General features: G+C 49.8%; 1 non-coding gene across 1 annotated transcript; it reads left to right on the top strand.

The window, feature by feature from the left end:
* Positions 1-277,513: 277,513 nt before the first annotated feature.
* LOC134434611 (small nucleolar RNA SNORA74) lies at positions 277,514-277,717 on the top strand. Its single transcript, XR_010031890.1, has one exon. It is a non-coding gene; the product is annotated as a small nucleolar RNA SNORA74 (small nucleolar RNA).
* Positions 277,718-288,358: the final 10,641 nt, after the last annotated feature.

The following is a 288,358-nucleotide window of genomic DNA, read 5'->3' on the forward strand; positions in this document are numbered from 1 at the left end:
GGGGATCTCGAGGACAGGGTGAGGAACGATGAAGGTTTCCCACATCTCTGCAGGCCCGGCGCTCTGCTCCTCACATCCAGACATCACTCCAGTCTCTCAACTCTTATTTGGCTCGTTGTTTTTGGGGTCTTCTCAGTACAGTAGAGGACCATGCTGCATTGGTCTTGGAGTCTTTTTGCATAACCCCCCCCACCTTCTCAGGTGTCTTCTCTATTTTGAGAAAGGTAAAACTTAGCCTCGGGCAAGGCTCTGCTGATACAAAAGGAGCGATTAGCCTCAACAACCCGTGATTACAATAACAAAACACACAGAACTTGGGCAGGGCCAGTGGTCTGGCTGCCTTTTTGAAACTGTTTCTCATAAAAAAAATATTAACCGAGTTTTTGTTCATAACAAAACCCAGCTGCACCAACCCCCAAATTTCACTCTAAAAACCACAATTTTCATTTTCCTCTATTCAAGCCTTGAAAAAAACAAACTTTACTTGAGTGAGCTGGAGGCACAGTGTCCTCCAAGATCATTCTTCAGTAGGACAATATTGCAGGGGAAGACTGGCAAACCCAGAGTTTACTGGTGCTTAGGAAGCTTTGCAAAACCTTCCCACGTGCAGTGCTCTTGCACCCTCCTGAGCTCCTGGAGCCCTCACTCAGCTCAGGCACAGTTTGGACAGAAGGGGATGGTTCCGTCTGTCACACGTGGAGACTGGAGGAGGGAAGACTTTGCAAACACTGCCACGAGGGCAGGGCTGTTTTCATTGATGGTGCCAAGGTAGTACATCATCTTTTATTAAATGTGAGGTGCTGAAGGGCAAAAATTCTCATTGATAAGGAGAGAGTGTCTCCACTCACACAGCAAGGTAAGTGAAGGGGAAAGAGCAATCTGTATTTTATGGGAGGAGTTCAGTTTTTAACAAAACATTTTTGCAGAAGACATGCCTAGGCAGGGGTGATTCAGAGCACTTTATCAGCCTCACAGAGTATCCCCACATCTGCTTTGCCACATTTTCTCTCTTTTTTTCATTGTGAATGATTTCTCCTGCCAGGGTTGCTCCTGCTTGGAGTTCTACTCTCAGTGGAGCCCTGGAGTTTGCTCAGCAGCCTCTGCAGCGAGTTCTGAGCCAACGTGGGGCTCTGCTGCCAGCCCAAATCTGCCCTTCCCCTGCCCAGCCTGAGTGCAGGTGGGGCAGGTGCTGGGCATGGCCGGAGATTGGCATGGCCAAAATCCTCCAGCATTTACATCTGCCCATGGCTTTGGGTAGCACAAATGTCAGAACACCCATCATAGCTGACAAATGGCATTTCTTGCAGATTGCTACACTAGCACTGCTGATCCACAAATACACGAGAATCAATTTCAGTTGCAAAATGTCATTTATTACAAAGTGATACACCCACACCGACAATGCAGAACTATACAAATCTCAACTTAGGTTAAAAACAGGAATTTATTATATTATTACAACCTGTCTATGTAATAATATATAAATACCAACTTCAGTTAATTTATTGCCAACCTCCACAACAACTCACTATACACAAATATCAATAAGGTGTTTAACAACTTAATTTATTACCTATTACTACAAGGATTAGGCCCATCTAGGAATACAAAAATATCTCCATAGATATGTAAAGAGAATTATATCTAGAAACAGATAAATATACATATAAAAATAGACATATACCTATACAAATACCAATATTCCTATTTTAAAAGCCATATAACAAAAATTATATCAAAAGAGATACCTACACAAGTTTACCCACAGGAAATAGAAATTAATACAGATATAACAATATCCATGTATACACAGACAAATTTATAAACATGTATGTAATTTCAAAACAAATATATATACATAGCATACATTCATAACAAAATAAATATACATAAATATAAGAATATACACAAGGAAATAAACACATACAAATAGCAAGCCACATATGGAAATACACATGTAATAATCCCTGTCTACATTCAAGTCCGTGTATCTGTAAACAGAACATCAGGCAGAGGGATCCCAGCTGCCCCATCTTCAAAGCCTCTCGCTCGGCTCCTCCTCCCATGCAGAGCAGCTCTCCTGGACAGGGACAGGGACAGCAAGATGGGACATCTGGGAAGCAAAGGGAACACTGAGTGAGTATGGGGACGTTTCCCTTGGCAGCAGCTGCACTTCCCTCAGGGCAGAGGAAATGTCAGAGCCTCCCCAGGGGGTCAGAAGGAGAAAGCAGCCGGGCGGGCCGGGCTGTGGTGAGCGCAGCCGCGGCGGGACTGTCCCGCAGCCCGGCAGAGCCGGCACAGCTCCCGGGCCCTGCGGCACAGCTGCCTTGCCCAAGGACAGCCCCTGTGCCAGCCGGGGCAGCCGCGCTGGGCAGCCCCAGCACGGGCAGGGCCCGCTCCTGCCCCGCCGGGCAGTGCCCACGGCCACAGCCCATGGCAGCCTCAGCCCCACCTGCCTCCCTGGGCCTGTGGCCTCAGCCGGGCTCTCTCCAGGCTGGCAGCAGCAGGTCCCCGTTCACTTCTCTCGCTGCTGGCCTTCAGCTCCTCCCTGCTGGCTCCTCTCAGTCTCCGGCTGTCCTCAAGGTCTTCATGGCAGCTGTGGCAAAAGTGGAGGCTCTGGAATTGCTTCCAAGGCATGGCAGAGCTGCAGTCCTGGAGCCCTCTGTGCTCCCTGCTGGCCCCCTCCACCCCCTCAGCCCCGCCATGCTCTCGGTGAAGCCCCAGCCCCCTTCAGTTTTTCAGCCCCTCACAGTCCTCTCACACCCCTCAGTCCCTTCTGAGCCATCCTGTCCCCTGAGACCTGCCACCCTGTGCCACTTCCCTGTCACCTCAGTGCCACCATGGCGCTCGGCTGCCCCACAGCCCTCAGCCCCAGCAGCAGCTCAGGGTCACCGTCCCTTCAGCGCCACGGCCCCCTCAGCCCCCTCAGTCTCACCGTCCTTCAGCAGCTCCTCAGGGACAGTGCCTGGGGCCAGCGGCAGCTCCCACCGCTCCAGGGACAGCCGGGGCTGGAAGTGCTGCTCCGCCCGGCCTGGCCGCCAGCTCGGACCCAGCACAGGGACAGGGGACACAGGGGGCAGGGGGGAAAAGCAAGAGGTTAAAAAGGCAGCTGAGGAGGGAAAGAGCTACAAATGCAGCCTAGGCCTACACAAACAGCAATCCTTCCATTAATCTCTCCATCTAAACATTCCTATTCCTCTTACTATATAACTATACACACTTATAAATCCAACTTCATACATATATATATTTTTTACTCTACACCTATAAAAATCTAACTCTGAAAATCTATAAATGTAAATATATAATAAAATATAATTATATCCCATCTATAACTATATACACATCAATATATGCCCATATAAATAGAACACTATCATCTATAAATGGAATTATAACCACTAATAAATAGAACCACAGAAATTTATAAACATATCTACAAACAGAGGAGCTCTACCTGCCTGATGGTCACAGGCTCTCCCCTGTCTCTTCCTGCCATGCAGGGCAGCCCTTCTGGAGATGTTAGTCAGATGGCATCTGGGAAGCAAAGGGAACGCTCAGTCAATATTGGCCCTGTCCTTCTACCAGGGGCTGTCAAAGATGGCCTGACAGGCAGACTCTCACTTGGCAATTCAAAGCAATCTGTCCTTAAAAGAACAGGGACCATTCCAAGTGTTCAAAAGTGTGTTTCAAAACACTGAAGTATCTTGATAAAGTCTCAGCCCCCGCAGTGCAAAGGGCACCCAGAAGAGCTTGAAACACAGACAGTCCCAGCTGCCACAAGGAAGCCCAGCCTTGTTCTTTCTCTGAGCTGACAGAGACACCTCAGTCCTCACTGAAATGGCTGAAGCTGAAGGTGCTGGGAGCTGAGTCATGAACCAGCTCCATTACCTGCCATCTACAAACTGCCCTCTGCAGGGAGCAGCAGCTGCTCCAACTTGATCATCAGCTCTGGCAGGAAGGGCTGGGAGGGACAGAGCTCCCTACGAGGCCTGCAGGCTGCACCAGCTTGGCTAAGGGATGGATGCAAAGTGCTCCTTCTCACCTCTTAGGCCTCCCTAATCAGGGGTCATTCAAGCTTTTCCTTCTGATACTGGAGTTACCGTGATTTTTCAATTGGTTGGCCTCTGATGTTGTGCTCCTTGTTTTTCTTGTGGGTCAGGACCAATACCAGCAGACTGGTACTACATTTAGTCAGTGATTTGGACTTCTACCCTGACTTTTTGCTCTTTTTTTCCCCTGTTCCTTCAAGAGTCGCTCAGCCTGGCCTCCCCTGGCACCCTGCAGTAAATTTAACCACCAACTTCAGCACAAAACTGGGACACCCGGCTTGGTGACACAACTCCCACAAGGTCAGGTTTATTCCCTGCTCTCTGCCCCAGCAGAGGACTCCGTGTCAGAGCCTCTGGAGAAGTGTGGAGGGCAGGGCTCAGGGAGGTTGTGCCAGTGCAGGATTTGAACTAAAGGCAGCAGGAAGCACCAACCCTGCTCAGGGCAGCCATCTCACAGCTCTCTAAACCAGTGTGGGCTCTGTCCTTACCAGGCTCCTCGGGCTCCTGGGAACTGTTCCTGCAGCTCTCGGTGCCAGATGAAGCTTCCTCTGCTGCAGCTCTGTTCACAGGCTCCCCTCCTGAAGAATCAGGGGCAACACCAATATTGCCCTGAGCAGAAAAACAGAAAGAAAGGAACCCAAAGATCACTCACTATTTTGCTGGAATCATATGAGGGATACAATAACTGTCCTTCTTCACTCCCAAAAGAGGAGGGAACACTGCCCACATGGTTCACATGACAAGCCTTTTAAACTCAGGATTCAGGGGGCCAAGGTGAAACTGAAGCTCTTACAAAATGACCTTTGAGACAAAACATGAACACAGAAAACCAGAAGACACCAAGTGAGGGGACATGCCCCCACGCTCTGACCCTGCCTTATCCCAGAGCTGTGAGAAATCAGCCAGCACAAAGCCAGGGGCTCTCCTTGCTGCCAGCACGGCTGCCAGCCCTGCCCAGGGCTGTGTGCTGCAAACCCACAGGCAAAGCACACATTTCTGCGTGGCAGTCTCAGCACCCCCAGCCAAGCGCTCACACAACCCATCACAAGGTGCTGCTTCTCCGAGCCCTCTGCTGCTGCCCCGCGTGTGTCGTCCAGGCAAACATTGATGCACCCAGGCTATTTCCAGGATCACATTTGTGATCAGTGGCAAAAATCGGTAAATCATTAGGGTAGGAAAAAAAACCAACCCAAAAGACAGGAAAAGCCAGACAACCAAGTAGTGTTTCTATTCCACTGAGAAAGCAAATGTCCACAATTAAGCAAATTACCTCTGGACACAAAGATATTCTCCCCATGACCAGTTTCAGAATATTCATCTCTTCTGCCATAGCCCATCCATCAGAACCCTAAAGATTCTAAAGATGGTTCCAAGCCTGCAATGTTTCCTTTTATTATGGAATAAAATGCTTCTCTAAGCTGCTATGTGTGACTTTACAGAAGACAAAAGTCATGCCACTTGAAAATAAGGTATTGGTAAATCAAAAAAATCCCACTCCCCCCTTGAGTCATAATCACAAATATACTGCAGGCAATTGGTCAGCACATCAACAAAAAGAGAGACATTCTTTGGCCAACATGTGTAAGAATCTGCAAAGGACAGAGAGGTGCAGCTGCAGCCCAGCCCTTGCTTTGCCTTGGCCTTCCCACCCAAAAGAGGCACAGCCCACATCTGCTGCAGCTGGGGCAGAGGCACCTCTGGCATGCCCCTCCCTGCACGGGACACTTGGCCTTCAGTGCCACTTCTCCAAACACTCTTCTTCTCTTTCCCAGCAAGTAAAACCTCTTCTTCATTTCTTCTTCATCTCCTCTTTTAGAAATCTTTATTTACCAAGAATAATTCAATAACTAAATAATAATGAAATAAGTTCAATTCAAGAAGCCTTTGCTTCTCAACCGTGTAACAAGGTTCAAAAGCTCTCAGTCCAGCCCCTTTTATCCCCATCCAATGGAATTACCTGTGCAGAGGGAGATCTTTCAGACAGGGACCTCCTGATCTCCCGAATCATTTTCTCTACGGCAAGGCCTAGATCTGCTGGTGGCCATTCCTCCTCCCCAGGTGCGTTCTGTGCTGAGCTGGAGGCCGTCCATGCTGCACAAGCTGCACTGCCGGGTGGAGTGCTGGGCCCTGAAGTGCCCGGGGTGGCTGCAAGAATCCAAACACATTGCTCAGGCTCCACAACATGGCTGTGGGACACAGAGCTCTAGTGCTGCTGTGGATCAAACATCACGGGAAGCACACAGCAAAACCAGGCAGAGAATCTTTTGGCCTCCTAGGTGCCCCTTCCTAGTAGGCTTGACAACTTCTGGCCGAGAATGACAGAGCCTTGTGGGAAAATACTTCAAACGGTCACTTTTCAGGACCTTTTGGAAAAACAAGGCTACAACTCTTTTCCTACCTCGTGCGTCGTCAGCTGGGGGCTGCTGCTCCCTGTGGAGCTGCTGGAAGCTGCAGGGCTGGATGGCGAGCACCTCCCGCTCAGCCGGAGGCAGCTGCTCCCCGTAGAGCTCCTGCGAGCGGCTGCGGGGCCCCTCCCGCCCGAGCGGCTGTGGCTCCCCGTGGAGCCCGAGCAAGTGGCAGGGCGGGATGCCGAGCACCGCCCGCTCGGCCGGCGGCGGCCGCTCCCCGTAGAGCTCCTGGAAGCGGCTCGGCCCCTCCCGCCGGGCCGGCAGCGGCCGCTCCCTGTGCAGCAGGTGGAAGCCGCAGGGCGGGCGCCGGGCGAGCAGCGGCCGCTCCCCGGGGTGCTGCTGGAGGCGGCCGGGCCGGGGGCTGCGCAGCTCCCGCCCGTCCGGCAGCGCCCGCTCCCTGTGCAGCAGGAGGAAGCCGCTGGGCGGGCGCCCGGCCGGCAGCGGCGGCCGCTCCCTGGGCAGGGGCGTGAAGCGACCGCGCCCGTGCCGCCCGTCCGGCAGCGGCCGCGCCCCGGGGAGCTGCTGGGAGCAGCGGGGCGGGCGCCTGCGGCCATCCCGGCCCGCCGCCGGCCGCTGCCTGTTGGCTGCGCTTCGGCGCTTGATGCGGAGCAGGAGGTCGGGGCGGTCGCGGCGAAAGCAGGGGTTGCTGTAGTGGAGCCAGGCCCCGGCATCGCCCGGCGCAGCCGAGCCAAGCCAGCCCGGCACCTTGTGGAAGCCGTAGCGGTAGAGCTGCCGCACGAAGCTGCGGAACTGCGTGGCCCTGAAGGTGTGCGGGACCGGGGCCGGCCCATGACCACGGCCCCTGTGGGCGCGGCCCGAGCTGAGCAGCTCTCGCTCCAAGAGGGAGCGGTCGATGAGCAGCCCCTGGGCGCGGCTGTCCCAGCGCACGGAGCGGACGCGGGGGCTGTTCACCAGGCGCCAGAGCTTGGCGGGGAAGGTGCGGGCGCGGAGCCCGGCGGGCAGCGGCAGCTCCGCCATGGCGTCCATCGCCGACTGTGGCCACAACGCCCGCAGCGCAACGGCCGCGGCTGCGCCGGCGGCGCGCGGCCTGAGGGGGGCGCTGCGCTCGGGCCCGCGGGGCCGCGCGCGGCAGAGCCGGGGCTGCGGCACAGCGCGGGCGGGGCGGCTCCGGGGCTGGCCGGGCTCGGCTCGGCTCGGCTCAGCACGGCACAGCACAGCACGGCACAGCACAGCAGGTTGTCCCCACTCTGCATCCCGTGCCTGGGTCACCATCGGTGACAGAGAGGAAGGACATTGCTCTGTTTTGGCTGGGAAAAGGATGAAAAGGGGTGATTAGAAAACATTCATTTGGTCTCCTTTTCCACAGACTAGCTGGTTTTATTTCACTATGTCTGCCTGTCTTTGGCAGAGTTGGCCCATTTCTCGTGATTTGGAGTCAGCTACAGCAGCAGGAATGGGAAGCAATTTTGTTAGCATTGATATCAAAGCCAAAGTGCTGCCCCATGGATGGATGTTGCTTTCTTCAAGGGATTTTTGGCCTAGAGCTGTAGCAAACTCACACTGGTGTCTTCCCAAGCAGTGTTGCCTTTGTATTTCCACAGGAATCACCTCTTCCTTTTTTTCCCCCCATTTGGGGAGAGCTCCAATGCAAATGCCTCCTGCAGCCAACTCTTGTCACTGTGGACTGACAAAGGAGATCTGGCAGTGGGGAGAGACTCCCTAGAGCTGCTGTGGAGAGCTGAAGGGGGAAGCTTTGTCCCTTAGTCTTGAAGTCTTGTTGGGGAGCTGTTCATGCTCTGGGGGACGGACACCAGTGGTGTTTATCCAAGCCTTGCAAGTTCATTCCTGTAAAGAAAGAAAGTATACGGACGCCAGATAGAGAAACAAGGTGTATGGGAGAGAGACGGGGGAAAAGGAGAGGGGTAATAGAGAAAGGAGCCCTCCGCAGGCAGAGATCAATCTTCATGGAGGTAACGATCGATGCTCAGTTTATTGCAAATCTCAGGGTACATTTATATGCTAATGCAGGGCTCAGCAACGGGAGAATACTTAAAAGTGGTTACAAAGTGTTATGTGTAGGACAAAGAGCTAACATATCTTTAGTCACGTACACAGATTGGCAAAAGTGTCAGCAGAACATTCTGCCCCGTATCTTCTCTTCACATCCCTAGAACATCTTGCTTCACATCTCTTTTCCTGAGGTACATCTTGGCAAACTTCTTTATATTGTTTGCCCAAGGGCAGCATGCTTCTGGTCTAAGGCAACCTATGCAGGGTTGTGCACCTTGCTTCTATCCAGTGTCTGCTCAAAATGCTCTCTACATTCCTGAGCTTCCTGACACACCACAGAGACTTTGGGGTTGGTGTATTGGCAAACAAATTTCAGTCTGGGAACTTTTTGAAGTTCCCCATTCTTTTTTTTTTTTTTTTCCCTTTCCTCCAGAAATACTGTCATAATCTAATGCTTCCAGAGAATCTTTTCCTACTTTTTGGGGAATTCCTTTTGCTGCCCTCCCAGACCAGGCCAATTCCCAGGGTTCCTTCCCAAAGTGAGGTGCAGCCCATGGCCTCCACTCTCCAGCTGGAACAGAAGGAAGCACAGAGTTTGCTGTTGTGGGAGAGGAGCTTCTCTTTCCTGCCTGCTTTCCCTTTGGGACAGGTTGGTGTGTGCTCATTTGATAAAGGCAGGTTTAAACTCTGAAGCAGTTGTGTTTCAAACTGCTCCTTTCTCCAGCTCTTATGTGGGTATCCTCGGACAAAAGGCCTCTTGGTGGGAGCTCTCTGTGGCAGGTTAAGGAAGGAGGTTGATACTTCAGGGTTATGAATGCTGAAAGCAGCTAGTTTCTGGAGGTGTCCAGAACTGGGTGTGGCTCCTTTTCCCACCTGCCTGCAGAAAGGGAAGTTGCAAAGTGGGAATTTCATTTGTGGAGATGGCCATCAGGGGTGTGTGCCAAGAGATGGGCTGGCAGAGAGGCAGGTCTCATGCTAAACTGGCTGTGTGTTTGTTTTGATGGTGGAGAGGGTCAGAGATGCAGACACAGACACCAGCTGAAGGAATAATGTGATTTACTGTAATGCAGAAGTGCAAAAAAGAGTCAGGAAAGGATAAGCTAAGCAATTCAGCTCAGCATTATTACAAAAGCGTGCCTCTGGTGATTATGGAAGATCCATCACCAGGTACCCCAATGGTTTCCCCTTCATGCAGAGCTGCACATCAGCTGGGGGAAGCTGTCCCAGCCAAGCCCTGCAGAGCCATGGCCGGGAACCGGGAAATCCTGCAGTGCCTCCACCTTTGGGGGCCACGAGGCTCCTGAGTGCGCTGTGAGAGTAGCCCGGCTCTGACAGTGCTGGGCGAGCAATGTGCCAGAGCTTCTGCTGGGGGCACAGCTGGTGTCATTCTCCTCTTGGTTTTCTCCCCAAGCCTGCTCAGGGCTCAAGGAGGAACCAAGGCCAGGTGTGGCCTTGTCCATTTTCCTCATGCAGAAAGGTGAAGACGTGTTTCACCAGTGAATGGATGCAACAATCCTTTTGATAATAACACTTGGTTAAGGAGCAGATACATGGAACATTGTTTTGGGAAGGTCACCTAGAGGGCAGCTTTGGCTCAGGTCCTGTTGTTGAGGCTTCAGTCAGGATCTGTTGTTCAGGCCTTAGCCCTTCAGTATTTTGTGGTGCAAATTACACCTGTGCAGAGCTGGAAACAAACAAGTCTGTCTTTAGCACATTTGAGACAGGCAACAGCATTAGCCCTGCAAGGCCAGGCTGGGGCCAAGAGCAGAAGGCCAGCATCCTGCTTTGCCCACAGGCAGCCCTGCAGAGCAAGCAGCCACTCCTGCCCAGGGGCTGAGGTGCCCAAAGCTGCCTCCCCGCTGTGCAGCTCTGCAGAGCCCGCGGGGCGCAGGGTCCTGGGCAGCCAGGGCAGCCCGGCCGCCTTGGAGCACAAGGAGTGGCCCAGAGAGAAGCTGCTGCCCTTTGCTTTGGAACTGTTCCTCAGAGTCTTGTCATTAATCCACAGTGTCTGATGTGTTTTCCTTTCCTCTCCCAAGTTTAACACAGCTTTTTGAGAAAACTGACTGATGCAGCTTCTGGTGGTGGTGGTGGTGCTTTTGTCTGCAGGTGAGGGCAGGTGATTTGGACCAAGGACAGAGTCCATTGTTAACACCCCAGCTTTGCCAAGTCAAGAAAACCATTCACAATTGGGCTACCAGTGCTGAGCAGTTTTCCTAGGTTTTGGAAAGCTACCACCTGAAGAAACCCAACAGATTTTCCTCCAGGAGGACACCAGCAGTAGCATGATGCCAATGTTTTCCACCCCTTTTCTGTGTCTTTTAAGAGTTCCACAGTGCCCAGCAGGAATGAAATGACCTGTGATAATGTGATTTGAGAGCTCTGTGTTGTTCGTTGCCACATGAGTGTTCATGACAAGCTGGACACCCCACTCGTGGCTCTGTTGAGTAAATTGATCCCAATTGTGTGCAAACAGCAGCCCCGAGATGCTGAGAAGAGCAAGCACAGTGGGTGGGTGTGCATGCACGCACCCGGGGGCTGACTGCTGTGTGTGCAGATGGTTTTGCACTGTTGTAAATCTTCACTCTCCCAAGCTTAAAGACTATTTCAAATATATATGTTAAATGAAAATATATATTAAAAAAAAATTGTCCAAAAATACATGTGCATTAAATTTCATGCATATTATATAGTATATATTTTGACTAATATAACATAACATAACATAACATAACATAACATAACATAACATAACATAACATAACATAACATAATTAATAATATATAATAATATAATAACATAATTTAAATATTATAATATATTGAATATATGAGATCATTTTTGAAGCCATTGCTTGTGGGTGTATTAGATGATCTCCTAGTGTTTGTACATTTTTGCTTTCTGCTACTGCTGATCCTAGCAGCAACTCCCTGTCAGTTCTTCCAGGTCACTTCACACAAAGGGATTCCATCATTTCAGTGCCTGTGAGAGCTTGGCACTGAAATGCCAAGTTGATTCCCAGCTCTCCAGCCTCCCTCTGGATTTTGGGGCATCTCAGCACTTGTGTCCATGGCCCTTCCTTCATCCCCAGCCTGCAGCAGTCGCTGCTGCCTCCCCCTTGCTGCAGCTCATTTACCAAAGTGCTGCCAAAGGCAGCAGGGCTGGCTCAGGATCCCTGTTGGCTTCTGGTCTCTGGGATGAGCTTCAGGGGGACACTTGGAGCCCTTTCCTAAAGAGCTGCCCGTGGGATGAGGGATTTGTCCTCCCCGGGTGGCTCCTGCTTGGATTCTGTGCTCAGTGGAGCCCCGGAGTTTTCTCAGCAGCCTCTGCAATGAGTTCTGAGCCAACGTGGGGCTCTGCTGCCAGCCCAAATCTGCGCTTCCCCTGCCCAGCCTGAGTGCAGGTGGGGCGTGTGCTGGGCATGGCCGGAGATTGGCATGGCCAAAATCCTCCAGCATTTACATCTGCCCATGGCTTCGGGTAGCACAAATCTACACTTACTTCAGTTGAAACATTGCATTTATTGCAGATAGTTACACCCGCACTACTAATGTACAAATACACAAACATTAACTTATGTTAAAAAATAAAATTTCTTTTAAATTACAACACCTGTGTTACCAATATAGAAACACAGAAATATCAATTTATGATTAAAATCTAATTTATTCTGAGAATTGTGCTATGTAAATATATACAAATATCAACTTCAGTGAAAAAAAAATTACTTCATTGCAACCCTCTGCAAAAACTCACTGTACACAAATATTGAAGTTACTGAATTGAAGTTTAACAATTAAATTTATTACATATTACTACAACCATACAGCCCATATACAAATACAGAAACATCAATATCCCTCTCTAAAGAATCTCAGATCCAGAACTAAATAAATAGAATTTTAGAACTATACAAGTCCATACATAATAAATAGAAGTAAATACATATATAGGCATAACAATATAGAGATGTAAACATGCATTACATATTTCATGACATATAACATGACAATATAATACAAATATAACAAACCTGTCTATAAATACACAAATATCAATGGACCAATAAAAAAATCCATACAACTCCAGCAATAGAAATGCACAGCTACAGAGCTGTACAAGTATGTAAACTGATGAATATACACGCATCAGTATAACAATACACACACATAATATCCCTATACAAATATCAGTCAGTGTATGTAAATATCCCTATACTTGTAACTATCCAAATCTAACTACACATCCATAAACAGCGCCAGATCAGGAGGGATTGCAGCCGCCGATGTTCCCAGGCTCTCGCTCGGCTCCTCCTCCCGAGCAGAGCAGCTCTCCTGGGCAGGGACAGCAGATGGGATATGTGGCAAGCAAAGGGGGAACACGGAGTGAGGGTGGGGACATTTCCCTTGGCAGCAGCTGCACTTCCATCAGGGAAGAGGAAATGTCAGAGCCTCCCCAGGAGGGTCAGAAGGAAAAGCAGCTGAGCGGGCCAGGCTGTGGTGAGCTGTTCACTTCTTTCTGGCATCCCCGTTGCTCTGAGGGAACTCCCTCATGTCACGTTATTGAACCACCTCTGCACTTACCAAGACTGTGGCCCCCAAATCAATCAGCATTTATGTCTCCAGCTGCTTGCACCAATGACAGGGAATGTCCTCTAACAGTGCTGGGGCACAAAGTTACCATGCACAGGTCATCTGACAGGGCCTTGTTCTTTCTGTGCTTCCTGTGTTTCTCTTTACCTTCAACTTGGAATTGTTACAGCATTTCTTTTTCTTTCCCCTTGATCAGTGCTGAAATTTGTGTTTCTCTTCCAAGTTTCAGTTTGTTCAGTGATCCTGTCAAGCCTTTTCTCAGAAGCTTTTACCATGGAATTGAGTGTTAATTTCCACAATTTTGATGATTTTCTGTGAGATTTATGCAAGTATCCTGTTCATTTGGCACCATTTAAGAAGGTACAAAAGAGAAAAAGGATGTTCTGTATGTCAGTTCCCTAGTGGAATATTCATGAATAGAGAGAGTAATTGGCTGAATTTTACATCTACTCCTAACCTGAAAGTGCAACAGGTAATTTGGGGAGAAATTAAAGCGATTTCTGCTTCTACCAGCCTGTATTCAAATGTAAAGTAAATAGAGCAGGGTGAGAAGGTCAGTGTTCAGTTCCTGAAGTGCCTTATTAAGGTGTTCTTAAAGTAAGGGAGATAAAATCTGGGTGGGCATTCCTAATTTCCAGCCACTCATTGTCAATTTCATTGACTCTGAAAACAGCAGAGATGTGCACATCATACCTGATCAATCCATTTGGGGATGTTTTAGGTTCAGATTGTCTGAGGCTTTAGATTTTTAGATCTCTAGACAATGCTTCCAAGAATCTAAACAGCTTTCAGAAATTAAACTTTTCTCCTTTTTTCCTCAGTCTTTGCACTCATATGCACCAGAGACTTCAGTGAATGGATTCCGCTCTAATCCATCTCCAAGCTGAATCTCCCAGCTGTGTTCACACTGGTGGTTCGTGTGGCTCTTCTGCACAGTGCAATTTTAAAATCTTCGTTCCTTATTATCTCTGCCCTTCCTTTTCTGTTTTAGCTTGCAAATGCATACAGATGTATCAAAAATGATACACCTAATTTCTGACGCATCAGTTCCTGTCTAGCAATTTCATTTTATCCTGTACTGATGTTCTGCTAGCCTTCTATGTTTTATTCTAAGTGGACCCCTATTTTCTTGCATATGGAAGTTTTACAATGCAATGCTCTCATTCACCTGCTTTCATGAAACCCTTCATTAACATTAGCACAAGTAACTGTGTGGTTCCCTTCTGCTTTGTAGAAGATTTGGGAAACTTAAGTCCTGCTCAGCTACAGAAAAACATACATGGTGCTTGGTCATTCCCCTAAGGGCTTAAGCTAATGGTAAACAACTGCAGCTTATTCATTTCACAGAAATTGGGAGAAAAACATTGCAAATATTGAGGAATGTAGTGCAATATTGATGGGCATCCCTCAGTTATCCAGACAGACTGATGTCACTGGCAAAATTCTCTCTTTTCCAAAGGTTTTCATTTGCTTTGGCTGTATTTTGTATGGCTGCAGGTCACATTTCCCTTGGTTTAAGGAAGTATCTTGGCAGTTACTCTTGGTGATATATCTTGCTAATTCTACACTTGGAGGAATTACTCAGTTCTGCAGACCTTATTAAATGCCCTGTTCTAAAAGACTTTTTCCTCTCTCTGTGTTTTCACACTTGTTCAACAAGGTTTTCTTTCTAAGAATATTAATCACAATATCCCAAAGGATTAAAAAAATGCTTAGGTATTTTTCCCTAAGTATTTACTAAAGAAAAATAATAGTTAAAAAAAAAAACCTGTATGCATGCTGGATGTAAAATCCAAACAGAAATAAACTTGAGAGTTCTCCCAAAAACCTTAAGAAAAAACCCCATGTATTCTATAAAATCCAGAGTATTCATCTACAGCATACAAAAATTGGCATGTTCTAGAAGAGAAAATTTGTGCAACGGTTCTTCACAGAATTATAAGCTTTCAAGCTTTTTTCCCTTCAGGCAGTGCCATTCTCTGAACTGTAATGCTCCGAGCATGTTCTGCTCACCATGGCAGCTTTCTGCTCTGCCCTGGTACAGATCATCCTCCCAGCAAAGGGTCAGTGCAGCCACCACAACTCGCAGCACCTTCCCACACAGCAAGAACCTGAAGGACAGAGATGGCTTTCACCAGCTGCTGTGGGTTCTAATAGTGCCACCTCTCAGCTGCTGAAAGCCTGAATTTCTGTGTTGCAGTGAGTTAGTTTATTGAGCCAAATGTTCTGTTATATAGCGGTATGTTCAAGTGTTCCCCGAGATATTACAGTTAGTCTCTCCCCTATGTTATGCCCTCCTACCCAAGTGTCCCTCAAGGAATCTCCTCCCTCCTCACCGGATTTTTCCTTGTCTGTTAAGACAACCTGGCCCCTTTGCCCCATCCATCAGCCCAAACCCTACCCTTTGTTCCAGAAAGTTCCCTGTCCCTCACCCTAAGATCCAATTCCTCTCCCAACGCTCTCTCCTCCCCTTGTTCTGATTTGTTGTAGCCCTCAAAACCACACCCCAAGAGTCGCTTATTGGTTACTATATGGTGTCCACCCCCTGTTTTGAAAGATTTTAAAAACCCATGCACAAGGGCGTTGGGGGTTTTTTCAACATCTGTTCCCTTTGGGAATTCTCACCTGCAGAGCCTTCCCCAGCCTCTCCTGATGAATTTGCTGCCCTTTACACCGCAGAAGAGCCTCCTCTGCTTCCTTCACTCGGCCCTCCAGGGGTCTCTACTGCTGGGCATTTGGCCTAGAGGTTCTGGCTCAGGCAAAACCCCAACCTAGCCAGATCCCCGCTCTTGCCATTGTCCCTGGAGCATCACAGAGCAAGCCAGGGCTGCGGAGGGCAGTGACAGTGACCCATGCCCTGGCATGTCACAGCCCCCAGAGCCACACCTGCCAGGCCACAAGCCCCAGCCCTGGTCCCCACTGCCGGCCTCAGGGGCTCCTGGGCATCCTCACCCTGAGTGCAAAGGCAGCCTCAGGAGCCCCCCAGGGCGCTCTGGATCCAGGCTGCAGACACCCTAAAGCCAGCACTGAAAGGGACATGGATGGGGACTGCAGCTGGATCTTCCAGTGCTCACCACTCCTGACTACTCTCTAAGTGAACCCAAACCTCATTGGCAGGACCTTGAGCACATTGACCCTGCTCGCCCCTCCTGGAATGTGTTCTCACATCCTACAGCAGCCCTTTGCAGGGAGTGACCAGCTCCCAGCTGCTCTGCTACCCTGGCCTTACTTTCTGTTTGCCAGCAATGAACTTAACAGATACACTCCTGAGAAACCTAGCACAACGTTTGCTTCTCAGGAGCTCTTTGGCAAAAAAACTCCACTAATGCATAGTTTATGCACAGAGGAGGAGGTCCTGACAAAGCATAAGGTACAGGCAGGGCTCTGGCATGAATTCCTGAGCCACAGGATTCCACCCATTGTTGTTCCTAGCTGCTTTGCTGATATTTTCGAGCCAGTTCTGGACAAGGGCTACTGCTGACAGGATAGGAAAATATGGAGAAAAATGGTGCAGGAGACAACAAAAAAAATCCAAGGGGGAAAACCCTTAGAAATACAGAGCACAACAGAAGTCCTTGGAGATGGTTCAATAGAAAATGCCAGCAGCAGTGAGCAGAGCCCAAGGTTGCTCACTGCCACCCCAGGGGCTCCTCAGTCCCCTGCTGGTTTGTGTCTGATGCAGCCCTGCCTGGAAAGGGCTCCAGGCTCTGGTCTTCCCAGCTTGCTCCAGGCTACATTCTTAGCAGCACTGAAAGAAGAGGTGAAACAAAGAGACATTTTCTGTGCTGCCTGCAAACTCTTCTCCTTCAGTGCCACTGCCAGAGATCATCCCTCTGTCAGCTTGGCACTGTGTTTGCTGCCTCCTTGTCCCTGTCCCTTGCATCAGCTCCTGCACATCATCAGCACTCGCTGCCCCACATCATGAACAGAGAGAGCTGTGTCAGAAGAGCAAGGAGTGCATTTTCTTGGCCTTTTTAACAGACACAAGAAGCATGAGTCCAAATAATTTTCTTGTTTGTTCCTGCCCTCCTTTTTGCTAAGTCTTTTCTGCTTTAATGTAAAAGCCTCTTTTCGTACATGGATGGAATGATATGGAATTGGCAGTTTCTTCAGGCTGTCAGGCACCATGGCAGTTTTCTCTTGTCTCTGATGAGGATTTGGTGAATTTTCCATTGGTCACTTGGTGGTGTCACCATGGGCTGAGATCAGCGTCCGACTCTGCTGCCCCCAGGGGATGCCTTGGGGTGCCAAGCCCCTCAGGGGTGGGATTCGGGGTTGGGCGGGCTCGGAGCGCCCGGAGCCTGGGCCCGTGAGGAGCTGCTGCTGGCGCTGGCTGTGCTCAGCCCGCTGTGCCGAGCAGCCGCGGCCATGGAGACACAGGCGGGAGCTGTGGCCGAGGCCGGCAGGCGGCCCGGGCCAGCTCGCACTGCAAGGACGCCGGCAGCCTGTGCCCTGAGGCCGAGGCTGTGGCGGGCGGTTTGCGGGCAGGGCTTTTCCGAGCCGGCCGCAATGTGCTGCCTCCCGTGTGGGCCCGGCTGCGGCAGAGGCAGGCGGGAGCGCGGCGGGGCCGGCAGCGGCGGGCAGAGGCCGCAGAGAGCAGCAGCCCGGCCGGGCCCGCTGCGGAGCGGCACGGAGCTGCCGGGCAGCCCTCAGCCGTGACTGTGCGCACAGGGCAGGAGCAGAGGCCGCAGCAGAGGCAGGAGCCACGGCTGGAGCCGGCCATAGCGGCAGCTCGCCGTGCCCAGGGCCGCAGCCGCAGCTCTCCCCTGCCGGCCACAGCAGCAGCCGCTCGCCTCCGAGGCTCCGGCGCTTCCCGAAGACGAGGGGCCTGGCCCCCAGCACTCCCTGGAGCCCCACAGCGAGAGGAGCCGCCAGCGCCGCAAAGGGCAGCGCAGAGGGCGCAGGGTGAGGAGGAGGACATGAGGCTCGCTCTGGGCCGCGCTGGGGCAGTTCTGCCCTATCAGCCTTTGCCTTGAGCCCTTTGCTGCTTTTCCATGAGCCCTGATCCCCGTCCTTGGCCAAGGGCCCCGCAGCCCTCTGCAGAGCTGCAGGAAAAACTGCGTCAGTCACAGCATCACAGAATCACTGGCTTGGAAGACACTTTAAAGATGGTCGAGTCCAATCTATGGCCTAATACCTCAACTAAAGCACGGCACCGAGTGCCACATCCAGTCTTCTTTTAAAAGCTTGCAGGGATGGTGAGTCCACCAGCTCCCTGCAGGGGTCTGTCCCAGGAAGAACCAAGATAACACTGGGACCTTCTACCCCCTGGCACTTGGAGCTCTGGAAGTTTGTCTTTCTGCTTAGGTAAAGGCCATGGAAAAGGACTGGGAAAAGTAGTCACAAATCGAGTAGCCTACAGATCTCTAAATTGATGTGCAAGGAATACAGAAAAGACAGAAAAGAAAAAAGGCCAAACCCAAATGGCATCAGCAAAGTCTTGGGCATGAACACATAGCTGCAAAGGGTCTTCTCCGCCCTATTTCTTTGTATTTTTGGGAACCAGAGAAATCCTGCTTGAGCCTCTGGGGAGATGGGTTTGGGAGGTAAAAGTTCATGTCTTTTTTCTCCTTGGGGCAGCTCCTGTTGCTAGCATAAGGTGAGCCTCTCTCCAGCCTGATGCCTGTTCTGATTGTTGCAGCAAAACAACTGATGGCAGACAGAAGGCACTGACATTTGCAGAGACGTGACTTTTTCCAGTGCCAGCTGTGAGTGGGAGTCAGAAGAAAAACTCGTGAAAGCACAACTCCATTGGAAGATTGCCTTCCTTTTCATTCCATAAAGAAGCTCTAGATCCGCTTGTGAATTGTCAGTTGTTTGTTAAAGATGGGAAGTTCTCTTTCATGATTTTTTTTTCATGTGGTTTGGAAGTGGATGAGGCTCTCGTTCATTCACAATCTCCAGACCAAAGTGCCTTTGGAAGATGGCCCAAGTGGCAGTTTTTGCCCAGCCATGGTACTTGTGGATGTAAGAAAGCAAGGGCAATGGTATTTGCAGCCAAAACCTAGCAAAGCTTGGCTCAGCCAAAGCATCTGGGGGGAGAGAGGCCTCCAGCTGTTCCTAGAAATCAGCAGAGTTCCAGCAAATGGTTGTGTAGCACTAAGTGCAATCTCTTTGCCTGGGTCAGAGCCTTGCTATGCTGAAGAAGCAGAAAGATCAGCAAGGAGCTCCCAAAGGTCCCTCACATCATTTTGATTTTGCTCATCCTGTGTAAGTTTGCAACTAAATGTGTGTTTGCAGTTGAGCTAATGAGAGAAAAAAAAAAAGTAAATAGAGGCTTTACGGTGGGGCCATGATATTCCACAAGAGGAATCACTGGTGTGCCTTTCATTGGACCTCTCTCAATCCTATAAAAGTATTGTAGCCCTGATTAAAAATGGGCCGATACGAACGAACTTGGAGAGACAGAGACTAAAATGGCGTATGGGGTTTTTTTTTAAGAGTGACAAAACTACCCAAAAGGCGTTGTTTTGTGACATTTTAAAATATACTACCTGAAAATTACCAACTGCAATAAATCAAGAGTTTAAAATGGAGTGTTTAAATATATGAATAATTAAAACCACAAAAAAGTGAAGATATGAATGCATGTTTTCATAAAAATCATGAAATTCTAGACAAAAAAATACATGCCCTGAACTACAATGCAAAAGCAGGTAGAACTGTACTTGAATGACCTCTTTTTACATTGCTGGAGTTTTTTTCTTGTGAAGAGGAGCTAGGGTATTGCTGAAGAAAAGTGGCACCAGCAGGATGGGGCAGCGTGCCGTGCTCCGTGCAGAGGCTGCCAGGGGCTGCCCAAAGAGCGCCCTGCTGCAGCCAGAGCCCTCCTGGCCTGGGGCCCGGGAGCAAAGGGCCAGGGCAGCCAATTCCTCCTCCTCGTCCTGACCCTGCCACCGCTCCCTGCTGCTGCTGCTGAGGGAAAGAGAAGACTCTCCTAAGGCCCCATGAACGAATGCACTTACACAGCCCTGGGGATGCCAGTGAAGGAAACCATGTGTCACATATTGCATATGTGACCAGAGTCACCAAACACCACCTAAACATGGAATTGTTGCACCTCTCTCGGACAGGCAGAAATTTTTAGAATTAACTGGGGACTTGAGGGCAGAAGAGGCCGGAGGAGGAAAACAACTCTGAGGGGAAAAAAGCCCACCAGATCTGGAGGGGAAAACATCTCTGCCTGCTCAGAATCGGTTGAGGGAGCATGTCTCTAATCCTCTCCTGAAAGGGATGCTTTAGGTGACCTTTGCACCTCCAACTGCCTTGGACCAGAGCCAGGAAGATTCAATTATGTAAATGTTACATAGATAGATAAATAGATAGATAGATAGATAGATAGATAGATAGATAGATAGATAGATAGATAGATAGATAGATAGATACATAGATACATAGATACATAGATACATAGATACATAGATACATAGATACATAGATAGATACATAGATAGATACATAGATAGACAGACAGATCTCATTACTGAAATCTCTCTTTACTGTCCTCTCTGTTGCTACACACATCAGAACTTGGTAGGCAGTGCCCCACTCAGCTACAATCCTGAACTTGCTCCCCTGTTGCTTCAGTAACCCACACTCTTGGGGAATCTGGAGCATGTAGGTCCTTATGGAATGCAACCAGACACCCAGAGCATTGCTGGGAACGGCTCTCTTTGTGCATCTGTGCTCGGGCAAGTTCTTCGCTTGGACTCGACCACACTGGTGGTGCTGAAGTGGCTGGAATCAGAAATGCAGCCCAGCCCCTCCAGCTCCTCCAATCTCTGAGCACCAGCTGGAATGCAAGGGCATTGATTTCCTGCTCAATTCCTGAACACAACACACACTGATTGCCTGGGCTGCAGAAACTCACTGGCATTGTTAAGCTCCAGATGATCTGTAAGGCCATAGGGGCTGGCCTAGAACCACAAAAGCTCCTTCTGCATCAATATCCCTGCACCAAATGATGAGTTCTCATGCAAAAATACTGCATTCCCCAGAAGTGACACCTTGGAATAGAAACTTGGAGCAGAACCAGTCCCAGTGCTGTATAAGGGCAGGAAATAATTGCAAAAAGAATCTTAGCTGGGAGAAAAAGAAAATTAATAAGCCTCCTCCTCCAAGTAAAGCAAAAATAACAATAAAAAAAAGAGAGGGAAAGTCAAGTCCAAAAGTGGCTAAATATTTGAATGTACTGAGGAGATTCTCATGAGCCCCCATTGTCCAGGCTAAAGCTCCCTCAGCACCTCCTCCCTGGCCTTGTGCTGCACCCCTTGCCCAGCTCCCCTGTCCCTCTGTGCCCACGCTGCAGCCCCTCCATGACTTTCTGCTTCCCAGGGCCCACAGCTGCACACAGCACTCCAGCTGTGGCCGCAGCGCTGCCCAGCACAGGCCACGCTCCCTGCCCTGCTCCTGGTGCCCCACTGCTGCTGGCACAGCCACCGTGCCCTTGGCCTTCTGGGCCCCCTGGCCCCATGCTGCCTCATCTTCAGCTGCTCACGGCCGCCAGCCCTGCGTCCTTTGGGCCCACGCAGCTCCCCAGCCACAAAGGTGCCCATTGCACTTCAGATACAGCAGGCACCATTGCAAGATGGCCTTCCTGTTCTACAACGATATCTTCTAAGTAGATATCATAAAGTTTGATAGGAATAGAATTCTAAGGGACTCTGACTAAATTAAAATGGTCTAATTCAACTGTACAGGAAATTGCTCCTAAGTAAATATTCCACCCTATCTGTCGTCAGCAAGCAAGGTTCTCTCTGCAACACTAGGTTTGTAGTTCTTCAAAGCTCTGATATAGAAATTTAAAATATCCATTTCGCACTTTGTTATTTTTCTTCAGGCATGAAAATGGATTTTCTTTCAGCCTTCCTAGCTGGCTCTCTACACTCTACTGCTACTGGCCAAGCTCTCAGCTTGCTCCACAATTCTTAAACACCAGGAGCATGAAATGTTCCTTTCTCACTCACCTCAGGATCTTCAGCACTGCTGAATACACACTTCAGGTGACCTGTAGTGGGAAGGGAAAATGAACCAGATGCTGTCAGAAAACTGCTTGGGCTGCTGAATCCCACAGAACAAGTCAACCCAAACAGAGATGATTTCCCGTTTCACAACATCCCTCCAGCAGACACATTTCATTCACATATCCAGCAAGGGATCAGGACAATATTCTTGCTTGTGCCTACACTTCAGCCTGTTTTGCCAGTAAATGAATACAAATATGACCAAGAAAATGCAAATTGTTCTTTAACACTCAGTGCTCCTGTTCTACCAAAGACATAAAACAGCTTCTGAAATCCTTTTCTTGAGGTTCTTTTTATTTTTAATCAGTTGCATGCACCGGTTCTCATTAACTTGCTTGAAACAGTTGCTCGGAAAAGCTTCCCTAAAATCCCCCTGAGCTGTGGCAGACACTCACCTGCTTTGGAGTTTGCATTTCCTTGCAAAGGGAATCACTATTTTAGCACTTTGAAAAAGATCAAGTTAGACAGTCAAATCCTTTCATGACAAAATTTAAAAAGAAAGAACCTTTCTCTGAATTCTGGAAACAACTGCAGAGTTTTTAGAAGGCCTTCCAAGAAGCTCTGCCAGTCTACATTTTCAAAGGTGTCTTGCTTGTCCCAGCAAACTGAGGAAATGACAGACTCTGCTGCCACAGACTCTCCTGTGGAGGGAATGGAGCCCTGCAGGTTCCCCTGCAAATTCTGCCCCTGTGGCTACAAACACCCCCTTTTTAGCTGAATGTCATGACAGGAGCTTTACCACACCAGTGGCATCCTAATGCTCTTTCTCTTTCAAAATCAGAAACTCAGCCACCAGCAGGAAGACATACAAAAGCCAGGTTAGGATACACCCTAACCTAAGTAGAATGGAAAACTCTACTTACGTGCAAAGTGTATAACGTAATACGCGGAAAAACAAACACCATAAGCAGCAAAAGCTGCTGTGGCCAGATGGTGGATCATATTCCCAGAGCTGTGCCAGTCTTCTCCAACACTAGAAAAACAAATGGCTTCTCAGAGTGCAAATACCCACTGACCAATGCTCCAACCAGGAGGGTTCTCCTGATGTGAGCAAGGCTGCTCTGACACTCAGGCCTTCTGTGCACCAAGGCAACCTTCTGATGTCACCACAACGATGTGGCAACCATGCCCTGACATCACAAAGCAAATTATGACAAAGAAAAGCATCACACAGCATGTTGGTCTGTGAATTTATGCAAAGCAATAACCAACCTTCCATACAGCAAACACAAAAGAGCCAGGGAAGTTCTTCTCTGTCACAAAGCAGCGCAAAACCCCCTCATGGGCCAAACCCTGTTGTTCGGGGGATCCAAGAGGAACTCCAAGAGTGCCTCAAGCACCTACAGCCTGTACCCCAGCTGAGCACTCAGATGGGACCCAAGCAAAGGAAACCAGACCAAGACAATGGCCCACAGCATTGTACATGTGAGAAATGACTCTCACTTTTTAAATTTTAAAGGTTTGGTAAACCTTAACAAAGGATTGAATAAGGAAAAATTGCAGCATTGGCAGTCTCTGTGACTAGCAGCCATGTGCTCATCTACAAAAACGATGCTCTGCCTTTTATACCCTTAGCCCCTCTAAAAGTTTTGTCACTCAACTCTTTCTCTGCTGTCCATTGGTGGAGATTACTTTCCTGCATCCCGACTGGAGGTCAGGCGTTGTTACACCCTGCCTGCTGGTCACAAGCCAGCCCTCCCCAAATGCCCTGACTACCCAGGCTGTTACAAGGGGGACGGGAAAGAGGACTATGGGAGGATATATTACAATATAATCACTACACATTTGAACATCCACATAACATCTGCTTCTTAATTGCCAGAGCCAACCATTGCATTACTCTAGAACACACAGAACCAGGAGAGAAGCCACTGTTGGCATCACAGCTGAAATGTTTCCTAACATATCTCCCCACATATTTGCACCTTTATTGGACATGCCCAGGGCTCTGGTGCGTGTACATCTCTGCCTTTCTTCCCCTTTGGCAGCAGTTGAACTGGCAGCATCTGCCCGCCAGCAGCAGCTGCTCCCAGCTGGGAACGCCACTGGCGCTGCTGATTTCCAGAGGCTTCTGTGTGCCAGGGGGAGCCAAGGCAGGAGCGGGTTGAACGGTGCTGGCGCTGCTGCTGCTCTGTGCCAGAGAGCCCCGGCTGGGCAGGGCACGGTGCCCACTGCGCTGCGGGCTCCTTCTCCTGCCACAGCTGGGCACACCTGGCAACAAGGCATGACAACCTGTGGGCAAGCCAAGGGGTTTCTGGGGCTGCACTGCTCTGCACACACCCAGCACACCTGCAGCACACAATTTTAACCCTCAAACAGGTAAACCAAAGGGAAACAGCTGGAAAAGATTTCATTTCAACCATTCTTTATGCTTCAATAGAAATGACCAAAATGAACGTTACCGAGCAGGGCCGATGCACACTGCCCGCTCAGTGTGAGAAAAGAGGCATTACTTTATTTCAGTGCTGGGTGTGTGAGGAATCACTTCCCTGAAACATGCACACCCACGTGTTAGTATCCATGGAACTAAGACATTACTTTCATTACTTTTATTCATTCCTTTGCTCAAACTCACAGGCTAAACATTCTCAGAAAGTGTTTGACATGTTTAAATCACTTCCCCAAAATTACTGACATTTAGAGTAGGGGTCTCTTGAGGGTCTCTGGTGGTCATGGGGTGAACATCCCGTTCCTCAAATTCTCCTTCCATGGTTAAGAGCCTTCTTCTCCTTGAATGCATTGCAGCTACCTTCTCAGCAGGCCCACTGTCTTTATTCTCAAGGCTAAGACATCCACTTGCACACATTAACCACTGCTGTGAGGGAAGGTACGACTAAGCACTGCCTGTTAAAGCTTAACAAATTCACAATTTGTTGCAGGTCAACACTTCCCCAGCGTCTCTCGTTCCTTCTCTGGGAATCAAACACGAGCATTTTGTGATCAGTGAGCCCAAGGCCGCCTCCAACCCTCCTGTCACCCAGCAGCCCTTCTCTCCTCACAAACAGCAGGCCCAGCAGGGCCTTCCCTCACTGGCTCCGTCACCAGCTGTGTCAGGAGTTCTCTGTCACACACTGCAGGACCATCCTGGACTGTTGGCTCTCCGCTGCACTCTGTTGCCAGCAGACATCCCCACCCTGTTCCATGCCCCGTGCAGAACCCTGCACCTGCTGTCCATGGGCACCTGGCAAGGGGAGGCACTCACGGCAGAGATGCACCAGCTGCCCTGGGCAGGAACCAAAACCCTCTGGGGCACAGCTGCTGGCCTGGGTCTGGCACAGCCCTGCACGCTCCACTCCTCATGGGCTTTGGGCTGGAAATGCAATTGCACTTTCTGCCCCATGGAGAAACACCAGGGCTGCACAAACAACGGCCAGCAGGCCACATCCCAAAGGCACTGCAGCATGGAGCTGAGAAGGAAGAAGACCCTTCCCCAGTTCCTAACCATACCAAAACCACCATCATTGGGACTGTTAATCTTCTGAATGTAGAGTTGATTCACAGGTGACAAGGGAATCTTCCAATGGAGTTGAAGTTTGGTAGAGTTTTTATTCTGAGTCCTACTAAGACTGTTGATCTGAAAATTTATTTGAAAATATTTTTAAAAGGCTGCACAGTCATATGGTTTTGTTCTAATACCAAGATGGCTAAATGAAATGTACTGGCATTTTAATTGCATCCAAACTGATTAGTCTGTAAAAGCCTTCCTGCAGAATAGCCACTAAACAAGAAATGAAAATCTGTGGACTGTTGACTTTGCAAATTTCTACTAAATTTATCAGACAATGAGGCATTTTTAGGTAGATCAAAGAGCAAATTAATTCCTATGGATAACTTGATTTGGATAAACCTGTTGATTACAAATTAAAACTGCCAGCACGTACTAAGTGGAAATCTGAATACTCACTCCTATGAGCTCTGATGTATTAGATAGTCATTGTCTGTCATATTAACAAAAATTAACATTCTGGCTGGTTTTTTTTTACTTACAACCAGCTCTTCAACACTCTTTGTAACATCAGAAAGAGAATTTGTAGCAATGTGAACCATGGGTTGGTGGGGCATTGCAGAAGGTTCCTATGCCAGCACTAAACGTTCACATTTACCATGGCATCACTTCTTGCCTTTAATTCCAAGCTACAGCTCAGTTCCTGCAGTATAGATGCACACTTGTAGTCTGTATTTGTGGCTGGTTCTTACCTTCCTGTCCATAAAAAAATCATGCTTGGATCTCAAATCAAAATAAAATGAGGAGAGAGTCAGGTTCTGGATAGGTATAGCAAAAACTAAGAGGTTTTTTGCAAATATGTTGGAAAGTTGTTTGTACATGCTGCAAAAACGGCAGATTAAAGACTTGCACTCTAACTAGCAAGCTGAGGTTTGCCTCTTCTTTCTGGACTGATTTCTTGAGGGCAGACACTGAATCTAATCAGTAAAAAAATCCAAACCACAGGAGCAGTTTGAAGAATATTGTAAATTATTCTGTTATGATGCTTTTTGCCTAAAAGTTTTGGCCATCATCTGATTGGAGTAATTAGAGGAGATGGAAGCCATCATACTGTGGCTGTGCACACAATTCCTTCCCAGGAGTAATCCATGAAGCAACGCTGACAAACCCACACCAGCAGCTGCTGCCACACAGTCATGAAGCAGAGAATTTGTATTTCTGCTACACTTGGACAGCTGAAGATGCCTCTGCTGAGCTAATTTTAGTGACTGCTCACCACAGATGAGACCTTGTGGTCAGTCTCCAACAAGTCAGGGCAGTTAATATTCTGCCTAAATGAAGTAAGTCTAGCAATACATAGACCATGGAGCCTGAGGAAAGCCAGCAGCTGTGGGAGATTTGTTTCCATATCTTTCTTTTTACTAATTTATTGCAGTCTATTATTTAAAGAATGGAAAATTTTGGCATAGCATTGGCTGGAAGGTTGGTCAATCTTCCATTCATGACTCCTCTGAAAGCATCACCCCAGTGTTTTTATCAGTAGTTCTTCCATCATCATGGCTCACACAGCATTTCCTGCAGCCCTTCCTGGAGTCAGGGAAAGGCACCAGGAGAACGGGGAGAAAGCTGTGTGCAGAGACTGTGTCAGCTACAGAGACATTTGTTTCCTCTGATTTGACTGAATGGCTGCAGGAACCTTGCTGGCACTGCTGGCGGGGTGGCCTTTTGCAGGGCTGGGCAGAGTTTGGAGCCCAGGATCCCTCCTCTCAGTGGGACACCAGGGTGAGCAGCCCCTGTCCCAGCCAGGAGCAGAGGTTCTGTGGCTCTGCCCTGGGCACAGGGACCTGCCACTGCCCTGAGCTCCTGCCGCGGCTCCTCTGGGGCAGCTCCTGCTCTGCAGTGATGATGGGCGCAGCTGAGGGGGCTGCAATGGAGGGGGGCTTCCAGTGGGCTCTGCTGGTCTGCCACACTGGAGCCAGCAGAGCTTCTGGAAGGAGTCTCCCCTTGTGAGCTGCTGGAGCTGGCACTGGCCACAGAGCCGCTGTGTTCATCCCTGACAGGCCCAGAGCACAGCAGCCTCTGGGCCTCCTTGCTGCACGATGGCAGTGAAGAGGCCATGGAGCAGAGGTTCAGTGTGTATGACTCAGTTTCCTGATAAACTGTGCTGAGAAAACCCTGCATCCCTCCTGCCAGATCTAAGACACTCCAAGAAAGCTGTTGGCACATTGGAAACTCAGAATTGTTTGCATTTTGAACAGTTGTCTTATGAGTGCTTTTGATTGTTTTTGTCATTTTGTGTTGATTCAGTTGATCCGTCAGAGAAGCTTTCCTTATAATATAAAACACGGGGAATTGTGGAGACCCTGGGGGGGGGCATTCCCTGGTCTAGGGAGACACAAGAAGCTTCCCTCAAAAAGCTGTTAGACCCCATTGGCTCTTTCCCCTGTTCCTATGTCTGCTCCTCAGGGTGCTTTCTCCTTTGCAGGCAACTGTGGTGCTGTGGAACACTGTCCACGCGCCCGAGTGGCACGAGGCAGTAGTTCTTCATTCCGCCCGCTGTTTGTGGCTCTGCTCTTCCAAGTTTTTGGCACCACAGAGCAGATGCCAGAAGATGTTGCAATGCTGAAGTTTTTCCTAGAGAGCTTCCTGAAAGCACAGCAATGCTCCATCCTTACACAGGGACAGGAAGAGGGCAAAAGCAGAGACTGTCGTGGCCTAACAGTGAGCTTTGCGTGTGCCTAAAAGCAGCAGCAGCAGCAGGGAGTTGCTGAGCCTCAGAGGTGCGACCGTCCCAGTGGCCGCAGCGCTGTCAGGCAGTGCCTGCAGGCTCAGTGTGGTTCTGGCAGCTCTGGTCTCCCCACAGGTGAGGAATGGCAGCCCCTGCCTCAGGCCCAGTCAGAAATTACACCAGTCAGGGGTTATTTACAAATGCCAACAGGACAGGGCTGCTGGGAAAATGCCTTGAGCTATTATTTTTTTCAGTATCAGTCTCATTACATGATTATGATAATGGGAAGATGCTAACAGCTCACAATCCAGGCAGCAGGCCTGAAAACTTAATGTTACAACATACTTTATAAGCTTCTTGACCAATCACACAAGGCAAAAGTATATTGACAGTAGTTCTATCCAATCACCAGAAGCACACGTAGCTTTGGTTAAAACAATGCTTGCTTATTTCGAATACAATACCTGTTTGTAAGACACAACACAAAGAGCTCAATTTTTAAGCTTTAACCTTCCTAATATCTTGCTAGATAAACTTTCTGCAGCTTAGAGAGCTATTCAGACAAGCATTAATACAGAGGCTTATGGTTCGATTTGCCCTTGCCTTTTCTACAGTTTAAATAATTTTTCTGCTGTCCTATCTCATGACTGTTGCTTTAGCACTGTTCACAAATCTGATGTATCTGAGGGCTGCCTTTTGCAGCTTTTCTAAAACCCTATAATTTTAAGGATTCCCACAATTCCTCCTTTCTGTTCACTTAAAAAAAATTTCACAATTCTGTCGTTTATTACTTGCGTTTTGTAGCCTTACTATAATATTTTTCCTTATTATCTGCTTAAAGCATGTTCTTGCTGGCACTAAGCATTGCTATATTCCAACACAGCAATTTAATGCTGTGAAGGTCCAGTCAGTGGAAAGGGCATAAATTATGCCTGACAATAGTTACAAGTTACTGTTCAAAAATTTTCTGTCGATTCCAGGGTCTTAACTCAAAACCTTCTTCTATTTCTATACCTTCATCCACCATCTCTGTGAGATTTTGAGCACTTTCTGTGAATCTACTTCCTACTTTTCTCTCTTGTATGATAAAAACTTCTTGGATAGTTTTGTTCATCTTTCGTCGCACACACTGAAGTATGCAAGGTATTACTATTATTATCACTACCAATACACCCAATACATAGAGACCTATCTTGCAAAGTTCCCTTAGCCAAGGTGCAAAGCTCTATTCTTGGAACAAATCATCTAACCAGGACCCACTATCTTCTTTAATTCGGGCTGTCAAATCTTTCAGTTTTTGGATGCTTTTGTGTGTGGATTCAGAATGATCAGACAGGTTCATACAACAGAATCCTTCAAATTCCTCACAACCATGTCCTCATGCCAGTAAAAGAAAATCAATTGCTGCTCTATTTTGAAGGGTAGCATGTCTAACACTATTAACATCGGTCAACATGTCACAGATTGCAGTGGATGTGGCATTAGTTTGTTTACTCAGCCAACATCCAACCTGATATAATTGTTTCAATGCCATTGCTGAAGCCAGTTGGGGTAAAAACAAACCTGTTGAAACCCTTTTCACAGCCTTCCAATGCGTGAAATCACTTCTACAGTTCTCACCATAATGACGAGCAGATCTTGTTCCCCTTTGTTTCTTTTTAATGACCGCTTTGGCAGTAGGCACAATTACAGTGAGCATCCCAATGCTACATGGGGCACCTTCAAGTTGTGATGGAATGCCCTGCCAAGCCCTATCTACACAGGTGAACCAATATCCCTTGGGAAACTGTCGTGGATATTGGTCAGCCTCAGAAAGCACATCCCAACTGTTTGAATAATTACACCAAAACCTTAAGTTTCTGTATGCAAAATAATGGGGAGTAATATTGTACTTTGGAGGATCACCTTCTCGCCAATCATTAACTGTAAAGGTAAGGCAAAAATCCATTGTTAAAGAACCAAGGATTTCCAGTTCTTGGGGTTCAGATACTGCTTTGGGAAGTTCTTTGGCTCAAACGTTCCAATTCAATGGAGGATTGTTCCCATTGTCAATTTCACCTGGCTTACCATTGGACTGCTTTTTGACCAAAGGCAAATCTTTTACTGCCACACCAACCAGACAGGTTGAGAAAGGCTTTTCTGGTTCCGAATTAGACAAACTTATGGTATCTGAGCCTGCTGCCTTGGGTAAGGCCACCCAAACATTTCTTTTTGGTTGTTCCACAGGCAAATCTGCACGACAAGAAGCAATTAAAACCCACCAACACCAGCATATAATTTGATTTTGCTCCATCCTGTTAATGAGCTAAGTTTTGGCAAAATCCTCACACATATATCAATTTAAAAACTTTGCTTTTGACCTTAAGATAAGATTTCACCTTGAAGATCCAAGAGAGGGGATCTATAACATAACAAAAACAAAACCCACACTTTTGCCAAAAATCAGCTCTACAAAACAAGCAATTGACACACTTATAAATAATATTTACACAAAATCAGAGTTTGCAGGTTCCACTGATGCACAAGGAATGTCAGGCATGCCCTGGGATCGCTCTGTTTGGCTCACGTCTGTGTACTTGCTTCCTCGGTTTTGGACTCATCAATATGTTCTGGGGTGTGATATGGTTTGATGTTTTTGGCTGGAACCTGCTTAATTCCTGCACCTGTAGAGACAGAAGCATACCCTTTACCCCAGGGGATTAATCGGAAAGGATCTTCAATTGGTCCAGTCTCAGGGTTTCTAATTAAAACAGGAGGATTTTCTTTCAGTTTTGCTTGTGCGTTATTTGAAAAATGCCTAAGAATCAGTAAATCGGGTTCTGCAACCAAACTGTTTAAGAAATTAAAAATATAAAAAGCTTTGTTCAACCTCATCTGTGGTGTTACCTCTACTCCCCCTCTCTGTTGATCTAGAATGTGCTTTAATGTCCGATGAGCCTTCTCAATAATTGCTTGGCTTGTGGCATAGTGAGGAATACTAAAGATGTGACAAACACCCCATTCTTTTAGAAATGTGGCAAATTTTTGAGGTATATATGCAGGACTATTGTCGGTTTTTACTTCTTGGGGCACACTTAATGAAGCAAAAGCTTGCAAAGAATGCTAACAGGCATGATTACCTTTTTCACCTGTGTGAAGAGATGCAAAAATTGCATCAGAGAATGTGTCCACTGAAACGTGAGTATTTTTAAATTTACCAAAGGAAGTCTATTTAATTATATCTGTTTGTCATAACTGCAGGTTTTGCAAACCTCGTGGGTTGACTGCTCCTTGTAGAAACAGGAGGCTGCACAAGCTGACAGTCAGGGCAAGTACTGATGATAGCCTTAGATTGAGTTTCGCAAATTTGAAACATTCGCACAAGTGCTTGCACGTTTTGGTGAAAAAAGGCGTGACTCAGTTTTGCTTGTTCCAAAATGTTTGGCAAAGTGTTTGAAATAACCATTGTCAGTTGTCTGCTCTGGTGTTTCCTTCCACTAAAAATCCAGGAAGTGAAGAATGAGCGCTGATATGAGAAACAAACTATGGATTAGTTCTATATTGCAAAGTTGTATAAAGACATGAAAGCCAACAGTATAAAGTGTCATTATTAACATCCCTTAAAATTGACCCTTCAAATCTCTTAACCACATTAGCAACATAAGCAGAATCTGTGATTACATTAAAAGGTTGTGGAAAGAGCTGGAAAGCTCAAACTACAGCAGCAAAGCTCAACAATCTGAGGAGACTCTTCTACTATTTGAATGTCTGACTCTCAAGCATTAGTTTTTTGGTTCAACCAAGTTACGACTGATTTGTGACTTTTGCCAAAGCCACCAGTGAAGAGAGCTATTGCATTGAAAGGTCCTTCACTTAATTTAGGTTTCTCTTTAAAACTCAATTTTGCTTGCAATAATTTGTGAGCTGCGTAATGAACAGAACACCTGGGAAGTCTAACAATGCCTACTGCTAATCGTCAGAATTTTGCGTTGCCCAATTAAGATAATCTTTTTTCAATGGTAAATAGATAACTGCAAATTCTTGACCTGCTAAAGTTAGCAATCTGGTTTTGGCTTTAATTACAATTTCTGCTATCATCTCTAACACTGTGAAAATAGTTTTTGGAAACCTGTAGGGAACAAAATCTATTCTATTATCAACAAAGGATCTGTCTCAGAACGGTTTCACTGAAAAATGAGACTACAAAGTTGCATTTTTTCTCTTAAAATTGCAAAAAAGAAAGGCTTTTCTGGAATACAGCGATGAGCTTGTTGTCTTTGGAGAGCTTCTATGACCTTGTTAAGGGCTCCATGAGTTTCAGGTGTTAAAGTTCTTGGAGAACAGATGTCACAGTTTCTTCTCAGTAAATCGAAAACTGGACCTAGTTCATCGTTGGTGATTCTCAAAACAGGTCTGACTTAACTGACTTCTCCTAAAAGCTGTTGTAAGTCTTGCAGATTGCTGACACTGGTCTGGAACTGTATCTTCTGCAGTGTTATTGTTTTCTCAGTCATCTTCCATCCAAGATACTTCCAGGGTGGAACTTCTTGGATTTTTGTAGCAGAAATTGCAAGTCCAGCATTTTGAACTTCAGTAACAACACTAGCACGGGTTTGGTCCATCTCTGCCTGCGTTGGAGCTGTGATGAGCAAATCATCCTTGTAGTGCAGAATCATGGATCTGGGAAACTTCCGTCGAACTGGAGACAAAGCTTGGGCAACAAAATACTGACAAATTATAGGTGAATTCTTCATTCTTAGGGGCAATGATTTCCAGTGATATCCCTGCATGGGTTCTCTTTGATTGATGATGGGAACTGAAAAGGCAAATCTTGGAGCATCATCAGGATGAAGTGGGATGTGGAAAAAACAGTCCTTTAAATCAATGACAATGAGAGGCCAGTGTTTTGGGATCATTGATAAAGAAGGGAATCCAGGTTGAAGAGGTCTCATGTCTTCAATCACTTAATTGATCTTCTTCACGTCATGAAGCAACTTCTAGGAGTCTGATGTCTTCTTGTGGATGACAAATACTGGTGAATTCCAGGGAGTATTGGTGGGGATGATGTGACTTTGTATATGTTCTTTTACGAATTTTTAAAGGATGTTTAATTTTTTCTCTGTTAAATGGCATTGATCAATCCATATAGGAGGATCAGTTTTCCAGTTCAGCTTTCAAGTGGCAGGTTTTGATGTGGTTTCCATCACAGGCCCACCTCCAGTTCTGCTCCCCATTGGGACAGGATGTCTCTCCCCCAGACGGTGAGAGGCTTCTGAACAACAAAAGGATGCACCATTGCTGTCTTTCCTTCAGGACCTGTAATGTTAATCATGGATGCACTTTGCAAACACACAGTAGCATCTCCAATCCCTGTGAGGGAACCTGCAGGAGCCACCAAACCTCAATCATTGGGCCAGAACATGTGAGAAATTACAGTGACATCTGCACCAGTATCTGGCATGTCTGTAACATAAATTGTTTTACCACAGTGAGTCAGGCTACAAGTCAGTTGCAGTCGGTCACGGTCCAAACGTTGCACTCAAAAGACTTGTGGACGTGAGGTACTAGATGGCACAGACAGCATTGAATTCTCCGGAAAGTTGTTTTGCTTGGGTGTATTCATGGGTAACAGAAATGCAATAGCAATAGGTGTTTTTGGTGGAATTACTATAGGAACATCTAGTGCAAGAGCTAAAATCACTAGCTCTTCATTATAATTTACTGAAACAACAGAAGGAAGGATTGAGAGGCCAAGAACTTTGTTGTTGGCTTTGTCTAGAATCAAAAAATCTTTTTTTTTGTTGAAAAAGATTGACAATTTCAGTAGGAATGCTCACACAACGCAAATTATTTAATAGATGAATCAGTTTTGAGGAGGCTAATTCGAACCTTGCACTTGAGGGTATTGAGCTGGAACCATTTGAGGATTGGTTTATTGAGAGATAAATGACTGAGGTACCAATACCACTTGACTGGGTAACTGGTTGCCAGGGAGTACCACTACTTGTGTCTGGGCACGGTGGTAATCTGCGCTCTTTTTTAAGTTTAACGACAAAGGTCTGCTATCAATGTCAAACTGAGAGTTACAGAACTTAGCAAGATACTTCCCTTTTCGACATCGAGGACAAAATGAAAGTTGTTTTGGTTGGAAGCTTTCATATGACAATCCTTTTAAATGTGACTTGGTTTACTACAAGCAAAGAAACATGTCTTTTTATCAGAGTCTAACTGTACAGTGCTAACAGAGTTTCCCCAAATTTTTTCTTGTTTTTTTAGGAGCTTTTCAAATTTATCTATTCGTTATGTCAGATTATCTCCCAATGTTTTTCCTAATGCATTGACTTGTATGTTAGCAAGATGTTGTGGAGCAGTAAGCTTACTGCAAGCTGTTAGCATCTGTGTAACAGCTGGAAGCTTATCAGGCAAAGTTAAAATAATTTTTCTACATTCCTCATTAGCATTTACAAAAGCAAGGTTTTGAACAATACAGGAGCGAGCTTGTTCATCTGGACATTGCTTTTCGACTGCTTGGGTTAATCTATCTAAAAAAAAAATAGCATTCTGTTTCACTTTGTCTGATAGTAGTATAAGCATTTACATGGGTACCAGCTGGCTCAACTGAAAACAAAGCTTTTCTAGCAGCATCTTTAATATCTGTTAATACAGGCCGAGGCAATTCTACTGCTTGATTTTCTGGTCTATGGTAAGGTGGATTACTTGCTAATTAGGTAACGTCTATATCTTCATAAGCAGTATTTACATATCTTTCAACCAATTTATTAAGAAGTTTTTCTATTGTCATTCTAATAAAGGATATTGTGAATTGGTTGAAATCAGGGAAGCTACATTTTGACAATCAGCAGGGACTAAGTCATAAGAATTAAAAATACTTTTCAACATATTACTAAAATAAGGAGGACTCACTTTCTTTTAAAGCCTGACACAGTTCTTTTATATCATGGTGAGAAAGACTTTCAAATCATGGATTTACATTATTGCGACCATATCTTACAGGCAATGTAAGGAGTTGTTTTTTTGAATTTAAGTCTTTTTTTTAAATTCTGATTAATATTAGACTAATTAGGTAATCACAATGGAGGGTCAAGCTCTAATTTAGATTGTTTTTTATCTTTCTCTCTCTCTGCTCTTCTGTCTGATTCAGAGGAGCAGGTAGCATGGTGGCTGACATTAGCTGTTCTGGGAACTCTGCTAAGCTCTAAGTTCTTGGCAGGGGTGCTGCCACAGCAACAAATTTTTCTGGGAGCCTTGCCAGTATGGGCGGGGGAAGAGACCTCTGAAATCTTGGCAACAGTGCCACCTGAACAACATGCTTCTTTGGGATCTCTGCTAGGAAGGGCAGAGGAGGAGACTTTCATGTTCTCAGCAAACTTCATAATGGAGTTATCGGCTAAGGACTGTGTTGTATTAGTGCCAGGAAAAAAGCTAGAGCTTGGTTTTTGCTCTGGAACTGCAGATGCTGAATTTGTATTTTGTGACACTATTTGATTTATGCAACACTTTCTAATGCACTGTTACAGGTTCTGTACCGCAGCTCTGCCTGCGGGGAATCAGCTGAAAAATTGCCAGCATCAAGCTGCGACCTTAACACACTATTTTTCCCCTCAGCAGCGAATGAAGCAGATTTCAAGGCTTCTAAGTGATCTGTGTTTCTACAGAAACTTTTCTGAGTTCTTTTGCTTCTACCCCAGGCATCTCTCTGGGCAGAGCTATCTTGTTCTCGCTCGGCCTCTGGCTGCTGCCTGCTGCTTCTGTCTTCTTTCCTGCCCAGTCTTCTGAAGACAAAGCTAAATCTAAAGCTCCCTTACTGCCTGTATCTGGAGGCTGGAGAACTAAAGAAAATGCTTGGAGAGACTTGGGGGAGGAATTTACACAAAAAAGAATTCTCAGAATTGCAAAGCAATCTGCCTGCTGGAACCAGATCTGAGGGGGTGTCTTCTCGAGAAGGGGAAGCAGTGGCAGGAGTGACTCTCACAGCCGTTCGGCTAGGCAGAGCAGACTCAGAGCCCGACTCAGCAGTCTCTGCTGGAACAATTTCAGAACAAGCAGCTACTGTATTGCAAAGCCTCTTCAAATTCTCTTCTCTTGGGTCCGCACGACTTCTACCTTCTCTTGAACACAACCTCTGAACTCCTATATTCCTGGAACTCAATGAAAATCCTGAATGCTTTTCTGGGCACAGCAGGAGTGACTGCTTTTGAGGAGGGATGGGAGGATGGCTCGTCACAGCAGCAGGGACGCAGGGAATCTTGGAAGGAACAGAGGGCATGACTGAAGCTGAAAGCTGATTCGATTCCTATTTTCTGCGGATCGGGGTGCTGCCCACACTGCCTGGAGAAATCCTGGACACGCTAGAAGGGAAGGAACTCTGAACAGAACTTGAAATCTTCACAGAAGAGGACAAAGGCTCAGCATCACTTGGAATTAAAGTCTCAGAATGAGATGTTCTGTTTTGGCGTTCAAGAAAGTCTCTGTTATGATCATTTTGTTTAAAGCTCTCCATTAAAGCTCAGGAGACAGGCATTAGTCTGCTTACAGTCTCTTCATTTTTGAGAGAGAATAGATTATAAATTTTCTAGTTTATCTGATCTCAAAAATCAAAGGTAAAGGCAGACTGCAGTCTATATTTTAAGTATTCGCTTTTACCCAGATTAATAAATCTATCAGTTCATTTTTTGAGATATCTGAATGTCTTTTATCTTGTAAGATTTTCTCAAGCTGGTAAAAAATGTCCCATTCTGTTTCAGATAAATGATTTCCCATGGTGTAGCTCAAGAGCCCCTTAATAACGTTACTTACAAGGACATCAAGTGCAGTCGGTGAAGGGGATGGTCTGTTACTCCTTTTTAACAACTTGGGCCTCTGGCAACGAAATTTTCTATGATTTCCTTTATCCTAGTCTAACGTAACTCCTCACAGAGGAAGCACCATTTGACGGGGGCCGAGGGCTATTTACAAACACGAACAAGACAGGGCTGCTGCTGAAAGCGCTGAGACAGAGTAGAGATCCATTCTGAATTAGGTAGTGTCTAGGACAGGTGAAAAGTCTGTGAGGCCAAAGCTGAAGGAAAAACTCACATAGCGGAGACAGCAAGGAAATAGAGAAAGAAAAACAGAGAAGACTTCGAGGTCAATTTGCCCCCGACCTAGGAATTCCTTTGATAAAGAAGAACTGGCGATAAATGTCACGCGGAATGAATATGTATGAACCTATTGTGAAACTGTATGCATATGCATTTGGAAGGGGGATAAAAGGAGGCCTGAGGTCTTCAGGGGTATGCTTGCCTTTTGAGGAGGATTTCCTCTGCGTGCGTCTGACACGCGTCGTAATAAAAGCATACTGGGCTTTACAACTTTTATAAAATGTGAGGGTTCTTCTTTTCTCCACAAAACATCTTGACGAGCCAGCCAGAGAGTTCTCTGTCCCCGCAGGGGCAGGGGGGATAGACGGACCTCCAAGGCGCGCCCTAGGATTTTTTCCTGGTGGGGCTCCGCTCGTCTCAACTTGCCACCTGCGAGGACAGACAAGGACCTGCTGGCCTGCGGAGGAAGATACGGTATGTACTGAGGGGCCCCCGGGGGAGGGAAAGGACAGCAAGGGAGTAAACCACCCAGAGATGTCTGGGTTCAGCTGATAGAGCAGCTGTATTAGAGACGGGGTTCATCATTCTGATAGAGCGGAACCGCTAGTGGCTCTGGGGGTGAGCCAGGTGAACCCGTGTATGTGTGTTGGGGGTTCATAGTTCTGATAGAGCAGAACCGCTAGAGGCTCTGGGGGTGAGCCGGGTGAACCCGTGTATGTGTGTTGGGGGTTCATAGTTCTGATAGAGCAGAACTGCTGAGCCCGCGTGTGCTTTGTTTGTGTGTGTGTGATGTCCGGACACTGTGTCGCTGTATGGTTAATGTGTGCATTGTGTGGTCAGTGCACTGTGTTTGTAATCGTGCAAGTGTCTAAGTGTATGGTGTTTAAAAGAGAGTAGATCTACAGTGCAGGGGGGTCAGTACTACCCGTGTTTGAAGCAGCCGAGTGAGGCCTGAGGCGCTGGCTGCAGCAGGCTGCGGGGGCAGGGAGAGAAGTGCCCTGCGGAGAAGAGAGTGGAGGAATGTCAGTGATGGTATTTATCGTGTTTAAATGTAGTGATTTGTGTAGATTTGGTGCATTTTAACCATGAGTATGAGCTCAGGGAGTTCCTTTGCCCTGGATGTTTGTACTTGATCTCTAGACTGTGTGCTGTTATTTTGATTGTGTCCAGGAAAAACTAATGTGAGCAAATGCCAAATTATGGTATACTGTGTTGTGTTGAGAAAAGTGAGCACTTTGAGAGATATGCCCTTTCCCAGTGAAATTGTGATTTTGTGTGGTGATTTTCTTCCACTTCATTGTGGTAATTTGATTCTCAGATTGTATAGTAGTGTTTGTGGAGATTTTAAGTTTTTGTTTGCAACAAGAGTAGCATTTTACATAGGAGAAATAAAGTACGGTGATTTATGCTTAACTACGATAAAGCAAGTTAAAGGAATTCCAAGATTCTCCCCCTCACAGCATTTCAAGCCTTGGCTCTACTGAATTTGAGATAAAGGGGGGGTGCGGGTGCGAGTGTTTGTATCTGAGGGCATATCAGAGTTTCGGCTGTGACTAGTACAGCCTTTTTGCAAAGCAGTAAAACAAGTGTAAGTAGACACAGGGCTTAATTAGATTGTGCAAGAAGAGAACTAGAAAAGACTGATATTTTGTAAAACAGAGTTTATATAGAAGAGATGAAGGAGATGAATTAGTTAATGAGACTTACGAGATTTATGAGACTTCAGCTGGTACTGCAGTAAGTCTGGACTAGAAACAGTCTGCTGTAGGGATTTAAAGTTCTCTGTAACAAACAGAATAGCCTGCCTTTGCGGGCAATTTCGGGGAGCCTTTGGTGCATCAAGAGGCTAGCATGCTGTGTGAGGGGACAGTGGCTGTCCTGCTGTCCCCTGGGCACAGGGACAGCTCTGGCTGCCCTGTCTCCCCAGGGAACACGGGAATGGCCTGTGGGCAAAGGTGGATGTGCAAGTATTATTGCAGTGCGGTGTTTATGAGAAACACTGGTATTGCTGTTTTGCTGTTCTAATAAGTGTCAGGGCACATGCCCCGAGTGTAAATTAGAGGTTTCTGATCAAGTTGATTCAGAACCTAAGGTCTTAGAGCTTGTGTGTGGGAATCACATCTGATACCTGCCACCTGGAGCTGTGTGTGTATAGGAGGAAAACTGAGAAAGTACTGTGAAGGTCTGTAAAAAAGGTTTGAGTGGAAGCGAGATAGGGCAAGGAGAAATAAATAATGAGAACTGACCAGAGCAAAGAGGTTCCTAAATTAGCCCCTTTTGGGAGGGGCTCACTGGGAGGACGTTGCCAGTTAGAGCAGCTCAGAAAATAAAAAGATTTATAATACTTCATTGCAGTTAGTATTGTTTTAAAATAGGAAGATAAATGGGATAGAGTTTTTGTATGCTGAAATGTCTTTTTGTTTTAAGAAATCACCCAGAATGGCAAGAGACTGTGAGATCAGACCGCCCTCTGGTCTTGGCCCTTGAAAAAGGAAAACAGGGCAAAGAGAAAGCAAATCAAACGTGTTGTTCAGCATGCAGCATAAGATAGCAATGTATGAAGTCAAACAAAGATTATCATGCTGAAATGCAAAACAATCACAGTTCACAAAATGAGTACATATGATTTGTTAAAGGCTCCTCCCAAGGTAAGAGAGGAAGGGTAAAGATGACCTCCACAAAAGGGAAGAAATTTTGTCGACACAAGGGCCATATATTCAGTTTTGAATAAAGCTTTAGTACCTGTGGAGGATGTTTATGTTGTAGTGTGGGGAACAACAGAACAACTGGCCAGTCTGAGAAGGCATACTTTTGCAAACCTTTAAAGTTTGTACAATTCGCTCAATTTGCTAAACATTCTCAAATGAGAAAGGTTACTCTGAAGGCAAATGATATAAAAAGGTTAGACTTAACATTAACAGACACTGAAATTAAGAAAGACATGAGTAAGGAGACATTAGAATAAGTAAATAAGTGTTTTCAAGGGTATGGGCCTCTGCTGTACCAGGGAGAATGAAAGATGCCCCCCCATGGTAATCAAGCTTAAGGAAAGAACACAACCAGTGAGAACTGAGTAGTACCCTCAAAAGGAAGATAAGGAAGGAATCAGCCCAATAATTGATAGTACTGGATTAAGGGCTGTTAATAACACAGAATTTATACCCTGTGGTAGCAAATCCATAGACTTTACTAACTTGTTTAACACCTGAGCTAACCTGGTTCACTGTTTTAGGCCTAAGAGATGCCTTCTTTTGCCTCCCTATCCACGAAGCCAGCCAGAAAATTTTTGCATTCAAACTCAAGCTCACATAGTCCATGTGCCTGAAGGCTTCAAAATTCTCCACCCCGATTGGAGAACAGCTTGCAAAGACCCAGAGTCCCAGGAAGCTCCACAAGAGGAAAGGAGGCTGTTGCAGTACGTGGACGATCTTCTAGTAGCCACTCGGATGAGGGAAGCGAGAGAAGCCTGGACGGTAAGCCTTTTGAATTTCCTAGGACTCCAAGGATGCAGAGTCTCAAAGAAAAAGGCACAGGTAGTGAAACAGAAGGTAATCTACCTGGGGTAAGGAGTGAGTGCGGAGCAGCAGACTTTAAGGCAGGGAAGCCCTATGCCAAACCCCAAAACCCCAGACAACGAAAGAACTCCGAACCTTCTTAAGCATGGCAGGGTAGTGCCAGCTGTGGGTTTATAATTATGAACTGCTCGCCAGACCCCTCTATGCTCTTATTGCCAATGGAAACAGAGATCTCCAGTGGACAAAAGACGCCAAACGGGCCTTTCACCAGCTAGAGAGTGCCCTCATGTTGGCTGCAGCTTTGAGATTTCCAGATGTAAGTACTGAAAGGGAAGGGAGACGACCCATCTTTGTTGATCAGCATCGACTCCGATTTATTGATCCAATCAGTCACTTCTTATAACAGTGTTAATTAAGTTCATGCATATTGCAAAATCCGAGCTCATGATAGCCTACAGAGAAAACTCTAACCCCTCCTTTTGTTTACAATACCTGTGGTTTGTTTATTGAAACCAAGATTTGTGTTCTCACCGTGACATGAAAAGTTCTCAAAACCTCATATCTGTTCCCAGAGCAGCCAAGGACAGAATGTTTACCTGTTATCAGAAGATTGTCTGAGAATCCTGCTCTTTATAAAAAATGTGCCTGAGAACCTAATTATTTACAGAAAAAGACTTGGGAACTGCTGCTTTATGGCTGCTTTTTACTTTCCATCAGCTGTATATTTTCATGGCCTCTTTCTTTAAGCCATGTTTGAGCAAAATTCTCCAAAATGTAAGTAAACCATTCTTTCTATTTTTCCACGCAAGGAATTGCCCTGAGAATATTGGCTCAGGACTTGGGCCCATACTGAAGGGCATTGCTTACTTCTCTAAGCAACTGGATGCAACAGCCAAAGGATGGCCAGGTTGCCTCAGAGCTGTAGCAGCCGTTGCGCTGAATATTCAAGAGGCACGCAAGTTTACCCTGGGACAAAAATGACTGTGCTAGTGTCCCACACAGTGTCCGCAGCACTGGAAGTAAAGGGTGGCCACTGGCTCTCACCGCAGAGGTTTCTGAAATACCAGGCCATCATAGTAGAGCAAGATGATGTAGAGATAGTGGTGACTAATATTGTCAACCCAGCTTCCTTTCTCAGAGGAAATCAAGGAGAAGCAGCACACCATGATTGCCTGAAGACCATTGAAGCTACCTACTCCAGCCGCCCAGACTTAAAGGACACTCCTCTGGATGATGCAGAGACCTGGTTCACTGACAGGAGCAGGTACATTGCCAGTGGAAAGCGACATGCTGGGTACGCAGTGACCACCTACAGAGAGGTAATCGAGTCTGGACCCTTACCAACAGGGACCTCTGTGCAGAAGGCTGAGATAATTGCCCTGACCCGTGCCTGGAAAGGGCAAAAGGGAGGAGAATAACCATCTACACAGACCCAAGGAATGCATTTGGAGTCATAACATGCACATCGAGCCATCTGGAAGGAGAGGGGACTGCTGACCTCACAAGGAAAGAAGAGACAATCCACCTGCTGGAAGCAGTTCAGCTACCTGAAAAAGCATATTAATGCACACCAAAGAGTGAGCTTAAAATTGGAGGAAAGGAATGAGCTGGTGGATGGAGAGGCAAAGAAAGCAGCAAAGGGTGAGGTACAGATTTTCCTCGAAGGTAAGACATAATACAATAATACTAATAAAAAGAAACATACAATTACAAGGGGTGGGCTACCATTAAAAGAGAGCTAGTAATCCCTTCCCATTTTCGTGGTTACTAGTGAAGGAAGGGCACTAGAAAACACACTAGGGCCTAACTACTTAAAAGCCTTTTATAGAAGTGTGGCTCCTTTCTCAAAATGACCAAGGCTGCCAGTGATACAGAGGGCACTGAAATGAAGTGTTGACTGTGAAGTAGTAATTTACACAGGCTTTCTAGAACACACATCTGATTGAAACAATCGTTGTATCGTTGTCAGGAATTTATATGCCACTATCACTCAGGTAAGCCGACAATGTGATCCTTGCCTCCAGACAAACCCCAAAATACCCTCCCAGCCAAAACTCGGTCAGACTGGGAGAGGCCATGGGCCTGTACAGCAGTGGCAAATTGACTTTTCAGAACTCCCAAGGAAAGGGGGGTATCAGTATTTACTGGTATTAATAGATACATTTTCAGGGTGGCCAGAAACATTCCCCACCAGAACTGTCAAACTCAAGAGGTGACCAGAGTATTATTACAAGAAATAATACCACGCTTCAGAGTTCCAGCCACAATGTCCTCAGATAAAGAATCATATTTCATTTCCAAAATAGTGCAACAGATTAGAGGCCACCTGGGCATAGATTAAGAACTTCACACATCCTACTGCCCCAATCAAGTAGCCAGGCAGAGAAAATGAATCATTTGATTAAGCAGCAGATTGTAAGACTGGGTCAAGAAGTTAATCTACCCTAGCCCAAGCTCTTCCACTAGCACTATTGCAGATTCGAACTAAACCTTGAGCTAAAGGAATCCTGAATCCTTTTGGAATGCCTTATAGAAGACCATATAGAATACAAAGGGAATGTCCAGAATGTCCACCTACATGGTGGCTTTAAGCAAACAGCTCAGAGTAATTGAGAAACATGTGGCTGGAACTCGCAGCAGGGAGTTAGATAGCCTGGGGATGATGTATATGTTAAGTCTCTTACAGAGAAGACTTTGGAACCACAGTGGGAGAGACCATTGCAAGTACTTCGCACCACCTTCACTGCAATCAAAATCAAGGAGCAGAATGCCTGGATCCATCACTCTCGGGTGAAGAAGGCCCAGAAGCCCCTTCAGGAGTGACACCAGGAGACAATGAACTGAGACTAAAACTTACTCGGGCAGAATGAGTATATTGCGGTCGGGAGTAGTTCATACTTTAGTTTGTAGAATTGTTTTGTATGTAATTGTAACTGAAGTTTTAGAACTAGAGAGTACCTCTATCGAAAGCAATGCTTAATGGCCTTGGTCCCAGGTGTTTAATCAGTATACTGGATCCATGGGAAAACCTCTTGAGATAAAAGATTTAAACATATCTACTGTAGTAATCAATGAGAATCAGGTATATGAGGAGCAAGAATGGCAGGAACAGGAACTGTGGACACTTCAAGGAATCAGAGGGGAGGAAATCAAAGTAGGGTGCCACGTCATCAATAGGACGGCTTATGAGAGACCACATTTAATTAGCATCTGAACCTCCCCTGGTATATATAAACACCAGGAAGTCTGTGATAACCTAAGTGAATCAGACTGATGGTGTAATTTCACCTTGATACAGCCTGTAGATCTGACCTGCGTTTGAGCTAGAGTTGCTATCAGACTTTCATTTGAATTCAAAGTGAACACTGCACCTTTTACCACAGCAGGGCCTTATACAACCCATACTAGTTCAGACTCTACCCAAACTTGAACCTAAAGTGTATGAAATAGGCCTCTATGTAGTAAAGAATGTGAGTGAACAACAGCTATTATTCAATCCAGAATGGCCTCTCAAACATGTGGAGTTGATAATGCGAATTAACATCTCAAAAATCCAACCAGCCTGCTCCTCCTTCCTAAAAACTTCCTTGGAGGGCTGGACAACATTGTTACAAAAACAGGCATATCTCAGGAGCAGAAAAAAGAAAGGAAGGAGCCCGCTCTCCTGGTGTCTAAAACCAGGAACACCAAGAAATCAGTTTCCTTAGGTCATTTTCCAAGCTGGTTGGCTGAACACCCAGGCAATGGCTGGTAAAGGGTGCTGAACTGGAGGTGGTGGACAAATACTCTTATCTTCTGCCCTGAACACAGTCCACAGCTTGATCTCAGCTAGGGGCAATGTGGGTGAAATTTTGTAGACCAGGAGAGACATTCCTGCTTGCCACACATCTGGGAAATCAGGTGCTCTGGAGGGGGAAGGAGATTCCTTGAGGTCTCTGCATTTCAGAACAAACATCTGCCTCAAATATGACCTAAACCTCTGTCAGATACACTTGTGAAGTGTGTCTGAATTTGCAGTGTGAGCCCAGCACATCCCTCTGGCAGGGAGGGATGGTCATGGACTGAAAGCAGTTCCTGTTCCCCATAACAAACATCTAACTGGCATATTAGGGACAAGATTAGGAGTTTTAAATGGAATTGATTCAGAAATACTGATGAATAAACTGGCCACTGCAGCAGGTAGCCTAACAAAATTGAAACAGCCTTTACAGTCATCTCTATTGGCATTAGGAACTAGCCAGTGGCAGATTTCAAAAGTACTGCCAAAGTGGGAAAGGGCCGGGGACCAAGACCACAAGTTGACAGTAGAAGCACTTAGTACAGTTCAAGATAATGTGTCTTTAGTTTTCAGTTGTATACAAGCACAGTTATGGGTGCAGGCAACAGCAGCTCTGATCATATGGGAAGGGAGTGAAGGTAATTTTCCAGCTGAAATTCAGAAGATTGTGTGGGATAATGCAATTGATTTTGAAAGGAAGTTTCAATCCTGGGGGACTATGGTGAATTTCACCTATGATCCTTTTTCTAATGTGGCAACTGCCTTTGTGCTTACCATATGTAATGCCACTGTTTATGTTATCCGTTCCATCATTGCCCAAGGATTAAACCATGAAAAACAATACTCTATCCTTCAGAACATAGAGTGTGGGCACGAAAGATGAATGAAAAGTGGCAAACAGTAGACTTGGAATCCTGCATTACTAGAGAACAGATGGGATTCATTTGTGAAAGCAATACTATTACTGCTCAGGATGTGTGTTTGGACACTGAACAGAGTATTTGTCACTTTGAAATTCATCCAGTCACTGACCAGAAAACTGTGCTCGTATATACTGGAAAAGGGTGTGTGTGTGTCTCAGAACTGCCTGTGCTGCTGTACAAATTGATAGCAATGATGTTATTCTGCCTAGTAGAAACCATTCTAATCTCTGTATTTGTAATTTTGTTAAGATTACCGGGTATGATATTTCGTACTTGGCCCCAGTGACATCACACCAGCTGATTAAAGCCAATTAGACGATGTATCACGGACTACCACCTACCCCTATCGGGATGAACTTTACATTAGTAAAACAATTAATTAAACACCAAGACCTATTGGAGATCTTGAAGGAAATCCAAGACAGTGGAAAGAAAACCTTGATTACTGTCCAACATGATACAAAGGAGATAACCAGATTTCTACAAAGAATAAAAAAAAATATGGACCATAACTGGTGGGATGTGATCTTTGGGTGGTCACAAACTGCAAATGGAATCTTTAATAAGTTGTGCCACCCCATTGTAGTTTTACTAATATGAATTGGGATAAGCTTAGGATTATCTATTATTTTGTTAATTTGGAACTGGAGAATGCTACAACGAATAGCTGTACTAACCTCTTTGACAAACGTACATGGTGAAGCATTAAGAGACACTTATTGTCCTGAGGGTTTTCATTAAGTAAAAGAATTTACTTATTTCCTAGGAAAGGGGGGAATGAGACAGAGTAGAGATCCATTCTGAATTAGGTAAAGTGTCTAGGAGAGGTGAAAAGTCTGTGAGGCCAAAGCTGAAGGAAAAACTCGCATGCTGGAGACAGCAAGGAAACAGAGAAAGAAAAACAGAGAAGACCTTGAGGTCAATTTGCCCCCGACCTAGGAATTCCTTTGATAAAGAAGAACTGGCGATAAATGTCATGCAGAATGAATACGTATGAACCTATTGTGAAATTGTATGCATATGCATTTGGAAGGGGAATAAAAGGAGGCCTGAGGTCTTCATGGGTACGCATGCCTTTTGAGGAGGATTTCTTCTGCGTGCGTCTGACGCGCGTCGTAATAAAGGCATACTGGGCTTTACAACTTTTATAAAGTTGTGAGGTTTCTTCTTTTCTCCACAAAACAGCACCTCAAGCTGTTTTATTTTTCAGCATCAGTTGCTCATTACATGATTATGGCAATGGGAAGATGCTAGCAGCTCACATTCCAGGCACCCGGCCAAAAAACTTAATGTTACAACTTACTTTATAAGCTTCTTGACCAATCACACAAATCAAAAGCATATTTACAGTAGTTCTATCCAATCACCAGAAGCACACGTACCTTTGGTCAAAACAATGCTTTCTTATTTTGAATACAATACCTACTTGTAAGCCTTAAAACACAACACACAGAGCTCCATTCTTAAGATTTAACCTTCCTAATATCTTGCTAGTTAAACTTTCTGCAGCTTAGAGAGCTATTCAGACAGGCGTTAATACACAAGCCATTGTTCTATTTGCCCTTGCCTTTTCTACAGTTTAAATAATTTTTCTGCTGGCCTAACTCATGACTGCTGCATAGCTCTATTCACAGTTCTGCTGTGTCTGAAGCCTGCATTTGCAGCTTTCCCAAAACCCTCTAATTTTGTAAATCCTCACAGGAGGAGGGCAACATGCAGCCAGAAGTTTAGGATAAAAGGAAGCTACATCCTCCAAAACCTCAAGAGAGACCCCATGGGACAATGTCTAGTGAACTCTCTCCCTTTACTTGAAAAAAGTTGCAGGACTGCTCTCCCTTTCATGGACACTGGCTTTTCAGAGTGTGGTCTTCCACACACTTTCAACACGGAAAGAGCTTCCGACTGCTCCTCATTGTAGAGGGGCGGGACTTAACTGCTATTTTCTTTGAATGAAGTGGTCTGGTTGTTCCCTTGATGATACAGGGTGTGTGGCGGCAGTACAAGTTTTTTTAAGTCCTGCAAAAAAGCAGAATTTTGACCCTTGTGATAAGCAGATGTTGCATCCCAGGACACAGAGGGAGATGTGAAGGCAGGGATGCCTTGGAAGGAGACACCCCTTTAGGTCAGAGTGAGACCAAAAGATGCTCTCTCACAGTTCACTGCCATTATATGTTGATGACCCAAGTCACATAATCTCTGTTCTCCTCCCCAGTTCTAGAATGCTCCATGCTCCTGCTTTTCCTATTGATCCCCATTCTTTACAGCTCCTCCCCTGAATTCCAGTTTGTTGTCCCTTTGCAACCCCACCTTTGTACCGCCTCTCTACCTTTACCCATTGGCCCAGAGATCTGACAGTCTGCCTCCCTTGTCCCATATAAAACCCTAAACCCTCCTTTGTTCTCGATTCTTTTGTCCCTAAACCTCTTCAGTGTGTTGGCCAATAAACCACCACTGGAATTCCCAAGAACAAACACCTCCCACCTGTTTTTTAGCCATTGACCTTCAAGATAAAACATGTAGTGCGAGTGTCTGGTGTCTATCCCTTTCCTAGAGGAGATGCTCTTGGCAAGGTGGTGGTCTTCGCAGCTTCTGCTGCACCGCCACAAGCAGATCTTTAAAAAGCCAGAGAACGCCAGCTGTGTGGGGTTGAAAAAGTCCTTCAGAGCTTTGTTTGCAGAGTAAATTGCTTGAAAGAAGCTGCATATGGTAATAATAAGGCTCACATGACCTTCTCCGTAGTTGGCAGTCCCTGGTTTTAGACCCAGAGCATGGCTTAATATCAATAGTCACAGAATATTCAATACAACTTGTAAGAACAGCTTTGCTGAGAGTGCTTCATTTCCAGAAGTACATTTGCCGACGTGGCTCAGCCCACATCAAAGCTTCAGGTCTGCCTGTCTTAGATGCTCCACAAAGGTAGAGGTGGAGCATTTGGCTTGCAATTTTTGCATATCAGACATTCCTTCTTTCTGTGGATCTTCTTTGTGATGCCCACTGGCAAATAAAGGGTAGCCCCTGCTTCATTCTTTTTTAGAGGTGTCCATACTTGAGCTTTGGCTATTGGCATCAGTAGGCTTAGAGTTCTTGTCCCATTGTTGAAAAAAATACCATTATGTAGAACACAATTGTGTAAAAAGAAATGGTTGGTTTGATTTTGAAAGCATGGAGATCTCCCTGATCAAGGAATGCCCCAAGGAGGGCAATATTCACCCAGTAGGGGTAATAGAGGGATGCTGAGTGATGAGGGCACATAAGCACCAACTTGCAACACAGTACAGATTTTGGGAGGATCTGAATTACCCTCTCTCTTTTCTCAGAAACCAGTGGCTCTCTACCTAAGACAAAAAATGCTTGAATCAATTTGGTGTCCAACCTGTTCTGGGCAGATCTGTTGTTATCTCAACCCCTAGTGCTGCATACTGGGTGTCAATTAAGACTGTGTAGTTTACAAATGGTGCTCTCCAATTTAGTACTCCCACTAAAACACTGCCACATCACCTCCACATCCCCTCCCCCCTCCAGCTGCATGCACAAAAGGTAAAGAACACAGGTCAAGATAAGGACAGTTTACAGGAAACAGCAATGAGGTAAGAAAATTACCAGTAATAGCACTGATATTATAATAAAAAGTATAAGAAAAGAAATTAATTACACAGGCATGCCCTGACAATAAACACATGCCAGACTGCTCTGTGTTTTGCGGAGAAAAGAAGAAACCTCACAACTTTGTAAAAGTTGTAAAGCCCGGTATGCCTTTATTACGACGCGCGCCGGACGCAAGTCCCCCAACAAGGCATGCAAGTCCCCCAACAAGGCATGCGTACCTCTGAAGACCTCAGGTCTTCTTTTATCCCCCTTCCAAATGCATATGCATACAGTTTCACAATAAGTTCATACATATTCATTCCGCGTGACATTTAGCACCAGTTCTTCTTTATCAAAGGAATTTCTAAGTCGGGGGCAAATCAACCTTGTGGTCTTTTCTGTTTTCCTTTCTCTGTCTCCTTGCTGTCTCGGCATGCGAGTTTTTCCTTCAGCTTTGGCCTCACAGACTTTTCACCTTTCTTAGACACTTCACCTAATTCAGAATGGATCTCTACTCTGTCTCATTCCCCCCTTTTCTAGGAAATAAGTAAATTCTTTTACTTAATGAAAACCTTCACAACAGTAAAAGTCTTTTAGTGCTTCACCATGTACTTTTGAAAAAGAGGTTTGTACAGCTATTCGTTGTAGCATTCTCCAGTTCCAAATTAACAATATAATAGATAATCCTAAGCTTATCCCAACTAATATTAGTAAAACTACAATGGGGTGGCACAACTTATTAAAGATTCCATTTGCAGTTGGTGACCAGCCAAAGATCACATCCCACCAGTGATGATCCATATTTTGTTTTATTCTTTGTAGAAATCTGGTTATCTCCTTTGTATCATGTTGGACAGTAATCAAGGTTTTCTTTCCACTTCCTTGGATTCCTTTCAAGCCTTCCAATAGGTCTTGGTGTTTAATTAATTGTTTTACTAATGTAAGGTTCATTCCACTAGGGGTAGGTGGTAGTCCGTGATACATCATCTAATTGGCTTTAATCAGCTGGTGTGATGTCACTGGGGCCAAGTACGAAATATCACACCCAATAATCTTAACAAAATTACAAATACAGAAATTAGAATGGTTTCTACTAGACAGAATAACATCATTGCTATCAATTTGTACAGCAGCACAGGCAGTTCTGAGACACACACACACCCTTTTCCAGTATATACGAGCACAGTTTTCTGGTCAGTGACTGGATGAATTTCAAAGTGACAAATACTCTGTTCAGTGTCCAAACACACATCCTGAGCAGTAATAGTATTGCTTTCACAAATGAATCCCATCTGTTCTCTAGTAATGCAGGATTCCAAGTTTACTGTTTGCCACTTTTCATTCATCTTTCGTGCCCACACTCTACGTTCTGAAGGGTAGAGTATTGTTTTTTCATGGTTTAATCCTAGAGCAACGATGGGATGGATAACATAAACAGTGGCATTATATATGGTAAGCACAAAGGTAGTGGCCATATTAGAAACAGGATCATAGGTGAAATTCACCCTCGTACGCCAGGATTGAAACTTCCTTTCAATATCAATTGCATTATCCCACACAATCTTCTGAATTTCAGCTGGAAAATTTCCTTCACCCCTTTCCCATATGATCAGAGCTGCTGTTGCTTGTATCTAAAACTCTGCTTGTATACAACTGAAAGCTAAAGACACATTATCTTGAACTGTACTAAGTGCTTCTACTATCAACTTGTGGTCTTGGTCCCTGGCCTTTTCATACTTCCTTACTTTGGCAGTACTTTTGAAATCTGCCACTGGCTAGTTCCTAATGCCAATAGAGATGACTGTAAAGGCTGTTTCAATTTTGTTAGGCTACCTGCTGCAGTGGCCAGTTTATTCATCAGTATTTCTGAATCAATTCCATTTAAAACTCCTAATCTTGTCCCTAATATGCCAGTTAGATGTTTGTTATGGGGAACAGGAACTGCTTTCTGTCCATGACCATCCCTCCCTGCCAGAGGGGCTCACACTGCAAATTCAGACACACTTCACAAGTGTATCTGACAGAGGTTTAGGTCATATTTGAGGCAGATGTTTGTTCTGAAATGTAGACACCTCAGGGAATCTCCTTCCCCCTCCAAAGTACTTGATTTCCCAGATGTGTGGCAAGTAGGAATGTCTCTCCTGGTCTACAAAACCTCACCCACCTTGCCCCTAGCTTCAGGTCCAAGCCTCAAGTAAATAATGAAGGGGAAGTCTGAGAGAAGAGCCTAAACTTATTGCAGTGCCTCAGAAGAAACTGGGATCAGGTTTCTGCTACTTGAAATACTCAGCACAAAAGTGATGCTCAAAATCCTACAGCCTGCTGCTGAGCTCTGAGGGGGGTCTCTCTCTCTACCTCTTTTAAGCAGAATCCAACCGCCTCAGACTGGGACAATCACTGATCCAGATCTCAGTATGAAAAGGGATAGCTATAAATAAAGAAAATCCCCTTCCTTGATTGGGTAAATTCACCACCCTCAGTTCAGCACCCTTTACCAGCCATTGCCTGAATGTTCAGCCAACCAGCTTGGAAAATGACCTAAGGAAACTGATTTCTTGGTGTTCCTGGTTTTAGGCACCAGGAGAGCTGGCTCCTTCCTTTCTTGTTCTGCTCCTGAAATATGCCTGTTTTTGTAACTACATTGTCCAGCCCTCAAAGGAAGTTTTTAGGAAGGAGGAGCAGGCTGGTTGGATTTTTGAGATGTTAATTTGAATTATCAACTCCACACATTTGAAAGAACATTCTGGATTGAATAATAGCTGTTGTTCAGTCACATTCTTTACTACAGAACCCAAACTCCAAACTTGAACTTAGGTTCAAGTTTGGAGTTTGGGTAGAGTCTGAACTAGTATGGGTTGTATAAGGCCCTGCTGTGGTAAAAAGTGCAGTGTTCACTTTGAATTCAAATGAAAGTCTGATAGTAATTCGAGCTCAGAGGCAGGTCACTTCTACAGGCTGTATCAAGGTGAAATTACACCAACAGTCTGATTCACTTAGGTTACCACAGACTTCCTGCTGTTCATATACACCAGGGGAGGTTCAGACACTAATTACATCTGGTCTCTCATAAGCTACCCTATCGATGACCTGGCATCCTACTTTGATTTCTTCTCCTCTGATTCCTTGAAGAGTCCACAGTTCCTGTTCCTGCCATTCTTGCTCCTCATATACCTCATTCTTGTGGATTACTACAGTAGATAAGTTTAAATCTTTTATCTCAGAAGGTTTTCCTATGGATCCAGTATACTGATTAAATGCCAGGGACCAAGGCCATTTAGCATTACTTTGAATAGATGTACTCTCAAGTTCTGAAACTTCAGTTATGATTACACACAAAACAATTCTACAAACTAAAAAATGAGCTACTCCTGACCGCAATATACTCATTTTGCCCGAGTAAGTTTTAATCTCAGTTCATTGTCTCCTGGTGTCACTCCTGAAGGGGCTTCTGGGCCTTCTTCACCCGTGAGTGATGGATCCAGGCATTCTGCTCCTTGATTTTGATTGCAGTGAAGGTGGTGCAAAGTACTCACAGTGATCTCTCCCACTGTGGTTCCAAAGTCTTCTCTGTAAGAGACTTAACATATACATCATCCCCAGGCTATCTAACTCCCTGCTCCGAGTTCCAGCCACATGTTTCTCAATTGCTCTGAGCTGTTTGCTTAATGCCACCATGTAGGTGGACATTCTGGACATACCTTTGTATTCTATATAGTCTTCTATAAGGCATTCCAAAAGGATTCAGGATTCCTTTAGCTCCAGGTTTAGTTTGAATTTCCAATAGTGCTAGTGGAAGAGCTTGGGCTAGGGTAGATTAACTTCTTGCCCCAGTCTTCTTCATTCTCTCCACCTGGCTGCTTGATTGGGGGTGGTATGGTGTGAGAAGTTCCTAATCTATGCCCATGTGGCCTCTAATCTGTTGCACTATTTTGGAAATGAAATGTGGTTCTTTATCTGAGGATATCGTGGCCGGAACTCTGAAGCGTGGTATTATTTCTTGTAAAAATAATCTGGTCACCTCTTGAGCTTTGACAGTTCTGGTGGGGAATGTTTCTGGCCACCCTGAAAATGTATCTATCAATACCAGTAAATAATGATACCTCCCCCTTTCCTTGGGAGTTCTGAAAAGTTAATTTGCCACTGCTGTACGGGCCCATGGCCTCTCTCAGTCTGACTGAGTTTTGGCCGGGGGTGTATTTTGGGGTTAGTCTGGAGGCAAGGATCACACTGTCGGCTCACCTGAGTGATAGTGGCATATAAATTCCTGACAACGATACAACGATTGTTTCAATCAGATTTGTGTAATGCACTCTGTATCACTCGCAGCCTTGGTCATTTCAAAAAAGGAGCCACACTCTATAAAAGGCTTCTAAGTAGTTAGGCCCTAGTGTGTTTTCTAGTGCCCTTCCTTCACTAGTAACCACGAAAATGGGAAGGGATTGCTAGCTCTCTTTCAATGGTAGCCCACCCCTTGCAGTTGTACGTCTCTTTTGGTTAGTATTATTGTATTATGGCTTACCTTCGAGGAAAATCTGTACCTCACCCTTTGCTGCTTTCTTTGCCTCTCCATCCACCAGCTCATTTCTTTCCTCCAATTTTAAGCTCACTCTCTAGTGTGCCTTAATATGCCTTTTCAGGTAGCTGAACTGCTTTCAGCAGCAGGATTGTCTCTTCTTTCCCTGTGAGGTCAGCAGTCCCCTCTATTTCCAGATGGCTCCATGTGCATGTATGACTCCAAATGCATTCCTTGGGTCTGTGTAGATGGTTATTCTCCTCCCTTTTGCCCTTTCCAGGGCACGGGTCAGGGCAATTATCTCAGCCTTCTGCGCAGAGGTCCCTGTTGGTAAGGGTCCAGACTCGATTACCTCTCTGCAGGTAGTCACCGTGAACTTTGCAATGTCGCTTTCCTGTCAGTGAACCAGGTCTTTGCATCGTCCGGAGGAGTGTCCCTTAAGTCTGGGCGGCGGGAGTAGGTAGCTTCGGTGGTCTCTAGGCAACTATGGTGTCCACTGAGAAAAGAAGCTGGATTGACAATATTAGTCACCACTATCTCTACATCGTCTTGCTCTACCATGATGGCCTGGTATTTCAGAAACTTCTGTGGTGAGAGCCAGTGGCCACCCTTTACTTCCAGTGCTGCAGACACTGTGTGGGACACTAGCACAGTCATTTTTGTCCCAGGGTAAACTTGCGTGCCTCTTGAATATTCAGCGCAACGGCTGCTACAGCTCTGAGGCAACCTGGCCATCCTTTGGCTGTTGCATCCAGTTGCTTAGAGAAGTAAGCAACTGCCCTTCAGTAAGGGTCCAAGTCCTGAGCCAGTATTCCCTGGGCAATTCCTTGCATGGGAAAAATAGAAAGAATGGTTTACTTACATCTGGAAGTTTCAAAGCTGGAGCTGACATGAGGGCACTCTCTCTAGCTGGCAAAAGGCCCATGTGGTGTCTTGTGTCCACTGGAGATCTCTGTTTCCATTGGCAATAAGAGCACAGAGGGGTCTGGCGAGCAGTCCATAATTATAAACCCACAGCTGGCACTACCCTGCCATGCCTAAGAGGGTTCGTAGTTCTTTTGTTATCTGGGGTTTCAGGGTTTGGCATATGGCTTCTTTGCTTTAAAGTCTGCTGCTCAGCACTCACTTCTTACCCCAGGTAGATTACCTTCTGTTTCACTACCTGTGCCTTTTTCTTTGAGACTCTGCGTCCTTGGAGTCCTAGGAAATTCAAAAGGCTTACTGTCCAGGCTTCTCTTGCTTCCCTCGTCCGAGTGGCTACTAGAAGATCGTCCACGTACTGCAACAGCCTCCTTTCCTCTTGTGGAGCTTCCTGGGACTCTGGGTCTTTGCAAGCTGTTCTCCAATCGGAGTGGGGAATCTTGAAGCCTTCAGGCACATGGACTATGTGAGCTTGAGTTTGAATGCAAAAATTTTCTGGCTGGCTTCGTGGATAGGGAGGCAAAAGAAGGCATCTCTTAGGCCTAAAACAGTGAACCAGGTTAGCTCAGGTGTTAAACAAATTAGTAAGGTATATGGATTTGCTACCACAGGGTATAAATTCTGTGTTATCTTATTGACAGCCCTTAGTCCAGTACTATCAATTATTGGGCTGATTCCTTCCTTATCTTCCTTTTGAGGGTACTACTCAGTTCTCACTAGTTGTGTTCTTTCCTTAAGCTTGATTACCATGGGGGGCATCTTTCATTCTCCCTGGTACAGCAGAGGCCCATACCCTTGAAAACACTTGTTTACTTATTCCAATATCTCCTTACTAATGTCTTTCTTAATTTCAGTGTCTGTTACTGTTAAGGCTAACATCCTTATATCATTTGCCTCCAGAGTAACCTTTCTCATTTGAGAATGTTTAGCAAATTGAGCGAATTGTACAAAAGCTTTTAGGTACACATAGTACACATATTACTTTAAAGGTTTGCACAAGGATGCCTTCTCAGACTGGCCAGTTGTTCTGTTGTTCCCCACACTGCAACATAAACATTCTCCACAGGTACTAAAGCTTTATTTAAAACTGAATATATGGCCCTTGTGTCAACAAAAATTCTTCCCTTTTGGGGAGGTCATCTTTACCCTTCCTCTCTTACCTTGGGAGGAGCCTTTAGCAAATCATATGTACTCATTTTGTGAACTGTGATTGCTTTGCATTTCAGCACAATAATCATTGCCTGATTTCATACGTTGCTATCTTATGCTGCATGCTGAACAGCATGTTTGATTTGCTTTCTCTTTGCCTTGTTTTTCCTCTTCAAGAAATCTGGGTGATTTCTTAAAAGACAAAGACATTTCAGCATACAAAACTCTATCCCATTTATCCTCCTATTTTAAAACAGTACTAACAGCAATGAAGTATTATAAATCTTTTTATTTTCTGAGCTGCTCCTACTGGCAGCCTTCTCCCAGTGAGCCCCTCCCAAAAGGGACTAATTTAGGAACCTTTTTGCTCTGGTCAGTTCTCATTATTTATTTCTCCTTGCCCTATCTCGCTTCCACTCAAACCTTTTTACAGACCTTCACAGTAGTTTCTCAGTTTTCCTCCTACACACACAGCTCCAGGTGGCAGGTATCAGATGTGGTTCCCACACACAAGTTCTAAGACCTTAGGTTCTGAATCTGCTTGACCAGAAACTTCTAATTTACATGTGCCCTGACACTTATTAGAACAGCAAAACCAGTGTTTCTCATAAACACCGCACTGCAATAATAACTGCACATCCAGGTTTTGCTCACAGGCCATTCCTGTATTCCCTGGGGAGACGGGGCAGCCAGAGCTCTCCCTGTGCCCAGGGGACAGCCACTGTCACCTCACACAGCATGCTAATCAAAAACGTGACATAGACACTATATTCTGATCAAACAAAATATCAGTCTTTTCTAATTCTCTTCTTGCACAATCTAATTAAGCCCTGTGTCTACTTACACTTGTTTTACTGCCTTGCAAAAAGGCTGTGCTAGTCACAGCCGAAACTCTGATATGCCCTCAGATACAAACACCCGCACCCGCACCCCCCCCTTTATCTCAAATTCCCTACAGCCAAGGCTTGAATTGCTGTGAGGGGGGGAATTCTTGGAATTCCTTTAACTCTATCGTAATTAAGCATAAATCACCGTACTATAGTTCTCCTATGTAAAATGCCACTCTTGTTGCAACAAAATCTTAAAATCTCCACAAACACTACTATACAATCTGAGAATCAAATGACCACAATGCAGCGGAAGAAAATCACCACACAAAACCACTGGGAAAGGGCATATCTCTCAAAGTGCTTGCTTTTCTCAACACAACACAGCATACCATAATTCAGCATTTACTCACATCAATTTTCTTGGACACAATCAAAATCAAACATGCAAGGCAAAGGAACTCTCTGAGCTCATACTCATACTCACGGTTAAAATGTACCAGATCTACACAAATCACTACATTTAAACACGATAAATACCATCACTGACATTCTTCCACTCGCTTCTCTGCAGGGCACTTCTGTCTCTGCCCCCGCAGCCTGCTGCAGCCTCAGGCCACACTTGGCTGCTTCAAACACGGGTAGTACTGACCCCCCCGCACTGTAGATTTATTCTCTTTTATACATCATACACTATACACCTGCACGATTAGAAACACAGTGCACCGACCACACAATGCACACATTAACCATACAGCAACACAGTGTCCGGACATCACACACACACAAACAAAGCACACACAGGCTCAACAGTTCTGCTCTATCAGAACTATGAACCCCCAACACACATACACGGGTTCACCCGGCTCACCCCCAGAGCCACTAGCGGTCTGCTCTATCAGAACGATGAACCTCGTCTCTAATACAGCTGCTCCATCAGCTGAACCCAGACGTCTCTGGGTGGTTTACTCCCTTGCTCTCCTTTCCCTCCCCCGGGGGCCCCTCAGTACATACCGTATCTTCCTCCACAGGCCAGCAGGTCCTTGTCTGTCCTCGCAGGTGGCAAGTTGAGACGAGCGGAGCCCCACCAGGAAAAAATCCTAGGGCGCGCCTTGGAGGTCCGTCTATCCCCCCTACCCCTGCGGGGACAGAGAACTCCTGGCTTGGCTCGCCATAATGTTTTGCGGAGAAAAGAAGAAACCTCACAACTTTATAAAAGTTGTAAAGCCCGGTATGTTTATTTACGACGCGCGCTGGACGCAAGTCCCCCCAACAAGGCATGCGTACTTCTGAAGACCTCGGGTCTTCTTTTATCCCCCTTCCAAATGCATATGCATACAGTTTCACAATAAGTTCATACATATTCATTCCGCGTGACATTTAGCACCAGTTCTTCTTTATCAAAGGGATTTCAAAGTCGGGGGGCAAGTCGACCTTGTGGTCTTTTCTGTTTTTCTTTCTCTGTCTCCTTGCTGTCTCGGCATGCGAGTTCTTCCTTCAGCTTTGGCCTCACAGACTTTTCACCTTTCTTAGACACTTCACCTAATTCAGAATGGATCTTTACTCTTTCTCAAAAGTTCTCTTGTTTAAAGCAAAGGTTCTCTTTATCTATTTCTGAAATCATCTTCATCTCTAGGAACAGAGGTCTTGTCTCCCTGATGAAATAAACAGGGCAGGAGACTTTTTCTCCTTTTAATGCCTTTAATTAAAGTGATCAGCTCAGGATTGGGCAGCTCGACGGGTCTGCATTGTCCGTCGGCTCTCCCAGCGTGATGAGAAGGAGGAGGATATGCACAGCTTTGTCCACTAGGAGCAGAGCTGGGGGTCCAGTCCTCGTAGGAGCCAGATGTTAATTTTTCCAGCCTCGCCCCCTCCAGCTCCTGGTTTCAGGATGACTTTCGTGCTCAGGGGGAGGGGCTACAAAGGTCTCCAGTATCTCTGCAGGCTCAGCACTCTGCTCTTCACATTCACATATCACTCTAATTTCCTAACTTTATGTTGGCTCATTGTTTTGGGGGTCTTTTCAGTAAGTTTGGAGTAGTAGCTTCTCATGGCATGCTGGTCCTGAAGTTAGTTTGCATGCACCCCATCCCAAGTCTCAGTCCCTTCTCTTCACTGTCTGGGGAAGTCCCCACCCTTCTCAGGTGAAGAGCCATTAACTTAGCTCCAGCAGGGGCCTTTAGTGATACAAAAAAGAACCATTAATGATAACAACTTGTAATTATCATAACAAACAAGGAACACTTTAGCAGCACAGCAACAGTGGTCTGACTAGTTATTGTAAGTTTTTTACAGAAAAATTGTCAGAATTTTGTTTATAACAGTCCCCCCTCTTCTTCGAGCTTAAATTTAAGCTTGCATCAACTTGCAATTTCTGACCGATGAGCTTCATATATCTTTAATTTTTGGTATTGATTATAAATTGCTTGCTCACTCTGGTAATCATGGTTACTTAACTTTGTTACCTTTCTTGGTTTCTTTAGGTTGGTCTGCATGGCCAATGCTACTATTTTAATGAAACAGGAAAACAAGGATAGTAAAAAGAGCAATCCTCCATGTATACACAGAGTGAGAAAAACTACTTTTTCCCATACATCCTTATTGAAAATCCATAGGTTATCTCACCAACTGGAATCAAGTGTAAGAGTTTTTTCTTGGTTATTTACACATGCTAATTTTTTTTTTATTTCATTTGAAATGTTTCTAATAATTGCATCCTTCATCTTTAATACTCCCTGGAGCCTGATGATTCTAACATAGATATTGGGGTCTGAACTTGGCTTTACAATTTTGGACTTTCTCTATTTCTATTGCACTTTGCTTCTTCTGTTTGGTTTCTCCTAAATCATTGCATTTAGGCACTCCTAAACTTGATCCAGTTTATTTGGGTAATAAGAAGAAAGCTGGTTTTATTATTCTAGCTGTGCAGCTGCCAGACCAGTCTCCTGACAATTTAGTGTATGCTGTAGTACTAGAGATCAAAACAAGGTGTTTAGAGCTCTCCCGAAATGTGTCATCAGTTTCTGTTGGGCATTCCCAATATTCACACAGTTCTTTCATTTTCCATAATGAGTTTATCTCTTTTTCAGTACACTCATAACATTCATATACTTCATAGTGGGTACACTTGTTCTTTCTTTTTTTCAACTGACTCTAATTTGTTTGGATCTCTTGGGATCCCCTGGGTAGCTGAATATTTTACTGCTAAATACTCATTACAAACCATCTTTCTTACTGTTTTTACAATTTCTTTTCTTTTAACTAGATCTACTGAGCTTGTTTCAGCAGCATCCCATTCAAAGCACAACCAGGCTTCTCCTATAGGGCACTTTCCCAGGAGTGGCTGCCTAAAAGTGGCAGTATTCTGGGCCATCTAATGCATTGTCCTATTTTTCTGATAAAGGACCAATTGGGAGAGGTTAACGCAAGTAGGGTTAGAATTGATGTGGACTCTAGACCAGGAGCTCACTCCTTCCTCCTCATAGAGGGGTTGGTAGCACTCACTGCTTGGCTCTCCTGGGCTCCCCAGAGCACCACCAGCAATCAGAGCCATCATTACTACCCTTCCCAAGAGTCTGGTATGGGTCATCTTGCACAGCCTGCCCACCCGGCCTTGCCTCTTGGGGAATTTTACTGAGAAGAAGCTTCCAAGCTCTTTAGAGTCTCTTCTACCCGCTTCTCTGGTTAAACCTCTCTTGGTCTTTTCTCTACCAATTTTGGTTTCTCTTAGTGGAGTGCTCTGTAGGGGATTAACCTGGAGTCTTTAGAACCAAATTGGGGAACTTAACTAGAATTACTTATTTACAGTCTTAAACTTTTTACAAACTTATTTTACACACAGAACTGTCTAGAAACATTTTAAGCTATGTTAGGACTCTAATACCAATTATTTTCCTATACAGTTCAGTCTTTTTGACTCCTCCTTCTGAGAGTCAACTTTAAATCTTTTGGTCTTTTTATCACAGTATACTCGGATGAATTAACTTGTGATGTGGTTGAATCCTGTCCAGTGCCCAGAGACGAGAGTGATGCAGAATCTGGTCCAAGCCAGAGGGAGAAGCTGATGTCAGATCTGGTCCTATACCTGGGGATGAGACTGGCCCTTTTATTCTTGTAATGTGAGTCCAACCTTTTTGTCTGGTCCGCACAGCCGAATTAGTGATGAGGAGTACCTGAAAGGGGCTTTCAAATTTAGGCATTAATGGTCCTGTATTCCATGATTTTATCAAAACCCAGTCTCCTGGGCTAAGTTATGTCTTCAACTTTCGTGTCAAGAGGGGAAGTTTGGGGGAGGTATCCTCTTTTTCTAAGTCCTTCCAGAGTTCTTCCAATTATCTCTAAATACTTTCTGGTAGCCTCTTCCCCTTCCAGATAGTCTCCTGTGCTATAGGGTGTTAACAAGAATGGCAGCCCAAACATCATTTCATAAGGTGAAATTCTTATGTCAGACCGAGGTCTTGTTCTGATGCGCAAAAGCGCTAGGGACAAACACTTTCACCAATTCATTTTTATTTCTTCAATCAATTTAGTTAATACATTTTTGAGAGTTTTGTTCATCCGCTCCACCCTCCCAGAACTCTGGGGGTGCCACGGAGTATGTAATCTCCATTTTATTCCTAAAGCTCCAATTATATTTTGCAATGTTTGGGACACAAAATGTGGACCTTGGTCTGAGTCTATTGTGTTCACCATTCCATATCTGGGGATAATGTTGTCTAGGATTACTTTTGCTACAACTTGAGCTGTTTCCCTTCTGGTTGGGAAAGCTTCTACCCAATGGGTGAGATGATCAACTATAACCAGTAAATATTTGTATCCTTGCACTGGGGACATCTCTGTGAAATCTATCTGTATGCTTTGGAAAGGTCTTAAAGCTAATTCTCTCCCTCCGGGTGCTACTTTTCTCATGACTTTCTGGTTCCCTTTTTGACAAATGACACACCCTCTTGTAATTGCTTTGGCTAGGCCATATACACCTATGCATAGGTTATTTCTTAAGAAATGATCACATAGTCCTTGAACTCCCCAATTAGTTAATTTATCTAATTCTGTTAGCACTGTCCGAGCCAGTGCTTTATTCAAAAACACCCATCCATCTGACGTTAACCATTCCCCTTGTTGCCCTTGGAGTAACATTAAATATTTTATAGCCTCCAATTCTTTTTCACTAAATACAGGTTCTTCTCTTCTTTCTCCTTCTTCAGGTGTTGTTCCTGCTTTAAAATTTTTTACTGGATCCCCTGGTTCTAAAGCTGCTTCTTTTGCTATCTGATCAGCCAGTCGGTTTCCTCTAACTTCAAGACTGTCTCCTCTTTGATGCCCCTTTATATGGACCACTGCTATTTCTGTAGGTTTCTGTAGAGCTTCTAACGCTGCTCTAAGTTCTCATGGGCTAAGCTTTCCTTTTAAACTTAAATATCCACATTCCTCCCATATTTTCCCAAATGTGTGAACTATCCCATATGCATATTGGGAGTGTGTATAAATGGTTCCCTGGTTCCCCTCCAGTAAGTCCAGTCCCCTCTTCAGGGCATATATTTCACAGCTTTGAGCTGACCAATTTGGGGGTAGTTTCCCTTTTTCATCAATTTGTAATGTTTCTCCATCTGTAATAGCATAACTTGAAGTCCTTTTCCCATCTATTACCCTCAAAGAGCCATCTATGAATAAGATTCTTCCAGTTGCTAGAGGCTGATCTTCTAAATCTTCTCTTACTTTTGTTTGGAGGTTAACCAATTCAAGGCAATCATGTTCTAAATTCTCTATAGGCTCTCCCATTAAGAATTGTGCTGGATTGAGGGCATTGGAAGTCATAAATTCTAAGTCCTCTGTGTTCATTATATTATCTCATACTTTAATATTCTAGCATCGGTTAGCCACTGCTGAGCCTTCAGTCTCAGTACCGCCTTAAGGTCATGAGGAGTATGTACTTCAACTTTTCCTTGTAAGGTCCATTTTTGAGTCTCCTCTATCAGGATTGTGGTTGCTGCTACTGCTTGTGTACACACTGGCCAGCCTCTAGCCACTGGATCTAACAATTTGGAGATGTAAGCCATGGGTTTTCTGCAACCTCCCCACTCTTGAGTTAGTACACCATAGGCTATACCTCCTTCTGCACTCACAAACAGGTCAAAGCCCTTCCTGAGGTCTGGTAAGCTTAGGACCGGGGCAGAAGGCAAATTGCCTTTTAGGTTCTCCAACTGTCAGCCATCTTCAGCTGTCCAAATCAGGGGATCTGGAGCTACTAATATATTGTATAAAAATTTTACACTCTGTGTGTATTGATCTAACCATAACTTGCAATATCCAAAAAGGCCCAATAGTTTTCTCACATCTCTTTTTGTTTTTGGGGCCGGGAGAGCTAAAATATCTGAAATTCTGTCATGGCTTAACTTCTTATACTCCCCTCCTATTATGCGTCCCAGGTATGTTACTTTCGATTGCACAAATTGTAGTTTTTCTTGGGAAACTTTTAATCCTTTCTCCCCTAGAAAATTCAAAAGCTTAATACTAGATTGTCTGACCTGATTATAGATTTATAGTGTTATAGATTTGAAGGACGCTTTCTGGGCGTATCCTCTAGCAAGCGAATGTAGAGATTGTTTTGCCTTTGAATGGGAGGACCTGAGTACAAAAAGGAGACAACAGCTAAGGTGGACCTGATTGCCACAAGGGTTCACAGATTCCCCCAACCTCTTTGAACAAGCTTTAGAGAATTTGTTGGAACAATTTGTCCCTGAAGAAGAAGTGCAGATCCTGCAGTATGTTGATGACCTGATGGTGTCAGGAAAGGGAAAAGATCCAGGTCAGACAATCAGAGAGATAAATTTTTTACTTGGTTGCTAAAAATGTATAGATTTAAAAATATATTAAAAAGTGCAGGATATTATATTAATTAGAAAAATATATTTATTATTTTTTATTAATAATTTATATTTATAAGGAAAACTGCTTAAATTTTTATATGTTTTGGAATGTTAGTCCCAGGGGGGCGATGTCAGACATGGTGAGGCTGGGGGTGAAGAGCAGTTTGTCCAAATAGTCTCAGCCTGCAATGGGCTCATTCTTCACCCTGCCCAGACCTCCTAAGGAGTCATTCAGCATAAGGATCTCTTGGGGGAATGCTTCAAACCCCTCTTCTCATAACTGGAAAACAAAAAAATACTCATGTGAATAAAAACCAAAAATCATGATGTGCACTCTGGAATCTCCCTCCTGAAGACAACTCCAAACTGACTCCAGTCACTGCACAAGCCCTGGAGACTCAATAACAATGCAAGGGAGACAAAGAGCTCCTGAGGGCTTTCTGTATTTTAATCAGCCCCACGCTGGATTTGGGGCTGGGTCCAGAAGCCTCAGGCACTCAGAGAAGGATGAAGAAGCTGCTCAAGGAGTCAGTAGCAAAACTCCAAGTCCCTTGGAGCAGCACTGGGCCCCACTGAGGGCAGGGAGTTCCAAAGGCTGCCCAGGGCCTGGTGAGAGCAGATCCTTGAGGCCAGGATTGCAGGGAGCCAAAGGCTCTGAGCAGGGAACTGCAATGCTGAGCAAGGCCTGGGCTGGTTGGGGGAAGCAGAAAGGCCAAGCCCTGAGCCCAGCCTGGGCCAGCAGGGCCTGTCCCTCGCTGCTGCTTCGGGGCTGTTTGTGGGGCAGTGGGATGTGAGGGGCAGCAAGGACAAATGGCATCAACCTGCAGCCCCTGCCAGCCTCCCCAGGGAGGCCGAGGGAGATGCAAAGTGCAGCCCCTGCCAGGAAAATTCCTCTTGTGGGGCCTCCAGAGGCGCTGCTCGAGCCCAGGGCACAAAGGCCTGGCTGCCTGTGGCCCTGCCAGCCCTGCCCAGCCCTTGGCCATCTGTCCTGCAGGCTGTGCCCCCTGTGCGTGCTGCTCCTCTGCCCTGGCCGGCTGCACTCGCCCATCTCGCTGTGCCCAGCATTTCTCACCCAGCGTTTCTGTGCCCTCCCTGGGCTCCCTGCACTCAGCGCTGCCGGCTCCTGGCACACAGAGCCCGGCCATGGCCCAGCCTCACACTGCCACACCTCCAGCACCAACATTCTGCCCTGCAAGGGACTTTGCTTTCTCCTCAGCTCCAGCCTGAACTCTCCAAGCTTCACTTTGGGGAGGTTTCCTGCAATTCCCACTGCCAAGGAAAGCTCTGTCTCCTGCTGGTCACAAACAGAGAAGGGCTGGTGGGAGATGTGGTGGTCAGAGCCTGTTTGGGGCACAGCGACCATTGTAGACCTGATATTTTCTGAAAAATCCCTTTGCTAGGATTTTTCTCCTGAGAAGCTGAGGCCTCAGGAACAAAATATATACCAAAATAATACAAAATATAACAAAATAATTATCTGCTTCTGTGGAATTCTGTGGCTGCCCCATCTGGCTGGCCCCTTCCTTTGCTGACAGCTCTGCCTCCTGCCTCCCTCTGCCTGCCCACATAACGCCTTGGGCTGATATCAAAAGGGTTCATTCAATTTTTACTGTGCCTGTAAACTTTCAGCACAGGAACAAGGCATGCAGGGGCTGCTTTCCCTGCAAGGATGGGTGGAAGAGAAGAAGACATCTGGCTCAAGGGTGCAGGGATAGAGAAAACAAGGACTGAATCTGGGAACCTGGGGTGTGTTTTTATGGAAATGGGTGAATTGTAATTCATATTTAGTGACTGTATATAAGCAACACAGTGGTAGAATTACATGTCCATGTAAGGTTAGGACTTATTATCCCTCACCACATCTCAGGCCTGAATAAATGATACCCTCTGAAATACAAATTAGTGTTAAGGAGTCTTAATCTGATATTTTGGACATTTGGTGACAACAGAGGCTGACAGAACCAAGGGCTTAGCTGTGACACTGTAGAACCCCATAGAACAAAGGGTCCATTGTGGTGCAGTGGAACTCCATGAAACCAAAAGTCCATTGTATCTGAGAAAGGCCTCATGGTACCAACGAGACTATTGCTGACATTGTGGAAGCTCGTGGAGCCATGGGGTCATTGTGACAGTGTGGGGCTGCATGGAACCAATGGTCCATTGCTACACTGCAGAACCTTCTGGAATCAAGGGGATCATGTTATGCTCTGGAACCTCATGGAACAAAAGATCCATGGTGACACTGCAGTGCTCAGAGAGTTGCTGACAGAGCGAAAGCTCCTGGAACCAGAAGTCCATTGTGGCACAGCAAGGCCTCCTGGAACCAAGGGTCCATTGTGGCTCTGTGGGGCTTCCCAGAGCCAAGGAGATCATTTGGACACTTTGGGACCTCATGGGACCACCTGACACTGTGACACAGCAGGGCCACCTGGAGCCAAGGGGCCACTGAGACACTGAGGAACCTCATGGAACCAAAGGTCCATTGTTACACTGAGGGGCCCTGTGGAACCAATGGGACCATGGTGACACCGTGGTGCTCCATGGAACCAAGGGCCCATTCTGATTCTGCTTTGCCTCATGGAGCCAAGGGACCACCATGACACTGCAGGGCCTCGTGGAAGTAAGGCAGCCTTGTGACACTGAGGGTCCACTGGGAGATTGCAAAGCCTCATGGAACCATGGAGAAAATTATGGCCCTTTGTAACCCTTTGTAACCAAGGGGCCATTGTGACACTGCAGGGTCTCATGGAATCAAGGGGACCACATTGACACTGTTGGGCTCCATGGGACAAAGGGGCCATTCTGACACCATGGAACTAAGGAGACCATTGCTCTGCTGCAGGACACCATGGAACCATGGAGGCCATTGTGACACAGCAAAGCCTCATGGACCCGTGGAGACCATTGCTCTCCAATGGGACCACATGGAACCAAGGGGCCATTGTGACACAGCAAGGCCTCATTGAACCAAGGGCACAGTAGTGACACTGTGGAGCTCCAAGGGACCAAGGGGGGATTCTTAAAGTGCAGAACCAAGGAGAGCACTATGACACTCGGGGGCATCATGGAACCAAAGGTCCATTTTGACACAGAAGGGTCTCATGGAACCATGGAGGCCATTTCTACACTTTGAGGCCTTGTGAAACCAAAGGGCCATTGTGGCACTTTGTGTCTCCATGGAATTAAGGAGTCCGTTGTAACACTATGAGGCCCTGTTGCGCCAAAGGGCAATTGTGGCACTGTGTGGCACCACGGAACCAAGGGACCTTTGCAACACTACAGGGCCCCATGGAACTAAGGATTCTTGGAACAATGTGGGACTTATGGAACCAAAGGTCCATTGTGACATTGCAGGGCCTCCTGGAACTAAGGGGGGGGCAATTGTGACGCTGTGGGGTGCAATGGAAGCAAGGGGCCAGTGTGACCCAGCTGGGCCTCATGCAGCCAAGGGGCCACGGGGATCCTGAGGAACCCAAAAGAACCAAGGGGCCGTTTTGACATTCTGCAGCTGTGGAGACCCTGAGAGGCAGTACCTGGGTTAGGGAGACACAAGAAGCGTCCCTCAAAAGCTGTTCGACCCCATCAGCTCCTTCCCTATGTTCTGTGTCACTCAGCCACTCCTTCCCTATTTCCCCATGGCTGCCATCTTTGTACTGCCCCCTTGGCACTGATCAGACCCTTCCTCTGGAGATACAGAAACCTGGACTCCCCCCAGGAGTCCTGCCTTGTGACCCAGAACATCTCACTGCACGGCTGAATTAAACATCTGTGGATTCCATGCAAAGGCTCTTTTTGCTTCCCTACCCTGGGCTTTATTAGCAGCTATTTTGGCTGCAGCAAAGGTCCATTATGGCACTGTGGATCCAAGAACACCATAGTGACACTGTAGGACCTCATGGATCCAGGGAGCCATTGTGACACTGAAGAATTTCATGGAACCCAGGGTCCATTGTGACACAGCAGGGCCTCATTGGAACCAAGGAACCATTGCTGACAGTACCAAAACTCATGGAACCAAGGTGCTGTGGGGACACAGCAAGGCCATATGGAACCCAGGGGGACCAGTGACATTTAGGGACCTCATGGAACCAGGGTCCATTATGACACTGCAGAAACAAGGAGACCATTGTTGATGCTGTGGCAGCTCATGGAACCAAGTAGCCATTGTGACACTCCAGGGCCTTGTTGAACCAGGCTGACCATTGTGACACCACCGAACCTCATGGCACTGAGGGTTTATTGTGACACAGCAGGGGCCATGGAGCCAATTGTCCATTGTGACAATGTGGATCTGAGGAGACCATAGTTACAGCATGGAAGCTTATGGAACCATGGGTCCATTGTGACAAAACAAGGCCTCGCGGAACCAAGGAATATTACAGCGACCTGATAAAGGTCTTCAGAGTGAGAGAGAGACGGAATCTTGTTTCATGATCAGAAGGCTAGATTTATTGATATACGATATATAATACATTATTACTATACTAAAAAGAATAAAGAGAGAAGTTGCAGAGGCTGCTAAGCTAAGAATAGAATAGAAAAGAATGAATAACAAAGTTCTGTGTCCAGCAGAAAGCAAGGACAAACTCTCCTGTGAGTGGTCAGCAAATCCAAATACTCACAGAAGCCCAATCACTGCTGCACCTGTTACATTCCACACCAGCCGATAACAATTGTTTACATTCTTCTTCTGGGGCCTCAGCTTCCCAGAAGATGAACAAATCCCAAAGAAAGGATTTCTATGGAAAAATATCTGCAACAAAGGAGACCATTTTGACATCATGGAACCTTGTGGAACCAAGGAGACCATTGTGACATCATGGAACCTCGTAGAACCAAGGGGCCATTGTTACAGTCCAGAAGCAAGAGACAATTGTGACATCATGGAACCTCATGGAACCAAGGGTCCATTGCTAGAGTCCAGAACCACGGAGACCATTGTGACAGTACAGAACCTCAAAGGACCAAGATTCCATTGTTATGTGGTGGGGCTTCATGGAACCAAGGAAGCACTGTGACACAGCAGGACCACTTAGAACAAATGGTCCATGGAGATACTGTGGATCCAAGGAGACCATGGTGATGCTGTGGAACCTCATGGAGCCAAGGGGTCATTGTAACACTGGGAAACATCTTGGAATCAAGGCAACCATGATACACTATGGAACTTCATGGAACAAAGGGGCTTATTGTGACATTGTGTGGCCTCATTGGAACAAAGGACATGGTTGATTGCACGTAAGTTCCTGGAAAATATGGGACATAGTGACACTGCAGAGCCTCATGGAACCAAGGAAACCATGGAGACAACTGAGAAACCTTATGGAATCATGCAGCCATTTTGACACTACGGAACCAAGGAGACCATTGTGACATCATGGAACCTTGTAGAACTAAGGGTCCACTGTTACAGTCTAGAACCAAGGAGACCATTGTGACAGTACAGAACCTCACGGGACCAAGATTCCATTGTATGTGGTGGGGCTTCATGGAACCAAGGAAGCACTGTGACACAGCAGGACCACTTAGAACAAATGGTCCATGGAGATACTGTGGATCCAAGGAGACCATGGTGATGCTGTGGAACCTCATGGAGCCAAGGGGTCATTGTAACACTGGGAAACATCTTGGAATCAAGGCAACCATGATACACTATGGAACTTCATGGAACAAAGGGGCTTATTGTGACATTGTGTGGCCTCATTGGAACAAAGGACATGGTTGATTGCACGTAAGTTCCTGGAAAATATGGGACATAGTGACACTGCAGAGCCTCATGGAACCAAGGAAACCATGGAGACAACTGAGAAACCTTATGGAATCATGCAGCCATTTTGACACTACGGAACCAAGGAGACCATTGTGACATCATGGAACCTTGTAGAACTAAGGGTCCACTGTTACAGTCTAGAACCAAGGAGACCATTGTGACAGTACAGAACCTCACGGGAACAAGATTACATTGTTATGCAGTGGGGCTTCATGGAACCAAGGAACCACTATGACACAGCAGGGCCACATGGAACCAATGGTCCATGGAGATACTGTGGATCCAAGGAGACCATGGTGATGCTGTGGAACCTCGTGGAGCCAAGGGGCCGTTGTGACACTGTGGGGGGCCCACGGAGCCAAATATTCATTGTGACACAGCAGGGCTGCTTGTGACCAATTGTCCATTGTGACACTGCAGATCCAAGAGACCAGGGTAACACTCTGGCAGTTGATGGAAACAAGGGGCTGTCGTGACACACCAAGGCCTCGTGGAACCAAGGAGAGCATTGTGGCAGTGCAGAACCAAGGAGGCCATTTTGACAGTACAGAACCCAATAGAACCAAGAGGCCATTGTTCTACAGCAGGGCCTCATGGAACCAAGGAGCCATTGTGAAACTGTGGGGCACAATGGAGTCAAGGACACCACTGATACTGAAATCCACTGGATAGAAACTTCTGAACAGAGTTTTGAGTATTTGAAAGCAGGTGTTCTTTATTACAGCATGATGGTCACTTGGGCCATCCTTCCTCCATCGGAGTGAACTGAGCATTAAATGAACAGAGTTTTTATCACACACACTGATTATGTGTTCATGAGCTATCTCCACTTCCTTTGAGTTTATTTCACATAGTTGCACCCCTTATCACAAATCCTTTCATGGTTCTTTGGGTTTTGTCTTCAACATCCAGTGCCCTTTTTAGGTGGCTGTTCCTTGACCCCTCCTTTTGAGTAAGGGCAATATTATTGTTTTGCATAACTTCTGTTTTGTCAGCCTTGCAGAGGTGGGCTGGCATCTTACTTGCATTTTGTGTGACTTCTGTTTGCCATAGGTACATCCTCCATCAGTTTCTCCAAGGCTGTGCTGTTCTGTTCTACTGTTCTTGATAGGAGTAAATGTTGTTCTGTTCTCCTGTCCTTGTCTCAGTGCTCACCCCACATGAAGCGTCTGCAACCCCCCCACAACCTATGGGCCTGGGGTGGGCAAATGTTCCTGGGGAACAGGGATGGGACAGCTGGGCTGGACTGACCCAAGGAATGTTCCATTCCATGTCACACCATGATCAGCAATCATCTGTGTCCTGGTTTAGGACAAATTAGGGGAAATCTCCAAAAGGGAGCCCCCCAAAACAAAACAAACCTCCAACCACCCCTCCCCCAACACCGGGTTCGGGAAGGAATTTCTCGGAGGAGCAAAGTGGAAAACAAAACCTATTTATTTACAAGTAACAAAAGAACACTCCCCAACACAAGAAAAGGAAAGAAACAGACTGTGTATGGTGAGGGCATCAAGCTTCTCTTGCAAGCTCCAGGTGTCCTGGACGTCTCAGGTCAGGTCCGGAACCGGTCCAGTATCTTCAGGGGAGGGTAAGAAAGAGGGAACAAAAGAAAAGAAAAAAAAAACAGCGCAAAAAGCAGAAAGCAAGCAAGCAAAGTGGCTAGCCAAGCCAAGCAGCAAAAAGCCAAGAGCCAAAAAGGCCTGGTCAAACACTCCCCCCCTCTCTTCCCCGCCCCGCCACAGCAAGACGGCCGGGGGGGGGGAAGAGAGAAAAGGCACAGCTGCCAGACACAACACACGATATTGGGATAAAGGCTGTCAACCCACGACACTCCACCCCTTATCCCATATCGTGAATATACAATAAAACTTTCATTTCACGTACTCACACCTTTGACACTTACGCATTCCTCTCATCTTACTTGCTCAGACCTTTGACACTTACAGTTTCCTTCTGTCTCACATTCAACAAACAATGATATTCATATATGAGTCTCATCCCACAATCAGGTCTCCCTGAGGTACACACCGTGTTGTTCCATCTTTCTGCATTATCCACCATGTATAACCTGGTCCTTGAGCAAAGACAATCCCACGGATGGGTTTGTCTGTACTCGAGGCAGGGTTGATCCATACTGTCTTTCCCAACAAACCTCTGACATGGGCCACTGGGGCTTTATCCCCATCTACTATATTAAGGAGCTCAGACTGAGCAGGACCTGCTCGGTTGGTGGAACCTCGAGTGTTAACTAACCAGGTAGCCTTTGCTAAATGCTGCTCCCAGTTTTTAAAAGACCCCCCACCCAATGCTTTTAAGGTGGTTTTTAACAATCCATTATACCTTTCCACCTTCCCTGCAGCTGGTGCATGATAGGGGATATGGTATATCCACTCGATGCCATGTTCCCTAGCCCAAGTATTAATAAGATTGTTTTTAAAATGAGTCCTATTATCCGACTCAATTCTCTCGGGAGTACCGTGCCTCCAAAGGACCTGCTTTTCAAGGCCCAAGATAGTGTTACGGGCTGTGGCATGAGACACAGGGTAGGTTTCCAACCATCCCGTGGTGGCTTCTACCATGGTCAGTACATAGCGCTTGCCCTGGCGGGTTTGAGGCAGTGTGATGTAATCAATCTGCCAGGCCTCCCCGTATTTGTACTTAGACCACCGCCCCCCATACCAGAGGGGCTTCACCCGCTTGGCCTGCTTAATGGCAGCACACGTCTCACAGTCACGAATAACCTGAGAGATACTGTCCATGGTTAGATCCACCCCTCGGTCTCGTGCCCACTTATAGGTGGCATCTCTACCCTGGTGGCCTGAGGCATCATGGGCCCATCGTGCTAAGAATAACTCTTCCTTATGCTCCCAGTCGAGATCTATCTTCAACTCCCCTATCTTTGCAGCCTGATGTACTTGCTGGTTGTTTTGCTGCTCTTCATTAGCTCTACTTCTGGGGACATGGGCATCTACATGGCGAACCTTCACAGGTAACTTCTCTAACCGAGTAGCGATATCTTTCCACTCTTCCGCAGCCCAAATTGGTTTTCCTCTGCGCTGCCAGTTCGCCTCTTTCCATCTCTTCAGCCATCCCCATAGAGCGTTGGCTACCATCCAAGAATCGGTATACAAATAGAGCCTTGGCCACTTCTCTCTCTCTGCAATACCTAGGGCCAGTTGAATAGCTTTGATTTCAGCAAATTGACTGGATTCACCTTCTCCTTCAGTAGCCTCTGCAACCCGTCGAGTGGGACTCCATACAGCTGCTTTCCACCTCCGTTTCATCCCTATGACACGACAAGAACCATCGGTGAATAGAGCGTAACGCGTTTCTTCTGCTGGTAACTGATTGTATGGCGGAGCTTCCTCAACCCGGGTCACTGGCTCTTGTTCCTCATCCGCGACACTAAAGCTTTCACCTTCGGGCCAATTTGTAATTATTTCCAGGATCCCAGGGCGATTTAACTTCCCAATTCGAGCGCGCTGCGTAATGAGGGCAATCCACTTACTCCAAGTAGCATTGGTGGCATGGTGGGTAGAGGGAACCTTTCCTCTGAACATCCATCCCAGCACCGGTAGTCGGGGTGCCAGAAGGAGTTGTGCCTCTGTACCAATCACCTCTGAGGCGGCTTGGACTCCTTCATAGGCGGCCAAGATTTCCTTTTCTGTTGGAGTATAGTTATCTTCAGACCCCCTGTAGCTCCGACTCCAAAATCCCAATGGTCGGCCTCGGGTCTCGCCAGGCACCTTCTGCCAAAGGCTCCAGGACAGACCATGGCTTCCGGCTGCAGAGTAGAGCACGTTCTTCACATCTGGTCCCGTCCTGACTGGACCAAGGGCTACAGCATGAGCGATCTCCTGCTTGATCTGGATGAAAGCTTGCTGCTGCTCAGGGCCCCAATGGAAGTTGTTCTTCTTGCGGGTAACCAGATAAAGGGGTCTCACAATCTGACTATACTCAGGGATGTGCATCCTCCAGAAACCTATAGCACCTAAGAAAGCTTGTGTTTCCTTCTTATCAGTTGGTGGGGACATAGCAGTGATTTTGTTAATAACATCTGCAGGAATCTGACGCCGTCCATCTTGCCACTTCACTCCCAAAAACTGAATTTCTCGGGCAGGTCCCTTGACTTTGCTCTTCTTAATGGCAAATCCGGCTTCCAAGAGAATATGAATAATCTTCTCTCCTTTCTCGAACACTTCTATTGCCGTGTTCCCCCAAACAATGATATCATCAATATATTGTAAATGTTCTGGAGCCTCACCCTCTTCTAGTGCAGCCTGGATCAGTCCATGACAGATGGTAGGACTGTGTTTCCACCCCTGGGGCAGTCGGTTCCAGGTATACTGCACTCCCCTCCATGTAAAAGCAAACTGGGGCCTGCATTCTGCTGCCAGAGGGATGGAGAAAAACGTGTTAGCAATATCGATGGTCGCATACCACTTTGCTGCCTTGGACTCCAGCTCGTACTGCAGTTCCAGTATGTCCGGTACAGCCGCACTCAGTGGTGGAGTCACTTCATTCAAGGCACGATAGTCCACAGTCAATCTCCATTCTCCATCAGATTTTCGCACAGGCCAGATAGGGCTGTTAAAGGGTGAGTGGGTTTTACTGACCACCCCTTGGCTCTCCAGCTCTCGGATCATTTTGTGGATGGGGATCACGGCATCTTGATTCGTCCGGTACTGCCTGCGGTGCACTGTTGAGGTGGCAATTGGCACTCGTTGTTCCTCTACCTTCAAGAGTCCTACTGCAGATGGGTTCTCTGATAGTCCAGACAAGGTATTCAATTGTTTAATACCCTCTATCTCCACTGCAGCTATTCCAAAAGCCCACCTGAATCCCTTAGGATCTTTGTAATAGCCATTCCGGAGGAAGTCTATGCCCAAAATACACGGAGCCTCTGGACCAGTCACAATCGGATGTTCCTGCCACTCCTTCCCAGTCAAGCTCACCTCAGCTTCCAACAAAGTCAACTGTTGTGATCCCCCTGTCACTCCAGCAATGGAAACAGGTTCTGTCCCCACGTGTTCCGATGGCATTAAGGTACACTGTGATCTGGTGTCAACCAATGCTTCATAGTCTTGTGGCTCTGATGTGCCAGGCCATCTGATCCACACCTTCCAGAAAACCCGGTTCTCCCGTGCCTCTTCCTGGCTGGAGGCAGGGCCCCTCTAAGCCAGATTGTCCTTCTTTCCTTGGGCATATGCCTTAGAAGTTCCTTCAAGGGGATCAGACATGTCATCGTCATCAGCATACTTAACATCTCGGCTACGAGCGACCGGAGCTGCTATCCTTTTGGTGATACTTTCTCTTTTCTTCAAATCATGCACCCGTTGTGCCAAAGCAGCGGTGGGTTTTCTGTCCCATCTCCTCATGTCTTCTCCAGACTCACGCAGAAAAGCCCATAACTCAGCCCGTGGGATGTACCTTCTCTCCCCATCAAAGGAGCGCCAGCGTTGGACACCAGGGCCTCTAATTTGTACAGCTGAGATTTGAATAAGGTCCTCCTTAATCTCTTCCCGGAGTTTCTTATGATTCTCCTCTATTTTGTCCTCTAGTTTCTGCAGTCGGGTTTCCACTGCTGCAATTCTGGCATGAGTTGGGCCATGCACAGCATCTGCATACGCTCGAAGCTTCTTTGCCATATCGAGCACAGTCTCATATGTATCATCCCGCTTCATTATTGCTAGGGCAGAAGCGTATTCAGGTGGCCCAAGTCGCACAAGTTTCCTCCACATTATAGGTGTGCATGGTACCAGGTCCGGATTCCTAGTTGTTGTATCATCTGAGAAAATGAGCTCTGCCACCGCCATCTCTCTCAGGCGTTGGATCCCCTGTTCTATGGTCTTCCACCGTGTCTGCTGCATATAGAGATCATCCGTACACAGGTATCGTTCTGCTACGCTTCTTAGGACCCGTTCCCAGAGGCTGTGAGGGTTAGCCACCCTCATCATACCTTGATCAATGACAGGATCATGTGACAGGGATCCCAAATGCCTCGCTTCAGTACCATCCAAAATTGTAACCTCCCCTGCAGCATCCCAAAGGCGGACTAACCAACTAATTATAGATTCGTCAGGTTGTCGTCTGTAATCCTTTCTTAGGCCTCTGAGGTCCTTCAGAGAAAAGGAGTCAATATTAGCTCGAGATTCTGTGCCCCTTGATGTGGCCTCTGATTTTGGTGAGGGTCGTTCTCCTGCATCATCATCATCATCCTCCACCTTTCGATCAGTCTTGCCTTTACACTTTCCACCTCTTGTATTAGCTGCAACAGCCATGGGTTGGGGCCTATTGTCTGATTCAGCTGCTAGCCTGGAGCCTGGGATGTTAGCTGCAGCCTGGGTCACTGGGATAGTAACTAACTTATCTCCCTGTTCCCTTTCTGCTATCTGCTGCTCCACAGTATCTAGCAGAGTACGGTAAACAAACGCCAAGGCCCAGCTCACTGCAGTAACCCTTTCCTCCTTAGTATTACCATGGCACTTCTCCCTCAAATACTTTGCCACCTCGACTGGATCCTGAATTTGATCAGATGGAAAGTCCCAATCTATAGGATCGGAAAATTCCTTTAAAGTCTGGCCCATGTCCTCCCATTTCCCACTCCAGTCAAGATTTTTCCTGCTTTGTTTTACTCCTAAGTCAGGAGTGTCTCTAACCCCTCTAGAAATCTCAGTCTTCATTTTATACACACTCCAGACAGTATAGAAAAGGCTTAATAAATTAAATGCCAGAAAGATGGTTTCTTTCAAACTCAGGGGAAATTCAGTATTTTCTAATAGAGATGTCAACAATTTGGACGACAAGAAGGAGGACAAAGGCTGAAAAGCCCCTTCCCCTTCTTCTCCCCAAACAAACTGAGTAAACAACCATAACAGCAACCCATACATTCCTGAAATAAAGTCCAGCATTTTTATCCGACACATCATCACACATAAGACCAGCACAATGACTATTCCGGTTAGTGCCCCCCACTTACAAAAGCTACTTATTAGGGATAACATCAGAGCTATTTTTGGGTAAGGAAATAACCCCAGGGACCACAAAAGTATTAAAACTTCAAAAACCCCTAGGGACCAGAAATACCGGCAAGCTTCCACTCCAAATGACATTATGAATCACCAATATGCCCACCAAAATAGCCAAAACCAAAATATTATTGTTATAGGTTTTTTTTTCCACTGTTTTTTTTTTTTTGGCCTCCGTTTCCCGGCCAATGCACCAAAAAGTATATTGTCCTGGTTTAGGACAAATTAGGGGAAATCTCCAAAAGGGAGCCCCCCAAAACAAAACAAACCTCCAACCACCCCTCCCCCAACACCGGGTTCGGGAAGGAATTTCTCGGAGGAGCAAAGTGGAAAACAAAACCTATTTATTTACAAGTAACAAAAGAACACTCCCCAACACAAGAAAAGGAAAGAAACAGACTGTGTATGGTGAGGGCATCAAGCTTCTCTTGCAAGCTCCAGGTGTCCTGGACGTCTCAGGTCAGGTCCGGAACCGGTCCAGTATCTTCAGGGGAGGGTAAGAAAGAGGGAACAAAAGAAAAGAAAAAAAAAACAGCGCAAAAAGCAGAAAGCAAGCAAGCAAAGCGGCTAGCCAAGCCAAGCAGCAAAAAGCCAAGAGCCAAAAAGGCCTGGTCAAACACTCCCCCCTCTCTTCCCCGCCCCGCCACAGCAAGACGGCCGGGGGGGGGGAAGAGAGAAAAGGCACAGCTGCCAGACACAACACACGATATTGGGATAAAGGCTGTCAACCCACGACAATCTGAGAGAAGCGGGGGGACAAGGAGGGTAGGAGATTGATTTCTTTTTAAGACATTTTTCTTTCAAAACAGCACCTACACATACAGAATCCTCTCCTGCCACAAGGTGGTCAAACATTTTCTGCTGATAGGAGATTTCCTGAGGATTTGCTTTTCTTCTGTGGCTTATTCTTTTTGTGGTTGGTTTGTTTGTGGGGGTTTTTCTGTTGTTGTGCATGGGTCTTGCTTTGGTTTTTTTGATTTGGTTTGGGATGTTTTTGGTTGGATTTGGGTTTTTCCCTATTGAACTGCCTTTCTTCTTATGCATGAGTTTTTTCTGCCCTTTCTTGTGTCTTGCTTGGCGCCTGAAGGCAAGACAAATTTACACAACTCAGTCATCTTGCCCAATTTCATTTTGCAGTCACCATTAACTAGATGAGTTCAGTCACAGACTCCCTGCAATTTGGCAGCATCCACAAAGGAATTGAAAGTACATTTAATGCCATTTTAGAGACCATAGAAATATTCCACAGTGGTGGCCAAGGGCTGGTCACTGAGGGGTGTCACCAGGGCATGGCTGCCAAGACAACTCTGAACCATGGATGACATTTCACCCTCATTGTTCAGCCAAATTCCCACCCAGCCCATGTTCCACTCCTTCAGCCCAGCTCTCTCCAGTCTGGCTCTGAGAAGACCACATCAGACCCTGTCCCAGGTCTGGCTGAAGTCTGGTCACACAATATTCCCTTCTTTTCCCTCCCATATGCGTTCTGCAGTAGCTGCCCTGTCCTGCCAGTGCCTGGAATGGCTGCAGGAGGATTTGCCACATCCCCTTCCCTGCTGAGCCTGAGCAGGCTGTGACTCTCCCAGTGCCCCTCCCTGCCCTGTGTGCAGGCTGGTTCCATGTCTGCCCTTCCCAAGTGCCCAGGACCCTCTGGGATGGCTCTGGCCTTTCCAAGGGGTTCGAGAGAGGTCCCACAGTGACACTGCCCAGCCTTCTCAACAGCCCTGACACCAAAGGCCTTTTCCACATCCCTCAGTTCCAGGTCAGTGCCCAGAACACAGCACAGCCCTGTCCAGGTCCTCGGGCTGGTTCAGAAGGGAGGCAGCTCTGATTTCTCCCCACAGACCCTCACTCTATCCAATGTCTCTCTGTTCAGCCCATGGCTGCCCTGAGATTTTTTCCCTGAAGCCTCCCTGCCTGGGATATTTCTCTCCATGCAGTCCTAACCACAACCCAGCAAACAATCCAGGTGTTTTCCCAGAGGACGTTACTCTCAGAGTGAAGTGGCCTCAAGGCACTGTTTGTGCCACTGGAATTGTGCCACCCCTGGGTGCTGCTGATGGTGTTTGTACTCACTGGGGTTCATCTCCCCACAAACACACGATGCACTGCTGAGATCTCCTCAGTATAGAGCAAACATGGCCTGCTGGCATGGTCACTTGGTGTCCCTCTGTGCAGGGACGAACAACCTCCTGCAGGTCGGGAGAGGCCAGTGCTGGAAATGGTGGTTGCAGGGGCTGATGTGGGAAAATGCCCTGGGGCACCTTCCCAGGCTGTCCCTGGAACAAAGACACAGCCCAGGCCCTGCTCTGCTGGTGCCTCAGGTCCATGCCAGGAGATCTGGCTGTGCCAGGACACTGCTGTTAGCCCCCCCTGCACACTCCCTCCATGCCCCAGACCCTGGGCTTTGCTGTGCCAGGGCATTCCTGGAGCACATTGCTGACAGCAGCTCTGGAGGGGAGCAAAGCCTCCCTGCCCTGCCCTCAGGAGATGCCCTTTGCTGCTGGAGCTGCTGTGCTGGAGCCCAGCTGTGTCCCAGCAGTGCCCATGGCCTGGCCCTGCCTGTGGCCACAGCAGGGACACGCAGCAGGACAGTGACCAAGCTGCCAGAGCACTCCGGCCTTACAGCCACAGCAGGGCTGGAAAGGACAGGGTGCAGTTGGGCAGAGCAGCTCTGAAAGGACCAATCCCTGCTGCTCCCTGGCTGTGCTGCACTGCTGGGACTCTTTTCCCCTTCTCCTCTCTAACTTCATGATGGTCTCACAGAGCTGGGATCCCAGATAAAACATGCACTGTAAGGTAGTTTATTTTCTTCAAATGTAGCAATAGCACAAACCCTGGTTTACAGAGCTTGTGGGTCAAATTCAAGAGGTGGACACTGAATTTGATGGGGGTGATTAAAAATTTTTATTGAGGATAATTTTGTGAGAGAAACCCCCATCAAATACTACCAAAGACCTGGGCAGGCCTGTTGGACCTGTCACGAGTTCCATTCCAAAAACTATGCAGAAGGAAACCGGCAATTGGTTACTGCAGAAATCATCCAGTCATCATTTTCCTCAGGGCATCCTTGAGCTCCTGGTTCCTCAGGCTGTAGATGAGGGGGTTCAGGGCTGGGGGAACTGCAGAGTACAGAACTGAAACTGCCAGATCAAGGGATGGGGAGGAGATGGAGGGGGGCTTCAGGTAGGCGAAGGCTGCAGTGCTGACAAAGAGGGAGACCACGGCCAGGTGAGGGAGACAGGTGGAAAAGGCTTTGTGCTGTCCCTTCTCAGAGGGGATCCTCAGCACAGCCCTGAAGATCTGCACATAGGAGAAAATAATGAACACAAAACAGCCAATAGTTATACAGGCACCAACCACAATGAGCCCAAGTTCCCTGAGTTTGGAGTGTGAGCAGGAGAGCTTGAGGATCTGTGGGATTTCACAGAAGAACTGGCCCAGGGCATTGCCATGGCACAGGGGCAAGGAAAATGTATTGGCTGTGAGCAGCAGGGCATTCAGAAAGGCACTGGCCCAGGCAGCTCCTGCCATGTGGGCACAAGCTCTGCTGCCCAGGAGGGTCCCGTAGTGCAGGGGTTTGCAGATGGACACGTAGCGGTCGTAGCACATGACAGTCAGGAGCGAAAGCTCTGTTCCAATGAAGAAGAGAAACAGAAACACCTGAGCAGCACATCCTGTGTAGGAGATGTCCCTGGTGTCCCAGAGGGAATTGTGCATGGCTTTGGGGACAGTGGTGCAGATGGAGCCCAGGTCGCTGAGGGCCAGGTTGAGCAGGAAGAAGAACATGGGCGTGTGCAGGTGGTGGCCGCAGGCTACGGCGCTGATGATGAGGCCGTTGCCCAGGAGGGCAGCCAGGGAGATGCCCAGCAAGAGGCAGAAGTGCAGGAGCTGCAGCTGCCGCGTGTCTGCCAGTGCCAGCAGGAGGAAGTGCCTGATGGAACTGCTGTTGGACATTTGATTTCTCTGGCCATTGGGAGCTGTTCATGGAGAAAAGTCAGTGACTGGTTAGGAGAAACTTCTTCCAGCAAAATCAAAGCCTTTTCCCACAGACCCTTCTCCTGTAAGACTCTGACACTCTTTTCAATTTCCAGCAGATTTTCCTTCAGCTCCAAGTGTGGAGCTCTGGCTGGTGCTTCCTGACTGGGACTTCAGGTTCAGGGCAGCTACACACAGAGGTTTTTTTTAGTTCAGCCTTGCTGTGCAGACATAGGAGGGGCACAGGGTCCTGTCCTCGTGTTCCACTTTGAATCACTGTTAACACAGAAAGCCCTGTCAGCATTTGCCCTCCCACTGCCAGGGAACAGGAATGGTAAAGTCTTTTTCAATGTACTAGTGTTATTTAAAGCTTTTCTTCATCTCCCCTGCTGATTATTTTTGGATGTCAGAAACTCTCTGCTTTTCTGCTGCCTCAGGGAGAACAGTGAGTTCTCTGAGGCAAGGTGGTGAGTGGAGAGGGAGGGAAGGAGGTCTGTCACCCTGTCCTGTTCCAGGATTCTCTGGGCATTCACCTTTCCCAGACAGAGGATGATCACCCTCCCATGTTTCCTTTAAAACCATCCTGACATTGCTGACAGTAGATGGATCCCCACATTCCAGCAAATGTCCATCCCCTTCTCAAGGTCTCAGCCCCACGTTTGTACCCAGGGACAGACAGAGCTCATTTCACCAACCCAACAGCATTTTCTCATCATAGACCTTCTGTGTCTCACCGTGGGGCTTTTAGATAACGCAGAGATGCTACAGGACAGGTTTGTATCCTAGAAGGAAGCTCAAAGCTTGGACTGAAATCTCAGGGAGATTCCAGGTGTCCTATGATGGCATTGGATTGAGGGAGGTGCAGCTCCTTCCCTGGCTGCCCTGACAGCATTGCCCAGAGACGGGCACTGGGGACAGCATCACCCTGAGCCAGCTGTGCCCCCTCCAGAGCCCCCAGGGCCGGGCAGCTGCTCCCAGCCCTGTGCTGTGCAGAGGGAACTGGGCTCGGGGCTGCAGAGCTGCCCCACGGCTCTGCTGCAGCTCTGCCTGCACAGGAGGGGCTGCACGCCTTGGAGCCCCGACCCTGAGGGCAGAGGCTTGGCTGGGGCACAGGAGGGAGGGGGCTTGTTCAGAGGGAGGGGCTGCACTGGAGGGGATCCTTTGGACATCTCTAAACTCTCCCTGCCACAGCATTGCTGGGTTTTGTTTTCTCTCATTGTCTGATCTTCTTTCTGCTTCCTGCAGATTTCCCTCCTGCAGGTGTTTCCCTGTGCCTGATCTCTCCCTGCCAGCACTCACAGACCCCAAATCTCTGTGCCCTCTCCTTGGCCTGACAGAACCCTGGCTGCTTGCAGGGCACTGGCTGGGGCAGGTTCTGTTTGCCCGTGGGACAAAGGACAGCTCAGACTGAGCCTGAGAGCTCCAGCAAAGGGGATGCTGGTGCTGTCCATGGGCAGAGTGGCTGAAAGTACATTAGGGATCTCCTGTGAATCTACAGAACACAAAAATAACAGTTCCAATGTCTCAGGAACTTTTAAAATTTCATAATTAATAATTCATAATCAATCTTTATTATTAATCCCCCTGGTTCCTGCCATTCTCCAATATTAGGAAATAGAATACAAAGTCTTTGGAAATGTCCTAATTTTTAATGAAATCCTTGTATTGGAAGTATTTTATGACTGACCAGCATTCCTCAGCATGTCAAAGCTTCATGGGCATTTCACCTCCCCTGCACCAGGAATATTCAGAGTTGTACTCACAGAGTCTGTAGGCATTGGGATGTTCCAGCTTTAGGAGATGGCTCCAGGAGCTGCAGCTGCATTGTCCTGCAGCCAGAGGTTCCTGTGCCAAGGGCTGACAGTGATTTGCCCCAGGCACTTCTCAGCCCCTTCCCAGCCCTGACTGATTGAAGCTCTCTGTGCCTCTGTGCTGTGCCTGGGGTGGCTGCAGGCAGAGACCCAGCCCTGCTGGGCTGGGAGAGGAGCTGCTCCTCAGCAGGAATGTCTTTTTGAAGCTCTTCTTGGTTTGCAAGGAGCTTCCTCTGGGCCAGGAGCCTAGCCCAGCTCAGCACAGACACAGCACAAGGATTTTAATGACCCTCTCAGGGCTTTGGTGTTGTTTACATCAGACTCAGTCCCTGAGAGAGTGTTCAGAAAACTTCTCAATAAATCAAAGTTTAATTTAAACTCCAAAGTTTCTTGAAGTTGTTATGGGTCCCACTGAGGAACACAACTCACAAAGTGGCCCCAGGTTCCAGTTAGAGCAGAACACTGGAGGCAGTGATGACAGCTGGGGACAAAGAAGGCAAAGGTGTTTCTGGTGCTGAGCAAACCTGCATGTGTTTGAGGAATGCCAAGGGCCAAGGCCTGAGCCCCAGCCCCTGGCCCTCCCTCTTTGCTCAGGGCTCTTCCCGGGATGGGCACTGTCATGTGGGCATGTGCAATGGCAAGGGCAGGAGCATGGGGCAGCCCCTGCCAGGCTGCTGAGCAGGGACGAGGAGGCAATGAGGCCCCAGCCCTGCAAGGGTCACTTGTCTCCTGCTGCTGCCTCAGGCCCAGGCCCAGCAGCCATGGCCAAAGTGCTGCCCAAGTTGGCTCTGGCAGGGCTGTCTTGCAGCTGCTGCCCATCCCTGTGCCCTGTGCAGCCCAGGCTGTCCCACGGTGTCCCTGCCCTGTGCCTCTGTCCCTGCAGGCTGTCGGCATCCCCCGGCTGCCCCACCTGGCGGGGCCCTTCCTTTGCTGACAGCTCTGCCTCCAGCCTGCCCCTGCCTGCCCACACAGAGCCTTGCGCTGACCCAGACTCCTTCTGGGGGATGTGTTGCACCACAGCCCTGCCCTGGGAGGGAAATTTCTTTCTCTTTGGGTTCTGTCTGGCCCTCCCTGTCTGCCCTTTGCATTAATTCTTTCATTCTCTGTCTGTTCTCTACTATGTCAAAAGAAGCCACCATCTCTGAAACCACCGTCCAGTCCCTTCCAGGGCTCACCTCTGCTGTCCTCAGTCTCCACCCCACTGAGCAGAGAGCTGCTTTGTCCCTATATTGTGCTCATGTGCTTGAGGCCTCCAAACTCCACCTTGGGAGAACTCTGGGCCCTGTCCAAGGTATTGGCAAATTAAAACATTCTGCTCATAGTCTAAGAAAATCACCTCAGGACAAGACCTGTCAGACCTGTGTGTCCTGGCTACTTTTGCCTTGGAGCAATCCTTGGATAGATGGAATATTTTAGGCTGAGTTTAAGTTTTGCCCATGGGCACTTTGATGTGAACAACGATTCTCTTCCATTGGAAGGAAAGCTGAGGCCCAGTGTTTCAGGGGCAGATGGGCAGCAGCCACCAAGGGCCAAGGCGAGCCAGACCTTTCTGGAATTGCAGCTTGTGCCTGAGAGAAATCCTTGGATACACAAAATTTGGGAGGTAGAATACAAGTTTTGGCCACTGGTCCCTTGATGCCATTTCTTTTCCATCTGAAGGAAAGCAGAGAGCCCCAGGGTTTGATGGTAGATGAGAAAAGCAGCCCCTAGGAGGCCAAGTCAGCCAAACTTGTCTCTCCTGGCAGCTTTTGATTGGGAGTTATCCTTGGATATATGAAATTTAGGGGCCAAATCTCAAATTTGGCCCTGGCCCCTGGATGAGGAGACTGTTCTATTTCCATCACATGGAAGGCAGAGAGCCCCAGTGTTTCAGGGGTAGATGACAGGTGGCCATCAGAGCCCACTACACCAGGGAGAGCTGGCAGGTTTTGTCTGGGAGAAACCCTTCATATAGTGAATATTTTAGGAGGAGTAGCAATTTTGGCCATGGAGGAGTAAGAAGATTCTTTTCCATAGGAAGGAAAGCACAGAACCCCAGTGCTTCAGGGGCTGACGAACTGCAGGCACCAGAGACCAAGGCCAGCCAGACCTGTCTGTAATGGCAGCTTTTGTGTAGGAGCAATCATTGGATATAGGACTATTGGAGGTGGAATCCCAATTTCGACCATGGGCACCTGGAGAAGAAGGATGGTTCTTTTCCCTTAGGATGGAAAGGGCAGAGCCCCGGTGTTTCAGGGCAGAATTCAGGCAACCAGTAGAAGCCAAGGCCAGCCAGACCTGTCTGTTCTGGGAGATCTTGTCTGGGAGAAAAAAACCCTTGAATGTAGGAATTTTGGAGGACAAGTACCAGTTTTAGCCATGGGTGCCTGTGCAGGAGGGACAGTTCTTTTCCTTAGGAAGGAAAGCACAGAGCCCCAGTGTTTGAAGGCAGGTCAGAGCCCCAGGGTTTCAGGGGTACATGAGAAGAGACACTCGACATGCCAAGGGCAGTTGGACCAGTCAGGCCAAGCCAACCAGACCTGTTCCCTGTTCCCTTGTATCCATGGAGCCCTGCAGTGTCACAGTGCTGGTGTCATATTGGATCCTTGGTTCCATGAGGCCCAGATGTGTCACTCTGGCCTCTGGTTTCCATGGGTCTTCACACTGTCACAATGGTCCTTTGCTTCCATGAGGCCTGGCAGTGTCACAGGGGTCTCCTTGGTGCTGCAGTGTCACAATGAACCCTTGGTTTCAAGGGGACTCACAGTGTCAGAAGGGTCTCTTTGGTTCCATGAGGCCCTGCAGAGCCCCTTAATTCAACGAGGCCTCCAAGTGTCATCATGGCCTCCAGGATTCCATGAGGCCCCGCAGTGTCACAATGGACTTCTGGTTCCATGGGGTCCTGCACTGTTCCATGGATCCTTAGTTCCATGGGGCCCAGCAGTGTCACAATGGCCTCCATGGTTCCATGGTGCCTCACAGTGTGACAACTGCCCCTTGGCCTGCCAAGACTCCACAGTGTCACAATGATTCCTTGCTTCCTTGAGGCCTTGCAGTATCACAATGGTCTCCATGATCCCATAAGGCCTTGCAGTGTCACAACAGACCATTGGTTACATGGAGCCCCACAATGTCACTGTGATCCCCTTGGTTCCACAAGGCTCTGAAGTGCCACAATGGCCATTTGGTTCCACAAGGTCTCCAAGTGTAAAAATGGCCTCCATGGTTCCATGAGGCCCTGCTGTGTCACAATGGCTCATGGTTCCATGAGGCCACAAAGTTTAACAAGGGACCCTTGTTTCCATCAGGCCTTGCTGTGTCACAATGGACTTCTGGTTCCATGAGCTCTTACACTGCCAGCAGCAGTCTCCTTGGTTCTACAGTGTCACCATTGACCCTTTGTTCCATGAGGTTCCGCAGTAGAACACGGTCACCTTGGTTCCGTGAGGTTGTGCAGTGTCGGAATGGACCCATGGTTCCACCAGGCCTTGCTGTGTCACAATGGCCCCTTGGTTCCAAGAGGTTTCTCAGGGTAACAATGGTCTTCTCTGATTCACAGTATCACAATGGACCATTGGCTCAATGTGGCACCAATGTGCCAAAATGGATTTTGGTTCCATGGGGTTCTGCTGTATCACCATGGACCCTTTGTTCCATGAGTTTGCACAGTGTCACAGCTGACTCCTTGGTTCTGGGAGGCCCTGCTGTCACCAAATCTCTGAAATATCAGAATAAGGCTCCTTAACACTCATTTGCTATTTCAGAGGGCGTCATTTATTCAGGCCTGAGGTCTAGAGAGGAACTCCCAACCTCACATGAACGTGTAATTCTCCCAGCATGTTGCTTCTATACAGTCCGTAAATGTGAATTACAATTTACCCACTTCCATAAAACCCACCCCAAGTTCCCAGATTCACTCCTTGTTTTCTCTATCCCTGTAACCTTGAGGCAGATGTCTTCTTCTTCTCTTCCAGCCATCCTTGATGGGAAAGCAGCCTCTGCATGCCTTGTTCCTGTGCTGAAAGTTCACAGGCAGGGTACAAATGGAATGAATCCTTTTGGTATCAGCCCAAGGCTTTGTGTGGGCAGGCAGAGGCAGGCTGGAGGCAGAGCTGTCAGCAAAGGAAGGGCCCAGCCAGGTGGGGCAGCCGGGGGATGCCGACAGCCTGCAGGGACAGAGGCGCAGGGCAGGGACACCGTGGGGACAGCCTGGGCTGCACAGGGCGCAGGGATGGGCAGCAGCTGCAAGACAGCCCTGCCAGAACCAACTTGGGCAGCACTTTGGCCATGGCTGCTGGGCCCGGGCCTGAGGCAGGAGCAGGAGATAAGTGACTCTTGCAGGGCTGGGGCCTCATTGCCTCCTTGTCCCTGCTCAGCAGCCTGGCAGGGGCCGCCCCATGCTCCTGCCCTTGTCATTGCACATGCCCACATGCCAGTGCCCATCCTGGCAAGAGCCCTGAGCAAGGAGGGAGGGACAGGATCTGCCTGGCCAGGGGCTGGGGCTCAGGCCTTGGCCCTTTGCATTCCTCAAACACATCTAGTTTTGCTCAGCACCAGAGACACCTTTGCCTTCTTTGTCCCCAGCTGTCATCACTGCCTACAATGTTCTGCTCTAACTGGAACCTGGAGACACTTTCCCAATCATCTCCCTCAGTGGGACCCATTAAAACTTCAAGAAAGTTCAGAGTTTCAATTTAATTTTGAGTTCTTGAGATGTTTTTTGAACACTATCTCAGGGACTGGGTCTGAGGTAAACAACATCAAAGCCCTGAGAAGGTCATTACATTTTTTCTAGTCCATTTATGGAGAAAAATTTCAAACACCTTGTAAAAAAAATACAGATTCCTATTTTAAAGGAGATATTTTATTTTATTCCTCTTTACAACAGAGGTGATTGCAGCATTCTGTGATTGATATTGACCCAGGGTCTCTCCTCAGCAGCTCTGGCCTGCTCACAGAAGGAGCAGGAGCTCTGACCCAGTGTGGACAACCTCACTCCACATTGCCCAGCCCCATCCTGTCTGTCCTCACTGCCCTGGCCCTGCTGTGCTTGCAGAGCTGGCTGCACCCAGCCTCAGAGGGGTTTTCCCTTTTTGTACTTTTTGTAGCCATCTCAAACTGCTGAGTTTCCCCAGTGCAAACAGACACACTGCTCAGGTGTGTGCCAGCCCCAGGTGCCACCAAAGCCACTGCAGAGCTGCCCTGGGCCAGCTGTGAGGGTGGATCATCAGCCCAAGCTGCACTGGGCCCCTGCAAGGGGCTGTGGCCATGGGCACTGCACTGACCCCACTGCTGGGTTTGGCTGCCACGGCCACCGTGAGAAATTAAACTGTCCTTGGAAACACTGGGGAGGACTGGGACATACTGGGAGTGACACTGGGAATGCTGGGAGACACTGGGACATACTGGGAGTGAAAATGGGGAAGACTGGGATAAACTGACGACCCTGGGAACATTGCGGGGAAGACTGGGGACACTGGGGAAGAACTGGAAGGGACTGGGAATGAATGCCAGGGTATTGGGAAGGACTGTGTTATACTGAGAGGGCCTGGAGGGGCACTGGGATTGAACTGCGAATAAACTCGTCTTACTGGGAGGGACTACAGAGGTTGAATAGGCTGTTCCCGCCTGCCATTTGCGAAAGGTCCGGCCCATCGCTTTCAGCAGGCAATCAGCAAACGGACCGGAGCCATGAGGGCGGTGCCTGATGTCGGTGTCATCTTTTATTTTTGCCTACAACTCCCATCATGCCCGGCAGCCCGAAATCGCCCCATTGGAGCCGGGACTACAACACCCGTCATGCCCCGCCCTCCACAGAAACCCCGGGATCCGCCCCCATCTGTCCCATAAGCGTCTCCCAGACCCTCCAGGATCCCTCAGTGCCCCCTCAGTGCCCATTCAGGATCTCCAGAAGCGTCCCCGGATCCCTCGAGTGCTCCCTACCCCACAGATGCCCGGTACAGCCACTTCTGGGAATTCATCTCCTCTCATCCCTCGCGGCCCCAGAGCCCCTCAGAACACAGTCCTGCAGCTAAAACTGCTGCTGTGCCCCGCGCCCTAAAGAGCCCAGTTAGAATTCCGCGAGCTCCCCTCGAGTGCTCAGGAGCCTTTTACGTTCCCCCCCGAGGATCTCAAGTCGCGGCTTGGACGCAAAAGTGTCCCAAGTGCCTTCCCGAACCTCCAAACATCGTGTTCGAACCACTTCTGGGACTACAGCTCCCAGCATGCTGCGTGGCGCATGGCTAGCGCTATTCCAGCCTGGACTTCATCTCCCGTCATGCCCCGCGCCCCACCGAGACCCATTGCAGCTGCGCCCAGAACTCCCGTGATGCTCCGCGGCCCCACTAAACCGTATGGTACCCGCGCCTTCAACTCCCATCACCCCCCGCGGCCCAGGGAGACACTTTTGAGTCCCCCAAGAGCCCGCCCGGACCCCGAAGGCCCCCAAATTCCCCTCCCTGACCTCCAAGGGCTCCCCTGGACCCCCAAGTGCTGCTCCGGACCCCAAACTGTCCCTCAGAATCCCTGAGTGCCCCTCCTAGTGCCCACCCAGCTCCCCCAAGTGTCCTCCAGACCCTCAAGTTCTGTCTCAATTCCCTCCCAGACCCAGAACTGCCCCAAATGTGCCCCAGAAAGTTCTCCATGGACCCCAAAGTGGCCTTTTTTACCCTGTCTGGGAAAATGAAAAAAGATAACAAAAGGATTTTAAATGGGACTAATTAGCATAAAGGAGAAATCAAGAGCCACACTGGACAGTGAATTAATGAAGGGAATTGTGTTACTTAGAACCAATGACCAATAAATTTTTTGCTTGCTAAAAAGGTATGGGTTTTTTAATTTAAACCTTCAAATTCGGTAATACAAATATAGAATAATAATATTATAAATAAGAAAAATAATAATTATTTTTTTAAGTCAGTAATTTTTTTTAAGGGGAAATGCATAATTATTTTTATGTTTTGGGATGTCAGTCTGTAAGAGACAGTCCAAAGATCCCTCATCTGCCTCACAGCCGCCGTCAAGGATGGAGATTGAAGCCCTCCCCAAGGACTGAGACTGAGACCCTTCAAATTCAAACCCAGGGGTGCTGGCCTGACTGGAGCGGGATGTCTGCCATGGGAAGCAGGAGGTTTCCCATAGGAACCAGTCCTGAAACAACGGGCCCCGCTCACTGCTAGCACCGGTTTGTGCTGTTCAGAACTGGACTGTCTGTACCTGTTCCCAATGGATTTATTCTCCACCGTTCCCTCCATGTGCCGTCCTGCTCCCCTCCCGGCGGTAGATTATAAAAGAGTCCTGAGTTAACCAAAGTCTTTTAGACTCTCCCAGATGTGACCAGACAGATCTATTGGGCGGACCACGAGGATCTCATCTCTCTGTTGGCAGCTATTGCTCCCTCCATTTCTCTGTCTCTCTATCCTTTATCCCCATTCTAATCCTTGTGTTGCATCTGCTGTGGGCATTCAATAAAAGGTGCATGTGTTTTGGTTAATACTGAAAGTCCCCTGCTGTGTGTCTTTGCACCCTGAGATCAGTGAAACGAACCATCGTGACCCCCCTTGTACCAGGGGATGGTGACACGGCCTGATGGGGTTGCTGCCCACAGCGTGTGAACTTGATCTTCTTGGTGGCGACTGCACTGGTTCATCTGCTCTTGCTTTCTGGTCTCCCTATCCCAGAATTACCTTTGCCACCTGCTTTTCTTATATTGTGGTTCTCTGCAGTTCCTTCAATAGTCAGCCCTTCTTAAGTTCACTCTTGGAATAGGGGATTATCACCTCCTCATCATATCGAGTGCATTTGAGTGCACTTGAATGCATTTTGCCTGCATTCAAAATATGGTCCCTGGTTTTGATTTACTGGGGAATCTCTGTTTGTATTTTCTACCTCTGTAGAGGCTGGGATTGAAGGTACTTGAAATGATATTTGGCATTCAGATTCAGGTGGTTTTTGTTTCTTATCAGTGGCACAGCCTTACCACCATGAGTTCTGCAGCCTTTCATCTAAGGCAGAAAAAGGCTCCCTATGTCTTGTTACAAGGCCTGGATGGGACCAAGGAGACCATGGTGATACTGGGGATCCAAGGAGACCGTGGTGACACCATGGAAACTCATGGAACCATGGGCATTGTGACACAGCAGGGCTTCATGGAACCAAGGAGTCAATTGTGAACCTGAAGACCTTCAGGGAACCAAGATTCTTTTGTGACACAGGGAGTACTCATGAAGCCATGGAGACCATTTTGGAACTTCAAGGCCTGATGGAACCAAAGGGTCGTTCTGGCACTTCTGAGCCTTGGAACCAAAGGGACCACAGTGACACAGTGGGGCTCTATGGAACCAAGGGACCGTGGTGACATTGTGGAGTGTCATTGAACCAACTGTCCATGGTGACACTGCAGGGCCTGATGGAATCATGGGCACCATTGTGACACTGCAGGGCGTCATGGAAGCAAGGGGCCATTGTCACACTCTGGGGCCTCTTGGGATCCAAGGGCAGTAGTGATACCATGGAAATTATGGCAACTGTGGCACCATGAAACCAAGGAGACCATTGTGACCCTACATGGAACTAAGGATTCACGGAACAGTGCAGGACACGGGGAACCGAGGGGCCATTGTGAAGCTGTAGAACCAAAAGAGCCCATTCTGACACTGTGGGCCCCCAGGGATCCAAAGGTCCATTTTGACATTGCAGGGCCTCATGGAATCCTGGAGACCACTGTGAAACTTTGGGGTCTTTTTGAATGAAGTGGCCCTGCAGGGCCTGATGGAACCAATGAGACCCCATAGAACCAAGGGTCCATTGTGACCCTGTGGTACCAAGGTGTCGTGGGTTGATCCAGGCCAAATGCCAGGCATCCATGTGGGCTGCTCACTCACTCCCCTCTGCAGCTGGACAAAGAAAATTTAATAAAGGGTTCATGGGTTGAGATAAGGGCTGGGAGAGATCACTCATCAAATACTGTCCTGGAAAAACAGGCTTAGCTTAGAGATGTGAAATTCATTTATTACTAACAAAGTAAGAGCAGGAAAAGGGGAAATAAAATAAGCCCCTCAGCTCCCTCCTTCCAGCTCTACCTCCTACCCCAGCAGCGCAGGGAGACAGGGAATGGGGTTATGGTCAGTTCATCACCCATGGCTTCTGCCCCTGCTCAGGGAGAGGAGTGGATCCCCTGCTGCACTGTGGGTCCCTCCCCAGGGAGACAGTTCTGCAGGAGCTTCTCCCATGTGAGTCCATTTCAGGGGCAGCAGCCCTCTGCCAGCTGCTGCAGTGTGAGTCCATGCCAGGGACAACAGTCCTTCCCAAACTGCTGCAGCATGGGTCACTCTTCCAGGGGGTGCATTCCTCCAGGGACAGGCTGCTGCAGCCTGGGAGCAGGGTCCCTCTCTCCATGGCTCTCCTGCAGGATGCCTGGGTCTCCAGTGGCTGGAGCACCTCCTGCCCCTCCTTCTGCACTGACCTTGATGTCTGCAGATTGTTCTTCTCACATGTTCTCCCTCTGCTCTCCTATGACTGCAGTTAAAACTGCGCCACAATCTCTATTTTGATTTCTTTTTCAATCTGTTATCACAGAGGCGTTACCACCATTTGTAACTGGCCCAGCCTTTGCCAGCAGCAGGTCCATCTTTGAAGCCACCAGGGATTGGCTGTGCCAGACATGGTGAAAGCTTCCAGCAGCTTCTCACAGGAGCCATCCCTGTGCCTCCCCTGCTACCAAAAACCAGGCCATGGTACCAAGGGGCTGTGATGACTCTGTGGGACCTGATGGAACCAATCGATAAGAGTGACACTGTGGGGCCTCATGGAACCAAAGAGCCACGGTGACACTGCAGGGATTCATGGAACCAAGGACACCATGGTGACACTGCAGGGCTTGGTGGAACCCAGGGGTTTGATGTGACACTGCGTGGCCTCATTGAGCCGAGGAGAGCACTGTGACACTATGGAACCTAATGGAATTATCAGAAATGATGCAACTTCCGGTTTCTTTTAATGTAAATTTAGGCAGGGGTTTGTTCGCCCAGGTGGAGGGGAATTGAAGTTTCTCTTCAAAAGACTCTGTCCACCAAGGTTGGGTGAGGCCTGATGAGCTTAACATCTACAGATTGGGAGTGGCCAGAAGATGCACAGGAGGTAAATGAACATTAATGAACATCACCCCCAGTGTGGTGAGACACCTGGTCTGGGAAAAAGATTGAGAAGGGAATCAAAGAATGAGGACTTAATTGACATCAGAGGTGAACGGAGCAATCATCAATAGGAGATCAAATACTAAAAATTGTGTAATTTAAGAGAAAAGAACATTAATTTCTTTAAGTTTTGTCTGTATAAATATGTGAGAAACATAGTAAAAAGCAATGTGGGATTGAATGATTTTCACTGTGCAACCCGGACATGTGTGGATGGAATGATTTCTCTTGCACCTGCTGGCCACAATAACATCCTGGCAAGAATAAAGTAATGCCTAAATTCTGTAACACTGAGAAGATGTTGTTGGAATTTCTGTTTTTCATGCAGTTTCAGTGTCAGTCCCAGTGAGGTCCATCACCAACACAGGCTCCTCCTGAACTCTTTAGAGAACTGGAGGCCACGATTGCACAAACCTCTCAGAGAGTCCAAGGCAAAACCCAAACCCAAAGTCCTTTGAAAAACCTGCAGTCCCTGGGAGCATTACAGAGGCCCCAGGGCCATTTCATACCAAGGCTCCCCAGGGACTCGTCCCAGCAGATCCCTGAGGCCAGGAGTGCAGGGAGGCAGGGGCTCTGTGCAGGCAGCTCAGATGCTGAGCAGAGCCTGGGCTGGCTGGAGGCAGCAGAAAGGCTGAGGCCGAAGCCCAGCCCTGGGGAAGGCAGATCCTGTCCCTCCTGTGTGCTCAGGACTCAGCTGGGAACACGGGGATGTGGGAGGATGCTGAGGGCAGGACAAGGGGGTGACAGTGCCCAGCCTGGCTGGGGCTGTGCCAGGAGGCCCCAGGGCCTCAGCACAAGGTGTCTCCTCACAGCCCTTGGTGGCACAGACCCTGCTGTGCCCCAGGACACCAAGACTTGGCTTCTCCTGGGCACTGCCAGCCCTGCCAGGGCCCTTGGCCATGTCCAGCACAGCTTGTCCTGCACTGTCCCACAGCTGCTGCAGTGTCCCTGCAGGCTGCACACTCCCATCTTGCTGTCCCCTGGCTCTGCCCTGCCACTGCCAGCCCTGCCCTGACCTCCGCCCACGCTCACCCTCTGTGCCTGGGGACACACACAAGTGCACTGAGCTCATCCCCCTCCTTCTGGGTGCTTCTCCTGCCACAGCACTGCCCTGGGAGGATTCATTCCTCACAGGAGCTGCTGTGTTTTTACTGGTGCATTTTATAGCTCTGCTTCTGCCTCTCTGGCAATTCTCTCTTCAAAGAGCTCTCCAAGGAAAAGATTCATTGAATTGTGGAATAGCAGAGGTGAGAAGGGCCCCCTGAGCCCCCTTGGCCTGGGCGTGGCTGTCATGGAGTTCCCTTTGCCAAGACACCCCTGTCCTGCTGTGCTTGGCTCTCGTGGCTGCAGCAGGGTCGGTCCCAGCCCAAGGCTTTGCCTGTCCCTGAGCAGGGCTGGCCCCACATGAGGCATCTCTGCAACCCTCCACCAATAGCCTGGGGTGGGCAGGTGTTCCTGGGGGCACAGGGATGCGACAGCTGGGCTGGACTGACCCCAGGGCTCTTCCATTCCATGTGATGTCCTGATCAGCAGGGAAATGAGTGGGTCAAGAAGGTCTCTGGATTTTCTGTATTAATATATTTGTCTTCCAAAGCAACCACTATGTGTGCTGAACTCTTGTTTTCCCATGGTTTTCCTTGCTTCTGAATTTGGCCTTTGCTTTTTAGTCCCTCCAGTATTAATCTCCCTTTATGATGACCCCAATGTTTTCACCTTATTTTCTCCTGTTTTCTGATGAAGGAGGGACAGTGACAGAGACACTTGGCTGTCACTTGATGGCCAGGGGGGTTTAACCACAGACACCTCGACCAACTCTTCTCTTATGGGCACAGCCAGCAATGTCAGGGCTCTGTCAGGTGCCCACCCCTGAGCTGGGCTCATGCCCTGCTCACAGCCCCAGGGCTGTCCAGGCACACGAGTCGTTCCCTTGCACACACACACACAGAGTTCATTGCAGCATGGGCAGGAGCTCCCTGGGCTCCACTGCCACTGCCAGAGCCTGGCAGGGACCTCAGCCCTGCGGGTGTCACCCTGCCCTGCCCTGCCCTGCCCTGCCCTGCACTGCCCTGCCCTGCCCTTCCTGAGGTGCCCCATGGCCAAAGGGATGAAAATGGGGAGCTCTGTGCTCAGGAGCTCATCCAGGGGTTCCCAGGGGATGTTACTCTCTGAAAGCTCCAGGAGCAGCTGAGGGTGTTTGTGCTCACTGGGTTTATGTCCCATCAAACACACATGATGTTCAAGGCTGTGGAATGGCCATGCACTGCAAACACAGACTCCTGACCCCGTCACTTGATGTCCCTCCATGGAGGGAAGAACTACCTCTGTGACCTGAGGTGAGAGACCACTGCTGTAGCAGTGCTGGCTTTGCAAGGGCACTGCTGGGACAGCCCCAACCTGATCACTGCCAAACTTCTGCTGGTCACTGCTGGTTTCCTCTCCAGGACACTGTGTCGGGCACATCCCTGAGAGCAAACTGGGAAGAGGATTGAAGCTTTCAGGCCCTGCACTGGGGAGATGCCCTTGCACAATGGAAATGCTGCTGCAGAGCCCAGCTCTGTCCCAGCAGTGCCCATGGCCTGTCCCTGCCTGCAGTCCCTGGACAGTCACACAGCAGGACAGGGACTGAGCTGACAGAGCCCTGAGGCCTAAAACCAGCACAGGGGCTCTGAAGGGGAGTGTGGGAGTGAAGGAAGGGGAGGTTATGGAGGAGAAGCCCAGGGCCTCCCTGGCAGGGAGGAGAACTGGGGTTCCCTTTTCTGCTCCAGCTCTACCCAGAGGCAGTGGCCCTGCAGCTCCAGAGAAGGCAGGGAGGAAAGAGGTCAGGCACACATGGCAATACAGAGATCTCCATTTTGTGTAAGCACATAGCTAGTACAGCTCCTGATTTATACAGTCACTGATTCACACTAGAAAGGCAAATATTTAATTAAAAATGGTACATACAAAGATTTTCCTGTGAACAAATCCTCCAAAATAAAATACCTGTGCCAACAGCAAAAAACACAGGACACAGAGTGAGCATTACTGAGTAACATTGCATGAGCTATGCAGGAGAATGCGTTTATTGCTTCTGAAAAGCATTCATGATCATTTTCCTCAGGCCATCCTTGAGCTCCTGGTTCCTCAGACTGTAGATGAGAGGGTTCAGGGATGGAGGCACCACCGAGTACAGAACTGATACTCCCAGATCCAGGGATGGGGAGGACATGGAGAGGGGCTTCAGGTAGGCAAAAAAGCCAGTGCTGATAAACAGGGAGACAACAGCCAGGTGAGGGAGGCAGGTGGAAAAGGCTTTGTGCCGTCCCTGCTCAGAGGGGATCCTCAGCACAGCCCTGAAGATCTGCACATAGGAGAAAACCATGAACACAAAACAACCAAATAACAGAAAATCACTAACCACAATAAGCCAAAGGCTCCTGAAGTAGGTGTGTGAGCAGGAGAGTTTGAGGATCTGTGGGATTTCACAGAAGAACTGGCCCAGGGCATTGCCATGGCACAGAGGCAGGGAAAATGTATTGGCTGTGTGCATGAGAGCATTGAGAAAGGCACTGGCCCAGGCAGCTGTTGCCATGTGGGCACAAGCTCTGCTGCCCAGGAGGGTCCCGTAGTGCAGGGGTTTGCAGATGGACACGTAGCGGTCATAGCACATGACGGTCAGGAGAGAAAATTCTGCTGAAATGAAAAAGGCAAAGAAAAACACCTGTGCGGCACATCCTGTGTAGGAGATGTCCCTGGTGTCCCAGAGGGAATTGTGCATGGCTTTGGGGACAGTGGTGCAGATGGAGCCCAGGTCACTGAGGGCCAGATTGAGCAGGAAGAAGAACATGGGTGTGTGCAGGTGGTGGCTGCAGGCTACGGCGCTGATGATGAGGCCGTTGCCCAGGAGGGCAGCCAGGGAGATGCCCAGCAAGAGGCAGAAGTGCAGGAGCTGCAGCTGCCGCGTGTCTGCCAATGGCAGCAGGAGGAAGTGGCTGATGGAGCTGCTGTTGGACATTTCTTCACTCTGGCCATGGTGGACTCTTGAAAGAAGACATGGACAAGACGGGACATATTTCCTTGAGTCAATCTTACTGTATTTTGTTGCACATTCATTGAAAATTACTTGTCTTTCTTTGGGGAAATTTCACTTAGTTTGGGGTTTTTTTTCTAAGTTTGGGGTTGTGCTGGTGAGTTACTGCCTGATCCTCAGCATTACTCTCATCCTGAACACGTTGGAGCCCAGAGGGGAAACAGGGCTCCCTGTGCCCCAGTGCAGTCAGACTGCTGGTGTCACACAGGTGCCCTTTGATCAGTATACCTCCTCTAGTTCAGCATGAGTGCACTTCAAACATCCTTAAAAATAAAGTGGACTTTTTGAAGGTTCCAGTTTCATTGTCAACATCTCTAAATTTTTCACTTTCCATCTGCAGCTGGACAGGATGCGATACCAAGGGTTGGTCTGGCTCTCTGCTGCCTGGAGTGCCTACTGGGAACTGTTGCTCCATATCCAAGCCTTGTCCCTGCCAGTGCTGCCAGAGCCCAGCCCAGCCCTGGGGGCTCAGCTCTGCCTTGCAGACCCCTCCCAGCACAGGGCACTGCCCAGGTGCATCTCCCTGGCAGCAGGGCCTTAAGGGCAGGTCAGACAAACAGAGATGCTGCAAGCCAAGGTGCTGCTGCTGCTGTCTGTAGGGAGAGGAGGCTGAGGAGGCACTTTCTGAGGGAGATCTGAGGCCCATCTGCTGATGCCCAGGGTGGCAGTGCAGAAGTCTCAGTGACACAGCCAAAGCTGACAGCCCCTTTCCCTTCCCTTGAGGAGAAAGCTGAGAGCAGCCCTGGCCATGCAGCACCATCTCCACAGCAGGAGGAATCTGCCCTGATGGGGGTGGCTCCTTCCACCTCCAACTTCTCCCCAGCAGCGTCCATGGGGAGCTGCCAGGCAGGCTGAGAGCTGCCCCTGGCAGGTGGCACATGCCCTGGGCTGGCCAAGAGCCCTGAGGGCTGCAGGAGCTGCTCTGCAGGACAGCCCTGGGCAGCCCTGGCTGCAGCCCCAGCTTCAACCCCTGGCAATAGGAGCCATCCTGCCCTGTCCCTCTGACAGTGCCCAGGACAGCCCCACTCTGCAGCACATCCTCCTCCTCCTCCTCCTCCTGTGCCACAGAGAAACTGGGAGAGTCCTCCTGACACATCCCCCAGGCTATAGGGTGCGCTGGCTTCAGGAGATCCCTCCAGGAGCACAGGGGACATTGCCCTGCACCCACACACTCACCATGCACAGGGCTGTGAAGATGTTTCCCCAAGTGAAGTCTCAGCTCAATGTCTTCCCAATCCTGATTGCCTTCAGCCTGTCTCAGCCTGGCTCCTGTCCCCTCAGTGCCTGCAGGCAGAGCCCTCAGCCCTGCTGGGCTGGGAGAGGAGCTGGTCCTGGCAAGAGCTGTTCCTTTAAAGCTCAGCAGCACAGACACAGCACAAGGACTTTAATGAACCTCTTGGGGATTTGGTGTTGTTTACATCAGACTCAGTCCCTAAAAGAGTCTTCTAAAAACTTCTCAAGAACTCAAAATTAAATTGAAACTCTGAAGTTTCTTGAAGTTTTAATGGGTCCCACTGAGGGACACGACTGAGAAAGTGTCCCCAGGTTCCAGTTAGAGCAGAACACTGGAGGCAGTGATGGCAGCTGGGGACAAACAAGGCCAAGGTGTCTCTGGTGCTGAGCAAAGTTTGATGTGTTTCAGGAATGCAAAGGGCCAAGGCCTGAGCCCTAGCCCCTGGCCAGGCAGATCCTGTCCCTCCCTCCTTACTCAGGGCTCTTCCTGGGATGGGCACTGGCATGTGGGGATGTGCAACGGCAAGGGCAGGAGCATGGGGTGGCCCCTGCCAGGCTGCTGAGCAGGGACAAGGAGGCAATGAGGCCCCAGGCCTGCAAGGCTCACTTGTCTCCTGCTGCTGCCTCGGGCCCAGGCCCAGCCGCCATGGCCAAAGTGCTGCCCAAGTTGGCTCTGGCAGGGCTGTCTTGCAGCTGCTGCCCATCCCTGTGCCCTGTGCAGCTCAGACTGTCCCACGGTGTCCCTGCCCTGCGCCTCTGTCCCTGCAGGCTGTCGGCATCCCCCGGCTGCCCCACCTGGCTGGGCCCTTCCTTTGCTGACAGCTCTGCCTCCTGCCTGCCTCTGCCTGCCCACACAAAGCCTTGGGCTGACCCAGGCTCCTTCTGGGATATGTGTTGCACCACAGCTCTGCCCGGGGAGAGAACGTCTGTTCTCTTTGTTCCTAAACTGAGTCTTCCCCATGTGCCTTTAGCTTTGATTTTTTTCTTTCTGTGGTTGTTCTCTATTATGTCAGAAGGATCCACCATCTCTGAAACCACTCTTCAGTCCCTCTCAGGGCTCTCCTCTGCTCCCCTCAATCTCCACCCCACTGAGCACAGAGCTCCTCTGTCCCTGTACAGTGCTCATGTGCTTGAGTCCACAGGTGCCTGGACAAGAAGGACGGTTCTTTTCTTCAGGAAGGAAACCACAGAGCCCCAGGGTTTTGAAGGCAGATCAGAGGCCATCACCAGAGGCCAAGGCAAGCCAGACCGGTCTCTCCTTGCAGCTTTTGTCTGAAAGCAACCCTTGGATATTTGTGGAGTTTTGGAGGTGGAATTCCATTTCAGCCATGAGTGCCTGGACCAGAATGACAGTTCTTCTCCACAGGAAGGAAAGGGCAGAGCCCCAGTGTTTCACAGGCTGATTAGAGGCAGCCCCAAGGAGGCCAAGGCCAGCCAGACCTGTGTGTGTTGGTAGCTTTTTTCTGTAGCAATCCTTGGATAGATGGAGTTTGGGAGGCCAAATTCCAGTTTTGTCCATGGGCACCTGGACAAGAAGGACAGTTCTTTTCCATAGGAAGGAAAGTACAGAGCCCCAGTGTTTCATAGGCAGATGAGAGCTGGCCCTCAGGAAGCCAGGGGAACCTAGACAGTCCTGGCAGCTTTTGTCTGGGAGCTGTCCTTGGATATAAGGAATTTTGGAGGCGAATTTCCAATTTTTGCTATGGACACCTGCACTTGAAAGATGATTTTTCCATGGAACAAAAAGCTTAGCCCCCCAGTGTTTTGAAGGCAGATGAGAGGTGGCCCCCAAGATGCCAAAGCCATCCAGAGCTGTCTGTTCTGGCAGGCTTCATACAGGAATCATCCTTCGATATAATTGAATTTGGATGTAGAATCCCAATTTCAGCCATGAACCTCTTGAGGAAGAGGAGAGTTCTTTCCCACAGAAAGGAAAACACAGAAGTCCAGGGTTTTAGGGGCAGATGAGAAGCAACCCTCAACATACCAAGGTCAATTGCACCAGTCAAGCCAAGCCAACCACAACTTTCCCATGTTCTTGGATCCTTGGGGCCCTGCAGCATCACTATTGCCCCTTGGTTCCATGAGGCCCCGTAGTATCACAACAGATCTTTGTTTCTGCAAGTCCAGTGATATCACAGTGGTCTCTCTGGGTCCCCTTTGGCACAACAGCCCCTTGCTTCCATGAGGCTTGCAGTGTCAAAATGGTTTTCTTGGTTCCATGGTGTTGGGGAAGATGAAACAGGAATGACTTATAAATATGATTGTCTGGCAAAAGATTTTGTGAATATAGAAACTATAAGAGAGATCGACATGAAAGCCAGCTTTGAGATACCTTAGTTACTAAAAACCTGGAAGCAATAGTCTGGCCAGACTGAAGGTAATCCCCTTTGGATGAAACAACACCCTCTGCTTGCAGTCAGGTCCAAGGGTCAGAGGACACTCTACTAGCTTGGCAGAAGGAGCCCAAAGAGGAGATTTTAAGGTTTAAAATGTAACACAGCATGGTAATGTAATGATTCTTATAGGCTGTATGTAAGTGGTATAGGATTTGGATATTGTACTAGATTGGTTAGTGAGACATAGAATATTCAACACAGAAGAAGATTTATTGTATTGTAATGGGAACCTCACTCTCCTATGCTTTTGCTTTCTCACCCTTTTACTCTCTTACTCTTTTACTCTCTTACCCTGTCATTCTCTCTACCCCTCTCTTCTCTCGGGCCTGCTCTGAGCTGTGGCTGGCAGCTGCAAGTGTGGCCCCTCTGCAATAAACCGCAAGTTCCACGACCTGGCTCCAGAAATCTTTTGTCTCCGTCCGTCCCGACCGTCCTACTCCCCAATGCTCCGAGATCATGGGACTGTGCAGAGTACCACAATGGCCCCATGGTGCGGCTGAGTCCTCTAGGAGCTGCAGCTACTGCTGTGCCCTTGCCAGGGGCTGAGGCCGTGGGGCAGTGCCCAGAGCAGCCTGGCCTGAGCAGGGCTCGGGGGAACGTGGGGCTGCCCCCGGGCCCGCCGCAGGACGGGGAGTTTCCCGGCTGCAGGAGGCTCGTTCCTCCATAGTTCTCCTCCATGACCACCACCAGCTGAGGGCGGATGCTCAGCACTCCTTCTGCAGGGAGGTGGCCCCTGCCCGGCTCCCAAGGCCAGAGCCGGGACCCCCTGAGCAGCCCTGACCGGAGGTGACAGGGGAAGGGAGGGGACAGAATATCCCCAGGAAGGGCAGGTCCCCATCCCACCCCATTGGCACCGCGGGACCTGCGGGGCTTGGGGACACCGTGGTGAGGGATGACCACAGGGGTGGGCACAGGACTGGGCACAGAGGGACTCTGCTGATCGTCTGCATCCAGGTGAGACTCCCACAGCACCCCCGAAGGTTTGGGGGGCTAGGACGGCACAGAGCTCCATCCCCGGGAGGGAAGTGCAGCCCCGGCAACCGGGGGACAGTGACACAGACACGGGCACGGGCACAGCCCTGGGGCTGCCCTGGGCACCCGGGGGACGGTGACACAGGCACGGACACAGGCACAGCCCTGGGGCTGCTGCTGGCATCCAGGGCACAGTGACATGGGCACGGTCACAGCCCTGGGGCTGCCGCGGGTACGCAGGGGATGGTGACACGGGCACTGGCACAGCCCTGGGGCTGCCGCGGGCACCCGGGGGATGGTGACACGGGCAAGGGCATGGGCACAGCCCTGGGGCTGCCGCAGGCACCCGCGGGTCAGGAGGGTCTGAGGGCTCCCAGGGGTCCCCGCCCCACTGAGCCTGGCGGCCGCTCCACAGCCGCACTCTGGCCTCGATTCCAAACAGCGCCAGCTCCAGGACGGACACTTGTGGCTGTTGAGGGTGGCACAGAAGTTCTGCACTCTGTTGGAGATGCTGGCCACCTCCAGCCGTGGGGGCTGAAGGCACGGGGCCCAAATGTGTCTGGAGGCCACCTGTCCCCCTGCCCCAACGGTGATACCAGGGGATGTCCCAGAGAGGGGACGGTGACCTCAGGGAATGGCTGTGGTGTCGCAGAGGGGCTGTGTCATCGAGGCACCGCTGTGGCTGTGATGAGAAAGGCACAGAGCAGCTGTGATGCCAGCAAGGGGCTGTGTGACATCACAGAATGGGTTGAGTGAGGTCACAGACTGGGCAGTGACATCACAGAGTGGGTTATGACATCACAGAATAGGTTCTGTGGGGTCATTGATCAGGTAAGATAATAGATGGGACTGTGTGACATCACAGAACCAGCTGTGACATCAGAGCTCAGATTTTGACATCACAGGACAGCTGTGTGACATCACAGGATGGGCTGTGACATCACAGGGTAAGTTGGGACATTACAAAGCAGGCTGAGACATCACAGGGGAGATTCTGACATCATAGAGTGTGGCAGAGTGACATCACAGAGTGGGCCATGACATCGGGGAGTGGGATGTGACATCACAGTGCTGCTGTGTGACATCACAAAGCAGGCTGACATCAGCTGTGACTCCCAGAATAGGCTGTGACATTACTGAGCAGGCTATGACATCAGAGGAGGGCTGTGTGAGGTCACTGGGTTGGTCACTCTGCCCCAGCTCCCCCTCACAGTTTCCCCCCAGAAGTCCAAAGCTACTCATGCCCAGCAGGGTCCCTGTCCCCCGGGATCCCCCTGGCCCACCTGGAGCTGCAGCCTCCCCCAAGGATGTTCCACAAGATCAACTCCAAAACCTGACACAGGGACAAGGTGCTGGACTGTGTGACCAGGACATCAAGGACGAAGATTATCCAGCTCACTGAGGCCTGGTTTGGGTCCCCAGGGCAGGAAAGATGTCTGGCAGCTGGAGCAGGGTCTGGGAAGGGCCTCCAAGGTAGGGCTGGAGCCCTTGGGCTGTGAGCAGAGGCTGAGGGAGCTGGGCTTGTGCAGCCCAGAGCAGGGAAGGCTGAGGGGCTCCTCATCCCAGCCTGGCAGTGCCAGCCAGGAGGGGATGGAGAACACAGAGCCAGGCTCTTCATAGGGGGCTGGTGGGAGAGAAAAGCCAATGAGTGGAAGGGGAAAAAGGGGAGATCAGCCAGGACAGGAGGAGATGAAATGAGTCAGGCTGGTTTCAGCATTTCCTCAACACCAGGAGCAGCCTGACCTCCCTTCTCCATCCACCACTGACAGCTTTGCAAATCAGGAATTGTTCGGGCTGTTTGGCCCCCAGTCCAGGATGGGCATCCTGAGACAAGAACTTCACTGTGTTTATATCTATCACAGAACCATATTTTTCTAAAATTAATTTTATTATGGAAATCATTGTGGATGGTGGACATGTCAGACACTGCTGGGACATTGCAAATAGCTCAGGGGAGAGCGTGATTGTTATTGAATTGTGTCCTGTTCAACCATGGACCGTTGGCCATGAAGAGAAACTTCCTGTGCCTCTGAGTCTCACCAGTTCCTGACCCCCAAGGGACACAAACCTGGTGAGTTCTGGTTCCCACTCCAGTGGTGGCACCTGCACCTCCCTCCATCCCCAGAGCAGAGATCCCTTGTCTCACAAAGTCCCTGACAATGCAGGGATGAAGGAACCAGGACAGGCTGTGGGGAGCAGGGGCAGGGCACAGCCAGGGATTTGCGGGGGTTGTGAGCCCAGGGCAGGACGTGGCCCTTGGCCTTGGTGAACCTCATCCCATTGTCCTGGGCCCATGGCTCCAGCCTGGCCAGATCCCTCTGCAGAGCTGAAGCTTTTCATCTCCTAAATGTATCTCATGGCTGTCCTTTTTAGTGTCAGCTGTCTTCATGGGCTCCTCTCTCAGCTTCCTACCAATGTGAGCTTCCCTTTGCCCCTCATCCTCACATCACAGGCGGCACAGTGTCCCTAACACTTGTGCCTAATTCCAAGTCCCTGGCAGAAGTGCCAGGGCTGAAGCTCCAGGTGCTGCTCCTGCCCGGCGTGTGGGGCAGTGCCAGGCAGGTGGGGCTCACCAAGCACACCCTCCATGCCCTGGTCCTGGTCTGGGTAAGAGGGACAGTGGTGTTTCCCTCCAGCTGTTGGTGAGAGGACAGGACTGGGGCTCAGGAGATGCTGGGACAGTGAGCAGACAGGGGTTCCCAGCCCCCTGCTCCAGCAGGAGGATGTGTTTGAAGGATGCCAGCTCTGGGCAGGGAGACAGCACGAGTGTGTCCTGTCCTGCAGCTTGGTTTCAGCATTTCTGTACAGAATTGGGACCCCCAATTCCATGAATTGGGAGCCAGCTTTTGCCCCTCAAATGCAGGTAAAACTTCTCTTCTGTCATTTGCAGAAGTGGCAGTGTCCTGGCAGCACTGGTGTGGTGAGAAAGAGCCCTACAATGCTCGCTCAGGTTTAGGAGCAGAGTGGGCTTGGGGTGGGTTTTTGGTGTGTCAGGTCAGTCCTGTCCCTTGCTGGCCATGATGTTCTGGTTTCAAACTGGCTACAAAAGACTTTTGCAGTGATGCTCCTTCTGCCAAAAACTAACTGTGCTTCTGAGCAGCCAGAATAAAATCTGAGCTTCTCTAACACGCAGCCATGGGCTAGGCTGTGGGCACTGCCAAAACAAGGGTGCAGTGCTGTGTTGTCATGAGCCAAGCCATGACTCCTGCTAGTGGTTTGTGGAGTTCTGAGCCCTGCAGGGCATTCCAGGTGGTCATAAACCAGGGGATGAGGTGCTGAGAGTCAAGCAGTGGTTTTAGTGCAACAGGAGGAGGTTAAGCTGCAGCTTTCAGAATAATTTCAAACTTCACTTTAATGATGCTCAGGCTGCTGCTGGTGTAATAGCAGCAGACATCAGCAGTGGAACCATTCCCGTGGTTTAATGTACATTGTTTGGTGGGGGAAAAGTGCTTTGAAAGAAGAGAGACTGTTTCCCAGGGAAGACATCTCTCATTCCTTGCTTTTATCTCCTCCCTGCCAAGCTGGGGATGCTGTGAGCCTGTGAGCTGCTGAGAGGTGCTTAAATGTGTGCTGGGTGATGAGGAATATCTTGCTCTGGTTTTTATGTGCAAGTAGGCTGGATTTTCTGCAATAGCTCCAATAACCTTCACGTGGCTGTTTAGAAGGATGAACCTCATTAATAAAGAAGAGGTATTTAATAACAGGCCTATTTTTATCTCTGTCTTTATCTAACAGTCTGCACATTTATTTCAAGCTTGTAACAGTGCTTTGGAAGAAAAATGTTTTCCCTCCTCTGAAATGTGTTGGCAGTGCCTCCAGCCTTGGTTATATTGAATTTCCAGTCTGGCTAGCATCCCTCCTCCCTTCAAAGCCAGCAAGCCACAGCAGGCCCACAGCTCCAACATTTTCCTTGGGAAATGGGAAATTTCTGGGGGAATATGCTTTCAAAACATGGGACTTGGGTCCCAGGGTCACTGAAACAGTTCTGAAGATTTGATCAAACATAATCACAACAACTGCCTCAGGCTTCAAATGTGTGATCTTGTGTGGGACAGGCACTGCAGGCACTGCAGTGTTTGGTTTTTGCTGCAGGATGTGACTGACCACACACTCTGGGAGAGGCTGGCAGCTCTGGGGTCAGGCATTCCTGCAGAGATATTTTTTTTCCTAAATTTGTCAATTTTTTTCTATAACTTCATAAATTAAACCCTGACCTATAGATATCTTGCAGACATTGTGTTTTCAGCCCATTCTCCTGTGTTTGCTGCCATTTGCTGGTGGTGAAGGAGGCAGCCCCAGCCCTGAGGGGATGCACCATCTTTCCACCTCCTTCCACATCTGTCCCTTTGCCATTGCTGGCTCGGTACCCAGACCCTGCCCTGACTGAAGGTTTGCTGGAGCACAGGTGTCTGAGCCTGTGGCCAGGATGACCATTTCTGAGCCCTTTTCCCAGTGTTATGTTTTCCCGATTATCCCATCATAAAAAAAAAAAAAAAAGCCAAACAATATTAAAAGTAGTAACAATTTTAATTGAATAGTTAAAATGAAAAATATAAAATTGGATACAATATAATTTGATTAAAATGAGGGATAATTTGGTTCCAATAATAGCGCATAAGCAAGAGATACCGTGGGGTACGAAGTGTGGGGTTGAATGACCCTTGCCACTTCACGTACAAGCTTGCCAAGTGAAAGTCACCCCTTATATGCTGTGTGTCAATGCCATCTCCTCCTATTTTCGGTTCGTCACTTTTCTGTCTCCACCTTTATTTCTACCTTTACCGAGCATGCGCCATCACTCGGTTTGGTGGTCGCACAAGTCTTTGGGGGTCGTCACTGATGAAGGCTCTGTAGTCTTCTTCGCTGTCCTTCAATTCACCTTTGGGTTACACATGTGCACCAAGCCAGTACAATATAAGCCAAGACTAACGTATCACTGCATCTACATATCAAGGCAATAAATGCCTTATAATTAGCATTTTCTGGGACGGAACTAGGTTTTTTGGTCATTTTTAGCAACTGTATCTTCAGCTTCTTTCCTGTGGTCCTTGAAAACATATGCTGAGAAGGGGGGGTGGGTGGAGCCCCTCCTTTCCCTCTCTTCTTTGGCATTACAACTTTTAACTATTAACTATTTTATTATTCTCAATTAATTACTGTATCAATATTGATTACTGTTTCAATTTTTATCAGCACGAATCATACCTATTTATCACACCAGGATACTTGTGGCCATGTGCTCCAGGAGATGCTGGATTTTGGCCCTGGGATGTGTGTGGCAGTTATTACAAAAGAACTTGGCTCTAGGGGCTAATCCCTGGTTTGTCCTTGTCGTTCAGTCTGGATCATGTATATCTCCTAACTATAGTTTTGCAGCATTATCTTTTTCCATAATTAGGGAGTGTTTTCCATGGTCCTGCTCAGGCCCTTCCTCCCTGCAGTTTCCCCCGTGGGTTAAGGCCTGACTTACTGAAACTTCCACAGAGCTGATTCTGGGTGGGTAGGGACAAGGCCAGAGGGTTTTCAGCAGTCAGCACAGTCAGATGGCTCCTGTGAGGAATATTTCACTTGCTCCTTCACAGCTCTTGCCTGCAAATTGTCCTCTTGCTCAGATGGGGCTCCAGTTTCTTTTTTTTTTCTCCTTTTTCTTTCCCAAGTTATTCAGTTTTCCATACATTTATTTATAGGGTCACACAAGCAACAGGTCTGCTTTTTCCAGATCGTTCCAGAGCCACGTGCTGTGCCTGGTCCATTCTGGTGCAAATCACCTTCTCCTCTGAGGAAAACTCAGAATATCCATCCAGGTGTCTTGACTGAGCGAGGCATTTTCTCTGAACCCTGCCCTCTGCTCATTTCAGAATCTGCAGGGAATTTGGGACATAAATTAAAAAGCTATTTGATGCTCCTTGAGGTCTAGAAGCTGGTTTTGCATTTGTTCTTACTTGAAAGCACACTGAGACAAATGGCTCTGCTTTAATGAAGCTGCTTCCTTTGGCATCCTGTGGAATCTTCCCAGTTAAAAAATAAATATGGCTCTGTTTTTCCAGCCCTGCTTTACCAGCAAAAGCTGGGGAAGGAAATGTAATCTCCTTGGGTCTGTTCTGATGTTTTGTAGAACTAATTCCCATTTATTGGAAGAACTCTTCCACGCCAGAATAATGTTTAATTTTTTATTATGTGTTTACATTTTGGAAGGAGTGGTAGTGTTGGAAATTCTAATGAGGGACAACATTTCTGATTCAAAAGACTCAGGCTCCTCTCTTCTGATTTTTCTGCCTGATCCTTCAGACTGCAGAAAGTTTTGCTTGGGTCATTCACTTGCGACAGGATGTTATGTGAATACAGAATTAATGTATGCAGCCTGTCACTTGGAATTGCTGCTGTTCTTCTGCTGGGGAGCTCCCGGGGTTGCAGAGTCCTTGCAAGCAGCAATAACAGGAATATGCCTGTGATCCTGCAAAGCCAGAGGAGGAGCAGGGAGCTGCAAGTCTCCCCCATCACTGCGGGGTGTGAATAAATAGATCTAATCAACAATTTACATGTTAGCCCCGAAACAGGGTTTATTTTTAGGATGTGTCATTCAGCCCAAGCAAAACCTCTGCATCTCAGGCTGGTGGTGTTTCTAAAAGCACCTCTAAGTGATCACTGAGGCTGGATTTTGAGCTACATTTACATTTTGATAGAATCTGCTGCTTTCCTTATCTGAAACAAAGCCCATCTGATCTTCATTAATTACACTATCATTTCACCTAACCAGGGTGCTACTAATTACAGTTATCTGTCTGTTCTTCACCAGATAATACACAAAAAATTGTTATCCCTGGCTGTATCTGGATTAGCTGGAGCTGTAAGGGGGGTGCACATGGTGATGGGTTTTACAGGTGGAGTGCAGGTATTTATAGGCTGTCTGAGGAAATGCTGGAGGAGTGGCTGCTGCCCCACTGGCTGTGCTGCCATCCCAGCAGCAAAACATACAGAAAACACTGCTTAAACACAGAAAAATGGTTACTGCAGGGTGGCTGGAGCAGGCCATCTCCACAAGAGAGGTGATGGAGTCCTGGGACATCCCAGACCCTCCTGAGCACAGCCCTGGGGCTGGAGGGGACACTGCTGGAGCAGGGGTTGATCCCAGATGTGTTTCCAGGCTCAGCTATCAGGGACTGTCTGGCAGTGCCTTTTTTGAGACAGAAAATCTCACGGGGGCTTCACAGAGGGCTGCAAGCCCTGGTGGTGGTGCTGACTGCTGCCCCACTAACATAGCTGCAGTCTGAGCAGGGCAAGCACAGAAAGGGCTCCTCTGAAAAGAGGCAGCAGGAAATGTCTGAGCTGCTGGGGAGCTGTGGGTCCAGAGGGCTGGAGCCAGGAGCCACAGGCTGCAGGGAAGGGGGTCCATGAGGGCAAAGCCTTTGCTGGAAGAGAAGCCAAGGGGCTTTCACTTGACTCCTGTTTCATCATCCTTCCACACACTGATCTCTTCAGATGCTCTCTAAACCTTTGGTTTGCTTTCTGAAGGGGAAAAGACTTGTCCTGGAGGAGGAGCAGAGCCAGGCTGCTGAGGAGAGCTGGTGGCTGTCAGCTGGCAAGAGGGGAGGGACACGGAGGCCAGAGGGGGGACACTGGGTGAGGAGATGTTCACACTCATCTCCATCCGCTGCGAGTGCCAAACACACCTGCACTCCTGTTTGTACGGCTTGCTGTACTTGATAAACTGATAGATGTGAGTTTGGGCATTTTTGTTACCTTTTTGTATTCTGAAGAGAACTAAAGATGGTTCACATGATTTTTTTGTGCCTTCTGCAGTGCAGGTGATCCAGGCAGGGATGGAACAGCAGCATCTTTATACTTTTCAAGTCTCCATCCACACCTACGGTACTGCCTGAAGCTCAAAGTGATTTTCTTGCAGGCTTAGAACTCTACACCAGCAGGGAGAGCAAGAAACTCAGTGGAGATTATGCTCCAGAAAAACTGTATGCGTGGCCCAAAAGCTAAATATGGAACCATGGAAGTGCACACTGCAGTGGTAGGGGAGGTGGGAATGCTGAATGGGGAGGTTTCCTGCCCTTCTGGCACCAGGAACCAGGGGTCCTCTGGTTCTCCATGGTTCTCCTTGAGGATCTCTGGCTCTCCATGGTCTTCCATGAGGATCTCTGGTTCTCCATAAGGATCCCTGGTTCCCCATGGTTCCCCCCAGGGCTGTGCTGGTGCCTTGCCCAGAGCTTGCTCTGACAGCAGGCAGCAGTTTCAGGTGGGGCTGCTCTGCTGGCAGGGCCTTGGTGTTCCCAGCAGGGCAGGGCAGGGATGCTCCTGTCCCAGCAGGACACTGGGCATGCAGGTACCACCCCACAGCTGCTGCTCCTCCTCTGCATCACTTCCAGGGACAGAACTCCTGTCCTGCTGCGTGGCAGGGAGCCCTGCAGAGCCAGCACGGAGGGGACAGGCTGGGCAGCAGCTGAGCAGCACTGGTTTAATCCTTTTTGCATGTTCCTGCCATGGAAGCTGTGTACTGGGTGAGATGTGTGTGTTTGGGGAGGGCTGGCCCGACCATTAGCCTGTTAGGGTTTGCAGCACTGGCAGCTGGGGAGAAAACTGTTATTAAGTGTAACGTGGCACCTTGGAGACAGAAGCGTGGGGAGACAATAAATACAGCCTTCCAAAATGCCATTTTATGGTGTCACTCTTCAGAATTTATTAAGACTTAGTTGCAGCCATGCCTGCAGCCTCCTGTGCTGGAATCCATAAATTGTGTTCATTATCTCCAGCACTTGCTCTGACCTGCTGTGTTTTGCAAGGGGGGAGACACTGGAGGCATGGGGACACCCCAGCTGCTTTCTGCAGCCGTTCCCCTGGTGCCAATCCAGCTTTTCTGGGGTTGCTGGGACACCCCAGGCAGTGCTTGGCTGCGTGGATGGACCCCAGGTGTGATGTGATGGTTGAAGAGAACACTGAGGGACTGAGGAGCTGCCAAAATCACCACAGCTCCACAGGGAGCAGGGAAGCAGCTGGGCGAGGGGGGAGCCATGGGCATGTTGGAGCACACTGGCACATTTGTCACTCCACTGTGGGACCACTCCAGCAGTCTTGGATGTGCTGAGGATGCTGGAGGTGGAAAAGGGTTCACAGGAGCTCCCTGAACTGCACACAGGGAGATGCTATACCCCTGCTTGCTGTCCTCTTGCACCAGTGTTCTCAAATGAAAACACAAATGAAATTGTGCTCCTTTTGCCCACTTTTTGTCATGACATATCCCTGCAGCAGCATGTTTGTGTACCTTCATCCTTATCCTCAGCATTTAAGTCCAGGATGGAGGAAAACAAGTTCAAGCCCAACCTCCTGATAATTTATTATGTTCCTTATGCTTAAAGGCAAAATTTAGGTTGCCAAATGCAGATGTTTGCACGCTCTTTTTTTAGCTCTCAAAGTACTTTCTGTGTGCTTGATTGATGGACGTCCCTGTTACATTAATAGCTGGGCTTTGCAGAAAGCTGTTATTACCAGGAGAATCTGGTGTGGGTTTCAGTTTTTCTTCTTGCATTGAAAATCCATTATTAATGTCTTTCTGAGGGAAAAAAAAAAAGGTTTCAATTCAGACATTTTACTTTGGCTTCTCTGGCTTCTCCTCAACTGTCTTTACAGAGGTGCTTTTAAAATCAATATTACAATTGTTCTTCATATTTTACTGAGTGGTTGAGGGTTTCTGCATCTTGTTATTGATTTCTGATTGTACTGCAGGACATGTAGGTGCACACAGGTTGTTCTGTGATGGATAACTTCATATGTGTCTTCCTAATCATCACTGAGTTGCCTTCTGCATGTTCCCTGTTGCTGGATGTGGCTGCTGAGCGTGGAAGGCACCAGGAGAGCTCTGAGTGCAATCCTGAGACACCAAACTTGTGACTGCTCATTTAATTCAGTTTGGTTTTCAATCAGACACAGGGGTCACATGAGGCTTGTAGGGTCTCCTCTTTTGCATTGTCTTTGCAGAGTTCTTCTGCCCTTGCTTTTCAGGCAGCTTCGTGTTGTGTGTTGTAGGAGCAAAACAAGTCATTGTCCTGGCTTTGTGTGGGGTGGTCATAATGCACCTTTAGCTTCCAGCACTGACCTTGGCCCTTGGGGCAGCTCTGCAGGCAGATCTCAGATTTTCAGAGGTGCAGAGTCATTGGGTCCCAGAATGGTTTGGGTTGGAAAGGAGCCTTGAACTCATTCAATTCCAATCCCCTGCCATGGCAGGGACACCTCCCACTGTCCCAGGCTACTCCCAGCCCCAATGTCCAGCCTGGCCCTGGGCACTGCCAGGGATCCAGGGGCAGCCCCAGTTGCTCTGGGCACCCTGTGCCAGGGCCTGCCAACCCTCCCAGGGAACAATTCCTGATTCCCAATATCCCATCCATCCCTGCCCTCTGGCAGTGGAAGCCATTCCCTGTGTCCTGGCACTCCAGGCCCCTGTAAAAGTCCAAGTCTCAATGAAGCAATGCAGAAGCCCAGTGTGCATTGGTAACTGCTGTAAAGCTGGATTTGCAGACTGAGGCTCTTGGAGCACATCAGCACTGATGGCACAATCTGTGTGAGAGCTTGTTGGCACCAGAGGAACCTGTGAGGAGTGACAGGACTGTGGCCAGCACGGGTGCTCCAAAATGCTTCCGTGGCTCCAGGTAGGTGTAGAAGGGAAGAGCTCTGTGTGTGAGCACAGTCCTTCCCAGCTCTGCATGCCCTGGCACAGGCTCCACCTCTGCCAGGGGCTGTGGCTGTGCCAACAGGCACTCTGCAGAGGGCTGGGTGTGCAAAAACCTCTGCTGGCTGGATTGGGCTGTTTGCTCCTCAGGCTTATCCTGGACAGGCTCCTGCACCTTCAGACATGGAGGCTACACCTGGCTTCTGAGGAATTGGTTGTTGCAGTTTGTCTGTCCGTGCTGGGGACCAGGACAAACACTGGCACAGGAGCTGGTCCTGTGTCCCTGGGGTGGCAGGGCTCAGTGGTGGCAGCGCTGGCAGGGACATGGCAGAGCTTGGGAGGGGACGGGGCTGGCACCCATAACAATGGGCAGGCTCTGACACTGCCACTGGAACTCACTTAGCAATTCTGTTGATGTTCTGGAAATGAAAATATAATTCAGGCCACCTTCTCCGCCAAGCTGACCCTGAGAATCTGGGAGAAGAGCTACTAAATAATTAGGGGCTTTTTTTCTCCCCCCTTTTTGCTAGAGTTACTGCTCAGTGTTGAACTGTCCTCTACAGTGTCATCAGTTCCCTTGAACTTACTGCTCCAAGTGTACTTAGCATTAATATAATTATGTAAATTGCAGTCTCATTAATCATCGGGGGCTGCGGCACATCCTTGTTGTGCTGTTTTGTGGGTGGCTTGGCTGGTGGGAACCCCTGGCCAGGGATGGGGGCTGTGGCTGGAGCACTCCCCCTCTGCTCCTGAGCCTGGTTTAGCTGAGCTTTGTGTGTCTCACCCTGCAGGATCTGGAGTGTTTGCCAGCACTGCCATGACTGCAGCCTTGCTGCTGCAGAGGAGAAAAGGGAAAGGTGAGTTTGTCCCAAGGGAGTTTGGCTGGACCACATCCCTGCTGCTGTCCCTGTGATTTGGGTCTGTGGGGTCCCAAAATGCAGAGCCCAGCCTTGTGGCTTGGCAGTGAACACCCAGAGCCCGTGCTCTGTGCAGAGTCTGCTGCAGGGCTGTTTGATGATGCTGTGCTTCTGTCTCTGTGGCAGAGCTCTCAGCCTTCCTGGCAATGTAAATTCTCCTGGCTGCATGCTAAAATTACACTGAGTTATTGATTTATCTTTGAGAGGATTTCCTTCCCGAGGGACATTTCTGGCTGCTGTAGTGATTTAGTTCTGCTGCAAGTGCAGAATCTGTGGCAGAGAAGAGCCACCCTCCTGCCCTCGAGCCTGCAGCTCAGGGTCGCGCTCCCTCAGGCTTCCTCTGCAAGCTGATTTCTGTTCCAAGGCTGTTGTTTCCGTGTAACAACTGCAAATAAAAGGACATTTTCAACTTTCCACTGCAGAAGCTGCAAGTCTAGGACAAGCCTTTGTGCCATGGCACCAGCATTCTCTTGGGCATGTCTCAAACCCAGCTCCAAGGCTGGCACATGGGACATGTGGAGCCATGCCAGCCTTAATATACTTGGACTCCTGGGAATATTTTAGTTCCCCAAAGTGGGGTATGATGGGAGCAGGAGCATGCTCTCCTAAAGCTGCAGGGTACAGCCTCTCTTTTCTTTGCTTTCTACTGACTCACCATGGACCGTTTCTAAAAACCAGGCAGGTGAGTTCCTGCTGGTGGTCCTGAGGAAGCCAAGACAGTTTTCTTCTGTCCCCAGTTTTCTCCCCTTGGCCCTGAAAGCCCCCCCACCAACTATGGCTCAGCTGGTGAGCACCATCAGTAGAAGGACCTGGCCCAATGTTTCAGACACTCTGTGGCTGGAAAATGCCCAGCTCTGTGTCCTTGGGTGCCCATTTGAAGCACGTCCCTGTGGGTTCCAGTATCTAATCCCACTATCTAGTGGATTTGGCACCAATCTCAGCTGCACACTGATAAAATGGCAGTCTGCTCGGGAATGTGGTGTTATAAAACAGCATCCACCAATTAGGCCCAGGGAGAATGTCAATTTATTTTCCTGTGAACCAAGTGTGACACAGCTCCTTCCTTTCCCAGTGATCTATCTGTGAGATAAAACACATCTTTAGTGTCTATCTTAAATACTGCAGTGTTGACAAGTTCTCTTGACAGAAATTAGGCTAATGTCCCTTATGACTGCGTTAGCTATAGACACAAGGCTTTAAATTGAAGCTTCGCAAAGCGCTATTCCAGCGCCCTCTCCAAGGCATCTCCTTATTCCAGCTTTTATTATCCAAATTTGTTCTCACTCTGCCTTGGCAGCAGGGCTGGCAGGCAGCTCTGCCCATCCATCCTGCAGGTCTGGCAGCCAGGGGTGGGAGCAGCACCTCCCGAGCTGGACTGGGCAGTGCTGGCCAAGCCCCACGGAGCCCTCGGCCCCGGGGAGGCTCTGGGCTCGGGGGTGTCGAGGTCCGCCCGAGTGAACGGGTGACGGATGATGTTTTGGTGCAAAAATAACCAACAAGGCACAGGAGCTTTGCAGTAACAAATCAACAAAATGCAATTTTATTGAAATAACCACAGCTGAGTATGCGTTGGTTAGGGAATCTGGGGAAGAAAAGGGTAAGACAAGGGAAGAGGGAGGAAAGAAGGGTCAGGTAGGGTATAACTACCGAAATGTGTCATTGTCATTCAGGGGTCCAGCCGTTGAAGCTCACTGGTGCACGTCTCAGGGAGATCTCAAAGGATGGTCAGATTGCACCCCAAAAATATACCGTTTTTCGTTGGGGGGAGAGTGGCTGAAATTAGGTTTCCATGGAGGGGAAAAGAATAGGAACAGGAGGAGAGGTGTTTATTTCTATTGTTTTCATGGCCGAATGCTCGCAGGTACTTTTATTCTGGACAGTATTCCCCCCTTCGAGCACACCTCCCCCGAGCTGGGGGGGTTGTTAAGTCCCAGTCTCTGGAAGGGGGTGCCAGGAGGGTGCCAGGGGGGTGCCAGGGGGGTGTCAGGGGGGTTTCTTGTCTTGTCTTGGTTCCTTGATGAGGGGATTCACATCTCTGTTTGTCTGTCACGATGGTTGAAGGCAGGCAAGAGGGATCTTCTCTTGGAGGGGGGAACCACCCCAGAGCTCAGACCAGCCAGGTCAGGAGGTGGGGAGAATGTCCAGATCCATTGTTTAGAAAGGGCAGCATGCCCACTTCGAGTTCAGCATGGCATGTTCTGCAAACACCACCTGTGAACACACTGAATAGGTGTAAGACTTTCTTTCCCAAATGGCTCAACAGTTTTTAACCTTTCGCTGGTCTTTTCTCTTCATGACAATTGTGAGGCAAAAATGAAGGATTTTCAGATAGACTCTCACAGGGGGCACCAGTGCTGGGACGGGGCTGGGGCCTGGGTGAGGGGAGGCAGCTGACACCCATCGAGCAGAGAGGGGATCCAAGGCAGTCAGCCGCACGCCCTGACAGTGGCACAGCATGTCCTGAAACGCTCCCACTGCGAGCTGGAGCTGAGAGAAGGGAGTTTGTGTTGTGCGTGTCTCATCCTTGCAATTTCAGCGCTGAGTTACAGACTCAGAAGCTGAGGACAGGAACAGAGAGTGCTGAGGCCTGGTCATGAACCCCCTTCTTGAGCTTCCCAGCCCTCCCCTGGAAAATAGTTTCCTTTTTAGCTCCTTTACCCTCCTCAAGTTGAGCCCTTTTAGCCTTTAACTCCACGTTTCCAACAACAGATTAACCAGGGCTGTTTTAAACCTCCTGATTCTCACACTGGTGTTGGTCCTGATGGATTATCCCTCCCTATTGTGTCCTTTCTGTGCCTCCACATTGCCAGGTTCTTTGGTGGCCCTCTCCTGAGTCGCTGAGAGAGGAGGAGAGGCTGAGAGTGACACATGTGGGAGACACGATGGTTGATGATGTTCTGGAGGTGCTAACCTCTATCATAGTAAAGAAGCCTCTCTCAAAAGGTATTAAATGCCTAAAATCCCACAAAATTAATATCATCCTCAGTTCCTTTTGTCAGGTTCTCAATTCTCCTGGTCAAGCTGCCTTGTTCTTCTCTGCCTACATCCTGTATAGATCTTCTCTGAACGTAGCCAAGCCTTCAGCATCCCAGATGGGCTTTCTGGAGTAACAAATAGACCTGAGGAATGACAATTATTGAATGGATTGTAGCATTGGCTTGGGGATAAATATTGTAGGGAGTTGGAAAGGGATTAAAACTGGCATTTGTAAGTAAGCTTCTCATGGATGTTGACTTGGGGACATGGTGAGACAAAGGTCGCTGCAGTGTCTCTGCAGCCTGGTGTGCCATTTGAGAGATGAAATATCAGTGTGGCTGGATACGTTTGGTCTCTCTGTTTCTTCTGCTCGGACCTTTGTGGGATTAAACTCTCTAAACTGCTGCAGTTCACAGACTTCAAGCCCAGTATCAGAAGAAAAAATAAATCAAGTGCCTTGTATTAAATCCTGAGCACATGGCTCCTGCTGCACCCCGGGCTGTGGTAACTCACTGCACTGCCTGCCTTGAAGCTGGGGAGAAGGCTTTGCTGGCAAAGTGAAAACAGGTTGTGCCCACTCTACAAAAGGACACCCCTTCTTCTTCCTGCCCTGTGGTTATTTTTTCCTGGTGTGTTTGCTGCTGTTGCACTGAAGGCAGAGCAGCCCTCCCAGCAGGGAGGTGGAGAATGCAGCACTTGTTGGAGGAGCTCTTTGCCACAGGAAGCATTTCCCTCCTGCAGCAGCAGCAGCAGCAGCAGGTGCATCAGCAGATGCTGCAGCAGTGCCCCCATCAGAGGCCCTGTATTTCCCCCTGGAGCCCTCCTGTTGCCCCTCCTTCCCTGAGATCCCTCCTCCCCAGGCTCCTCGCTGGCCTCCACCTTCAATTCCATCACTTCCAGACTTCCCAGGGGGCCCAGGCACCTCATGGGAGGGCCACGCTGTCCCTGTGTGTGACAGACACCCCTCCTGTCCTTGTGGCTCCCCTGCACGGGAGGGATGAGGTTTGGTGTGTGTTCAGCAGGCTCAGCTCTGGGCATGAGGCTGGGCCCCCTGGTGTGCCACCACCATCATCATCGTCACCTTGGCTGCCATGGAGGGTGGGTGGCAGTCACAGGGACCTGCTCTGGCACTGCCAGGCCCTGCCTGTCCCCACGGCCCTGCCTGTCCCAGGGGCTCACCTGCCCCTCCTTCCCCCTTGCTGCAGGAGCTGCAGGAGAAGCCAAGTGGATTTGGCAGGCGGTGTGAGGAGAGAGCCCAGCCCAGCCTCCCCCACAGGGTGCCTCTGTTTGAACAGCAGTGTTCAGAGCACTCAGCACCCACTGATCAGCTGGGAGAACATAAATCCCATCATTTTAAAAACGTTTTCATTCTATTTGCTGAGGGGAACAAATTACAGAGAAGACCTCTCAGCAGTGTGACAAAAGAGTGGCTCTAAAACCCTTTTCAGCCAAACAAGTGTTTGAGCTGAAGGCCTGATGGATGGTGCTTAAAGATGTGGTTACTGCAGCAAGGTTGGCATTAAAAATCCCTGGGTGCAAGAAAGTTCTCCCAAGATTACTGTGGGGGTTGTCTCCCTGTAATCCTGGTGTGAGCAGCCCTTAACACCCTGAGTCCACCAGTGAGCTCTGTGGCATCAGCCATGGGAGAGCAGCAGCACAGCAAGCACCAGTGGGGCACTTGTCTCTTGCTAAATGAGAAACTGCAACGGAATCAGCCCTTTTGGGGTGGCATCACTGTGGCAGGAGGGCTGGAACTGGATGATCTTTAAGGTCCCTTCCAACCAAACCACTCCATAATTCTTTCCCTGCCCCTGTTCAAGTGGGGTTCAAGCAGAAAGCAGTGCTGCTGCTTTGGGACCTCTGAGGAGCCTGGGCAGGAACACACCTGCTGTTGGGATGTACCAGAACAGGGTGGCTTTGGGGCTTTCCCAGGAATGCCTTTGCTGCCAGCGGATGTGCTGGATGTTGGACAGGGGACAGATTCACCCTTGGCAAGCTTGAAAGCATTTCAGATGGCTTCTGTCCCTGCTCCAGTGCAGCACAGAACAAAATCAGATGCTGGAGAAGATGTCATACTTAGACATCACCATTCTGACAGGTTGATTTCCAGGATGTTTATTAACATAGCTTGGAATGTCACAGAAAGGTTTGTCAGATAAACTAGCCAACTGAAGTTCTTACATGAGACTTCCTTGGTTTTGTTGAGGTGCTTTGAGCTCTTCATTCAATCTCTCAACAATTCATTTCCTTCAGGCCTTTCTGGAAGAGCCTCTGCAAGGTCTGTGGCTGGGGGATCAGGCCCTGCCTGCTCCCTGTGTGTCTGGGTGTGGAATCCTCTGAATCCCTCAGGGCAATCCCCAGGGCTGTGCCCTGGAAGAATATGCTATAGAGTCTCCACCTAGGCTGAAAGGGAAAATTTCCCCATGGAGCCTTGCACAACACTATGAACCACCCCATTTCCTTTCCCATATGTCCCAAACTCTGGTAGTTTCTCCTTTCCCTGTTCCCTCATTGGTTGTGGTATCCTTGGTGCTGGCTCTGTTTCTTCCCTGTAGGGCAGTGCCCTTTGCCCTGCCCTTTGTGCCACCCCAGTGCCTTTGGACCATTGGCCACTGACCCCTAATTAACCCTGTGCACACCACATGGCCAGCTCTTTTGTCTCTGATTCCCCTTTGGCGTGCTGGAATAAGCCTTTGCTGGAATTTGTCATACAAAAGGCCCTTCTGCCTCTCGTGGCTGAACTGGCCATGGTGAGTGTGGTGTGTGGACTTGGCTGCTCTCCCTGAATGTTCACCCAAGCAGCTTTTCCAAGGAGATGCTTGTTGGGAAATAGGCAGCAGCATCCACCTGTGTTGCTCCATCAGGGTGCCCTGGGAGGCAGAAGGAAACAGCAGTGCCAATTGTTTGCTCATGCTATAAGGACAGAACTCCTCTCTGAGGGTTTCCTCTGCAATCCCAGGAAGAGAAGGACATCTCTGTCCTTGTCAGCCCTCTGGGCAATGATCAGACAGAACAGCGATGAAACCAGGCTGGCAGCACCAGGGCTGGTCACTCACAGGCAGAGGCAGCCCAGCTCCTCCAGCCCGAGCTGGGCAGCGCCTGGGAGAGGTGGCACCGTGGCACTGGGCATGGTGCATCACCCCAGGGGTTCCTCCTGCATCCCATCCCCTGCAGAGCCCCTGCTGTCCCTGGTTACCTGAGCAGTGGAGAGGCAGTGCCCAGGCTGGTGCTGCTCTGAGGAGATGCTGCACTCAGCAGGCAGCTCTGGCTCCCCGGCAGTACCGTGGGAGGAGGAGCTGCCCAGGGAGTGCATTTGTAAAGCATTTCTTCCCCAGGAAGAGGAGTTTGTCACAGGAGTTTGTACTTGGGATGTGCACACAGGTGTCTGAGCTTCCTCCCTGCCTGAGGTGGGGAATGCTGGGGGTGCTGGGGCAGCTGCTGGGGGAGCTTCCAGGCCTGGTGCTGTGAAACCTCCCCACCAGCTATCAGGAGGAGGTGACATAGAGCATATTAATGACATTTTCCAGTGGCACTTAATTGGGAGGAGCAGTGAGTGTCAGACAGTGAACTAATGCAAAAGGCTGAGTGAAGAAGGGACAGAAAGAAATAAAATGAGATTCAGGCTCTGAGCCTCTTCTTCCCATCAGTAATCCATCTCATTCTTACCTGTGTCTGTTACATGTCTTCCTTTTGCATGTGCAAAAATGTTCTGTTTTGAAGTAACAAACAATCTGGAGAGTGGTAGACTTGCCTTTGTAGGAAAGAAAGGAAAGAAAAATGGAGGCAGGCTTTGCTGCTTCGTTACTCAGCAGCTCTAACCAGAGTCTGGGGTCAGGGTGTGAGCTGAGCCCCCAGACTGGGTCTGGCTCCTCTGTTTTCCTCTGAGCACACTGGTGTGGGACATTCCATCCACCCAGGCACAGCTGGAGTCAGGCACAGTGTCCCCATGTGCCACCAGCACGGGATGCCCCAGCCTCAGCCGGGTCCCCAGCCCTGGCACTGGTGGCTCCTGGAGCTGGGGACGCAGCTGTGGGGAGCTCTGCTGCTCACTGGGATTTGTCTCCTGGTGGTTTTTAATCATTATTTTATTAAGGGAGAAGGTGTGGCGCCGTCAGATAACTTATTATGGATGCTCTGGCAGTGTGATTATTTCAGTACTCCAGCACTGCTGGTGTGGTTTGCTGGAACATTCACATATTGATTCCAATTTGTTGCCTGTACTAGAAAGAAAGTCGCTTTTCCCTCACTCCCTGTGTGGTGAGAAACAAAGAGTAAAGGAAGGCAGATGTTATCTGAGGCTTGCTCACACACCGAGGTAATTTTTGAGAGCTGCAGAGCCACTTATTGACTCGTAACTGGGGCTTGTTTTCAAACCCTTGATAGATTTTTGAATTCTCTTACAATGGCAAACACGGATGCTCACTTGGGGACAAGCCAGGAATCTGCCTCAGTGAGCTGGATCACCTTTGTTCTGCTTGCTCCAGCCTTCCCAGGGGACATTCCTGTGCCAAGGGGGCAGGGTGGTGCTGCAGGGGGAGAGTCTCCTGTCCCTCTTGGGCTCCTCTTGATGGGTAGTCAGTGGCTGTCAGCTTTGTCCAAGGGGAGGGGATGGGATGGGGTGGGATGGGATGGGATGGGATGGGATGGGATGGGATGGGATGGGATGGGATGGGATGGGATGGGATGGGGAAACCACTGCCAGGAGTGCAGTGAGTTACTGCACAACCTTGGTGGGAGGTTTGCAGGTCAGTGTGTGATGTACAACTTGCCAGCCTGTAGCTGTGCAGTGAGTTGGGGCTCAGCCCTGTCCCCATGCTGGAACACAAACCCACCTGTGGAATGTGGAATGATGTGCTGGAAAGGAGCCCAGGATGAGACCTTTCTCCTTTAGTGAGGAAACACAACTGATCATTTGGTTGCTCTAGAAGAAGAGAGATGGGGTTCTTTGGTTATCACTGCGTGCTGCATATTCCACCAGCAGCCCTCTGCTTTTACTAATGTGGTGCACAACGTGCCTGATCCTCCCTCAGTTTTGAGCCTGGTGGAAGCATGTCCTGTTTTCCATTTGTTTATTAATTTATAATCTTATTTTTAGCCTCCGCAAAGCTTGATATTGGTATAGAGCCTGGGAAACGTGCACAGAGCAGAGTAACAGATAGTTGTGATTTGGTTACAAGGCAGTAATTTAAGTGGACAGGTTTAGGTGATAACATAAAGCACACGAGAGAAATCGCTTTGGTTTATAAATGTCAGCAGAGCCCCTGTGAGGGAGCTGCTGCCTGGTGCTGCTGCTCCAGCCAATATATTATAAGAAGATATAAACAGATGTCTGAAAAAATCTGGCTGACCAAGATTAAAAGAATGGGGCTATAAATTAAAGTCTTCCTCGGCGTCTCTTTAGGCATCTTTATGGACAGAGTGCATCCAAATGGAGGAGTGCCAGTGCTCAGAGGGACCTCCAGGTTCTTTGGGCTGCAGAGGCAGCACCCAGGGGTGGGGACAGCTTATGGGGACAGCAGTGTCAGTCAGAGCTGGCATGGGAGACTAAAGCCTGTCCTGGTGCTTCTGCAGCTGATAAAGGGATTAAATCAGGAGCAGGAATAACACCATCCCTGCAGTGTCACCACAGGATCAGTGTCTCCTGCTTGGAAAATAAACGCTGTTGCTCTGCTTTGACATTTATTCCCAATAAAGACCTTGTCATTTGTGCAGTGACAAGGGTTTCATCCTCTGGGAGTACTTTTCCTGTTGGACACTGTCTTTTTGGCTGTGAGGCAGCTGAGCGACTGAGGGGCAGGTGGGAGGCACATCCCCAGCAGCGGCACTGGGAGCTCTGCTCACACCCTGGGGCTTTCTCCTGATCCATCATCCCAAGGCAATGCAATAACACCTATTCCAACTGAGAGCAGGTTCAGATTGGATATTAGGGAGGAATTCTTCCCTGTGAGGGTGGGCAGGCCCTGGCACAGGGTGCCCAGAGCAGCTGTGGCTGCCCCTGGATCCCTGGCAGTGCCCAAGGCCAGGCTGGACATTGGAACAGTAGGAGGTGTCCCTGCCATGGCAGGGGGTGGCACTGGATGAGCTTTAAGGTTCTTTTCCACCCAAGTAATTCTGTGAGTCTGTGATCTTATTTTTAATTGATTTTAATTTATTTTTGTTGTGGTTAAAAAAATCCCAAGAGTGGGATATTTTTTAATTGGTAAGGGTTCCAAACCAATTGTGGAAGCAGGAATTTGCTGCTTCCCCCTCCACAGCTGGAACCCTTCTGGCAGGTTTGTGGAGGGGATTTCACAGCTATTTCTACTCACTGGGTAGTTGATTTAAAGCTGGAAAATTAACTAGAATGGAAACTCTTCTTTCTTTCCCTTTATGAGGAGCAAGGGATGAGGTCTGGCAGCTCTCAGGGAAGAGGGACAATTCAGTAACACATCTATGCAGTGCCTACCTGTGGATACACATATTTTATTTGTCTGAGGTGTCAAGGAGAAAAAATGTTACGAAATGGCTTAAATGAAAACGTGGTTTTGTATTTTTTCAATTGAGTTTCATTTCTCAAATGCAACTTAATGCAAACAATAAGTAAGAAATTAATTTCTCTTGGGAAAAAGCTATTAACCGAATGGTTCTGTTTTAGCAGCATGTGAAGCTGTGTAATTGCTTACACATGTATTGCTCCAGTGTGTGCTCCCAGTTGTTGAATAGTATCAAATTATAGGAATCAAAGAGAATCAACTATTTTTAAGGGAAATGTCTAGAAGCTACATACTGAAACATGATTAAAATTCAAGATTTCCAACTTACTCATCTAAATCAGCAATTTTAATCACATTATTCAAGCCAACCTACCCTCAAACACACTTTTGACTTCAAAATACCCCAAACTAAATAAGACAGAAGACCTTCCTTGAACAGCTGTAACATTTTTAATGTCAATGTCAATCTTTTTGTTGAAAACAGAGATGTTTTTCGTGGTTTATTTATTAAAGCAGCACATTTGTCCTGTTGTGCCATGAGCCTGGGTCGCTGTGCTGGGTGGGGAGGGGAAATCTCTGGAGCACCAAGAGCTGTGAGTTTTGCTCTGGGGTTCAGATGCTCCTGGTTAAATCCCATTTAGTGTGCAAAGGAGGAGCAGGAAGGGTTTGTGCCTGGGCTGATGCAGCCTCGGGGCTTTGGCTGTGCTGGGGGTGCAGCTCATGAGCACCAGGCCTGGGTTTGGTTTTGTTTTCTGCTTGCTGATTAGACAGATGAGTAATGCCATGGTTGACTCTCACATTTAAAAGGGAAATGTTAACAGAAGTTTAATAGTTGTGTTTTACCCCCTTGTGTTGCTATCAGGGATGCCCTGGGTGTGGGACATTCGGGAGGGTCACTCATTCCTGTGGCAGCACCTGAGCCCCACTCAAGGTGTCAGGAAGGGATTTCCACCCCTGGGCAGGGAAGGAGGAGTCGATGGACAGAACTTTGGGGGGGCTAAAGGGTTAAAAGGTGAAACCTCCCTGGTGTGGGTGAGCACATGGTGGGGAAAATCCTCTGCTCCCAGCACTGTCATATTGTCTCTATTCAGTCTTCTGTTTTATTTTTGATAGGGTTTTAATAAATCTTTTAAATTTTTTGGAAGTGAGTAGCATTTCTCACACTGAGAATAGAGGGCTTGGCCCCCCAGTCCCCCACCCTTCTGGAGCCTGCTCCTGTGCTTTCCCTTTGGGTGATTCCCTCAATGGGATTCCATCCACATTCCAATACTCCCTGGCAGGCTGCTGTGGCTGGATGCAGCTGGAGCTGTGCTGTGCTCCCTGTCAGGGGCCATTCCCGGCTGTGTGACAGCCCAGAACTGCCACAGCCACTGCTGGGGCTGTGACCTGGCCTGCCCAGCGCTGGTGGCACGGTCAGGAACGCTCTGGGCTTTGGGGGGAGGCAGCCAGCCGGGCCCTGGCTGTGTCTGCGGAGGAGGGGATCGTCCTCCCGCCTCCCGTTCAGCCCGCGATGGCATTTCATCCTTCAGACCTGGCCTGGAAGGGACCTCACAGCTCACCTTGTTCCACCTCCCTGCTGTGGGCAGGGACATCTCCCACTAGAGCAGGTTAGCATTGGCTGTGTTTTCCTTGCTGGCAGAGCCCTGTCCTGGTGTTGCCCGAGCCCGGGACAGGAGATGTGATGTTGGCCTTTTCATGGAGATCCTACAAACTCCTTTCTGACCAGCACTCCACCGCCAGCAAGGGGCACACATTGGTGAGGGCACCAAATTCCTGCAGAGCCCGATTTCTCAGCGTGGGAGGATGCTCCCATAGATAGACAGAGATTAAAGGTCCTGTGTATCACAAATTTAAGGAGCAGGAGAAGGTTGGTATCTGTCCATGGAAAGCATTCCAAGTGTGGAGGAGGAACATGTAGCCTATCCTCCCTTAAAACGGGGAGATAATCACACCTGTCCTCTCACATATGCAACCAATGCAGCTTCCAGTGGACAGGACTGATGGAGAGAAAGAGAGTCTACCAGAAGTACAAACCATGTTTTAATAGGAAATCCTCCAAGATGGATTTTCCTGCATTTTCTAAAAGCATTTATACCTATTGGATGACTACAGACTTTGAAATGTTTCTGTCTGAATTGTGACAAACATCCCAGTCTTACACAGGAGGGACCAGGTCCTTTGATCAGGGAAATGTCTCTTTGGTCTTGAACAGGGAGGGATCAATGCAGTTGTTCCCAAGACCAGAGCTTTTTGTCTGTGAGTACATGCATTTATTCTACAAAATAATTACCCTTGCCTTCACTTCCCTTTGGTAGGAGATGCTCCCTGTCTCCTGCAAGCTGTTACTCTATCCCAGGTATCTTTTTAGGTAAAAGGAAGAGAGAAAGGAAAGGCTGAATAAGAAATCCTCCTCAGAAGGGGGAAGATGAGCAGCTTTGGTCTGTCTGTCCATCTGTGAGCAGCTCTGTGGCTGTTCACCTGCGTCCTTGCTGTCCTGGGCAGGCAGAATTCCTGCATTAGGAGAAGAAGAAATGCCATCAAGAGGTAGCAACAAAATATTGCCTCCCTTTGACCCCAGTGCTGGGCTGGCCATTGAGATGTGTTTGTGGTGAAAACCACTCTGAATTTCATATCTTTTCTGCATTTAAAACTGAAGCTTAATGTATTCTGTGTATTTTTGTTGGCAGATAGTAGTGATCATAAATTCCTTTTAATACAGTATTTCTACACCAGCACAGCCTTGATGTGCAGCTAACATGGCTGTACTCTGCGGGATGCTTTGATATCCCTTTGGCAGCTGCATTTTATTCTGTCTGCCCCAATCAGACACAATTCCCCTTTCTCCATGTAGCCTCCAAATCCACTCCTGGTGTGGAGTTTTAGTGCTCTGCTAGGACCTGGGCTAGAAGGGAAGGAATCAGTGTCTGCTGGGCTCAGGGTTCCACCTCCACTGTGGATCAGAGCCAGCCTGGCAGCGGAGGGACACCTTGGGTGGCTCAGGGTGGCAATTCTGGGAGGGAAAAGCAGCACTTCAGGGGTGCTGCTGCATGGGAGGAGGTCAGTGGTAGATATCCCCCTCCTCGCTGTATGGGATGGGGAGGAGCTGCTCCCAAGGAGGAGCACATGTCTCCAGTTCCCAGTTCCTCCCCAAGCTGGAGCAGTGCAGTGCTCTGAAATAACGTGACCTTTGCTTGTAGGTCAGGCTGTTCCTGCAGAGTCACACGTGCGGCTGAACCTGCAGACAGGAGACAGAGAAGCCAAACTCCCGGAGAGAGAATATGGGGAAGGTGACACGAGAGAAGAGAGAAGAAGAAAAAGGTAAGATATACAAGGCTTTGGGTTGGGAGGGCTGTGGGATTCATGCCTTTTATTAGAGGCCAGGTTCCCTGGTACACTCAATTCCTGCATCTTCCAGAGACTTCATTGCTGGGAGAGGAGCTCAGCAGTGCTGAAAGCAGAGGCCTGTCCTTTGTGTTCCATTTGGGATGGCAGTGGAAGTGCCCTGAGTACAGTTTCAGAGCACTTCATGGCTTCTCATGCCATGACATCAAAACAGCTTCCACACAGCCTGTGGAGTTCTGGCAAAGTCTTGGGGTTGTCCTTGATTTGCTGTGTTTGGAGTGTGATGGTTCTCTCTGCGCTTTTTAGGACGAGCTACATCCAGGAGTCTGTCTTTTGGAATTTATCTGCTGCAATCTAAAAACCTTTCTCCCGTACTGCTGTGATGACATCTTGTACTGCAACATGCAAAATTATTTGAGCTTCTGCTCAAACTAATGTTGCCTTAGCTAGGCTGGCATCATGGTGTAAGGATATCCTAATGGGTGATGCTTCGGCCATTTGTGCAATGGTAGGTTTTAGGGACAGTGACATGAGGGATGAGAGAAAGAGGAAAAAGAGACATGCAGGTCATTGGGTTAGATAGCCTGTGGAATTTATGCCATTTCTTGGAGTCCAGAATCTCTGGAGCACATAATTCCTGCCTCTTTCTGAGATTTCATTGCTGGGTGAGGAGCTCAGCAGTGCTGAAAGGAGAGGCCTGTCCTTTGTGTTCCCTTTGGGATGGCAGTGGAGGTGCCCTGAGTGTACATTCAGAGGCATCTTCATGGCTTCTCATGCCACGACACCAAAACTAAATTTGCAAGGTGACTTCCTTGAATGACATGTAGTCCTTTGAAATATCTACAGGAAGTGGTCTGGAAATGCTTTCTGAGCCTGTTCCTTGGGATCAGCTGTAAGGGGCTGAGGGCTGGCCTGAGCCCGGTGCTGTGTCCCCCTGGGAGCAGCCGCACAGGCTCACGTGCAGAGCAGGCACTGCCAGAGGCCCTGGAGATCTCACCTGCCCTGCAGCCATCATTGTCAAGGTGCTGTAAACATCAGCTGGTGCTGACTTTCCCCTTGGACCCCTTTGGTTTAGTCACTATGGGGAATTTCTTTCCTGAAGCCTGTGGGATTTCCCCTGGCAGGTGTGATGGGGATGCTCGGGGAGTGTGGGGCTTTGGGGGCAGCTGCCTGGGCAGGGGCTGAGCTCAGGGCCCTGTTGGGCCCATGGCCCCCAGCAGCAGCAGCAGCAGCAGCAGCAGCAGCCCCAGGGCCCAAAGCCCCGTGCCCCCGGCCCAGCAAAGGCTGCCCTGTCCCTGGAGCTGTCACCTGATTGGGGCCCAGGGGCCAGTGGCCGCTGGCAGCAGCAGGAATGCGGGCAGAGTGAGGATGCCCTGGCTTGGCTTTTGTCTCTGGAACAATGCGGGCTCAGGGCAGTGCAGAGCAGGCTGGGAAGCAGAGCCCAGGGCCTTTGTAGGCTGCAAGGCTTAAAGATCAGCCCCTGCAGCAGCCCAGATGCAGCTGGCCCAGTTGCCAAGGCTGTGGTGGCCTTGAGAGCATGCAGGTGGATTTTGCATGGCTGTGGCCTGCTGGCGGCTCTGGGCCCAGGAGTGCCTGTGGCTGCAGCAGGAAGGGTGGCTGAAGGTTTGCTGCCTGCTTTGGTGGCATGGCTGCAGGGGCCAGTGCTGTGAGAGCCCCCTGTGTGAGAGCTGGTGAGAGCTGAGCTCTTGGGGACAGCGCTGTGCCCCAGGCCAGGAAGAGCAGCAGTGCCCAGTTCCAGGAGTGGTGTCAGTGGGAGCCCCTGTGCACAGGGACCCCCAGCCCCTGGGATGGCCGTGCCAGCACCCCCAGGGACCTCCAGCCCTGGGAACGTGGAACAAGTGGAACCCACAAGTGTGCAAAGGCTGCCTTTGCCCAAAGGAATGGCCAAGAGAAGTCAGGTTTGAAAAAGAAACAGGATTTATTTGCCGAAGATCAGCAAATCTAGGATTTACAGAACATTTTTTGCTATGACAATCGTTATAACTCTAATAATAACAATGTAGAGAACATATTTACATGAGAACCGAGGGGCTAACAATCTTCAAAACATATTTACAGAAAACTTGCAACATAGAAAACATATTTACAGAAATCTTCAAAACTTGCAAACGTATTTACAAACGCGTAGCATCTATGCCATGATATGCATGAGCCCTGAAAGAAAGGAAGCAGCAGAGCTGGACTCAGCTGGCAGCACTGGGCCCAGCAGGGCTGGCAGCTGGGCCCCAGGGGCTGGGCCGGGGCTGGCAGGGCTGGCGTGGCCCCAGGCAAGCGCAGGGCAGGCGGGGGCTGGTGCTTCTGGCAGCCCAATCCAGGCCCCCTGTGGGCACCGTGTCCCTGAGCGGGGCCATCCAGCCCTTCCCCAGCCTGGCGTCAGGGGACCCAGTGTGTGTGTGGGCAGGGCGTGGGAAGCATCTGCCTGTCTTACCTGTGGGGCTCCATCTTCATCCAAGGACCATGGGCTCCTCCTCATCCTTCTCATCAACTTCCATTTCCTCGGTGTCATCCTCCTCATCTACGTCCATCTGCTCGGTGGTCTCCTCCTCGTCTACTTCCATGTCCTCCACAGTGGAGGACATGGAAGTAGAGGAGGAGTCCACCTCTATCATTTCTTCATCATCCAGCCCCTGGTCCACATCCATAGCCTCCACAGTGTCTCTGTCAATCTGCAAGGGGCAGCACAATCTCCCAGTGGGCTTCCTGTCCCACACCATTCATTCCCACATGGCTGCAGCCTGCCCAAGCCGGGTGCCCCCTGCTGGCATGGCACTGTACCTCCACGGGCACAGCAGTGCACATTGTGCTGGGATTGGCGCTCCAGATCAGGCGGCAGGAAAGCCCAGGCAGCAGACACAGCTCAGCGCTGAGGGTCAGAGTGCAGGGTGAGCAGCAACTGACCCTTGGCAGCTGGTGAAGTGTCTGCTGTGCTCGTTTCTGGGTCCTGGACGTTCCACCTGGAACCCTCTTGGAACTGTGATGTCACTGAAGTTTCATGGGCGCTGTGCAGTGGGAGGTGGGGATGGCAGAATGATCAAATCCTTGAATGATTTGGCTTGGAAGGGACACTAAAGATGATCTGGTTCCAAGATGAGCAATTTCTCAGGTTGCTGTGGCCCCTGTCCCACCTGGCCTTGGATGTTGCTGGGGATGGGGCATCCACAGCCTCTCTGCACTGGTCCCTGTGTCAGGGACAAGCACCCCGAGAGTAAAGAACTTCTTCCCATCATCAAATCTGATCCACTTCCTTCAGTTTGATCCCATTCCTCCATGTCCTCTCACTGCATATCCTGACAAAGAGTCCTCTCCCACTTCCCTGTGGGTCAGGCTGTTCCTGCGGGGTTATGCATGTAGCTTAACTTGCAGACAGGAGAGAGAGACACCATGTACCCAGTCAGAGAAAATGGGGAAAGTGGCTTGAGAACTGAGCGATGACAGAAAAAGTAGAGACATGCAAGCATTGGTTTGGGTTGCGTGGGCTGTGGGACTCATGCCTTTCATTAGAGGCCACATTCCCTCGTGCACTCAGTTCTTGTGCTGCAGCCTTTCCACAGCCAGCCTGTGTGAGGGACCTGCACTAACAGAGCTGGGAGCACGCTTGCTTAAACTGCTTGTTAATGAGGTGAGTTTGGGATTTTTTGTGGAACTCTAACCACTGTGGATTGCCATTAAGAGGGTCCAGGGAGGGAGACCAAAATGGGGCTGCGCACACAATATGGGGGTGAACAGTGAAGGATCATTACAGTAAGCCAGGTCCAAATGGATACAAGAGAGTTGGAACATTCCAAGGGAGTACATATAAGGAATATGCAGCAGTTGAACTGGGTGATACGGACAAAACGTGCTGCATCAACATGAGCCTGCAAATGCCCATGGGTGACACCATTGCATTCAGAGCGGTGTCTCTCTTTTACCTTGGTCACTTTGCCCTGAGGTATTACAGTTCCAATGATAGGCCCCTGGGCCCTCACATCCCCCCCGTTTTGTTATCTAGAAAGAAGGCTTCTGCCATAGAGTTTTGCAAGCATTTAGCAAAAAAGGATAATATAACCAACACGATGAATACAAAAAAAAAAGCCCACACAAGAGTCTTAACTAAAGATGAAAGCAAGCCTCGAAATCCCTGTGTTTAGAAAGTTCAGTGAACCAGTCGTTGTTGCCTTCTATCTGGATCTTGTTTCCTTGATCTTTTAGGAGCTGGATGCCCTGGTACTCTGACTCCCTATGTGACAGCAGGTTGAAAAAACACATGCCTTCAAATGCCTGACAGGCATGGCCATGGACAAGAAATTGTGGCTTGTCTGTGGAAGCGCCCAGCTGAAGGCATGCGGCTCAGTGAGGAGCAACCTGATTCCTGCTGCAGCAGCAACCAACGGCAGCATCCTCTGACTTTAGCTAAATTAGTATCTGGAGGCTTGGGTGTCCTAAAAGTAAACCGATAAAGTGAGTAGAAGATGAAATTTAAGTTGTGGTCCCACTAAACTTTCTCTTCTGTAAGGCAAGGGTGTGAACACAGCTTATTAGAAGAATCATATATCAATGCTAAAATATAATTTTTACAAATGTTAAGACATAGATCCTGGTTAGTGGTGTCTGTGCTATCTTGGTCTTGGTGTGTGTGGCCAGCGCTGCTTAGGAGATCTTCTTCTGTCCTTCTCCTTCTTCTTTTCCAGGCTGCTGCTGTCCCTCTTAGGCTTCCATTCTGTTCTTCTGATGGTGGCTCTGGTGTTTGCCTCACGGTTCCCAGAAAGAGATTTTATGTATTTTGCTGGGATCGATCCTAGGAGTATTGCTCTAAAGACAAGGGCATCTTTGCTTCCCCAAGTAATTAATTGAAAAGGGCACATATTTTGTTTAGATTCGGGGTCTTTGCTCAACACAGGTTGCTGGTGTTTTAATTGGGCTGCCGTTGAATTAGTAAAATTCCTGATGACTGGGGGAGTTGTCTCTATAAATGAGTTGTTCAAAAAGTTGAATACATAAAAGGCCTTGGCCAGTCTCTCAATGGAAGATAATATCTGGACTCCCCAGCTTAGTTGATCAAGGATCCTTTTGATGGCTCAGTGGGCTCTTTCGGCTAAGGACTGTTGTGTGCTGGAGTGTGGAATGCCTGTGACATGTTTTATACCCCAGTGGTCAGAAGCTTGTTGGAATCAGTGCAAGGTATAAGCAAGTGCATTATCAGTGTAAATTTCCTGTGGAAGTGCAAAGGTGGAAAAAACGAAAAAGTAATGTTTTATAGCATCTTCTGATTTTTCAACAGCATGGCCAGAGGCAAAAACTGCACTGTAAAAGGTGTTGATTGAGACGTGGATGTATTTTAGTCTGGCGAAAGGGGCTTAGTGTGTGATGTCTGATTGCCAGATGTGGAGACTCTCTAGTCCTCTTGGACTGACTCCTGCTCTGAGAGAAGCAAGGCCATGTTCCTGACAATTTGGGCAGGTGGCTACAATGGATCTTGCTGGGTCTCCGGTAATTTTGAACATCCTGAGCAGCGCAGGAATGTTTTGATGGTAGAATTGGTGGCTGATCATAATATGTGTAAAAATGATCTAAGGCGTATTGCAGTGGTTCAGAGGTTTGAGGTAGGCAATTGACGTGCTCTGGAGTGAGAAGTAAGTAAATATTCACAAGGTCTATTCCTGCAAGGGAGCACAGACGCTCTCTACGTTTCCTGCAATAGTTCTGCAATAACTCTCTGTTGGGTTGTTATCGTTTTAGTAGGTTGGTGTGCTCTGAAAACGCATTCAATTTCTATGTGGGGATCTGTGAAAGTTGAATCCCACTGAAACAATAATGCATGGAAGTTTGGACTTACACCAAGGATTGCCAGGGAGAAAGGAAAATTAGGGTGGTATCTGTGTGCCTGTTTAGTTTGAATCATCCAGGATACCTTTTGTACAGCTGCTTCTTCCTCTGGTGTCAGTGATCACGGGAATCGAGTCCTTCACTGTCTTTAAGAATCAGCAGGAACAGTAGCGTGAGATCTTTTGGGGTGGATCCCAGCAGTGAACGTACCCAACTGATGCTTCCACAGAGCATTTGGAGTTCTGGCAGAGTCTTTGGGTTGTCCTTGATGTGCAGTGTTTGTGGTGTGATGGTTCTCTCTGCAGGTTTTAGGCCGAGACACTTCTAAGGGACTGTCCTTTGAACTAAATCTGCTGCAATCTCAAAACCTTTCTCCTGTATCGCAGTGATGACATCTTGTACTGCAACATCCAGAATTATTTGAGCTTCTGCACAAACTAATGTATCGTCCATGTAATGAAAAATTATAGCATTAGGCTGTCTTTTCCAGGTGGGCAATAAATTTCGGTTTCCCAGGCATTGACAAGTAGTTGGGTTCTTCTTCATTCTTTGAGGCAATATGGTTCACTGGTACCTCTGTAAAAGGTGCTTGTCAATTTACGGATGGAAAAGACGAACAAGAGACTTTCATTGGGGTGCAAGGGGATGTCAAAAAAGCAGTCATTTAGATGTATAAAAACCTTCTGCCAAACTCGCGGTAACATGGAGGCTGAGGGCAGGCCGGTCAGAAGGGCACCCATGTCCTCAATGACCTCGTTGATTTTCCTGAGGTCCTGCAGTAGCTGCCTCTTGTCTTTGCCAGGCTTTTGTATGTCAGGGACAGGCGGATTGCAGGGGCTAGTAGATGGTAGATGTGGCCCACCGACAGCTGCTCCTGAATGAGGGACTTCAGGGCCTTTAACTTTCTGCCTGGAAGGGGCCACTGATCCACCCATATGGGGTCGTTGGTCTTCCAGGTTGACTGAAGGGTGGTGCGCTGCTCGGTGGCCCCGTCTAGAAATCCTGAGGAGTTGATAGGATCTCTAGCCTTGTCCCTCATTGGGACAAGAGGTCTCTTCCCCAAAGTGTTATTGGTGCCTGGGTGATGAATGATCTTACTGTAGCAACTGTGCCCTCAGGACCTTCCATGCAGAGTGTACCTTGACTCCAGAAGCTGGTAGTGGCTCCCCTGCTAGCTACTATTTACCCCAGCAGCTAGGACCAGGGGCCATTCTTTTAGGGAATCAGAGCAGGAAATTATGGTGATGTCAACTCCTGTAACTAATAATCCTGAAAGACATCTCTTTCTCGCTTTAAATGACCAAGCACACTTTAAAACTGGTCTATTTCTGCATGTTTTATGTGCCCACATCACCATTGGATCAACTGGTGTGCTGATCATGTCCCGTAGGAGGTTGGCTCTGGCTATAACTGTTCCTTTTGGAATAAAAGGGGAAAGTCTAAGCATAGAGCCTGGAGAGTTATCTCCTGCAAAGACGTCAAGGCGAGTACCTCAGGTAGTATAGTGAGTGTCTCCATCCCTTCCCTGGTGTTGCTTTAAATCAAAATGTCTCTGGCCTGTTCTTCAGGCCTGTATTTTCCTGTTGGAATATGGTGAACATAAATATCGTGGATTGGAATTGAAAAGGCTCTTACCAGCTGCCTTTGGGTTCCAGGGCAGAGCTGTCTCCTGTCAAGTTTTCTGCAGCAATCGAGCTGTCCCGCTGGATCTGAGAAGGTCGCTGTGCTGGTTCTCCACGGTGTTGGGGAGAGTAGGGCGGAACGGCCTCGCGTTTGGTGTTGTTGGAAAAGAAATGAAATTTAGCAAAATATTTAATTATAGTGAGTTGTGTGTGAACTGGTTTGTTAAAAAGCAGTTTTGTAGCCATTGAAAAGTGTGTTGAGTTTTGTGTGTAACCTAGCAGGTAGTCTTAGGGATTTAATAAATAATTAAACTAGTGCAAGAAATTAAGAATGCTAACCTGTCTGGAGGCAGCATACAATGCTCTTAGAATAAGATAAGCAGAGGATTAATGATCTTGTTTGTGAACCAAGGAATGTATCACAAGGGGTCTGTGACCAGGCAAGGGGAACGGGGAAACTGTTTCTTGCAGGCTAGGCAAGGGGAACGGGGAAACTGTTCCTTGGAGACTTTGTTGTGAATCGCATGTATAAGAGGGAAGCACCCATACGTGAATTTGGGGGCTCGGACTTTAGGGACGTGAGTCCCCCAGTGCCCCGGGCCCTTAATAAAGCACCCACAAAACTTATCCGAGTTTTGTGTCATTTATCAATCGGGCAACAGTTTTCTGGCGACCGCGGCAGGACTCCGAGGGCTGCTGGGGCGGTTCGCGTCCCAATCCACTCCAAGCCGGCACCGAGCACTTCTCGGGGAGTCATCGGTCGTGCCCGACCCCCCGCGCCTGTCGGACAAACTGCATTAAGGTAAGCCCGAAGGTGCTTTATATTGGAAAAAAGGTGATAATTGGATTTGGATTTGGTGGTTGGTAAAAAAGCCTAGGCTCCAGCCATAAGACGTCTAAGGACGCAGGACCGGAACTCGCCTCCTGTTTGTTTTAGGGAAGGACGGCGAGAAGGTATATTGGTTTAAGGTATATTGGTTTATTGGGATTAATAGTGGAATTAAAGGTTGTAATATGATGTCTTTTAAAACTTTTAAAACCTTAGTGCAAGCCAATGGTAAAATACCTGGAAATACACCATTAGGTTGTATATTGAAACGGTGGAAAAGTGAGGGGTATTATCAAGAATTGGATAAAAGTAAAATGATAGATTATTGTAATCATTGGTGGCCTGAATATGAGATTGGGGAAGCGGGATGGCCGGTGAATGGTACACTGGAATTGGGGATAATGGAATCTTTGATGCAATTTTTAATGAGAAATGAGAAATGGGATGAAATACCATATTTGGATTTGTTTTTCGTTTTATATCGGAAAGAGGAATGGCAAAAGGAATGTGGTATTTTGGTTTTAGAAGTGAATGATGAAAGGGAGTGTGTGGGATGTAAAGAAAGAAAGGAGCGTAATTTGTATCCTTCATTCGAGGAAGATTTGTCTTATTGTATAGCACCTCCGAGGGTTCCGGTTGCTCCTAATGTGCCCCCTGCTCCCTCTGCGGATATAGCTATAAAAACGGGATCTAGTGAGAGTGATAGTGATGGTGGTGATGGTGAAAAGAATGAGAGTGTTAAAAGAACTCCGTTAGTAGGGCGGACTCGCAAGGGAAGGAAGGGGCAGAATGGGCCACATTTAATTGCGCCATTGAGGGAAGCTGTGGGACCACAGGGAGAAAGAATACTTATAAAGGTGCCTTTCTCCCCTGGGGATTTAGTAATATGGAAGCAATCAGCGGGGAGTTATCGGGAGGATCCTGAAAGGGTGGCAAGGGTGGTTAAAATGGTGATAAAGACTCAGAATCCGGACTGGAATGATTTACAGGTATTATTAGATACTATAATGGATTCCACGGAAAAGGAAATGGTTATTAGAGCCACTAGAGAAAAGGCTCGTGAGGAAATTCGGTTGAGACAACTAAATGGGATAGTTGATGAATTGGTACCAAGTGAGGAACCTAAGTGGGACCCAAACTCTACGGGAGGAATAAGGGCTGTAAAACGATATCAGGAATTGTTGGTGGAAGGAATTAGGACAGGAATACCTAAGACTATGAACTGGTCTAAGTTGTATTCAGTCAAGCAGGACAAGAATGAGTCTCCGTCTGCCTTTTTAGAACGATTAAAAGACATGGCTCGGAAGTTTACTAATTTAGATGTAGAGGATCAATCAGGAAAACTTCAGTTGGCATTGTTGTTTATGGGGCAATCACAAGAGGATATTAGGAAAAAGTTACAAAAGCTGGAAGGAGAGGATACTAGAAGTTTGGATAAAATGCTGGAGGTAGCGTGGAAGGTATACAACAACAGGGAAAAAGAAACTGCAAAAAGACAACAAGCTAGTATTCTGGCTGTAATGCAACAGGCAGGGGCAGGAGGAAGACCCATTAGGGGTCGAGGTCGGAGAGGAGCTAATCACGGACAGAGGGGGTTGCCAAGAGGTCGGGGAGGATTTGGGTTTGCACCTAACATGGGGAGGTTGGATCCAAACCAGTGTGCGTTTTGCCGACAATTGGGACACTGGAAAAATGAATGCCCGGTCGGGGAGGATTTGGGTTTGCACCTAACATGGGGAGGTTGGATCCAAACCAGTGTGCGTTTTGCCGACAATTGGGACACTGGAAAAATGAATGCCCGGTTAGAGGAGGTATGGGCATGGGAAACATGGGATTAAGGACAGCCCCAGTGGGAAATGCCCCTGTGGGAGGATTCACAGGAGGACCAGCAGAAGTCGCTCAAGCACTAGTTTTGGGAAACTATCAGAATCAAAGCTGACTAGAAAAGGATTTAAGGGTAGTTTTAGAAATAGATGGAAAGGATCAAGAATTTATGGTAGACACTGGAGCTACTTATTCTGTACTCAATAGACGATTGGGACCTTTGAGTGACACAACGGTACAGGTGGTGGGGGCAACAGGGAAACTAGAGGAACAACCATTTTTACAACCTTTAAATCTTAGGTTTGGGGGGAAGGAATTAGATCACCAATTTTTGTATATGCCAAACTGCCCCACACCCCTTCTTGGCAGAGATCTGTTGTCCCGACTTAATGTGAAAATAATATTTGAAGGGGGAAGGGTGAAATTGGAAATACCTGAGGAACAAATAGCAGGCATTTTTGTGATCAAGGAAGTGGATGCCTCTCCTATTCCAGAAGAAATTGAGCAGGCTGTAGTACCCTGGGTATGGGAGTCAGGGGTCCCCGGAAAATCTAAAGCTGCGCAGCCAGTAAAAGTGGAACTAAAGGAAGGGGCCCGACCAGTGAGGATAAAGCAATACCCCTTGAAGCTTGAGGCAAGGAGGGGAGTAGCCCCGTTAATTAAACAATTTTTGGCTCAAGGAATATTACAGGAATGTGAATCGGAGTATAATACTCCAATTTTTCCAGTAAAGAAACCTAATGGTAAGTACCGTTTGGTACAGGACTTAAGGGCTATTAATGAAATAGTGAAAGACATACATCCAGTTGTTGCTAATCCTTATACCTTGTTAACATCTGTATCGGAGGAGTTTAAATGGTTCTCAGTGATTGACCTTAAAGATGCCTTCTTCTGCATCCCACTGGCAGTAGAGAGTAGGAAATATTGTGCCTTTGAGTGGGAGAGTCCTGATTTTGGGAGAAAGAAGCAGCTTATGTGGACAAGACTCCCACAGGGATTTAAATGCTCCCCTACTATTTTTGGAAACCAACTGGCCAAGGAGCTGGAGGAATGGAAGATAACCCAGGTAACAATATCCCTATCCTTGTATGTAGTCCTGCAGTACGTGGACGACATTTTTCTGGCTACTAAGGAAAGGGAAATGTGCGTGGAATTAACAATTAAATTACTCAACATGCTTGGCCAAGCAGGGTATCGGGTTTCTAAGGAAAAAGCTCAATTGGTCAAAAATAGCGTTATTTACCTCGGTTGTGAGATCACACAAGGGCAGAGACGTTTGGGAGTAAACCGAATAGAGGCAATATGTGCTATTCCTTTGCCTCGTAACCATCAGGAATTGAGATCTTTTCTAGGAATGGTGGGATGGTGTCGACTGTGGATCATGAATTTCGGTCTCCTAGCCAAGCCACTGTATGAGGCCTTGAAGCAGCATCGGTTGGAGTGGACGACACAGCAAAAGAAGGCCTTCCAGGAATTGAAGCAGGCACTAAAGGAAGCCCCAGCCCTAGGACTCCCTGACGTGACCAAGGAATTCCAGTTGTACGTGAATGAGAGGCAAAAACTGGCATTGGGGGTCCTCACCCAGAAGGTGGGATCCTGGAAGAGGCCAGTGGGATACTTCTCTAAACAACTGGATTCGGTAAGTTCCGGGTGGCCCTCGTGTTTACGAGCCGTGGCGGCAACAATAATTCTTATTCAAGAGGCCCGGAAATTGACTTTGGGGGCAAAAATGAAAGTGTTTGTTCCCCATATGGTCATGGCTGTTTTGGAGCAAAAGGGGGGTCACTGGCTATCATCCAGTCGAATGTTGCAATACCAGGCCATCCTGAGAGAACAGGATGATATTGAAATAAGGACTATTAATCATGTTAATCCAGCAGAGTTTTTACGCAGTGGCCAGGAGGCTGGGGGACTGGTGCACGATTGCGTAGAGGTAATTGAACAAGTATATGCCAGCAGACCCGACCTAAAGGATGAACCATTGGAAGAACCTGAATGGGAACTATACACTGATGGATCCAGTTTTGTCGAGAATGGGACTCGCTATGCCGGGTATGCAGTGGTAACATTGGATCAGGTAATAGAGGCAAAGGCTTTGTTACCTGGAACTTCGGCCCAGAAGGCAGAGGTGATTGGACTCACCAGAGCCCTGTATTTGAGCAAGGACAAAAGGGTTAATATCTGGACAGATTCTAAATATGCCTTTGGTGTTGTTCATGTACATGGGGCGTTATGGAAGGAAAGGGGGCTTTTGAATTCACAGGGAACCAACATCAAGCACCGGGAAGAAGTGCTACAGCTACTGGATGCGGTACACAGTCCCAAAGCAGTTGCAGTAATGCATGTTAGAGGACATCATACTGCAGAAGGAGACGTTTACAGAGGAAATCGATTTGCTGATGTTACAGCATGGCAAGTGGCACGGGAAGTATGGACTCAAATGGCATTGGTACAGGTAAGAACAAATCCGGCTACCCCATACCTGAATCAGGAGCCCAAATATTCAATAGAAGATGGAAAACTAATAAACTTGCTAGGGGCACAGAAGAATCAACTTGGGTGGTATGTTACACCAATAGGACAAATAGTGGTACCTACCCGCATAATGAAATTTATTTTGGAATCAGAACATAATAAATGTCATTGGGGGGCAGAAGTATTGGTAAAATTTTTGAAGAATGAGATAATCTCTAATCAGATGTTAACAACGGCAAAAAGAGTTAATGCAATGTGCCCAGTATGTTTGAAAAATAATCCAGTAGTTAGGAGACAAATACAAATGGGAAAGTTGCAAGTCGGGCCACAACCAGGAGATTACTGGCAAGTTGATTTTTCTGAATTGCCTAGGGCACAGGGATACAGATACTTGTTAGTGTACTTATGTACGTTCTCAGGGTGGCCAGAAGCTTTTCCATGTAGAACTAATCAGGCTAAGGAGGTGGTAAAAACCGTGTTAAAAGAAATAATACCAAGATTTGGAGTACCTTTAGGATTGTCATCAGATAGGGGTCCACATTTTATAGCTGGGGTAGTGCAGGAATTAACACGAATGTTAGATATAACTTGGAATTTGCATACCCCCTGGAGACCTCAGTCTAGTGGGCAGGTGGAAAGGATGAATCAAACCCTGAAAGGACAAATCAAAAAGATTTGCCAGGAAGCTAAACTGCACTGGCCTCAAGCTTTGCCTTTGGCCCTACTCAGGATTCGAATTAAACCAAGGGAAAAGGTAGGCGTAAGTCCATATGAGATATTATATGGCAAACCATATCATGCAACTGTATTAAAGGGGAGGTACATGTGAGTGGGGACCAGGCGATTGCAGAGTATGTTATGTCACTTAATAAGATCTTGAATTCTTTAAGAAATACGTTACAGTGGAATAGACCGCTCACGCTGGAGAATTCTGTCCACGCCATCCAGCCTGGGGACCAGGTGTACGTCAAGAAGTGGATCACGGATCCGCTACGGGAATCGTGGAGCGGACCCCACCAGGTGATGATGACGACCTACATGGCGGTGAAGGTCCAGGGGATGGATGCTTGGATCCATTACACCAGGGTAAAGAAGGCATCGTTCCAATGGGAAACCCAGATAGTGTCTCCAACCCGGATATCTTCCGCGCAAAGCTGCCTTCTTAATTATATTACTGCTAGTGATCATGAGACTAGTACCCGTTCAAGGGTCTACTCTAGTACAGGTTGAAGAAACAAAGGTTACAGTCATGGAAGGGATGGATGTTCAATTAACTTGTGTTATCTTTGACAGCCAGAGAGTTGAGGCCAGTGAAGTTATTGCAATATGGCAACGGGGGGCTGAAAGAAGCCGAGGCAAGATAGGAGTCGGTTGGGATCAGGATAAACAACAAGGAAACACAGTACTGAATCTTACCAAGGTAACCACAAACGATACGGGAGAATATACATATTTGGTCAAAATACGGGATAGTTTTGATTACAAAAGAGTGAGTATGAGGGTTTTGCCATGGACAGGGGATCGTGCTGAAAACATAAAGGTTAATCCAGTATCAATGGCAGTGGACATGTGGGATGGGCCACCTCTCAGAATAAATTGTTCCTTCCTAGTAAGATCAAGACATCAAAGGAACCTTTGGGTCAAATGGTGGAAGCAAAATAGGGAACTGACCTGGGACAGAATAGAGGACGGGACAGTTGGTGGGGGAAGGAAGGCAAAGGTTGTGGGTGGTCAAATGTCACTAATCCTAGAATAGGAAATGCATGGTGGACAAAAATGATGTTATCCTTACAGAGACACGGTAGAAGGAGTGGACGGGAGGTTAATGATACAATAGAACGAAATACTGACCAGGAAAATTTAGTAGTAAGATTAATCAGAGATTTTGGGATCATGCAGAATGTGACTAAAATAACAGCTTGCCTGCCATTGCCACAGGCTGCAGGTGAACCAATTCCCTGGGGAATAATACCGGTAACCAAAATGCCTGAAACATTCAAGAATGTTTCATGGTCCTGCCAGTCAGTTCCCAAACCAGTAGATGTATGGAGGGATTCGTGTATGACCATTCGGGCTATGACTAGAGAGGAATGTGAAAAGAAATCCAATCATTATGGTTGGATTCAAAATACCAGGAGGTGTTTAATTGCAACCCCAATAGATGAGCCATGCAATACAGTACGAATAAGAACGAAATCCCAACAAAATGAGATGAATTGCCAGAATGTCACACAGAATTTTGACACCTGGAATAGTTGGAAGACATTATGGGGACCTAGTGTTTTGGAACACTATAATTACCTTGGGGAAGTACAATGGTGCATCCAATGGTCAGGAGTAAAGAATCAGTCACATTATAGGGCCCTTATCACATCTACATCTTCCCGAGAGTTCAGACCGCAAAAAGAGGATTGGAATTGTACTTGGAGGTTTTTACATGTGATACACCGGAAGACCGAATTGGATTGGTACCGGTGAAAATGGCATTAAAGTGGGGATGCAAGTGTAGGGGGTATGCTCACACGGTTAGCAGAGAGTCCATGGATGGACCTATAGATTGCAGATATACTACTGTGCACAGTCCTGGAAATCTAGTCTGGGTGTTGGGACATGGACAGTGGACCACACATTTACCTCTAGATGGATCAGTAACACAAATCACCCTAGGGGTTCCCACATTGTGTCCATACTGGAAACCCAATAGATTGGTCCAACGGAAAGGACTCAGAAAGAGGGAAGAATCCCTAGAGGAGCAGTGGCATGAACCTGGCTCAGGAGTACAATTTGGATGGATATTGGAGTCATTATTCCCTCCGGTAGCGACATATCGAAACAGGGAAATGCTCAACAATTTGTTAGGACAGACAGAAAGGTGGGCAGCAGCTACTAAGAAGGGATTTAAAGATCTAAATTTGCAATTGCAAGCTACATCAAGAATGACCCTACAAAACAGAATGGCATTGGATTTGCTACTGTTAAAGGAACATGGAGTTTGTGGTTACCTGAGTAGGAGAATAGATCATTGCTGTGTACACATTCCAAATGTTACACTTGAAGTTGAGAAAGATATTTCTCAACTGGCAGAAGTGGAAACAAAAACCAAGGAAATTGAAAGGGAAGCACAGCATAACTGGATAGGAGCAGTATTTGATTCTTTGGGGCTTCACCTGTCTGGCTGGATTACATCTGCTATACAATATGTACTAATGTTTTTAGTATTTTTAGTGACTATATGGATTGTATATAGATGCCTCTTAGGTGTGATCAAAAAGGAAAAGAGGCGATCTCTCCGGTTGCTGAAGGCGATGACCCATGGGCGGCAGAATGAAGAACACTCCCCACCTCGTTATGAAGATGTTACTGTTGATTGAGCATCCTTGCAGCAGGACTGAAGGATGCTCAAAAGCGGGGGAAATGTTGGAAAAGAAATGAAATTTAGCAAAATATTTAATTATAGTGAGTTGTGTGTGAACTGGTTTGTTAAAAAGTAGTTTTGTAGCCGTTGAAAAGTGTGTTGAGTTTCGTGTGTTACCTAGCAGGTAGTCTTAGGGATTTAATAAATAATTAAACTAGTGCAGGAAAGTAAGAATGCTAACCTGTCTGGAGGCAGCATACAATGCTCTTAGAATAAGATAAGCAGAGGATTAATGATCTTGTTTGTGAACCAAGGAATGTATCACAAGGGGTCTGTGACCAGGCAAGGGGAACGGGGAAACTGTTTCTTGGAGACTTTGTTGTGAATTGCATGTATAAGAGGGAAGCACCCATACGTGTATTTGGGGGGCTCGGATTTTGGGACGTGAGTCCCCCAGTTCCCCGGGCCCTTAATAAAGCACCCACAAAACTTATCCGAGTTTTGTGTCATTTACCAATCGGGCAACAACAGGAAGACTACGAAATCTTCATCAGACGACCTCCAAAAGACTTGTGCAACCACCAAACTGAGTGGTGGCGCATGCGCGGTAAAGGTGGTAATGAGGGTGGAGATAGAAATATGACAAACCAAAAATGGGAGGAGATGGTATTAACACATGGCATGTAAGGGGGTAATTTTCACTTGGCAAGCTCATATGTGAGGTGGCACGGGTCCAAGAGCCCTTCACTCTGTACCCCACATTTTTTTTTGCTTATGCGCTATTATTTGAACCAAATTATCCCTTATTTATATATTTTCTCAGCTATTCAATTAAAATTGCTGCTATATCAAATATTGTTTGGGATTTTTTTATGATGGGAATATTGGGCAAACATAACACAGACAGCCAAAAAAGCTCCTTGTGGGCAGAGCTGGCAGCATCGGACCCCCAAATTGTGTCCAGTGCTGCCTTGTGTAGCCCAAAATCGCCAGTAGAGGCACTGGATGTTTGTGCACTGGGATGCTTTAGAACCATGGCTGAAATTTAGGAACCCCGGCCCTAATTACAATGTCTCCTTAATGGTCTGCAGCACCCAGAGCAGAACTGGGGCATTGGCCCAATCAGCTCCAATTTTGCCCCATTTTGCCCTCCCAAGGCACTGCTTCCAGCCTGGGCTGCCCCTGTGCTCCAGCTACAGCTGTAGAGCCCTCAGAGCTGCGGCTCTGCTCTCCTTCTCCTCCTCCCCCTGTGGCTTCTGTGTAGGGACCAGCAGTGGCCCAGGAAGAGCAGGAACTCCAAACATGCTCTGGAGCCCCCTGAGGAGCCCTGGCAGAGTCAGCACCGAGTACCAGCTTTCCTCAACGTGCCAGGGTAATTCAACATTTCCAGAGTGGCTGTACCAGGGCTGAAGGAAGAAAACGGAGTGAAAGGCTGAGGGTTTGCAGGAATTGCGGTGTAAAGCCACTAGAGGGGCTGCTGTGGACCCAAGACCTGCCTGGGGTCAGGTGCTGCCTTCCTTCCATTCAGGATCAGGGAGAGCAGTTGCAGGTGTTGCACAGGGCGTGTGCCAGGCCCTGGGACACTGCTACGCTGCCAGTGGGCGCTGTGATCCAACCTGCTGCCTTGGCAGCTTCTGCTCGCTGCCGGTGGTGGTGCCGGGAGCGATTGGTGCCCGTGAGTTTGCAAAAGGAGTGATTTCCCCTCCTCCCTCCCGTCTGAGGCCACCATGGCCCCTGAGGGGATGGAGCTGGACCGGGGCGCCCCCTGCTGGCTGGGAGTGCTCCCTGCAGCACCCCCTGATTGCCGCAGTTAGAACTGCCGCAAAAACCAACAGCCCTGAGCGGGAGGGAAAGTTCTGGGTTTTTGTTGTTTGTTCTGTTCTGGTTTATAAATTTCCCAATAAAGACCTGTTATTCCTTTTCCTACACTTTGGCCTGGAAGCCCCACCATTTTTGAAATTAGAAAACATTTTTGACATGGGTCTTCATTCTATTCCAGGAACATTCCCACTTTCTTGGCACATATTGCTTATAAACGAGATGTCAGCTCCTGAGCTGCAGTGTGGATGGGACAGACACCTATAGGGAAGACAGGATCAGGGACTTGGCCACGTCATGCTCTGCCCTTTAAGCCACTTGGGCCACCAAGGGCCCTCTCCCCAGATGGCACTTCTGCTCGCACAGCCACTCAGGAGCTGGCTTTGGCAGAGTGTCACACTGTCCCCAGTGTGCCATGGCTGACAGACTGATGGACAGATGGGGCCCTGTCTCTCACCACAAGCAAGGCCTAACCCACCCCTGCCACACACAGGTGTTCCAAAATGTCTCCAGACATCACACTTTTCCTGTCTCTGACACCCCACCATGTGCCATGGTCTGATCCCAACTGCTCTGGCAAAGGGGCAGGCTCCAGAACCCTCACAGGGCCTTCATGGCATCATTGTGGGATGATCATGGGAGAGAAGGGGTTTGGGAGGGGAGAAGAGGAGGGGAGAAGAGAATCCCAAGCCTTCTGAAGGCTGCTTTGGCCATCAGAGCGAGGAAGATCCAAGGCCAGGTTACTCTGGGGTGTGAAACATGCTGGGAGGAGTGTTCAGGGTTTCTTACTTGTTGGGGGCTCTCCTGGGAAATTGTTCTTTTTGTGACTCTTTGGACTCTGAAACTTGTTGCTGTTGCTGGTGGTTTCATTCTCTCTTGTTGCTGTTTCAGGAAATTGTTCTTCTCTCAATCCTTTGGGATCTTTCTCCCTTCACAACGAGGTTGAGGAGCAATTTTTTAGTGGCAGCACACACAAGAGTGGGTGCCCATGGGTGGGCACCCCCAGTGCCCCCCAGTGTCACAGCACATTCCCGTAGATGTCACCGGGTTCCTGTGGTCGCCCCTGGGGTCCCCGCAGCTCCGTGTAGGTCACCTGGGGATCCTGGAGGGTGGTGGCACGGGGGGACACTGCGAGACACACGGGCTGTGGGATCTGGATGGGGTGACACTCGTGGGTGAGGTGTCCCTCTGTGTGTGTCCCCACCGTACTCACCCCCTGCTCTCTTGGTGACCATGATGTAGGTGTACAGCACCTCCCCCTCCTCTGGGGGAGCCGGGGCATCCGGGGGGACCCTGAAGGAGCAAAGGGGATGTGGGGGAAGAAATGGGAGGTCGTGGCAGTTGGGGTAAAAGGGGAGAGGATGGGTTGAGCCCCCATTCACCTTTCCTGCTGCTTCCTGGCAGTTGCAGAGGAAAGAGGGGAGGGGTGACTGTGGGATCTGAGGACTATGACCCCTCTCAGGAATCCTGAACAGCTAAGGGGCCCTCAATTTCCCACAGGACCCCCAAGCATCCCTGAGGTTCCCCAGAATTCATGAACATCCCCAGTGCCCCTGACCAACTCAGCCTCAAGAACCCAAAGCCCGGCAGAGACAGAGACACCCAAACACCCTCAAGGGAACCCCCAACATCCCTGCAGGACCCTCCAGCACCTCCCCAAACTCTAAAGGACCCCCAGACAAGGTCACAATTCTGGGGCTGTGGGTGCTAATTGCTCCCCAACTCTACAGCTCCCTGGGACCCCTGTCTCCCCATTGTCATCCACACATATGGTGGCACTGGTGCCAGGTCACAATGACACCCACAAGCAGGTGCAGGAACAAAAGGGCCCAACCGACCCCTACAGCCACTGCAAGAAACAGAGGGGGACACGGTGTCAGGGTTACCCATCATTCCAGGGGTCCTGCACTCCCTAGTGACCCTGTGTGTCGCCACCTGTGTCCCTGTGTCCCCATGTTTTCACTGTCAGTGCCAGCTCAGGGCTGAGTGCCCAGAACACGCGGTGCCGTCCTGTCCCAGCTGGTTGGTGGCCACGCACTGGTAGGTGCCCAAATGTCCCACATTGATGGCTCTGAGCTCCAGGAGGGGACCCCAGCCAACCTCCTGCCCATTGTGCAGTCAGGTGAAGGTGACGGGCTGAACCCACCTGCACCTAGCAGCGCAGGGTCATGGGGTCACCTGCACGCACCTGGTGTGACAGGGGACTGGGGGTGATGGTGGCAATGACCATGGGCACTGTAGGGACACAGACAGGGCTGAGGGCACAAGGAGGGGCTGGCAGCCGGTGTGGGTGGGTACGGACAGGGGGGGATGGGTGTGATGGGGGATGTCGGGGATGAGGTCACACCATGGAGGGGTGAGAGGACACAGGGCAGAGGTGGGGGGACACAAGCAAGGTGTCCGGGGGCCATGGAGGTGCCCAGGCAGGAGACCCAAGGGGTCTCTTGGTGCTCCCTGTACCCATCCTAGCACTCATTGCACACCGTGATGCAGAGCCGGGCACTGCTCTTCCACATGGCCTCCCCTTGGAGAGCGCCTGGCAGCTGTAATTCCCCCAGTGGGAGACCCCCACAGCGGGCGAAGACCTGTGCAGGCCCCCCACCACTTGCCCGTCCTGGTAGAACACGTGCAGGAGGGGGGCTCAGGGTTGCAGGGGCCCGGGGGTGCTGAGGCAGCTGAGAGTGAGGGGGGAACCTATGGTGAGATCACGGGGACCTTCCAGCACTTGCACCATGAAGAGCTCAGGGAAGGAGAGGGGAGGGAGATTTGTGACCCCAAGTTCCCTGGAAGGGGCTGGAGGTGTCAGGGTGGCAGCTCTGGGATGCTCACCATGCACTGTCACTGTCACCAGCGCAGACTCCTTCCACACCCAGTATTCCACCTGGCCTTTGCAGCTGTAGTGGCCACTGTGGTTCAGCTGCAGAGGGGACAGGGACAGCTCGGTGCTATTGGAGAACACCTCCAGATCTGTCTCCTTTTGGTAGAAGGACACCGAGGTGACCGTGTTGTTCCACCAGCCCTGGCAGCACAGTATCACTGCGTCCCCCTCCAGTAGCGCCTGCCCCAGTGCCTGCAGTACCAGCCAGTCTCGGAGACAGAGAGGATTCATCACATCACATCACATCACATCACATCACATCACATCACATCACATCACATCACATCACATCACATCACATCACATCACATGACAGGGATCTGGAGGGTCCTGGTGAAATTGAGACCCCCACTGGGTTGCACTCAGTGCACCAGAGGTCATCAATTCCATCAACAGGATCCTCTCACTCTGGGATGCTCTGGGATGTCCCAGAGCAGGGGACAGGCTCTGGTAACACAGGAGGTGACCTATGGAGCAAAGACCACCAGGGGCCCTCAGGGATCTCGTGGATCCCAGGCTGGGGACACCTAAACATCCCTCACCATTTCAGACTCTCAGGGGGGGACTGCGCCTGGTGCCAGGTCTGACACACTGGTATGTGTCTTTCTTGGCGACAGTGATGTTTTCCTGTCTGTCCTGCACCCAGCGCTCCCTGTCCTTGTACCAGGTGGTAGCACTGGCAATCACCGAGCCCTGGCAGGTCAGTGTCACCCTGTCCCACAGCACCGCCGGCCTCCACGGGGACTCCACCAGGAGCTGGGTGGTCTGGGCACCTGTGGGTGACAGGGGGACACCAGACTACCAGGGCCAGTGCAGGGCTGAGGACAGCAGAGTCGGGTCATGGCATCCCCTGAGGACTCACCAGCGAGGCTGAGGGTCTGGGCTGAAAGGGAGAAGGGACAGGGCTGGATGGGGGATGGCACTGCAGGGACAGCAGCACAGGGAATATGGGGTGTTGGGGCTGTCCCCAAAAGGTCTCCATGGGGGCATTGGTGTGGCACAGATGTCTCAAGGGCAGGGACACAGTGGCCAACCCATGCGCAGGAATGGGGACCCTGTGCTGACACTGGTCAACATCAGCAGCCCCAAAGCCACATCCCCATGGCCCTGCACCCATGGTCCCATTCCATTGGCACCTGTCCCCATGGCCCATCAGCGTGGTGCTTGTCCTCTTGTCCCTGTCCCTGCATCACTGTGTCCCTGTCCCCACAGGTGCCCCCGCCCCAAGGTTCCTTCTTCAACATCCTTGTCCCAACATCTCTATCCCCTGTCCCCACATCCCAGTTCCCCTATTCCTGAGCCCTGTTCCTGTCCCCAAAAGCCACCCCAGGACTCTGGTCACACTGGGCTCAATGCCCTGCTGACCCTGGGGACCTCAGGGGACCCCACAGCTCCCCTGTGCCCTGTCCTCTCCCCATGCCCGGGGTGTCAGGCCCGTGCCCAGGGGACTCACCCCACAGGAGCAGCGCCACCTTCCCAGCCATCCCGGTGTCCTCAGCCATGTGCTCTGGCTGTCACTCATTGCTGTGGCCACCGCTCCCCTGGCTGGTGACTCTTTGGATGAAGGGGAAGGAAGCGAGGTCACGTCCATCCCCACATGTAGGTAGCCCTTGGTGGGGGCAGGATGGCCACAAGCTGGGCACAGGCCAGGGACATTCTGGGATAGTCTGGGGACATGGTTGGCGATGGTGTTGCCAGGAGTGGGGGGCTCAGGGGATGTGGGGAACCAAGGGTGGGTGTCCAGGGGAATTGGGGTCTCCATGCCTAGGGGGATTCAGGGATGGGAGTGCTGTGGAAACAGGGTCCCCAAGGATTTGGTGTCATGGCATGTGGGTGCCGGAGTTGGGGGTGCAGGGGGAAAAAGGGGACCCTTGGGAACAGGGGTTCTGGGGGAAGAAGCAGCCCGTGGGATGGGCTCAAGGCAATGGTGGTGCTGGCCAATGGCAGTTCTGGGATAGAAGTCCCCAGGGAGGAGAGACCAAGGCAATGGGGGTCCCATGGTTGGGTTTCCAGGGGAATGGGGGTGCCAGGGATGCGCAGTGGCTGGGTGGGCACAGGGGTCACAGCTCCTTCCCAGGGTACTTCAGAAATCGGGGTGACCCAGGGCCCAGCGCTGCCTTCCTGGGGTGCTCATTTCCTGGGGAAGTATCACATGGGGGTCCTGGGTTGCTGTGCCTCTGTGTCCACCCCTGCCCTTGACTTTTTCCTCTCTTTATTTCTCTTATTTCCCTATTTTCCTCACTTTTGTGCCATGTACCCCCATCCCCAGTTCCTGACGCAGCAATCCTGGGAAACCTGAGCAAAGAACAGGTTGGGGGCACCCAGGAGAGAGGGAAGATGGGGAGTGGGGGATGCAGGAAAGGGTGGGCAGGCTGTGGGGGATGGGGGTGTTGGGCTGTGTCCCCTCAACACTTTCACTTTCTTTTTCCTAGACAAGAAGGAAGAGGCCATTTGTGCTCAGTTTCAGATGGGAAAGGGGCGGGGTTCTGTCCTGGGGGACACATCAAGGGGGGTCCTGTCCTGAGAGAATCCTGTCCCAGGGGGTGACGCATCCTGGCATGGGGGGTCCTGTCCCAGAGGGTGGCAGTTCCAGAAATGTCCCTACATGTTCCTGGCCAGGTGCCTGTCCCAGGGGTGGCACATCCTGGAACCCCCTGTCAATGCAAGGGTGGGGCCCAGCCATGGCCCAGCCCCACTGCACAGGGATGGCCATTGCCCAGCCCTGCTCTGGCCAGCCCCAGGTGACAGTCAGCACCTGAGGGTCCCCCCTGTCCCCTTGGCTTTTATTCTGGCAGATTTAGAGCTGCTGCAGAGGTGAGAATTCTGTGGGTGGAAAAAGGCCTGCCTGTGGTTTCCTCAGCCCTGCAAGAAGCACAAGACCCAAAGACAGGCCAAGCAGTGGCTCTGAGAGGGCCTTTGATGGTTTTCAGAGCAGGGCTGGCTGGAAACTCTCCCTGCAGGGGCAGCTGAGAGGGAACCAGTCCAGAAATGCAACAATTGATCACTTTGTCCCTTTGCCCAAGGGACTGAGAAAAACCACAAAACTACTGCAAGGACAACACAATCTGCTCAACAACCTGACCTGGACCCTCCTTCTTGAACAAAACCTGCAGCCCTTTGGAACCTCATGGAAAGAATGTATGTGTTCTGGATGTGTACACCAGAAGAGAGGAGAAAGTGTGAAAATATTGAGCAGGGGCAGCACACGAGGGGCTGGGGAACAGGGGTGTCACAGCAGGAGCAGGGAGTGTCCATGCAGGGGAATTCAGGGCAGGCTGGAGTGGATTTACCAGGGAATCAGACCCTGGGGCACACACAGGCATTTCCACAGATTCCTGTGCACTGTCCCAAGGATAGACAGAGCTTCTCCCCTTCTTCAATGGGAAGTCAATCAGGTTTCAAGGTGGAAATGAGAAACACAGGGAGAGTTCCTAAATATGGGTCAAGAAAAGGTTTCCTTATGGGCTGGGTTGCTGCCCAGCAGGCAGGGAATAATCCCATGGAGCTGTTGGACACTCAGGGAGATAAAGCTGCTGTGGGATGCAGCAAGAGAACCAAAACTTCTCATTTCATTGTGATTTGTTTGTGTTTTTATTGTGAGGGATTTGTTGGGAAAGCAATGGATTCTATAAACCAGACCATTCTATACCTTGTCAGATTGATTTTTGATGAGTTTGTTCTTTCTTGGGAAAATAATGCTTTTGCTTTTATTCTATAGATGTATAATTTTGTCTCAAGCAATTTGGCATCAGGTGTTGCCCGGGATGGAAGAGCAAATGGGGGGACCTGACCCAGGGGTGTGTGGAGCAGGGACACAGAAACTCCCAGGACAGCCCTGGGGTGCCCCAGGGTGGGGGCTGTGCTGGGCCTTGAGTCACCCCAAAATCTGAGGCACTCCAGGAAGGAGCTTTGACCCCTGTGCCCACCCAGCCACTGCCTATCCCTGGCACCCCCATTCCCCTGGGAACCCAACATTGTCCACCAAGAGGGCAGGGGGTGAGTACGGGGAGGACACACGCAGGGGGACACGTCACCCATGAGTTTTACCCCACCCAGATCCCACAGCCCGTGTGTCTCGCAGTGTCCCCCCGTGCCACCACCCTTCAGGATCCCCAGGTGACCTACACGGAGCTGCGGGGACCCCAGGGGCAACTGCAGGAACTCGGTGACATCTACGGGAATGTGCTGTGACACTGGGGGGAACTGGGGGGTACTGGGGGTGCCCACCCATCGGCACCCACTTGTGTGTGTGCTGCCACTAAAAACTGCCCCTCTCCATCCCCATGGGGGCACAAAGATCCCAAAGGGCTGAGAGAAGAACAATCTCCTGAAACAGCAATGAGAGAGAATAAAACCAACAGAAACAGGAACAAGGTTCAGAGTCCAAATGGTCAAAAAAGGAACAATTTCCAGGGAAAGCCACAAAAGGAATAAACCCCAAACGCTGTCCCCAGCATGTTTCCTCCACCAGAGGAACCTGGCAGGGCCCTGGACTTTCTCTGCTCTGATGGCCACAGTGGCCTTCAGGTGGCTCTGGACTCTCTTGTCCCCTGTTCCAAACCCCTCCTCTGCCCTGTACCCAAGACGATGATCTCACAAAGGCCCTGTGAGGGTTCCAGAGCATCGCTCTTTACCAAGGCAGTTGGGATTAGGGCATGGCACATGGTGGGGTGTCAGAGACAGGAAATGCTTGATGTCTGGAGACATTTTGGAACACCTGTGTGTGGCAGGGGTGGGTTAGGCCTTGCTTGTGGTGAGAGACAGGGCCCCATCTGTCCATCAGTCTGTCAGCCATGGCACACTGGGGACAGTGTGACATTCTACCAAAGCCAGCTCCTGTGTGACCACAGGAGCAGAAGTGCCATCTGAGGAGAGGGCCCTTGGTGTCCCAACTGGCTTAAAAGGAAGAGCATGAGATGGTCAAGTCCTTGACCATGTCTCCTCTTGAGGTCTCTGTCCCATCAACTCTGGAACCCAGAAGTTGGCAACTCTTTAATTGACATTTAAATTAGAAATGTCAGCCAAGGAAAGTGGTAACATTCCTGGAATGGAAAGTAGACCCATCTCTTATATTTTTAAATTTGGAAAACTATGTGGCTTCCAGGCAAAAGTGTAGGAAAAGGAATATCAGCTCTTTAATAAGAAATTTATAAACCAGAACAGAACAAACAACAGAAACCCAGAACTTTCCCTTCCACTCAGCGCTGTTGGTTTTTGTGGCAGTTATAACCGTGGCCAGCAGGGGGCGCTGCAGGGAGCACTCCCGGCCAGCAGGGGGCGCCCTGGTCCAGCTTCATCCCCTCAAGGTCCATGGCAGCCTCGGACGGGAAGGAGGAGGGGAAATTGCTCCTTTTGCAAACTCACGGGCACCAATTGCTCCTGGCACCACCACCGGCAGCGGGCAGAAGCCGCCAAGGCAGCAGGTTGGATCCCAGTGCCCACCGGCAGCGTAGCAGTGTCCTGGACTCAGGCACACGCCCTGTGCAACGCCCGTGAGGGCTGTCCATGAATCCAAACGGAAGGAAGGCAGCACCTGACCCCAGGCAGGTCTTGGGTCCACAGCAGCCCCTCTGGTGGCTTTACACCACAATTCCTGGAAACCCTCAGCCTTTCACTCCAGTGAGGAGGGCAGGGATGGAGCAGCTTTGGGGATACCTGGAATCCACACAGGGTCACTCCCCAGAGCTCCACAATGGCCTCAGGCAGAACCTCTGATGGATATTTACTCACATTTCTTTCTAATTTTGTGGCCAAAGTCAGAATCCAAGAATTCATTCCATGAGGTTCCAGAAGGCTGCAGGTTTTGATCCTGGAGAGTCCAGGTGACAGTGAGCAGATTGCTGTGGGATTTGCAGTAGTTTTGTGGTTCTCTCTGTCCCTTACAAAGAGGAGCAAATGATCAATTGCTACATTTCCGAACTGGTTCCCTCTCAGCTGCCCCTGAAGGTGGGGTTTCCAGCCAGCCCTGTTCTGAAAAGCACCAAAGGCTCTCGCAGAGCAACTGCTTGGGCTCCCTTTGGGGTTTGTGCTTCTTGCAGGGCTGAGCAAACTACAGGCCGGCCTTTTTCCCCCACAGAATTCTCACCTCTGCAGCAGCTCTACAGAGCCAGAGCCCCTCGGAATTTGTCTAGGGTGACCCTCAGGCCTCCAGCACCTTGTGGGGGCTGTGCTGGGCCTGTAGTCACCCAAAAATCTGAGGCATCCAGGGAAGGAGCTGAGATCCGCAGGCCCATCCCTGGAACCTCCATTTCCCTGGAAATCAAATCATGGGACTCCCATTCCTTATGTCCCATTTTGCCTGGGACCTCGATCCTAATACTGACCTTCCCCAGGATCTCCATGGCCCAGCACCCCTCATTCCCAAGGAACCCTCTCCTGTTCCATACCCTGAAACCCTCATTCCTGCAGGACCATGATTCTCCCAGGACCCTCATTCCCGTGGGACCCCCCCATTCCCCCAGCATCCCCATCCCATGACCCAAAACCTCTGGAGCCCACGTTCCCCTGGGATTCCCATCCCTGAGACCCCCCAGCCCTGGGCACTCCCATTCACATAGGCCCCCCATCCCCAATGATTCCCCCTCTTCGGGACCCCCGTTCCCACAGACCCCATCCCTGGGTCCCCAAACCCACCAATCCCTCTGCTCCTGGGAACCCCATGTCCCACCTTGTCCCTACCCACCCTTGTCCCCAGGTTGTTCCCACCCATCCCACAGCCTGTCCCCATGGCCCCATCCCCATGATCCTGTGCTTGAGGCCACCCTGCCCCCACCAAGGGCCACCAACAAGTGAGGACAAGATCTGACCTCGCTTCCTTCCCCTTTGGCCAAAGAGCCACCACCCAGGGGACAGCCACGCCCAGCAGCGAGTGACAGCCAGTCCACACGGCTGGGGACACTGGGATGGCCAGGAAGGTGGCGCTGCTCCTGTGGAGTGAGTGCCCTGGGCACGGGCCTGACCCCCTGGGGATGGGGAGGGGGCACAGGGGGGGTTGTGGAGTCCCCTGAGGTCCCACGTGCCAGCAGAGAGAGAGCATGAGGTGACTGGAGCCATGGGGTGGCTGTGGAGACAGGAGAAGGGGGACTGGAATGTGGAGACAAAAATGTCGGGGCAAGGACTTGGGGAGGCATCAGGGGGCTAGTAGGGTGACCTTTGCCAGCATGGGGTGGCCATGGCGTCCCCAGTTCAGGGGTGTCCATAGTGTGACCCAGTGTTCAGCCTGAGCAAGGGATGGCTGCAGTGTCTCTTACCCTAAGGGGTCCATGTCACACAAGGGCACTTTGGGAACATCCCTGACACCCCATGCCCCTGTGCCTCTGCCCCTGTCTGCACTGAGCCCTGTCCCTTCTCTCTTCCAGCCCAGACCCTCGGCCTTGCTGGTGAGTCCTCGGGGGATGCCATGACCCCACCCCGCTGTCCTCAGCCCTGCACTGGCCCTGGTAGTCTGGTGTCCCCTGTCACCCACAGGTGCCCAGACCACCCAGCTCGTTGTGGAGTCCCCCTGGAGGCCGGCAGTGCTGTGGGACCTGGTGACACTGACCTGCCAGGGCTCGGTGATTGCCAGTGCTACCACCTGGTACAAGGATGGGCGGCGCCGACGGCAGCAGGGACAGGATCACCTCATTGTCACCGAGAGAGGAACCTACACGTGTGAAAGACCTGGCACCAAGTTCAGCCCCTCTGTGAGTGTCTTAAAGGGTAAGGTTGTTTGGCCGTCCCCCACCTGGCACCCACAGGGACCTCGAGGGCTCCTGGTGGTGGGCTCCACTCCATGGGTCACCTCCTGGTGTGACCACAGCCCATCCCCTGCTCTGGGGACATCCTAGAGCATCCCAGTGTGGGGGAACCCCGTGTTGGAATTGGGCACCCCTGGTGCTCTGGGTGTGACCAGGGGTCCCGGTGCCATCAGGTGTGACAGGACCTCTCTGTCCCCCAGACTGGCTGGTGCTGCAGGTGCCGGTGGGGGCACTGCTGGAGGGGGACACAGTGACACTGCGATGCCGGGGGCTGGCAGGAGAGCACAGTTGCCTCAGTGTCCTTCTACCATGATGGGAAGATACTGGAGGGGGTCCGTGATGAGCCTGAGCTGTCCCTGTCCCCTCTGCAGCTGAGCCACAACAGCCGCTACTGATGTGAGGGCTGGGTGGGGTCCTGGCAGTCATGGTCAGCAGCAGTGACAGTGACAGTGCACGGTGAGCATCCCCACTGCTGGAACTCTAATCTCCTGACACCCCCAAAACCACTTCCCCGCAGACTCAGAGCCACAGTCCTCACCTCACCTCACCTTCCCTGAGCTCTTCCCTGTGCCGATGCTGGAGGGTCCCCCCGAGCCCACCAATGGGTCCCCCCTGACTCTCAGCTGCCTCAGCACCCCCAGGCCCCCGCAGCCCTGAGCCCCCCTCCTGCACGTGTTTCACAGGGACAGGCAGGTGGTGGGGGGTCCACAGGGTCCCTGCAGCTGCTGGTGCCCACTGTGGGGGTCTCCCACTCAGGGAATTACAGCTGCCGGGTGCGCTCCGAGGGGGGATGTGCAGAAAAGCAGTGCCTGGCTCCGCGTCACAGTGCGCAGTGAGTGCAGGGATGGGCATGGGGACCCCAAGAGACCCCTCAGGTCCCCTTCCTGGGGACCTCTGTGACCCCCAGACACCTTTCTTGGGTTCCTCCACCTCTGCCCTGAGTCCCCACACCCCTCTGTGGTGTGACCCCATCCCCAACATTATCCATCACACCCATCCCCCCTTCTTCCTATTCCCACACACCGGCTGCCAGCCCCTCCCTGTGCCCTCAGCCCTGTCTGTGTCCCCACAGTGCCCGTGGTCAATGCCACCATCACCCCCAGTCTCCTGTCACACCAGGTGCGTGCAGGTGACAACGTGACCCTGCACTGCTCGGTGCAGGTGGGCTCAGCCCTTGTCACCTTCACCTGGCTGCACAATGGGCAGGAGGTCGCCCAGGGTCCCGTCCTGGAGCTCAGGGCCATCGATGTGGGACATTCGGGCACCTCTTAGTGCGTGGCCGCCAACCAGCTGGGACAAGATGGGCACCGCGTGTTCCAGGCACTCAGCCCAGAGGTGGCACTGGAGATGACACCTGGCTCACCCTGGGTCACAGGTGGGGTCACATGGTGTCGCCAGGTGGTTCAGGACCCCTAGGGTTCAGGGTGACCCTGACACCGTGTCCCCTCTGTCCCCAGCAGTGGCTGTGAATGTCGGCAGGACCCTCCTGTTCCTGCTCCTGCTCCTGGCTGTCATCGGGGACTGTCACTGGTGGCACCGCTGGGGTGGGTGACAGGGGGGCGTGACGAGGGTCCTGGAGTAAGGGGGGGGCACCAGAGTGAGGGCAGAGATCAGGGATCCATTGGGAATCAGGGCTGCTGTGGGGATTTGGGTGTCCCATGGGTGGTTGGAGCTGCTGAGGTCCCAGGAAGGTTCAGGGGCCCTGGGGTTCCCACAGTCACCCCCTCCCTTTTTCCTTGAAGCTGCTCGGAAGCCACAGGACAGGTGAGTGGGTGTCTTGGGCTGGGACTCCCCTTTTTCCCTCCCCAGACACCACCCAGACCCCCCCCCTCCCCCCCAGGACTCCCCCGGAGGAGGGGGCTGTGCTCAACATGCGCATCATGGGCACCGAGTGGGCAGAGGGTGAGTGCAGGGGGGGGACAGGGACACGTCATCCACAAGTGTCACCTCCATCCAGGTCCCCATAACCAGTGTCACTTTCAGGACCCCCACGGGTGTCTCTCACCCCTGCCCCACCTCAGGATCCACAAGTGACCAATGCGGAGCTGTTGGGACCCCAGGAGGGACAGCGGGACCCCTGTGACTACGATGACATGCTGTGACACTGGGGGCACTGGGGGGCACTGGGGGCATTGATTCCCTTCAGGGGTCCCTTCTTCCTCTTCACAGCTCCCCATGGGGCTCCTCATTCCCCCTGCCAGTGCTGGGGAAGTGCACACACATTTTTCTCTCTTATTGTACCCAAAATAATGGTTTTTGATTAAACTGTGTGAGAAACAGGACTCACTCTTTAAAATTTGTAAATGTTTAATAATGGATAAAAATGACAGCAAACAGCATGCTGGGTGGTTGGCAACTGCCAGAGGCACACAGTTAACTACAACAATTCTCCTTATGTACCTTTTCATTTGTATTTGGTAAATACATACTCAGGAGGGTTATATATATTCAAACATTCTTTCCAATTTACATATTCTGGGAATTTTTTGCTGGATTTGACCCTTGATTCATTTTCATAAAATACATGCCATACTTCAGATTAAATTTATATATTTTATGTCCTCACAAGGCCCCCCTGTTCTGTGGTTTGACAGTTCTTGATAACTGAACGGTCAGTGGTAAATTCGTCTTCTCATTCTCTCTTTTGATGTTTATTTACTTGCTACATTTCAATGTGTTCCTATCATACAGATAAGATACTCCACCAGTACATTATATGAACATTTCACAATGTGCTATTTCACGTAATTATCTGAGTTATTCTCATCATTGTCACTTAGTTACACAAATAAAGGCATTAGCTACTTCTGCAATAATTAATGTTGTAATACACAGCACATTGTCTCTATCTTGATATTTTTGAGTGTCTAAATTATAATATATTTATCATGCTATAAATATATATTCTACACAGGGATTAGGTTAAAAAGGCTGACAAACTGTGGTCTATCAAAAGCAGTTAAAAAGTGATTACAAACTGTATCATATCAAAATAATTTGCAATAACCAATATAGTAGTGAAAGCCAATGACTACACTGTCATTCACAACAGGGGGAAGGTGTACTGAGGAGTTTATTTGACTTCTCCTTATCCTGCGCTTATTTTGTCAGCAATAAATTCAATTCATATCTCTAATTCTGAGGCAGTTTTACCAGTGACAGGATTTGATGACTGATCTCTCCTGGACCTTGTCTCAACCCAGGAACCCTTTGCTCAATTTTCTCTCCCATCCAGGTGCGGAGGGCAGTGAGAGAGCGGCTGTGGTGGGTGCCGGGCATCCGGCCACTGTCCATGCACGGCAAGGCAGGGAGGAGGAGGAGGGTCCAGGTCAGGCTGTTGAGCAGATTGGTGTGGATTTGCAGTAATGCTGGAGCTCTCTCAGTCCCTTGGGCACAGGGACAAAATTATATATTGCTGCATTTCCAGACTGGTTTCCCCACAGCTGCCCCTGCAGGGTGGGTTTCTAGCCTGCCCTGCTCTGAATACCATTAAAGGCCCTCACAGAGCCACTGCTTGGACTCCCATCAGGGTTTCTACTTCTTGCAGAGCTGAGGAAACCACAGGCAGGCCTTTTTCCTCCAAAGAATTCTTACATCTGCAGCAGCTCTAGAGGGGCCAGAATCAAAGCCAAGGGGGCAGGGGACCCTCAGGTGCTGGCTGCCACCTGGGGCTGGCAAGAGCAGGGCTGGACAATGGCCATCCCTGTGCAGTGGGGCTGGGCCATGCCTGGGCCCCACCCTTGAATGGCCGCTGGCTTCAAGGAGCAGGAGTTTGGGGCCTCCTTCCTGGCCAGGGCTCTATTCCCCAGCTGCTCTTGCTGGCTCAGATCCTGCAGGGGACGAGCAAGAATGGAGAAGTCTGGAACCCCCCAGAGTTGCCATGCTCCAGGACAGGACCCCCTTGTCCAGCATGTGTCCCCCCTGGGACAGGATCCCCCCAGGACAGGAGACCCCTGGATGTGCTCCCCAGGAAAGACCCTTCCCCCACCACCATGTGACACTCAGCACAAACGGCCTCTTCCTTCTGCTGCAGGAAAGTGAAAATGTTGGGGAGGCACAGCCAGATACCTCACCCCTCACAGCCTCCCCAACCCTCCCTGCAAACCCCTCAGTCTTGCTTGCCCCACCCTGGGATTCCCCCAACCCATTCTCTGCTCAGGGCCTGCTCAGGATCATCAAGCCTCATACTCAGGGGGTTGTGAAATTGAGGGATAAAATTATGGAAATGGAAATGAAGAGAGGGCAGAGTCACTGGGCATGTGGGGACACCGACCCAGTGTCCCTCGGAATCTGTCTGAGGCAACCCCCAGGCCTCCGGCACCTTGTGGGGGATGACCTGGCTCTGGGTCACGCCAAAATCTGAAGCACCCCATAAAGTAGCTGAGACCCACGGGCTCACCCAGCCACCACCCATCCCTGGCACCCTCATTCCCCTGGAAAACCATGGGACCCCCATCCCTTATGTCCCACCCTCTCTGCAACCCCCATCTCAGTACTGACATTGCCCAGGATCTCCATGGTCAAGTGCCCCATTCCCGAGGAACCCCCTCCTGTTAATTCCAACCCCTGAATTCTCCCTTCCCCCAGGACCTTGGTTCTCTCCAGGACCATGGCCTAAACCATGACAGATCCCCATTCCCAGGGACACCATTCCCCTGGGATCCCTCATTACCCTGGACACCCAGCCCTGGCTCCTCAAACCCTCTGAGCCCCCCAGTCCTGCAAACCCCATGTCCCACCATGTCACCCCCAGCCTTGTCCCCATCCTGTCCCCACCCTACCCACAGCCTGTCCCCAGCTTGTGGCCACCCTGCCCCCACCAAGGGCTACCTACACGTGGGGACAAAACGTGACCTCGCTTCCTTCCACTTGATTCAAAGAGAAGCCAGCCAGGGGAGCGGTGGCCACAGCAATGAGTGACAGCCAGTGCACATGGCTGGGGACACCGGGATGGCCGGGAAGGTGATGCTGCTCCTGTGGGGTGAGTGCCCCAGGCACAGACCTGACACCCCGGGGATGGGGAGGGCAGGGGGCACAGGGGGGCTGCAGGGTCCCCTGAGGCCCCCAATGCCAGCAGAGCCAGAGCATGAGGTGACTGGAGCCATGGGGTGGCCGAGGGGATGGGAACAAGGGACAGGAATGTAGGGACAAAAATGTTGGGGCAAGGATTTGCAGAGGCATCATGGGCCTGGTGGGGGTGACCTGTGCCAGCATGGGGTGACCATGGCGTCCCTAGTTCAGGGGTGTCCACAGTGTGATCCAGTGTTCAGCCTGAGCAAGGAGTGCCTGCAGTGTCTCTGTCCCCAAGGGGTCTATGTCACACAAGGGCACTTTGGGGACAGCCCCCATCCCTCATACCCCATGTGGTGCTTTCCCCAATGGTGCCACCCCCATCCAGCCCTGTCCCTTCTCCCTTCCAGCCCAGACCCTCGGCCTTGCTGGTGAGTCCTCGGGGGATGCCATGGCCCCACCCCGCTGTCCTCAGCCCCGCACTGGCCCTGGCAGGCTGGTGTCCCCTGTCACCCACAGGTGCCCAGACCACCCAGCTCCTGGTGGAGCCTCCCTGGAGGCCGGCAGTGCTGTGGGACCGGGTGACACTGACCTGCCAGGGCTCGCCTGACACTGACCGCCTGTGCCACCACCTGGTACAAGGATAGGCAGTGCTGGTGGCAGGAGGGACAGCACCGCCTCAGTGTCACCGAGAGAGGAACCTACACGTGTGACAGACTGAGAACCGGTCCCTGTGACAGTCTTAGATGATGAGGGGGATCTTTAAAGATCAGCATGGCCCCTGAGAGGACAGGGTGGGCTCTGCTCCATGAGTGGGCTCACATCCCTCGTGTGGCCAGGGCCTGTGCCCTGCACACAGGGACATCCCGGTGCACCCCAGAGCACCCGGATGTCCCCAGAGCTATTGGCACCCACCTCAGCCCGGTCTCATCAGTGAGATGTGACCTTCCTCTCCCAGAGCCCACTGGTGCTGCAGGTGCCAGCACAGGCACTGCTAGAGGGGCACACCTTGACACTGCGCTGCCGCTGCCGGCAGGACAACCATCTCACCAGGGTGCAGTTTTACCGAGAAGAGAAGGATCTCGGGAGGTCCCTAAAGGGGACCACGCTGTCCCTTTCACCTCTGCAGCTGCACCACAGTGGCCACTACAGATGTGAGGGCTTGGTGGGGTCCTGGCAGTCATGGCTAGCAGCACCAGTGACAGTGAAAGTGCACAGTGAGCACCCCTGTGGCTGAAACTCCAATATCTTGGCAATCCCAAAGCCACTTCCCAGCAGACTCAGAGTCACAGTCCTCACCTCCGCTCACCTTCCCAGAGCTCTTCACTCTTCCAGGTGCCTGTGCTGGAGGGTCCCCCCGAGCTCACTGTAGGTTCCCCCCTGACTCTGAGCTGCCTCAGCACCCCCAGCCCGCTGCGTCCCCGAGCCCCTCTCCTGCATGTGTTCTACCAGGACAGGCAGGTGGTGAGGGACCCACAGGGTCCCTGCAGCTGCTGGTGCCCACCATGGGGGTGTCCTAACTGGGGAATTATGTCTGTGAGGTGCAGTGTTAGGGCGGGGGCCATGTGGAAGAGCAGCACCCGGCTCCGTGTCACAGTGCACAGTGAGTGAGGGGATGGGCACGGGGAGCCCCCACAGATGCCTCAGGTCCCCCACCCTGCCTGGAATCCCCCAGCCCTCCCTGACGCCTGCTCTGGGCCACCCAACTTTTCCCAGATCACTCGCTGGCTCCCAATATCCTTTCTCAGGTCCCTCCCTGGGACCTCCAGCCCCTACATGGGTACTCCCATCCTTCTCTGACACCTTTGCCGTCTCCTGCAATCCTTGCTGCAGGTCCCTCCCAAGGTCCCCCTATTCCTGGCTCGTGTTTCCCTCCACCCCTCATTGGGTCCCTGTGGGAACTCAGCACATTCCTGATGTGCAGAGTTACCAAGACAACCCTTGGGGGGCTCAGAGGTCCTGGAACGTTGCCAGAAGTGTTTGGTGGTTAGACTTTGATCCTGCACAGGAAACAACACATGTATGAGGATGGGAGGATCACACGGGGATAAATGCTGAAGGGATAGATTAATTATAATGTGAAAACACAAGTTTTAGAATCCCTGTACAGGGGGGTTCTAGGAGACAAAATGGAGGAATTAGGGCATGTCCTGTCCTTCTTCTTCTTCTTCTTGTCATCCATCTTCGGTGGTGATAGTGGCACTTTGAGATTGGTTCTTACTGAATGTGCACTTGTCAATAAGGGTGAAAGGTATTGGGGAGAAAAAGCAAATATCTGACACGTAGTTTTTAGTATGAAAATAAGCGACTGCCCCAAGGGCAGTCAGTGTGCTCATGGCTGGCTTGCTGTGCGGACCTCTGTCGGGCCGGGAGAAAATATTGTAGACAAGAATTAATAAACAACACTGAAGAACAGAAAAAATTCAAGACTCATTTCGTCCTTTGGAGCGCGGGCAGCCCCAAGGCCATCCCGAGCCTTTCCAGGCCATTAGAACAGCCGAGAACAGGGCAGGTCCCCTCACCCCTCCCTGGGTCCCGTCACCCCTCTCTGCAGTCTCCACACATTCCCCAGGTGACACCACCCCGTCCCTGGGTCCCTGTACCCTTCCTGGTGTTGCTCATCTCCCTCTCCAGGTGTTCCCTCCCTGACCCCCTTATCATCCCTCGATGTTCCTTTCTAACCCTCCCTCCCCCAATCTCTGCACACCCTCTCCTTCACTAGAGTTCCCCTGCCCCTCCCTGACACCCCCCGGGTCTCTCACTGTCCCCTGGTGTCCCCCTCTCCCACAGGTGTCCCACCCTCGGGGGTGTCCCTGTCAGCACAGCCCCCCAGGGTACAGGTGGCACTGGGGGACCGACTGGTGCTGAGCTGTGCGGTGGCCATGGGGACAGGTCCCCTGTCCTTCTCCTGGCACCGGGAGGACTCAGGGGCACTGTCGGGCACCGGCCCCTGCCGGTTGTTTCACCACATTGGGGACAATGACAGCAGCCAGTACCGGTGCTGGGTAAGCGATGGGGACAGCGTGGCCGAGAGTGTCCTCCTGAATGTCACCATCCTCCGTGAGCGGGACCCTCGATCTGGGCATGACCCCACCCATGGCACCCCCATCCAGCTCGCCATGTGCCAGCCGCGTCTCTGTCCCTGCAGTGCCCGTGGCCAATGCCACCATCATGCTCGGTCCCCTGTTACACCAGAAGCGCACAGGTGACAACGTGACCCTGCATTGCTCAGTGCAGGTGGGCTCAGCCCCTGTCACCTTCACCTGGCTGCACAATGGGCAGGAGGTCGCCCAGGGTCCCGTCCTGGAGCTCAGGGCCATCAATGTGGGACATTCGGGCACCTCTCAGTGCGTGGGCACCAACCAGCTGGGACAGGACGGGCACCGTGTGTTCCGGGCACTGAGCCCAGAGCTGGCACTGGAGGTGACACCTGGCTCACCCTGGGTCACAGGTGGGGTGACATAGGTGGGGTCACCAGGGAGTGCAGGACCCCTGGGGTGATGGGTGACCCTGATGTGACCCCCTCTGTTTCTTGCAGTGGCCTCAGGGGTCGGTGGGGCCCTTTTGTTCCTGCTCCTGCATGTCATTGTGACCTGGCACCTGTGGCACAGTGTGGGTGGGTGACAATGGGGGGATCCTCTACAGGGAGCTGTAGAGGTCCACAGAATTGGAGAAACCATAGGGAAATACCCACAGCACCACAATTGTGACTTTGGCTAGGGGTCCTGTAGGGTTTTGGCAGGTGCTGGATGGTCCTGCAGGGATGTTGGGGATTCTTTCCAAGGCCCTGGGGTATTTTGGGGGAGTCTCTGTCCCTCCTGGGATTTGGGTTCTTGAGTGTGAGTTGTTTGGGGACACAGGGGAGGCTCATGGATTCTGGCGAGATTCAGGGATACTTGGAGGTCTTGAAGGGGTTCAGGAATCCTGAGAGGGGTCAGGGCCCTGGGACCCCACAATCAGTCCTCCCCTGCTTCCATTGCAGCCGCCAGGAAGAAGCAGGAAAGGTGAGTAGGGGGCTCAACCCACACTCTCCCCTTTTACCCCAACCCCCAAGACCTCCCATCCCCTTCCCCACAACTCCTTTGTTCCCTCAGGGCCCCTCCGGATCTCCCGGCCCCCCCAGAGGAGGGGGAGCTGCTGTACACCCACGTTGTGGTCACCAAGAGGGCAGGGGGTGAGTATGGGGGACACACACACAGAGGGACACGTCACCCACAAGTGTCACCCCACCCAGATCCCACAGCCCGTGTCTCTTGCAGTGTCCTCCCGTGCCACCACCGTCCAGGATCCCCAGGTGACCTACGTGAAGCTGCGGGGACCCCAGGGGCAACTGCAGGAACTCGGTGACATCTACGGGAATGTGCTGTGACACTGGGGGGCACTGGGGGTGCCCACCCATGGACACCCACTTGTGTGTGTGCTGCCACTAAAACTGCCCCTCTGCCTCCCTGTGGGGGCACAAAGATCCCAAAGGGCTAAAAGAAGAACAATTTCCTGAAACAGCAATGAGAGAGAATAAAACCAATATCAACAGCAACAAGGTTCAGAGTCCTAAGGGTCACACAAGGAAAGATTTCCAGGGAAAGCGCCCAAAAAGGAACAAACCCCGAACACTCCCCCCAGCACGTTACCTCCACCAGAGGAACCTGGAAGGGCCCTAGACCTTCCTTGCTCTGATGGCCAAAGCAGCCTTCAGGAGGCTCTGGATTCTCTTGTCCCCTGTCACAAACCCCTCCGCTGTCATGTACCCCACATGAGGATGTCACAAAGGTCCTGTGGGGGTTCCAGAGCCTGCCCTTTTGCCAGGGCAGTTTGGTTCAGGCCATGGGCTACGGTGGGGTGTCAGAGACAGGAAGTTTCATGTCTGGAAACATTTTGGAACACCTGTGTGTGGCAGGGGTGGGTCAGGCCTTGCTTTTGGTGAGACAGGGCCCCATCTGTCCATCAGTCTGTTAGCTGTGGCACACCGGGGACAGTGTGACGCTTTGACAAAGCCAGCTGCTGAGTGGTCGGGGGACCAGAAGTGCCATCTGAGGAGAGGGCCCTTGGTGTCCCAACTGGCTTAAAAGGCAGAGCATGAGGTGGCCAAATCCCTGACCCTGTCTCTTCTTGGGGTGTCTGTCGCATCCCTGCTGGAACCCAGATGGTGGTAACTCATATAAATGAGGAATATCTACCAAGGAAAGTGAGAATGTTCCTGGAATGGAAAGAAGACCCATCTCTAAACTTCTTTTAATTTCCAAGATTATGGGGATACCAGGTCAAAGTGTTGGAGAATGAATAACAGCTTTTTACTGGGAAATTTATAAACCAGAACAGAACAAACAACAGAAACCCAGAACTTTCCCTCCCGCTCAGGGCTGTTGGTTTTTGCGGCAGTTCTAACTGCGGCCATCAGGGGGCGCTGCAGGGAGCACTCCCGGCCAGCAGGGGGCGCTGCAGGGAACACTCCCGGCCAGCAGGGGGCGCCCTGGTCCAGCTCCATCCCCTCAGGGGCCATGGCGGCCTCAGACGGGAGGGAGGAGGGGAAATCGCTCCTTTTGCAAACTCACGGGCACCAATCGGTCCCGGCACCCCCACCGGCAGCGGGCAGAAGCCGCCAAGGCAGCAGGTTGGATCCCAGTGCCCACTGGCAGCGTAGCAGTGTCCTGGGGCCGGGCACATGCCCTGCACAACACCAGCGACCGCTCTCCATGATCCCGAATGGAAGGAAGGCAGCGCCTGACCCCAGGCAGGTCTTGGGTCCATAGCAGTCCCTCTGGTGGCTTTACACTGCAATTCCTGCCAACCCTCAGCCTTTCACTCAGGTGAGGAGGGTACTGTGATAAATAGGTATGATTCATGCTGATAAAAATTGGAACAGTAATTGATATCGATACAGCAGGGATGGAGCAGCTTTGGGGACACCTGGAATCCACACAGAGTTACTCCCCAGAGCCCCACCATGGCCTCAGGCAGAGCCCGTGCTTGGTATTTCCACACTTTTCCCTCTTATCTGGCAGACACCTCCCAAACCCAAACATTCTTTCCATGAGGTTCCAGAAGGCTGCAGGCTTTCTTCAAGAAGGAGGGTCCAGGTCAGGATGTTGAGCAGAATGTTGCGGGTTGTGCGGTAGTTTTGTGGTTCTCTCTGTCCCTTACAAAGAGGAACAAAAAGATCAATTGCTACATTTTTGGGCTGGTTCCCTCACAGCTGGCCCTGCCGGGTGGGTTTCCAGCCAAGGAATTGCCATTATCCAATTGCCAGCCTGGAGCTGTGCCACATTGGGGACAATGACAGTGGCCAGTACCGGTGCCGGGTCAGTGATGGGGACAGCGTGGCTGAGAGTGACCTCCTGAATGTCACTGTCCTGAGTGAGTGGGACCCTCGGGCTGGGGATGACCCTACCCATGACATCCCCATCCCACCTTGTCCAGTGCCAGCCCTGTTTCTGTCCCCACAGTGCCCGTGGCCAATGCCACCATCACCCCTGGTCCCCTGGAACACCAGGTGCATGCATGTGACCCCATGACCCTGCGCTGCAAAGTGCAGGTGGGCCCAGTCCCTGTCACCTTCACCTGGCTGCACAATGGGCAGGAGGTGGCCCAGGGATCCCTCCTGGAGCTCAGGGACATCCATGTGGGACATGCGGGCAGATACTAGTGCATGGCCACCAACCAGCTGGGACAGGACGGGCACCGCGTGTTCTGGGCACTCAGCCCTGAGCTGTCCCTGGAGGTGACACCTGGCTCACCCTGCCTCACAGGTGGGGCCACACAGGGTTGCTGGGAAGTTCAGGATGCCTGTAGTTCAGGGTGACCCCCATATGTCCCCCTCTGTCCCCAGCTGTGGCTGCAAATGTCGGCAGGACCCTCCTGTTCCTGCTCCTGCTCCTGGCTGTCATTGGGGGCTGTCACTGGTGGCACCACCGGGGTGAGTGACAATGGGGGGGATGGGGGTCCTGGAGTGATGGGAATCCCCCAGAGTGGGGGCAGAGATCAGCAGCACCCAGGGCACCTGAGCTGGGGGACACTGAGCCCTCAGTGACCTCAGCTGGGGATCCTGGGGGAGTTTGGGGGGAATTTGGAAAGTCTTGGATGGGCTCCAGGGCTGTCCCCAGTTGGGCTTTGAGGAACCATGTGGTGCCTTTTGAGCTCCTGGAGGGTTTGGGGAGCTTCTGGAGGACTGTGCAGGGATGTTTGGGAATATTTTTGGGGTCCTGGGCAAGTTTTGGTGTGCCCATCCCTGCCAGGCTTGGGGCTCTTGGGGCTCATGGGGTCGGGGACACTGGGGTGTTTGGGGACCCTGCTGTGGTGCAGAAGTTCTGGGGAGTTCAGGGGTGCTCAGAGTGTCCTGGGGAATCTTGGATCCATTGGGAATCGGGGCTGCAGTGGGGATTTGGGGATCCCATGGGTGGTTGAAGCTGCTGTGGTCCCAGGAAGGTTCAGGGCTCCTGGGGTCCCCTCGGTCACCCCCTCCCCTTTCCCTTGCAGCCACTAGGAAGCCCCAGGACAGGTGAGTGGGGGGCTGAGGCTGGGACTCCCCTTTCCCCCTCCTCAGACACCACCCAGACCCCCCTTATCCCCACAGAACCCCCCACAGAGGAGGGGGCAGTGCTGGACTCCCACATTGTGGGCATCGAGTGGGCAGAGGGTGAGTACGGGAAGTGACAGGGACCTATCACCCACGGGTGTCACCCCACCCAGTTCCCCACAACCAGTGTCTCTCACAGGGCCCCCCTGTGCCTCATCCCCCAGGTGACCTGCTCGGAGGTGCTGGGATCCCACGGATGACAGTGGGACCCTAGTGACATCTGCGAGTACATGCTGTGACACTGGGGACACTGGGGGCACTGAGGTCCTTATCCAAGGGCACCCCCTGTGTGTCCCCCCCACCCCAGCTCCCATGGGTGCCCACTGTGCCCAGGGGGTGGCCACAAGTGGGGGCTCCCATGTGAGGCTGCCCAGAGCTCCCAATTCCAGTGCTCCCCATACTCCCAGTACCCCCAGGGGCTCCCCATTCCCTCCCCCAGTGCCAGGGGGCACAGGACCCTTGTCCCTCTTACAGGACCTAAACTCAGCTTTTTGATTAAACCAGGAGAAATGGTTTTTGTTTCTTCAGCTCTGCCCTGTTCAGCTCAGGAAGAAAGAGGGTCCCAGTCAGGTTGTTGAACCAATCCTTCTCAGTTCGCAAAATTCAGAATCCAAAGGGTCACAAAAGGAACAATTTCCAGGGAAAGCCACCAAAAGGGAACAAGCCCTGGACATTTCCCCCAGGACATTTCCTCCGCCAGAGGAACCTGGCAGAGCCCTGGACCTTCCTTGCTCTGATAGCCAAAGCAGCCTTCAGGAGGCTCTGGATTCTCTTGTCCCCTGTCCCAAACCCTTCCTCTGACGTGTTCCCCACACGAGGATGTCACAAAGGTCCTGTGGGGGTTCCAGAGTCTCCCCTTTTTCCGGGGCAGTGAGGATCAGGCCATGGCACAGGGTGGGGCTGAGTTTCCAGTCAGTTCCAGCAGCTCTGGACACCTCTCCAGGTCAAGGCAAGCTGTGTCCTGCCCTCTGCCACAGGAATGGTGACAAAGGCTTTGGCAATGTCCATGGGGACACCACTTGTTTGCCTCAGACTCCAGCTTGTCCTGGAGGTCCTGCAAAGCCTCTCCCAGTGGTGCTGGCACTTGGTTCCAGCCCCTACAGTCCCTGTCTGTGTCCACTCTCCACTGGATTCACGCTCTGACCATGAGGGTCTCTTGTAAGGGGCATTCCCTGGAAATTGTTCCTTTTCTGACCCTTTGGATTCTGAATTCTGTTGCTGTTGGTTTTGTTCTCTCCTTGCTGTCCCTGTCCCCCATACTCACTTCCTGCCCTCTTGGTGATCACATCTTTGGTGTCCAGCATGTCCCCTCCTCCAGAGCGGTTTGGGGGGGGGGCTGTGGGGAAAAGGGGGTGTGGAAAGGAATCTCTAGAGGGAGAAAAAAGGGTCCTGGCTGGAGTGTCTCACTCACTCCTCCTGGGGCTTCCTGGCAGCTGCAAGGGAAAGGCTGGAGAAGGTGACAATGGAGTCCCCAGAGCCCCTGAAGCCCTGGGGGTCCTCAGGACCTCCAAACCTCCCTGGGACTCCTGAACCCCCACTGGACCTTTGAATGTCCCCAGCACTCCTGAGCACCCTGAAGCCCCACAGAACCCCTGAATCATCCTGGTACCACCAACCCCCCTTTTACTGCTGAACCGCCAGAAACCCAAGCTTCCCCATACAGGGAGGGGCACCCTGTAAACCGTCCCAGGATTCCCAAAGCCCTCTCAAAATCTCTGCATGACCCTCCAATACCTCCCGAGCCCAACCAGGAGCTCCGAGTCCCATCATAATATTCCTCAAGACCCTCCTGGAATGATACAGGAGCACCTGAAGATCCTCTGGAATCCCCAGCCAAAGTCACTTGTTGCTGTCCCTTTGTCTGCCCCCTACCTGGGGACCTCCCTTTGACCAGAGGATCCCCATCCATATCCATTGTCACCCATCCATATCCATTGTCACCCACCCAGGCAGTGACACCTGTGCCAGCCCCCAGTGACACCCACGAGGAGGACCAGGAATGGAAGTGACCCAATGACCCCTGTTGCCACTGCTGGGGACAGAGAGGGACACATCAGGGTCACCCAGAATCCCGGGGCTGCTGCAGCCCACAAGGGGTCCTGTGTGACCCCACCTGTATCCCTGCGACCATGCAGTGTCACCTCCAGCGCCAGCTCTGAGAACACACAGTGCCCATCCAGCTGGTTGATGTCCATGCACTGGTAGGTGCCCCAATGTCCCACAGCCACAGCCCCGAGCTCCAGAAAGGGACCCTGGGCCACCTTCTAGCCATTCCACAGCCAGGTGAAGGTGACAGGGGCTGTTGTCCTTGTCCCTGCATCCCTGTGTCCCTGTCCCTCTGCCCACAGCTGCCCCAGCCCCAGGATGCCTCTCTCCACATTCCTGTCCCTACAGTTCCATACCCGCTGTCCTGTCCCCACGGCCACCCCATGGCCCCGGTCACCACCTGCACTGACTCTGGTGCTATTGGGCACTTCAGGGGACCCTGAAGCACCCCTGTGCCCCCTCCCCACAAGTCTCTGCCTCACCAGGGCCCATCCCTGGGGTGTCAGGCCCGTGCCCAGTGCACTCACCCCACAGGAGCAGCATCACCTTCCCGGCCATCCCGGTGTCCCCAGCCATGTGCACTGGCTGTCACTTGCTGCTGTGGCCACTGCTCCCCTGGCTGGCAGCTCTAAGGGTGAAGGAGAAAGAAGGGAGGTCACGTCTCATCCTCACGTGTTCGTGGCTCCGGTTGGAGGCAGTGTGGCCACAAGCTGGGGACAGGCTGTGGGCAGGATGGAGACAGTCTGGAAACAAAACTGGGTGGCAAAAGGTGGGAGATGAAGTTCTCAGGAGTGGAGGGTTGAGGGGATCTCAGGGATGGGTGCCCAGGGGAATGGGGGTCCTGAGGAGGGGAAGTCACCAGAGATTGGGGTGCAAGGGGAATGGGGGTCCCCAGGGCTGGGGGGACTCAGATATGAGAGTCCCAGAAGAACCTGGTCTCCAGACTCATGGAAGGAACGTGCTGGTGGAATAGGGGGTCCTGGGAATTTCAAGGTAGCGTGGGAAGGGGGATTTTTGGGGATGGAATGAATGGGGGAGCCAATATTGCTGGATGAAACGTGCATGGGCTTGTCTGGCCTTGCTGCTGGACCAAAGGCAGCAGCTGTGGTGGTCTCACACCAGAGACACCCCCGGCTAGCTGGGTATTGCAGCTGGTGCTTGGGACAAGTCCAGGAAAGCAGGAACTCAGTTTTACCTCTGGTGGAAAGGCTTTAGGCGATGGTGAAGGAAAAAGGAGATGGGTCCTGCTGGAGGGTTTTCATGCAGAGCTTTATTTCTAGGTCACAGACCTCTGAATGTTTCAACAGCTCCAACAGAACCCAGAACCCTGTGGTCGCCCCTGTCTTTTAAGCCTGGGAGAGGGGGACGGAAGGGGTAGTGTGGGATCTCAGCACCTCAGGACTGAGGTGCAGAGACCGAGACCACCCTTGGGGGGCTCGGGAGTCCTGGAATGTTGCCAGAAGTGTCTGGTGACAGGACTTTGATCCTACACAGGAGATGACACCTGTATGAGGACTGGGAGGATTTCACTGGGGTGAATGGTGAAGGGATAAGTTAATTAAGGTGTAGAACAGAGGGTTTAGGATTTCTGTACAGGGGGGTCTAGAGAAGTAAGATGGAGGAATTGGGGCGTGTCCTGTCCTTCTTCTTCTTCTTGGCCTCCATCTTCTGTGGTGATGGTGGCACTTTGGGATTGGTCTTTACTAGAAGTGCACCGGTTAATAAGAGTAGAAGGTATTGGAGAAAAATCATAAATATTGTACACGTAACTTCGAGTATAAAGATAAGTGACCGCCCCAGAGGCTGGGGAGTGTGCCCATGGCTGACTTGCTGTGCAGACCTCTGTTGGGCTGAAAGAAAATCTTTTAGATAAACAATTAATAAACACTGAGACCGAAACAAGATCAGAAGTCTCTCCTCGTCCTTTGAAGCGCCGGGCTGCCCAAGGCCACTCTGAGAATTCCAGGTCTTTGAAACAGCCGAGAAACCGAGCAAGTGGCATCCCTGAGCTATCCCCGGACATAAATTAGCCAGCAGGAGAAACAGAAAACCAACGAGCATAAATCAAACCTAAATCAACCTAAATCAGCAATAAATCAGCTAAGAAAAACACCAGAAAATCTACAAGTGGCGTTCACTGCGTGGGCTACTCCCCACCAACCCTTTCGGGGGGGGATCAGCCCTGAAGAGCTGAAGAGCTAAAGAGCTGAAAAGCAAAGAGGGCAGCTCCAATCTAGGACGAGTTCTCAGGAGAGCACTGATAGCTCCTGAGGAGAGAAGCCTGAAGAAAAAAGAAAAAGAAGAAAAAAAAAACGGCCAGAAGAGTCTGCAAAAAACAGCAGTCACTGAGAATTACATCTCTCAGCTTCTACTGAAGACAGTTCGTAGCAGAGCAGCCCGGATCGGAACCGGAAGGCGCCTCCGGATTCTTCTCCTGTGACCTGCTGGACAGAGATCGGGAGCCTTCGGACAGCTCTGACGACAGATTCGGTGAGAAGGTCAAAATATAAGAACATAATTGCACACTCTCCCAACAACAACGGGAAATTTTGTCCGCCTTACAAGGCGTGGCTCAAGCACACACAGAAGGGATCCCAAAGAAAGAATTAAAACAGTTATTGTTGTGGGCAAGGCTTAATTACCCACTGGCTGAAACATGCCTGCTATTCGAAGTGGGGTTTGTGGCAGGAAATCAATAGGCACTGATATTTCTTAATGACAAAAAAGACGAGGCAGTGTTAAAGCTGCTCTTGCCGGCAAGGGTAATGCTGGAAAAGTATATCGGTTCAGTCGAAAAGACTGGGAGAGCAACGAAAAGTTGCGGCATCCTCAGCAGAAGGGTGGGGGAGCAAAGCTCCGGAAAAAAATTATTTCTGGCCTCAAGAAGCCAGGGGGAAAGGGCTCTCGAAGAAAGAGAGCAAGAAAAAATATTAAAGCCCCGGTCCCAAAACCCAGAAACCCCAGGAAACTCCTAAAGCGTCCTGAAACTCCGGAGAGTACAGGGGAGTCAGGATTGGAAGGGGGGGTGCAGGGGAGAGAGGAGGGATCGGGGGGGGGACGCTTCCTCGCGGGGGCACGGCGCGCGGTAGCGGCGGAGCCGGCGGGGAGCGTGGGTGAAGAGGTACCGGGAGACACATGTCCCGGTGCAGCTTTTGTCAGCACGGCGCCGGGGGGTGGCGGCCGCCCCGGAGATGCGCGCGGCGGGCAGAACTCGGAAAAACCCGCGGACAAATTCGGCTCGAATTGCGGGGCGGGGCGGGCCCGGGTGCTGGCGGGGGGCGGGCCGTACACACCGGCGGGAGGAATGGACACAGAGACAGAGTCAGGGGCAGACCGAGGGAGGAGACCTGGGAGGTGGAACAAGGGGGGGAGAGTGATGTCAGCCCAGGAGAGACGGGGAGAGGCTCGGAGAGCACGCATGCGCAGAGAGTAGAGCGCGGGCGGGGGCGGGCCCGTGACGTCTCGGGCGAGGAGGGGCCGTGCTCAGGATCCTATGTCCCAGTGGCTCCACACCCTCTTCAGCCTTGGTACCTCTGGTAATAGCCCTCGGAGTCCCAGTCCCTTCCCTTCAAGGGAGACGTTCTGGTGTTCAAGCTCCATTTCCAGCTGAATTAAAAGCCAGGCAGACACGGTCTCAAACGAGATCACGAACACGGCAATTGACAGGACGAGGGGCAGTCGAGCTGGGGAGGCCGGTGACAGCGCCACCTAGTGGGGGGCAAGGCTTTCGCTTCTGTCTCCACAGATCGAGGTCTGACGTGGGTGTCGGCACGACACGTGAAACTATTTCGAGTGCGAGAACATGAAAACGCGGATCCGAGAAACATGATCCAAGAAACAAAGAGACGAGTACTCAGACAGGAGTCGAGACTCAGACTGCACAAGACGACTCGGAAGAGAAATAAAAAGAAACTAAGGACTTTGGGGGAATTCTCTGTTAAGGTCCTGAAAAGAAAAGTGAAACAATGATTTCACATAGAAGCGAAGCCATGAGTTTTATGATGCTTATCTGCATCATTCTTTCATTCATTGCAGTAAGCAATGGGGGTAATATACCTATTAGTCAGCAAAAGCAAAATGTATGGTAGAATTCTTTGACATCTCTCCCATTTGGAGAGGAATTTTAAGGGTAGAATTCTTTGACATCTCTCCCATTTGGAGAGGAATTTTAAGGGTAGAGTTCTATGTTTTAATAATTCTACTAGTCCTCATACTTGTTATCCTATGCATATTTGCATGTTTAAAACACACTATGAATCGGATAGCAAAAGAAGTTTTCCTGGTGCAAACAGAAGGGGGAGATGTGGGATCTCAGCACCTCAGGACTGAGGTGCAGAGACCGAGACCACCCTTGGGGGGCTCGGGAGTCCTGGAATGTTGCCAGAAGTGTCTGGTGACAGGACTTTGATCCTACACAGGAGATGACACCTGTATGAGGACTGGGAGGATTTCACTGGGGTGAATGGTGAAGGGATAAGTTAATTAAGGTGTAGAACAGAGGGTTTAGGATTTCTGTACAGGGGGGTCTAGAGAAGTAAGATGGAGGAATTGGGGCGTGTCCTGTCCTTCTTCTTCTTCTTCTTGGCCTCCATCTTCTGTGGTGATGGTGGCACTTTGGGATTGGTCTTTACTAGAAGTGCACCGGTTAATAAGAGTAGAAGGTATTGGAGAAAAATCATAAATATTGTACACGTAACTTCGAGTATAAAGATAAGTGACCGCCCCAGAGGCTGGGGAGTGTGCCCATGGCTGACTTGCTGTGCAGACCTCTGTTGGGCTGAAAGAAAATCTTTTAGATAAACAATTAATAAACACTGAGACCGAAACAAGATCAGAAGTCTCTCCTCGTCCTTTGAAGCGCCGGGCTGCCCAAGGCCACTCTGAGAATTCCAGGTCTTTGAAACAGCCGAGAAACCGAGCAAGTGGCATCCCTGAGCTATCCCCGGACATAAATTAGCCAGCAGGAGAAACAGAAAACCAACGAGCATAAATCAAACCTAAATCAACCTAAATCAGCAATAAATCAGCTAAGAAAAACACCAGAAATTCTACAGGGTAGGTATGCCACCAAGGAGGTAGGAGGGGGGAAGTCTCAGGAGAAAAGTGACACCTGGATAGCCCAATGTCCCCAGGGCTGAGGGGCATCTTTTGAAGTTTGCCAATAAGACAATGCTCTAGCTGGAATGTTAAGATTGACAGACAGCACTTAGCAAGGGGGCAAGGGGGAGGGGAAGGAAGAGGTTGTTGGCACACCTGAGGGAGGAACTGGGATAGCTAAAACAGGAACTGCAACAGGAGAGGGTTCCTTGGGAGTGGGGTTCCTGGGCCAAGGAAATCCTGAGGAATGTGAGTACTGGGATGGGGCTTCCAGGGACAGGGGGCTGAAGGAATGGGGGTGCTATGGTTGGCTTCCCTGGGGAATGGGGGTGCCAGAGATAAGCAGTGGCTGGGTGGACCTGTGGTTCACGGCTCCTTCCCTGGGTGCCTCAGATTTTGGGGTGACCCAGGGCCCATCACAGCCCCCTCTCTGGATCTCTGCTCCTCAGCCCCCAAGGACTTTTCCCTCTCTTTTTTTCCATTTCCATCATTTTACCCCTCAATTTCACAACCCCCCAGTTTGTGTCTTGATGATCCTGAGGGACATCTGAGAAGGGAAAGGGTTGGGGGAAGCCCAGGGTGGGGGAAGCAGGGGTGAGGGGTCTGCAGGGAGGGCTGAGGAGGCTGTGGGAGATGGGGGTGTACGGCTGTGCCTCCCCAACATTTTCACTTTCCCTCTCCTGCACAGAAGGAAGACGCCGTTTGTGCTGAGTGTCATGGGGGAAGGGGGGAGTGGGCTCTCTCATGGTGGGGCACATCCAGGGGTCTCCTGTCCTGGGGGGATCCTGTCCCAGGGGGGACACATGCTGGACAAGAGGGTCCTGTCCTGGAGCATGGCAGCTCCGGGGGGTTCCAGACTTCTCCATTCTTGCTCGTCCCCTGCAGGATCTGAGCCAGCAAGAGCAGCTGGGGAATGGAGCCCTGGCCAGGAAGGAGCTCCCAAACTCCTGCCCCTTGAAGCCAGTGTGTCGACGGAAGGGAACCAGGACATCAGTTTGATCATCACAGGCTCGATTTTATTGATCAGTACGGCGGGTTAAATACAGTTAATAATGAGCTTCATACATATTGCAAAAGTTGAGCTCGGGATTGGTCAGCTTACATATCAGCACCTACGCCTACTTCTACATTCCTATGGTTCTACTTTTGATACTTTCTACATATTCTTAGGATGTATTCAGGACTAATCTCAACTCCCTATCCTCATGTTGCAGCAAGGTCACTGCTGACTCTTCCTTTCAGCTTGCTGACTGCTGACTTTTCTCCTTCAGTTTAACCAGTGGCATTATATCAGTGTGGCCTTTCTCAGCTAACCAATTATTAATAATGCTCTCCACATTTCCCCCGTTTTCTTCTTGTGCAAGGAGATTAGTTTGCCATGTTTTTGCTATTGTACGGCTGACCATGTTTTGAATACAGTTAAAGATACAGGGCAAAATAAGCAAAAACAGTAAAATTACACCCAGCAGTCCTATAGCATAGATCAAAGGTTCCTCAGCCACGGTCCGAGTCCTAAGCCTTTAAGCCATTCGTCAATTCCTAAACCGTCTTCTTCCTTAAGTTTGTGAAGTCCCTGTTGTAATTCTTTTATCTTAGTGTGAATGGACACTGAATGATCAGACAGATTCATGCAACACATTCCCTCGAACTCTTCACATCCATGTCCTTGTGCTAAGAGCAAAAAATCTACAGCAGCTCTATTTTGCAAAACAGCATGGTTAACACTTTGCACATCTGCAGTTAACATGTCCAGAATTTGTGATGTCTTGTTCAGCTCATTCTTTGCCCAGCATCCTAATTGTTTTGCCAAATTCATGGCTTTATTGGCAGATCCTCCTGGTAAGATAGTTGAAACCACCACCTGTTTGAATGTGCCCCAAAACCGTGGATCTCCTATCTTGCTGCAGTCTAAGTCATGTATGCTACGTTTTCTCCTGTTTGAATTTTGACTCAGCTGCATTAGCAAGGACACATTAGGATGAAACAGTGACAATTTTCCCAAAAAACAGGGTCCACCCTGTGGTTTAGCTGGTATACCATTCCATGCCCTGTCTCCACAAATCAAAAATATTCCTGTGGGTAATTTCATTGGTGCTGTGATATTTGTGCCGTTACATTGACTGTAATGCTGTGGAGAGAATTCACTCACATTCAGGGATGAATCTAGGGTGGCCCATGTTTCTTTAGGTTGGTTTAAATTCTGAACACCCGAAAGTTTGAAGCTAAACCATCCACCAGCTGTAGTGTTAGATATACTGGCATTTGTACTTCCAAAAAGATCCAATTCTTCAGGAGGAGAATGCAAAGAGGTGTTAAGTGATTGGATTAGTAAGCATTGACGATAGCCATCACTCTGACCTGCAGTATACCCTTGTTGCACCGGCAATGTGATGTTTGACATGTTAGACATACATAAGGTTTGATTGTTTATCAAACTGCAAAATTCTCCAGGAGACCACACCAGAAGTCCCACCAGGCATGTTCGAAATGGGTTAGTGACTCCTCCAAGGCTAAGACAAAGTGATGATTGGTTAGTTTGATTAGCAAGTGTTACCCATAAATTTTCCCTTGGTTGACTAAAGTGTGTTACTCCTACTGCTTCACTTGCTACAGCATTGAGCAGTATTACAAAAACAAACCTCATTTTTTTTTCTGCCTGCTTTGCTCCTCCTTTTCTTCCTTCTGCTTACGTTGTTTTTTCTTTCTTCGCTGTCTTTTCCCTGGTTTGCTAGATTGTCTATTGTAAGGCTGAGTCAATTCTTGAATATACTGATCTAATTCTAAATCAGCATCCTTGCTCACAAGTATAGCATGAGATAAGTTTGAAGGCAAATCAGCTTTGCAGCGAGCTGCTATGATGCGTGAGGCTTTAGTAATTTCAAATATTCTAAGGTTTTCCTGTAACTTCCACCTAAGATATGCTATAACCACTTGTTCTGCACTCTCAAAGAGCTGTAATCCTGTCCGTCCTGGCAGGCCAGTACTTTGTTCAAGAGCTCTAACCCAGATATGATTTCGAATCCACTTTCCAAAACAAGATGTACACCATAAATATCCCAATGACTTCTGTGAATACCAATAAACCTGATAACAATCTGCACAATGCAAAGCTACCCATGCATAGCATTTATCTTTATCCTTTTTGCAAACATAACAAGGAAGCGAATGTAAGTAAGGACCAGTATAAAATTGTGTATCTTCAACCCAAAGCAACCAATTCAATGGTGGTGATCGCAAAGCCTCTTCAGCCTTTTTACTATATGAGGCTAACAGCTCAAGGTCTTTCTTTAACACAAGGTGTATCTTATTTCGTAATCGTAGTTCTTGTTCGTTATCCTCCTCAACACCTATATCCTCCCGAGGGTCCCACAACAGTAAAATTGTTCTAATCATAGAAAATTAATTAGCAATCACTGATACCCCTATTCAAATGAGACCGTTCCCTTTTTTGCCTTCTTTTTCTTATCTGTCTTCAGTCTTGCTGCTCCTAATTTCACTGGTCCTGCCACTTTCAAACTTAATTTTTTCAACTTATCAATGCAGTAATCTAATGCTCTATCAGGATCCCCTTGGAAGGGTCCTACAACTGAATGCTGTGTTAAAGGCACTAATTTCCTACACCTTATAGAAACTATGAGTGATTTACTTTGAACCTTAATTCTATTTACAATACATTGTATTTCCCATCGATAATAAGCAAGAACCTTCTGTTCAGGAGACTCATAAAGATTTAAAGCTATATATGCGTTTTGCCCCGTTTGTCTCCTTAATTCATCTTGCCAGCTTTTACCCCACGTGTGCTCGTGTTCACAAGTATGACACCACAAATCCCGTAATAATGATTGTTCTATCCAAAAAGTTCTCTTACAACCCCCACAACGTAGAGCTATCCAGGCAGCACAATGTGGATTGTGAAGTCAAGGCAATGTAGTTTCGCTGGATCTGTTAAATGAAAAGTTGATAATGAGTCAATGAAACCAATCAACTCCCGGGCTGTCCAATAGTGACGTGTCAGTGCTCTGTCCACCGCTTCCGAGTACCCCTTCAATTGTAACAGTAGTGGTTGTAGGACTAGAAGCAGTTTCTTCCCCAGTCGCTCCCTGTCCTCTTCCGTAAGGCGATCCACCAGAGGCTGCATCAAAAACAGGTTTAGTCCACTTAGCAGGCACCCACAAAGGCCCTGTAGGTGAGGAAACACAAAGATACCCCCGACCCCAATATAATACCTTTGCAGGTTTTTCCCATAATCCTGTACTTGGGTTCTTATACTTAACCCAGACCTCTGTTTCCTTAGTATTTTCCTGACCTGACCTTGGATGATGTTTCATTGCAGGGGGGGTATCATCTTCCCCAAAAATGCATAAATGATTAATCACATACAAAACCTTAGCCAAACATGCTTGTGGATCTGTCAAATCTTGATGTTTTTCAATATACTGCTTAAGGGTACCGTTTGCTCTTTCCCGTAAAGCTTTCCTTAACTGTATCAGTAACTCATACAATCGTTTATTATTCACTTCCTTAATTGCTGCTTCCTCTATTCGTTTGACTACTCCTGCAACATACATAGAGTCTGTGACCACATTTAAAGGCTCCTGTAAGTTGGACTCCGCCCATACTACTGCTAACAATTCCAAAGTTTGTAAGCTATCTGCAGGGTCTGCGGTGAGGAGTTGATGCTTCCATTGTCCTTTTTCTTGCCAGGTAACAGCAGCACGCCTTGATTTCTTTCCTGCATCTGTAAAAACTGTAATAGCTCCTTCTATGGGGTTTTCTTCTCTTAAAGGTCGAGTAATCCAGTTCCATTCTGTCATCCATTGCAAAACTCTAGGCACTAATTTACTAGTCTCTACTTTAGCAGGTGACATCAATAATGCTTCTTGTAAATTCTTTGAATTTATCAAGTACCAGTCCAAGGTTTCTTTTTCCATAGGTAATCTAATAGTAGCAGGTTCTCTACCATCCACTTCAAGAATTCTGAGACGCCCCTTTTTGATTAATGCAGCCAATTGTTCAATTTTTGAAGATATTGTTTTCTTATGCTGTAGTGGTGGTGACAACCATTCCAACACCCGTATCTCCCCCGTTTTCTTTTGCAACTGAGAGAGAGCACCAAGCAAGTGGCAAGGGCTATTCCAAATAGTAAGGTCAATGGGGTGGTCGAGTTGTCGACGAGACACATACCCTTGCTGTACACAGTTACTAATTTTCTGCAAGGCAAGATGATGCTCCTTTGTCAGGTGTACAGGAGTAGTAGGGTCCACACCTTTTAACAAAGGCCGTAGGGCTTCTAATAAGTGATTTGGTATTCCCACAATAGGCTTCAGCCACTGTAAGTATCCCAGCAACTTCTGTGCATCATGTAGTGTTTTAATGTCCAATTGTAATTCCAGTTTTTGTGGTATCACTATTTGATCCGTCAAAGTCCATCCCAAATATTTCCAGGGCTTTGTAGTCTGAATTTTCTCTGCAGCAATAACAAGTGAATATGCAGCAAGAGTATTTTTAATGGTGTTAATCTGTAAAGAGGAGAATGGCTGTTGCTGTGCAAACAAAATATCGTCCATGTAATGATATATTATAGTTGCTGGCCATTTACGACGTAGTGGCTGTAATGCTGCATCAACATAAAGCTGACATAAAGTGGGAGAGTTGCGCATGCCCTGCGGAAGAGATGTCCATTCAAATCTTTTATCTGGTTCCCCACGATTTATTGCTGGTAAAGTAAAAGCAAACCTCTTCATGTCATCAGGATGCAGGCCAATAGTGAAAAAACAATCCTTTAGGTCAATAATTAAAAGTGGCCAGTGTTCTGGAATCATAGCTGGATTTGGAAGACCAGGCTGTAAGGCCCCCATTGGTTCCATTTGATCATTTACAGCCCTCAAATCATGTATCAAACGATATTTCCCTGATTTCTTTTTGATTACAAAAATAGGTGTATTCCAAGGGCTTGTGGACAGTCGCAGGTGTCCCTTTGTATATTGTTCCTGTACCAATTCATGGGCATGCATAAGACTCTCCCCTTTTAATGGCCATTGCTTAACCATCACCAGTGTATCCGTTTTCCAGGTGAGTGGAATGGGGAAAGTCCAAGCAATGGCAATTACCCCAAAGGGTGCTGATTAGTTAACACCACTCCCAATTGTGTTAAAATGTCCCTTCCAATTAAGCAGGAAACTGTAGGAGGCAGTTGAACAATTGAAAACACAGCAGATATTTGTTGATTCTCAATGCACACAGACAAAGACGGCGACCTGCTTGCCAATGTAAATCCTCCCACTCCTGTGAGCATGTTTGATGAAGGAAATAGAGGCCAATGTTGTGGCCAGGCTTCTGGAGAAATGATGCTAGTATCTGCTCCTGTATCCAATAATCCATAAAGGGTTATGCTTTGATGCCCATAGGTAATTTCAACCTTTTGTTTTGGTCTATTTTGTAAATCCACAGTTAAAAGTGTAACACCAGTAGAGCCAAAACCTTTTTCATCCCGTGCTTGCCCAGTAAATGATTGTATTCCTGATGTCATTTGTGACAGTGGTACCAATTGAGCAATGCGTTGTCCTTTTGTAATTTTAATCAGAGGATAAAGGATGTAAGCCATAATTTGTATTTCCCCTGTAAAGTCCGCATCGATAACACCAGGCAAAACAAATAATCCCAACATAGTTATAGAGGAACGTCCCAGCAATAATGCTCCACATGTTTGTCCATTTAGTATAAGAGGACCGTTTATTCCAGTGGGTATCCTCTCAGGCCGGTTCGTCATTAGTGTGACGTCTACTGTTGCTGATAAGTCCAAGCCGAGGCTCCCGGTTGTTGCGGGTTGCAGACAGGAGGTGGCAGCGATGTCACGGCAGCAGCTGGTGTCTCCGATGTCACGGCGGCAACTTGTGTCTGGGCGCGGCCCCCATGATTCGCGCTCTGTAAATGGTTTCCCGACCGGCGCCTACAAGCCGTAGTGTTGTGGGAGCTGGATCGGCAGTGTTGACACCATACGCCAGTTGCTCGGCATGTTCGGAGTGTATGTCCTTCGTTGCCGCATCAGTAACACTTGAGGAATGGCTTCGAACCCCCTTGAGTGAATGCCAGAGAGCCTTTTCGGAGAGGAGCAAGAGCAGCTAGCACCTGATTTTGAGTGGACTCTGCTTGCTTTTGCAACCCCAATCCTAATTCCTTTAAGGCTTCTGCTATAAATGCCTGTTAAGCTGTTGGCATTAATGCCATTCACTCTAATGCTTCCTCAATAGTCTAATTTGCCCCTAAAGTAGCTAACACTCTTTGGGTTGCTGGATTGCTATTTTGCAAAGCACACCTGCTTCAATAGCGCCCTGCAACACCAGCCCGATCTATAGCAGTAGCTGTTCTATCGATAAAATTTCCAAATGATTCTTCCCTTCCTTGCTTAATACCCATATAAGCCGGTAACCCTCCTGGCTCTTTAACCATATCTATTGCAGCACGCACCAACCTCATAGACTCTCTAAGTTTATCAGCTCCCGATATCATCTGTGCCTCTGTTCGTAAATATGCCCCTAAGCCCATCAGCTCCTCTACTGTCACCCCATGTAATGGGTCTCCCTGGGCTCATTGTACAGCAACCGATTCATTTACCAACGCGTGCCAATGGGCATTAAATAATAACTGCTGATGCTGAGTAAATATCAACTGAACTATTCCTCTTAAATCATTAGGACATAAAACCTGAGTATTAAAAAGATAATCTAACATTTGCTTAACAGGTTCACTTTTTACTCCAAACTGACTAACCGTAGAACGTAGCTGAGTTAACAGCTTCCAATCTAAGGGAGTATATTCTGCTATATTATGCGTAAGGTTCCCCTGTGCATCATACTGTGGTGTGTATGTAACTGGACATGCAAGACTAGAAGCTATTTCCACCGCCTCACCATCCCCCATTTGCATTACTTCTTTCGCCAAAGCAGCCCAAGCTTCCCTCCTCTGTTTAGCCATCTCCCCCCATGGATCACGGTGTGCCCCTGGGATGGGATCTGGCCCTTTAAGGGTGCTATGCTGCTGGCGCTTCGGTGCAGACACCGGGGTTTCGCGCGGGGGGGGGCAGTGAAGCAGGGGCTGGCTCGCGCGGGGGAAGCGGGAGCCCCTCCTCCCCCGCTGGAGCTGACAGTGAAACCGGAGCCGACTCACGCGGAGCCAGCCTGCGGGGGGGAACCAGCCCCCCCGCTGGAGCCGCCTCGCGCGGGGAAATGGGCCCCTCCCCCACCGAAGCTGTAACCGGAGCCGGCTCATTGAGGGGAAGCGGCGGAGGCAAGGCTGGCGGCGGAGGCGAAGCTGGCTTGCCCCTCCCCCCACCATCCGACTCGCCCTCCCCCTCTGACAGGAAAGGTGCAGACGGTTCCACTGCGCCTATAGAGAAATCCTCCACACCACTTTGCTGGGGACTCTTAGGCATAAGTACTTTAGTTACAGAGGTTGCCAGGGGATCATCTTCACGACCATACCCTATATTCCTCTTATGAGCTTCTGTTGCCCTTTCTGCTGCCTTTCTCTCAGAGACCTGCTGAAGTAATGTGTTATACACCACCCGCCATAACTTCCCGAATTTCTTTGCTGACTTATCATCATCTAGTACTGTATCCCACAATATTTCCCCAAACTTTTTCCACTCTGATAACTCATGAACTGTATGAGGATTAGAAAAGATACCCTTAGCATGGCCATAAGCTAATAACCCTGGTAACTCCTTTTTTAAATCTATCCCTTTTATCCCACGCCGCTCTAAATAGGCGGTAAATAAATCATATGCCGCTTGCCTATCCATACCTATTAATCAGCGCGCGCTGTTGCAGCTCTCCAGGCTCCGGCGGACACGTATTGGCTTAAGTCACAGTTGTGAACCTTAAGGGTGCTTCAAATTCCGGCACCGTCCCGGCTGCTGGGACCCAAACCCAACTTCCGGATCGTGGCGTAATCCCTTTTTCTTTTAATCCGAGAAAAAGGGCAGAGATTCGGTTATGCCCACATTCTCCACCATTTGTCGACGGAAGGGAACCAGGACATCAGTTTGATCATCACAGGCTCGATTTTATTGATCAGTATGGCGGGTTAAATACAGTTAATAATGAGCTTCATACATATTGCAAAAGTTGAGCTCAGGATTGGTCAGCTTGCATATCAGCACCTACGCCTACTTCTACATTCCTATGGTTCTACTTTTGATACTTTCTACATATTCTTAGGATGTATTCAGGACTAATCTCAACTCCCTATCCTCATGTTGCAACAAGGTCGCTGCTGACTCTTCCTTTTAGCTTGCTGACTGCTGACTTTTTTCCTTCAGTTTAACCAGTGGCATTATATCAGTGTGGCCTTTCTCAGCCAACCAATTATTAATAATGCTCTCCACAAATGCTAAAATATAATTTTTACAAAAGTTAAGACATAGATCCTGATTAGTGGTGTCTGAGCTATCTTGGTCTTGGTGTGTGTGGTCAACGCTGCTTAGGAGATCTTCTTCTGTCCTTCTCCTTGTTCTTTTCCAGGCTGCTGCTGTCCCTCTTAGGCTTCCATTCTGTTCTTCTGGTGGTGGCTCTGGTGTTTGCTTCACCGTTCCCAGAAAGAGTTTTTATGTATTTTGCTGGGATCGATCCTAGGAGTGTTGCTGTTCTCTTCCCCAAGTATTTAATGGGAATGGGCCCATAAATTTGTTTAGATTCAGGATCTTTGATCAACACAGGTGGCTGTTCTTTTAATTGGGCTGCAGTTGAATTAGTAAACTGCCTGATGACTGGGGGAGTTGGCTCCATAAATGAGTTGGTCAAAAAGTTGAATACATAAAAGGCCTTGGCCAGTCTCTCAATGGGAGATAATATCTGGAGTACCTTTCTCAGTTGATCAAGGATCCTTTTGATGGAACATTGGGCCCTCTCGGCTATGGACTGTCCTGTGGCGGAGTGTGGCATGCCTGTGTCATGTTTTATACCCCAGTGGTGAGAAACTTGTTTGAATCAGTGTGAGGTATATGCAGGAGCACTATCAGTTTTAATTTCCTGTGGAACTGTTAAGGTGGAAAAAACTAAAAAGTAATGTTTTATAGCATCTTCTGATTTTTCAACAGCATGGCCAGAGGCGAAATCTCACTGGAAAAGATTTTGATTGAGACGTGGATGTATTTTAGTCTGCTGAAAGGGGCTCAGTGTGTGGCGTCTGATTGCCAGATGTGGAGACTCTCTAGTCCTCCTGGACTGACTCCTGCTCTGAGAGAAGCAAGGCCATGTTCCTGACAATTTGGGCCGGTGGCTACAATGGATCTTGCCGGGTCTCGGGTAATTTTGAACATCCTGTGCAGCACAGAAATGGTTTGATGGTAGAATTGGTGGCTGATCTTTGCCTGTTTAAAGACTGTCTAAGGCGTATTGCAGTGGTTCAGATGTTTCAAGTAGGCAATTGAGGTGCTCTGGAGTGAGAAGTAAGTATATATTCACAAGGTCTCTTCCTGCAAGGGAGCACTGATGTTTTCTAGCTTTCCTGAATAATTGTGTAATAACTCTCTGTTGGATTGTTATCATTTTAGTAGGTTGGTGTGCTCTGAAGACACATTCAATTTGTATTTGGGGATCTGAGATAGTTGAGTCCCCCTGAAACAATACTGAATGGAATTTTGGACTTACACCAAGGATTGCCAGGGAGAAAGGAAAATCAGGGTGGTGTCTGTGTGCCTGTTTAGTGGGCTTCCCTGTCCTCATTGTTGCACTCACTGTGTACTGTCACTGTAACCCTCTTCTACACGCTCCACTTTGACGCCACATTGCTCACCGGGCCCTCACAGTGGTTGTTGCCGCTGTGGTGCTGCTGCAGAGTGGACAGGGACAGCTCGGTGCCATTGTGGAGCCCCTCCAGTTTCTTCCCCTCATGGTAAAATGACACCAAGATGACCGTGTTGTTCCGCCAGCCCTGTCAGCGCAGTGTCACCGTGTCCCCCTCCAGCAGTGTCCCTGCTGGCACCTGCAGCACCAGCCAGTCTAGGGGACAGAGGAGTCCTGTCATACCTGATGGCACCGGGAGCCCCTCATTAGGTGCACCAGGGGTCCCCAATTCCAACAAAGGGTTCCCCCAGACTGGATGCTCTGGGATGTCCCCAGAGCAGGGGACAGGCTCTAGCCACATAGGAGGTAATCCATGGAGCCGAGCCCACCCAGAGCCCTTGGGGTCCCTGCAGGTGCCAGTCTGGAGACACCTGAAGTCCCCTCACCATCTAAGACTCTCACAGCAGGGCTCCACCCGGTGCCGGGTCTGTCACATTTGTATGTGCCAGTCTCTGTGACAGTGAGGCGGTCAGGTCCCTCCTGCCCCCAGCGCTGTCTGTTCTTGTACCGGGTGGTGGCACAGGCGGTCCCCGAGCCCTGGCAGGTCAATGTCACCCGGTCCCACAGCACCGCCGGCCTCCAGGGAGGCTCCACCAGGAGCTGGGTGGTCTGGGCACCTGTGGGTGACAGAGGACACCAGCCTGCCAGGGCCAGCATGAGGCTGGGGACAGCAGGGTGGGGACATGGCATCCCCCGAGGACTCACCAGTGAGGCTGAGGGTCTGGGCTGGAAGGAAGGACAGAGCTGGGTGGGGGTGGCCCTGCAGGGAAAACAGCACAGGGGCAAGGGGTGTGGGGACTGTCCCCAAACTGTCCCTGTGGGGACAGCAGTTCTTGTGGGAAAATGTGTCTGGGTGGTCCCCAAAAGATTTGGCAAGGCAGGGAGACATGTCTGTGTCACAGCCACCCGTGCACCACATCCCTGTTGCACAGACACCTTGGGAACAGGGACACTGAGGCCACCCTGGGCTGAGGCAGAATATGGGGACACCGTGGACATCTCGGGGAAGAGATGCTGGTCCAGGTCACCCCCACCAGCTCATGATCCCATCCCCATTAGCCCATCCCCATGGCCACATCCTCACCATTCTTGTCCCCTTCCGTCCATTCATCCCAGTTCCCTTGTCCCTATGCCCAGAGCTACCTCAGCCCAAAGGTGCCAGTTCCCACATTCCTGTCCCCACATCCCCATCCCCAAATTTCTGCCCCCCTGTTCCGGTCCCCAAAGCCACCCTACATCCCCAGTCCCACCAAGGTCCACTGTGGGTAACATGGCTCTGCTGGCATTGGGGACCTCAGGGGACCCTGCAGCCCCCCTGTGCCCCTGCCCTCCCCATCCCCGGGCTGTCAGGCCTGTGCCTGGGGCACTCACCCCACTATTGCAGCGACTTGATGAGGGTTTCTCAGGGTGAGAGAGATGGAAGAGAATCTTGGTTCATGATCAGAAGGCTGGATTTATTGACATATGAAATATAATACATTATGACTATACTAAAAGGAATAGAGAGAAAAGTTGCAGAAGCTGCTAAGCTAAGAATAGAATAGAATCCAAAAACAAGAGAGTTCTCTGTGCCTCTGTTCCAGAGAGCTTGCCCTGTGATTGGCCCTTAATTGTACACATGGAACATGAGCCAATCTCAGGTGCACCTATTGCATTTCACAGCAGCTGATAATTATTGTTTACATTCTCTTTCTGGGGCCTCAGCTTCCCAGAAGATGAAAAAATCCCAAAGAAAGGATTTCTACGAAAAAATGTCTGTGACACCCCACAGGAGCAGCGCCACCTTCCCGGCCATCCCAGTGTCCCAAGCCATGTGTACTGGCTGTCACTCGCTGCTGTGGCCACCGCTGCCCTGGCTGGTGGCTCTTCGGATGAAGGAGAAAGAAGCGAGGTCACGTCCGTCCCCTTGGTGGGGACAGGGTGGCCACAAGCTGGGCACAGGCTGGGGACAAGACTGTATGGCACATGGTGGGAAATGGGGTTCTCATGAGTGGGGAGCTCAGGGGGTTTAGGGACCTGAGGATGGGTGTCCAGGGGAATGGGGGATCCCAGGGAGGGGGTCCCTGGGAATGGGGGTCCTGAAGATGGGGAAATCACTGAAGATTGAGGTGCCATGGGAATGGAGGTTCCTTTTGATGTTTCTTTACTTGCTACTTCTCAATGTGTTCTTCTCATACAGATCAGATACCCCACCAGTACGTTAAATCAACATTAGCTATTTCACAAAATTATCTGAGTTATTCTCATCATTGTCACTTAGTTACACAAATAAAGGCATTAGCTACTTCTGCAACAGTTAATGTTATAACACAGCACATTGTCTCTATCTTGATCTTTTGTGAGAGCCTAAACTAAAACATAATATTCACACTGAAATATATATTCTACACAGGGATTAAGGTAAAAAGGTGAAAAATAGTAGTGTATCAAAAGCAGTTAAAAATAGATTACAAACTGTATTATGTCAAAATAATTGGGGAAAACCAATATACTGAAAGCCAATGACTACATAGTTATTCATAATGGGGAGAAGGTGTATGCAAGGGTTTATTAGACTTCTTATCTGCTCTGATTTTGACAGCAATAAATTCAATTCATATCTCTAATTCCGAGGCAGTTTTACCAGTGACAGGATTTGATGAGTGATCTCTCCTGGACCTTGTCTCAACCCAGGAACCCTTTGCTCAATTTTCTCTCCCATCCAGGTGCGGAGGGCAGTGAGAGAGCGGCTGTGGTGGGTGCCGGGCATCCGGCCACTGTCCATGCACGGCAAGGCAGGGAGGAGGAGGAGGGTCCAGGTCAGGCTGTTGAGCAGATTGGTGTGGGATATGCAGTAATGCTGGAGCTCTCTCAGTCCCTTGGGCACGGGGACAAAAATATATATTGCTGCATTTCCAGACTGGTTTCCCCCACAGCTGCCCCTGCAGGGTGGGTTTCTAGCCTGCCCTGCTCTGAATACCATTAAAGGCCCTCACAGAGCCACTGCTTGGACTCCCTTTGGGGTTTGTGCTTCTTGCAGGGCTGAGAAAACCACAGGCAGGCCTTTTTCCACCCACAGAATTCTCACCTCGGCAGCAGCTCTAGAGCTGCCAGAATCAAAGCCAAGGGGCCAGGGGGGACCCTCAGGTGCTGGCTGCCACCTGGGGCTGGCCAGAGCAGAGCTGGACAATGGCCATCCCTGTGCAGTGGGGCTGGGCCATGGCTGGGCCCCACCCTTGGATGGCCACTGGTGTGGAGAGCATTATTAATAATTGGTTAGCTGAGAAAGGCCACACTGATATAATGCCACTGGTTAAACTGAAGGAGAAAAGTCAGCAGTCAGCAAGCTGAAAGGAAGAGTCAGCAGTGACCTTGCTGCAACATGAGGATAGGGAGTTGAGATTAGTCCTGAATACATCCTAAGAATATGTAGAAAGTATCAAAAGTAGAACCATAGGAATGTAGAAGTAGGCGTAGGTGCTGATATGTAAGCTGACCAATCCTGAGCTCAACTTTTGCAATATGTATGAAGCTCATTATTCACTGTATTTAACCCGCCGTACTGATCAATAAAATCGAGCCTGTGATGATCAAACTGATGTCCTGGTTCCCTTCCGTCGACAAATGGTGGAGAATGCGGGCATAACCGAATCTCTGCCCTTTTTCTCGGATTAAAAGAAAAAGGGATTATGCCACGGTCCGGAAGTTGGGTTTGGGTCCCAGCAGCCAGGACGGTGCCGGAATTTGAAGCACCCTTAAGGTTCACAACTGTGACTTAAGCCAATACGTGTCGCCGGAGCCTGGAGAGCTGCAACAGCGCGCGCTGATTAATAGGTATGGATAGGCAAGCGGCATATGATTTATTTACCGCCTATTTAGAGCGGCGTGGGATAAAAGGGATAGATTTAAAAAAGGAGTTACCAGGGTTATTAGCTTATGGCCATGCTAAGGGTATCTTTTCTAATCCTCATACAGTTCATGAGTTATCAGAGTGGAGAAAGTTTGGGGAAATATTATGGGATACAGTACTAGATGATGATAAGTCAGCAAAGAAATTCGGGAAGTTATGGCGGGTGGTGTATAACACGTTACTCCAGCAGGTCTCTGAGAGAAAGGCAGCAGAAAGGGCAACAGAAGCTCATAAGAGGAATATAGGGTATGGTCGTGAAGATGATCCCCTGGCACCTTCTGTAACTAAGGTACTTATGCCTAAGAGTCCCCAGCAAAGTGGTGTGGAGGATTTCTCTATAGGCGCAGTGGAACCGTCTGCACCTTTCCTGTCAGAGGGGGAGGGTGAGTCGGATGGTGGGGGTAAGAGCAAGCCAGCTCTGCCTCCGCCACCAGCTTCAGGCGGGTCGGATGGTGGGAGTAGGAGCAAGCCAGCTTCGCCTCGGCCGCCAGCCTTGCCTCCGCCGCTACCCCTCAATGAGCCGGCTCCAGTTACAGCTTCGGTGGGGGGGTCACCTCCCCTGCCCGAGCCGGCTCCAGCGGAGGGGCGGATTGCCCCCCGCAGGCTGGCTCCGCGTGAGTCGGCTCCGGTTTCACTGTCAGCTCCAGCGGGGGAGGAGGGGCTCCCGCTTCCCCCGCGCGAGCCAGCCTCTGCTTCACTGCCCCCCCCGCGCGAAAACTCGGTGTCTGCACCGAAGCGCCAGCAGCATAGCACCCTTAAAGGGCCAGATCCCATCCCAGGGGCGCACCGTGATCCATGGGGGGAGATGGCTAAACAGAGGAGGGAAGCTTGGGCTGCTTTGGCGAAAGAAGTAATGCAAATGGGGGATGGTGAGGCGGTGGAAATAGCTTCTAGTCTTGCATGTCCGGTCACATACACACCACAGTATGATGCACAGGGGAACCTTACGCATAATATAGCAGAATATACTCCCTTAGATTGGAAGCTGTTAACTCAGCTACGTTCTACGGTTAGTCAGTTTGGAGTAAAAAGTGAACCTGTTAAGCAAATGTTAGATTATCTTTTTAATACTCAGGTTTTATGTCCTAATGATTTAAGAGGAATAGTTCGGTTGATATTTACTCAGCATCAGCAGTTATTATTTAATGCCCATTGGCACGCGTTGGTAAATGAGTCGGTTGCTGTACAACGAGCCCAGGGAGACCCATTACATGGGGTGACAGTAGAGGAGCTGATGGGCTTAGGGGCATATTTGCGTACAGAGGCACAGATGATATCGGGAGCTGATAAACTTAGAGAGTCTATGAGGTTGGTGCGTGCTGCAATAGACATGGTTAAAGAGCCAGGAGGGTTACCGGCTTATATGGGCATTAAACAAGGTAGGGAAGAATCATTTGGAAATTTTATCGATAGAACAGCTACTGCTATAGATCGGGCTGGTGTTGCAGGGCACTATTGAAGCAGGTGTGCTTTGCAAAATAGCAATCCAGCAACCCAAAGAGTGTTAGCTACTTTAGGGGCAAATTGGACTATTGAGGAAGCATTAGAGTGAATGGAATTAATGCCAACAGCTTCACAGACATTTATAGCAGAAGCCTTAAAGGAATTAGGATTAGGGTTGCAAAAGCATAGTCTACTCAAAATCAGGTGTTAGCTGCTCTTGCTCCTCTCCAAAGCGGCTCACTGGCAGTCACGTAAAGAGGCTCGAGACCATTCATCAAGTGTTACCGATGCGGCAATGAGGGACAGACACAAGTTGCCGCCGTGACATCGGAGACACCAGCTGCTGCCGTGACATCGCTGCTACCTCCTGTCTGCAACCCGCAACAACACGGAGCCTTGGCTTGGACTTATCAGCAACAGTAGACGTCACACTAATGACAAACCGGCCTGAGAGGATACCCACTGGAATAAACGGTCCTCTTATACTAAATGGACAAACATGTGGAGCATTATTGCTGGGACGTTCCTCTATAACTATGTTGGGATTATTTGTTTTGCCTGGTGTTATCGATGCGGACTTTACAGGGGAAATACAAATTATGGCTTACACCCTTTATCCTCCGATTAAAATTACAAAAGGACAACGCATTGCACAATTGGTACCACTGTCACAAATGACATCAGGAATACAATCATTTACTGGGCAAACACGGGATGAAAAAGGTTTTGGCTCTACTGGTGTTACACTTTTAACTGTGGATTTACAAAATAGACCAAAACAAAAAGTTGAAATTACCTATGGGCATCAAAGCATAACCCTTTATGGATTATTGGATACAGGAGCAGATACTAGCATCATTTCTCCAGAAGCCTGGCCACAACATTGGCCTCTATTTCCTTCATCAAACATGCTCACAGGAATGGGAGGATTTACATTGGCAAGTAGGTCGCCGTCTTTGTCTGTGTGCATTGAGAATCAACAAATATCTGCTGTGTTTTCAATTGTTCAACTGCCTCCTACAGTTTCCTGTTTAATTGGAAGGGACATTTTAACACAATTGGGAGTGGTGTTAACTAATCAGCACCCTTTGGGGTAATTGCCATTGCTTGGACTTTCCCCATTCCACTCACCTGGAAAACGGATACACTGGTGATGGTTAAGCAATGGCCATTAAAAGGGGAGAGTCTTATGCATGCCCATGAATTGGTACAGGAACAATATACAAAGGGACACCTGCGACTGTCCACAAGCCCTTGGAATACACCTATTTTTGTAATCAAAAAGAAATCAGGGAAATATCGTTTGATACATGATTTGAGGGCTGTAAATGACCAAATGGAACCAATGGGGGCCTTACAGCCTGGTCTTCCAAATCCAGCTATGATTCCAGAACACTGGCCACTTTTAATTATTGACCTAAAGGATTGTTTTTTCACTATTGGCCTGCATCCTGATGACATGAAGAGGTTTGCTTTTACTTTACCAGCAATAAATCGTGGGGAACCAGATAAAAGATTTGAATGGACATCTCTTCCGCAGGGCATGCGCAACTCTCCCACTTTATGTCAGCTTTATGTTGATGCAGCATTACAGCCACTACGTCGTAAATGGCCAGCAACTATAATATATCATTACATGGACGATATTTTGTTTGCACAGCAACAGCCATTCTCCTCTTTACAGATTAACACCATTAAAAATACTCTTGCTGCATATTCACTTGTTATTGCTGCAGAGAAAATTCAGACTACAAAGCCCTGGAAATATTTGGGATGGACTTTGACAGATCAAATAGTGATACCACAAAAATTGGAATTACAATTGGACATTAAAACTCTACATGATGCACCGAAGTTGCTGGGAGACTTACAGTGGCTGAAGCCTATTGTGGGAATACCAAATCACTTATTAGAAGCCCTACGACCTTTGTTAAAAGGTGTGGACCCTACTACTCCTGTACACCTGACAAAGGAGCATCATCTTGCCTTGCAGAAAATTAGTAACTGTGTACAGCAAGGGTATGTGTCTCGTCGACAACTCGACCACCCCATTGACCTTACTATTTGGAATAGCCCTTGCCACTTGCTTGGTGCTCTCTCTCAGTTGCAAAAGAAAACGGGGGAGATACGGGTGTTGGAATGGTTGTCACCACCACTACAGCATAAGAAAACAATATCTTCAAAAATTGAACAATTGGCTGCATTAATCAAAAAGGGGCGTCTCAGAATTCTTGAAGTGGATGGTAGAGAACCTGCTACTATTAGATTACCTATGGAAAAAGAAACCTTGGACTGGTACTTGATAAATTCAAAGAATTTACAAGAAGCATTATTGATGTCACCTGCTAAAGTAGAGACTAGTAAATTAGTGCCTAGAGTTTTGCAATGGATGACAGAATGGAACTGGATTACTCGACCTTTAAGAGAAGAAAACCCCATAGAAGGAGCTATTACAGTTTTTACAGATGCAGGAAAGAAATCAAGGCGTGCTGCTGTTACCTGGCAAGAAAAAGGACAATGGAAGCATCAACTCCTCACCGCAGACCCTGCAGATAGCTTACAAACTTTGGAATTGTTAGCAGTAGTATGGGCGGAGTCCAACTTACAGGAGCCTTTAAATGTGGTCACAGACTCTATGTATGTTGCAGGAGTAGTCAAACGAATAGAGGAAGCAGCAATTAAGGAAGTGAATAATAAACGATTGTATGAGTTACTGATACAGTTAAGGAAAGCTTTACGGGAAAGAGCAAACGGTACCCTTAAGCAGTATATTGAAAAACATCAAGATTTGACAGATCCACAAGCATGTTTGGCTAAGGTTTTGTATGTGATTAATCATTTATGCATTTTTGGGCAAGACGATACCCCCCCTGCAATGAAACATCATCTGAGGTCAGGTCAGGAAAATACTAAGGAAACAGAGGTCTGGGTTAAGTATAAGAACCCATGTACAGGATTATGGGAAAAACCTGCAAAGGTATTATATTGGGGTCGGGGGTATCTTTGTGTTTCCTCACCTACAGGGCCTTTGTGGGTGCCTGCTAAGTGGACTAAACCTGTTTTTGATGCAGCCTCTGGTGGATCGCCTTACGGAGGAGGACAAGGAGCGACTGGGGAAGAAACTGCTTCTAGTCCTACAACCACTACTGTTACAATTGAAGGGGTACTCGGAAGCGGTGGACAGAGCACTGACACGTCACTACCGGACGGTCCAGGAGTTGATTGGTTTCCTTGACTCATTATCAACTTTTCATTTAACAGATCCAGCGAAACTACATTGCCTTGACTGTCACAATCCACATTGTGCTGCCTGGATAGCTCTACGTTGTGGGGGTTGTAAAAGAACTTTTTGGATAGAACAATCATTATTACGGGATTTGTGGTGTCATACTTGTGAACACGAGCACACGTGGGGTAAAAGCTGGCAAGATGAATTAAGGAGACAAACGGGGCAAAACGCATATATAGCTTTAAATCTTTATGAGTCTCCTGAACAGAAGGTTCTTGCTTATTATCGATGGGAAATACAATGTATTGTAAATAGAATTAAGGTTCAAAGTAAATCACTCATAGTTTCTATAAGGTGTAGGAAATTAGTGCCTTTAACACAGCATTCAGTTGTAGGACCCTTCCAAGGGGATCCTGATAGAGCATTAGATTGCTGCATTGATAAGTTGAAAAAATTAATTTTGAAAGTGGCAGGACCAGTGAAATTAGGAGCAGCAAGATTGAAGGCAGATAAGAAAAAGAAGGCAAAAAAGGGAACTCATTTGAATAGGGGTATCAGTGATTGCTAATTAATTTTCTATGATTAGAACAATTTTACTGTTGTGGGACCCTCGGGAGGATATAGGTGTTGAGGAGGATAACGAACAAGAACTACGATTACGAAATAAGATACACCTTGTGTTAAAGAAAGACCTTGAGCTGTTAGCCTCATATAGTAAAAAGGCTGAAGAGGCTTTGCGATCACCACCATTGAATTGGTTGCTTTGGGTTGAAGATACACAATTTTATACTGGTCCTTACTTACATTCGCTTCCTTGTTATGTTTGCAAAAAGGATAAAGATAAATGCTATGCATGGGTAGCTTTGCATTGTGCAGATTGTAATCAGGTTTATTGGTATTCACAGAAGTCATTGGGATATTTATGGTGTACATCTTGTTTTGGAAAGTGGATTCGAAATCATATCTGGGTTAGAGCTCTTGAACAAAGTACTGGCCTGCCAGGACGGACAGGATTACAGCTCTTTGAGAGTGCAGAACAAGTGGTTATAGCATATCTTAGGTGGAAGTTACAGGAAAACCTTAGAATATTTGAAATTACTAAAGCCTCACGCATCATAGCAGCTCGCTGCAAAGCTGATTTGCCTTCAAACTTATCTCATGCTATACTTGTGAGCAAGAATGCTGATTTAGAATTAGATCAGTATATTCAAGAATTGACTCAGCCTTACAATAGACAATCTAGCAAACCAGGGAAAAGACAGTGAAGAAAGAAAAAACAACGTAAGCAGAAGGAAGAAAAGGAGAAGCAAAGTAAGCAGAAAGAAAAATGAGGTTTGTTTTTGTAATACTGCTCAATGCTGTAGCAAGTGAAGCAGTAGGAGTAACACACTTTAGTCAACCAAGGGAAAATTTATGGGTAACGCTTGCTAATCAAACTAACCAATCATCACTTTGTCTTAGCCTTGGAGGAGTCACTAACCCATTTCGAACATGCCTGGTGGGACTTCCGGTGTGGTCTCCTGGAGAATTTTGTAGTTTGATAAACAATCAAACCTTATGTATGTCCAACATGTCAAACATCACATTGCCGGTGCAACAAGGGTATACTGCAGGTCAGAGTGATGGCTATCGTCAATGCTTACTAATCCAATCACTTAACACCTCTTTGCATTCTCCTCCTGAAGAATTGGATCTTTTTGGAAGTACAAATGCCAGTATATCTAACACTACAGCTGGTGGATGGTTTAGCTTCAAACTTTCGGGTGTTCAGAATTTAAACCAACCTAAAGAAACATGGGCTACCCTAGATTCATCCCTGAATGTGAGTGAATTCTCTCCACAGCATTACAGTCAATGTAACAGCACAAATATCACAGCACCAATGAAATTACCCACAGGAATATTTTTGATTTGTGGAGACAGGGCATGGAATGGTATACCAGCTAAACCACAAGGTGGACCCTGTTTTTTGGGAAAATTGTCACTGTTTCATCCTAATGTGTCCTTGCTAATGCAGCTGAGTCAAAATTCAAACAGGAGAAAACGTAGCATACATGACTTAGACTGCAGCAAGATAGGAGATCCACGGTTTTGGGGCACATTCAAACAGGTGGTGGTTTCAACTATCTTACCAGGAGGATCTGCCAATAAAGCCATGAATTTGGCAAAACAATTAGGATGCTGGGCAAAGAATGAGCTGAACAAGACATCACAAATTCTAGACATGTTAACTGCAGATGTGCAAAGTGTTAACCATGCTGTTTTGCAAAATAGAGCTGCTGTAGATTTTTTGCTCTTAGCACAAGGACATGGATGTGAAGAGTTCAAGGGAATGTGTTGCATGAATCTGTCTGATCATTCAGTGTCCATTCACACTAAGATAAAAGAATTACAACAGGGACTTCACAAACTTAAGGAAGAAGATGGTTTAGGAATTGACGAATGGCTTAAAGGCTTAGGACTCGGACCGTAGCTGAGGAACCTTGTGATCTATGCTATAGGACTGCTCTGACCCTCAGCGCTGAGCTGCTGCTGCTGCCTGGGCTTTCCCTGCTGCCAGCTCTGGAGTGCCAATCCCAGCACAATGTGCTCTGCTGTGCCCATGGAGGTACAGTGCCATGCCAGGCAGGGGGCACCCGGCTTGGGCAGGCTGCAGCCATGTGGGAATGGATGGTGTGGGACAGGAAGCCCACTGGGAGATTGTGCTGCCCCTTGCAGATTGAGAGGGACTTTGTGGAGGAGATGGATGTGGACCAGGGGCTGGATGAAGAAGAAATTATGGAGGTGGACTCCTCCTCTACTTCCATGTCCTCCACTGTGGAGGACATGGAAGTAGACGAGGAGGACACCATCGAGGAGATGGACGTACAGGAGGAGGATGATACCGAGGACATGGAAGTTGACGAGAAGGATGAGGAGGAGCCCATGGTCCTTGGATGAAGGAGCAGCTTCACAAGTAAGACAGGCAGATGCTTCCCACGCCCTGCCCGCACACACACTGGGTCCCCTGACGCCAGGCTGGGGCTGGGCTGGATGGCCCCGCTCAGGGACACGGTGCCCGCAGGGGGCCTGGATTGTGCTGCCACAAGCACCAGCCCCGGCCTGCCCTGCCCTTGCCTGGTGTCAGGGGACCTTCCTTTCTTCCAGGGCTCATGCATATGATGGCACAGAGGGCACGCCGTTGTAAATACGTTTGAAAGTTTTGAAGTTCCTGTAAATATGTTGACTAGATTAGAAGTTTCCTGTAACTATGTTTTGAAGATTGTTAGCCCCTCGGATCTCATGTAAATATGTTCTGTACATTGTTGTTGTTGAACTTATAACAATTGTTATAACGAAACATGTTCTGTAAATCCTAGGTTTGCCAATCTTCAGTAAATAAATACTGTTTCTTTTTCAAACCTGACTTCTCTGGGCCATTCCTTTGGGCAAAGGCAGCCTTTGCAAACTTGTGAGTTCCACTTTTTCCACGTTCTAAAGGGCTGGAGGTCCCTGCAGGTGCTGGCACGGCCACCCGGGGCTGGGGGTCCCTGTGCACAGGGGCTCCCACTGACACCACTCCTGGCACTGGGCACTGCTGCTCTTCCTGGCCTGGGGCACAGCGCTGTCCCCAAGAGCTCAGCTCTCACCAGCTCTCACACAGGGGGCTCTCACAGCACTGGCCCCTGCAGCCATGCCACCAAAGCAGGCAGCAAACCTTCAGCCACCCTTCCTGCTGCAGCCACAGGCATTCCTGGGCCCAGAGCCGCCAGCAGGCCACAGCCCTGCAAAATCCACCTGCACGCTCTCAAGGCCACCACAGCCTTGGCAACTGGGCCACCTGCATCTGGGCTGCTGCAGGAGCTGATCTTTAAGCCTTGCAGACTACAAAGGCCCTGGGCTCTGCTTCCCAGCCTGCTCTGCACTGCCCTGAGCCCGCATTGTTCCAGAGACAAAAGCCAAGCCAGGGCATCCTCACCGTGCCTGCATTTCTGCTGCTGCCAGCGGCCACTGGCCCCTGGGCCCCACTCGGGTGACAGCTGCAGGGACAGGGCAGGGGGCACGGGGCTTTGGGCCCTGGGGCTGCTGCTGCTGCTGCTGCTGCTGCTGATGCTGGTGGGGGCCATGGGCCCAACAGGGCCCTGAGCTCAGCCCCTGCCCGGGAGCTGCCTTCAAAGCCCCACACTCCCCGAGCATCCCCATCACACCTGCCAGGGGGAAATCCCACAGGCTTCAGGAAGAAATTTCCCTATAGCGACTAAACAAAAGGGTCCAAGGGGAAAGTCAGCACCAGCTGATGTTTACAGCACCTTGACAATGGTGGCTGCAGGGCAGGTGAGATCTCCAGCGCCTCTGGCAGTGCCTGCTCTGCACGTGAGCCTGTGCGGCTGCTCCCAGTGGGACACAGCACCGGACTCAGGCCAGCCCTCAGCCCTTCACAGCTGATCCCAAGGAACAGGCTCAGAATGCATTTCCAGACCACTTCCTGCAGATATTTCAAAGGACCACATGTCATTCAAGGAAGTCACCTTGCACATTTAGTTTTGGTGTCGTGGCATGAGAAGCCATGAAGGTGCCTCTGAATGTACACTCAGGGCACCTCCACTGCCATCCCAAAGGGAACACAAAGGACAGGCCTCTCCTTTCAGCACTGCTGAGCTCCTCAATGAAGTCAGCAATGAAGTCTCAGGAAGCAGTAGTTTTTTGGAGGTCCTGGGGCCTACCACTGCAACTCTAATACCTCATTATTACTAAGACGAACTTAAGTAAGTTGCGGCACCCCTCTAAAGCAATGATCTTGCATATTTGCTTTTGTTGGGTAATGGGGATTCAGGTAATTTTCATGATATCATGAAGTTTTTTTCTTTCCTTATATGTACTCCCCTAGGTATTCTCCCCTTTCTTATCCTCTATTGGTCCTAAGTTACTGCATACAAGGTCCTTTTTTCCCACATATAAAACCTTGTGTGCCCAGCCTCATTTTGTCTCCTTCCCTGGACCCTCTCCAGCACAAACCACCCTGTTTGGAGTTCCACACAAACGCTCCTCTCTTGCCTCATCCATCATCCATTCAAGCAAGCCTGCTCCCAGCTCTGGAAGTGCACGTCTCTCACAGAGGCTGGCTGTGGACATGCCACAACAAGCGATGCCCAAACAGGGACCTTCTTTGAGAATTCCTGAGAGCGATTCCAGTGACGATTCGACTGTTCTACCGTCACGGGACAGAAGATGCCTTGGGTCAGCCTCCGCCCTGGAGTGAGAGCTGAGTTTTATCAGGGCTTGCTGAAGGCAGCGTTGGCACCCTCCAGCAGCAAGAGGGCCGACTCGACGGACAAAGCCCACGGGATATTTTGAAACATCTGCATCCAGAGCCACCAGAGCAGTGAATTGGGGGACAGCCACCAGCAGTGCAGGATCTTTGGGTCATCTTTTAATCCTGCGGGTGGGCCACCCTTTACATCAGGGGCAGCTCTGGGTAACAAATTATCCAAAGACGAGAGGAACATATATGTTCGAGTTAGGGAGTTCTCCTTTCAGAATGGAAGACTTTTAATAAGGGAAGTTTTAAGTCGTTTGTTCATTGGCTGGTTACAGAGTTCCCAGACATTTCTGTTGATTCACTTCATCATGTAGCATTTTGGGACTGAGTTAGGGAAAGACTATCTTTTGCAAACTCAGGGAGTGATAAGAGTCGCAACATTTTCCACAATTTTCACATGTTTTATGGAGTTTTCTCAAGGGTTCAAAGTTCTAATATTCAACCCAGACTTTCTGTTCTGCCCCCAGCATTCCTCAACCCACTCACACCATTAGGATGAGAGACAGAAACTGCTGTAAAGCACAGATAAGCCACCTGCTGTCTGACATCTCCCCTCCTTCTCTACCCCCTGGCACGTCTGCACAGATCACACAGGCCTGGATTCTACCCTAACCCATTCTCCAGTACCTCTCCTCCCTGGATCCCCATCAGGTAGCTCACAAAATGGAGTCCCTCCTCTGGAGGGGGTTGTCAATGTCAAACTCCCTCCCACCCTCAGCTCTCTCATTAAATCTTCCCCATGTGTTGGGTCCTACCCCTGCGTCAGGTACCACCCCTGCATCGGGATATCCAGAGCTTCCTTGCCTAATCCCGCTGCCCTATCCCCTCCAACTCAGCCCCTTGCGGATCCCACACTTTCGGAGCCGGAAGTGTGAGGGGTGGTAACCGGAAGGCCGCCATCTTGGCTACCAGAGGCCCACAACACCGGGCCTGGCCAGTCACCCCAAGGCCCCGCTCCTCTGCCAAAGATCACGTTCTGTCTTCTGGAGAGGAGAGGGAAGGTTCATCTGACGTTCAGCATGAGCCTGAGGATTCTTGGACAAGGATGTTGAAGCTGGCGGCAGAAGAAGGGGACTGGGAATTGGTAGCTAAATTACAAGACCCACCAGTGCAGTAGCAGACTGGGGCTAAGCCCCAATTGGAAGCTCTCATACATAGCAGATGAAAGACATTTATAAAGCAGCGAAAGACCATGGGAGGGGCTTGCCCTATATTAATCATTTGTTAAATAACATCTATCCAATACATGTGTTGGTGCCCCACAATTTGCACCATTTTATGCGCATCCTACTTTCTCCCACTGATATTATTCTGTGGGAAGGAATGGGGAAAAAACTACTACAACATCTATTAAAAGACTATGCTAGAGAAGACAGGCGGGTACACCTAACACTAGATCATCTAGCCAGGGAGGAAGACTTCAGTAATCCTAATTCAATAGACCTTCCCTGAGCTCTGTTAGAAGAGACCTGCAGGGACCTGGGAAATCCCTTCTAAAATTTATTGATCACCTTACACAAGCAATAGAGGAGAAACTTGAACATCCAAAAGCCAGGAAGGTACTGCTTACTAAACTTGCTGAAACAAATGCTAACAACACCTTTAAAGACATTTTACCTTCTCTACCCCTCAACAGAAAGCCTACCATTGTACAAATGGTCGTGGCATGCACCATTAGGGCATCCTTACACTGTGATGCTAGCCGAGATAATGCTTCTTGTCACGGTGTAGTAGAGGTGCTGGTAGCCTCCCAGCTTATTCCGTGGCAAACACATGAAAAAGGACCTTGCTTTAAATGTGGGGAGGTGAGGCATTCTCTATAGAATTGTAAAAATACAGACTATTACCAGGGACCTTCTAGGTGTCACAGCCACTTTCCTCACTGTCCCCCTCGTCCACACGCTTTCCAACATCAGCAAAACTGCTGGCCTGCGGGAAACCCCACACAGACGCAGAAAGGCCCCGCACAATGACACCAAACGCGAGGCCGTTCTGCCCTACTCTCCCCAACACCGTGGAGAACCAGCACAGCGACCTTCTCAGATCCATCAGGACAGCTTGATCACTGCAGAATGCTCGACAAAAGACAGCTCTGCCCCGGAACCTAAAGGCAGCTGGTAAGCGCCTTTTCTATTCCAATCCACGATATTTATGTTCACCATATTCCAAAAGGCAAATACAGGCCTGAAGGATGGCCCAGAGACATTTTGATTTTAACCAACACCAGGGAAGGTATGGAGACACACACTATACTACCTGAGATAGTCGCCTTGACATCTTTGCAGGAGATAACTGTCCAGGCTCTATGCTTAGACCCTCCCCTTTTCATTCCAAAAGGAACAGTTATAGCCAGAGCCTACCTCCCACGGGATATGATCACCACACCAGCTCATCCAATGCTGATGTGGGCACAGATTACGGGCAGAAATAGACCCATTCTAAAGTGTGCTTGGTCATATAAAGCGAGAAAGAGATGTCATTCAGGACTATTAGATACAAGAGCTGATGTCACTGTAATTTCCCTCTCTGACTGGTTAAAAGAATGGCCCCTAGTTCCAGGGGTTGAAGTGATAATTGGCATCAGGAGAGCCACTACCAGCTTCTGGAGTCAAGGTACCATGTGCATGGAAGGTCCTGAGGGCACAGTGGTACCGTAAGATCATTCGTCACCCGGGCACCAATAACAATTTGAGGAAAGGCCTCTTGTCCCAAAGAGGGACAGGGCTAGAGATCATATCAACACCTCAAGATTTCCAGATGGGGAAACCGAGTAGCGTGCCACTCTTCAGTCAACCTGGAAGACCAACGACCCCATATGGGTGGATCAGTGGCCCCTCCCAGGCAGAAAGTTAAAGGCCCTGCAGGACCTCATGCAGGAGCAGCTGTCTGTTGGCCACATTGTACCCTCTACTAGTCCCTGCAATGCACCTTTCATTATCATATGAAAGCCTGGCAAGGACAAGTGGCGGCTCCTGCAGGACCTCAGGAAAATCAATGAGGTCATCAAGGACAGGGGGTTCCCTCCAGTCCAGCCTGCGCTCAGCCTCCGTGTTACCTCGAGATTGCCGATGGTGCGCCATGCCGTAGTTGAGGGTAGCAGTTTTTGGAGTCCTCCTATTTTTCGGATATCTTCTTTGCCATTTAGGCTGTGATTGATGGAGCCTGAGCATAGAAAGAGCATTGCTTTGAAGATTGCATGGGTTGAGATGTGAAGGAAGGCTAGTTCAGGGAGGTTTAGTCCAATTGTACCTATGATTACACTGTTATTGGCAGATGGTTGATATAGATCTTAATGACTACTTTTTTTGACACCCCCATGCAACCCAATGAAACCTTCCTGGGTTGTCTTTTCCGTCACTAAATCGACAAGCACCTTTACAGAGGTACCAGTGGACTGTATTGCCTCAACGAATGAAGAGGAGACCAAATATTTGTCAATGGCTTGATGTCCAAATTCGCTTGCCCTAATGCTAATTGCTTTTCGTTATATGGACCATTAAATGAACATCCTAATGCTATCATTTTTCATTACATGGACGACACAGTTGTTTGTGCAGAAGCTCAAATCATTCTGGATGTTGCAGTACAAGATGTCATCACTGTGGTACAGGAGAAAGGTTTTAAGATTGCAGCAGATAAAGTTCAAATGACAGCCCCTTGGAAGTGTCTCGGCCTAAAAACTGCAGAGAGAACCATCACACCACAAACACTGCACATCAAGGACAACCCAAAGACTCTGCCAGAACCCCAAATGCTCTGTGGAAGCATCAGTTGGGTACATTCACTGCTGGGAATCACCACAGAAGATCTCATGCCGCTGTTCCTGCTCCTTAAAGGCAGTGAAGGACTCGATTCCCGTGATCACTGACACCACAGGCAGAAGCAGCTGTACAAAAGGCATCCTGGGTGATTCAAACTAAACAGGCACACAGATACCACACTACTTTTGCTTTCTCCCTGGCAATCCTTGGTGTAAGTTCAATATTCCATGCATTATTCTTTCAGGGAGACTCAACTATCTCAGATCCCCTCATAGAAATTGAATGCGTTTTCAGAGCACACCAACCTACTAAAATGATAACAACCCAACAGAAAGTTATTGCAGAACTATTGCAGGAAACCTAGAGAGTGTCTGTGCTCCCTTGCAGGAACAGACCTTGTGAATATATACTTACTTCTCACTCAAGAGCCCCTCAATTGCCTACTTCAAACATCTGAACCACTGCAATACGCCTTAGATCGTTTTTACACAGGCTAGGATCAGCCACCAATTCTACCATCAAAACATTCCTGCGCTGCTCAGGATGTTCAAAAACACCCGAGACCCGGCAAGATCACTTGTAGCCACCTGCCCAAATTGCCAGGAACATGGCCTTGCTTCTGCCAGAGCTGGAGTCAGTCCAGGAGGACTAGAGAGTCTCCACATCTGGCAATCAGACATCACACACTAAGCCCCTTTTGGCAGACTAAAGTACATCCAGGTCTCGTTTGATGCCTTTTCCAGTGCAGTTTTCACCTCTGCCCATGCTGGTGAACAATCAGAAGATGCTATAAAACATTACTTTTTTCTTTTTTACACCTTAGCAGTTCTACAGGAAATTAAATTTGATAATGCTCTTGCTTATACCTTGCACTGATTCCAACAAGTTTCTAACCACTGGGGTATAAAACATGTGACAGGCATACATACCACACTCCGCCACTGGAAAGTCTATAGCCGAGAGGGCCCACTGATCCATCAAAAGGACCCTTGATCAACTGAGAGGGGGAATCTAGATATTATCTTCCATTGAGAGACTGGACAAGGCCTTTTATGTACTCAACTTTTTGTACAATTCATTTATTTTTGTACAATAAATGAATTTTGTACAATTCATTTATTGTACAACTCTCCCAGTCATCAGGCATTTTACTAATTCAATTGCAGCCCAATTAAAAGAACAGCCACCTGTGTTGAGCAAAGACCCTGAATCTAAACAAATTATGGGCCCTTTTCCATTAATTACTTGGGAAAGAAAAGATGCCCTTGTCTCTACAGCAACATTCCCAAGATGAATCCCAGCAAAATACATTAAAACTGTTTCTGGGAACAGTGAGGCAAACACCAGAGCCATCACCAGAAGAACAGAATGAAAGCCTAAGAGAGACAGTAGCAGCCTGGAGAAGAAGAAGGAGAAGGACAGAAGAAGATCTCCTAAGCAGCGTTGACCACACACACCAAGACCAAGATAATTCAGACACCACTAACCGGGATCTATGTCTTAACATTTGTAAAAATTATATTTTAGCATTGATACATGATTCTTCTAATAAGCTGTGTTCACACCCTTGCCTTACAGAAGAGAAAGTTTAGTGGGAACAAAACTTAAGTTTCATATTCTAATCTTTTTATCTGTTTACTTTTAGGACACCCAAGCCTCCAGATAATAAATTAGCTAAAGTCAGAGGATGCTGCCATTTGTAGCCGCTGTAGCAGAGAACTGGATGCTCCTCACTGAGCCACATGCCTTCAGCTGGGCGCTTCCACAGACAAGCCACAATTTCTTGTCCATGGCCATGCCTGTAAGGCACTACAAGGCAGGTGTTTTTCCTACCTGTTGTCACATAGGGAGTCAGTATACCAGGGCATCCAGCTGCTGAAAGATCAAGGAAACAAGATCCAGATGGAAGGCAACAACAACTGGTTCACTGGACTTAGCAAACACAGGGACCTACCACTGGAATTGTAATACCTCAGGGCAAAGTGACCAAGGAAAAAAAAGTCACCGCTCTGAATGCAATGGTGCTGCCCATGGGCATTTGCAGGCTCATGGTGATGCAGCACGTTTTGTCCGTATCACCCAGTTCAACTGCTGCATTTTCCTTACATGTTCTCCCTCGGAATGTTCCAACTCTCTTGTATCAATTTGGTCCTGGCTTACTGTAATGATCCTGTGCTGTTCACCCCCACATTGTGTGCCCAGCCCCATTTTGTCTCCATTCCTGGACCCTCTTCAGCGCAATCCACATTATTTGGATTTCACACAACGATCCCTCTCTTGCCTCATCCATCAGCCATCCAAGCAAGCCGGCTCCCAGCTCTGCGAGTGCAGGTCCCTCACAGAGGTTGCTGTGGGCAGGCTGCAACACAGGAAGTGAGTGCACCAGGGACCGGGCCTCTAATAAAAGGCATGAATCCCACAGCCCACGCAACCCAAAGACTTCCATGTCTTTTCTTTTTCCTTATTCACTCAGTTCTCAAACCACATTCCGCATTTTTTCTGACTGGGAACTTGGCTTGTCTCTCTCCTGCAGGTTAAGTCACACGTGTAATCCTGTAGGAATAGCCTGACCCACAGGAAAGTGGGAGAGGACTCTTGGTCAAGAACTGTAGTGACAGGACAAGGGAGAATGGGATCAAACGGCAAGAGGTGGAACAGATTTGACGATGGGAAGAAGTTCTTTACGCTCAGGGTGCTTGTTGCTGACACAGGGACCAGTGCAGAGAAGCTGTGGATGCCCCATCCCCAGCAATATCCAAGGCCAGGTGGGACAGGGGCCGCAGCAACTTGCTGTGCTGGGAGCTTGCTCAGCTTGGAGCCACATCATCTTGAGGGTCCCTTCCAAGCCAAATCATTCAAGGATTTGATCATTCTGCCATCGCCATCTCCCACTGCACAGCACCCCTGAAACTTCAGTGACATCACAGCTCCCAGAGGGTTCCAGGTGGAACATCCAGGACCTGGAAACGAGCACAGCAGACACTTCACCGGCTGCCAAGGGTCAGTTGCCACTCTCTCTGTGCTCTGACCCTCAGCGCTGAGCTGCTGCTGCTGCCTGGGCTTTCCCTGCTGCCAGCTCTGGAGTGCCAATCCCAGCACAATGTGCTCTGCTGTGCCCATGGAGGTACAGTGCCATGCCAGGCAGGGGGCACCCGGCTTGGGCAGGCTGCAGCCATGTGGGAATGGATGGTGTGGGACAGGAAGCCCACTGGGAGATTGTGCTGCCCCTTGCAGACTGACAGAGACATTGTGGAGGAGATGGATGTGGACCAGGGGTTGGATGAAGAAGAAATTATGGAGGTGGACTCCTCCTCTACTTCCATGTCCTCCACTGTGGAGGACATGGAAGTAGACGAGGAGGACACCATCGAGGAGATGGACGTAGAGGAGGAGGATGACACCGAGGACATGGAAGTTGACAAGAAGGATGAGGAGGAGCCCATGGTCCTTGGATGAAGGAGCAGCTTCACAAGTGAGACAGACAGATGCTTCCCACGCCCTGCCCGCACACACACTGGGTCCCCTGACGCCAGGCTGGGGCTGGGCTGGATGGCCCCACACAGGGACACCGTGCCCGCAGGGGGCCTGGATTGTGCTGCCACAAGCCCCAGCCCCGGCCTGCCCTGCGCTTGCCCGGGGCCACGCCAGCCCTGCCAGCCCCGGCCCAGCCCCTGGGGCCCAGCTGCCAGCCCTGCTGGGCCCAGTGCAGGTGGCTGACTCCAGCTCTGCTGCTTCCTTTCTTCCAGGACGCATGCACATGATGGCACAGATGGCATGCCCTTGTAAATACGTTTGAAAGTTTTGAAGATTTCTGTTAATACGTTTTAAAGTTTAGAAGATTTTTGTAAATACGTTCACTACGTTTGAAATTTCCTGTAAATACGTTTTGAAGATTGAAGCCCCTCAGATCCCATGTAAATATGTTCTGTATATTACTGTTGATGTTGTTATAACGATTGTTATAACGAAACATGTTCTGTAAATCCTAGATTTGCCAATCTTCGGAAAATAAATCCTGTTTCTTTTTCAAACCTGACTTCTCTGGGCCATTCCTTTGGGCACCGGCAGCCTTTGCACACTTGTGGGTTCCACTTGTTCCACGTTCCCAGGGCTGGAGGTCCCTGGGGGTGCTGGCACGGCCACCCCGGGGCTGGGGGTCCCTGGTCACAGGGGCTCCCACTGACACCACACCTGCCACTGGGCACTGCTGCTCTTCCTGGCCTGGGGCACAGCGCTGTCCCCAAGAGCTCAGCTCTCACCAGCTCTCACACAGGGGGCTCTCACAGCACTGGCCCCTGCAGCCATGCCACCAAAGCAGGCAGCAAACCTTCAGCCACCCTTCCTGCTGCAGCCACAGGCACTCCTGGGCCCAGAGCCACCAGCAGGCCACAGCCATGCAAAATCCACCTGCACGCTCTCAAGGCCACCACAGCCTTGGCAACTGGGCCACCTGCATCTGGGCTGCTGCAGGGGCTGATCTTTAAGCCTTGCAGCCTACAAAGGCCCTGGGCTCTGCTTCCCAGCCTGCTCTGCACTGCCCTGAGCCCGCTTTGTTCCAGAAACAAAAGCCAAGCCAGGGCATCCTCACTCTGCCCGCACTCCTGCTTCTGCCAGTGGCCACTGGCCCCTGGGCCCCACTCGAGTGACAGCTGCAGGGACAGGGCAGCCTGTGCTGGGCAGGGGGCACGGGGCTTTGGGCCCTGGGGCTGCTGCTGCTGCTGCTGCTGCTGCTGGGGGCCATGGGCCCAACAGGGCCCCGAGCTCAGGCCCTGCCCGGGCAGCTGCCCCCAAAGCCCCACACTCCCCGAGCATCCCCATCACACCTGCCAGGGGGAAATCCCACAGGCTTCAGGAAAGAAATTCCCCATAGTGACTAAACCAAGGGGTCCAAGGGGAAAGTCAGCACCAGCTGATGTTTACAGCACCTTGACAAAGGTGGCTGCAGGGCAGGTGAGATCTCCAGGGCCTCTGGCAGTGCCTGCTCTGCACGTGAGCCTGTGCGGCTGCTCCCAGTGGGACACAGCACCGGGCTCAGGCCAGCCCTCAGCCCTTCACAGCTGATCCCAAGGAACAGGCTCACAAAGCATTTCCAGACCACTTCCTGCAGATATTTCAAAGGACTACATGTCATTCAAGGAAGTCACCTTGCACATTTAGTTTTGGTGTCGTGGCATGAGAAACCATGAAGTTGCCTCTGAATGTACACTCAGGGCACCTCCACTGCCATCCCAAAGGGAACACAAAGGACAGGCCTCTCCTTTCAGCACTGCTGAGCTCCTCAATGAAGTCAGCAATGAAGTCTCAGGAAGTAGTAGTTTTTTGGAGGTCCTGGGGCCTACCACTGCAACTCTAATACCTCATTAGTACTATGACGAACTTAAGTAAGTTGCAGCACCCCTCTAAAGCAATCATCTTTCCCATTGGCTTTTGTAGGGTCATGGGGATTCAGGTAATTTTCATGATATCATGAAGTTTTTTCTTTCCTTATATGTACTCCCCTAGGTGTTCTCCCCTTTCTTATCCTCTATTGGTCCTAAGTTACTGCATACAAGGTCCTTTTTTCCCACATATAAAACCTTGTGTGCCCAGCCTCATTTTGTCTCCTTCCCTGGACCCTCTCCAGCACAAACCACACTGTTTGGAGTTCCACACAAACGCTCCTCTCTTGCCTCATCCATCATCCATTCAAGCAAGCCTGCTCCCAGCTCTGGAAGTGCACGTCTCTCACAGAGGCTGGCTGTGGACATGCCACAACAAGGGGTGCCCAAACAGCGACCTTCTTTGAGAATTCCTGAGAGCGATTCCAGTGACGATTTGACTCTTCCACCGTCACGGGACAGAAGATGCCTTGGGTCAGCCTCCGCCCTGGAGTGAGAGCTGAGTTTTATCAGGGCTTGCTGAAGGCAGCGTTGGCACCCTCCAGCAGCAAGAGGGCCGACTCGACGGACAAAGCCCACGGGATATTTTGAAACATCTGCATCCAGAGCCACCAGAGCAGTGAACTGGGGGACAGCCACCAGCAGTGCAGGATTTTTGGGGGATATTTTAGTCCTGTGGGTGGGCCACCCTTTACATCAGGGGCAGCTCTGTGTAACAAATTATCCAAAGATGAGAGGGACATATATGTTCGAATTAGGGAGTTCTCCTTTCAGAATGGAAGACTTTTACTAAGGGCAGTTTGAAGTCATTTGTTCATTGGCTGTTTACGGAGCTCCCAGACATTTCTGTTGATTCAGCTCGTCATGTAGCATTTTGGGACTGAGTTAGGGAAAGACTATCTTTTTAGAAAACTCAGGGAGTGATAAGACTCGCAACATTTTCCACAATTTGTCACATGTTTTATGGAGTTTTCTCAAGAGTTCAAAGTTCTTATATTCAGCCCTATCTTTGCGTTCTGCCCACAGCATTCCTGAACCCGCTGGCACCATTAGGATGAGAGACAGAAACTGCTGTAAAGCACAGACGAGCCACCTGCTGTCTGACATCTCCCCTCTTTCTCTACCCCCTCCCCACATCTGTACGGATCACACAGGCTTGGATTCTACCCTAACCCATTCTCCAGTACCTCTCCTCCCTGGATCCCCATCAGGTAGCTCACAAAATGGAGTCCCTCCTCTGGAGGGGGTTGTCAATGTCAAACTCCCTCCCACCCCCAGCTCTCTCATCAAATCCTCCCCCTGTGTTGGGTCCTACCCCTGCGTCAGGTACCACCCCTGCATCGGGATATCCAGAGCTTCCTTGCCTAATCCCGCTGCCCTATCCCCTCCAACTCAGCCCCTTGCGGATCCCACACTTTCGGAGCCGGAAGTGTGAGGGGTGGTAACCGGAAGGCCGCCATCTTGGCTACCAGAGGCCCACAACACCGGGCCTGGCCAGTCACCCCAAGGCCCCGCTCCTCTGCCAGAGACCAAGTTCTGTCTTCTGGAGAGGAGAGGGAAGGTTCATCCCACCTTCAGCATGAGCCTGAGGATTCTTGGCAGAGGATGTTGAAGCTGGCGGCAGAAGAAGGGGACTGGGAATTGGTAGCTAAATTACAAGACCCACCGGTGCAGTAGCAGAGGGAGACTAAGCCCCAATTGGAAGCTCTCATACATAGCAGATGAAAAACCTTTATAAAGCAGCGCAATACTATGGGAGGGGCTTGCCCTATATTAATCATTTGTTAAATGACATCTATTTAATACATGTGTTGGTGCCCCATAATTTATGCCATTTTATGCACATCCTACTTTCTCCAACTGATATTATTCTGTGGGAAGGAATGGGGAAAAAACTTCCACAACAACTTTTAAAAGACTATGCTAGAGAAGACAGGCGGGCATACCTAACACTAGACCATCTAGCCAGGGAGGAAGATTTCAGTAATCCTAATTCAACAGACCTTCCCTGAGCTCTGTTAGAAGAGACCTGCAGGGACCTGGGAAATCCCTTCTAAAATTTATTGATCACCTTACACAAGCAGTAGAGAAGAAACTTGAACATCCAAAAGCCAGGAAGGTACTGCTTACTAAACTTGCTGAAACAAATGCTAACAACACCTTTAAAGACATTTTACCTTCCCTACCCCTCTACTGAAAGCCTACCATTGCACAAATGGTTGAGGCATGCACCATTAGGGCATCCTTATACTGTGATGCTAGCCGAGATAATGCTTCTTGTCACGGTGTAGTAGAGGTGCTGGTAGCCTCCCAGTTTATTCCCTGGCACACACATGAAAAAGGATCTTGCTTTAAATGTGGAGAGGTGAGGCATTCTCTATAGAATTGTAAAAATACATGCTATTACCAGGGACCTTCTAGGTGTCACAGCCACTGTCCCCCTCGTCCACATGCTTTACAACACCAGCAAAACCGGTGGCCTGCGGGAAACCCCACGCAGACACAGAAAGGCCCCGCATGATGACACCAAATGCGAGGCCGTTCCGCCCCACTCTCCCCAACACCGCGGAGAACCAGCACAGCGACCTTCTCAGGTCCAGTGGGACAGCTCAATCACTGCGGAAAACTCGAGAGAAGACAGCTCTGCCCTGGAACCTAAAGGCATCTAGTAAGCGCTTTTTCAATTCCCATCCACGATATTTATGTTCACCATATTCCAACAGGAAAATACAGGCCTGAAGGATGGCCCAAAAACATTTTGATTTAAACCAACACCAGGGAAGGGATGGAGACATTAACTATACTACCTAAGGTACTCGCCTTGACGTCTTTGCAGGAGTTAACTGTCCAGGCTTTATGCTTATAGTGTCCACTTTTCATTGCAAAAGGCACGGTTATAGCCAGTACCTACCTCCTACGGGACATGATCACCGCACCATCTCATCCAATGGTGCTGTGGGCACAGACAACAGGCAGAAACAGTCCCATTCTAAAGTGTGCTTGGTCATTTAAAGCGAGAAAGAGATGTCTTTCACGACTTATTAGATACAGGAGCTGACATCACGATAACTTCCTGCTCTGATTGGCTAAAAGAATGGCCCCTGGTTCCAGCTGCTGGGGTAATTTTACCCATCGGGAGAGCCACTACCAGCTTCTGGGGTCAAGGTACCATCTGCATGGAAGGTCCTGAGGGCACAGTTGCTACAGTAAGATCATTCATCACCCAGGCCCCAATAACAATTCGAGAAGATGATCTCTTGTCCCAGTGGGGAACGGGGCTAGAGATCCTATCAATACCTCAGCATTTCTAGATGGGGCCACTGAGTAGTGTCCCACCCTTCAGTCAACCTGGAAGACCAACAACCCCATATGGGTGGATCAGTGGCCCCTCCCAGGCAGAAAGTTAAAGGCCCTGAAGTCCCTCGTGCAGGAGCAGCTGTCTATGGGCCACATTGTACCATCTACTAGCCCCTGCAATGCCCCTGTCCTTACCATATGAAAGCCTGGCAAAGACAAGAGGCGGCTGCTGCAGGACCTCAGGAAAATCAACGAGGTCATTGAGGACATGGGTGCCCTCCTGCCCAGCCTGCCCTCAGCCTCCATGATACCCCGAGACTGGTAGATACGTGTCATACTTCAAAATGACTGCTTTTTTGACTTCTCCTTGCACCCCAATGAAAGCCCTTTGTTTTTTTTTCCATCCCCAAATCGACAAGCACCTTAACAGAGGTACCAGTGGACTCTATTGCCTCAAGGGAATGAAGAAGAACCCAACTACATGTCAATGCCTTGCAGCCCAACTTCTTTCGCAAAGCCGGAAAGGATGTCCTAATGCTATCATTTTTCATTACATGGACCATATATTAGTTTGTGCAGAAGCTGTGATCATTTTGGACTTTGCAGTACAGGATGTCATCACTGCGGTACAGCAGAAAGGTTTTGAGATTGCAACAGATAAAGTCCAAAAGACAGCCCCCTGGAAGTATCTCGGCCAAAAAAGCACAGAGAGAACCATCACAGGCTAAAAACTGCACATGAAGGACAACCCAAAGACTCTGCATGAATTCCACCAGCTCTGTGGAAGCATCAGTTGGGTATGCTCACTGCTGGGATCCACCCCAATAGATCTCGTGCCACTGTTCCTGCTGCTCCTTAAAGGCAGTGAAGGACTCGATTCCTGTGATCACTGACACGGGAGGCAAAAGCAGCTGTACAAAAGTATTCTAGGTGATTCAAACTAAACAGGCACACAGATACCACACTACTTTTCCTCTCTCCCTGGCAATGCTTGGTGTAAGTCCAAAATTCCATTCAGTATTGTTTCAGGGGGACTCAACTATCTCAGATCCCCAAATACAAATTGAATGTGTCTTCAGAGCACACCAACCTACTAAAATGATAACAATACAACAGAAAGGTATTACACAATTATTCAGGAAAGCTAGAAAACATCAGTGCTCCCTTGCAGGAAGAGACCTTGTGAATATATACTTACTTCTCACTCCAGAGCACCTCAATTGCCTACTTCAAACATCTGAACCACTGCAATATGCCTTAGACAGTCTTTAAACAGGCAAAGATCAGCCACTAATTCTACCATCAAACCATTTCTGTGCTGCACAGGATGTTCAAAATTACCCAAGACCCGGCAAGATCCATTGTAGCCACTGGCCCAAATTGTCAGGAACATGGCCTTGCTTCTGTCAGAGCTGCAGTCAATCCAAGAGGACTACAGAGTCTCCACATCTGGCAATCAGGCATCACACACTAAGCCCCTTTCGCCAGACTAAAATACATCCATGTCTCAATCGACACCTTTTCCACTGGGATTTTTGCCTCTGCCCATGCTGGTGAAAAATCAAAGATGCTATAAAATATTAATTTTTGTTTTTTCCACCTTAGCAGTTCTACAGGAAATTAAAACTGATAGTGCTTCTGCATATACCTCACACTGATTCCAACAAGTTTCTGTCCACTGGGGTATAAAACTTGTCACAGGCATGCCACACTCCACCACACGACAGTCCTTAGCCGAAAGGGCCCACTGAGCCATCAAAAGGATCCTTGATCAACTAAGCTGGGGAGTCCAGATATTATCTTCCATTGAGAGACTGGCCAAGGCCTTTTATGTATTCAACTTTTTGACCAACTCATTTATGGAGCCAACTCCCCCAGTCATCAGGCAGTTTACTAATTCAGCTGCAGCCCAATTAAAAGAACAGGCACCTCTGTTGATCAAAGACCCTGAATCTAAACAAATTTATGGGCCTTTTCCCATTAAATACTTGGGTAAGAGAAGATGCCCTTGTCTTTACAGCAACACTCCTAGGATTGATCCCAGCAAAATACATAAAAACTCTTTCTGGGAACAGTGAGGCAAACACCAGAGCCACCACCAGAAGAACAGAATGGAAGCCTAAGAGGGACAGCAGCAGCCTGGAAAAGAACAAGGAGAAGGACAGAAGAAGATCTCCTAAGCAGCGTTGACCACACACACCAAGACCAAGATAGCTCAGACACCACTAACCAGGATCTATGTCTTAACATTTGTAAAAATTATATTTTAACATTGATCCATGATTCTTCTAATAAGCTTTGTTCACACCCTTGGCTTACAGTAGAGAAAGTTTAGTGGCACCAGAACTTAAATTTCATCCTCTAATCTCTTCATCTGTTTAATTTTTGGCCACCAACGCCTCCAGATACTAAATTACCACAGTCAGAGGATGCTGCCGTTGGTTGCTGCTGCAGCAGGAATCTGCATGCTCCTCACTGAGCCACATGCCTTCAGCTGGGTGCTTCCACAGACAAGCCACAATTTCTTGTCCATGGCCATGCCTGTCGGGCATTTGAAGGCATGTGTTTTTCTACCTGTTCTCACATAGGGAGTCAGTATACCAGGGCATCCAGCTCCTAAAAGATCAAGGAAACAAGATCCAGATGGAAGGCAACTACGACTGGTTCACTAGACTTTCCAAACAAAGGGGGGATGAAAGGCTGGCTTTCATCTTTACTTAAGACTCTTGTGTGGACTTTGTTTATTGTATTCATTGTGTTGGTTATATTATCCTTTTTTGCTAAATGCCTCCAAAACTCTAGGGCAGAAACCTTCTTTATAGACAACAAAAAGGGGGGAGTTGTGAGGGCCCAGGGGCCTACCACTGGAACTGTAATACCTCAGGGCAAAGTGACCAAGGAAAAAGAGAGACACCACTCTGAATTCAATGGTGCCACCCATTGGGAATTTGCAGGCTCCAGATGATACAGCTCGTTTGTTTCGTATTACCGAGTTGAACTGCTGTGTTTTCCTTATATGCACACCCCCTGGAAGGTTCTCCCCTCTCTTCTACAGTTTTGGTCTTGGCTCACTGCAATGCTACCCTGATTTTTCTCCCATTTTCCATCTGTGTGCCCAGCCCCAATTTGTCACCTTCCTAGACCCTCTTCAGGGCAATCCACAGTGTTTGAAGTTCCACACAAAGATCCCTCACTCGCCTTGTTCACCAGCAGTTTAAGCAAGTGTGCTCCCAGCTCTGGGAGTGCAGGTCCCTCACAGAGGCTGGCTGTGGGCAGGCGGGAACACAGAAACTGAGTGCACGAGGGAACGTGGCCTCTAATACAAGGCATGAATCCCATTGCCCACCCCAATCAATGCCTTGCATTTTTCTACATTTTCCGTCTTCTCTCATCTCACGTGTCATTTCCCCATTTTCTCTTACTGGGAATTTGGCTTCCCTGTCCTGTCTGCAGGTCCAGCCACACGTGTGAGCCTGCAGGAACAGCCTGACCCAGGGAAGTGGGAGAGGACTCTTGGTCAGGAACTGTAGTGACAGGACAAGGGGGAATGGGATCAAACTGCAAGAGGTAGAGGAGATTTGATGATGGGAAGAAGTTCTTTACTCTCAGGGTGCTTGTCCCTGACACAGGGACCAGTGCAGAGAGGCTGTGGATGCCCCATCCCCAGCAACATCAAAGGCCAGGTGGGACAGGGGCCGCAGCAACCTGCTCTGCTGGGAGATTGCTCAGCTTGGAACCACATCATCTTGAGGGTCCCTTCCAAGCAAAACCATTCAAGGATTTGATCAGTCTGCCATCCCCATCTCCCACTGCGCAGCGGCCCTGAAACTTCAGTGACATCACAGCTCCCAAAGGGTTCCAGGTGGAATGTCCAGGACCTGGAAACGAGCACACCAGACACTTCACCGGCTGCCAAGGGTCAGTTGCCACTCGCTCTGCGCTCTGACCTTCAGCACAGAGCTGCTGCTGCTGCCTGGGCTTTCCCTGCCGCCGAGTCTGGAGCGCCGATCCCAGCAAGATGTGCTCTGCTGTGCCAATGGAGGTACAGTGCCATGCCAGGCAGGGGGCACCCGGCTTGGGCAGGCTGCAGCCATGTGGGAATGGATGGTGTGGGACAGGAAGCCCACTGGGAGATTGTGCTGCCCCTTGCAGATTGACAGAGACACTGTGGAGGAGATGGAAGTGGACCTGGGCCTGGCTGAGGATGAGATGATGGAGGTGGACTCCTCCTCTACTTTCATGTCCTCCACTGTTGAGGACATGGAAGTAGAAGTGGAAGACACCCCCGAAGAGATGGAGGTGGATGCGGAGGATGACACCGAAGAGATGGAAGTCGATGAGAACGAGGAGGAGCCCATGGTCCTTGGATGAAGATGGAGCCCCACAGGTAAGACAGGCAGATGCTTCCCACGCCCTGCCCACACACACACTGGGTCCCCTGACGCCAGGCTGGGGCAGGGCTGGATGGCCCCGCTCAGGGACACGGTGCCCACAGGGGGCCTGGATTGGGCTACCACAAGCACTAGCCCCGGCCTGCCCTGCGCTTGCCTGGGGCCACGCCAGCCCTGCCAGCCCCGGCCCAGCCCCTGGGGCCCAGTTGCCAGCCCTGCTGGGCCCAGTGCAGGTGGCTGACTCCAGCTCTGCTGCTTCCTTTCTTCCAGGGCTCATGCTGAAGATGGCACAAATCCGATAACTTTGTAAATACGTTTGAAAGTTTAGAAGTTCCTGTAAATATGTTGACCACGTTGGAAGATTTCTGTAAATACGTTTTGAAGATTGTTAGCCCATTGGATCCCATGTAAATATGTTCTGTACATTGTTGTTGTTGTTGTTATAACAATTGTTATAATGACACATGTACTGAAAATCCTGGATTTGCCGATCTTCGGCAAATAAATACCGTTTCTTTTTCAAACCTGACTTCTCTTGGCCATTCCTTTGGGCACCTGCAGCCTTTGCACACTTGTGGGTTCCATTTGTTCCACGTTCCCGGGGCTGGAGGTCCCTGGGGGTGCTGGCACGGCCACCCCGGGGCTGGGGGTCCCTGGTAACAGGGGCTCCCACTGACACCACACCTGCCACTGGGCACTGCTGCTCTTCCTGGCCTGGGGCACAGCGCTGTCCCCAAGAGCTCAGCTCTCACCAGCTCTCACACAGGGCGCTCTCACAGCACTGGCCCCTGCAGCCATGCCACCAAAGCAGGCAGCAAACCTTCAGCCACCCTTCCTGCTGCAGAGACAGGCACTCCTGGGCCCAGAGCCGCCAGCAGGCCACAGCCCTGCAAAATCCACCTGCACGCTCTCAAGGCCACCACAGCCTTGGCAACTGGGCCACCTGCATCTGGGCTGCTGCAGGGGCTGATCTTTAAGCCTTGCAGCCTACAAAGGCCCTGGGCTCTGCTTCCCAGCCTGCTCTGCACTGCCCTGAGCCCGCATTGTTCCAGAGACAAAAGCCAGGCCAGGGCATCCTCACTCTGCCCGCACTACTGCTTCTGCCAGCGGCCACTGGCCCCTGGGCCCCACTTGGGTGACAGCTGCAGGGACAGGGCAGCCTGTGCTGGGCAGAGGGCACGGGGCTTTGGGCCCTGGGGCTGCTGCTGCTGCTGCTGGGGGCCATGGGCCCAACAGGGCCCCGAGCTCAGCCCCTGCCTGGGCAGCTGCCCCCAAAGCTCCACACTCCCCGAGCATCCCCATCACACCTGCCAGGGGAAAATCCCACGGGCTTCAGGAAAGGAATTCCCCATAGTGACTAAACCAAAGGATCCAAGGGGAAAGTCAGCACCAGCTGATGTTTACAGCACCTTGACAATGGTGGCTGCATGGCAGGTGAGATCTCCAGGGCCTCTGGCAGGGCCTGCTCTGCACGTGAGCCTGTGCGGCTGCTCCCAGTGGGACACAGCACCGGGCTCAGGCCAGCCCTCAGCCCCTCACAGAAGATCCTAAGGAGCAGGCTCAGAAAGCATTTCCAGACCACTTCCTGTAGATATTTCAAAAGATTGAATGTAATTAAAAGAAGCCACCTTGCACATTTAGTTTTGGCGTCGTGGCATGAGAAGCCATGAAGTTGCCTCTGAATGTGCACTCAGGGCACTTCCACTGCCATCCCAAAGGGATCACAAAGGACAGGCCTCAGTTTTCAGCACTGCTGAGCTCCTCACTACAATGATATCTCCGGAGAACGCAAGGTTGTTGATGCCATGGGGCCAATTACTGGAACTATAATAACTCATGACAAAAATGACAAATTAAAGTAAAATGAGGCAGCCCTTTCAATGCAATGTTTTATCAGTTTTATCAGGGCTTACTGAATGCAGCGTTGGCACCCTGCAGCAGCAACAAGGCCGGCTCAGCTGCTGAAGCTCAGGGGACATTTTGAAACATCTGCATCCAGCACCACCAGAGCAGTGAATGTGGGGACAGCCACCTGCAGTGCAGGATCCTTGGGTAATTTTTTAGTCCTGTGGGTGGGCCACCTTTTACATCAGGGGCAGCTCTGGGTAACAAATTATCCAAAGCTGAGAGGGACATATATGTTCCAGTTAGGTAGTCTCTCCTTTCAGAGTGGAAGACTTTTACTAAGGAAAGTTGGAAGTCACTTGTTCATTGGCTGTTTACGAAGTTCCCAGACATTTCTGTGTATTCTGTTCCTTTTATAGCATTCTGGGACTGAGTTAGGAAAAGTCTCTATTTTTAGAAAACTCAGGGAGTGATAAGAGTCGCAACATTTTACCCAATTTTTCATATGATTTATGGAGTTTTCTCAAGGGTTCAAAGTTGTTATATTCAATCCAGTCTTTGCGTTCCACCCCCCCTCATTCCTGAACCGTCTGACACCAATAGGATGAGAGACGGAAACTGCTGTAAAGCACAGAGAAGACACCTGCTGTCTGCCATCTCCCCTCCTTCTCTACCCCCTGCCCAGGTCAGACCGGCCTGGATTCTACCCTAACTTATTCTCCAGTACCTCTCCTCACGGGATCTCCCTCAGATAGCTCACAAAATGGAGTCTTTCCTCTGGAGGGGGTTTTCAATGTCAAACTCCCTCCCACCCTCAGCTCTCTCATCAAATCCTCCCCCTGTCTTGGATTCCACCCCTGCGTCAGGTACCACCCCTGCATTGGGATATCCAGTGCTTCCTTGCCTACTCCCGCTGCCCTACCCCCTCCAACTCAGCCCCTTGCGGATCCCACACTGTCGGAGCCGGAAGTGTGAGGGGCGGTACCCGGAAGGCCGCCATCTTGGCTACCAAAGGCCCACAACACCGGGCCTGGCCAGTCACCCCAAGGCCCCGCTCCTCTTCCAGAGACCAAGTTCCCTCTTCTGGAGAGGAGAGGGAAGGTTCATCCCACCTTCAGCATGAGCCTGAGGCTTCTTAGAAGAGGATGCTGAAGCTGGAGGCTGAAGAGGGGGACTGGGAATTGGTAGCTAAAATGCAAGCAGCAACGGTGCAGTACCAGAGGGGCCTAACACCTGATGGGAAGCTGTAACACACGGGGAGATGAAAGATCTTTGTAAAGCAGCGAAAGACCATGGGAGGGGCTCACCGTACTTTAATAATTTGTTAAATGTCATCTTCACTGCACATGTTATGGTGCCTCACGATCTGCTCCATTTTATGCACATCCTACTTTCTCCCACTGAAATTATTCTGTGGGAAGAAATGGGGAAAAACTAGTAAAACAATTATTAAAAGACTATACTAGGGAAGACAGGTGGGCACACATAACATTAGTCCATCTAGCCAGTAAGGAAGATTTCACTTAGACTCATTCAATAGACCTTCCCTGAGCTCTGTTAGAAGAGATAAAAGTGCTGCAAAGACAGCTCTCATGCAGACACCCAATGGAGAAACACCTACTCTAGATTTCACAGACATTCTGCAGGGACCTGGGCAATACTTTCTAAAATTTATTGACCACCTTCCACAAGCAATAGAGAAACAAGTTGAAAATCCAAAAGCCAGGAAGGTACTCCTTACTAAACTTGCTGAAACCAATGCTAATAAAACCTGTAAAGACATTTTACCTTGTCTACCACTCAACCCAAAGCCTACCACTGCACAAATGGTCGAGGCATGCACACTTAGGGCATCCCTACACTGTCACGCCAGCCAAGCTAAGGCTACCAGTCAGGGTGTAGTAGAGGTGCTAGTAGCCTCCCAAGTTATTCCCTGACATACACATGAAAAAGGACCTTGCTTTAAGTGTCGGGAGATGGAGCATTTTCAACACAATTGTAAAAATAAAGCCTATTACCGGGGACCTTCTAGCTGTCACAGCCACTGTCCTCACTGCCCCCCTCGTCCACACGCTTTCCAACACCAGCAAAACCGGTGGCCTGCGGGAAACCCCACACAGACACAAAAAGGCCCCGCATGATGACACCAAACGTGAGGCCATTCCGCCCCACTCTCCCCAACACCGTGGAGAACCAGCACAGCGACCTTCTCAGATCCATCAGGACAGCTCAATCGCTGCAGAAAACTTGACAGGAGACAGCTCTGCCCTGGAACCCAAAGGAACCTGGTAAGAGCCTTTTCAATTCCAATCCACGATATTTATGTTCACCATATTCCAACAGGAAAATACAGGCCTGAAGAACAGGCCAGAGACATTTTGATTTAAACCAACACCAGGGAAGGGATGGAGACACTCACTATACTACCTGAGGTACTCGCCTTGACGTCTTTGCAGGAGATAACTCTCCAGGTTCTATGCTTAGACTTTCCCCTTTTTATTCCAAAAGGAACAGTTATAGCCAGAGCCAACCTCCTACGGGACATGATCAGCACACCAGTTGATCCAATGGTGATGTGGGCACATAAAACATTCAGAAATAGACCCATTCTAAAGTGTGCTTGGTCATTTAAAGCGAGAAAGAGATGTCTTTCAGGATTATTAGATACAGGAGTTGACATCACCATAACTTCCTGCTCTTATTCCCTAAAAGAATGGCCCCTGGTCCTAGCTGCTGGGGTAAATATTAGCTAGCAGGGGAGCCACTACCAGCTTCTGGAGACAAGGTACACTCTGCATGGAAGGTCCTGAGGGCACAGTTGCTACAGTAAGATCATTCATCACCCAGGCACCAATAACATTTTGGGGAAGAGACCTCTTGTCCCAATGAGGGACAAGGCTAGAGATCATATCAACTCCTCAGCATTTCTAGACGGGGCCACTGAGCAGCGCGCCACCCTTCAGTCAACCTGGAAGACCAACGACCCCATATGGGTGGATCAGTGGCCCCTTCCAGGCAGAAAGTTAAAGGCCCTGAAGTCCCTCGTTCAGGAGCAGCTGTCGGTGGGCCACATCTACCATCTACTAGCCCCTGCAATCCGCCTGTCCCTGACATACAAAAGTCTGGCAAAGACAAGAGGCAGCTACTGCAGGACCTCAGGAAAATCAACGAGGTCATTGAGGACATGGGTGCCCTTCTGACCGGCCTGCCCTCAGCCTCCATGTTACCGCGAGTTTGGCAGACGGTTGTTATACATCTAAATGACTGCTTTTTTGACATCCCCTTGCACCCCAATGAAAGTCTCTTGTTCGCCTTTTCCATCCGTAAATTGACAAGCACCTTTTACAGAGGTACCAGTGAACCGTATTGCCTCAAAGAATGAAGAAGAACCCAACTACTTGTCAATGCCTGGGAGACCAAATTTTATTGCCCAGCTGGAAAAGACAGCCTAATGCTATCATTTTTCATTACATGGACGATACATTAGTTTGTGTAGAAGCTCAAATCATTCTGGATGTTGCAGTACAAGATGTCATCACTGCGATACAGGAGAAAGGTTTTAAGATTGCAGCAGATTAAGTTCAAAGGACAGCCCCTTGGAAGTGTCTCGGCCTAAAACCTTCAGAGAGAGCAATCACACTACAAACACTGCACATCAAGGACAACCCAAAGACTCTGCCAGAACCCCAAATGCTCTGTGGAAGCATCAGTTGGGTATGTTCACTGCTGGGATCCACCCCAAAAGATCTCACGCCACTGTTCCTGCTGATTCTTAAAGGCAGTGAAGGACTCGATTCCCGTGATCACTGACACCACAGGCAGAAGCAGCTGTACAAAAGGTATCCTGGATGATTCAAACTAAACAGGCACACAGATACCACCCTAATTTTCCTTTCTCCCTGGCAATGCTTGGTGTAAGTCCAAAATTCCATGCATTATTGTTTCAGTGGGATTCAATTTTCTCAGATCCCCTCATAGAAATTGAATGCATTTTCAGAGCACACCAACCTACTAAAACGATAACAACCCAACAGAGAGTTATTGCAGAACTATTGCAGGAAACGTAGAGAGCGTCTGTGCTCCCTTGCAGGAACAGACCTTGTGAATATTTACTTACTTCTCACTCCAGAGCACCTCAATTGCCTACTTCAAACATCTGAACCACTGCAATACGCCTTAGATCATTTTTACACATATTACGATCAGCCACCAATTCTACCATCAAAACATTCCTGCGCTGCTCAGGATGTTAAAAATTACCCGAGACCCAGCAAGATCCATTGTAGCCACCTGCCCAAATTGTCAGGAACATGGCCTTGCTTCTCTCAGAGCAGGAGTCAGTCCAAGAGGACTAGAGAGTCTCCACATCTGGCAATGGGACATCACACTCTAAGCTGTGGAGAGATTTATTCATAATTGGTTAGCTGAGAAAGGCCATACTGACATAATGCCGCTGGTTAAGCTGAAGGAAGAAAGCCAGCAGTCAGCAAGCTGAAAGGAAAAGTCAGCAGTGACCTTGCTGCAACATGAGGATAGGGAGTAGAGATTAGTCCTGAATATATCCTGAGAATATGTAGAAAGTATCAAAAGTAGAACCATAGGAATGTAGAAGTAGGCGTAGGTGCTGATATGTAACTGACCAATCCTGAGCTCAACTTTTGCAATATGTATGAAGCTCATTATTAACTGTATTTAACCCGCCGTACTGATCAATAAAATTGAGCCTGTGATGATCAAATTGATGTCCTGGTTCCCTTCCGTCGACAAATGGTGGAGAATGCGGGCAAAGCCGAATCTCTGCCCTTTTTTCTCGGATTAAAAGAAAAAGGGGATTACGCCACGGTCGAGGAAGTTGGGTTTGGGTCCTTGCAGCCGGGACGGTGCCGGAATTTGAAGCACCCTTAAGGTTCACAACGGTGACTCAAGCCAATACGTGTCGGCCGGAGCCTGGAGAGCTGCAACAGCGCGCACTGATTAATAGGTATGGATAGGCAAGCGGCATATGATTTATTTACCGCCTATTTAGAGCGGCGTGGGATAAAAGGGATAGATTTAAAAAAGGAGTTTCCAGGGTTATTAGCCTATGGCCATGATAAGGGTATCTTTTCTAACCCTCATACAATTCATGAGCTAGCAGAGTGGAAGAAGTTTGGGGAAACACTGTGGGATGCAGTGCTAGACGATGATAAGTCAGCAAAGAAATTAGGAAAGTTGTGGCGGGTGGTGTATAACACGTTACTTCAGCAGGTCTCTGAGAGAAAGGCAGCAGAAAGGGCGACAGAAGCTCATAAGAGGAATATAGGGTATGGTCCTGAGGATGATCCCCTGGCACCCTCTGTAACTAAGGTACTTATGCCTAAGAGTCCCCAGCAAAGTGGTGTGGAGGATTTTCCTATAGGCGCAGTGGAACCGCCTGCACCTTTCCTGTCAGAGGGGGAGGGCGAGTCGGAGGGTGGGGGTAAGAGGAAACCAGCTCTGCCTCCGCCACCAGCTTTAGACGGGTCGGATGGTGGGGGTGGGAGCAAGCCAGCTTCGCCTCCGCCGCCAGCTTTGCCTCCGCCGCTTCCCCTCAGCGAGCCGGCTCCAGTTACAGCTTCAGCGGGGGGGCCGCTTTCCCCGCGCGAGCCAGCCTCTGCTTCACTGCCTTCCCCGTGCGAAAACTCGGTGTCTGCACCGAAGTGCCAGCAGCATAGCACCCTTAAAAAGTCAGATCCCATCCCAGGGGCACACCGTGATCTATGGGGGGAGATGGCTAAACAGAGGAGGGAAGCTTGGGCTGCTTTGGCGAAAGAAGTAATGCAAATGGGGGATGGCGAGGCGGTGGAAGTAGCTTCTAGTCTTGCATGTCCAGTTACATACACACCACAGTATGATGCACAGGGGAACCTTACGCATAATATAGCAGAATATACTCCTTTAGATTGGAAGCTGTTAACTCAGCTACGTTCTACGGTTAGTCAGTTTGGAGTAAAAAGTGAACCTGTTAGGCAAATGTTAGGTTATCTTTTTAATACTCAGGTTTTATGTCCTAATGATTTAAGAGGAATAGTTTGGTTGATATTCACTCAGCATCAGCAGTTATTGTTTAACCCACATTGGCAAGCGTTGGTGAATGAGTCGGTTGCTGTACAACGAGCCCGGGGAGACCCATTACATGGAGTGACAGTAGAGGAGCTGATGGGCTTAGGGGCATTTTTGCGTACAGAGGCACAGATGATATCGGGAGCAGATAAACTTAGAGAGTCTAAGTGGTTAGTGTGTGCTGCAATAGACATTGTTAAAGAGCCAGGAGGGTTACCAGCTTATTTGGGTATTAAGCAAGGAAGGGAAGAATCATTTGGAAATTTTATTGATAGAGCAGCTACTGCTATAGATCGGGCTGGTGTTGCAGACTACATGAAGAGGGCTATTGAAGCAGTGTGCCTTGCAAAATAGCAATCCAGCAACCCAGAGAGTGTTAGCTACTTTAGGGGCAAATTGAACTATTGAGGAAGCATTAGAGCGAATGGCATTAATGCCAACAGCTTCACAGGCATTTATAGCAGAAGCCTTAAAGGAATTAGGATTGGGGTTGCAAAAGCAAGCAGAGTCTACTCAGAATCAGGTATTAGCTGCTCTTGCTCCTCTCCGGAGTGGCTCACTGGCATTCACGCAAGGAGGTCCGAAACCATTCCTCAAGTGTTACCGATGCGGCAATGAAGGACACACACGCCAAACATGCCGAGCGACTGGCATATGGTGTCAACACTGCTGATCCAGCTCCCACAACACTACGGCTTGTAGGCGCCGGTCGGGAAACCATCTGCGGAGCGCGCATCTCGGGGGCCGCGCCCAGACACAAGTTGCCGCTGTGACATCGGAGACACCAGCAGCTGCCGTGACATCGCTGCCACCACCTGTCTGCAACCCGCAACAACAGGGAGCCTCGGCTTGGAGTTAGCAGCAGCAGTAGACGTCACACTAATGACGAACCGGCCTGAGAGGATACCCACTGGAGTAAAGGGTCCTCTTATATTAAATGGACAAACATGTGGAGCATTATTGCTGGGACGTTCTTCTACAACTATGTTGGGATTATTTGTTTTGCCTGGTGTTATCAATGCGGACTTTACAGGGGAAATACAAATTATGGTTTGCACCCTTTATCCTCCGATTAAAATTACAAAAGGACAACGCATTGCACAATTGGTACCACTGTCACAAATGACATCAGGAATACAATCATTTTCTGGGCAAACACGGGATGAAAAAGGTTTTGGCTCTATTGGTGTTACACTTTTAACTGTGGATTTACAAAATAGACCAAAGCAAAAGGTTGAAATTACTTATGGGCATCAAAGCATAACCCTTTATGGATTATTGGATACAGGAGCAGATACCAGCATCATTTCTCCAGAAGCGTAGCCACAACGTTGGCCCCTATTCCCATCATCAAACATGCTGACAGGAGTGGGAGGATTTACATTGGCAAGCAGATCGTCGTCTTTGTCTGTGTGCATTGAGAATCAACAAATATCTGCTGTGTTTTCAATTGTTCAACTGCCTCCTACAGTTTCCTGCTTAATTGGAAGGGACATTTTAACACAATTGGGAGTGGTGTTAACTAATCAGCACCCTTTGGGGTAATTGCCATTGCTTGGACTTTCCCCATTCCACTCACCTGGAAAACGGATACACTGGTGATGGTTAAGCAATGGCCATTAAAAGGGGAGAGTCTTATGCATGCCCATGAATTCGTACAGGAACAATATACAAAAGGGCACCTAAGACTGTCCACAAGCCCTTGGAATACACCTATTTTTGTAATCAAAAAGAAATCAGGGAAATATTGTTTGATACATGATTTGAGGGCTGTAAATGACCAAATGGAACCAATGGGGGCCTTACAGCCTGGTCTTCCAAATCCAGCTATGATTCCAGAACACTGGCCACTTTTAATTATTGACCTAAAGGATTGTTTTTTCACTATTTGCCTGCATCCTGATGATATGAAGAGATTTGCTTTTACTTTACCATCAATAAATCATGGGGAACCAGATAAAAGATTTGAATGGACATCTCTTCCGCAGGGCATGCGCAACTCCCCCACTTTATGTCAGCTTTATGTTGATGCTGCATTACAGCCACTATGTCGCAAATGGCCAAGAACTACAATATATCATTACATGGATGATATTTTGTTTGCACAGCAACAGCCATTCTCCTCTTTACAGATTAACACCATTAAAAATACTCTTGCTGCATATTCACGTGTTATTGCTGCAGAGAAAATTCAGACTACAAGGCCCTGGAAATATTTGGGATGGACTCTGATGGATCAAATAGTAATACTACAAAAATTGGAATTACAATTGGACATTAAAACTCTACATGATGCACAGAAGTTGCTGGGAGACTTACAGTGGCTGAAGCCTATTGTGGGAATACCAAATCATTTACTAGAAGCCCTACGGCCTTTGTTAAAAGGCGTGGACCCTACTACTCCTGTACACCTGACAAAGGAGCATCGTCTTGCTTTGCAGCAAATTAGTAACTGTGTACAGCAAGGGTATGTGTCTCGTCGACAACTCGACCACCCCATTGACCTTACTATTTGGAATAGCCCTTGCCACTTGCTTGGTGCTCTCTCTCAGTTGCAAAAGAAAACGGGGGAGATACGGGTGTTGGAATGGTTATCACCACCACTACAGCATAAGAAAACAATATCTTCAAAAATTGAACAATTGGCTGCATTAATCAAAAAGGGGCATCTCAGAATTCTTGAAGTGGATGGTAGAGAACCTGCTACTATTAGATTGCCTATGGAAAAAGAAATCTTGGACTGGTACTTGATCAATTCGAAGAATTTACAAGAAGCATTATTATGATGTCACCTGCTAAAGTAGAGACTAGCAAATTAGTGCCTAGAGTTTTGCAATGGATGACAGAATGGAACTGGATCACTCGACCTTTGAGAGAAGAACGCCCCATAGAAGGAGCTATTACAGTTTTTACAGATGCAGGAAAGAAATCAAGGCGTGCTGCTGTTACCTGGCAAGAAAAAGGACAATGGAAGCATCAACTCCTCACAGCAGACCCTGCAGATAGCTTACAAACTTTGGAATTGTTAGCAGTAGTATGGGCGGTGTCCAACTTACAGGAGCCTTTAAATGCGGTCACAGACTCTACGTATGTTGCAGGAGTAGTCAAACTAATAGAGGAAGCAGCAATTAAGGAAGTGAATAATAAACGATTGTATGAGATACTGATACAGTTAAGGAAGGTTTTACAAGAAAGAAATGCAGCATATTCTGTGATTCATATTAGGAGTCATAAATGGTCTGAAGGTTTAGGAGAAGGGAATGAACGTGCAGATAAATTGGTTACCCTACCCATTGATAATTCTTGTCCTATTGACAAGCACACATTGGCCAGAGAAGCACATAGTAGATATCATCAAAATGCCAGAGGTTTAGCAAAACACTTTGAGCTGAGTTTGTCAGAAGCCAAGGCCATTGTCAGAGCATGTCCAACATGTAGTTATCATAATGGTGGAATAGGTCTAGGCATCGGGGTTAATCCTCGAGGTTTAGAAATAAATGAGAAATGGCAAATGGATGTTACAAACATAGCCAGATTTGGTAAAGTCAAGCATGTGCACGTCACCATAGATACATATAGTCATTACATATGGGCTACGGCTCAGGGAGGAGAAAAAGCTATACATGTTATCAGACACCTGTTAAGTTGTTTCGCTGTTATGGGAGTTCCAAAGAGTATCAAAACGGATAATGGTCGAGTTTATGTAAGTGCTAGGGTTCGTAAATTTTTGAATCAGTGGTCTGTTAAGCACGTGACAGGTATTCCACACTCTCCTACTGGACAGGCAATAGTGGAAAGAGCAAACGGTACCCTTAAGCAGTATATTGAAAAACATCAAGATTTGACAGATCCACAAGCATGTTTGGCTAAGGTTTTGTATGTGATTAATCATTTATGCATTTTTGGGGAAGATGATACCCCTCCTGCAATGAAACATCATCCAAGGTCAGGTCAGGAAAATACTAAGGAAACAGAGGTTGGGTTAAGTATAAGAACCCGAGTACAGGATTATGGGAAAAACCTGCAAAGGTATTATATTGGGGTCGGGGGTATCTTTGTGTTTCCTCACCTACAGGGCCTTTGTGGGTGCCTGCTAAGTGGACTAAACCTGTTTTTGATGCAGCCTCTGGTGGATCGCCTTACGGAGGAGGACAAAGAGCAACTGGGGAAGAAACTGCTTCTAGTCCTACAACCACTACTGTTACAATTGAAGGGGTACTCGGAAGCGGTGGACAGAGCACTGACACGTCACTACCGGACGGCCCAGGAGTTGATTGGTTTTATTGACTCATTATCAACTTTTCGCTTAACAAATCCAGCGAAACTACATTGCCTTGACTGTCACAATCCACATTGTGCTGCCTGGAGAGCTCTACGTTGTGGGGGTTGTGAAAGAACTTTTTGGATAGAACAATCATTATTACGGGATTTGTGGTGTCACACTTGTGAACACAAGCACACATGGGGAAAAAGCTGGCAAGATGAATTAAGGAGACAAACAGGGCAAAACGCATATATAGCTTTAAATCTCTATGAGTCTCCTGAACAGAAAATTCTTGCTTATTATCGATGGGAAGTACAATGTATTGTGAATAGAATTAAGGTTCAAAGTAAATCACGTATGGTTTCTATAAGGTGTAAGAAATTAGTGCCTTTAACACAGCATTCAATTGTAGGACCCTTCCAAGGGGATCCTGATGGAGCATTAGATTGCTGCATTGACAAGTTGCAAAAATTGAGTTTGAAAGTGGCAGGACCAGTAAAATCAGGAGCAGCAAGACTGAAGACAGATAAGAAAAGGAAGGCAAAAAGGGAACGGTCTCATTTGAATAAGGATATCAGTGATTGCTAATTAATTTTCTATGATTAGAACAATTTTACTGTTGTGGGACCCTCAGGAGGATATAGTTGTTGAGGAGCATAACAAACAAGAACTACGATTACGAAATAAGATACGCCTTGTGTTAAAGAAAGACCTTGAGCTGTTAGCCTCATATAGTAAAAAAGCTGAAGAGGCTTTGCGATCACCACCATTGAATTGGTTGCTTTGGATTGAAGAACCAGACTTTTGTACTGGTCCTTATTTACATTCGCTTCCTTGTTATGTTTGCAAAAAGGATAAAGATAAGTGCTATGCATGGGTAGCTTTGCATTGTGCAGATTGTTATCAGGTTTATTGGTATTCACAGAGGTCACTAGGATATTTATGGTGTGCACCTTGTTTTGGAAAGTGGATTCGAAATTTTATCTGGGTTAGAGCTCTTGAACAAAGTACTGGCCTGCCAGGACGGACAGGATTACAGCTCTTTGAGAGTGCAGAACAAGTGGTTATAGCATATCTTAGGTGGAAGTTACAGGAAAACCTTAGAATATTTGAAATTAATAAAGCCTCACGCTCGCTGTAAAGCTGATTTGCCTTCAAACTTATCTCATGCTATACTTGTGAGCAAGGATGCTGATTTAGAATTAGATCAGTATATTCAAAAATTGACTCAGCCTTACAATAGACAATCTAGCAAACCAGGGAAAAGACAGCGAAGAAAGGAAAAACAAAGCAAGCAGAAGGAAGAAAAGGAGAAGCAAAGCAAGCAGAAAGAAAAATGAGGTTTGTTCTTGTTATACTGCTCAATGCTGTAGCAAGTGAAGCAGTAGGAATAACACACTTTAGTCAACCAAGGGAAAATTTATGGGTGACACTTGCTAATCAAACTAACCAATCATCACTTTGTCTTAGTCTTGGAGGAGTCACTAACCCATTTCAAACATGCCTGGTGGGACTTCCGGTGTGGTCTCCTGGAGAATTTTGCAGTTTGATAAACAATCAAACCTTATGTATGTCTAACATGTCACACATCACATTGCCGGTGCAACAAGGGTATACTGCAGGTCAGAGTGATGGCTATCGTCAATGCTTACTAATCCAATCACTTAACACCTCTTTGCATTCTCCTCCTGAAGAACTGGATCTTTTTGGAAGTACAAATGCCAGTATATCTAACACTACAGCCGGCAGATGGTTTAGCTTCAAACTTTCGGGTGTTCAGAATTTAAACCAACCTAAAGAAACATGGGCTACCCTAGATTCATCCCTGAATGTGAGTGAATTCTCTCCACAGCATTTCAGTCAATGTAACGGCACAAATATCACAGCACCAATGAAATTACCCACAGGAATATTCTTGATTTGTGGAGACAGGGCATGGAATGGTATACCAGCTAAACCACAGGGTGTACCTTGTTATTTAGGAAAATTGTCACTGTTTCACCCTAATGTGTCCTTGCTAATGCAGCTGAGTCAAAATTCAAACAGGAAAAAACGTAGCATACATGACTTAGACTGCAGCCAGATAGGAGATCCACGGTTTTGGGGCACATTCAAACAGGTGGCGGTTTCAACTATCTTACCAGGAGGATCTGCCAATAAAGCCATGAATTTACCAAAACAATTAGGATGCTGGGCAAAGGATGAGCTTAACAAGACATCACAAATTCTAGACATGCTAACTGCAGATGTGCAAAGTGTTAACCATGATGTTTTGCAAAATAGAGCTGCTGTAGATTTTTTGCTCTTAGCACAAGGGCATGGATGTGAAGAGTTTGAGGGAATGTGTTGCATGAATCTGTCTGATCATTCGGTGTCCATTCACACTAAGATAAAAGAATTGCAACAGGGACTTCAAAAACTTAAGGAAGAAGATGGTTTAGGAATTGACGAATGGCTTAAAAGCTTAGGACTTGGACCGTGGCTGAGGAACCTTGTGATCTATGCTATAGGACTTCTGGGTGTAATTTTACTGTTTTTGCTTATTTTGCCTTGTATCTTTAACTGTATTCAAAACATGGTCAGCCATACAATAGCAAAAACATGGCAAACTAATCTCCTTGCACAAGAAGAAAACGGGGGAAATGTGGAGAGATTTATTCATAATTGGTTAGCTGAGAAAGGCCATACTGACATAATGCCGCTGGTTAAGCTGAAGGAAGAAAGTCAGCAGTCAGCAAGCTGAAAGGAAAAGTCAGCAGTGACCTTGCTGCAACATGAGGATAGGGAGTAGAGATTAGTCCTGAATATATCCTGAGAATATGTAGAAAGTATCAAAAGTAGAACCATAGGAATGTAGAAGTAGGCGTAGGTGCTGATATGTAACTGACCAATCCTGAGCTCAACTTTTGCAATATGTATGAAGCTCATTATTAACTGTATTTAACCCGCCATACTGATCAATAAAATTGAGCCTGTGATGATCAAATTGATGTCCTGGTTCCCTTCCGTCGACACTAAGCCCCTTCTGGCAGACTAAAGTACGTCCACATCTCAATCGACACCTTTTACAGTGCAGTTTTCACCTCTGCCCATGCTGGTGAAAAATCAGAAGATGCTATAAAACATTACTTTTTCATTTTTTACACCTTAGCAGTTCAACAGGAAATTAAAACTGATAATGCTCTTGCTTATACCTCGCACTGATTCCAACAAGTTTCTGACCACTGGGGTATAAAACATGTCACAGGCATTCCACACTCCAGCACACGACAGTCCTTAGCCGAAAAGGCCCACTGAGCCATCAAAAGGATCCTTGATCAACTAAGCTGGGGAGTCCAGATATTATCTTCCATTGAGAGACTGGCCAAGGCCTTTTACGTATTCAACTTTTGAACAACCAATTTATGGAGAAAATTCCCCCAGTCATCAGGAATTTTACTAATTCAACTGCAGCCCAATTAAAACACCAGCAACCTGTGTTGAGCAAAGACCCCGAATCTAAACAAATTATGTGCAATTTTCCATTAATTACTTGGGGAAGCGAAGATGGCCTTGTCTCTACAGCAATACTCCTAAGATCGATCCCAGCAAAATACATAAAAACTCTTTCTGGGAACGGTGAGGCAAACACCAGAGCCACCACCAGAAGAACAGAATGGAAGCCTAAGAGGGACAGCAGCAGCCTGGAAAAGAAGAAGGAGAAGGACAGAAGAAGATCTCCTAAGCAGCGCTGACCACACACACCAAGACCAAGATAGCTCGGACACCACTAACCGGGATCTATGTCTTAACATTTGTAAAAATTATATTTTAGCATTGATACATGATTCTTCTAATAAGCTGTGTTCACACCCTTGCCTTACAGAAGAGAAAGTTTAGTGGGACCACAACTTAAATTTCATCTTCTACTCACTTTATCGGTTTACTTTTAGGACACCCAAGCCTCCAGATACTAATTTAGCTAAAGTCAGAGGATGCTGCCGTTGGTTGCTGCTGCAGCAGGAATCAGGTTGCTCCTCACTGAGCCGCATGCCTTCAGCTGGGCGCTTCCACAGACAAGCCACAATTTCTTGTCCATGGCCATGCCTGTCAGGCATTTGAAGGCATGTGTTTTTTCAACCTGCTGTCACATAGGGAGTCAGAGTACCAGGGCATCCAGCTCCTAAAAGATCAAGGAAACAAGATCCAGATAGAAGGCAACAATGACTGGTTCACTAGACTTTCCAAACACAGGGGTTTTGAGGCTGGCTTTCATCTTTAGTTCAGATTGTGTTGTGGGCTTTGTTTTTTGTATTCATTGTGTTGGTTATATTATCCTTTTTTGCTAAATGCTTGCAAAACTCTATGGCAGAAGCCTTCTTTCTAGATAACAAAAAGGGGGGGATGTGAGGGCCCAGGGGCCTACCATTGGAACTGTAATACCTCAGGGCAAAGTGACCAAGGTAAAAGAGAGACACCGCTTTGAACGCAATGGTGTCGCCCATGGGCATTTGCAGGCTCATGTTGATGCAGCACGTTTTGTCCGTATCACCCAGTTCAACTGCTGCATATTCCTTATATGTACTCCCTTGGAATGTTCCAACTCTCTTGTATCCATTTGGTCCTGGCTTACTGTAATGATCCTGCACTGTTCACCCCCATATTGTGTGCGCAGCCCCATTTTGGTCTCCCTCCCTGGACCCTCTTAATGGCAATCCACAGTGGTTAGAGTTCCACAAAAAATCCCACACTCACCTCGTTAACAAGCAGTTTAAGCAAGTGTGCTCCCAGCTCTGTTAGTGCAGGTCCCTCACACAGGCTGGCTGTGGACAGGCTGCAGCACAAGAACTGAGTGCACGAGGGAATGTGGCCTCTAATGAAAGGCATGAGTCCCACAGCCCACGCAACCCAAACCAATGCTTGCATGTCTCTATTTTTCTGTCTTCGCTCAGTTCTCAAGCCACTTTCCCCATTTTCTCTGACTGGGGACATGGCTTCTCTCTCTCCTTTCTGCAAGTTAAGCTACATGCATAACCCCGCAGGAACAGCCTGACTCACAGGGAAGTGGCAGAGGACTCTTTGTCAGGATATGCAGTGAGAGGACACGGAGGAATGGGATCAAACTGAAGGAAGTGGATCAGACTTGATGATGGGAAGAAATTCTTTACTCTCAGGGTGCTTGTCCCGGACACAGGGAACAATGCAGAGAGGCTGTGGATGCCCCATCCGCAGCAACATCAAAGGCCAGGTGGGACAGGGGCTGCAGCAACCTGAGACACTGCTCATCTTGGAACCAGATCATCTTTAGTGTCCCTTCCAAGCCAAATCATTCAAGGATTTGATCATTCTGCCATCCCCACCTCCCACTGCACAGCGCCCATGAAAATTCAGTGACATCACAGCTCCCAGAGGGATCCAGGAGGAATGTCCAGGACCTGGAAACGAGCACAGCAGACACTTCACCGGCTGCCAAGGGTCAGTTGCCACTCGCTCTGCGCTCTAACCCTCAGCGCTGAGCTGCTGCTGCTGCCTGGGCTTTTCCTGCCGCCGAGTCTGGAGCGCCGATCCCAGCACAATGTGCTCTGCTGTGCCAATGGAGGTACAGTGCCATGCCAGGCAGGGGGCACGCGGCTTGGGCAGGCTGCAGCCATGTGGGAATGGATGGTGTGGGACAGGAAGCCCACTGGGAGATTGTGCTGCCCCTTGCAGATTGAGAGAGACATTGTGGAGGAGATGGATGTGGACCAGGGGCTGGATGAGGAAGAAATGATGGAGGTGGACTCCTCCTCTATTTCCATGTCCTCCACTGTGGAGGACATGGAAGTAGACGAGGAGGACACCATCGAGGAGATGGACGTAGAGGAGGAGGATGACACCGAGGACATGGAAGTTGACGAGAAGGATGAGGAGGAGCCCATGGTCCTTGGATGAAGGAGCAGCTTCACAAGTAAGACAGGCAGATGCTTCCCACGCCCTGCCCACACACACACTGGGTCCCCTGACACCAGGCTGGGGCTGGGCTGGATGGCCCCGCTCAGGGACATGGTGCTCGCAGGGGGCCTGGACTGGGCTGCCACAAGCACCAGCCCCGGCCTGCCCTGCCCTTGCCTGGGGCCACACCAGCCCTGCCATCCCTGGCCCAGCCCCTGGGGCCCCGCTGCCAGCCCTGCTGGGCCCAGTGCAGGTGGCTGAGTCCAGCTCTGCTGCTTCCTTTCTTCCAGGGCTCATGCATATGATGGCACAGATGGCATGCCGTTGTAAATACGTTTGAAAGTTTTGAAGTTCCTGTAAATATGTTGACTAGATTAGAAGTTTCCTGTAAATATGTTTTGAAGATTGTTAGCCCCTCGGATCTCATGTAAATATGTTCTGCACATTGTTGCTGTTGAACTTATAACGATTGTTATAACGAAAAATGTTCTATAAATCCTAGGTTTGCCAATCTTCAGTAAATAAATACTGTTTCTTTTTAAAACTTGACTTCTCTGGGCCATTCCTTTGGGCAAAGGCAGCCTTTGCACACTTGTGAGTTCCACTTTTTCCACGTTCTAAAGGGCTGGAGGTCCCTGCAGGTGCTGGCACATCCACCCCGGGGCTGGGGGTCCCTGGGCACAGGGGCTCCCACTGACACCACACCTGCCACTGGGCACTGCTGCTCTTCCTGGCCTGGGGCACAGCGCTGTCCCCAAGAGCTCAGCTCTCACCAGCTCTCACACAGGGGGCTCTCACAGCACTGGCCCCTGCAGCCATGCCACCAAAGCAGGCAGCAAACCTTCAGCCACCCTTCCTGCTGCAGCCACAGGCACTCCTCGGCCCAGAGCCACCAGCAGGCCACCGCCATGCAAAATCCACCTGCACGCTCTCAAGGCCACCACAGCCTTGGCAACTGGGCCAGCTGCATCTGGGCTGCTGCAGGGGCTGATCTTTAAGCCTTGCAGCCTACAAAGGCCCTGGGCTCTGCTTCCCAGCCTGCTCTGCACTGCCCTGAGCCCGCATTGTTCCAGAGACAAAAGCCAGGCCAGGGCATCCTCACCGTGCCCACATTCCTGCTGCTGCCAGCGGCCACGGGCCCCTGGGCCCCACTCGGGTGACAGCTGCAGGGACAGGGCAGCCTGTGCTTGGCAGGGGGCACGGGGCTTTGGGCCCTGGGGCTGCTGCTGCTGCGGCTGCTGCTGCTGCTGCTGCTGGGGGCCATGGGCCCAACAGGGCCCCGAGCTCAGCCCCTGCCCGGGCAGCTGCCCCCAAAGCCCCACACTCCCCGAGCATCCCCATCACACCTGGCAGGGGAAATCCCATGGGCTTCAGGAAAGAAATTCCCCATAGTGACTAAACCAAGGGGTCCAAGGGGAAAGTCAGCACCCGCTGATGTTTACAGCACCTTGATAATGGTGGCTGCATGGCAGGTGAGATCTCCAGGGCCTCTGGCAGGGCCTGCTCTGCACGTGAGCCTGTGCGGCTGCTCCCAGTGGGACACAGCACCGGGCTCAGGCCAGCCCTCAGCCCCTCACAGCTGATCCCAAGGAGCTGGCTCAGAATGCATTTCCTGACCACTTCCTGTAGATATTTCAAAGGACTACATGTCATTCAAGGAAGTCACCTTGCACATTTAGTTTTGGTGTCATGGCATGAGAAGCCATGAAGGTGCCTCTGAATGTGCACTCAGGGCACCTCCACTGCCATCCCAAAGGGAACACAAAGGACAGGCCTCTGCTTTCAGCACTGCTGAGCTGCTCACTACAATGATATCTCAGTAGGACGCAAGGTTGTGGAGTCCCAGGGACCTATTACAGGAGTTATAATACCGCACGACAAAAATGACAAATTACAATAAAGTGAGTCAGCCCTTTGAATGCAATGTTTTATCAGTTTTACCAGGGTTTACTGAATGCAGCGTTGGTACCCTGCCGGAGCAACAGGGCCGGTTCAGCTGGTGAAGCCCAGGGGATATTTTGAAACATCTGCATCCAGCACCACCAGAGCAGTGAATGTGGGGACAGCCACCTGCAGTGCAGGATCCTTGGGTGATATTTTATTCCTGTGGGTGGGCCACCCTATATATCAGGGGCAGCTCTGGGTAACAAATTATCCAAAGCTGAGAGGGACATATATGTTGGAGTTAGGGAGGTTCTCCTTTCAGAGTGGAAGTCTTTTACTAAGGGAAGTTGGAAGTCATTTTTTCATTGGCTGTTTACAGAGTTCCCAGATATTTCTGTGTATTCTTTTTGTCTTATAGCATTCTGAGACTCAGTCAGAGAAAGTCTCTATTTTTAGAAAACTCAGGGAGTGATAAGAGTCGCAAAATTTTTTCCCAATTTTTCATATGATTTATGGAGTTTTCTCAAGGGTTCAAAGTTCTTATATTCAATCCAGTCTTTGAGTTCTTCCCCCGCATTCCTGAACCCACTGACACCATTAGGATGAGAGACAGAAACTGCTGTAAAGCACAGACAAGCCACCTGCTGTCTGACATCTCCCCTCCTTCTCTACCCCCTGCCCAGGTCTGTACTGATCACACCGGCCTGGATTCTACCCTAACCCATTCTCCAGTACCTCTCCTCACTGGATCCCCCTCAGATAGCTCACAAAATGGAGTCCCTCCACTGCTGGGTGGAAAACCTGCTGCTCAGTGATACAACTAGATGGCCAGAGAAATCCAACTTCCAATCATCATTAGGAATGCTGAACAAAATATTGGGAAATTTGGTGCCCAAATAACAAAAGTAAAATATGTTCCAGCTCCCAAGGGTACTGTGACATGGAGAAAGTGTATTCTGAAAGAAAAAAGACTGCAGAGGAAGCACAACTTCAAACAAACTCTGTTACCTGACCATGAGGAGTCAGAGCAGGGTTGTGAACCTTCATTCAGAGGAAACAGCAATCCCACTCACTAAACCCCAAAAAACCTCCAGGTTCCTGTGGACTCCAACCATGGACAGAAGGAAAAGCCCCACAGATGATGCCCAAAAGTCTAAGAGCAGAGGTGCTGGAAGCCTCTCTGGGGCACACATCTCCCTTCAGTCTGAGCCTGCACCTGGTGCATTATTTAGTGCCAAGTGAGAAAGAAGCAATGCCTAATGAAGTGTTAAAGGGCTTTGGGAAGTTTCACCAACCTTTCCAGAGCTGTCAGCTCTGGCTGCCTGGCAGAAAAGACAACTGATCTTGCTTCCAAATTACAGGCAGCACAGCTCTTAGGGCAACTGTCTCTCTGTGTTTGCATCCAGCCACCTCCAGCAGCTTGAAGTGTGCTCAAAGTGCAAGGAAGCACTTGATCAAAATCCAGCTCACACTGTAAACAGCAAGGAACAAGCGCCCAAAGCATTACAGACACAACAACAATCGAATTTGGGGAGGGATTTGACAGGTTACAGGTTGATGACACTGCTGCAGTCCCGGTGGAAATGTGGATTGATGCAATTAGCAACAGGGAACTGGAAACTCAGCAGAGGAAAACTGGGAACACATCTATAAAAGATGAGCTGCTGCGCCATTGCAGAGAAGCACAAAATCCTGCGTGAGCTCAGAACAGGAACAAGTTGAAACAGGAGTGAGATGGGGGAAACGCAGCTCCAAGCTCCCTCCCAGTGCCCAGAACTGCAGATCCAAATTCTAAATTCAAACACTTGAATTTGCTTCCCCCAGAGAGACTGGCCTAGTTTGCCGCAGGGATACAACGGGAGAGGGAGTGGCGGTGTCCTGGAGACATGGGCAGCAGCAGACAAACCCTGAGCCCAGCCAGGCTCTGCTCAGCTGCCAGTGAGTGCAGCCACATGGAAAACATGGCAAGATGCAGAACCAGTGGGATGGACACGCTGACAAGTTGCGTGGCTCTGCTGCAGCACCAAAAGGTGAATCCCTGTGCAGCCACAGCAGCAGCTGTGCCGGTCAGCTCCCTGCCAGCCAGAGCTGAGCTCACACTGGGAAAGTGTGGCCAGAGGCTACAGGGATGGGCTCATGCTGGCAGCAGGGCCCCAGCCTTGGCTAACACGTGCTGAAGGTGTCAGTGCCAGTCCTCACAGGGATTTCACTGCAGAAGAACCCCAGGAGACAGAAACCCAGGCTGGCAGCAGGAGACCAAGGCCGGCTCCTCTTTGTGCCACGTCCCCAGCACTGGGGTCTGTAGCAGTCAGAACATGAGGCAGGACACCATTTAAGTCTTTATAAGAGTAACCAAAATTACTCTCCTCTGTGAATACTGACAAGCTCCCCACTTCCACAAGCCCTTCACTGCATGTGCCCAACATGGAATAACTACAAAAATGAAGCGGAATAAGGCACCCGAGCAGTGGAGAAGGTGCTTGTGAACAAACCCTGCAATGAGGTTTCTAATGATTGTTCTGCTCCAACAAAGCTGGTGGGGATCTGCCAGGCTGAATAATGAGCAGGGACACCACACGCCTTCCATACATAATGGTACAGAAATGGAATATAAGTATATACTGCAGCTCTGTGGAACGCAGGGGCTTTTGTAGCCATTTATGTTATACAAAGATTTACATTTGGAAAAGTCATTCTGCTATATCTGGCAGAAGTTTCAAGACAAATGGAACCCATACTTATTCTTTCAATGATAATACTGAGCACAGGATAAAGCTCTTAAATTCAGAGCACTTTATAAAAATTAATTACTACTTAGTTCACCCTTGTGAGGTGGGAAGGTATTACACCTGCTTATACATGAGGACACCAAAGCACAAGTGGATTAAACAGCTCGTTCAGGATCCCAGAGACAGGCTAATTGTTGAAATATGTATGCATATGCGCATCTGTGTGTGTTTGAATGGGTTTGGCCCCTCCAGAGCCTTCTCAGCACACAGAGGCCAAGCTGCTCTGCTGGGCTCCTCTCACCACAGAGTCCCAGGCATGTCTAATGAAAGACACCAACCCAAAGAAAGGGAAGAGAGTTTTTGTGGTTTGCACAGATGGAAATAAAAGCTAGCTTTCAAACAGGCGAGGAACAGAAAAGCCATTGTTAAAAAGCTGTGCAGTGCTCCAGTGACAGCTCCTAATCAGCTTGCCACTGAGCAGCGCCACACCGGAGCACAGCAGACCTGGGAATCCACATGCCAACAAACGTTATAAAACCTGGCCCTTGACAAATGAAGAGAGAAAGGGCTGTAGAGCCAGTGACAGAGACAGCCCCCCAGCCACAGGGGGCTGGCAGCCCACTCCTCCTGCTCCAGTGACCTGAAAGCCCTGGAGCAACCTCTCCCCTCCTTGGACACTTTGCTCACCACCTCCAGTCCCTGCACTGGGTCACGAGTCCTCCTCTCTGTGTGAGCACCAGCAAAAGCACACATTGTCATGGGCACAAACAGCTCTTGCAGCATCTGCAAGGCTCCTGTCAGTGCTGGCAGGTGGGTTCCAGAGGCATGCTATAATTAGCAGTTACCTGGACGCAGGGTTTGCCACTGACCCATGGGGTAAAACACTTCCAGGTCTTCAGGATCAGCGTCATCCTCTGTCCCCAGCTCCTTCCCACTGTCATCTTTTATGTCGCTCTCTTCTGTTTTTGTAAGGGCAAACTCCTTTTGGAGAGAAGAGATTCAGCTCATTAGCAATTGCATCTGGGTAATTTAGTGCTGGCTGAGAATACAAAATTTTTTCCCTCGCCAGCAGATTTTTTTTTTGATTCTTTCCACATGGTTAAATTTAGATTTAAAGTATATTAAAGGTTAAACATGCATAACTAGCATGACATTTGTGCTGAACAAAGCAACGCAGCTTATTTCCTATTCCAGAGCAGGTTGCAGGTTTCAAACCAGCTCTCACAGAGCCTTACCTGTATTTCCTCCTGTCAGAGGCAGGAGCCCTGGCTATTATTAGGGTTGTATAACATTGTAAGACCCCGTTTTCCCTTGCCTAAAAATATGTCAAACTTTTAACTTTTTCAGCTGAAATTTTCCACACAAGTGGAATGCCTCAAGGCTTGTTGGTTGGTTTGGGGTTTGGTGAGTTTTTTTGGGTTTTGTTGGGTTGGTTTGTTTTTTTTTTTCTTTTTCTTAAATGCACTTATTTCAGGCTTGGAGAAGATTTCACCTAAAATAGTTCAACTGTTTCCAAAATAGGACACGGGAAAAAACACACTGAGCTGCCCACATGATACAAATGTGAGGATCCTCTTCTCCACCCTCTTCCAGTGTTCTCCAAGGCTTTTAAAACAATGAGGGCCGGATTTAATCACCACCTCCATGGCAAGTGCAGCACGAGGCTGGCAGAGGTGTGGGAGAGCAGCCAGCACGAGCGGCTCGATGTTACACCAAGGGAAGAACAGCAGGGAAAAAAATCCTTGCTGTGAGGGAAACCTTGGTGTTCAATGGAAAGCCTCCCTAGGGAGCTGGTGGGAGTCACAAAAAACTCTGGAGAGTGCACAGAAATGACCTGTACTCTCACACCTGGCACTGACTCTGGGTCTGGGCTGTTCTGGTTCCAGCAGGAACAGATGAAGTGGTCCAGGCTCATCATCCCCACAGCTCAGCACCTGCTGAAGGGAATATTTTCAGCTTCTGAGATCACCAATTCAGTCACCACTGAGGAATTTGAGTTAACCACCCTACAGGGAATGATTAGTCCTAATTGTTGGCAATTAAGATGGAGTTACAGCTCACTTCATGAAGTGTTTGGTTCTTAATCCTTAGGATGTTTTCACAGGGAAAAATGTAAGTAAATTCAGAGGTTAACTGGGAAATTCTGGGACACAATCTGCCTTCAGTTCTTCCACTCTTTGGGAAAAAAATGCATGCACATTTTCTGTCAGAATTTGGATGCTCTGCATATAAATATCCGTTTCCAGCCTAGAAGAGTCTTTCTGAGCAACAGAAATGTCAACCTGAGCAAAACACGCAGAGTAGCAACAACAGTGTGGATGTGGCACTTGGAGACGTGGGCTGGTGGTGGCCTTGGCAGCACTGGGTTAAAGGTTGTACTCAATGATCACAAAGGTCTCTCCCAACCTACACAATTGCACAATTCCATGATTGTGGTAACACACAAGGAAGGCTGACAAACCCATAGAATGTTTTTATTTCAGCTGTGGAAAGCGACTGTGATTTCAGAAATGCACGAGGAACCAGATCTTAACTCCTGCTTTTGCTGAGTGCATCAGGGGCTTGGAATTGTTTAAATTATAACAAATGGTTAAAGCTCAGGAACAATCACAGCCATAAAAGCCCAGGTTCTGCAGATGAAAATCAATGTTAACATTTTCTGAGCCAAGACTCAACAGGATTAAAAAAGAGTGAGTGGAGCAGTTATTACTTAGCTGATTTCCACAGCTCTGTGATTATCCAAGAGGGAGTTAGTGATACAGGCTATTGTAAATTTACCACCAGGCCTCCCAGTGCTGGATCTGTTCAAACACATAATGGAGACAGCTGATGTTTACCAGCTCTGCTCAGGAAAAGTGTGGGGTTTAAACGCTCAGTAAGGATAAAAGGATGTGACTTGGTTCATTTAAGTGCTGCTGTCACTGCCTGGCCACAGTTGCTTTGCAATACCCCATTTTCATTAGCATTTCTAGCAAAAACGGGCAGCACCACACAAGCGATTCTTCATTTACACAGAAATCAGCAGAACCCTTTCTGGTTTGTTTTCATAATTCAAGCAGGAGAAAGACATTTCCTAAAGAATAATGGGCATTTCCTTAAAGGCAAAAAGCATCCGTGTTTTATCAGTCTGAAGTCAAGTGGAGCAGCCAAAACTTACAGGCACTCTCTGTCCCAGGCTGGAGCAGGAGAGGAGCACAGAGCCCAGCAGCAGCAGCAGGCTGACCCTGGAGGTGCTGGAGAGGAGCCTGGCCCAAGGAGACATTGCCACCAGCCTGAAATGCAAAGCAAAACAAACCCAACCGTATTTTTCTTTCCATTTTTGCAGGTTTCAGGACTCTTTACACAACACTTTGCCACACAGCGTGGGATCAGGGGTGTGACATGGCAGGAGGCACAACACCTCGAGGTGTGAGCACAGGGACTCGTGGGGCTCACTGCTAATGGGGTTTGTGACAGGAAATGCCAAGAACTCATACTGACCCCACAGGGGATGATATCTCTCCTGGAAAACATGAGGAGACCTGCAAGACTTGTTTAAAATCTCTGTATCAGTGCCATGGATGACAACTGGAGGGAAAAATAAAAAGCCGTGCAATCCTGTGAAGGCTTTTTATGCCTGTGCCTCATTTTAAGCACCGAAGTAGCTGCGTTAATTCAAATTAAACAAAACAACCAGCTGTCCAAGGAGCAGGGGTTCATCTAATCCATATGTAGGTTTTTCTTGAGGAAAACAACATTTTGCAGAGGTCAGCAAGGTTTACTCAGTGGTTCCTACAGCACAAGACTTTGCCTGCTGCTCAGAGCAGAGGCTCAGCCCAGCCATGGGGCCAGGAGCTGGCTCTGACCATGCTCAGGTGTTCCAGGGAGCAGAGCCATGGCACAGACCCACTCTGGTGGGGCACAGAGCCACCCTGATGGAACACAGAGCTACCCTGATGGAGGACAGAGCCACCCTAATGGGGTACAGAGCCACCCTGATGGGTATAGAGTCACCCTGATGGGGTACAGAGCCATCCTTATGGGGTACAGAGCCACCCTGATGGAGCACAGAGCCACCCTGATGGGTACAGAGCCACCCTGATGGGTACAGAGCCACCCTAATGGAGCACAGAGCCATCCTGATGGGGTACAGAGCCACCCTGATGGAGGACAGAGCCACCCTGATGGAGGACAGAGCCACCCTGATGGGGCACAGAACCACCCTGATGGGTACAGACCCACCCTGATGGGGCACAGAGCCACCCTGATGGGTACAGAGCCATGGCACAGACCCACCCTAATGGAGCACAGAGCCATCCTGATGGGTACAGAGCCACCCTGATGGGTACAGAGCCACCCTGATGGGGCACAGAACCACCCTGATGGGCACAGAGCCACCCTGATAGGGCACAGAGCACATCATGGGGAAATGAGGGCTGCTTGCTGCTGCTGCTGTGGGTGCCAGTGCCCGTGCACAGAGCAGTTGTGCCCACCCTGCGTGTGAGCACACACACGTGTGCCCCCAGTGCCTCACACGAGGCTCGGGATCCACCTGCAGCCTTCAGCTCTCTGCTGGGCTAGGGAGTGCAGCAGCCTGCCAGCACACAGGCTGCACAAGTATTTCCTTTGATTGGCTCTAAATTTACATTAAATTAATGTAAATTAATTTAAATTAAATTAATGTAAATTAAAAACTGCTAAAATAAACTAAATGAGGTTTTTTGAAAGAAGATAGGACTGATTAGTTCCGCTCAAACACTCCTTCATTACTCATCCCTCCATCAAGTCTGCTCCTACTCCTATCCAGGTTTTAAAGAAGTTCCTCCCCTACACACAGTCCGAAATATTTTGCTTTGCTGTCCATCAGGGTGGCACATCAGATAGCAGAGCTCTCCCTCACTGAAGCAACCACTTTGTGTCCCACAAAGCAGAAAACCTGCTCACAGCAGCACCCACCACCAGCTCCTGGCACCAAAGAGCCTCTGCCCCCAGAAGCCTTCAGGGACGTGGAGGGAAGCCTCCTCTCCTTCCACCCTTTCACTGGTACCTTGTCCCTACACTCCACTTTGTTATTTCTTCCTCTCCCTGCTTGGTTTTTGCCAGAAAAGGAAGAGGAAACCAGGAGAGGGACAGAGCAGAGGTAACAGTGCACCTGATGTACTTCTGCAGCCTCCAAAAACTCCTGAGCCAGGGTCTTCCTGAGCAGCAGCCTCTTCCTTTGAGCCACCTCGACCCCATCAACTGGATTTTTCTCATTAATTGGTTTTGGAACAGATCTGGATTTCTGACACCCACAGCATCCCTGAGCAATGAGCATCCCCCTGCTTAACTCACACAGTTCAGGAAAGCATCACCTCCCAGTTCCTACTTCAGTGTCTCCTCTTTCCTAAAGGGTCAAAGAACCACCTCAAGGGCCCACAAGCCCTTATTAAACCACAGCTGGAGTAAAAGAAAAGCTCCCTGTTTTCATAAGCCAACCTGTGGCCAGAGCCTCCAGCTCTCTCCTGGGACATGGCCAAGCAAATCCAGGCTACAACCAACACCCAGGCTCCTGAGCTGGCACACCCAGAGCACAATGCACAGCCTCAAACTCCCTCTGCTCCCAGATCATGATCCTTGTGCCCTTCTGGACAGTCCCACGGTCCTGACCTCAGTCCAGTGTGACCACAACACACAATTAATTCCCTCTCACCTCAGAAAAAACTAAAGCTTTTTACACAGGAACAGGTTTCTTGGTTTGATTGAGGTTTTTTCAGTTATAAAACAAGCAGCAAAACTGGAATAATGAAAAATAGATGTATCCCTCAAACTTTATCTGCAAGCCTGGAAATAAAAAGAGAAAAAAAAAAAACAAAAAAAAAAAAAAAAAAAAAAAACAAAAAACAACAAAAAAAATAAAAATAGAGCTCACGTGTACCGAGGAGGCTGCTAGCAAATGACAGCACAGCCTCTTCCAAGCCTCCAGCCTACTGCCTGCCTGGTAGATGACATCTGCACAACAATTAGCACTTTGCTCAGTCCCAGGTAGGCAGGAGGAGCCGACATGTGCAACAGGGGCTCTGGAGCTCCTGGAGAGGAGCTTCTGTACAGGCTGACATCTCCTTACAGACAGACACACACAGAGAGCAGGAGAGGATTTCCACACAGAATGTTCTGTGGACACAATGAGAGCAGGAGAGGATTTCCACACAGAATGTTCTGTGGATACAGTGGATTTCCAGAAACAACTCTCACAGCCTGTGAAGCAGAAAGGGTGGTCGTGGTGACCCCACCTGCACACAGAATGTTTGCTTGGATTTGAGGGCATCTTTGGGGATCCAGCATGTACAGCAGCCAGGCAGCAGCAAAACTGCACTAGGAAGGTCACAAATTCCCCTTGTGCAGAGTGGAGGGGCTGTTTTTTTCTCAATAATCCTTTTTGTCAAACAAAATCAGGCACTAGGGAAAGAGCAAAGGGTCAGACTCTGAGAAGTCTCCTCTGCTGGCAGTAACCCTCCTGTCAGAGATGGGGATGTTGAGGGCTGGGAGGTTCTGCTCCACAGCTCCAGAAATCCTGGTCTGCACCAACAGCAGCAGAAACAGCCCAGAGCTGTGCTCCCCATTAGCAGGGACATTCCAGTGAGGGCAGAGCTGTGCACAGGGGGCTGCACAGCCCCGGGAATGCAGCTCCCACAGCCACAGGTGACAGCCCCAAGGCAGCCAGAGAGAGGAGCACATGTCATTGATGCCTCCTGCTGCTGGCAGCACTGCCCTCACAGCCCAGCACAGAGCCCACACTGCCCGTCCTGTGCCACTCCAACAAATCCTCCAGGAGCCTCATCTGAGCCCTGACATGCTGCTCCAGGAGAGCACACAGACATCCCAGAGCCCCTCAGCCCCAACATCAGCCTCTGGCTTTGCAGCCAGCTGGAAGCAGAATTCCAGAATCACTGAGCTTGGAAGAGACTGACAGGACCATTGAGTCCAAGTTGTGCCTGATCCCCACCTCGTCCCCTGCCCAGAGCACTCAGTGCCAACTCCAGCCCTTCCTGGGCACCTCCAGGGATGGGAACTCCAAACCCCCCTGGGCAGCCCCTCCCAATCCCTGAGCCCCCTTTCCATGGGGAAATTCCTGCTGTGCCCACCCTGAGCCTGTAGGCAATTTCCTCTTGTCTTGTCCCTCATTCCCTGGGAGCAGAGCCTGACTCCAACCTGGCTCCTCCCTCCTGGAAAAGGTTCCCCTGAGCCTCCTTTTCTCCAGGCTGAGCCCCTTTCCCAGCTGCTCCTCACAGTTCCATACACTGCTGGGACTCTCCAGCCCCTTCCCAGCTCTGTTCCCTTCCCTGGACGTGCTCCAGCCCCTCCATGTTTTGCCATGAGAGCTCAGAACTGGACACAAGACTGGAGGTCCCTCAGCAGTGCCAGCACAGGGGACAGGCACTGTCCTGCTCCTGCTGCCACCCCAGTGCTGATACAAAAACACCAATTATCTCCAAGAATATGCAATACCAATAAGCTAATCCTTGTTTTCACCTAGGGATGACCTGAGGGAGCAGGACTGGTATTACAGCCTTACAAACTGTCTGCAGGTTAACTCAGGGCAGGTTTCTGTCCAGCCAGCCTCACTGAGATGGCAAGGGGAGCACCAGCAGCACACTGTGCCATCCAGCACAAAGCACCAACAGAGCTCCCTCAGTGAGAGCAGGGCAGGGATGGGAACCCCCAGGCACCTCCAGCTGAAGCAGGGCACAAAGCCCTGGCGGCACTCACAGCCTCTGAGGCTGAAGGAGAAGTTCCCTGGGCAACAGCAGCTCAGGGAATGAGCTCCAGCCAGCCGTGCACGGGGGCTGTGGGACTGGAGAGGCTCTCAGGACACAGAGTGCACTCACAGCGAGCTGAGATCCCCTTCACACACAATGTCCTTCCAATGGTGGCATCCAGGGCCGAGCCCCTGTGACAGGCTGAGTGATGTGCAGTGCCACAGACAAAGAGAAGGAAATGCAGCTGACCTGACCTGCAATTTCCCTCCTCTGAGCTAGAGGGTCCCCAGGTCTGTGAGGAGCACTCATGTTTGCTGGTGTGCTACAGACACCTTGGGAGCACCCTGTGGCCAGCTGTCCCTCCTGCTTGCCAACTGCACAGCTACACCAGCAGGAGAAAGAGGAGGCTTGGAGCTGAAATTCAGCCTATGCCTAGGACAGGAAACTGCTGGACGGCAAAGAGAGGATTATTGGGAGGCCACAGAGGATTACTGGGAGGCCACACTCTAATGCCCTTCCCCAGCCACTAGCTGGGTGTGCACAACCCTGTGCTTTCACACAGGACAACCTGCACACACCATCACCCGAGGTCAATGCCCAGGATGATCCCAGCAGCTCTGCTCCTCCAGGCATCCTGTCCTCAGGAAAGCACCCCTGTGCCTCCAGTGGGTGTCCCAGCCCCACTCCAGTGAGAGCCCCAAGCCCTGCCAGAGGGTCCCACCTGGGCACGAAGCCTCAGCCAGGCAGGGCAGCCCAGGGAGCAGCAGTTGTTTTCCAGCCCCCTCACACCTCCAGGATCCCAGTGGAGAGGGTGTAGCTGCCACACAGACCATTCCATTCATGTCGCCTATGAAATGGCTTTAAAAAAATATTTATTCTTCTTGCCTGCTCCTCATCATTTACTCCTACTAGGACTCTGTTCTGGCATGTTAAAAACACTCCTACACAAAGGGAAAAGTTTTGGGAACACCTTCTTGCTGCCTACAGAGAACCCACACAGCAAGGAAGCCACACTTTGAGGCTGGTAGGAATAAACTGGGCTGGCTGGGCCCAGCCTGAGCAGGGGCAGCAGGTCCTGCTCCAAACTTGAACCGGCCCACAGGAGGGAATTGTAACACGGGCACAGGGTGGCAGGGGCAGGATAACCATGGCACAAACACATGTTTACAGAGCTTGGCATCTACTGAGCACTGATGCAACCTTTGCAACCGCTGCTAACAAATAACAATAAATATTAATAACCCCTCCAGGCTACCTGCGCAGCCATCAGCTCACACCAGCCCCTCGAGCAGCAGCTTGGCCATGACACCACCCAACACAGCTCTGACAGCCCTGCCAGGTGCCAGGAGCAGGACAGGGATGTGTCCAGCAGCAGGAGACAGCCCAGCAGTGCCTGGGCATGGTGGGGGCAGCTCCTGGCACCAGCAGCTTCACCAGCACTGCCACAGCTCCCCCAAGAGCAAGGGAGGGGTTGTTGTGTGTTGGATAAAGCCAGAACCGCCCCTTCTACGCGGCCACAGCAACCCTGACCCTGCTGTTTATACAGCTCGCACAGTTTAACACTAAGCATTGTTTAGTCTATCATTTAAATTGACTTCATTCATTCATTCAGCAAGCTGCATTCACACAAAACGCTGCTCTCCAGAGGGCAGGAGCACAGCTTTGAGCGGGGGTGGTGTGAAGGCTGAGCAAGGCTGCCCTCACCCTCGTTAGCGGCCGTGGCACAGGGGCCACGCTCATTAGTGCTGCTGGCAGAAGGGGCCACGCTCCACCGGGGCTCAGCACGACCCCAATTCCTTGAGCTGCCTCCCCCAGACCCTCCACGCCAGAGACAGACTGCTGAGTCCAGCACGGGGAATCTTCTCTGCCAGCATGGAGTGTGCAGAAGCAGAGCGTGCCTCGGAGATCAGAGGCTGAATTTATCATTTATTATTTATAAGCAGCGCATCTCTCTGAATTTCTGGCAGCTGCTCTCACAGGGCTCTGCTCTGCCTGCACACCACATGACACTGACTCCTCAGAGCTCTGGGGTTGGCAGGGACCTCTGGGCCCACACCAGAGCACTGGCGCTGATTTGCTCCAATTTAGGACTTCAGGACTTGCCTGGAGATGAGAGTGCACAGGGACCTTCAGGACAAACATCTTTCTAAAAGCTGTCACACTGCCTGACCTCCACCACATGAAACAGCTTTTCCCTTCCTCTTCACCTCCCCACCACCCCGAATCCCAGCCAAAACACCTCTCATCCTACCCATACCTATTCCCTTCTCCCACTCCTTGCTGCAATTTCCCATGCACAGCACAGACAGTAAGTGATGTTTTCTCCCCCCCTCAGATCTATCCTTTCCACCAGTTCCTATTTGCAAGGTGACACGTTGCCTCACACTATCCCAGGAGTCTCCCAGCATTCCGTGTGTTTTTATCCCCTCTGCTTTCCCAAGCTTGGAGAATCTAACAGGAAAGAAAGCACATGCTGCACTAACAAGGTCCCAGAGAATCCTGATGTCCCGCTGCAGCTGGGCCCACGAACTGCCAAAGATTTAACTGGCTTGTTCCCAGCCTCTCTGGAAACAGCTTTTTGTATTTTCCAAGTTCCTGCTGTTCACCCATGGTTCTCATAGGGAATAACAACCTCCTTCCCCTGTCAGATGCCAGCTTCCCTATAAAGAAACTCAATTAAGAGGTTAAGAAACCATGAAAAAAAAAATTCCTGCTCAGTGTTACAGAAATTCAGCAGTGATGGATCCAGCACACGACTCCCACAGCAGCAGCCACACCACACTGCCTGCCCAGCACAACCATCCCTGCCCCTGGCTGAATCTCAGTCAGGAGCCCCAGCTCAGCCTGCAGGTTTCCTTCCCATGGGGATTGCCAAGCCAAGGAACCCCTGCCAGTCCCTGCAGAGCACTGGCACAGAGCTGCCCCAACAGTGGGCACGCAAAGGACTCCTCCAGCTGCCCTATTGATCTGCCAGGAGCCACGAGCTGTGAGCTTCATGAAAAATGCATTTTCTCACCTCTCCACAGAGCTTCAGTCCCTGTGACAAGCCAGGGGACCGGGAGCAGCAGGGAGCAGGATGGCACACGGGCAGCAAACGTGGGGCTCACCTGCTGCATGCCCTGGGTATGTGCACAGGAATAACATGGCATAGCAGCTTGTGGATTGAGCTCATGGAATGCCTGGCTGGATGTCCAGCCCTGGCTTGGCTCCCACATGCTTCCAGTTTTGTGGCAAGCTCCCAGATGAAAAGGCAGAGGCCACTGGGATCCACCTCGTGGGTCAAACCCAGTCAGGAGCTGCCAGACTGGCAGCAAAACCTGGGATAAAGCCCTAACAAGCTAATCTCAAACCCACCCCTGAAGGGGAGGAAGGAGCTCTCTGGGGATGAACACAACCTGCTGCCACACAGGCTCCATCAGGACCAGTCCTGGCTTTGTCCCCAGTCCCTGCATCAATCTGGACACATCAGTGCCCACGCTGGGGCTCAGCTGCTCCATTCCAACACTGACACCGTGGTTACAAACACTGAGGTCAGCAGCAGTAGCTCCCTGTGCTTGGATCAAAGGCTTGATGCAAGTTTGCTTTTTTTCCGTCCCTGCACTGGTCCTTTCTCAGTGGTTGCAGAGGATGCCTTTGTTCAGCAATTAAATAAGCCCTGGGACAGGAATGAGCATGAAGGGAGAGCTGAGAGATTGCCAGTCCCACCATCCAGAAGTGACTCTTGTGGTCATTGCCATTCCTCTATCCAGGCATTTCCCACCAAGACTGAAAAGCAACTCTTGCTCCCCAACCATCAAAGCTTCCCCAGGGCAAAGCCAAAGCAGAACAGCCAGCCACTGCAGGCAGCATTCCTTCAACAGGGGCTTTCCTAAGGAAATTTAAATTAAAACAAGCCCCAAGGCCTGCAAATGCAGAAGCAAATGCACAGACACAGAAAGCAGAAAGAGAACATAATTCCTTCCCTTTCATGTTGTTCATCTGCCACCCCTGCTTTGGGGAATGGTTTGTTGCCTTTTAGAGCTATTTTAGATGTTACTTGCAGCAATGTGTGGAGAAAACAGTTGAAATGTGATGGTGCAGCATTCTTTTTAATTAAACAATTCCTCAGGCACCACGGAATGGCTCCAGTCAAGCCCAGGACACTGCAGGTCTGCCTCCTCCAGCACAGCAGAAGGTCTCCCAGGCCCCTCTGGAGGTCTGCTATCAGATGGCCCAGATCTTCTGCAGGCTTTGTCCTTCCTGCTGCCATCCTGGCTTTTTGCCCTGTCAGCCTCTGCTAAGCAGAGCTTTGATCCTCCAAGCAACTCCTGGTTCAGGGACCTTCATTCCTTCTGCTGCCCAAACACAAAGGACATGCAGCTGCAGCTCCCCGTCACCTCACCTTCAGATGGGAAGGCTTTGATGTGGTACAGAGTGCCTGGATCTGAGATTCCTCAGGTCTCTTCAAACAGCAGCAGAGCCACAGCTTGTGATCTGTGCAAAAGAGCATTTTACTTGGGAATGGAAGTCACGCCAGCGTTCATCTCCACCTTGTCATGGCAGAACAAGCTGCATCGGTGCTTCAAAGAGCTCCTCAGCCTTAAATCCTTATAAAACGTTGACTAAGTGGAGAACCTGTCTCTGAACATCTCATGAGTCCCAGCAGAGGTTATGAAACAGCTTTCCTGTGACTGCCTGCACTGCCATGGGACCCTGCATGTGCCACTGGAACCGCAGCACCAAGGGCTCCCCTCACAAGGAACGCTCTGCTGCCCCAGGAGATCTGCATTCACGGGTTGTGGAGAGAGAACTAAAGAGCCAGTAAAGCTCCCAGGTCCCTCCTGGGCTCCATGACCAGGCTCCCTGCTCCTCAGAGCCGTGGGGTTCACTCAGCAGAACTTCAGCTCCATCCCCATTGCCCCTCAGCCACAGCACTCCTAAACCTGCTCTGAGGAAGAACAGAGACGTGTTCTGAGTGGGTTTCCTCCACAATTTTCTCTTCTAAGGGACAATTACTCTGTTTGTAACCTCAGTACCTTCCAGTGAAAGCACTGTTTCTCATCTGGAGCTCAGACCAACAGCAGGAGATCCAGACACTCAAAAGGAAAATCCTTTTGGTGAGACACCCTATAAAGAGCCATTTCATGGACTGGCATATCTCAGTATTGAGCAGCACTGCTCCACAGAGGGTTCTTCCTTTGACAGTCCTGGCTGTCACTGCACCTGCTGGCTCTGCAAACACCCAAGCAGCAGCCAAAGGACACAGGGACTTTCACTCCCATGTCTTGGTGTTTGCTGTGAGGTGATTGGCAAAGCCAAGAGCTCGAAATCTGCTGTCAGAGCGAGCAGCAGGCTGTTCCCTCACACACCCTCAGCTCTGATCCAAGAGGCACCTGCAGCACCTTCCTCTCTGCTGTGAGACACCAGAACATCCTGAGCAGCTGCCTGTGCATCCTGGTGGTGCCATGGCAGGTGGGACATGGCACATCCACCACAGGTTTGCCACACCACGTCTGTACATGTCTGAGCTTCTCCCACGATAACTGCAGCCCTCAGCTGTCCCCTCCTGCACACAGGTTTCCTACCCAGCCGTTCTGCAGAGCTCCTCCATCAGCTGCCATCTAAATGAAGCTGCTCTGTGAATCCAGGCTGTTTCAGGGACAGCCTCCACAGTGACTTCCAGTGACCACACACGTCACACGTCAAGACAAGTTTTAGCACTGACCCCAATGAGGGAGTGAGAAATCTCCACGCACCCAGAGGCAGGCAGGGGCAGTTCCTCATATGTCAAAGGGAACAGCAGTGGGAACAGGCCACATGTTTTCTGAGGCAAGGACCCTGACAAATAGCACATTTATTGTGCTATTCAGGAAGAAACAATAACTACAGTGGCCTCCAGTCTCCAGCTCTTTTAAGTCTGTACTTAAAGAAAGAGCAAAAAAAGACCAAAGCAAACAAGGCTTCCACAAAACCCTCTGAACAGGCTTTTAGCTGCTGGACAAAAGCGTGGCAGCAGGAACTGCTCTGCATTGTCCCATCTGGTTCCTGTTTTGTAGCAGCCTCGGCACTGCAGGCAAAGCACAGCAGCAGCAAAGCCCAGCTTGGTTGCTGGAGCTGCCCTGACTCCAGCTCCTGCCTTGCCACTGTGCTCCAGGTGTGCCCCAGGTGTGCTCCAGGTGTTTCCAGGTGTGCTCCAGGCGTGCCTGGCTGCCCTGGCACGTGCTGCCTGCCGGGCTTGTTCATCCCAGGGCAAGGAGCAGGGAGCCAGTCCGGGCACCCATGATGCCATGAGGATTTTTTGCCATTCTTTTATGTACCTTTTATGTATTCTCAGTGCCCCTAACATTCACACTTGTAATTCCTTATGTCTGATCACTTACCATAAGCCTGGCATTCTGTTAGGTCAGAAAAGCAAATATCCAAAAGGCCTCTCAGCTGGAGGCCAGAAAGCCCTAAGCTATCTTGAGAAACCAAGATCCCCTCTAAAATACATCCTGTAAACTAAAATTAAGCCCATCTAGTGAGAAATACTTTGAAATAGGAAGATATCGGGCTATTCCTTCAAGCCTTTCATTGAGGCATCTTTGTTAAATATGCTAATTTGCAAGGTCTATAAATTGTATACCATGTGTGTGCATTTCAGCACATTCCACCTTGGTGAAGTGGTGCACCATAAAGGTCTTTATTAAATACCAAGATAAAAACCCTTTATCCCCTAACTGTGTCTGGCTCCTCATTTTAAGACCAAGGAAAAGGCATCACCTGGTGGGTTCTGTGTGCCCAAGGGCACAGAACAGCAGCACCCAGGGCTCCATGCACAGCTCCAGGATGATCTCCTGGGAACACATTCCCAGCACACATAACTCTCTGTCTAATCAGGCACTCAGCCCTGTTTTGGAGGAGATTTACAGAGAGGTTTTTTTTCTCTTGGAAGCAATAATAGATGGACAGCAGGAAAGGGAAGAAATTAATGCACAAGTAATCATTCCCAAAGTTGCAAATAGGAGCAATTCCTCACTCTGAGACAACTCTGGAAAACAAGATTAAAGTGCTTAGGGGACATATTCTGAAAACTGCGGGTAATAGAACAGATAAAATGTATTTACACTATCTCACAAGGGACATGTACTTTTTATTCTGCTGAGGAATGTAATATTCTGCTGCTCATTGCAGAGCTAAAAGGGTGTCCTAAAAAAAGGAACTTAACAAAGTGTTTTTAGTGGCAACTGGGTCTGATTCCAGAATACATGTTCTCCTCTGCCCCGCCATGGGAGCCACAACCAGCACCTGCAGACACACCCAGCACACAAACACCATTAATAATCCATGCCAGCAGCACCGTTACCAAGCAGCAGAAAGGAGGCTGGGATGGCAGGGGGGTCACAGCAACGCTCTCTGCACTGATGTTTCCTAAGAGGAGGAGGCAGGGCTGCCTTCCTCCACTTCCCAGTGCCCACAGAGCCACGGCTGCCAGCGAACAGACTGTGCCTCAAGTAGCCGCCAGCAGAAACAATTTGTCATGTGTCAGATCAAATAAACTCTTATGAGGCCACTGTGCTCCCTGAAGCAGACGGCTGCCAAACTCCAGAGGAGAAATCCAAGGAAGCGAGCCGGCCGTGTCAGCCCCGAGTGCTTGAGGAGCCCAGCATGCTCCTTGCTGTGAGACTGCAGATCCCGTGCAGCACCCCACACCAGGCAGACACCAGCAGCTCCCATCAGGAACAAGCGTTTGGTGTTTAAATTAGCACTCCACATAGTCCAGAAACTCCACATTCCTCATCCAGTGGCACAGCACCTCGCTCATCCCAGGGAGGCCTGAGGAAGGCTGGTATCTGCCAGGTGTCTGGAATGGGCTGCAATGGATTATCACCTGTCTGAGCAAGTGCTTCTCCCCTCCCAGCCAGCACATGCTCTCCTGCTACAATAATTCCCTCAAAACTGCATTACAGATTACTACTTTTTCATTTTAAATAGACTTATTTTTGTTCACTCCCAAGCACCATTGTAGTTCCCCATGCACTGGGCTTGTGCCCTTGAGCTGAGGCCCCTTGCAGGTCCTGTTTGCTGCATAGTCCTGCAAGAGCCACTAAAGCACAGGGCCCAGGCATGTCCTTGTCTGTGATCCTGCTGGGCAGAACAAACCCCTGAAGTTGCTGTGGGCACTTCTGCAAGAATAAATCATGCCAGCAGTACTGTGAGGATCTCAAATCACTCACCTGCTCGTGCAAAGACCAGGCTCAAGCACTGCCTGGTCTGCACAGAGGGCACATCCCTCAGCCCAGGGCTCAGCCACTGGCTCCAGATGATCCAGTGTGCTCCATCTGGGAGCAGCCACCTGAGCCCTGCCACAGCCAGGAAAGCCTCTCCTTCTATAGATGATGGATAATGGCCCCATAAAAGTGAGTCTGCAAGAGGCCTGAAGTTCCTAGCTGGAAGGAGATTAGTTTATGGCACAGTGAGAGCAGCCACAGGCAGAAAGGCAGGAGATGCAAAGGAAGGACAGGAGAAGCTGGACGTGTTGCTTCAAGTCACCAGAAAACAACATCCTGCCCCAAACCCCAGCAACAGAGCCTTGACACTGCCTATCAACAAAACGAAGTGAGCAAATGGGAAATTTGGCAGCGTAAAGCAAGGAACAAGGGAAGAACAAGGATTCAGGCATGGGGCATTCCCCCAGCATTAGCAGGGCCAGTACAAACCTCAGCTGTGAGGGGTTTTTCCAGTTTATTTAAACAGCATCCGGTGCCTGATGACGAGTTCTATTTATACCCCTTCTATCTGTACCAGGACTCCTCTCCAGCCACGGGGACTGGCAGGAGCACAGGACCCCATCCATTGCTCCAGGAGCCTCTCACCAGCTCAGAACACAACCCTCAGCCGGCCCAGGCACCAGGAGAGCTGCAAAGGACTCACAGTGCTGCTTCCAGCAAGGAGCAAACAACACAGGCTGTGCCTGGAACACGGCAAGCGTTACACTGAGATCCCAGGGAGGAGGAGGAGGTTACGGCCTCCAGTCTGTCATTTCCAGCCATGCTTTTCAGGCAGGTACAGCTGCACAGACATCAGGAGTCAGGTTCCCACAGATTGCCAGCCTTTGCACGCTCCAGTGTCCAGCCAGCAGCTCTCTGGACTGTGACCCAGCCCAGCTCAGCGGTGGAAAGCAGTGCCAGCTCCAGGCACAGCCCTTGCCCTCAGCCTTTGAAGGCAGGTTAAGCAGGCAAAGCCTTAGGCATCAACCCAGGACATGGCTTGAACTCACATCTCTGAATGGAGACTCTGCCTCTGAAAAATTAATGCTTTGTTCAGCTCTCTGCCTTTGAGAGATTTCTGAGAGAATCAGAGGGCTGGAGTGCAGTGGGAGTCACACTCACATCGGGTTCCTCAGCAAACTCTGGTTCTGTTCCTGAACAATGGTAATTTCTCCAGACACCTGGAGAAACCAAATCTGCCTCAGCCAGCCCATCTCACCCTGCTCCTCAAATCTGAACAAAGGAGCCCATTAACAGCACCCGTGACAAATTTCTTTACCCAAGAACACGTGTCCAAGTGCCACGCTGTGAGCACTCAGATGGCTCCCAGAAACCTCCTGCTGATGTGGAACACTCTGCCCGAGCTTCCCCACATACACTCTGTACTTGATTACCCCACGATTGCTGGGAGAAGAGGAACAAAATGCACTCCAGAGCCACTTACTGACTCCTGATTTGAGTACAACCATGGCAGCAACACCATTTTTCCCTCCCTCTCCAGGGCTGGCACATGCCATGTCCAGTTCCCAGAGACAGGAACCTCACACCCAGCCCTTCTGTTCTGTCACCCTCAGGAGGGCCCATCTAGAGGAGCCATCACACACTAGGTACCAACACAGTATTCAAAACTACATGCAGAACTTGCAGGAGCACTTAGATCACCCACGGCTCCTGCTGGAAATTTTCCACAGTGTGAGAGTTTATTTTGTGGGCAGGAAGACAGCAAGAAAATTAATTAAGGCAGAGTAAGAAGAAAAAACTCCTCCTGAAGTGAGTTAAATACACTAAAGCAGCAGTTGTGAGCAGGCCAAGTCCATTTTAAGGGCTATACATTTTCACTTCCACAGTCTTGAAAAGGAAAATGAAGAGATTTCGTTCTGTATGCATATTGTCCACCATTTGTTACTGTCTGTCTATTGATGCTCAGTTGAAAAACAAAATTTAATTAAACCCCACAGTACTGCATTGCCTGCCTTTGAAATATGCCTGCATTAGTGGATCATTACAGTAAATGAAATACAGTTTCATATCGGATTTTTCAAATAACATCCTAAAACCGTTACAAATTAAATAATACTCCTGCAGAGAGAAATTAAGAGACAGTGTTTTTAGCAAAGGCAAAGAGATGTTTACAGATGAAGTCTGGAATAAGACGTGGAGGCAATGAGGCAGAGTTGCCACAGGGCCCTTCCAGACCTTGTTGGGAGGGTTCTGTGTACCAGAAACTAGAAAGGAAAGAGTGTGCCAGGGGCAGGCACACAGAAAGGGCAGTGTCGCCAACCCCCCAAGAATGTCTGCATGACCAGAACAGGGTTTTGGGGTGTGCTCAACCCAGAGAGGTGTTTCTGCATGGGGGAGAACTCACTGCAGCCACACACCCTCCACGTCCTCCCCAAACCCGGCCAAAGCAGCAGCAGCCATGGGAGGTGAGGCCTTGTAACCACTCAAAGCATTGAAAGCCTGGACACTCAGTGGGCAAGGAAAGGGATCCAGGAAGGTGCTGTTGTGGCAGGATGACAAATACCTACACAGGGAGGAGAAAAGCAACAGGAGCTTTGTTATCTCGGGGTAAGTAAAAGCACAAGTGGGTCAGTGAGTCAGCATTGGGCACAGCAGCAATGCCTGATGTGGAACACAGCAAAGCAGGTGAATATTGTATGAGCCTTACAGCCCTGGCTTCAAGAGATCTTCTCCTTAATAGCACCTGAGCTGATGCCAAGTGTTCTTTGACGATTTATTTATTCCAAGAAATCATTTTCCCTAAATAAGAGGAGCCCGTTACCGCATCCTTCTTCATGTGAGCCTGGAAAAGGCTGCGCCCTGCAGCTCCTGTGGCCTCATCTCCATGGTGATGCACCAACACACACACACAAACACACTGACTCCAGCAAGAAGGCAAACCTCCCCAAAGGAAAGGCTGAACCTGCCCAAGGGAAAGGCTGAACGTGCCCAAGGGAGAGGCTGAACGTGCCCAAGGGAGAGGCTGAACCTGCCCAAAGGAAAGGCTGAACCTGCCCAAGGGAAAGGCTGAACCTGCCCAAAGGAAAGGCTGAATCTGCCCAAGGGAAAGGCTGAACGTGCCCAAGGGAAAGGCTGAACCTCCCCAAAGGAAAGGCTGAACCTGTCCAAAGGAAAGGCTGAACCTGCCCAAGGGAAAGGCTGAACCTGCCCAAAGGAAAGGCTGAACCTGCCCAAAGGAAAGGCTGAACCTCCCCAAAGGAAAGGCTGAACCTGCCCAAAGGAAAGGCTGAACCTGCCCAAAGGAAAGGCTGAACCTGCCCAAGGGAAAGGCTGAACCTGCCCAAAGGAAAGGCTGAACCTGCCCAAAGGAAAGGCTGAACCTGCCCAAAGGAAAGGCTGAACCTGCCCAAAGGAAAGGCTGAACCTGCCCAAAGGAAAGGCTGAACCTGCCCAAAGGAAAGGCTGAACCTGCCCAAGGGAGAGGCTGAACCTGCCCAAGGGAGAGGCTGAACGTGCCCAAGGGAGAGGCTGAACAGCCCCCAGGGAAAGGCTGCAGGTGGCAGAGCTCTCAGCAGCACCAGCCCTGGCACAAGGTGTGCTGCAGGTGTTGGCAGGCAGGGCTTCCCTGAGAAGCAGAGCAGGTCAGCCTATCAACAGGCTGGAAATAAAGAAAACCTAGCAAGGGCACCTCTGGATCCATTTTATAGGAAAACAGCACATTTCCAGCTGCTGTCCATGCCAGGGAGCAGCAACTGAGAGACAAGTTCCTGAAGCTCTCATCAGCCTGTGAATCAATTATTTATAGGAAGAAGGTTTAGCATATAATCATTGAAAGCTGTCAACTTCCAGTCCACACAGAGCTTCCTCTGTGGAAAGGCTGCTGCTCTGTGAGCCAGGGACTCCTCACCCCTCATGTCACAGGATTAAATGAGCAGCTGTGACACGAGGGGATCCATTACACTACAGCCACAATGAGCTCTGGCACCCCAAGGCACTAACAGCACTCAGCAACATCGGGCAAAAACCACAGGAACACAGCAAATGCAGCCCAGCATCCTTCCTAAAGGAAAAAATAGTGGTGAAAGGGCATTGGGAGTGATGTAACAGGGCTGGCACATGGACCAGCTGGGGAAGGAGACTCTGACAAGGCTCTGTGGGGCCAGCCTGTCGAAGACAAGGCAAGCACAGCACTCAAGCACCAGCCCAGTGCTCTGCTACCCCCACAGCAAAGCCTCTGTAGGGATCAACAACTCTCAGCCACTCACCTGCACACCCCCAGTGCTCTCCATCAGGAGACTCTGGCTTTGTGCTTCCCAGGCTGTGGCAAAGCCACCCCTAATGGTTAAGAGCAGCACAAGCAGCTTGCAGAGAGGATGGAGATTGCTGAGGCTCTGCAGCTCCCGAGGGTGGGAGCAATCCTCGAGTGCCACAATCATCAGGCTGTGGGAGCACGCCAGGAGCAGGGCAGACAGAGGCTGAACATGAGCAGGCTTCACACTCCCAGGTACTGCAGGAAACGTGCTCATCCTCAGCTCACCAGCACTCTTTGAGCACAGCCGAATGAGGTCTGAACATTAAAAACACACCAGAGTGCTGCTCCCAGTCTGCTGGAGGAAATAGAGGGAGGGGGATGTCTGATGGGGAGGAGAGGGCACAGCACAGGCACCTCTGGAAGAGCCCTGCCTCTGCAGTTCAAGGTTAAACACCTCCTTTGCACTCATCTCTGAATCTGCCTCTCTTTAAAGCTGCACCAGGTAATTAGAATCATTATAACTATTATTAGACCATAATATTATTATAGCATTTTTGCTACACTTGACATCTGTTGGCTGATAGATTTAACTGGTACATAAGAAATAACTGTGCAGAGATTTCTTGAAAATGAGCACCAACACGGAAGACATTAAAGCATTCTGCATTCAAAAAGTTAATTTTATGGAAGGACACTTGAAATAAAAATTCTAAAATTAGGTTAAACCTTTAAAACCTGCTGTTAAAGGAATTATTTGGGCTTTAAGTGGGCAACCATTTAAAAAATCCTGACCTTTATTTAGATGCTGGAAGACATATATGTGGCTTGGTATCTCCTTCAGATCAACATATGCATCTTTTTCCCATCTACTCCAGAGATTTCTAAATCATCCTTCCATCTTCCTTTCCCTCTCTCTGCAGCAGGCACTTGAATTATTTGGGCAGAGTCTGACTGCACAGGGAACCAGTATAATCAGGGCCCTTACAACCTGCTGTCTGCAAATCCTATAGAATTATCAGCAAACACACATCCAGAATAAAATACAGCTTCCTGCAGCCCATGAAGCCCAAAGGGCTTTGCAAACTAGACTTGGGATGCAATTTATCCACCACTGAGATTCAGCTGTAATCCAGAGTGGAACACAACCTTTCCATCCATATTTAACTACAGCACACAGCCCCCTGGAGAAAAGTGAGGAAGAATCCAACAGAAGCCATAGGAAGGTTTTAGGGAGGCTGAATTTTCTGCCCTGGAACTGAAATTAGGTCAGGGCATCCACCAAGTTGGACACAATGATGCTTGTAGGTGCCTTCCAACTCAGAATGTTCCATGATTCCATGACTCTACCATCAGCCACAGACCAATAGAAAGAGGGCACAGCATCTCCATCCTGTTGATGGTGTCCCTGAAGCACAGCTGGATTGAACAGCTGGGTACCATAAGTTACCAGCCTGGAGAGGAGGAAGACATGAACACCATGTGTTGTCCCTAAATTCAGTGGGGCCCAAATTTCACCCCACAGTTACACCCATGTGCAAAGAAAGATGGAATAGCACTTCAGAAAAGGACCAATTCTTGAACCTCAGGCAGCTGAGCCCAGCAGCTCAGTACTCACAGAACTCAGGGAGGGTAGAGCTAGGCAGAGATGTTTACTCCAGTGAAATCTATTTCAGCTCTTCCTTAAGCAGTTGGCACTGAGGTGACAGCAGAGGCCTGGTGCAGTGAGGTGTCCTGCAACCACACCCACCATGACACACTATTTAGGAATAAAAATGAGCGTCATTAATTTCTCCAGAACAGGCAGTTTTATCTTTTCCAGAGAAGAGCAACCACACAAGGAACTTGGAATTGCTTGAGGAGAAAAATGCATTTTTGCTACCTTAGCCACATACAGACAAGCCCAACTCTCACTGAGGAGAGACTTATAGAGAGAAAAGGGGAGCAGGAGATGCTGGACACAACTTCCCCCATGCACAGCCCACTGCTGAGGCAGCTCTGAACGGGAAGCAGGGCTGAGGATTGTCCCAGAGCTGTGACAGCCCCAGCAAGCATCAGCAAGAAGCCCCAGGTGAACAAAGTTCATGAAAGCTCTTAAAAATCACCTCAGCCTTCAGAAGGAGAGCACAACACAGTCCTCCCCTACAGAGACCTGCCCATCACACCTGTGACCAGCACAAAGCAGGTTTTTCACTCTATCCATCTGATGCTTTCAATAGCCAGAGGAGCTGGATCTGGGCAAGCTCACCTTCACGAGGCCCAGTGCTCATTAATAAGAAGAAAAAAGACCAACCAAAGCAACTCAACCCCACACACTTGAGGGGTAGCCATCAGCAATTCCCTGTCACCACAAGAGAAATCCTTGTGTATGAGCCCTGGGAGCTCAGCCCAGGTCTGCTTCTGTTCAACCTTTCCATTAATAGTTTGAACAAAGAAGAGAAAGCACTTTTATAAAACCTGAAACGATGCCCAGGAGTTAAGAGCTGGAGGCACTCTGGAGGTCATGATCGGAATTGATAAACTGAAGAAAAGTTCCCAAAACACCAACAAATCAATAGAAAGAAAAGCTAAGAAAACAATGCAAAGAAGTGTACTTGGAAACAGCACAGAGATCAAGCACACAAACAGAGTCCAGGGGAAAGTTCTCCAGACAGAGGGAACCTAGGGAAAACTGGGGACCAGACTAAATGTGCCAGCACTGTGACACCACAGCTCCAAAGAGCTGAACTCCCCTCTGTGATCCAGAAACATAAAATACCCAGTTCTGGGCTCTGTGCTGGTATCAGCTCTGAGGTACACACAAACCAGAGGGTCTGGGCAGCCAGCAGAGCAGTCAGCAGTATAAAACATGCTGCCCTACACCAGCTGTGGAGGGGTTTCTCCATCCCTGCTCCCTCCTGGGCCAGTCCCAGCTCTCAGATTTTAACAGGGTTTACTCACAAGGAAAACCAGCCACAGGACTCCCCACTCTATGAAGGCAAGACACAAACTGGCTGCTCAGTTTGCTGCAAGGACAAGTTAGATGGGCTGTCAGGCTCTGAGAGTGGGATTCCATCAAGGCCCAGAGGGAACTGGGCCCTGTCCAGATCTGCACTACCATCCACCGCTGCCCAGCCTGGAGCCAAGCATCTCTCACCTGGCTCAGGACAGGGGCACGGACAAGGAGGCTGTTCCAGCCCTGTATTTCCTTTCAGCATCCTCCATCTGGCTACTCCTACAGCAGTGACAAAGCCAAGTGAACAGCCTTCTCTTCCCCAAAATACAACAGAGCTCCTCATCCTGCTGAGGGGCACCCACACAACACAGAGCCAGCACTGCTGTGGCCGTTTCCATTCATGCCTTCCTTATCCCTCACTAACAGAGCTCATCAAGCTTCATTTGCCACCTGCTGCTGCAGCAGAGAAGCCAGCAGGGAATGGGACGCTGCCCTGGGGGAGGGCATGGTTTCCTAGCTTCCCTCCTCCCCTTCCACCCCACTGACCTCTGCAATGCCTGAAGCCCACAGGGGCCATCACCCAGCCCTGCCCACCCCAGACACCTTAATTTGAGGGGACAGTTGTTAAAAGCCATTGCCACAGGGTGTTACAAAGCAGGTGACACCAGAACACAGCTGCACCAAACCCAACCAGCAGCTTGGGAGAAACCCAGCGAGGGGGCAAAAGCTACAAATCTCATGCAAAAGCAGGGCTTAGCTCTCAGGACCGTTTCACATTTCCCAAAGACTCAGAGGGATTTGGGGTTTTGCTGAGCTGCCTCGTGAACCACAGCCAGAATGGATCTCACAGTGAGCAGGCGCCGTCTCCCTTGCAGGGCTGCTTCCCGGAGATCCCCAGCCTTGTGTCACTTCCCACTGCAGGTGCTAAGAATATCTGCGTGCTCATAAAAAATAGCAACCAGCTATTGAGAACTTATCAACAAAGTGCTCAACAAATCTTAATTAAAGCTGATTCACCTCCCTCACGAGCCCGAGTGGAGCATTATTTCTCAGAGGAGAACGCTGGGTGTAAGAGCTGAGGTGGGTTACAAAAGCCACGGAGGGAGTCAGTAGCACAGAGGATTAGCACATGGAAAGGCTGACTATTATCCCTAAATTTATCCAAATTATCCACTGCCTCACAAATTCTCAAGGTATGGCTGCTGTGCATTCAACCCCATCTGCTCAGCCCAAGCAGAAGCAGAGACAGGTGTGGGGGTGCTGGAGTTTGCCAGGTGTTTTATTGCTCAGGCTAAAGGAATTCTCCACTGTAAAAATGAAGAAGGTGGTGGCAGTAGCACCAGCCCTGCTCTTGTGCTGCTTCAGGACACAGGGACAACACTGTGGGTTCAAAGGCTGTTCTGACAGTTCACCAGGAATTGTTTCCAGCCGATTTCTTACCAAGAATCATATTTGTATCCTTTCAAATTTAGAAAAATACAAGGTCACACAGACTGCAGCCTCCAGGAACTCGCAACACTGCTCTCCCACCTCTGGTAGCTGGACTCCTACACTGAAGTTTCTGGGACAGCATTTTGGATACTTCCACCACAGAAATACCCTAGAGGCTGCTGAAAAACTAAGTGGATCAGGCTGGGTCATTTTAAGGCAGGACTGGGGGAAAGAAAAGACAGAAACTTAGAAGTGCATCCCTTAACAGTGCTACTCCCAGAGAACAAATGAATTCAAATGATCACAGGGAGCAGAAGCACTGCGGCAGCACGTTGGGTAAATGACAGGGCATGTCACTATCTTCTAACATCCTCTGGACACTTATCTGCACTTAAAAGGCTCCTGCAAGGCTGTGCACGGACCAGCCTCTTCCACAGACAGCTCCACCACAGAAATGCCTCTGCTGATCACCCTCCTTTGGCAGGCACACTGAGCAGCACCAGCGCAGGCAACTCAGACAGGGTTAGTTCTAGCAAAGAAACACTGCAGAATAAATAACTTAAGAAATTGTGTCTATAGAGCTTGGTGTAAACCCAGACCCTCCTGAAGGTGGGCAGCATCAGAGCTCTGTCAAAGCTCACTCCTAATGCAAGTTAGTCAACCACTGAACTTAAACATTTTAAGGCAACATTGCAAACAGTGTTTATATACAAAATCCCATTTGCTCAGCGTTCTCCTTCCTGGCCTTGTGGAATGCATCGTTTCACCAGTTCTCCTGCCAGAAAACCATATGCGGGCTTGTACCAAAACAATTAAACCGGTTTTAAAATTCAGACCTCGTGTTACAGAGCGCACACCCTGAAGAAACATCCATTTTAATATCCCAGAGCTACTTCAATTTTTCCAGCACGTTTTTATTCCACAGCAGCCTGGGCACACAGTAGGCCAGAGGTCACACAACCTCGTGCTCCAGGCAGGATCCAAACTGTGCCCGTTGGGGGAAACTCACGTGTAAGATTTTTGTTTAAAAGCCCTGAGTGTAAGGGACCCCTGCCCTGCTCCGACTGTGTGCCTAAGTGCCCCTCACAGGGCACGCGTTTGCTGCAGCACTCCAGCCGCACAGGCTGCCCGTCCTGCCGGGGCTGCCGAGCCTCCGGGGCCGCACACGCAACGTCCCCAACGGCCCGGCCACAGCCAATGAGGGGAACCGGGCCGGCGGGCAGCCTCCACCCGGCAAGGCCTTACCGCCGGGTCCGCTCGCGCGAGGGCAAAGCAGGGAGGCAGCAGTGGGTACCCCCGGACCGGGACCAGGGCTCCGTCCCGGATCGCAGATCCCCGACCCGGAGCTGCGCCCCGGCTCTCACGGGCCGCCAGCACCACCGCCCCCTGCTACCCCCCCCCCACCCCGACTCACCGCTCCGCACTGCGCACGCGCCGCCCGGCCCCAGCCACCCCGCCCCGGCCCCGCTCTAGCCAATCAGCGCCGTCCTTGCACGAGCTCCTGCCATTGGCCCCGCCCCTGGCCCCGCCCTACTCACTCAGCACGGCCCCACTCTTGGCCACACCCCCTGACCCGTGCTTGTCTGTCACCACTGCCCTTGGTCCCGCCCCCTGGTCCTGGCCCCGCCTCCTGATCCTGACCCTGCCTGTGCCCTGTGAGGCGGCGGTGGCGGCGCTGTCTCGGTCCCGCCGTGTCCCGGACTGGATTCGCCGGCCTGAGCCTGAGCCTGAGCCTGAGCCTGAGCCTGAGCCTGAGCCGTGTCCCGGGCCGATCTGAGCCATGTCCCGGGCTGAGCCTGAGCCGTGTCCCGGGCCGATCTGAGCCATGTCCCGGGCTGAGCCTGAGCCTGAGCCGTGTCCCGGGCTGAGCCTGAGCCCTGTCCCGGGCCGATCTGAGCCATGTCCCGGGCTGAGCCTGAGCCGTGTCCCGGGCCGATCTGAGCCATGTCCCGGGCTGAGCCTGAGCCTGAGCCGTGTCCCGGGCTGAGCCTGAGCCCTGTCCCGGGCCGATCTGAGCCATGTCCCGGGCTGAGCCTGAGCCTGAGCCGTGTCCCGGGCCAATCTGAACCACGTCCTGGGCTGAGCCTGAGCTGTGTCCCGGGCTGAGCCTGAGCCTGAGCCGTGTCCCAGGCCGATCTGAACCACGTCCTGAGCTGAGCCTGAGCCGTGTCCCAGGCTGAGCCTGAGCCGTGTCCCGGGCTGGGTTAGCCGGGCTGAGCCGTGTCCACTGCCCTGGGCTGCGGGAGCCTCCCTGGCTGTGGGAACGGCGTGTCCCGGGCAGCAACCCCATCCTGGAGGATCTGTCCCTCAGGAGTGAACGCCTGCTTTGGTGCGCCTCTGTGCATCGTGTTAGGTTGGACTAATGGAGGAATTTCTCCGTGGAAAGGGTGGTCCGGCCTTGGCAGGGGCTGCCCAGGGAGGTGTTGGAGTCTCCTGCCCTGCACATGTCCAAGGAAGGGCTGGAGGTGGCGCCCAGTGCTCTGGGCTGGTGACAAGGTGGGAATATCTGGGATGGATGCCTGGGATCAGGAGGGAATATTTGCAATGATCTGGAGATATTAGCTTTATATATCACATCATCCCTGCCACAGGCTACTTCAGCACCCCCTTTATTTTTCACAAGTTTTGAGGAAAGTAGTGAGGTTTCAGGTAAACACAAGGGTGTAAATTCTCAGTCTTGGCACCCCTGGTTGATGCTGAAATGAGGTGAGAAAGTCAGAGAAGGCACAGGGAGCTCACTGGTCCCCTCACCTCATTCACTCAAAGCACTCTGCTGATAAAAATCATGCCAAAGCATTTCCCACCCCTCTCCCAACTGCAACTGAGTGATGGCATTGCAGAGATGATGGAAAATCAGCCACGAGCTGTGCAGCCCTCCCTGGTGAGGGCTGGGCTGTGGCTGAGGAACAGGCCATGGGATCCACCGCACAGCAGCCAAAACCAATGTGCCAGCCCCAAAATGAAACCTGCAATGCTTAATCATCTAGTGAAAGATGCTCAGTGACATCAGGGGACTTGTCCCTGGGCCACTGTCCCCACGGCTCTGCTCACCCATGCTGTGTTTCACTGCTGGCGCCCACAGAGATCCTGGAGGCAGGAGATTGACTGTAAGCAAATCTCAGCTCTCCTTGCCAGTAATTGAATATTTTCAATCTTTCCAGGTTGGTTGTAAACATCTCAAAAACATAATCTGGAATCAAATCCCTCAAAGCCTGTCAGGAGTGCACCAGAGCTTTATAGATGTTTATCATTTTTGTTGAGGTTTATAGTTTCTCAGGCAGCTATGTGATTGCTGCCTGGGTGTAACTCCTGGCTTTTTGATGGGGGAAGTACTGCTGTACATCATCCTCTTCCTTCTCCTTTTGGGCTCCACACACCAAGCCAAGGCTGGCAGCCAGGCAGGACTGGTCTCTCTGCTTACAGCCCAGGAGCCAAATGTCAGCTGGGGCACTGAGAAGGGGATTTTCCCCCTGCTTGTCTCAGGCTGCTGCACACCAGGCACTTTGGGAAGCCTCACTGAGATGCTCAGTCCATCCAGAGAGGAGCACTGCTGCATCCCTGGGCAATCCCAACCAAATCCCACATCTGAAACTGCTCCCACATCTAAGAGATAAGAAAATACACTCTGCATGTATTACCTTCTGCATCTGGAGTTCCTCTCTCTGGTCTGATGGGATGAAGGGCTTTTTCAAAAGGTATTAGAGAAGATGGGTGTGAGAGAGTAATTTGGGACTGGGAGTAATTTTTCATCAGTATACTTAAAGGCAGTCACAGCACTAGGAGGGAGGCCTAATTGTGGAGTTGTGTAATTAGTTTTTATGTCACTGCAATTATTCTGTTGGCTACATATAAAGAACATGGGAAAATGCAGCACTTAATTTTAAATCAAGACTTGATTCTCTTTTAGTAGGTAATTGATGTTGATCACATCACTTAGCAGCAACTATAAAATGTGCTATTTAAATTGTAAAAGGATGGAGAAAAGGACTGAGCAGATAGGTAATTGATGAATCGCGGCAGCGTTGGTGGGAGGCAGCAGGAATCCCTCAGCTGCCTCTGCCTGCAGCTGCTCCTGGGCTTCCTTAGTGCCCAGGGCTTTAACAGGCACTGAGCCCCTGTCCTAATCCCACAGCATTGCTCTGTCCTGGACAGCAGTGGAACAGGGCAGCTGCTTTTCATGGAATTGATCCCTCCTGGGAAAACCCCTTCCTTTAAGCAATCCAGATCTTCTTCCTGGAATTGATCCCTCCTGGGAAAACCCCTTCCTTTAAGCAATCCAAGTTTTCTTTGTGGAATTGATCCCTCCTGGTTAAACCCCTTCCTTTAAGGAATCCAGGTTTTCTTCATGGATTTAATCCCTCCTGGTTAAACCCCTTCCTTTAAGGAATCCAGATTTTCTTCATGGAGTTGATCCTTCCTGGTTAAACCCCTTCCTTTAAGCAATCCAAGTTTTCTTTGTGGAATTGATCCCTCCTGGTTAAACCCCTTCCTTTAAGGAATCCCAGATTTTTTTCATGCAGTTGATGCTTCCTGGCTAAACCCCTTCCTTTAAGGAATCCAGATGTTCCTCTGGCAAAGGTGTGTGAGTTTGCTCCCAGGACTGCCATATGCTCATCTGGAGCCACCAGGCTCCTCTCCTCTCAAGGCTGTTTGGCTTCTCCAGTGACTCAGTTGTGGCAATGTGTCCCAAATTTGGTCACAACAGCTAAACACTCCCAGATACCTAACTGGACATTTAAGTCCACAAGCAAAATTAAGTCCCAAGGTGCCAATGCTGTGAAGCCTCACAGTGCTGCCCTTGACAGGTAACTTAGTTTTTGGTGATGGGTTCATACTAAAAGTACCTGCAAGTAGTTTTGGTTGGGGGAAGACCCAGAGACAAGGCCCACAGCAAGGCACAGACATCCAGAGGGTTCAGTTGCCCTTTTCTCTCTGGAAGGATGCCAGGATGAGCATGAGAGGTGTCTCTTCTGGGTACAAAGCAAACTCCACAGGCTACAGGAGACTCTTGAGGTCACATTTCCAGGTGGCAGGTCCAGGCTTTGCACTTGCGCCAAAACAGATGGATTTGTGGCCAGACAAGCCACTGCATAGAGTCCTACCAGGATTTTTAAGTGAAACACTTTTCCCTTTCAGCCTTTCCTTCCCCTGAACCTTTTTTGTGTGCTGTAGCAAAATATGAGATGGAATTTGGGCTCCAGTGGGTGTAATTGCTGAACAGCCTGCCCTAGCCAGCCTCACCGCTGCCAGAGCGCTGCCCACAGCCACTTTCCTGCTGACACAATGAAATGCATTTTTACAGCCCAAGACATGAGTCATGACCCAGCCTAAATTCAGAGCAGAGCATTTTTTAAGTACTTGTGACTCCAAAGAGGCCGGAGGGGAACCCTGGGCTTGAGATAGGATAGCATCATAACTGCAGAGTTTCCCCAGTCACTTTTAAAAATGCTTTTTCTCACCCATTTTGTGTGCTGGGATGTGAACACTATTGTAGGACCTGTTCTGCCATGTCAGCATCAGCCTCTCTGAATTGCTGTGAGGATCAGATGAGTCCATCTTGCAGTCTCTTATCACCAGCAGCACAAATCCTATTTCATTCACTGCCAAAATAAGAGACTCATCCAAAGGCTTTTGCCATCAGTCCCTCAGGGGCTCTGGAGCCATAAGTGGGATGCAATGAGCCCGGGGCCATCCCTGCTCTAGAAGGGCTCTGCCGGCGGGGATGCAGCTCAGGGTTCGCGGGTGAGCTGCTGCCCATGCAGCCCTGGCACAACTCGGGGTCAGGCCTGCTGGGTGACAGCCCCTGACGGTCCCTGTGCCGCGTCCGCAGCACAGCTCTGTCCTGGCACTAAGGGCTCAGTGCCCACTGGGTGACAGCTCCTGACAGTCCCTGTGCCATACAGCTCTGTCCTGGCACTAAGGGCTCAGTGCCCACTGGGTGACAGCTCCTGACAGTCCCTGTGCCATGTCCCCAGGACAGCTCTGTCCTGGCACAGCTCGGGCACAGCACCCGCTGGGTGACAGCCCCTGACAGTGCCTGTGCTATGTCCCCAGGACAGCTCTGTCCTGGCACTAAGGGCTCAGTGCCCGCTGGGTGACAGCTCCTGATGGTCCCTGTGCTGTGTCCCCAGGACAGCTCTGTCCTGGCACTGAGGGCTCAGCACCCACCAGGTGACAGCCCCCGAGGGTCCCTGTGCTGTGTCCCCCAGGACAGCTCTGTCCTGGCACTAAGGTCTCAGAGCCCACTGGGTGACAGCCTCTGACAGTGCCTGTGCCGTGTCCCCAGGACAGCTCTGTCCCCGTGGGAGCTGTGCCAGGGTGAGAGGGGCGATGCCGGGGGGCTGCCGCCTTTCACCCCCGTTATTAACGGCACCGCTCGGCACCGACGGGTTCTTCACAGCATGCCGGGCCCCCAGGCTGCCCTCGCTCGCTCCTGCCTGGTTAAATTTGGATTAAATCAGCGAAGCCAACACAGTGATCAATTCCCAGTGCTCTCCTCCAGAACCGGGCACAAATGAGGGGAAAGCAGGGAGGAGAATAAAGCCTGGAGTGAGGGCACAGGGACCTGCAGGTACAGGAGGGATGTGAATGGAAACTCAAGTTTTCAGTGCCACCAGCTCAGCTGTGACTAGGCAGGGACAGTGACCCTAGGGACACTTTTCTAGAAGCCATCATGCCAGATGATCTGGGCAGGGGCCTTTATGGGTGCTCAAGCCAGGATTTAGGTGAAAAATTGGCCAGCACAGAGGGCCATGCAGGCAGCAAGGGGACAGTTCAATCCCCTGCCTCCTCCCCATGGAACAGAGCCCGGTCACAGACACACAGTCCTGGTTATCCCCCAGCAAAGTCAGACTCCCTTGGCCTGGAGCAGTCACTCCCTCCCAGGGCTGAAGGTTTCAGATCACTGGACAGCTGTGGGCAGCACCATCCCTGCCTCTCTGGCTGCCTCCCCCAGGAGCCACATCCTGGCTGCCACCTCCTTGTCACTGCATTTGAAGCACGTCCACATCACAGCACACACGGGCTCAGGAGCAAGGCCAGGGACAATTAATAAAACGCCTCCCCTAAGGTGGAAATGAGACCACCCATGTCAGCAGTGTCACACCACTAAAGGAGAGGGGATGGTTGTGAGCCATTATTCCCTGCACAAATGGGCTTTAAATCATCATCCATCACCAGCACCCAGCACTGGATGTTCCAAAGGTGTCCAGCAAAGCCTTTGTGGCTCCTTTCCACCATGGCATGGGTGACCACAGTGCCCATCACCTGGAGATCCTCACGGAGCCTCCATACCCACACTCTGCTGCTGCTCTGGGAAGAAATCAGCCCTGCCAAACATCAGCAAGACCAAACGTGCTGCTTTGGGGTCTCAGGTCTATCTCCCTGGGGTGGGATCATAGGAGGGCAGGGTTCCTCAGCTGCCCCACTCCTCCTGGCCTGGCAGGGGAATTGGGTTGTTACGGAGCAGCAGTGCAGGAATTGAAAGCCTTTTTCCTTCTGGAAGCCCTTGAGGCTGCCAGTCTCAGCTGAGCCGCCGCTTGCCAACAGTTTTTCATTTCTTCTCTGTTTCATCTAAACTTTCCAGTGGGTTCCTCATCCATCTGAGCTGCAATGATAAATATGGAAATAAAGAGGCATTTACAGCCCCTCTCTTGGGCTGATTCTGTGTATAAACAAGCTGTGCTCACAGCATCCTCCTCTCCACAGTGCTGATTCAGGAGCAGCAGGGTCTGCCCAGGACTCAGTGGGCACAAGGATTTGGGGGAAATCCCTGGGTCACTGTGGGGAGAAAACTGCAGCAAAAGGAATGGGGCAAGCAAGGCCTACAGGGACTTCTGTAAAGGACTAGAAGGGAAAGAACAATAGCTGAAGAGCTGGATGTGCAAAGTGTGAAGAAAGGCTTTAATTTGCACAGAATCTCTTAATCCATTAATCACAGGGACATTTGTGTATGAAAACCTCCCTCTCGTTTAATACTATCTCAGGTTTGTCCAAGAAGGTCATAACTGTTTGGCAGTGGAGTGGGAGGGGCGAGGTGGGACAGGCAAAGGCCATGGGCTTGTTTCCAGGGAGAGATCCGCCATTAACAGCGTGGAGCCAGCCCAGGGATGAGCAGCCATGAAAAGCACTGGACATGGCAGTCCAGGAGTCACAGTGGCACTGGGGACACCAGTCCCCTGAAAGAGGATGTCCCAGTGCCTCTTGGCTCTCTGGAGGTTGCCTGCAAAGGCTGGATAAACTTGCCTGGGTGCCTGGAATAGAGGGTTTGGGGGTTTAAGAGCAGACTCTGACATCTTCCCCTCCCCTCCACCACAGTCATTTCCTCTTCATTTGCTGCTCCAGTGTTCCTTTCCTCGCCCTACAGAGCTGGATTGTGAGGATCATCCTGGAGGCAGGGGGAAGCTCTGGCAGCATAGCATGGACTGATCCATCCCCTGATCTTCACCTGATGCTTCTCTCAGGTTTAACCTCTTCTGCTTTAATCCCACATTCTTTCTCAGCAAATCCAGCCTTGCACCAGACCAGCCAAAGTCTCCTTGTGTCCCATGATGGTCCCACAGACCTGAGAATTCCCTGTCAGCCAGTGGGTAAACATAATATCTACAAACCCAGCTGCCTTCCTGGAGCTGTTACCTGTGTTCCTCAAGGGAGGAAAACAGGAAAAATTAGTATGCGGCTTCTTCCTTGAGAAATCAATGCGATCTCAAATCACTGTGAAGTTCCCTGACTGTTAGAGATGCTGCACTGGTAAAATCTAACCCTCAGAGGAGAAAGGGTGGGAAAAAAGAAAGAAAAATAAATTCCAGTGACTAGACAAGTCTAAAATGTTGCAGAAGGCTAAACTGCCAGGGCTGGGGCTTGTTTGGAAGTCCCAGAGTGGAGAGGGCTGTGCAGTCCAGCTGTTTATCATCCCACCAAGAATCAGCTGTAATTGTTAATTCTAATTAGAACTGTTGGGTAAAAATGTAATCAAGAGTTTCCATTAGGAAAAAAAAAAAAGACATTTCATCTAAATTAAAAATTTTGTTTTTTAAGAAAGGAGGTAAACGTTGAAAGTTTTGTAACAACTCATTTCAGCATTTTCAAGATGAAAAGGGATGTATTTTTGCTGTGAAATGCATCATCAATTCAAATTGTTTTATCTTACAGTCTGAAGAGCAAAAAATAGTTTTCAAATCAAAGCAAAAATGGTGTTTTTAGGCATTTTCTTTTAAAAAGCCTATCTGGAGGTTTCTGTCCTAATTAAGAATGATTATTGGTTTTCTTTTTTTCTTAATGGAATAAGCTGTTCCTAGTTAGCTCTGCTCTAAAACATTGGGTTGATGTTGACGTGCCCACCCATCTGCCCCAGCACCTGACCCCAGGGCTGTGCTCACACCACCCCACTCTGCATGTCAGCACTGCCTGAAATCCCTGGGGTTTGAGTCAGGCTTTATAAAACTCACAGAACTAAAGCAAATTCCTTGCTGCCAGGAGACCTGGTGGGGCACTGGAAGGACACAGGTGTGTTTGGTGGGCCTTGTGCAGGTCTCAATTCATGAGGCAGGCTGATTGTGGTGCCCACACTCGGGCAAGGCAGCTGCAACCCCCCCTTGTACGTTTGACCCTGTGGCTGATGCCATGGAATTGCCACAGATCCCAGCAGGGGTTTGCATCCTGGGGGATCCTCTCCACACGATTAGCAGATCACCTTTATCACACTGAGACAGTGGCTTGGGATCTGGTAGATTAATAGCAGAGCTTGTGGTTTGTGATCTGTCCTCTGGCTAGGAGCACTGAAGGAGAGGACAGAAAAGATGGGGGTTAAATAGGAGCTGGGAGCAGAAGGGGACACCAGGGAAGGAGACTGGGCCAAGGAGAAGCTCAGAAGGAGGAGAGGAGGGTGGAAGAGGAAGGGAGCAAAGCTCAAGGGCTCTGCCAGAGATGAAATGGAAAAAGGAATTGCTGTGCAGCAGTTTCAGCCCAGAACAGAGGGAACTGCACGGGCTCCTCGAGCTGCCCAAGGGCATTTTGAACAACAAAACCAGCAAGCTCTGACAGGGCCAGGAGACCCAGGCAAGAGTGAATGGACAGAGGGGCTGCAGGGTCCCACAGGCAGGGTCCCACAGGCAGGCCACGCTCCTGCCCAGCCACATCCAGAGTGGCACTGCCCTTGCTGCTGCTGCACCACCCCTCTGGCAGCCTGATCGGGGTTATGTAACCTTTCCTGACTGCTCTTTCCCCCGATCAAGTGAGGTTGCTGCTCCAGCTCCCTGCAAGGAGCAGCCGGAGCAGCCTTTCCTGAGCTGCCCAGAGGGACACAGCCAGCCCCAGCCTCCGAGGCAGCTGAGCAGCAGATCCTGCCCCACTGCCACCCCCAGGGAGCTGTGCTGGCAGAGCTGGCACCCAGGACATGGCACCAAGCCCCGGTGGGAGGCTGCAGGCCCTTGGCCAGGGAAAGAGATGGTTGGATCATGGGTTCTTCCTGCAGGGAGCAACTGGTGAGTGAAGCCTGGAGCACCCACTCACACGTGGGAGCAGACACTGTGGACAACACACTGCACCAGTGCTCAGTGCTTTATGCACCTAACTCAAAATAAGCTTTCTTTTTAAAAAACATATCTAAGAAGAATGATTTTTCTCTCTCTTTTTTTTTTTGTTATTATTTTGAAGTTATAAATTATTGAAACAAATTATTCTCACTATTCTCCCAAATCATTCTGAGGCAAAGAAAAGGCAGCTCTACCTTCAACACCTTCAACACTGCTTTGTAACAAAATGAGTCAGATTCGTTTTGCTCATGATTTGCCCTTGGCTCCCTTTGTCCGTCTTAAACTACATCCTGGCTCGGTCTGATTAGCAGCATGTCCTCGGAGGCAGAGGAGGCCCTGCAAGAGCCCGAGGTATTGCAGGTCAAGATTAAAGTGCTCTGCATGACATTCACTGTCAAAGCTGTAACTGGCTTAACTCAGTGCAATTAGATGGCTCAGAGGTTACACAGTAACGGCAGCAGTGTTTCAGTGCAGCTGATTAAGGCACAGCCCTGGCGTTAAAGGATGTGATTAAAAGGCAGTGTCAGGGCTGAGACCTGGCAGAAGAGCTCAGCAGGCACGGTTAAATCCACAGCTTCTTCTGGGGTTGGACACCCCAGGGCCTGGAAAAGATCTCCAAGTATCAGCTGAGCCAGGTCAGCTTTTAGGTCTGGAATGCCATCTTGTGATGGCAGTGGGGAAGTGGAAATGGCCCCTCTGTGGAGGCAGAGGAGATGATGGAATTACAGAATGGGTTGGGTCAGAAGAGACCATAAAAATAATTTTATTCCTCCCCCTGCCATGGCAGGGACACTTTCCACTGTCCCAGGCTGCTCCCAGCCCCACTGTCCAGCCTGGCCATGGGCACTGCCAGGGATCCAGGGGCAGCCACAGCTGCTCTGGGCACCCTGCCAGGGCCTGCCCACCCTCACAGGGAACAATTCCTAATTCCCAATATCCCATCCATCCCTGCCCTCCGGCAGTGGGAGCCATTCCCTGTGTCCTGTCCCTCCATCCCTTGTCCCCAGTCCCTCTCCAGCTCTCATGGAGCCCCTTTAGGCCCTGGAAGGGGCTCTGAGCTCTCCCTGGAGCCTTCTTTTGTTCAGGTGAGCACCCCCAGCTCTCCCAGCCTGGCTCCATGGCAGAGGGGCTCCAATCCTGGGAGCATCTCCATGGCCTCTCTGGACTTGCTCCAACAGCTCCAGGTCCTCCTGATGCTGGAGCAGCTCTGCAGGGGTATCTCACAAGGGCAGAATAGAGGGGGACATCCTCCCCTCACCTGCTGCCCACTCCTCTGTGGGTGCAGCCCAGCACAGGGGAGTTTCTGGGCTGCCACTGTTGGCTCATGTCCAGCTTTTCATCCATTATATCCTCCAAGTCCTTCTTTGCTGGTCAATGAGCTCTTCTCCCAGTCTGTGCTCATGTGTGGGGTATCCCTGACCTGGGTGCAGCACCTCAAAGAGGAAAAGGCACCATCGAGGCCATGGCTGCCCTGCCTTCTGCTGTGTGGGAGCCAAGCAAGGCTGGTGTCACTCACAGGGCAGTGCAAGCACCAACACCCATGAGGTGTCATCATCACGGGCCCCAGCCATGACAGACACCAGGGAGATAAAAGTTCTTCTCACCAAAGCCTGAACGTGCTTGGCTGTGGGGCTGGAGGTGACCACCATAGTAAATGATGATGTACATCCACAGATCTTTTCTTCCATAGGTTTACTGAATTTTCTTCCTCTTCCCACGGTACTACTCTGTCTTTTTCTCCAGTGACTGACAGTGTGGCCAAATGGTGTTGAGCCAAAATCTGATTGGTACAGAAGGATCACAGTACCAGCCCTGCAGTGCCAGAGCTGAGCAGTGACGGGGGCAGGCAGTGAGCCCTGGGCACGGGTGTGTTCAGGGCTGAGGTGACAGTAAACGACCTCTCTTGCTGCCACAGGAGCTGCAGACATCAGCTACATGGGGGATGTCCCACCCCAGGCTTGGAGCACACGTCTTTTGAGGCACTACAGCTCCATGCCAGTGCAGATCTCTTGAGTGGATGCACTGTGCCAGCAGACAGTGCTCATGTCCTGGTTTAACCCATCCTGCTAATTTATGGGAGCAAAATCACTCAGATGTGATTCCTCCTTTATGCTGCAACTGAACATTCACTCAACAGAGGTTACCCAGGCTTCTGGAGCCAGTTGAGTTGCTTTGAACACAAGCTGCAGGGCTGTGCTGGGATGCAGGGAGCTCAGGGGAGGCTGTGTCTAGACTAGAGGAACTCTCCAGGAGGCTTGCTGGGCTTTTGTTTTGTACTAACTCATATCTCTAATCTGGCTTGGAACAAAGCTTCTCAGTCCTTTCAGGCCTTGCCAGGACACTTGCAGGAGAAAAGGAGGCTCTGTTTAGTGGTCAGCAAGCCAAGATGAACAACAGGGACTGGCTGCAGCTAATGCAGAGTGCTCATTCCTGTGACAGAAAAGGGCTTCACCCCCACGGCAGAGCGGCTCTGCTGTGTTTCATCTGGTTTGATGCTTTTCACCCAAAGTTCACAAATGATGTGCAGGCCTTTGTTTGAGCCCCCCTCCAAGGCCAGCAAGCAGAGAAAAAGCTGTGCACACAGAGGGAATCCATACTGGGAAGTGAGAGACTGGTCCTGGCACTGAGAGTTGCTGAGTTCTGGTATTTGGCATTCAGGAAGCTTTTGAAGTATCTCCCCAATCCTGCTGAAAATGTTTTATTAAGGAGACAAAGCATATTCATTTGGGCCCCATGCTGGGCTAATGAATTAAACAGTTCTAAACTGAAGCTGTGGCTTAGGGTCTTGGCAGAGTCATCATCCATGCCTGTGTGGGCACGTGCCCTTGGCCATGGGCAGCGAGACCCCCAGGAACAAGAGCATGAAGTGTTCTGTGTCTGCTCTTACCTGTCTCTCCCCAGACAGGTTTTGCTGTGTGCACTGGGCATAGCTGGGAAACCTGTTCCTCACCAGGTTCATCAGTGACAGGGGAAGCACCGAGCTCCTTCTGCTCAGCACCAGCCTCTGTCCCTGCACACAGCAGTGTCCTGGGCACAACAAGCTCAGAGCTTCCCAGGACAAGGCAGGATCAGGCTGAGCTGGAGAGGAGCACCCCACATCCAGGAAGAATAGCTGCCTGCTTGGGCTGAAAATAGACCATGAAACATTTGAAGAAGACAGAGCTGGAGTGGATGATTGCCTGAGGCAAGGCGCAGCTCCAGCTGAGTTCACTGCTGAGCTCTGAGAGCATAAGCACATGAGGAGCATGGGGGAGGGATGCCAGGCTTTCTGGAAAGGCCTTCAAGTGTCTCAATGGAGCACAAAGCACAGAGAAAAACTTCCTTTGAATGGATCCCCACCGAGGGAGTTACAGTTACACTGCTGTGCCCAGACATGGATACACAGAGCACTGGGCTGATATTACAGCATCCAGTGGAGGTCAGGGAAGGTGTGGAATTGTGCTTCTCCCAGCAAGGCACTTGGCAGTGCCACAGCTTTTTCTCTGCTTATTTCAGGGCTGGATTTTTGTTTCTGAGCTGACACTTCTACCTCCTGTGCCCGAAGTGGGACACATCAGGGGCAAGCAGAGGCAGCTCACCAGCCCTCTGCTTCCCATGAGCCGGTGCTTGAGTTCAGTTCTCCCAGCTCCACAGATCGTGTTCCTGCTCCGGCTCTGTCAGGGATGCTGGAAGTGTCCAAGGCCTGGTCGGACAGGGACTGGAGCAACCTGGGACAGTGGAAGGTGTACCTGCCCATGGCAGGGAGTGGGACGAGATGATCTTAAAGTCCCTCCCGGTGCCTGATTACCGAGGTTTTTCCCCGCCCCGGGGGGAGCGGCCGAAGCGAGCGGGGCGGTGTCTGTGGAATCACCTCGGCAGCGTGGCCAGGCCTGCTCCTTTTCTGTCCCCGCCGCCGTGTGGAGATAAAGCGGTTCTGGGGGGCTGGGCTTCTTCAGCTCGCCGCCATGAGGGCCAAAAGTGGCTCTGGTGGGCCGGGCTCCCTCGCCATGAGGGCAGGGAGTGGCTCTGGCGGGCTGGGCTCCTTCAGCTCGCCGCCATGAGGGCAAGGAGCAGCTCTGGCGGGCTGGGCTCGTTCAGCTCGCCGCCGTGAGGGCAAGGAGCAGCTCTGGTGGGCTGGGCTCGTTCAGCTCGCCGCCGTGAGGGCAAGGAGCAGCTCTGGCGGGCCGAGCTCCCTCGCCATGAGGGGCCACCGCCGCCATGAGGTGAGGGGGGGGGGTTACAGGGACGGGTGGCGGCAGCAGCGGGGCTGGAGACCGGGGCTCCGGGGCAGGAAGGCGCCACCTGAAATACTCACTGCCTCCTATTTAGCTGTTCGGCCGGGAGACTGGGGATGTTGCTCGGCTGTGCAGTTCAGCATTAATTCCTCAGCCTTTCACTTGGTGTGCTGGCTTTTGTCCTCTGCCACAAGCCAGGCCGCTGCTGTTGAGCTTTGTGAATACAGATGGAACTAATGGCTTATTTGTGATGTTTCTGCTGTCCTCTCTTTAGGCCTTCAGCCGATGACCGATGGCGGTGACCCGCCCGAAGGAGCAGCTCTGAGGTGCCCCGGCCCCGTCGCGTGTGGAACCCCGAGCTGAGCTGTGCTGAGCTGTGCTGGGACAGCCGGGGAGGTGCTCCGGGAGGGCACTGGAGCCTGCGAGAGCAGATGTGAAGGGATAACCTGCCCGCGGGATACAGCAAGAGCTCTGGAGCCACATGGGTGAGGTGTGACTGTGAGCCAGCCTGGGAAAATGGGCAAAAATGTTTTGCTGTCTAAAAGGCCTCTGCTGGCTCCTGTGCTAGCCTTAGGTCCTCAGGGTGGAAATGACGTGGTTTATCCAGAAATAAGTTTAGCTTATCTATTCCTCTTGCTGGATGAAGCCTTGATGAGAGTAGGCATCATCAGAAAAGTGCCTCCATGTTTTTTCTGCCCGGTAAACCCCCCAGTTTTGGGGTTTTTGTCTCCCAGCAGTAGTCAGCTGCCCGTGGCTGCTCAGTGCCTGTGCCAGTGTTATGCTGCTGGGAGAAAAAGGTGCTGCTGAGCTTTCCTGGCACCAGCAAGGCCGTCCTAGTGCTCAGTGGTGCCACGTTTTGGCAGCACTCTGCATGCCTGAGAGTGGAGTAACTCCTGCCCGTGGAGACAGTTGACTAGACTGTATGTGTTCATGCAGCAACAGGCAGCTTTATTGAGATCTAACTTCCTTATATAGATGAAAAGGCCCATGAAGGTAATCCTCATTGGCTGAGCCAGTTACTACTCAGCTAACCAGCCAATAGCAGCCTGAGTCTCCAATGGCCTGGGCCTGCTCTTACTGGTCGAATTACATAAGCAAGGTAATTATATAATAAATAACCTATGAAGTTGGAATTATTTATACTGTGTGGCCTACAGGCCAGATGTAGAGCATCACAGAGGAATAGCTTATAAATATGGAACTTGTGTGTGTCATAAAACCTCTATAGCTCATAAATATGGAACTTGTGTGTGTCATAAAACTTCTGTTCGCATGATGTTTGGGGCACTTGAATGGAGGAAGGATCCTCCAAGTGATCAGTGCTGCAATAAAAATGAATTCTTTTTGATACTCAAACTGTGTTAGAAAGTTTCTTTTTGGGTGATTTCAGTGTCAGTTCCACAAGGCCCTGTAGTTTCACAGTGGCCCCTTGGTTCTAAAGTGTCACGATGGCCTCAGTCCCACAAGGCCCCACAATGTCCAAAGAGTCCCCTTAATTCCATGGGGCCCTGAAGAGCTACAATGGCCCCTTGGCTCCATGAGGCCCTGCAGTGCCACCCTGGGGCAGGAGGCCAGGAGGAACTTGTTCCCCACACGCTGCAGCTCCCTGGGCCAGCTGGCACCAACACCTTCTCCCAGGCCAGCACTGCCTGGCACAGCCAGGGCCGAGCCACACTGCAGCTCCCTGCAAACCACGGCGGGGGCTGCGAGGCCAAAACCCGAGTCACAGACAGTTTGTCACTCTTCCCGTCTGTATCTGACCAAGAAATGTCCCATTGTGGGGTCCCCTTTCCTGCAGTCACTGCAGCACTGGGACCATCCCTGGAGCTCTGAGCGAGAGAAATGGCCAGCGCTGCACCTCTGCACTGACTCAGGGATGGTGGGAGATGCTCTCTGGGGTGGCTGGAACCATGGAAAAAGGACAGTTGGGAGCACAGAGGGAAACCCAGCTGAGCTGCTGGACTGGGTCAAGACATCTCTGTCTGGGGGAGAAGTTGGCTGTGAAACTCCCTCCTGTGGATGCTCACGTGCCCAAGAGTTGGGCACTGAAGAGCATCACAACAACAGACAGGAGGATGGGGCGGCCAGGATTAAAGTGCCTCAGGGGGGTCTGGACTGGCCACACAAGGGTGAACCCTGGACACCATCTCCAGGTTATCCCTGACTGTGAAATATGGGCTGAGATCAATCAGGGCCAGGCCAGGCAAAGCCCCTGTGGTGTGGGGGGGCAATGGTGGGAATATAAATCTGGGGTGACACGTGGTCTTGGTAGTAGGTGTAGTAAATTGGGAGCACCATTCCTAAACCACAACAGCCCTGTCAGAACCAGGCCTGTCCCTGCACTGTCCCCGCTCTGCTGCCCCACAGCTGCTGGATCAGGAAGGGCAGAGCCATGGGGGAGGAAAATGCACAGGGACTCCTCCTGGGAGCGACCTTCCATCCTGATACTCAGACCCCAAGGCAGAAATCCCCATCGTCAGCTGGGAGGTCACCATCAGAGTCTCTGCCATTGTCCCACTTGGTGAATCTTTCACACTGAGATTTTGGTCCTTCCTTTCAGTTTCTTTACTTTTGGGGCTTTTAATGATTCCTCCATAAACATGGCAATTCATGTCCCTAATATGGCATTTCTTTCCTTTTTATGGAAGTGTTGGGAATTAGGCCACATTAAAATGCTGGCAGGGTGTGCATAGGTATTTGCAGCCCTGTGGAGAAGCAGTTGGGATATAAGAACCAAAGAAATGTAAAATGGTTTGAGTTAGAAGAGACCGAAAAGAGTCTCTGGTAAAACTCCCATTACCCAGGAACACCTTCACTCGTTCAGGTTGTACAAAGTCCCTGACCTTAAACACATCCAGTGATGGGGTTTCAATTCTGAGGGCACCCTATGCCAGTGTCCTGCCACCATCATCAAAAAATATTTCATCCTTACAGAAAATCTAAATCTGCCCTCAGTCACTTAAAAGATACAGTGTATTATTCTGTATTATATTCCCCAATATAATCTTGGGCAAAAATGTACTCAGCCATTCCTGGACTTAAATCACATCTCCAGGGCTGAGCACCTTTGAGAAGGCCCAGAGATCTCCCAGGATGGGATTTGGAGGCCCCAAGAACATGATCACTGTATGGGAACTGGAAGTCCTGGGTTCGGTGGAGACTGAGGGCAGAACAAGAACAGCCTGTGAGGATGACAAAGGTGGATTCAAATATATTGGACCTCTTCTTCATAGTGGAAATGAACCTGAGATAGAAATAATGTCACCAAGTGCAGCTATGAAGATCCAGAACGGAAACAAGGAGAGATTAATTTCCCTCCCAGGGCAGGGCTGTGGCACAACACATCTCCCAGAAGGAGCCTGGGTCAGCCCCAGGCTCTGTGTGGGAAGGCAGGGGCAGGCAGGAGGCAGAGCTGTCAGCAAAGGAAGGGCCCAGCCAGGTGGGGCAGCCGGGGAATGCCGACAGCCTGCAGGGACAGAGGCACAGGACAGGGACACCGTGGGACAGCCTGGGCTGCACAGGGCACAGGGATGGGCAGCAGCTGCAAGACAGCCCTGCCGGAGCCAACATGGGCAGCACTTTGGCCATGGCTGCTGGGCCTGGGCCTGAGGCCACGATGGGACAAGTGACCCTTGCAGGCCTGGGGCCTCATGGCCTCCTTGTCCCTGCTCAGCAGCCTGGCAGGGGCCGCCCCATGCTCCTGCCCTTGGCATTGCACATCCCCACATGCCAGTGCCCATTCTTGGAAGAGCCCTGAGCAAGGAGGGAGGGACAGGATCTGCCTGACCAGGGGCTGGGGCTCAGGCCTGGGCTCTTTGCATTCCTCAAACACATCCAGCTTTGCTCAGCACCACAGACACCTTTGCCTTGTTTGTCCCCAGCTGTCATCACTGCCTCCAGTGTTCTGCTCTAACTGGAACCAGGGGAAAATTTCTCATTTGTGTCTCTCAGTGGTACCCATTAAAACTTGGAAAACTTTGGAGTTTCAATTCAATTTTGAGTTGTTGAGAAGTTTTTTGAACTCTCTCAGGGACTCAGTTTGATGTAAATAGCACCAAATCCCCAAGAGTCTCATTTAAGTCCTTGTGCTGTGTCTGTGCTGCTGAGCTTTAAAGGAACAGCTCTTCCCAGGACCAGCTCCTCTCCCAGCCCAGCAGGGCTGAGGGCTCTGCCTGCGGGCGCTGAGGGGACAGGGACCAGGCAGAGACAGGCTGAAGGCAATCAGGACTGGGAAGACATTGAGCTGAGACTTCACTTGGGGAAACATCTTCACAGCCCTGTGCATGGTGAGTGTGTGGGTGCAGGGCAATGTCCCCTGTGCTCCTGGAGGGATCTCCTGAAGCCAGCACACCCCACAGCCTGGGGGATGTATCAAGAGGACTCTCCCAGTCTCTCTCTGGCACAGGAGCAGGAGGAGGAGGATGTGCTGCAGAGCGGGGCTGCCCTGGGCACCGTCAGAGGGACAGGGCAGGAAGGCTCCTGCTGCCAGGGACGGCTGCAGGGGGTGAAGCTGGGGCTGCAGCCAGGGCTGCTCAGGGCTGTCCTGCACAGCAGCTCATGCAGCCCTCAGGGCTCTTGGCCAGCCCAGGGCATGTGCCACCTGCCAGGAGGAGCTCTCAGCCTGCCTGGCAGCTCCCCATGGACGCTGCAGGGGAGAAACTGGAGGTGGAAGGAGCCACCCCCATCAGGGCAGATTCATCCTGCTGTGGAGGTGGTGCTGCATGGCCAGGGCTGCTCTCAGCTTTCTCCTAAAGGGAAGGGAAAGGGGCTGTCAGCTTTGGCTGTGTCACTGAGACTCCTGCACTGTCACCCTGGGCATCAGCAGATGTTCCTCAGATCTCCCTCAGAAAGTGCTTCCTCAGCCTCCTCTCCCTACAGACAGCAGCAGCAGCACCTTGGCTTGCAGCATCTCTGTTTGTCTGGCCTGCCCTTAAGGCCCTGCTGCCAGGGAGATGCCCCTGGGCAGTGCCCTGTGCTGGGAGGTGTCTGCAGGGCAGAGCTGGGACCCCAGGGCTGGGCTGGGCCCTGGCAGCACAGGCAGGGACAAGGCTTGGATAGAGAGAAACAGTTCCCAGTAGGCACAACTCCAGGCACCAGAGAGCCAGACCAGCCCTTGGTATCCTTTCCTGTTCATGTGCATAGGGAAAGAGAGAAAGGTTTGGAAAAAAAAAATTTCAACTGAAGAATTCAAAAAGTCTACTTCATTTTTCAAAAAATATTAAAGTGTGATCATGGTGAAATAGAGAGAGGTTAAATGAACAAAGGGCACCTGTGTGGTTCCAGCAGGTCTGACTGCCCTGTGGCACAGGGAGCCCTGTTTTCCCTCAGGTCTCCCCAGTATTCAGGCTGAGTGCAATGCTGAAAATAAAGCAGCAACTCAGAAGGAGCACAAGCCTGAAATCAAAAAGGAAATCTGTCCAAGCTTGTCAATGTCTTTTTCAACAGCGCACCATGCCCAGAGTGAAGGAATGTCCAACAGCAGCTCCATCAGGCACTTCCTCCTGCTGCCATTGGCAGACACGCGGCAGCTGCAGCTCCTGCACTTCTGCCTCTTGCTGGGCATCTCCCTGGCTGCCCTCCTGGGCAACGGCCTCATCATCAGCGCCGTAGCCTGCGGCCACCACCTGCACACGCCCATGTTCTTCTTCCTGCTCAACCTGGCCCTCAGCGACCTGGGCTCCATCTGCACCACTGTCCCCAAAGCCATGCACAATTCCCTCTGGGACACCAGGGACATCTCTTATGCAGGATGTGCTTCACAGGTGTTTTTCTTTTTGTTTTTCCTCTCAGCAGAGTATTTCCTCCTGACCATCATGTGCTACGACCGCTACGTGTCCATCTGCAAACCCCTGCACTACGGGACCCTCCTGGGCAGCAGAGCTTGTGCCCACATGGCAGCAGCTGCCTGGGCCAGTGGTTTTCTCTTTTCACTGCTGCACACAGCCAATACATTTTCATTGCCCCTGTGCCATGGCAATGCCCTGGGCCAGTTCTTCTGTGAAGTTCCCCAGATCCTCAAACTCTCCTGCTCCAAATCCTGCCACAGGGAACTTGGGCTTCTTACTGTCAGTGTCTGTTTAGCATTTGGCTGTTTTGTGTTCATTGTTTTCTCCTATGTGCAGATCTTCAGGGCCGTGCTGAGGATCCCCTCTGAGCAGGGATGGCACAAAGCCTTTTCCACCTGCCTCCCTCACCTGGCTGTGGTCTCCCTGTTTCTCAGCACTGCAGCATTTGCCCACCTGAAGCCCCCCTCCATCTCTTCCCCATCCCTGGATCTGTCAGTGTCAGTTCTGTACTCGGTGGTGTCTCCAGCCCTTAATCCCATCATCTACAGCCTGAGGAACCAGGAGCTCAAGGCTGCAGTGTGGAGACTGATGACTGGATGCTTTTCAGAAACATTAACTGCTGGCCAATTTCCAATTTCTTAAATAAAAAGACTTATAATTAAAATCACCTTTGATACTTGTTGTTGGTTTGGTTGTGGGTGTTTTTTCCTTTGTTTTTTTGTTTTCTTTTTTTTTTTTTCTATTGTCCACAAAGGACTGTCATTCCTTGTGCCATTTCTCCTTTTGTTTCCCTCCACTTTAACCATGGCCCCAGACTGCATCAATGAGGAGCTGGTCTCTTGGTGGCTTTGAAGGAACTAAATGGTCTCCCAGCTGAGTTTTCTGCAGAGATGCCCTTCTGTTCTCTTCTCTGGAGCTGCAGCAGCAATGTCTGTGTGCAGAGCTGGGGGCAGATCAGGGCTGGCACAGCAGCTGTGCCCAGCAGCAGCAGCACTTGGTGTTGCCAGTGCTGCTGCCGTGGCCCTGCCCCGCTGCCCTGGTGGCCCTGGTGTTGCTGCAGGGCCTGAGTGCTCTCAGGGCCGGGCACAGTCTTGGGGGTGGCAGTGCCAGGGCTGCAGCAGGGACAGGCCATGGGCACTGCTGGGGCAGCACTGACGCCTCAGGCCAGGCCCTGGGGGCTCCAGGCTCCTTGCCCAGGCTCTCTCAAGAACACAGCCAGGCCAATGCTCAGCACAGAAAACCCCTGTGAGCAGCCCCAGGCTGGCCGTGGGCAGGCTGGGGGCAAACAGCATGGCTGGGGCTCTGCAAGGGCCCTGGGGCAGACGGGAAGGAGCAGCAGAGCAGGGGCTGATCCATCCCCAGTGTGCTGCACAGCCCAGGGCAGCGTCCCAGAGCGTCCTCATGGAGCTGCCAACAACATCCCCCCTCTGCAGCCCTGGCCTCTCCCCCAGCTCACACAGGTGCCCCATCCTTGCAGGCACAGACATGGCAGCACTGGCTCAGCAGCCCCTGTTTGCATTGCACACAGCAGGGGGAGCACCCCCATGCTGTTGCTGTGGGGACATGAACCTGAGGGAGCACAAATGCCATCAGCCCCTGGGGCCAGCAAGGGCTGGGGGACACCAGGGAAACCACTCAGCTTTGTCCTGCCCTCTGCAGTCAGCCAGAAAGTTTGTTCCCATCAGCGGGGAGTTTCCTGTGCCACTGCAGACGCTGTTGCTCAGAGCCAGGGCTGCCTGGCAGCCACCCCCAAACTGCCCTGAGCATTTCCTTTGCTTCCCCTTTGCTTTCTTTACTCTTCCCTTATACAAATTTCTTCCCATTGCCCACCCCTGTTCCCTCCCCTCCAAGGAGCCCATCCCTGTTTGCCCTTTCCTCTCTGGCCCCACTCCCCATTGCAGTTCCTGACTTGGCACCATGGGAACGTCCCTTGGGCAGCAGGATCATCCTACAAGTGCTGCAGGAATTGTCTGCAGGCTCCTGCAGTGCCTGGTGCTGCTCCCTTGCCAGAGGCACCCCAGGCCAGGGGGGCACATCTGGGCTGCTGTGTCTGGCTCTGGGGCTCCCTGTTCTGGGCAGTGAGGAGGAGCTGCAGGGGCTCTGCAGGACTGACAGGATGGGCTTTGGGGCTGCCAGGAAAAGCTGAGGCACCTGGGCTGCTGGAGCTCCTGAAGAGGAGGCCCAGGGCTCCTCCTGCAACTGCTCCAAGGGTGCTTACAGAGAATCCCAGAATCAGCAAGGCTGGAAAAGACCTTGGAGATCATCAAGTCCAACCTCTGCCCAGACACCGCCTTGTGTCCTTTCAGCCTCCCTTTGTCCAGGATAAACAACCCCAGCTCCCTCAGCCACTCCTCACAGGACTTGTGTTCCTGATCCCTCCCCAGCCTTGTTGCCCTTCTCTGGACACACTCCAGCCCCTCCATGTCCTTCCTAAATTGGTGGGCACAGAACTGGACACAGCACTCGATGTGCTGCCCAAGCAGTGCTGAGCACAGGGGAAGAATCCCTGCCCTGCTCCTGCTGGCCACACCATTCCTGATCCAGGCCAAGAGCCTGTGGCCTTCTTGGCCACCTGGACACACTGCTGGCTCATGTCCAGCCTGCTGTCCATCAGTCCCTGCAGGTCCCTTTCTGCCTGGCTGCTCTCCAGCCACTCTGTCCCCAGCCTGTAGTGCTGCAGGGGTTGTTGCGGCCAAAGTGGCAGGACCCAGCACTTGGACTTGTTAAACCTCACCTTATTGGGTTTGGCCCCTGCCTCTATCCTGTCCTGGAGCCCTGCTCCCAGCATGAGTCCAGTTGCTGCGCCTGTGTGCTTCCAGTTTTCTTGTCACTCCCAGGATTTTCCTGGTCACTTCCTCTCACTCCTGGCAGGATCCCTCCCCGTTCCCAGTATGAGCCCAGGCACTCACAGTCATTCCCAATTATGATGCAATTTATTCCCAACATGATCCCAGTTGCTCCTAGTTGCTCCCACTTTCATCCAGTGTATTCCCAGTTCTCCCAGTTGCCCCTAGTATAGTCCCAGTATCTCCCAGTATGATCCCAGTCTCTCCCAGCAGGGCCACAGTCAAACACACTTGCCCCCAGTTGCCCTCAGTGTTGTCCCAGTCACCACCTGCATGGTCTTAGGCGCTCCCAGTATATCCCAGTTGCCCCGAACATTCTCGTAGTCATTGCCAGACACTCCCAGTTACCTCAGCATGGTTCAGCTGCCCCCAGTTTCATCCCAGTCACTGCCAGGACATCCCAATTGTCACCAGCATGCATCCTGTCATTCCCAGTTTTTCCCAGTTCCTCCTAGTGTGTGCGCAGTCAGCTCCCAGCATGGGCCTGGTAGCTCTCAGGAACCCCAGTCAGGGTCTATTGACACCCACTATAATCCCAGTGTGATCCCAGTCACTCCCAGTATGATGCCTGTCTAGGTCCCTCTGCAGAGCCCTCCTACCCTCCAGCAGATCCACACTCACAGCCAGCTTGGTGTCATCTGCAAATTTGCTGATGCTGGACTCACTCCCCTCATGCAGATCATCAGTGCAGATATTGAAATCCATGCTGGCTGGCTCTGATCCCTCGGCCATCCTGTGGGTGCCCTGTGATGGCACTCAAGGTGATCTGTTCCATAACCTTGCCTGGCACCCAGGTCAGGCTGACAGGCCTGGAGTTGCCTAGCTCCTCCTTCCAGCCCTTCTTGGGGATGGGCTCACATTGGCACCTCCAGTCCTCTGGGACCTCCCTGCTGAGCCAGCACTGATGGTAAATGATGGAGAGCAGCATCGGGAGCTCAATCCACCAGCTCCCTCATCCCCCTAGGATGGGTCCCATCTGTTCCCAGAGACACCTGTGAGCATCTGAGTGGCTCAGCAGGTCCCCAGCTTCTTCCTCCTGGATTACAGGGGGGGGCTGTTCTGCTCCCTGTGCCCATCCACCAGCTCAGGAGAACACTTGTCCTGAGGACAACCTGTCTTATTCTTGAAAATTGGGGCAAAGAAGGTGTTAAGCAGCTCAGCTTTTCCTTATCTTACCTATTGTATTCCCCACTGCCTCCAATAAAGAGTAGATGTTCTACTTATCCCTCCTTTTGCTATTAGGTTCCTTTTTGAAACATTTTTTAGTATTTTTCACACAAGTGGCTGGGTTATGTTTTAATTGACCTTTTACCACTTTTCTTTCTGCATGACCTAATAACATCCTTTAACACTTCCTGAGATGCCTGATCTTCTTTCCAATGGTGACACGCTCTTTTTTTCCCCTCAGTTCCCACAAAATCTCCATGCCCAGCCAGGACAAAAATTAGCTGGCTCAACTTTAGCACAGATGCTGCTCCTTCTCCCTCAAGTTTTTTTTCTTGAAGTGTGTCCATCATTCCTGGACACCTTTGTTTTTAAGACTGTTTCCCTTGAAAAGTCAGTATCTGATTTGGTACTCTCCAAATCTGCACCCTGAATAAGCCAACGCCTACCCTCCATAATTCCAGTGATGAAGTTTTGTTGCAGCCCCTCTTTCTTTCATAGAATATTGGAAACTCTGTTATTTAAAGGTGACTTTACCTTAGGCAGCCTTCAACCACCAAATCTCTCACCAGCCCTTCTCTGTTTATGACCAGCAGGAGACTGAGCTTTCCTTGGGAGTGGGACTGTTACTAAAAATTCAGCAAAATATTAAAACTCCATAACCCCAATGTAGCCTTAAGAAGCAGCATTCTTTATTTGGCCAGATGCATGGGGGGATAGCTTCTCCCAAAGCTGTGCATGATGAGTGCTGGAAGATTTCTGTTTATATTCTGTATTTTGCATACATATTCATTGTTTGTCCTGGACAAAACATACATATGATAATCGTTTCCCCAAAATCATTAACATATTTCCCCTCCCCTTTACCCATGCATTCTCCTGTCCTGGGGGATCTCTCTGGTGGTCCCTGGTGGTCGTGGACCCCAATGTTCCAGTGGGCCGGGCTGAGCTGGCAGGACACTGAGGCTGGTGAATTTCAGTTCCCGTTCTCACACAATGGGCATTGTGTGGTTTCCATAGCCTGGGGTTTTGGAGAACCAGCACTGTGTGTGCTCACGTGGTGTAGACAATTTATCATCTGGTGACATGACGTCACAGAGTGGGTTATGAAATCACAGAGTGGGTTATGTGAGGTCACTGAGCAACTATGGCATCATAGGCTGTCTCTGTGACATCACAGAGTGAGGTGTGACATCACAGGGCAGAGGACAACATCACAGAGCAGACTATGACAACACAGAGTTTGCTGTGACATCAGAGATGAGCTATGTGACATGGTTGTGACATCACAGAGCAGGCTGTGACATCACGGAGGGTGGCTGTGTGACATCACAGGGGGCTGTATGACTTCACAGAGTGTGTTGTGGCATCAAAGACCAACATAGCGATATCAGAGATAAACTATGACATCACAGAGCAGGCTGTGACATCACAGGGGGGCTCTGTGACATCACAGGGAGGCTGTGTGAAGTCACTGGGTTGGTCACTCTGCCCCAGCCCCCTCTCACAGTTTCCCCCCAGAAGTCCAAAGCTGTTCATGCTCAGAAGGGTCTCTGTCCCTGGTATCCCCCTGACCCACATGGAGCAGCAGCCTCCCCCAAGGATGTTCCACAAGATCAACCCCCAGAACCTCACATGGGGACAAGGGCCTAGGCTGCGTGACCAGGACATCAAGGACTGGGATTATCCAGGTCACTTGGCCTGGTTTCGGTTGCCCAGGGCAGGAAAGATGTCTGGCAGCTGGAGCAGGGTCTGGGAAGGGCCTCCAAGGTGGGGCT

The sequence above is a fragment of the Melospiza melodia genome, unplaced genomic scaffold (genome assembly GCF_035770615.1).
Source record: "Melospiza melodia melodia isolate bMelMel2 unplaced genomic scaffold, bMelMel2.pri scaffold_44, whole genome shotgun sequence".
NCBI lineage: Eukaryota > Metazoa > Chordata > Aves > Passeriformes > Passerellidae > Melospiza > Melospiza melodia.